At 36.0% G+C, this 275,378-nt stretch overlaps 9 protein-coding genes across 11 annotated transcripts; 4 read left to right on the top strand and 5 right to left on the bottom strand.

Moving 5' to 3' along the window:
* Positions 1 to 135,890: 135,890 nt before the first annotated feature.
* On the bottom strand, positions 135,891 to 167,844 carry LOC129942440 (chromodomain-helicase-DNA-binding protein Mi-2 homolog). 2 transcript variants are annotated; one of them, XM_056051366.1, is made up of 8 exons: positions 167,683 to 167,844; positions 151,438 to 151,526; positions 141,812 to 142,052; positions 141,363 to 141,643; positions 139,196 to 141,298; positions 137,975 to 139,132; positions 136,220 to 137,918; positions 135,891 to 136,155 (listed from the first exon to the last, which is right to left on the bottom strand). In XM_056051366.1, exons 1-8 carry the CDS (start codon positions 167,717 to 167,719, stop codon positions 136,010 to 136,012), a joined length of 5,754 nt encoding a protein of 1,917 aa, XP_055907341.1. In that variant the 5' UTR covers positions 167,720 to 167,844; the 3' UTR covers positions 135,891 to 136,009. The 2 variants fall into 2 exon arrangements, with proteins under 2 accessions (XP_055907341.1, XP_055907342.1); XM_056051367.1 differs by having other exon boundaries at positions 151,450 to 151,526.
* On the bottom strand, positions 158,374 to 164,221 carry LOC129942441 (RNA polymerase II elongation factor Ell). Its single transcript, XM_056051368.1, has one exon. The coding sequence runs from the start codon at positions 162,595 to 162,597 to the stop codon at positions 159,547 to 159,549; it is 3,051 nt and encodes a 1,016-aa protein (XP_055907343.1). The 5' UTR covers positions 162,598 to 164,221; the 3' UTR covers positions 158,374 to 159,546.
* A 5,444-nt stretch (positions 167,845 to 173,288) lies between the features above and the next one.
* LOC129942437 (U4/U6 small nuclear ribonucleoprotein Prp3) lies at positions 173,289 to 175,470 on the top strand. The gene is made up of 2 exons (XM_056051364.1): positions 173,289 to 174,566; positions 174,633 to 175,470. The coding sequence occupies exons 1-2, from the start codon at positions 173,402 to 173,404 to the stop codon at positions 175,382 to 175,384; spliced, it is 1,917 nt and encodes a 638-aa protein (XP_055907339.1). The 5' UTR covers positions 173,289 to 173,401; the 3' UTR covers positions 175,385 to 175,470.
* On the bottom strand, positions 175,441 to 176,554 carry LOC129942439 (exosome complex component MTR3). The gene is made up of 4 exons (XM_056051365.1): positions 176,324 to 176,554; positions 176,140 to 176,257; positions 175,762 to 176,078; positions 175,441 to 175,701 (listed from the first exon to the last, which is right to left on the bottom strand). Exons 1-4 carry the CDS (start codon positions 176,454 to 176,456, stop codon positions 175,463 to 175,465), a joined length of 807 nt encoding a protein of 268 aa, XP_055907340.1. The 5' UTR covers positions 176,457 to 176,554; the 3' UTR covers positions 175,441 to 175,462.
* Positions 176,555 to 179,385: 2,831 nt separating this feature from the next.
* LOC129942436 (eukaryotic peptide chain release factor subunit 1) lies at positions 179,386 to 201,886 on the top strand. Of its 2 annotated transcripts, XR_008781028.1 has the most exons (10): positions 179,386 to 179,542; positions 179,602 to 179,821; positions 180,154 to 180,329; positions 191,624 to 191,799; positions 191,901 to 192,370; positions 192,453 to 192,608; positions 192,674 to 192,871; positions 192,947 to 193,094; positions 193,423 to 194,055; positions 200,687 to 201,886. XR_008781028.1 is itself a non-coding variant. In XM_056051362.1 (9 exons), exons 3-9 carry the CDS (start codon positions 180,247 to 180,249, stop codon positions 200,767 to 200,769), a joined length of 1,314 nt encoding a protein of 437 aa, XP_055907337.1. In that variant the 5' UTR covers positions 179,386 to 179,542; positions 179,602 to 179,821; positions 180,154 to 180,246; the 3' UTR covers positions 200,770 to 201,886. The 2 variants fall into 2 exon arrangements, 1 of the variants encoding a protein (XP_055907337.1); XM_056051362.1 differs by lacking the exon at positions 193,423 to 194,055.
* Positions 201,887 to 211,759: 9,873 nt separating this feature from the next.
* Positions 211,760 to 213,216, top strand: LOC129942431 (DNA/RNA-binding protein KIN17). The gene is made up of 2 exons (XM_056051356.1): positions 211,760 to 212,863; positions 212,923 to 213,216. Exons 1-2 carry the CDS (start codon positions 211,865 to 211,867, stop codon positions 213,115 to 213,117), a joined length of 1,194 nt encoding a protein of 397 aa, XP_055907331.1. The 5' UTR covers positions 211,760 to 211,864; the 3' UTR covers positions 213,118 to 213,216.
* Positions 213,161 to 226,711, bottom strand: LOC129942430 (toll-like receptor 13). Its single transcript, XM_056051355.1, has 5 exons — positions 226,181 to 226,711; positions 219,157 to 219,402; positions 217,436 to 219,099; positions 213,568 to 213,695; positions 213,161 to 213,498 (listed from the first exon to the last, which is right to left on the bottom strand). The coding sequence occupies exons 1-5, from the start codon at positions 226,665 to 226,667 to the stop codon at positions 213,300 to 213,302; spliced, it is 2,724 nt and encodes a 907-aa protein (XP_055907330.1). The 5' UTR covers positions 226,668 to 226,711; the 3' UTR covers positions 213,161 to 213,299.
* Positions 226,712 to 244,160: 17,449 nt separating this feature from the next.
* Positions 244,161 to 256,306, top strand: LOC129942423 (uncharacterized). Its single transcript, XM_056051347.1, has 5 exons — positions 244,161 to 244,599; positions 255,071 to 255,196; positions 255,260 to 255,640; positions 255,759 to 255,946; positions 256,015 to 256,306. The coding sequence occupies exons 1-5, from the start codon at positions 244,494 to 244,496 to the stop codon at positions 256,150 to 256,152; spliced, it is 939 nt and encodes a 312-aa protein (XP_055907322.1). The 5' UTR covers positions 244,161 to 244,493; the 3' UTR covers positions 256,153 to 256,306.
* LOC129942422 (insulin-degrading enzyme) lies at positions 256,136 to 269,999 on the bottom strand. The gene is made up of 18 exons (XM_056051346.1): positions 269,845 to 269,999; positions 269,557 to 269,626; positions 269,337 to 269,495; positions 269,014 to 269,145; positions 259,675 to 259,945; positions 259,378 to 259,606; positions 259,112 to 259,314; positions 258,968 to 259,053; positions 258,793 to 258,907; positions 258,597 to 258,734; positions 258,329 to 258,535; positions 257,918 to 258,268; positions 257,630 to 257,861; positions 257,357 to 257,563; positions 257,138 to 257,295; positions 256,943 to 257,077; positions 256,676 to 256,885; positions 256,136 to 256,616 (listed from the first exon to the last, which is right to left on the bottom strand). Exons 2-18 carry the CDS (start codon positions 269,613 to 269,615, stop codon positions 256,401 to 256,403), a joined length of 3,108 nt encoding a protein of 1,035 aa, XP_055907321.1. The 5' UTR covers positions 269,616 to 269,626; positions 269,845 to 269,999; the 3' UTR covers positions 256,136 to 256,400.
* Positions 270,000 to 275,378: the final 5,379 nt, after the last annotated feature.

The raw sequence follows: 275,378 nt of genomic DNA, 5'->3' as shown, positions 1-275,378 counted from the left end.
TGGGTTTCGGATTTTAAGAGTAAGTTTGTGTTAATTGTTTTGATTTTTAATATAATTTTATATTTTTCAGACCAAAATTCCTTATAATGAAGAGGGTATATACAAGTTTACTTCATTGAATAAAAAGTAAGTCAAATTGCAGTGAAGGAGGTGCAACAATAATCAATTTATTTTATAGTCTGTCTTTTCATTTTAGATAGTGCCATAATGTAGGAAGCAATTTCCCTTAAGTAATCTGGAAGGCTAACCAAACAAGGCGCTGATTTGCAGGTAAGTTTTTTTTTTATATTATATTTCTCTTAACAAATTAATATCAATGTTTTTAATTACAGTTACTGCCCATTGTTTTTGTATGTACTTCTCAATGGCAATAGCTGCCGCAGGTGTTGACGGCGGAGGTGTCACCATCAAAACCATTAGAAACAACACTACCAAGTCAATGATGCAGGTGGAAGTTTTGCCATGTAATAGTCGACCGCTGACGCCCTTCTACATCAATTGTGTAAGTACGTATCGAAACATTCATATAGTAGTCAACTAGCTTAATCTTTATCTTCTAGGTGTAAAGAGTACTACCAGTCTGCAGTTCTGCAAGAGACGCAAACAAAACAAGAATACAACCTTGACTGTAAGAGAGTTCAAATTTTAAATCTACAACGAATCCATTCATTTTGCTTCTATGATCGCACTAGCAACGGTGGCAATCATTCGGAGGCAAATGAGGTGGTCCGACAAGAATCCCAATGAAGCCAAACAGATTCAGATCAGTGTCTCGGCAGCTACTGACGATGTCGGCGAGTTGAATCCATCGAATTTCACACAAAAAATCAACATCAAAAAAAGTAAGTCAACTTCCATTTCAGATTTCCTTGTATAATGAAAATTAATTTCTTTTTAGTTACTACAATTCAGCGTGAACAACCTCTATCCGCAGAGAAAGTGTGTATGTGTCAAGAGATCTCTGCGTTGTGGACAATGCGAACACAATGTCATCAAGCCGGAGTGCTATCCAGGATCGATCAAGTATCGCATTCACTTGTTTGCTAACTAACATGTGCCCGTGAAAAGCCACTGAAGCCTGGCACGTCCAGTGAATTGATCCCCAAGCTAGCTAAACCAACGATGTACCATATGACCACAACACACACACGCCCGAAAAGAAAGAACGTCAAAAACACGCATTATCATCAAAACTTTTTGTAAAAGTTGGTCAAATTGAAGCCTAGATTTATTTCTATGTATATGTAGAAAATAATCTTTTTTGCAAACAATTTGTTTATTTATTTTGAGCTATAGTGTAATTTTGTATATATTGTATATTCTACTGTTTCTTTGCTGACTAGCATTATTTTTATTCAAAATTATTTATGATTTACTTTACTTTAATAATAAAGGAATTTGTGTTGAATTCAAAGATGTTGGTGCTTTTTGCTTCAGGGGACCTACATAACTAAAATGTTCGTTGGAATTTTTACCCGCGCATTTAAACGATATAAATTTTGCACTGGTTTTTTTTTGCTAGTTTATCTAATTGGAAAAAATCATCCCTTACATTAAATTTCATATTTTCAAAACTATTCACGTTTTAAGCTTCTTATTCTTCTGATGTTTTGGTTTATCATGTTCCTGCGTTCGAGTTTTTATGTGGTCAACAGACTCATGAGTCTTCATTTGATTCTACCTCAAGTTTTAAAAAACCTTAATTGTAACTCTTATGATTTTAACCTTTCTATACCCGCGTCAAAAAAATAATACGTATACCCGCGCACGGTCTCTCGAGCTGAAACTAAAAAGCCTTGTAGTTTCTCTTCTACTTCGAATATCTTTATTATTTTTTTTATCTATAGAATAGCATATTAATAACGAAATAAAACAAGTCTTTATTATTATTCTATTAAGGTTTTTTTGTATAGCAATTAATTTGTCTCAACGACCGACGACCCTAGTTTATTAACTTCCCATAGGAAGTTATTGTAATGGGTCCGATTTGTCAAATTGAAAATTTTGACATTTCTCGACGTTTCAAGGTCCCTAGAGTCGAAATAAAAGATTTTTAGAAAGATGTCTGTGCGTGCGTGTGTACGTACGTTCGTACGTCCGTACGTCCGTACGTCCGTACGTCTGTACGTCCGTACGTCCGTACGTTCGCGACGTTTTTTTCGTCGTCCATAGCTCAAGAACCAGAAGAGATATCGACTTTAAATAAATTTTGTTATACAGATAATAAGGCAGAAAGATGCAGAAAGGGCTCTCAAGAAAATTGCGTGGGTGGTTTTTTTACCATAGCAGTTTAAAAAAAAGGTGAAAATTTTGGTTAACCCTTAATATCTTACGAACCAAAAACGCTAGAGACTTGAATTAAATTTTATATAATATATTGTAACGTGATACCAAACAGATATATTTTTTGCAAAAAATCTATCTAACGGTTTTTTTTCTAAATCAAAAAAACTGAAAAAAAAAATTTGTCACCTCCTAAATTTAACGACTAACATATGATTTCATCTCCAAAACAATTTTGAGCAACGGAAAATAATGTTTTAAAAATGTGATAAAATTTTGAGAAAAATCGAATTGACAGTTTTTTTTATAAAAAATAAAAATCTAAAAAAAAACATTACTCAAAGTTCGTAAAAATTAAATATCGATTCAAATATCTTTTCAAAAACTTGAAATTTAGGCTTCAAGCTTATTTTATCTTATAAGAAATATTGTTTTCAACATTCAATAAAATTTTGAGAAAAATCGAATTGACAGTTTTTTTACAAAAAATAAAAACCTAAAAAAAAAATAATAAAAGTTGGTAAAAATTGATTTTCGACTCAAATATCTTTTCAAAATTTTGAGATATTGGCTTTAATTTACTTTTATCTTTCAAAAAATATTGTTGTCAACATTCAGTAAAATTTTGAACAAAATCAAATTGATAGTTTTTTTTATAAAAAATTAAAAACCGAACAAAAATTAACAAAAGTTTTTAAAAATTGAATATGGATTCAAATATCTTTTCAAAAACTTGAAAGTTAGACTTTAAACTTATTTTATCTTATAAGAAATATTGTTCTAAGCATTCTGAGAGATGTTGAGAAAAATCGAACTGACAGTTTTTTTTACAAAAAATAAAAACCTTAAAACAAAATTTATAAAAGTTGGTAAAAATTGATTTTCGACTCAAATATCTTTTCAAAAATTGTAGATATTGGCTTTTAACTACTTTTATCTTTCAAAAAATATTGTTGTTAACATTTAGTAAAATTTTGAAAAAAATCGAATTGATGGTTTTTGTACAAAAAATTAAATACCTAAAAAAAAATTTAACAAAAGTTGATAAAAATTGATTTTCGACTCAAATATCTTTTCAAATCTATAAAATATTGGCTTCAAACTAATTTTATCTTACAGAAAATATTGTTTTCAACATTCGATAGAATTTTGAAGAATATCGAATTGACGGTTTATTTTACAAAAAATAAAACTCTAAAAAAAACAATACTAAAACTTGGTAAACATTTACTTTCGACTCAAATAGCTTTTCAAAAATTCAAAATATTGGCTTCAAACTTATTTTATTTTACAGAAAATATTGTTTTCAATATTCAGTGATTTTTATATAAAAACCCAACAGCCCGTTTTTTTCATAAAAAATAAAATCTATAAAAAATAGTACGCAAATTTGGTAAAATCGATACTAGTACATATAGACAAACTTTTAAGCAAGACAAATCGACAGACGGGATGGGAAGTTATCAGTGTGGGTCGCATCCCAGCCTCTTTTTTCGTTCTGTTTTTGTTTTGCCACTAGGATCACCGATAAGACCCGTAGCTTTTCCAACTAACGCAATTGGGTTGTGTCTTTCTCGATGCCATGCAGAAGTCCAATTATTAACAGGAGATTGCCAACGTGTAGACTATCGGCAGCTGGATCAAAGCCGGAGTAGATTGTTTGTTGTTTCCTTGTGAAAAGTTTTGTCATTTCCGGACTACCGTTTTAAGAAGAACAGAATATAATTCATTACGATTTCTTATAGTTTTTATAAACATACAAAACAATATACAACTTACCCAGCGGTGTCTGGAAAGAGATCCTCAATCAGCTAGAGCCAAGTTACGTTGGGAAATACTTCTTCGGATATGATGAAATAGTTGACTCTGGATCATTTTGTATGAAATTATTTATATAATATGGATAAAACAGTTAATCATCAGTAGTATTAACAACTTTGTTTTTATTAATTTTCACTTTTGTTTTGATTTATTTAAAATTTAAATCGCAGAAATTGTATTTTGTTTTCTTTTTAATTTTTAATGTCAAAATACTTACCACGCTGTTGATCTGTCAAAACTGGGTACAACTCAAATTGGGCCACGTTCGCATTGCAATTCTGGGGTGCGCCTATACTTTCGGCATGATTTATTCTGTTTTTAGCTAAACTTTTCATAAAAATCATAGAATTTGTTTGCCAAAAGCAGTTAAATATTATTTTTAGCACTGTTTTCACTGAAAAGAAGTTGCAAAATGAATTTTTATTAAAATATTGCATTAATTTTTCAATTTTTGAATTCAACGGATCTCTTTTTTGAACGGCTGAGTTCACCTCATAGTTTTTTCCCCCGCGGTTAAGCAATATGGGCACAAATTCCATAACAACTACATTGAAAATGGTTTGGTCCCATAAGAAATGCACGGGACAACTAACACATGCTTATCCTTATGGACAAAATCCTCACAATTTAGCTTGTAGGCCGAAAGAGAGCAAACCCATTAAGTCGGGACTCTAGATAATATATTTCCTCTATGCCCATTACAATAACTTCCTATGGGAACTTAAAAATCTAGTACTTACGGAATGAAAAATCCGCATTCATATTTTTTGTACCTGCCAATGCGTTTCAGAATGTCATTAGCAATCGAAAACAACAATTTTGTTTTTACACTAAGAGACGAAACGGATTTATTGTTTTTGATAGTCTTAAGTTCTGTATAAAACTCAATAAAAGCAATATTTAAAAAAGTAAAATAACTTAGGTATTATGTTTTACGTTCAACTCGTTCTTCTCTATTTTCTTTGTCTATCCACAGAGAAACCGAATCCAATTCACTAACTTTTTATTGAATTTTATATTTTCTCTTTAAAAATTAATTTTAACTTTCTCGTCTTGTTTGTGATTTGTTTGTATTTTGTATTCTATAAATTGAAAAAGTACTAGATGATTGTTTTGTTCGATTCGAACATTTTACAGAGTAATAATTCATAAACGAATATGTGAATAATGTTCTAGTAATCATAGCAGTATCCTAAAAAGTTTTGAAAAAGAATCTTCTGGTTTCAAGGCCAAAATCTAGACTCATCGAAAGAGTGAACTTATTCAAACCTTCGTTGTATTTTAGTGAAATACAAATGGAAGAAAATGTATGAAGAAATCGAAATGTAAAAAGCACTTATATGCCCACTTTGTCATTTTCGAATCCAACAAATAAGAAACCATTCAATTCAATCCAATTTTCTTTAATTATAAATGTTGATACTATAACCCATCTTTCTTTTATTTATTAAGGTTAAGGACAAAAATATAGCATACATCAACTACTATAATATCCTTTCGATGAAATAGTACTTGGAAGAAAAACAACAAAAAAACCTATATTGGTCACATTACCACACTATGGACTTGCTTAAATACAAAACTTAAATTGTTGCCTCCCTAGTCCCTAGTCCCTTCTCACTTCACTTATATTATTATCGTTGAATGACAAAAGAAGAACTTTTAATTATGTTAATTTCTTATGGTAAAAAGTTCAGTACACTTCGTTTGTCTTCAAGTAGATCGTAGAAAAACACCAACAAAAATGAAAAGAAAATAAGAAAATTAAAAAACAAAAAAAAGAAGAAGACGTTAGAACATCCCTTTAAAAAGGGCTAGTGTGGCGGTGGTTTAACATTGGTATCTGCTGCTGCGACAAGAAAAACTCAAAGCTATGTGTCTATGTTTGCAACTTAAGTTTTTAGCGAGTGCCACAGCTTTGATTTGAATTCATTAAAATTATTTTTGTGCCTGGCATAAAATCTTACGACACGACGACAACGATGACGATTTTAACGAGAAAAGCAAACGGAACTGCAATAACTATGTACACTTCCTTTGCCAGCAGGAGCAAGACGAAGATTATATAATTGGCCTTTATTTGTTGATCCTTGGGCAAGGAAGACAAAGTCGCAGAAGAAGATGAAGCCGAGGCGAGGTTTGTCAATAGTTTCTTTTTTTTACAGCTAGAAGACTTTGTCCTACCATTATCGTTGAATAATAATAATTAAAATAAGATGATGAGGAGGGAAGCTTTCGCATGATGATAATAATAATGATGATGATACTGATGATGATGAGAATGAGAACGACTTTCCAAGGGCAGCGAGGGATGAAGGTGATGGTAATTGCACCCTGCCAATTTCATAATTGAATTAAAACATAATTCGGAAGGAGCATACAATCTCATCGAAAAAGTGATAAGGGGGGGGGGGGGGGGGGAGTGTGAATACACTTTCAATCTTATCGATTCTTCGAGTGATGGCACCAAAAAGTAACTTTCTTTTTCTTTTACATTAGCTCGAAGCAAAGTTCGATGGAAAATGGCGATTTTACATCACTCTCCTTCCACACCACCCCAGCGTCAGGTATGGATGCCAACTTAGTTAAGATTGTACCGTAATTCCGCAGTTGATCAACTCTAGATTCGAATTTAATGTTTAAAGTAAAATTGAGGATTGTTGTCCTTCACTTGCAAACTATGAAGAAAATTAATTTCCCATACATTTAGCATGGCGCCATTTTACACAGTCTTTATGATGGATGATGACGTTTATGTTTACGTTACGTTGTGACACTTATTTTGCATTAAATTTGTATTTGACAGTTGTTTTTGTAGCAGTTTTTATTGTCATATTAAAAATTAACATGATTTTAAATTCTGGAAAGCGTTTAAACCTTTTTTAAAAGGGAAATAAACACGAAGTGTTTCCAGATGGAATCAGCAATGGCGTCTACAGTTCCAATAAGGTTGATAGATGTTGTGTGTGGATGTCGTGGAGTTTGCTGAGTGGTACGTATCACCATCCTGCTGGAACCACATGTCGACTAGATCCTTACTTACTTACTTACTAAAGGTAACGCTACAGTCCTGTGTGAACTAGGGCCTCACCCAACAAACTTCTCCATCTAGCTCGGTCCCTAGCAAGATGTCTCCAGTTTCGCGCTCCAAGTTGAGTGAGGTCACCTTCCACTTAAGCGCGCCACCTGATCCGCGGTCTTCCTCTACTGCGCTGTCCTGTGGTTGCGGACTCGAAGACTTTCCGGGCCAAAGCATTGGTTTCCATGCGCTCTAAGTAACCACGCCATCTTAGTCGTTGGACTTTTACCCTTCTGGCTAAGTCTACGTCGCTGTACAGCCCGTACAGTTCGTCGTTCCATCTTCTCCTCCACTCCCCTTCGATGCATACCTGACCGTAGTTTCCTCGAAGAACTTTTCCCTCGAAGCGACCCAAGGTGCTTTCATCCGCTTTTGTCATGGTCCATGCTTCTGCACCGTATAGCAGGGCGGGGATGATAAGGGTCTTATAAAGCAACACTTTGGTCCCTCGGAGAGGACTTTACCACTTAACTGCTTTTTTAGTCCAAAGAAACAGCGGTTAGCAAGAGTTATTCTGCGTTTGATCTCAGCGCTGGTGTTGTTTTCTGCATTTACAGCGGAGCCTAGGTAGACGAAGTCCTTGACTACCTCAAAGTTACGTCAGTCGATTGTGACGTTTTGACCAAGACGATGGTGTTGTATGTCCTTTCTAGACGACAGCATGTACTTTGTTTTGCCCTCATTAACCGTTAAACTCATTTTTACCGCCTCTGGCCTCAATACTCACAAAAGCCCCATTGACATCACGCTGAGTTCTTCCGATTATGTCAATGTCATCAGCATATGCCAGTAATTGGACAGACTTTTGAAAGATAGTGCCTCTAGTGTTGACGTGTGAGCTCTGCACTATTCTTTCAAGCACGATGTTAAAAAAATCGCATGACAGCACATCACCTTGTCTAAAACCTTTTTTGACATCGAAAGGTTCTGTTAAGTTGTTTCCAACCTCTATGGAGCAGCGTGAATTCTCCATGGTCATCCTGAACAAACGGACGAGTTTGGCAGGGATGCCTAAACTAGACATGGCTCTATACAACTCGTCCCTGTAGATGCTGTCATATGCGGCCTTGAAATCGATGAAAGGATGGTGGGTGTCGATTTGGTGTTCTTGGGTTTTTTCCAGGATCTGCGTTTATGTGAATATTTGATCAACTGTGGACTTTCCTGGTATAAAACCACACTGATAAGGACCTGTCAGGTTGTTGACGATGGGCTTTAGACGTTCACATATTACGGCAGAGAAGATTTTATAGGCTATGTTAAGTAGACTGATTCCTCTATAGTTGGTGCAGTTTAGAGGGTCTCCTTTTTTCAGGATCGGACAAACAATACTGAGGTTCCATTCATCGGGCATGCTTTCTTCCGACCATATCTTACAGATAAGTGCATGCTCCTAACCAGCTTATCCCCAGCTGCTTTAAAGAGCTCGGCATTCAAGCCATCCGCTCCAGCGGCTTTATTCGACTTCAACTTAGATATGGCTATCTTTACTTCGTCTAAGTCGGGAGGACGGGATTGTTGGCTTTTGTCGTCTATATTGAATGGATCATCCTGTCTGACAGCGGAATTCAGTCGACTAGGTCCATATAGTTCAATTTGGGCCAAAAAATTAGTTATCACCGTTATTCAGCTCTCGCTGTTGGCGGTGACCGCCTCACTAACGTCGTTTTCCAAGAAGTACGCCAACAAACAGCTTTGTCTATGATCGTGAACTTTGAGCGCCTGGGTCAGTTGGATCTTATACGGGTGTAGGCCCAAGTGTTGGCTGATTGTTTACTGAACCGGCCATCTCAAATTTGGCCACAAAACGATGAAGAGTCGACTGTGAAGGGCCACCGTAAAATGGGCGTAATGGCCGCATCATTTGCGTGAACGAAAACTCATTTTGAAAATAAAGATTTACCATTTGAACTTGCCATGATGATGATTTGACATAAATAACTGAATAATAAACAAAAGATTCAACAGATGTCACCAAAACAAAATGGCCGCCAAGGAGCGCCAAAAAGCCTCTATTAGTTATTCCTTTACTAATTTGACAAGAAACCCTTTAACATAAAACATAAAAAAGAATTGTGTAGAAAATAAAGGAATCACAAAGAAATAAAATTCAGCTTCTAGTTAATTGAACAACTATGATTAGACGTCATTTTGACATTAGTGGAATTGACCTGACAGTTAGGGAGATTTTTCTTGACTAACTTAAAACTTTTCAGTCTACTTTCCAATAAAGCGGAGATTTTTTGACAGCTGGCCAGATACTAGAAACTTGCCATACTTTCAAGGCCATTATTTTATTTGAACATGCCCATTGAAAACAATTATAAGAATTCTTTCGACAGGTTATACGAGTAGCTGTCATTGAAAATGTCTGTTGTTGGACATAAATTTCCTGATTGGAATCAAGCATTTAAGTTAGTTTGAGTTGAAGGAAAAACTGAAAGGTCGAAATGCATCCTTGGGGCCCTCAGAAGAAGATAACCACAAAATGATCTGTTAGGATATGGTCTCCTATTCTTAACAACAAACTTCAGAATAATCGGCTTGACCTAAGACTTGTTCGCAATACACTTAAAAAAAAAGTGAATAACGAAATAAACTGAGAAAAGGAATTTGGAAAGGGAATTTTCTCCTTGATGTGCACTAGAAATTCCCGAGTTGAAAACAAAAATCCTTTGACTGAAAAAATTGGCCATAAACTGCTTGACACAGTTTTGATATAGACATGAAAATTGCTGGTCCTAAAAAAATTTAGTCAAAGGAAGATTGAATTTAATGTAGGATTTGGCAACAGTGGCCCATCTATTCTGATGTTCTTTATCTTTTCAAGTTGGAAATCTATTTAATCTCTTCGAAAGCTTCTTAGGGGCTGTGTCCATCTTTTCTTTGTTTATATATATATTTTTGTTTGTTTGTGTTGCCTTGAATCTGCCTTCTTCTTCATCTTTCACTTAGGCATTCGTTTTAACTGAAAGCCTCTGATGAAGTACGAAGAACCTTGAAAAACATTTGGGCTAAACAAATGGATAATATTCATAAAATGTTATGACGTAAAGTTTTGGCCTATTATATAAGGTATAAGGTATAAGATATCCACAATTTGTGGCAAGAAATAATGTAAGACCAAAAAGCAGACTACATAGACATAGCCTTTATAGATGTACAGTATACAGTCCTTAGGTAAACCATCATTGCCATTTGGCCATTATCAGAAGTTAGAATACCTCCTATAAAACAAGGTATCGTTTGAGATTACTTTAATGAATGGATTGGGTGCAGAAATGTCCGATTGGCAGAAGACAGCAGAAGAATAGCAGCCTGCTCCGGCTTCGACTTCTACTTCGGCTATGTACATATTTGTACAGGAATAAGAAGGTAACTATGTACAGGGTAATTGTATAAGGATGTACCGTACATCATGGAGCAAACTTGAAGACTTGAAGAAAAAGGCATGATGATAAGTAAATGGGAGCAATGAAGTGCGAATGTAATAAAATCAATGCACATTGATTAGAGTTCTTCTTATGGAAGAGTTGAAGTCGAGCTATGATGGTAAGTATACATTCAAGGCATCAGTCAATACTTTGGGGGATATAAAATGGAAATAAATGCAAACGTTTCGTTTCGGAGGAGGATCTTAAAATGAAAGGTTTTATGAAGTGGAAACATTTCAATAAAAAAGAAAAAGCAGAACGGGGAAAAGAGAAGTTGTCTTGAATTTCCATAGAAAACTATATCAATAAAAACAGAACTCGCACTAATAAGTATTTCTCAATGTTGAAATTTTACAGTTTTTTATTTGTTGAATTATTTTTATTTTTAATATTATTTTGATTCTTTTTAAATAAGAATATGTATTGACTTTGTTAAATTGCAATTAAAGTTGATAAAAATCAGCGAATAAAGTGTAGCAACATTAATAAGTCATAAACTTACGATACTAGTCGCGTTTTTTGATAGTTTGAGACAACAATAAAAAAAAAACAGAATGAAAGTAATTTGGTGGCCAATTAAAGTGAATATAAAGTGAATAAAAATTGTTGATATGTTAAGATATAGATGGCGTTTCATTCGAATGTAGACAAATTTTTGCTTCAGAGGGCTTGGTACTGGTTACAGGGTATGTTCTGAAATGCATTTATATTTTAAGGCTTTTGGAAATAAACCATCATGCTTACTTAAGTTGGTTTTGCTTTGTATGTAAAACAATTAAAAGTCCTTAAATCTCGATAATCGAAAAGCTTCTAAAAAATCGTATACAAAATATTTTATAATCGAAGTTTTTTATATAAAAGTAAAATAAAGTTTACTTCGTACTTGTCATTCAAAGAACTTTTGAATTTCTTTGATTTGGAATGATCAAGAAGCCTTTAAAAACATCTGATTCATTGGCAAACAACTTGGAGAAAATATTCTAAATACGTCAAAATTTATGTCAAATTACACAAAATTTAATGTCAAAGCTAGAGTCAACACATTGACGTTGTGATACGAGTCAGAGAGAAAACAAGTGGTACTCTTGCATTGATTGTCGGATCGTATTTTATGGCTGTTAACTGGTCATCAATTTTGTCCCCTTGAAACTCTGTATAGAAAAATTAATATACATATAATTATAATCTTTTTTTCTTTTTTTTTAGTGACAATGGTTTGCTTTCAATTTGCCAGCTCCTGTAATTTAATTGATTAAAATCAATACGAGGTTTAAATAAAAATAAAATTTTCAGAATTTTTCTCAAAATGTTGAGGCTAGTTTTATTTTTCTTGGATATTTCAATTGATTAAGTCATATTTATTGTAATCGTCTTCAAAGTGGTTTTTTGGTCTTCCATGTATTTAAACATTGTGTCTGGACTCTTCACATTTTTTCTTGTTGTTTGTGGTTAAGGTTCTGGTAAATCTTCTTCAATATGAAAACTAAAGTCAACTGTCGTCTTAGCATATTTTTGAGCTTCATTTTTATCGCAAGAACTTCCGGGCGATTCAATATTTTGTGTGTTGTTCCATTTTGGAGCTGAATCGCTAAAATATCCACCAAAAGTGGAAGTCTCTTTGATGCCATCAATAACACTGTATAATATACCGTAAGTTTTGCAATTCCATCTTTTATGGCAGAAATTGGAAGAACATTATTTCCTCCCCCACCTGTTTTAGCTGCTCTTTTGCAAGTTTTGTCCGTATTGGATTTCCAGTCGAACCATACCTGCAAAACGTATTGAACGATAAACAAAATATTTTATAAAAATCTTTAATTTGTGTATACCTCCCTCACTGTTAAAGGATATTTGACAGTACGACCGAAGTTAGACTCGAGGGTATACTGTTGAGCATTCCTAGAAGCGCGAGTATTAGGGTTGAACAGTTTAAGGGGAGGTATGCAGCTGGCTGTTCTTTCGTCAGCGAAACAACGTATTGGATTAGAAGTAGCAGACAGGAGATACAAAAAAATGGATTTTAGGAGTTAAAACGGAGCCCTGGGGCACACCAGCATTTATTTTGTTGTTTTTAGACTTGAATCCATCCAATACAACTTGTATTGAAAGATTCGAAAGGTAATTACTAAACCAATGAAGCAGAGATTCGTGAAAACCGTAAGCACGCATTTTTGATAAGAGAGCCTGATGCCAAACACTATCAAATGCTTTTGAAATATTAAGTGCAATAATCTTACTTTCTCCAAAATGATGTAAAGATTTGCTTTAATGTTTGGTGAGTTGAACCAATGGACCTATTGCTTCGAAAGCCATACTGACGGTCATTAAGAAGTTTTCGGTTTTATAATTAATCAGCGTTTCCATGACCTTGAAAGAAGGACCGTAAGTGCAATCGATCGGTAATTAGAGGGGGAGGAAGATTCGCTTTTTTTGGGAATGAGCTGGGCAACCCTATTCGGGATAAAAGTTCTCATTCCTAGGAGAATTAAACTTGTGATCATATCAGCGCTGGCATCAGCGTCACTATTGAGGAAGCATAATGACCAGTTAAAGATCCTGAAGTAATTGTTGAGACCGTCCCAGTTGACTTTCTCGTATTGGCAAACGGTTATTTTAGGAACTCTTTCTTTAACTGGACAGTTTTGACACTAAAAATTTGCTGATATAACACAATGGTCATAGCCTACTTATCAGGGTCAGAGGTAAGAAACCTTCCACGTCCGATATTCGGGTGGGCTCGTTGACTAGCTGAGTTAAATAGTGCAACTCAGGGAAGATTTCTGCACACCTGACTGGCCTGAATATTTAAGCCATTAATAATTGTGTGAATTGAAATCGCCCGTAACAACGATTTCAGTGCGAGGATAGGGCCGAAAAGACAATGATCCAATGTGGGAAAATAAGATGGATGTTTGAGCGGTTAGAAATGTTGTGATAAAACTTTTTCCGGCAATAGAAAGAAGAGTCAATTGCATTGTTTATTTTGACAATTTCTACAGCTCCCGGCCATTTATGTATTACATGGTTAAGGGAGGAATTGTATGCTTTGGTAAACTTCCGACGAAGCAAGAAGTTATGGCTAAATCGGTGTCAAGAGAATATTACGAAGAATACGCCACAAGTTACGAAGGTTTCGTATTATCCACCGTGAGCTGGAAGGATAAGAAACAAGTGATTTTTTTGTCAACGTATGTTGAATAAATTTTATGGATTCGTACTTGGGTCGGTACCGTATCCGCATGAAAACTAGAAAATGTTACTTGAGACTTTTCTATCAACTTCTGGACCTGACTGTAATAAACAAATGGGTGTTATTCAAACATGTTTTGTCTAAGAAAGGGTAAAGACCGAAAGACATTTTTAATCTTGTCGATTTTAGAAACGAACTTGTCGATACGCTATGCAAGGCTCAGCAACAGCAGTAGTTTAGAAAACAGTCGCAAGGCGAATATACATAGGTATCAATGAAACTTTATATGCATGTTGTATCAAAAATGGTACAGCCATGTTTTTCCAACTGAAACCGTTATTTCAACTAAACATTTTTTAATTATATATAAGCATATTCAATTCATGTCCAAAAACATTTTTTTAATAAAAATCATGCATTTAATAATAAAATGTCGGGAATTTCTAGTAAAGCGAGTATTATGGTTACTTTTAAGTTATGTTTTGAAGTTTTATTTCGCTTAAGACTTTTTGAAGAAGCTGTAAGACCAAAAAGGAAACAATTTATAGCTACTGATCAAATACAAATTACCCGTGTTTTGTTGGAAAATCTATCAATAGTATAGTAGAATTTTACATGAATAACAAAAACAATATCCGCAATACTGATAAAAGTTAAAGTAAAATCTTACTACGGATGGGTTTTTGACATTTATACGTGTCTCGAATTTATCTTATGTGATTTCATTCTCAAATGTTGGTACGATTGATATTGCATTTGTATCTCAATGGCTCTGTTCGTTGAGTAGTTGTGCATTTTGAATAATGTGTTTTCCATTGGGGAACAAATCAATCTGTTACTGTTGATATTATTTAGTTTAATTAATGAAAATGGTCTAACTGGGCTTATTTTGGAAAAGAAAACAATAGAAAAGATAATTGAGTTTTCTTATGTTTCCAACAAATGTTTATCTCTGATTAGATTAAATACATCTTTTTGGTGTTTCCACCACTCAAGAAGATTTAAAAATGAATAAGTTTGGCAGCACTTTCTAAATGCAAATGGTGTTTCGATGTCTCTTATGAAGTGTAAGTAAGATAGTTTGATTCGTATTAAGCAATGAAAAACTGAATAGTTCAGCACCATATAAGAATATGCTACCTAATCCATGTTCATTTTTTTTTAATTTGATTTAAAAAAAACTATATTTTTGTACACAAACATGCAAATAAATAGACCATAACGCATTATCTATAAAACCAACTCATCCACACAGGTTCTTCTTCAGAAATTTTGACTTGACTCCGATCCCCGACCAGAATAGAGGCGAATCAAGCTCATTTCAACTTCAGCTTCAAGCTCGCTTCCACACCACATGTTAATGTAGTAGTCTAGTCCCTTCTGGAAGTTTTTCTTATGTCAAATTGTTTGGGTAAAACTTTGAAATCGATTTTCTTGATCTTGATAGTCAACTATCAAATATTAACTTACACGATTTCAATTCCGCAATTTTTTTGCAATTTTTTGATAAATTATTTTGTCAAATATTCAATTGTATCAACTTTCAAATATAAAAACCGGACTACTGCGGATCCTATGTATGGAATACCTAAAAAAACGCGGTTATTGTCGAGATTACGCCTATGTACTCTTAATTTCAGATTAAATTTTTAGCACGGATTTTGATTCAATCGTATATCGAGAATACAATTTTCCTTTCGCAAACATTAGGAACATAAATTATCCTCAAAAGTTTAACTCGGAATAAACTCGAATCTTGTTATTACATTGGATATAATTTTTTTATGAAAATTTATATATTTCCAGCCAGATTCTCCACCACGATATCAAAAAATATTTCAAGGGAAAGAAATTTTCTCAGTTAAAAAAAATATTCCGGTGGAAAGAAATATTCCGAGAAATCTCCCTGGAGATTGTAGATAGATTCCAAAACAATGGAAGAAATTACCATCTTACGATAAGCAATTTTTTGATTTTGTAAGAAAGTATTTTTTAGCAATGTCTTATTCTTAAGATTTTACAAATATTATCTACGATTAGTCAGTTGAGAATTCCAAACTTTGTTGACATTTTTATTTAGTAAAGTTTAAAAATTCATCATAAATTCCAAATAATGCTTCCAAATTGTGGAAACGAAATCTTTTCGTGAATTTCGTGGAGCACTCTGTCCAGCTTTTTCTTCAATTATCATTATTACATCTATTAAAATGGACTGTTTATTGCTGGCTGATAAAATCAGTCCTTAAGAAAGTGCTATCGTTACGGTGAATGACGAGAGCTATCGATCCAGCCAACATCGATGATATTTGGTTCCAAAAACGGTCATGCAGCGCGCTTGACTATTAAATCACTACAAAATAGGTGGCAGCTTTATTTCTAGAAGCGATCCTAGCTTCGTTTCACTGACCCATTTGTTTGGCCAAAATAGTGGTGGTTAACTAGGATAATTTTGCATCCACTAAGGTATCGTTTTTGAAATTGATACATATTTGTTTTGAGGTAGGTGAATTCCTTCACTAAAATGGAATTACTCCTACCAATCTTTGGTTTTTAATTGCATATACTTTGTTGTGTCCTCATTCTATTAAGAACCAACTGATTTTTCTTTTATTGTTGAAAGTTCTCAAGGTCTTAAAAAAAATCGTGATACCCTTGTTTATTATATGGAAGCACAAATCAAGATAAAATATCAACTACTTACATCACTGGAAGCAGAGGGTTTCAAGGTGATTGCCTATGCTGATGACGTTGCAATATCTGTATCTAGGAAGCACCCCCAATATCTCTCGGAACTCCTACAAAATGCATTAAATAGGCTAAAAAAATGGGCTAAGCAATGTGGCTTGGACTTCAATCCAAATAAAAAAGAATTAATACTCTTTTCGAGAAGATATAAAATTCCTCAGATTAGCCCACCCAAGATTAAAGGAATACCATTAAGCTTTTCCGACCAAGCTAAATATTTAGGCTTCATTTTAGACAAAAAACTAAATTGGAAGGCAAATATTGATGAAAGAGTAAAAAGGGCTAATGTGGCGCTTTTTACTTGTAAAAAGACCAAAGGATCAAAATGGGGCTTCTCCCCAAAAATAACCCACTGGCTATACACTTCGGTAATCAGACCTTTATAGAGCTGGCGTATGGTGGACCGCACTGGACAAGATGGTAGATCTAAATACACTCATCAAAGTCCAGCGGTCAGCAGGTATGAGCATCACAGGAAAACTTCGCTCAACACCAACCGCAGCACTTCTCCAAAATGGCTGCCAGCCAACTCATGTGTGAGGCTTAGAGCCATCTCTCAATGGAACAGTAACAATAATAGACATACTACTATTCTAGACAATTTCAGATCTATCCCAGATCGCTAAGACTATACCCCCCCAAAAATGTTATTCGGTAAAAGCTTCCATGTGTTCATCCCTTCAAGATCCTCCTGGGAAGAAGAGAGACCCCTGGAAGACGATGCGGTACACTTCTATAGATATAGACGGTTCAAAGACCGATCACGGAGTTGGAAGTCGTATCTATTCGGAACAACTGAATCTCAGTCTATCCTATAGACTTCCCAATTAATGTAGTGTATTCCAGGCAGAAGTAATGGCGATTAAAGAAGCACTATCCTGGCTCAAAGAAAACGTTACATCTTGTAAGGATATACGAATCTTCTCAGACAGCCAAGCCACTCTTAAATCTCTCGCGTCTGTCTCCAAAAACTCTCAAACGGTCCACGATTGTCGATCATCTCTGAAAAAGGTGACGGAACAGTTTAATATTCAACTCATTTGGGTGCCGGGCCACAAAGACATGCCAGGAAATTGCAAATTGTTAGACAAAAACATAACATAGGAACACCACTTTCTATACATGCAAATATCTTCTCAAGCAATATGCTCTAGAAACTTCAAATGCTAGATGGCCACAGAGTACCACCTGCCTAGCAATCAAGCAAATATGGCCAAGTATAGACTTAAAACGGACAAAAGGCTTGATATCCCTGAGCAGACAAAGTATAAGCTCTACAATTGGAGTAATAACAGGAATAATAGGAAGACATGTGGACAGCCACTCCAACCTAACCTAACCTAACCTATCAGCTACTCACAAATTTGATGCTCTGTGTGATTTTATCCAAACAATTATTTTTTCCTGTATCCGTGCTGGAATCGTTATAGGAAGTGATTTCAATGTATTCTTCTTTGCTTCACGTTTTGGCACAGGCAACAACCGTTAAAAGAACCGTTTAACAATACAAAAGAACTAACTAAGATGGTCTCAACAATTATTTCAGGTTCTTTAACTAGTTACTATGCTTCCTCCATAGTGCCGCTGATTCCAGTGTTGATAAGTTCAAAATTTAAGTTCTATTTTGAATGATAACTTTCATCAAAAACAGTGCTAAAAGCATCAAACCATCAAGTATGTAAAAAGATCATCAGGTTTAAAGAAGTGAATTTCCGTTGTCATGCATAATGCATACACTTATTTTCAAAAATTAAACAAATCGATAAAATGAACTATTATATTATCCCGAAAATATTCTCCACCAAGATTCTTCCAACATCATCAGCTGTCAAAACTAGAAGTGTCTATTTGGGCTTTATATTCTCTTGTTTTATGCCATCTCATATCCCCATTTTTGATTTATTATCAAAAACTTCCCCAATTCCTACGAATTTAGTTATCAACTTTTGAACTTCTTATCTACAATGCCAATAGGGTCATAAAACTCAATAAGTCGATAGAAGAAATCAAACAAAAGCCAAAACAGCCTTGCCCATAAATCTTTCTAATCTTATTTAACACACAGAGGACATAACCATAAACGTCAAACTCCTATAGAAATAATAATAAAAAGAAAACCTCAAAAGGAAACTATGTATATCAATCCAAAATACATCCTTAAACCACCATCCACATCACAAACTAAAAACACAAAGCACACAACATAACACAACGTAACGAAACGTCACAACGGACTTCCCTTTGCCTTGCCATTGTAAATACTTCAACATTTTTGACACATCTGACACTTAAAATATCATCGTACATTGTTGTCTTGAACAAATAATCAAAAATAATCAAAGAAACGTCCAAATCCTATTAATTCTACAGGCTAACCATTTTTAGTGAATGTGAATGAATGAATGAAGGCCAATCCCAGACCAAACCCAAACCCTAAACCAAACCAAACCAAAAACCAACCCTAAACTTAAGCCTTGTAAAGAATTTTAAATCTATATCTACACAAAAGACTCTGAGCTATATTACCGACAGTGTGTGTGGGCAAAACAAATTACCTGCTTAGAAATTCAATTTCTTGAAAAAGCAACGATAACCATCCGTTAAGAGGTGCAATAAGGCTCTTTTTCTGGGGGGAATATATATAGTCGATCGTTTTGTATCACTCACGATTACCCTGGCAATAAATTCTCGAAATAGCCGGCAATGCGAACTCATTCACAAGCTTCTCTTCTATCAGTCCGAACTCCGACGAATGGTTTTTGCGAAGGATAACGCCAGCTAAACCCTTTTGTTGGGAACAAAATAAAATTGATTAACATGGAAGTGGTTCTCGCTGGCAAAGCCATACCCTAGCCCTATACCACCCGCAAAGCTCCGCACCTCTTTTTACTGGGAATGAGGATATTCATTGAAAAGCGACCCGGGCTAACTGGGCAGCCTTATAGCAGTAAGAGGCTTTTTAAACATCGACCTGACACACCCATGTCCCATCAGACCCAAACCCATTACCCAAGCACCTGTCCTGGGATCCGTTTAACATGAGAGAAAGGGTGCTCAGCTCCTGGTCTCGGTCTCGAGCTCTGGTCGGGTAATGCTGTGTGCAAACACCTGAGAGCTTTAGAAAATTATGCGACATTTGTTAGTCCTGGGATACTGAGATGTGGAAATGTCTGTGAATGTGTTTCTGTGCTGTGTCACTCTTGGCCGTTGTCTTGTTTGCTGCCTGTCGTCTTCATTCGTACATGTCCTTGTTGTCGTGATGGTGCTCGTCCTGAGGTTGAATGATATCAGATTTACGTGTCAAATGGAAGGTGCGAAATGAGATAAGAAAATATAACCCTAATAGGAATGGCCTCTCTTTGTTGCTGTGTTGCTAGGCATATATGTGTATGGATACTAATATGCTTCGGTTGGGTATACTGGAACTGAGCTGGACTAAGCTGGGGTTGGTGCAAGTTTGCTTAAACTTGATCTAACTACCCGTACTTGTGTTTGTGGTGCAGCATGGTGGGATTAGAAAAACATGCCATCAGCAATCTGAAGTATGAAATGAATGATTGAAGGCGTTTAACGTCCGTCATGCGGTGACTTTACTGCACTGCAAAATCCTACGGTTGCCACTTTCAACTTTTACTTAATACTTTTTGGATCCGAATCTAAGTGATGTATATAAAAGATTCATAATGTCATTATTTCTACCTAAAATAAATCGTGTTTTATTGGTAAGTGAATACGCTGTATCGCAAAACTTAACCTGGATTAGCGAACACAAATAAATCAGTAAAAATATTTAAGTGAAGATATAAAACGTTTTTTCCTTTAAGCTCAAAGCAAAAAACTTAAAATAAATAAATTAGGTAGTGCAGTAATCCGTAGAGAACTAGGGCCTAGAGGCTTACAATCTCAAACATTCCTGACCTACAGTTTTTATACCGATTCCGAAGCGCTTATTTAAGAAAGCTCTTTTCGTGACAACCGTTCTGCTCGTTTCGTAACAAAATTTCAAGAACGTGTTTGTAGACTTGAGCCCGCCAAATTTAAATTTGTAGGCTTTTGATCATAGTTTGTTTACTTGAATGCTGCTTCAATTTCACACAGTTGCGCTTATCTTCTGAACACATCCAATTCGTTGAAAAAGTTGCGTTTGACCTAAATTTGATTTAGTTAAGGACTTTGTCTACCTAGGCTCCGCTATGATTATAGATCAAACGAAAAATTACTCTTGCTAACCGCTGTTTCCTTGGGCTAAGAAAGTAATTGAATAGTAAAACCCTCCATCGAGTCACCAAAGTATCGCTATATTAGACCCTCATCATTCCCGTCATGATATACAGTGCAGAAGCATGGACTCTGACCAAAGCGGATGAGAGCTCGCGTATGTACAGAAGGCGAGTGGAGAAGAAGATGGAACAGGGCTGTACAGCAAGATAGACTTAGCCAGCCCAAAGACTGAATTGGCTGGGTCACGTAGAACACATGGAAACTAATGATCTGGCCCGAATTCACCCCCACAGAACAGCGTAGAAGAGAAACAATACGGATCAGGTGGCGCCCACAAGTTAAAAACGACCTCACCCAACTTGAAGTGCACAACTGGAAACATCTAGCTAGAGACTGAGCTAGATGGAGAAGTTTGTTGGGTCTGGCCCTTTTAACACAGGCCTGTAGTTCCACCTTAAGTAAGTAAGTAAGATTATAGTTTCTCATTGATAATCGTATTGCTTTACGAGATACAGATTACCAAAAAAACACCTTTTGAAGTAAATACCAATGACTCATCTTACAACAACACAAATCCAAACAAAACTAAAAATTAAGGACAGGCGTACAACTTAAAGTATTTGAGTAACACGTAAACGTCAATCAGTTTATTACCAAGCTAAAAAGATGATTTCAGATAAGTTCTGAATGTCTGACATTTCGAATTGACTGTTTATTTCACTTTTTTTGTAAGTGAACTGTCAATTTTTAGAAGTGTTCGGATACACCGTTTTTTAATAAAAGGAAAGACAAAAAATACGTGTAAATTGATAAATATTTTAAAAATAATTAAACCTTTTAACAATCGGTTGCTTAAAACTGGAAGCATATTGACCTGATTAAATTTCGATATTGTAAGTGAATTTTAAGTGACATTTTCAATAAGTTTTTTATATTTTGACATCTTTTAATCTGCAATTTGACAACGTTCGGTGGAAAAGTGATTGTCTTTGTTAAAAAAAAATACACAAATGCTTCTTCTTATTCAACCTATTGTTTTTAAGCATAGTACGCAGCTGAATTGAAACGAATTTTTTCGGTGGTCTCCAAGTGCAGAGCAAAATGAAAACGAAAACCATAGCGGAAAAATATTTGTGGAAACTTCTGTCAGCTGTCAAAAACAATTGACAAGTTCTGACAGTCAGCTGCGGGTAAACGAAAGTGAAAAAGAATTCTATTTATTTACATTTTGTTGAGCAATTAGTACATTGTTTTTTTCATTTCTGCAGCAATATATATTACTCCAGAGTCTCGCAACGGCTGAATTATTTTTGTGAAGCCTATGCTTCAACTTCCAAAAAGCTTCATTGGCTCCGACCAACGAAGCCAGTTTCTTTTTTTCCTCCGAAGAGAAATCAATTTTTTGTTTCTTTGGTTTATTTTTTGGAAGTTGAAGTTCACTGCTCGTCTTCATCACTTCTTGCACATCACCAATAACATCTTCAACCTCCTGAGTTTCCGATTCAGAATTGTATTGTTGGAACACATTAGACCAATCCATTTTATTTTAAATCAAATATAAATCAATGTTAAAACACCGAAAGTCACGAGTAAACAATTTTTTTTTCAATTCAAAAATTAAACGAGTGGAGAATTGTGCTTAGAAATCTAGTAAAGCTATCCACTAAAATGACACACTTCGTCGTTTAGCAGTGTACTGAAAAATGAAAATCACAGCGAAATTTTTCGTTTATGATTTCGTCATGTCATTTTTGTATGGGAATTTTCGTTTCGCATCAGCAGCGTACTAGGCTTTATTCTGAAATTAAAATAATGTAAGAAATATTCAGCACCTTATACAAAAACATTCACTCAAAGCAAATTAGTCAATGATGAAAAGAAGTACTTCTTAAAATATTTTTTGACATATGCAAACTCACCCACAGATTAATAACTCTCTGGAAATCAGCTGTTAAATATCAGGAAATCTTGAAAGTATAATTCAAAGCAAGGGAAAGCATTGAAAATTCACGCCAAAATAAAACAAATTCCTGTAAAATATATTGAAACATTAAAATTATAATTTAGAATTTGCTTTGTTTTCGATTTTTCATTAAATTGAGGAAAGTCGAAAAGGAGATAAATTGAAAGTAATTGGTTTCGTGGTCCTTAATCAGAGCACTGTTTTTTCACCATATTCAAAAAATTCTCCAAGAAAAATATTTGTTTTCAAAGAAGATATTGCGACCTATCGAGAATAAAATCTTCTCTCGGAATGTTTCCTCTTTATTCCATTGTCAACGTAAGATATGTTACTCAAAATTTCCTTTGAATTATTGGGTATCAAGCAGGGTTACCTTGTCTTTTGACACCTTTTCAAGCGGTCGGACACCAGGACACCTAGAACATTATTTGGTTTAAAAAAGAAAACTTATATAAATTTATGTATCGAATCACATACGAATTTTTACGAAACATATTGACTTTGCCGAACAGCAGTTCATGTGCTGAGATAATATTTTCCAAGCTTACACTAATGGAAAACAAACGTTTATACTAATAAATTAAAACTTGTCATTAAATCGTTCCAGTTTTAAGACGCAAGGGTTTGAAGCTAGAGATAGAAGAATGGGTTCCTATTAATGTTTCTTCACAAAAATTGTAAAACAAATATCGAAAAAATAATGTGATATTAAATACTAAGACTTCTTAAAACTGTTTTCTAAACAATTTTTTTAGTTGATGTTACCTTAATTTATGCAACATTTGTTTGTTCTTAGTTGTTTATTAAAACTTCAATTTAAACTGCATTTTATTCGACATTTGTATGGCACACCCTTTTTAATCTCTGACACCTATTTTTGACACTTTTTGAATATTTTCAGAGGTAACACTGGTTTTGGGAAACAAATTTCCAGATAAATTCAAGTGTCATTGCATTGATTTTTTTTTTTGTGGGAAATTTATTTTGAAGGAAACTTCGTAAAAAAAATAAAATGTCTGTCTCTATTCGCGAACAATTCAATATAAATAGGAAAGAGTATACATTTTTAAAAAGATTTACTTATAAACAATATATTTGGTCTCTTGAGTCGAAAATAAAATTAATTCTTAAGTTTTTTGGTCATTTTTGAGTACTAAAAGAAAATTAATTGGGATTCCATCTAAAGTGTCAATAGGGTCTTTTCAGAGAACTTAAGTGATATTTGCAATAATTTTACCTTATTTTGCTGACTTGGGAATAAATTATGATCAAGATCTTAATAATTCCAATTCTAATATAAATATTGGTAGCCTTTGTTTATCTTTAGATGGTGTGTTGTCAGCTTTGTCATCTCTGGACAATAGTTTCTTCGCTGCACCAGATAATATTCCTCCACTTCTTTTAAAATTTTGTGAATACAATTTAGCATCCCCGCTGTCCTCTGCATAAATCTGGATCTAAGGGATCTGTGGAAAATAATAGACCTATTGCAAAACTTCAGTTAATTCCAAAAGTATTTAAAGCAATTGTTAAAAATAAACTATATAATTTAATTCGAAATCTTATTTCTCAGCATCAGCACGGCTTTATGAGTGGTAGATTGACAGCAACCAATTTATCAATATTTACGAATTATTGTCTTGGTTGTTTAGAAAATCGCTTGCAAGTCGACGTTATTTACAACGTTTTTTAACTTCCCATAGGAAGTTATTATAATGGGTCCGATTTGTCAATTTGAAAATTATGACATTTCTCGACGTTTCAAGGTCCCTAGAGTCGAAATAAAAGATTTTTAGAAAAATGCGTGTGTAAGTCCGTACGTTCGTACGTTCGCGACGTATTTTTCGTCCTCCATAGCTCAAGAACCAGAAGAGATATCGACTTCGAATAAATTTTGTTATCGGAAAATAAGGCAGAAAGATGCAGAAAGAGCTCTCAAGAAAATTGCGTGGGTGGTTTTTTTTACCATAGCAGTTTGAAAAAAAGTTAAAATTTTGGTTAAACCTAAATATCTTACGAACCAAAAACGCTAGAGACTTAAATTAAATTTTATATAATATATTGTAACGTTATATTAAAGAAAAATATTTAAAAAAAAAAAAACACCTAACGGTTTTTTTATAAATCAAAAAAACTGAAAAAAAAATTTGTCACCCCCAAAATTTTATGACTAAAATATGATTTCATCTCCAAAACAATTTTGTGCAATGAAGAATAATGTTTTTGACATCTGATAAAATGTTGAGAAAAATCGAATTGACATTTTTTTTAATAAAAAAAAATTCTAAAAGAAACATTACTCAAAGTTGGTAAAAATTGAATATCGATTCAAATATCTTTTCAAAAACTTGAAATTTAGGCTTCAAACTTATTTTATCTTATAACAAATATTGTTGTCAACATTCAGTAAAATTTTTAAAAAAAATCGAATTGACAGTTTTTTTACAAAAAATTAAAAACCGAAAAAAAATTAACAAAAGTTGGTTAACAATGGTTTTCGACTCAAATTTCTTTTCAAAAATTTGAAATATTCGCTTTAAAATTATTTTATCTTATAAGAAATATTGTTTTCAACATTCGATAACATTTTAAAAAAAATCGAATGGATAGTTTTCTTACAAAACAATAAAACTTAAAAAAAAAACAATACTAAAACTTAGTAAAAATTTACTTTCGATCCAAATATGTAGGTTTTAAAAATTGGAAATATTGTCTTCAAACTCTTTTTATTTCACAGAAAATATTGGTTTCGATTTTCAGTAATTTTTATATAAAAATCCAACAATCTGTTTTTTCAAAAAAAATAAAATCTACAAAAAATAGATTTAAAAAAAATAGACGTACTCGAATTTTGTAAAAATTGATACGAGTACATATAGACAAACTTTCAAGCAAGACAAATCGACAGACGGGATGGGAAGTTACCAGTGTGGGTCGCATCCCGGCCTCTTTTTCAAATTCATTTGATCGTGTGTAACACAATATTCTTTTGAAAAAACTTAAGCTGCTATGTTTGCACTCTGCTCTTCTTGACTGGACTAAAAGTTATTTGGTTGGACGTAGTCAATAAGTTAAAATTTGTAGTGTTTTATCAAATAAAATAATAAACTTTTCAGGTGTTCTTCAAGGCAGCCACCTTGGGCCACTCCTTTTTATTGTTTTTTTAATGATTTGCGATGCCGGTGATCTCAAAATTTTAAGACGTGTAAGATCTCCATTAGATGCTAATAAAATTCAAACTTATATTGACTGCATTATTAACTGGTGTACTATGAATGGTTTATATTTCAATATTAAATAATGCAGTGTTGTTATATTTTTTAAGATACTAGATCCATTAAGTTTTAATTACAAAATTGATATTCATCCATTACAAAGGTAACAAGACAAAAAGATCTTGGAGTTATCTTTGACTATAAAATGAGTGTTTTGCTTCATATTGACCATGTTATATCTAGAGCCAACGTTATGTTTGGTTTTATATCTAGAATTTCTAAGTCTTTTGAAGATCAATATACTCTAAAAACCCTTTATTTATCCCTTGTCAGACCTTTGATGGAGTATTTTTGCATTATATGGAATCCCTTTTCTCAATCAAGTATCCTTAGGATTGAAAAAAAAAGATTAACCAAATTCAGATATTTCATCTTATGAGACCAGGTGTACATTAATTGATTTAAAACCTTTAGTGCAGAGAAGAAAGCTATATTCAATACTCTTTCCCTTCTATGTTTTGAATTCTAACATCGATTGTTCTAGTTTGCTATCAATGTTTAATATTTACGTTCCTTGTCATAGTTTGCGACCTAGAGATGGACATTTTTACATGTTCCTTTTCATACTTCAAATTATGCCAAACACAATCCAATTACTGATTCCTGTATTGCTTTTAATGAATTTGATGTTTTAAATAATAAACGGTGATTTTTTATGAGCTTGAGAACTTTTTTAAACCGCGGCTGCGTCTTAGGTGGTCCATTCGGAAAGTCCAATTTTGGGTAACTTTTTCGAGCATTTCGGCCGGAATAGCCCGAATTTCTTCGGAAATGTTGTCTTCCAAAGCTGGAATAGTTCCTGGCTTAATTGTGTAGACTTTAGGCTTGACGTAGCCCCACAAAAAATAGTCTAAAGGCGTCAAATCGCATGATCTTGGTGGCCAACTTACCGGTCCATTCCTTGAGATGAATTGTTCTCCGAAGTTTTCCCTCAAAATGGCCATAGAATCGCGAGCTGTGTGGCATGTAGCGCCATCTTGTTGAAACCACATGTCAACCAAGTTCAGTTCTTCTATTTTTGGCAACAAAAAGTTTGTTAGCATTGAACGATAGCGATCGCCATTCACCGTAACGTTGCGTCCAACAGCATCTTTGAAAAAAAAAGGTCCAATGATTCCACCAGCGTACAAACCACACCAAACAGTGCATTTTTCGGGATGCATGGGCAGTTCTTGAACGGCTTCTGGTTGCTCTTCACTCCAAATGCGGCAATTTTGCTTATTTACGTAGCCATTCAACCAGAAATGAGCCTCATCGCTGAACAAAATTTGTCGATCAAAAAACGGATTTTCTGCCAACTTTTCTAGGGCCCATTCACTGAAAATTCGACGTTGTGGCAGATCGTTCGGCTTCAGTTCTTGCACTAGCTGTATTTTATACGGTTTTACACCAAGATCTTTGCGTAAAATCTTCCATGTGGTCGAATAACACAAACCCAATTGCTGCGAACGGCGACGAATCGACATTTCACGGTCTTCAGCAACACTCTCAGAAACAGACGCAATATTCTCTTCTGTACGCACTGTACGCATTCGTGTGGTTGGTTTAATGTCCAATAAAGTAAACTGAGTGCGAAACTTGGTCACAATCGCATTAATTGTTTGCTCACTTGGTCGATTATGTAGACCATAAATCGGACGTAAAGCGCGAAACACATTTCGAACCGAACACTGATTTTGGTAATAAAATTCAATGATTTGCAAGTCGTTAGTAAGTCTATTCATGATGAAATGTCAAAGCATACTGAGCATCTTTCTCTATGACACCATGTCTGAAATCCCACGTGATCTGTCAAATACTAATGCATGAAAATCCTAACCTCAAAAAAATCACCCTTTAGTAGGATAGATATTAAGAGAAATTTATTAAATTTGTTTTAAACTGTATTATTTTAAGCTAATCATATTGAACTCATAAGTTTTAATAAATCTTATTATTATTTGATTTAATTGTAGTCTCCATAAAGTCATGTTACTTGAAAGACGAAAATAAATAAATAAATAAATAAAAAAAACGTAATTTAAGGGTTATTATAATCGATTTCTGCTGGATTGAAAATTATTAGGAGGAGATTTAAAATCGCTGCAAAATATCCGAGTGAATAAAATGCTTTTGTTGAGAAAGCTTGGCAACCATGTCAATAGTTCCAATATTATCCGTTCAAAAAGCACTTCCACCCAAATGATTTGACAGTAGGTCATCTTAACTGTGGTATTTACGAGGTGTGCAAATGTATACACTATCTTAAACAAATACATACATGAATATATACCTATGCTATGTTATGTACATATGCATGTATATTTTGGGTTTATTTTCAGGACAAACAAAGGTTGTACTCATATAGGTACAAGGATATTTTCAGCAAGATAGATATATAGATAATCTTTGCCTCGTTATTTTGCTATTGACACTAACTATACGACAACAATGACCTTTCTTTCTTTGATTTTATATGTATATACAATTAAATTCAATATAACAACTATAAAAGCTAACAATACATATACATACATGTACATATACGAGTACAATGTGGGCTTAAATATTTCTCACCAATTTGTATAGTAATTCGTCTATTTCCTTATAACTACACATAGGTCCTTGTTTTGTTTCTTTAATTTTAACATCCTTTGTTTAATTTGTATATAAGGATTCTATAGACTTTTCTTAGCTCTCAAAGTCTAGGTCGGTCACCGTATCGAGTCAAAAGCAACTTGTGTCCAATGTCTATTGAGAATCCTTAATTAGTTTTGATTGTTTGGCATTGTGGACTTTTGTCCTGCAGAGGCAAGGAACTTTACTCGATGCCTTACCCAAAAACCAGATTGATGCGATAAGAAATCTTGAATGGTTTTGGCTTAGATTTTGTGTGTTAATTAAATCTACAACACTTAACTGGATAAATGTGGGAAAACGGAAACGGAAACAAAAGAAAGCACAAAGACAAAATAATGAAAAAAAAATATCCACAATTATATAAATTTAGATGGTTTTGCAAAAGTGATTAGGCAAACACACACCCCCCCTTCCCTTCAAAAAAAAACTATAACAGAGAAAGAGAGATAGTGAGAGATCTATTGTGTGGCTTATTTTAAGGCTTGCCAGATTGGATTATAGAAATTTTACGAAAATTCCGACAAAATATTAAAAAAGACAGTCCAATCATAATTGAGCTTTAAGTAGCCCAAATCTTATCTTGGACCAAACAATGTACCAATGTGTTTACTATGACGACCGCGACTTCCTTTTGACAGCTAAAAACGTCAACTATGTTTATGTTGACACATCATCCATATCCGGTGTATTTTAAAATAAAAATACATTTTTATAGAAATTGGTCTATTATATTTGAGCTACTTATTTTTCGGCTCAGATTTTGGGCTACAAGTATGTTTAAATTGGGCTATCGAGCTAGTTTAGGGCATGGAATCTCTGCAGTAGGTAATAAGGTATACATATATAGAAATAATTCTTATTTAAGGCTTTCAGATTTCTTTGTATTTAAATTGGGCTACTTTTTTGAATCTCCGATTTTGGGCTAATTTTTTTGTTTAACTGGGCTATTGAGTTATCTTAGGACTTGGCAACCCTGATTTTGTTCTCAATATATGTATGTACGCCTGTAGGCATTGTCCTAGATTGTGCGGACTGGCGATGGACTCCTGAAGTAAAAGTTTATACCGTAAGGTCTCCAGAGGGAAGTCGTAGTAACTTGGGTATACTTGTTTCTTTTCGGGGTATATACTTCTATACCTTTATATGTATATCTATGTAAAGCAACAAAATTCAATCGAATCGAAAATCTCGTGGCTAGATTGTGAAAAGCAGATTGTTTCCTTGGTAAATTGATTTGGCTCAATGAATAATCTTGACATCTAAGGAATTCAATTTGTAGATTTTCTTGTGAACTCTTATTTGTCTGGGTTGTGTGATGTTGTGTGTTCTGCTGTGTGTTGCGTTGTGTTGTGTTGTGTTGTTTGCCTTGAAGGACCAACCAAAGACGAAATCATGTTTACTGATTGATTTTGTTCAATGTAAATATTTATTTCACGCAGCAGGTTTTTAAAAGGGAGTTTATTTTGGGAACAATCCACGCCAAAGACGGACGAGAAATCTTTTTGTCAAAGAGGTTTTATTTTTTTATTTTTATATTTTTTTTTAAGTTTAGTAAAAATTGATTTCCGGAGAAGAAATATTAAGAAGATTGAAAAGAAGAAATTTCTTCTTAAAATTTGTGGATATTTTAAAGTTAAATCCTCGCAGTATTTACCTTGAAAAATTACTTAATTTGTTGATGTATTTTTCGTCGATTTTTTTTCCATTTAATTAAAAAATATGGAGTAAACAGATTGTGCAAAATGTTTCATTTCTTACAAGTTACTGTTATTCCAAGTCATCACTGAAAGGACTAATGCATATTTCATTTTAATATTTTCTTTCTTAGATGATCCAAAAATAGCATAAACTTAAAATTTAGAAAATGTGAAAAGTTTATCATTTTCTCACTTAGTTCAAAAAATTCGGTGGAAAGTATGATAAGAATGACATTTTCAAAGAGAGAGAAGAACATTAAGTGAACCACCTTCAGGGCTGTGTTCAACACATTGCACCGTGTACAGAGGTGACTTATTTGACGTTTCATCAGTGTATCTCACTCCCACACATTTCAAATTAAAAATGTCTGCCAATAACTTTCTTACTCTTTTTATGCATCAAGTGACAACAAGCTTATATCGGGTATTTTTTTAAGAGCTCTATACTTTTAAATATTAATATAGCATATAAATATTGATGGAATGAAATTGTTATGATTCTAATCTTGTAGATAATTTAAAAGCATTTATTTATTTAAATATAAATTCCGGTGTAAGTCCGCTGCTACTAGGACTTACGTAATTCTTTCGATCAGTCCAATTTTCACTACTTTTCCTTCACATAGGGTCATATGCCTTCAGTGGTTTAATTTTTGAAGGAATAAGGACCGACTAACGTCAATTATAGGAAATGCAGATCTACGATGGTGAAGGTGCTTTTTTTAATATTCCAGATACAAACTTCATACTTAGTGTAATAACTCATTATGCCTCAGGAGGTGTTGCAGTTCTTATAAGGGATAGCTTTTGTGGGAACTGCTTAATTCCTACCCCTGTGTTGTTGAGTTCTGACATATTAACAGTAATTTGCACTGTAAATGCTCAAAAGTTTGTTTTTATTTTATGTATCTATAGACTTCTTCTATATCTTTTCTATCTACCAAACTGAATCAAACCAAAGATGGAGCAATTTACCCAACTGCATTATGTCTAGGAAGCTATGGCCCACCTATAATAGAACCCATACAAACGATCTTCTATGCAGGCCAAGGCAAGACATAGCCAGGATTGTTGCGGTTTGTACCGGACATTGGCCTATAGGAGTTCATGCAGAGAAGTTGGGTATCTTTTACAACACCTTTTGCCGTAGCTCTAGTGACCAAAGAGAAAGTGAAACTATAATCCATTTCCTCTGCAAATGTCCTGCTTTGGCCAACACTAGAATGAAATACTTTGGAAAAGCATTCTTTCAAGAACTTGATGAGCTATCTGAGACAAAGATTAGAGACCTAATCTTTTTTCTCAATGCGACAAAATGGCTCTAACATAATCGCTATGAAGCTTCTCTATCAACCTATAGACTTCATGTAGGAAGTAAGGATGTTTTTGTGGAAGGGCTTTCTCATTTATTGAGAGATGAATCTTGTAGTAATTGTGTGATCTTGGGCGATATGAATATTGACATTTTAACTTCGAATTCAGTTACTGATAATTATATTTCTTTAATGTCTTTAATGAACCTACAAGATTAACAGAAATATCAAAAACTGGTTCAGATCATATAGAAAGACGAACCCACTTTTGGAGCGCCGAGTATTATAGTAGTCTCCAGCATAGTCTGCGTCACTATAACAATTCAAAGTAAAATTTAGGTTTGATTCAAAAAACAAACTATAATTTTTTACGCTTTACCATGTTGACATGAATGGTTGATGGTTTCTCTAGATAACGGCTGACACAGCCAACGGCGAAAGCCATATCTGGACGTGCCACTACCATCAAGTACATCAAGCTTCCAACAGCCTTGCGATATAGAAACTTTATCTCTTCCTTCCAATCCGTCATTTCTGCTCCATTGATTGAGGGATCAGCAGGAGTTGACACCACAGACGCATCCGTCATGTTGAATATATGTACGATACTTTCGGCAATCATTGACTGACTGAGATGAATAGAACCATCACTGAATCTTCTTATTTCCAGACCCAGAAAATGTTTTGCTGGAAAAACTTTTATTTCAAATTTACTTTTTATGTAATCACAAAGCCTGACTATATCTTTCTTGTCTGCTGCTGCCATTATGCCATCATCGACGTAGATCGCTAAAATGATCTTCTTATCGTTCTTATGGCTTGAGAAAACACAAGAATTAGCATCAGTTTATTTTAAACCAAAGTCTAGTTACAATTTCGTAAAAGTCTGAAATTGGGGGACGATTGCTTGAGTCCATATACGAGTAGACTTTTTTGAAGTTTACATACTCGCCCACTTCTGTCATTATATCCCCTAGGTTGTATCACGTAGATCTCCTGGTCAATAGTTCCATTTAAGAAGTCCGTTTTTACGTCAAATTGCCTGATATGTGAATTCTCTGCTGCTGTGATGTTTAATAAAACCCTTACTGAAGAAAATTTGACTACAGGACTAAAAGTTTCCAAGTAATCAATCCCATATTGCTGACTAAACCCACGTGCAACGAGCCTTGCTTTAAATCGGACATCTTCATTAGCTTCTGAAAGAATCACTTCGTATCTACCAACTTTCGTTTTTCAAGTAGCTTCACGAGCTTCCACGTACAATTTTTCTCTAGGGAAGAAATTTCCCCATCCATAGCTGCTTTCCACTTACTTGAATCAGGGCAGGACAAAGCGTCTTCGTAGCTCAAAGGGGTATCAGCTTCAGCAAGCAAAGCTAAGCTTTCTGTAACAGTAAAATTCATGTTACCCTGCTCACTCTTCTTTGCTGCACGCTTCTTGCTTTTTAGTCTGTCTCTGAGACCAATTGATGTAGAAACAACTGGAGATTCTTCAGATTCTGATGGTTCATAGGATGGATCCAAAGCATCTGAGTAATCTTTACTATAATCATCTTCCTCATCATCATCATCATCATCAGCATCGTCAGCTTCAACATCTACCCTATCCTGATAACCAACAAATTATCCTTTTTTTTGATTTTTCGTCAAGCTTACTCCTCTTTTGATCAGGTATGTGTACAAAAACTTCGGTACCAAAAACTTGAAAATATTTAATATTGGGCTTTGTATTAAACCACAGCTCGAATGGAGTTTTCCCTTGTACACTACTTGTACCTGTCCTATTCAAAATATGAACAGCAGTATTCACTGCCTCAGCCCAGAATTTATGACCAAAATTCTTGGAGTGAATCATAGACCCAGCGGCTTCCATGATTGTCCGCATCTCCCTATCCGCGGAACCATTTTGTTCCGGAGTATAAGGAACAGTCATCTGACGTTTAATGCACTTTGAAAGTAATAAATTGTGAACATCTTTGTTCATAAACTCAAGCCCATTATCACTCCTCAACATTTTAACACGATTGCATGTCTCAATTTCAACTTCTTGCAAATAAATTCGAAGAAATTTTGACACCTCAGATTCTTCTTTCATGAAGTAGACCTTTCTAAAGTGTGAAAAACTATCTTTAATTAAAAGAAAATATCGTGAGCCTCCAACAGACTGCTCTTGAATGGGACCACAAACATCATTAGGTAAAATGCACATGAGGAATAAGTTGCACTCTTAATGCAGAAAACTACCTAATAATCTTTGTCTGCAGAAAAAATATTCAGAGTTATCAAAGGAAGTTGCTGCTCAGGTAACCTTGTGTAAAGAACACTACTATAATAGCTAAAGGCGATCTCAAAAAAGAGTGGGGCATCATTAATGAAATTTTTTAAGGAATGTTTCTTTTGATTCACCTAATATTATTAACTATATGGACCAAGAATGCCCTTGATACGGTTAAGACCACTAGCTTTACAACCTTAAGCGAAAGTTTCTGTTCAAGACATTGTTTTAATAAAGAAAATGGGTCTCAACGCAGCTTTTTATGTCAGCCTATCGATTCTTATGAGCTTCATAAAGTTAGCTCAAATTCTGCAAACCAAAACAGTTTTTCCAACAATTTTTTGAAAAGTAGCAAGTAGTTTAGGTTTAGTTCGGGCAGATTAACGGAAGACGCACTTCTTCAAATTTTTCAGCCAGATCTATACCAGCCTTAACAGTAGAAAAGTCAGAGCTGCTGTTAATATTGATATAACCAAGGCATTTATTACTGTGGATCATGATCTGTTACTCATTAAACTTGAAAAACTAGGGCTTAGAGGATTCATTATCAAATGGTAATGTTCATATCTAAGGGTAGAAAACAAAGAGTTAAAATAAGAGATTCGTTCAGTGGACCTTTAGATATAGCTATTGGCGTTCCCCAAGGCTCGTTTTATTCTTAATATATATAAGTTCTATCTTCTACCTTAACTTGAAGGGTTCTGAAAGAGGTTTCGCTGATGATATTGGTTGTTCATATTCGAATAATACCATTGTAGACCTAATAGCTGATATTAATTACTATTCAATGGTTCTTAGGCATTGGTTCGGTATGCATAGGCTTGTCATAAGGGATAAAACTAAGCTTATGTTCTTAAATGAATTCTATTTTTCTCTTTCCTCTCCTAAATTCATATTCCATAGCTCGGATTGTAAAAAGTTTGGAGTTTGCAAAAATGTATGAACTTTATCCAATAATGACCTGAGTTTCAATGTGAGTCTTAACTGCTTTACAATCGAACATGTATCTGAATAAAAGTACCTCAGTTTATTGATTGATAATAAATTGAATTGGAATGTACATACTTCAAAGTTGAAAAAGTATGTTTTGTCTATGACTTTTATTTTGTACTATCTCAGAAAATTCGCTTTGCGAAAACTCCTTGAATAAGTTAATTAGAGCTTAAACTATAATATGCAACCTTTATTGGTTTTACAGAAACATATTTTTAGGATTATCTGGAACAAAAAACGCCTTGGGCATAGTTTAGAAATTTTCTTAAGATCAAAGATTCTTCCGCTTGGTAACCTCTTAATCGTACAGGTTTCGAATTCAGGAAAGTTTCATTGCTCAAGTACCACCTCAGAACAATCGTTGCTTTCTAAACTTTTACTCCTCAGTAGCACCCAGAATTTTTAACAATCTACCTCTTGAGATTCGTATCATCCGTTCATTATTTGTATTTAATAAAAAAAAAATGATGGCTGTTTAATTTTAATCCTTGGGAAATTAATAATCTACTTAATACAAAATTAATACATTTTGTGGTAGGACCCAAATGATTGTCAAAATATATTGTAATGTGGCCTCACCACAAATATTTCTTGTGTTAACACCTTAATATGTAAGAAGAGGGCAGGTGTCTAAAAACTAAAAATAAATATGATCTTCTTTGTTTTGGTTTTCAAATGAGTTCAGTTGATTTTGAGCATCTGAAAAAAAAACAACGCCGCTTCACGAAATTCGTGTATTTTATCTTATTGAAATTAAAGAAAAACTATGAATTGAAATAAACTTCCTTTCCTAAGACCGCTTATATTTTCAAAATAAAAGAAGCGAATGTATTTAAAAAAATATTGTTAAAAGAAAAAATGTCAACAACATATCTTAAAAATATTTTATCATAATGATTCCTTCGCCCATTTGTCAATTATTGATCATTTATGTATATTTTTGATATTTCCACGATTTGAAAGCGCTTTTCTAGCCTTAAACGATGCATTGCCAACTCTCACTAAACTGAAATGTCAATACAGTTTGACATCTCAGCTGTCAAACCTGAGATGAAAACCATCGAAATGTCTCATGCAGCTAAAATTAAAACATCCTCTATGCTTCGACATCAAATCGAGTTGCCTAAATGTGAACAAGGTACAAAAGTTACCCTTTGTTTTAGACTTTATCCATGACCTTAAGTATATTACATTCTGCTCAATACATGACGTTTAATTAAGTTACAACAATGCCTCCTACATCCAGAAAAAGATATCCATCAAGCACACTCTTAGATCTAGAAATATGCCCCGCAGCTTATGAATTTGATAAGAACAAGCTATTTAATTTTAGTATCAATTCATTCGGACAACGCCCATTCATAAAAACGACCCAATATTTTCTCCTAAATCCTCACAATAGCAAGTGTACAAGTACTAAGCCATATCATTGCTTTCTTAGAATAGAGTTCTCTACATGTATGTCCTTGCTCCTGTGTGTTTAAGGAAAAATTGCGAAATCCTTTTTCCTGGAAACGAAAAGAAGAAAACTATTTTTTTTGTGAGCTCCATCACAAAGGGCATGCCAATTTCCCTGTTAGCCAGCAATTACTTTCTAATTCATCACTTGTCCGGATCCCAGCTAAATAAATAACATTTTCTCTTATTCCGCTCTGTATACTGAATACCTAACCTACGTACGCTCATTCGCCTAGCACTCAAAGTAAGCCGATTCATCTACAGAAGAACTAGGATCAGGACCAGAACCAGCACTGTAACAGCTCTGCCATCCCAAAATAAAATAAAATAGGAAACAGGAAAAAAGAAGATGAGAGAAGCACAACATCATCATTTGCCATCGTCAGATGTTACGTCCCCTTTCATCAAATTCCGAATGAGTTTCCATTCCCTAACTAAATAACCCTGCAATGAGGTTAACATGTCATCCATCCGGACGTGCGGTACTTTCTGCTCTATCTGCTTGTCGGTGCTGTCCAAATGGCATTCCAGCTATTTATCCGCACACACCACTCACCCAGCTTCCCGCCCAGCACTCCTCCAGAATCTGTGCTGTGCCAAAATAAAAGCACAATCTTGTGATAAATTACAGATATTCGCAACTCTTTCCTGGATGGCGTTTTCTTTTTTCTGTTGCGCTGTCCCAAACCCAGAACTCTGAACCCAAACCAACGAACTCGAATGATGCCCAATCCCATGAACAAGCCCACTCCTTCACCACCCTTTACCATATCTCTTAATGCAAAGGCAAAGGGCGATGGCGATGGCGAGGATGAGGTCGGGTCGGACAGTGATAGAGGAGGGATGAATGCGGCATCATGTGCCATGACATGGATTTCCGGAAAAACTAATTTCCGGCGAGCACAAGAACGGACACATAATATGACTAAGTTATTTGTCACATTAACTGCATGTTGACGATGCTCGTATACACATTCAGTTCGGACCTCGATGGCGATGTGGGGGACGCGACGACAACCAAAACGAAAACGAAAACGACGACAGCGACATACGAGACACGACGAGCGAGCGACGTAAACGGAGCATTTCTGTCCTCCATAGTATACTCTCGGGCTTGGCCCAGAAGGATTATCTTGTACGACTTGTGACACTCTTGTGCTTCGAGGGTGCTATCACATCTCATCGCCTTGCCAAAAGTAGTTCGGTTTTTGTGTGTTGTCCTTAGCTGTCCTTGCGCTGAGCTGGCTGATGTGTCCTTCTGTGGTTTATTATTACTACGCTGACATTCGTCGCAGAGTTGTGATGACGATAATAACCAGAACCACCACACCGCCATCCATCGACAGAGTTTCGAAAACTTTTGTGTCGAAAGAGATTGTGGGATGAATGTAAATAGTTATTACGTTCATGTGTCAATAGCGGAGAGGATAACGATTGAACGAAATGTGCCATCTAAGCAGTACATAGGTATATTCATTATCTCTGCGAGCCTTTCGATTTTGGCCACGACTCACGGTCTAGAACTGGAACTGGATAATTATTATTTGTTGACGGACCATCAACAGCCAAACGATGGGTGATTAGTGCTAATATTGATACATGGAACGAATTGTCATACTCTGTTGGTGGAGGCTATGGCCACTTGATCTAGAATAAACACAGCATATTTAATGGCTGAATGAGAATCAGAATCAGAATGCGAATGAATTATTGAAACTGACACAAATGGCGTTTTCGGTCAAATAAAACGCCTAACAATATATTTGCAGGATATAAATAGGCATACATACATCTATCTCTGAAGTGTTATTCGATAAGTGGGATTATTTGACACAAGAAAGTCGTATGTTTACGACAAATACTTATTTGCAACACTTGCTATTTGACATTTAGATATAATGACAGAAAAAATAAACGCCTTATAGAAAATCACCGTCGCTCGCATGTAACTGTTAGAAACTACAGCTACACTTGGCTTTCAACACTCGATAAAGTAGTAAAAGTTGGATTTAAAACTATCTTTATATGACTAGTCAAATGTAAAGTAGATCCAATTTGACAGATGTCATTAGACTCTGTTAAGACTTTTGAAATTGTTTGTACTTCCGAACCGTTTAAAATCCAATTGATTCGGTCGACCTAAATCATTACAATTTCTAATAAAAACGAAATCTAGTACACCAAACTGTCGTGGAGTGGTTTCTTGCCAAGTTACGCATTCACTTGAGGCCAACTTTAGATAAGTATGCCCCAGGGCACACTTTTTATAAAAATAATGGAATAATTTGTTAGTTTCTTGTACATAAGAAGAAAAGACGTTTTAAGATATCTATAACAAATAATCTACTCACCGATTTAATGACATGAAGGGTGACTTATCAATCTTACAGAAACCTGTGAGTCTTTTTTCCGACCAGAATGACGCACACTTTACTTACTTAATTACTTAAGGTGGCGCTACAGTCCTGTGTGAACTAAGGCCTCACCCAACAAACTTCTCCATCTAGCTCGGTCTCTAGCGCGCTCCAAGTTAGGTGATTCGCGGTATTCCTCTACTACGCTGTCCTGTGAACATTCTTCTGGCGAAGTCCATGGTGCTGTACAGCCCGTACAGCTCACAGCTCGTCGTTCCATCTTCTCCTCCACTCCCCTTCGATGCATACGGGACCGTAGATCACACAAAGAACTTTTCTCTCGAATCGACCCAAGGTGCTTTCATCCGCTTTTGTCATAGTCCATGCTTCTGCACCATATAGCAGGACGGGGATGATAAGGGTCTTATATAGCGACACTTTGGTCCTTCGAGAGAGGACTTTACCACTCAATTGCTTTCATAGCCCAAAGAAACAGCGGTTAGCAAGAGTAATTTTTCGTTTGATTTCAGCGTTGGTGTTTTTTTTTTGCGAGCGGAGCCTAGGTAGACGAAGTCCTTGACTACCTCAAAGTTACGTCTGTCGATGGTGACGTTTTGAACAAGACGTCGGTGTTGTATGTCCTTACTTGACGACAGCATGTATTTTGTTTTGCCCTCATTAACCGTTAAACCCATGTTTGCCGACTCTGCCTCAATACTCACAAAAGCTCCATTGACATCACGCTGAGTTCTTCCGATTATGTCAATGTCATCTGCATATGCTAGTAATTGGACAGACTTTTGAAAGATAGTGCCTCTAGTGTTGACGTGTAAGTTCTGCACTATTCTTTCAAGCACGATGTTAAAAAATTCACATGACAGCGCATCACCTCGTCTAAAACTTTTTTTGACATCAAAAGGTTCTGTTAAGTTGTTTCCAACCTTCATGGAGCAGAGTGAATTCTCCATGGTCATCCAGCACAAACGGACGAGTTTGGCAGGGATGCCAAAACTAGACATGGCTCTATACAGTTCGTCACTGTATATGCTGTCTTGAAATCGATGAAAAGATGGTGGGTGTCGATTTGGTGTTCTTGGGTTTTTCCGAGGATCTGCCGTAATGTGAATATTTGATCAACTGTGGACTTTCTTGGTGTAAAACCACACTGATAAGGACCTATCAGGTTGTTGACGATGGGCTTTAGACGTTCACATATTACGGCAGAGAAGATTTTATAGGCGATGTTAAGTAGACTGATTCCTTTATAGTTGGTGCAGTTTAGATGGTCCCATTTTTTCAGGATCGGGCAAACAATACTGAGGTTCCATTCATCGGGCATGCTTTCTTCCGAGCATATCTTACAGATAAGTTGGTGCATGCTCCTAATCAACTTATCTTCAGCTGCTTTAAAGAGCTCGGCATTCAACCCATCCGCTCCAGCGGCTTTATTAGACTTCAGCTTAGATATGGCAATCTGTGCTTCGTCTAAGTCGGGAGGACGGGGTTGTTGGCTTTCGTCATCTATGTTGAATGGATCATCCTGCCTGACAGCGTAATTCGGTTCGTTGTCGCCGTTATATAGTCTGCAGAAGTGGTCCTTCCATATCCTCACCATTGACTGCTGTTCCACTATGATGTTTCCACTTTCGTCTTTGCAGCCTTCGGTTCTAAGTTTATGTACCTATAAATTTCGTTTCACCTGTTCATAAAACTTTCGAATTTCATTCTTGCTTTTAAAACTCTCTGTCACTAGTTTTCGATACATTGTATTGGCGGCAAAGAACTTCGAGAGATGTTACTTGTAACTCCGTCGGCAAAGGATTTGGCGATCTCTCTCGATTTAAGCCGTTCGACGTTGTACCTTTTCCCAGCACCACCCTGTTTTGCCTTGGGTCTGGAAATCCGAAGTGCTACCTTGGCTACAACTAGGTTGTGTCCCGAGTTGATGTTAGCTCCTCGGAAAGTTCGTACATCCATGATGCTGGAAGCGTGTCTGGCGTCGATCGCAATATGGTCAATCTGGCTGACGGTAGATTGATCTGGAGAAGTCCAAGTACCTTTGGATGTTGAGGTGCGGAAAACGCGTACTGGCTACCATGACGTCCCGCATCGCAGCAAAATCTATGAGCCTGAATCCGTTGTCGGAAGTGTTGTCGTGCAGGCTGTTTTTCCGATTATTCCACCAAAGATCTCTTCCCCTCCTAGCTTGGCATTAAAATCGCCCAGGAATATTTTAATATCGTAGCTAGGACACTCATATGTTTTGTCTAGGAGCTCAAAGAACATATCTTTGGTGTTGTCGTCTTTCTCTTCTGTGGACGCGTGCGGGCATATAAGGCTTATGTTGCCGGATTTAGCCTTGATGCTAAGTCTGGCTCCAATGACAAAGCCGAATCCAAATAAGGGCTGTTGGTTTTTGTGGTAGCAGTCACCTTAGTAAATATCGCAGTTTTTCATCCTCTTTTTGCCCGGCCCATCCCATCGTATTTCCTGGATGGAGGTGATATTTTCTTTATAGTAATCTAGGGCCTCCGCTAATTCTTCGGCTGCACGTGGTCTGTTAAGGGAGCTTACATTCCACGTGCATATCCAAAGTTCGTTGTCCTTTATTCGTTTGCGTTGGTTGTCAACAATAAATCCGTCCGTATCCGAAGCTTGTTGATGCTTCGCAGCCAGAGATGGCAGAAATGGGATTTTTTTTTATTTACTACATTTGTTACGTCTGCTACATAAATGAGGTAGTTAATGTAGTTAAATGTAGTTAACGTAGTTAAATGTAGTTAACGTAGTTAAATGTAGCAGACGTAGCGGTAGACGTCAAAACGTAGTTTGAAATGCCCATTCAACCACTAAATTGACAAATTGCATCGAAAAGATAAATGTGAAAGTGTGAAAACGAACTCTCGAAAATTCGAAACATGGCTTAACCAAGAACATTCCAAAAAATTGATAGATACCAAATACACTATACTCTTAAAATGAACGACAAAAATAAAACGGATGATTATTAAATTTGCAATTTTCTTTCATAAAACTTCGAATTCCTTGACTTAGTTCATTTACGCAACATATTTGGTTCTTATGTATTCATACATATAGTTCAGTGTTTTTCAATCGTTAGTCGTTACTTATTCACTCGTTTTTTTAATTTTTTTTTTGAAATTTAATTTTTTTTGTGAAGGTAGCACACGTAACAAATTTAGGGTAGGAAATGAAACAAATCAAACGTGTAGTTTATCCAATTAACTACACGTAGTTTATCGAGTAGATTACCTTACGTAATCTACTCTGCCATCTCTATTCGCAGCTATGAAAGCTTTTACGTGGCCAGGAAGTCGTCCGGACGCACAACCCCAAACCTGGAGAGCCAGATACTAAGTATAACTCCAAGGATGGGGAGCCGGATAAAATCGCTCCTTATAGGCCTGGGACCAAATTGGTCGAGAAGCCCTATAAGGTGTTTACTAAGTAGGTCAACCTTACTGGAACTGTAGACGCCACCGTTGATTCCATCTCGGGAATTCCTCCGCTGCCGTCTGGATAAGGAGAGGTGCCTTAGTGGAAACACCTCTCCCCACCTCTCTCGTTTGCTGCCCTCAACAACTTTCCACTGGGGTTGGAACCCAATCTCCAGTTGATAGACAGAGATGACGCACACTACTCATTTTATTTGTGAGTTCTGTAAGACGCCAATGCACCACCACAATTTAAATAATGTAAGTGTGCACGGAGTTTTTTTTCGAAAAAAGCGGTTTTTTAAAATGCCCACATTATAAGTGACCAAATCATGTATGGACAAAATAAAGGAGAAAGGCATTCAAAAAAATAGAAACAAACATTGAATCAAATGTCAAAGCAAATTTTAATAAGTTAGCAATTCTAAAAGGGAGATGATTTTACAATCTTACTATTTCTTAAAAGTCTACTTAATGGGAAATCACACAATGTTTCCTGTAACTTAAGGTAATTTCCGTAATCCAAGCCCTTTTATACAAAATGTAAAGTATAATCATGGAGCTGTTTTCTTTTTACATTTGCCGTAGCCTCAAGATGGCGTTAACAGTTTTGTATACAAAAACTAAGAAAACAAAACTGAAATAGCTAATATCATCGTAGCCACCTAGTGGCTATGAAAATGAAAACTCACGATGATAGTACCATAAGTTCAAAAAAAATACTATTCAATCTTTATCTTTACTAATATTATAAATGCGAAAGCATCTCTGTCTCTGTCTGTCTGTTACTCATAACGCCTAAACTACTGAACCAATTGGCATGAAATGTGGTATGGGATATTTTGATACCCGAGAAAGGACAGGCTACCCAGGGAAAATGACGCATTCGGATTACAGTGAAATTCTTCATATATTTTATGTGTCGTTTAAATTTAATTGTTTCTTTAATACTTTATGATTTACAAGGTTATGGACACGGAGCATTGAGTTTCTTAATTCTTTGGAATTTTCAGAGGTGCCTTCTCATAAGTTGAGATAAAGAGTAAAGTTTCCTCTGAAAGCAGCATTTGCAATAACAATACGCTGAAAGTTGCAAGTGTAAATTTGGAAAAAAAAACTGTTTTTCCCATGGACAATTATATGAAGCATGCTCACGAATTTCAAAACCCACAAAATCTTTACGTTCTGGCTAAGGAAGGAAAAACAAATAACGTCTAAAAATGTAGTGCAATAACTTATCTTTTTCCTAAAATGTATTCACCTAACCTAATCTAACATATGACAATTTAGTATGGCCTCATCCCATCTCGGCACAATTCAAACATACGTACAAAAAAGTACAGCTCAGGTTTTGCATACTACTATCCAAAAAACAATCTAATTCCGACGAAGTCGCGGGTAAAAGCTAGTAAATAGTATAAATACATTATGTATGTTACAAATCGTAACAATCTTAATGTTTTGTGACGAAAATAGTAAGCGATTGCTAACGATAGTAAGAAAGAGAACAACGTAAGGCCCGTTCCACAAAATTTGTTCATGAACTGTCTGTTCAGACTTGTTGAGAACAAGTCAATAAGTAATAAGAATTTTTGATAGTCAAATTTCATAGTAGCCAATTTTAATTCCTTTGAATATTTTCTAATACAAATTTTTCATCAAATTCTGTTAAACGAATGGAAATACTCAACAACGGTCATCGAACGCGCCTAATAAAATGTACATGAGCCCATATAAGACTTCCATAAAATGTCAATCAAAAAAATGTCAATAGAAACGTCATTCCAAATTGTCATCTTTTTTCACTCAACAAATAATAAAGGTGTGAAGTTCAAAGTAAATAAAGCGTGTTGTGTTTAATTTAATTAATTCCTTGAGTTTATTTTATACAATTTAAATAAAAATAATTACAAGGCTTTCAGCCGCAACTTGACTTGACATTTATAGACATGGAAGCTGTAATCTCTTGAAGGGTATAGCAGAATACGTGGCAACAAGACCTATATTTCTTTAAACTTTCAGTTAAAATGGTTGCTTCAAAACGTGTACCATTACATAATTGAGGTGAATTCAAATTACGGAGAAGAATAATAGGTGAACCAATCTTTTATCAAAGAATATGTGGCATCTAGTAAATTTAAATTTCAATAAGACAATTTACACTTACATTTATGCTAACACCAGAAATTGAAAAAGTAAAATTCACTGTATTTTAAATTATAGCTTATATAAAACGTTTAAAAGTTTGACACCACGCCATCTATTGAATACTTACTGAAACCAATCAACAGATGTTGCCATCTGTTTGAAAAGTTTGGAGCTAACAGATAATTGTGAATGTCAATTAATAGACACATAATTTGCAATAAGGCAACGGCCTAGTCACTGGTAAAGCTTCGGTTCCCATCGATCACCGAAATCAAGCATCAGTGAGCGTGGTTAGTAGACAGATTGGGGACCGTCTCGAAATCAGTTTGATCGTATCACTCTCTCTTTCTTTCAAGTCTTAAAGTGAAAAATGATAAACTTGACTAAAAATCGACAATTAATTGTTAATAACAAATTTAACTATGCAAAACTAAAAAAACAACTAAGCTCTTTCAAAGAAAATGTATTTTCGAGGACATACCCAATACCCATTGAATATTTAAAGTTTATTGGGTGAAAATAGCCAATTTCGGCCAATTAAATAGTTTTATATTATTAAGATAAGAACTTTTGAGGTTTTTTATTAATGAAAAATCATTAATTATTTTGCAATAACTTTAAAACAAACATTCAAAGACCAAACATTTAAAGTTTTTTCCTGTTAATAACCTTTTGGGGACCTAGAAGACCATTTTAAATAAGGGAGCCTAAGAACTTAATCATCTCTTTTTAAACCCCATTTTGACTAATACACTTAAAATATCTTCTATTGTCATTTAAAAACAGATTTTTATGAAATACAACCAAGCAATTTAAAAAATAATTTAAAGCATAATATTGTTCAAATATATGCATGTTGAAACCTACTGTTTATTAATTTTGGAAACAAAAAAAACTCCTGTTTTTTATTTAGTGGACTTTAAAATGCAAAACGAGCTACTTCAAAAAACAATTTCCCTTTTAACCCCTGCCTCCTTTCCTTTCCTTTGCCAAAAACCAATAACACAAAAAACGCTTGTAATGTAATGAACTACAAGTCAGAGATAATAATTTCAAACACAAAACCTTAGACACAAAAAGTTCAAAAATCCCTTCAACACAAAAAAAATGTATATAGCTTCGTATACAAGAATAAAAAAAACAATCCCAACACCCGCTGTATTACTTCAATTTCACACCAAAACAGTTTGCTCATGGCCTGAGCCCCCAACAAAAAATATATAAAACCTCCAACCAAACAACCAACCGATTTGGATTTCGTTCTATTTCATTGCAGTATGATTTTAAAAGGACTTAAAAAAACTATTCTTGGCATACGTTTCCCACTTTCACACAAAATGTGACCAAATAATAGCTTTTGTTGCCACCGCACCTCCACAGCCGCCGGCCGAAGCCAGCGCCACCGCTGAGTATTTTATTCATTTTTTCCTGGGTGTTTATTTCCATTGCTGGCGCCCTCCGCCACAAACACCACAATTGCCCGCCACACCGCCACCGATAACAAGGATTTAATAATAAATACTTAAAAAACTTATCAAGGCGCATAGAGCACAGAGCACCAAACAACTGCCACACCCCAACAACATTATATCCAAAATATTATATTGCAACACTTAAACGATTATTATCCTCTTCTTTTCTGCATTCCCACCCCTCTCAAAGACTTCAAGACCGTACAGCAAAACTGCATCAACATGCCAATTATCTTAGCCCTCGTCCGTCCATCGCGTCAGCACCTCCTCTCAGAAGTGGGATTTCCATCACAAAAGTTGAATTAAGAAAGAAAGAAGCACAAGTTCCCTAACCCCAAAACCACAAAGTAAACTCCTTATCCGACTAAGTATTTTGTGAACCCTTAAACTCACACCTCACATCACATCATTCGCTCACTTCACTTGGCTTGGCTTGGCCGGTCCGGTCCGGAGCGGTCGTCGTCCTTTTCGCTTATTGTATTTTTGGTCGTTTACAGATGTCCGAGGAAAGTAGCCCTTAAGCTGATGGTTAGCATTTATTTTGTGCCTTTTTATGCAGGCAACACCCTCAGCTGGATATAACTGTTCTGTACCTCTAAGTATAAAATCCAGGACACGATACTTAAGGGATTGAAGGAAGTTAGAATAACAAACGAAAGAAAGATGAAACATACCTACACACAACCTACAACTACAACAAACAGCTAAAAAATTACATAAGGCGAAAACCGAAAACACATTGTAGTTTGTACTCGTACTAGGATTCGAAAACGACGACGACGACGACGACGTCGAGTATGTACGTTTTGGAACATATCCAAAAAATATCAGCCCCGAAAACGAAAATCATTGGGACCCCTTATAGCTCCTATAAAACACATAGTAAAAATAGAACGAGCGGGAGGGAGAAAGAACTGAGAATGAAATCGTCTTGTTCATTTTAACAAGTGAAAAGTACACAATGAAAAGCGTGACGGAACTAAAAACAAAAAAAAAAACAATACCTTAAAACCAAAAAAAGGATAAGGCAGACGGAATGCTCTAAGTAACTGCTTGACGTCCTGGATGAAGAGTGAAAGATATCCCCAAACCACATACGCCTGCATACGGCACACATTCTTTCTTTTGGCACAGCAGATAACTTGGGTTGGGACTGACTGTGAACAGGACCAGGACGAGGACCAGGAGGACGTGCACGAGAATAAGGAGCACCAGCTGCTCCTATGAATATTTGGCAATTACTACCATGATTTTGTATAGTCGTCCTCTTGCTTTTTTCGGATTGCCAATTCCACTCTTTTTTATAAAGGGTGTTTTTTGGAGAATAAAGAATTTTAAATTGGCAACACTATTTTAACTGGCGGCCATCTTGCCAGCTGTCAAGTGTTTTCTTTTAAGTTTGGTTTGACATTTCAAGAATTAACGAATTGGCCTAAACCAAGATTGCCTTTGATCGATGAAGCTCATGGTGTTGGTGGAATTATTGGTCCGTACTTCGCTAAACACTATGCTGTCCTGTCACGAATGTTAAATTAATGGTGACAGTTATAGAACCATGATTACTTACATTTTTGTTTATCAGTTAAACAACCAAGATGTTCTGAAGTTGAGGTTTTAACAAGACGGCCGCAAAGCAACACGTCACTCAGCTCGTGCCACAATTAAGTTATTGAAGAACCGTTTGGTAACCAAATGGTTCCAGGTCACAAAGGACGGATTCATGAATTGGCCTCCCAGACCGTGAGATTTAACACTCTTTGAACATTTTTAAGTGAGCATACGTGAAGTTGTTAATCGATAATGGTGACGATAGACTAAAAACGTCTTTCCACTGGGAGGACAACATAAGCTACTTTATTACTGATATGCAGACACAAATGTAGGAAAAAGTCATCAAAAGTAGGACCACACGCCAGAAATCATCATAGAAAAGAGAATGAACTGTCAAACAAAAAAGTTTGCTTCTTTTTATTTCTAAAGATAAGGTTAGGTTAGGTTAACGTGGTTGCGGATTAGAAATCCACACACTTAGGCCAAGAGAAAGGCCCGTTGTGATACCACATGAATCTAGTGAATTACTTCTAACTAGTCGAACCATTTTGAGCTTTTTATAAAGCGAAGAAGATATTTGATATCCTTTTTAGCTAGTTCACTGGGATTATCAAAAAGGTAGTCTCCCAGATGAAGTCTGCGTCTTAGTGAAAGAGCAGGGCAAGTGCAGAGAAGGTGAGAGATTGTTTCCTATTCTTCTTCGTCCATACAGCTCCTGAAGAAGTCATTTGAGGCTACACCACGTCGTATTGCGTGTCTGCCTATAAGACAGTGTCCCGTAAGGACACCTATTAGAGAACTAATATGAAGCCTGCTTTGAGATAACAAGTCTTTAGAGCGCTTTAGGTCCAGTGAATTCCATTTGAGTTTTGTGGCTGCGCATGTTGGTAAGCTGTGCCACCTAGAATTTGCTATCGCAAAAGCTGTTTCTTATAGCATAAGTTTACATATAGCTATCGGTATACCTATCTTCTCCCTTTCAGGTGAAATAGGTATGACGGTTCCATTTTTAGTGAGTTCATCGGCTCTACAACTACCTGTGATGTCTCTGTGGCCCGGCACCCAACAGAGGTGAATGTTAAATTGCTGCGCCATCTCCATAAGAGACGATCGACAATCGAGGGCCGCTAAAGATTTGGTCGAGACACCGTCAAGGGATTTGATAGCAGCTTGACTGTCAGAGAAGATGCGGATATCAGAAGTTGATATCACGTTTTCATTTAGCCAGGAGAGAACCTCTTTGATCGCTAAAATTTCCGCTTGAAAGACGCTACAATGATTAGGGAGGCGGAATGAGATGCTTAGATTAAGCTTTTCTGAGTACACACCACTACTAACTCCCTCATTTGTCTTGGATCCATCTGTATAAAAATGAATACTTTTGTTATCCAGGAGTTTTTTGTATGTACTTTGGTATAGAACCAAAGAGGTTCAAAATGATGGAGTGTCCCACATTGTTGTTGGTCCATTGAGATGAGGCGTCGAGTCTTATCGCAGATGGAGGAGAGTGTCTAACGCTGCTGAGGGTGTGGATCTCAATGCCCCGCTTATGTAGAGACATGCAGTGCGCTGAACTCTGCTCAGTATTTTTTTTTTTTTTTTTTTTTTATAATAAGCGCACACTCAAAGGGATATATTACCCTTATTATGAATACACAGTGTGAGCACTAGGAAAGGGAGAGAGGGTTTGAAAGGAGATGTCGGTGCACATTGGTTTTGAATTCCTGAATATTGCAATAGCTGGGAAAGACAGAGTGTGGTAAGGCATTCCACATTCGCATAGTACGGCTAAAGAACGAATCTCTATACTTGACAGTACGACCGAAGATGGGCTCGAGGGTATATTGATGAGCATTCCTAGAAGCGCGAGTATTACGGTTGAACTGTTTAAGGGGAGGAATGCAGCTGGCTATTTCTCTAGAGCATAAACCATTAAAATAACGGTAAAAGAGGGTGAGACAAGAAACATTTCGACGATGTTCAAGTGACGTAAATGATCTTATGATGGTAATATCACCAATCAGTCTAAATGCTCTACGTTCAATACTGTTCAAGAGGCTTAAGTAAGTTGCAGGAGCACCAGCCCAGATATGGGAGTTATACTCAAGCTTTGGACGTATATAAGTCTTGTAAATAACAGCCAGATCAGAGGGGGAGAAAAACTTCTTGCATCGCCTTAGAAAACCCAAACATCTTGCGGCATTTTTGGCGACATCGCGTATGTGATCGTTCCACAAAAGGTGGTTGGTGATACACATACCGAGAATATCGAGATGTTCAGTTTCCTCGATGCAAGTGCCATTTATGGATAATGGCAGGGGGGATATATTTCGCTTTAACGATACAAGACAGCATTGCGTTTTCGAAGCATTAAATTCCACGCGGTTTCTTATTCCCCATTGTACAATGCTGTTTAGGTCGGAATTTAATGAGCTTATCATATTTTGTCGTTGCAGTTCCACATCCGAAGAAGAGGGGTGTGAATCTGAAAACGAATATGAAAAGCTAAGAGTACTATCGTCAGCGAAACAATGTATTGGATTAGATGTTGCAGACAGGAGATCATTAATAAAAATGAGAAATAGTGTTGGAGATAGAACAGAGCCCTGGGGCACACCAGCATTTATTTTGTGGTTTTCAGACTTGAATCCATCCAATACAACTCGTATTGAACGATTCGAAAGGTAATTACTAATCCAATGAAGGAGAGATTCATGCAAACCGAAAGCACGCATTTTCGATAAGAGAGCCTGATGCCAAACCCTATCAAATGCTTTTGAAATATCAAGTGCAATAATCTTACTTTCTCCAAAACTATGTAAAGATTTGTTCCACTGTTCGGTGAGAAGAACCATGAGATCACCAGTGGACCTATTGCTACGAAAGCCATACTGTCGGTCATTAAGAAGCTTCCGTTCTTCAAGATATTTCTTGAGCTGATAGTTAATCAGCGTTTCCATGACCTTGGAAAGAAGGGACGTAAGTGCAATCGGTCGATAATTAGACGGTGAGGAAGATTCGCCTTTTTTGGGAATAGGCTGGACAAATGCGGTTTTCCATCCGCTCGGAACGAGACCTGAGGAGTAGGACAGATGAAAAAGCTTACGCAGTAGTTTTGCCAGCGATGAAGAACACCTCTTCAGAACAATAGCGGGGATACCATCCGGACCAGCAGATTTGTGTATGTTAAGATCTTTTAGGACTCTCGCTACAGTACGAGTGCGAAAAAAGATTTGCCCCATAGAATCATTAACTCGCTCAAGTACAGGCGGAGTCATAACACTCACTGGCAGCGTTGAATTGGCGGCGAACTGCCTAGCAAAGAGATTTGCTTTCTCTAAAGAGCTAACAAATGGAGTGTCATTCACAACGAGCGTAGGAACCGAGGAAGAGGAAGAATTCCTCATATTTTTTACAAATGACCAAAAATTTGTACTGCCTTTGGGACATTGCAGAATTTTTTGCCGTAATTTTTGGTCATGTAAAAATTTGGTCCGTCGAATATGTGCGTTGCAGGCCTTCCTGGCTTGCTTGAACTTATTCCGGTTTTCCTCAGTTGGATTGGCTTTAAAACAACGGAAACTTACCTTCTTGACCCTAATAACCTCTTTACAGCTCGCATCAATCCATGCGTTTTCCTTAGGTCTGATGCTTTTAACCCTATTCGGGATAAAAGTTCTCATTCCCAGGAGAATCAAACTTGTGATCATATCAGCGCTGGCGTCAACGTCACTATCGAGGAAGCATAGTGACCAGTTAAAGATCCTGAAGTAATTATTGAGACCATCCCAGTTGGCTTTCTCGTATTGCCAAACGGTTCTCTTAGGAGCTCTTTCTTTAACTGGAGAGTTTTTACACGAGAAATTTGCTGATATGACACAATGGTCAGATGTGCCTAGAGGAGATAGGACACTAATAGTGTACTTACCAGGGTCAGAGGTAAGAAACAAGTCAAGAGTGTTTTCTGCTCGACCTACCACGTCCGATATTCGAGTGGGCTCGTTGACCAGCTGAGTTAGGTGGTTTAACTCAGCGAAGATCTCAGCACACACTCCTTCTGGTGTTGACTGGCCCGAATGTTGAAGCCATGAAGAATTGTGTACATTGAAATCGCCCGTAACAACGATTTCAGTGCGAGGATAGGACGAAACAATTCTTTGGATGGAATCAGACAAAGCATCAAATTCACGAGAAGTTGATACTCTGTCAAGATTTGGGCTTCGATAAAGGAAGCAATAGTGAATGATTTGCTTATTCACGGAAAATTTAAACCACATAAAATTGAAAAAAGAATTTGTGCAGGGACCATATTGTGGCAAAAACTGATAAGCAACATCATTCCTAATGTAAATGGCGAGACCATGGTGGGAAAAGAATAATGGCACCAAGTTATACCCTTGAATAAAGAATTCAGTGGGATCGGAATCCTCACCTACTTGGGTTTCACTTAGTGCCAATACAGCTGACCTGTTTAAAGCAGTATGGGAGTACACAGAAAGAAAATTCGATCTAAGCCCACGAATATTACAATAATCTACCCTGAAATTACCAGCCATTGCAAATAAAAGAAACACAAAAACCAAAACAGACGAAGACTATAAGAAAAATATTACTGAGTTAAACCACAGAATGCTGTTCGATACACGCCACTACTAGTGTTATGCCTTAGTAGTGACAAGAATCGAGTCCGGCCCTGTTAGTTCAAAACAGTAAAATTTTTGTTGTCAACAATCTGTTATCAACGATGACGTAGTCTGTGTATCAATTGCATTAGTTATTAAACACAATGCAATTTGATACACAAGCTAAGCCATGCGACTGTACGAGAAAAGGGGAAAGTGAAGGATGGTACTCACTGTGCTATGTTGAGTTGGCTTATCATGATAATGTATTATTTTTTTTTTGTTGGTTGTTTGTTGTTTTTGCTTTATTGTAGTTGATTTGGTGTGGCGTGGTTTATTGTTTTTCTATTTTTTTGTTGTTTTTTTTTATCACTGTTAATATTTTATTTGCTAATTTTTTTGCTATTTTTTTTTGTTTGTTTATGTTCTTATTTGTTTCTTTTTGTTCTGTGTTAACATTTAAAATATGAATGGGAAATAATTAAACGCATATCACGATTAGGCACAAGACTCGAACAAGACGCGCATGGGCAACGGACGCACAACACAGAGGGGACCTTCCCCAACGAAAGTTCACTGACGTATGTCGCAGTATGTGACTTTCTCCAGTGCAGTCCACCAGACGGCGATAGCAACATCATCGGCATACGCAACCTCTCTGTAGCCTTCCCTCTCAAGGGATATTAGTAGTTGGTTAACCACTATGTTCCACAGGAGAGGGGACAGAACACCACCTTGCGGAGTGCCTCTACTGACAGACCTTTTTGTGCAAAAAATCTCCCAATTTAGAGTTGATGATCCTGCTTTTTAGCATTAGATTAATCAACTGACAGATTGAGTATTCGACGAATGTGTCAACGTTGTTGAAAGCGCCCTCAATATCCAAGAAGGCCACCATGGTGTATTCCTTTGTAGGGAGTATTCGATAGTTGTAGGGAGTATTCGATAGTTCTTACCAGAGTGTGCAAGGCTGTTTCTCCGATTTCCCTTTGCAGTGATAGTCTCTAATCAATGTTGTTACGTATATGGATATAAAGGGTGATTTTTTTGAGGTTAGGATTTTCATGCATTAGTATTTGACAGATCACGCGGAATTTCAGACATGGTGTCAAAGAGAAAGATGCTCAGTATGCTTTGACATTTTATCATGAATAGACTTACTAACGAGCAACGCTTGCAAATCATTGAATTTTATTACCAAAATCAGTGTTCGGTTCGAAATGTGTTTCGCGCTTTACGTCCGATTTATGGTCTACATAATCGACCAAGTGAGCAAACAATTAATGCGATTGTGACCAAGTTTCGCACTCAGTTTACTTTATTGGACATTAAACCAACCACACGAATGCGTACAGAAGAGAATATTGCGTCTGTTTCTGAGAGTGTTGCTGAAGACCGTGAAATGTCGATTCGTCGCCGTTCGCAGCAGTTGGGTTTGTGTTATTCGACCACATGGAAGATTTTACTCAAAGATCTTGGTGTAAAACCGTATAAAATACAACTCGTGCAAGAACTGGAGCAGAACGATCTGCCACAACGTCGAATTTTCAGTGAATGGGCCCTAGAAAAGTTGGCAGAAAATCCGCTTTTTTATCGACAAATTTTGTTCAGCGATGAGGCTCATTTCTGGTTGAATGGCTACGTAAATAAGTAAAATTGCCGCATTTGGAGTGAAGAGCAACCAGAAGCCGTTCAAGAACTGCCCATGCATCCCGAAAAATGCACTGTTTGGTGTGGTTTGTACGCTGGTGGAATCATTGGACCGTATTTTTTCAAAGATGTTGTTGGACGCAACGTTACGGTGAATGGCGATCGCTATCGTTCAATGCTTACAAACTTTTTGTTGCCAAAAATGGAAGAACTGAACTTGATTGACATGTGGTTTCAACAAGATGGCGGTACATGCCACACAGCTCGCGATTCTATGGCCATTTTGAGGGAAAACTTCGGAGAACAATTCATCTCAAGGAATGGACCGGTAAGTTGGCCACCAAGATCAGGCGATTTGACGCCTTTAGACTATTTTTTGTGGGGCTACGTCAAGTCTAAAGTCTACACAAATAAGCCAGCAACTATTCCAGCTTTGGAAGACAACATTTCCGAAGAAATTCGGGCTATTCCGGCCGAAATGCTCGAAAAAGTTACCCAAAATTGTACTTTCCGAATGGACCACCTAAGACGCAGCTGCGGTCAACATTTAAATGAAATTATCTTCAAAAAGTAAATGTCATGGACCAATCTAACGTTTCAAATAAAGAATCGATGAGATTTTGCAAATTTTATGCGTTTTTTTTTTTTAAAGTTCTCAAGCTCTTAAAAAATCACCGTTTAGATCAATCGTTCCAGAGTTTTGAGAATGAAAGATGATAGGCTAATAGGTCTTAGGTCCTTAGGGTTGACAAGCGAGCATTTGCCCGCCTTGGGAATGAAAACAACCTTTACATCTCTCCATCGCTGAGGTATATAGACCATATTTATAAAACTTTTAAAGATCATCTCAATGATGGGCGAAGTTATATCAATGGTATATTGTAGCTCAGCTGGTATGATTTGATCTGGACCTGGAGATTTGTAAGGTTTGAAACTATTCAGAGCCCATGTCAATTTATCTTTTGTAACCAGACCTTGAGGCAAAATTAAGTTAATACCCGACCCAGGACTGTTTGTTGTATTAACTGATTGGGAGCTAACAGCAGGTTTAGCGTTTCTTCGCAAGAGTTAGTCCATGTACCATCTGAGTTTTTAGGACAACTAGGCATGGTTGGATTTGTCGAGAGAATCTTCGTTATCCTTGATTCCTCCGCGGATTCTTCTATGGAGTTACAGAAGGATCTCCATGAGGATCTTTTGGCTATTCTCAATTCTAGTTTATACTTTTTGAGGGATTCTATATAGGAGTCCCAATCTTGGGGATGTCAAGTCTTTTTTGCTAGATTGAAAAGCCTTCTACAACCTCTCCTGAGTATATCTAGTTCAGAAGCCCACCAATATGGTTTCTTCTTTACCCGCACTGTAGTGAGGGGGCAGGTAGTTTCCATGGCTTTCTTGAGGGCTGCTGTAAGTTCATCGAGTTCAAGAGCGCGGATCCGAAAGTTCTGGTTTAATCAGATTTTTCAGAGTCGCCCTATATTTTCTAAAGGTACAGAACTTAAAATTGTGTTTTTTTTTTAAGTTCCGAACGTGTTCTGATGAACGTTTTATGAGCTCAGAACTTTCATTTTTTTTTTCAAAAAAAAATAAATTGAATAAATTTGATTATGATTTTTCCATTTTAATTTTAGTTTTTGTTTCTGTGGAAGAAAATGACAAGTATATTGACAAATGACAAATAGTGACAGTAAAGCATTTAGTTGAGTTCTAAAAATTATTCTGAGAGACTTCTTTTCTAAGCTTTAAAAGAAAAAAGAAAATCAGTATTTTTTTATTCCATTTCACAGTTGTATACCTCTAAAAAAACACCCTTTATATAACTACTGGGTCTGTTAGGCGAGTGGGTGGCACAAAACCTTCTTCTTCGTCATATATATACACTTCATCAGGATCAGGGAGGTTTTGGTTTATAAAAAGGATTTCGATTCCCGGCGACAACGCCGAGAACGGCGACAGCGCGCGGTGATGGCGACAGAACCGTTGTGGATATGGAATTGGGAAATTTTTATTTATTTATTTCATGTAAGCCTTGTAAATCACATCATCAACCATATGTGAGCCGGAGCTGGGTAAAGGCGCTGCTGCAGAGCTTGGAGCCTCACAGCTCTCAGATAAGCGACAAGTGTAAGGCGACAAAACACGACCAAAAAAACACACCATCTGCACACAAATTCGAGCGCGGGCGGGTGGTTTAGCATGGGTGTATTTATACGGAAGGCGATAGAGGTTTGCCGACGGCTCAGCATTAAGTAGATTGCCTAATTCAATCTAATTCGGCATCACCATCATCATTCTGGTTCCCGGTTGCTTTTAAGGCCAACGCGGTGAGGCATGAAAGAGGTCCAACTCGGCTGCTGATTCCAAAAAGCCAGGCAGGCTTTGTCGTTTGTCGCTTCACGTTAGCCTTGATGTTTTATATATTTTGTTAAGAGAGGAACACCAACACAAGAAAAAAAGCACAGCGAAAACGGTTCGTTTTGCACGAGTTTTAATGCTTTTCTTGGCATGAAAATCCTTTGGAAACAGCTTCATTCTTTGCCGCCTCTTCCCATATTTAAGTTAATCTTTTGCGAGTTCAACATATGGATAGAGGCCATATTAAGTAGAAATTTTGTGTATGAATTTTGGCTTAAAGTGTTGATGGAAGTAAAAATAAAAATAAAACGGGATTGTTGTATTGTGAATGAAAACATAACCTTGTATTATTAAGCTTCGTTTGCATCAAGCATGTTATGAAGTTTTTTTTAATTATTTATTCATTTTATTCAATTTATAGTTTTGCAGTCAATCGGTTTCCTTTTGCATTAATTCCAAATAAGAACATTAACTCGACACGACACATTGGGATACGTAATGTCAGTTGCCCCAATCAAAACATAAGTAAAATTTCAAATTTTCATTGAATGTTCATAAACGTCAGATCCAAATCCAAAATGGCTTATGAAAGAAATTTTATTTTTTGATATTTATGACACCAAAACAGAAGAACTCACGTAATTTCTTTAATAAATTACCTATGGTAGTAGTATTTAGTAGTAGTGTAGTACCCGTGGCATGATGGCATGATGGTGAGTTCGATCCCTGCATATGCCATCTAAAGCTTTTTCACAGGTACTTCCTCTTGCGTGGAATTGAAAAATTCTCCAAGAGTAATTCTTGTCATGAAAAGTGCTTTCTCAAATAAGCCGTTAGTGTAGGTGCCTTCCATCTCTGACAACATTACTCACACACAGGAGAGCTGTAAGTCACTAGGCCCTAGTTTTTAAAGGGACTGTTCCGCCACCCAATTTATTCACTTACTTGCTTACTTAAGGTGGCGCTACAGTACTGTGTGGACTAGGGCCTCACCCAACAAACTTCTCCATTTACCTCGGTCCCTAGCTAGATGTCTCCAGTTTCACGCTCCAAGTTGGTGAGGTCACTTTCCACTTGTGCGTGCCAACTGATCAGCGGTCTTCCTCTACTGCGCTATCCTGTAAGTGGGATTCGAAGACTTTCCGGGCCGGAGAATTGGTTTCCATGCTCTCTACGTGACCCAGCCATCTTAGTCGTTGGACTTTTACCCTTCTGGTCTACGTCGCTATACAGTCCGTACAGGTCGTCGTTCCATCTTCTCCTGCACTCCCCTTCGATACATACGGGACCGTGGATCACACGAAGAACTTTCCTCTCGAAACGACCCAAAGTGCTTTCATCCGCTTTTGTCATAGTCCATGCCTCTGCTCCGTATAGCAGGACGGGGATGATAAGGGTCTTGTATTGCGACACTTTGGTTCCTCGAGAGAGGACCTTACCACTCAATTGCTTTCTTAGCCCAAAGAAACAGTTATTCTGCGTTTGATCACATCGCTGGTGTTGTTTTCATCGTTTACAGCGAAACCTAGGTAGACGAAGTCCTTGACTACCTCAAAGTAACGTCTATCAATGGTGACGATTTGACCAAGACATCGGTGTTGTATGTCCTTTCTTGACGACAGCATGTACTTTGTTTTGCCCTCATTTACCGCTAAACCCATTTTTGCCGCCTCTGCCTCAATACTCACAAAAGCCCCATTGACATAACGCTGAGTTCTTCCGATTATGTCAATGTCATCAGCATATGCTAGTAATTGGACAGACTTTTGAAAGATAGTGCCTCTAGTGTTGACGTGTGAGCTCTGCACTATTCTTTCAAGCACGATGTTAAAAAAATCGCATGACAGCACATCATCTTGTCTAAAACCTTTTTCGACATCGAAAGGTTCTGTTAAGTTGTTTCTAAGCTTTATAGAGCAGCGTGAATTCTCCATGGTCATCCTGCACATACGGACGAGTTTTAGCAGGGATACCAAAACTAGGCTTTATTCAGTTCATCATATGCGGCCTTGAAATCTATGAAAAGGGTGGGTGTCGATTGGTGTTCAGGATCTGCCGTAATAAGGACTTATCAGGTTGTTGACGATGGGCTTTAGACGTTCACATATTACGGCAGAGCAAATTTTATAGCCGATGTTAATTCCTCTATAGTTGGTGCAGTTTAGAGATTCTCCTTTTTTCAGTATCGGGAAAACAATACTGAGATTCCATTCATCGGGCAAGCTTTCTTCCAACCATATCTTACTGATAAGTTGGTGCATGTTCCTAACCAACTTATCTCCAGCTACTTTAAAGAGCTCGGCATTCAAGCCATCTGCTCCAGCGGCTTTATTAGACTTTAGCTTAGATATGGCAATCTTTATTTCGTCTAAGACGGAAGGACGGGATTGTTGGCTTTCGTCGTCTATGTTGAATGGATCATCCTGCCTGACAGTGGAATTCGGTTCGTCGTCGCCGTTATACAACCTGCAGAAGTGGTCCTTCCATATCCTCTTGACTGCGGTTCCACTAAGATGTTTCCACTTTCGTCTTTGCAGCCTTCGGTTCTAGGTTTATGTACCTGTGAATTTCATTTCACCTGTTCACAAAACTTTCGAACTTCATTCTTGCTTTTAAACCTCTCAACATCTTCGACCGCACGATTCACATGCCCTCTCTTTTTCCTTCTAAGAAGTCGGTGTTCCTCTCGCCTCTTCTGCTCATAGAGCCCATGACCAGCTCTCGTCCTTTTATGCAGCTCCGCTTTGCGTGCCTGTTGTTTGGCTGCATTTGCCGACATTCCTCATCAAACCAGGGCTTCCTTGTTGGTGGTTTCTTGAAACCCAGCACATCAAAGGCCACTTCTCTGTTTGCATCTTGGCAATGTTGCCACTGGATTTCGATACATTGTGTTGGTGGCAGAAAACTTTGAGAGAAGTTACTTGTAACTCGGTAGGAAAATAATTTGGCTATCACTGGCGATTGTAGCCGTTCGACTATGTACCTTCTCCCAGCACCTCCCTGTTTTGCCTTGCCTACAACGAGGTAGTGGTCCAAGTGGATGTTAGCTCCTCGGAAAGTTCGTACATCCATCCATGATGCTGGAAGCTTGCCTGGCGTCGATCGCAATATGGTCAATCTGGTTGACGGTAGATTGATCTGGAGAAGTCCAAGTTCGTTTGTGGATGTTGAGGTCTATGGGGGCGTGCGCGCATATCAGGCTAATGTTTCCGAATTTAATCTTGATGCATATGGTCATGAGGCGCTCATTGATGCACCTATAGCTCAAGACTTCTTGGCTTAATCTGGCTCCAATGACGATGCCGCATCCAAATAAGTGCTGTTGGTTTTCGTGGTAGCAATCACCATAGTAAATATCGCTGTTTTTCATCCTCTTTTTGCCTGGCCCATCCCATCGTATTTCCTGGATGGCGGTGATATCTTCTTTATAGCGGTCTAGGGCCTCCGCTAATTCTTCGGCCGCACGTGGTCTGTTAAGGGACCTAACATTCCACGTACAGATACGAAGTTCGTTGTCCTTAATTCGTTTGCGTTGTTTGTCAACAGTAAATCTGTCCGTATCCGAGGCTCGTTGGTGCTTCGCACGTATGAAGCTTTTACGTGGCCAGGAAGTGCACGATATGCATTTAGATTCACACCTACTTTAATAATAAGCCTGAATAACTCTAACGCGTGTATCTTTCCATGGTTCGGATTGAAATAGTCTTAATGTTAAAATAAATGCAGAACAAAACTTGACATTTGGGTTTGGGTCACATCAACATCGACTAGACTTAAATCAATTCTGAAAAAAGAGGCTGGGATGCGACCCACACTAATAACTTCCCATCCCGTCTGTCGATTTGTCTTGCTTAAAAGTTTGTCTATACGTATTGTATCAATTTTTACCAAATTTGCGTACTATTTTTTGTAGATTTTAGACTTTTGGATTTTTAAATAAAAATTACTGAATATCGAAAACAATATTTTCTGTGAAATAAAATAAGTTTGAAGCCAATATTTTTAATTTTCGAAAAGCTATTTGAGTCGAAAGTAAATTTTACCAACGATCGTTAAACTTTTTTTCGGTTTTTAATTTTTTGTAAAAAAACTGCGAATTCGATTTTTCTCAAAATTGTTTTGAAGATGAAATCATTTTTTAGTCGTAAAATTTTGGAGGTGACAATTTTTTTTTTCAGTTTTTTTTTGATTTATAAAAAAAACCGTTAAATATACTTCTTTGATATCACGTTACAATATATTATAGAAAATTTAATTCAAGTCTCTAGCGTTTTGGGATCGTAAGATATTTAGGGTTAACCAAAATGTTCACCTTTTTTCAACCTTCTATGGTAAAAAAACCACACACGAAATTTTCTTGAGAACCCTTTCTGCATCTTTCTGCCTTATATTTGAAATCGATATCTCTTCTGGTTCTTGAGCTATGGAGAACGAAAAAAAAGTCGCGCAATTACGTACAGACGCACGCAGAGACATCTTTCTAAAAATCTTTTATTTCGACTCTAGGGACCTTGAAACGTCGAGAAATGTCAAAATTTTCAATTTGACAAATCGGACCCATTACAATAACTTCATATGGGAAGTTAAAAAGTATGCGGAACTTGGTAAGAATTTCAATTTAGGCGCCAGTTACAGCTATCATTGGTTTTCATCATTGAAACTATCATTAAAAATGTCTGTCATTGAACAAATTTCCTGATTGAAATCCACCGAAAAATGTTTACTGACATAAATCTGTTATTGGAATTATGTGAATTTGGAACACAAATCAGTGGAACGATTCGTTTTACTATTGAACATAAAAGTCTCAGCTCTTCAGGAAAATGAATATCCTTCCGGAAATTTTGTTTTCAAAAAAATTCTTTGTGTGACTTCCGATCGATCAGTATATAATTTCAATTGCTAATAAAAGGCGAAAAGATCTTCAAATATCGATTCAAAAATGTTTCCAGATCGATTTCAATGATAGCTTTAACTGGCCCCTTACCAAACTGGAACCGTATTTATTGTAGTAGATTTTTAAGGGATTTTTGATAAACGTCACTTTACTATTCCACGAACATTTTGGGTTTTTTCATGGAACATCTTAACCCACAGTACCTCTGGTCACATTGTAGCCTAAACGTCAAATAAATTCAAATATAACAATCGTATCTTTCGTTGTGACAGCTCCTTATCACATATGATGAGCATTTGCTTAACATTCCGAATAAGTTGTCATTCAAATAACACTTACCCCAAACTGTTCCAACCCCGGTCGTTATGAGCTTCAATGTTTTGTCGACCTATTTATTTCCAGATCTTCCCTTAACTTTATAACGGAAACATAACGTTAAGTACGTAAACGACACACTTTATACCGACATCATTTAAAGCCTAAATTAAGCACAAAGCTCCCTGCGCTTGTTTTAAAATTCCTTTTTATTTAACTTCTATTATGGTAGTTTTATTTTCTGCTCTTTTATCAGGCACAAATTAGTCTAGATTTTCGTTTTATCCTCTCAAATTATAGACCTGAATATAATTCTCTGTATACTGTACCAGTGTTCCAGACTAAAATGAACAAAGCCCTCTTACTTACCTTTCCATATCTTAGATTGTTAACCTACTAAGTATGTACCTACGGTACCCGTTTAAATCGTTGGAACAAAAACAAAGAAAATATTATACCTACTATAAAGGTACCTTAACCCGCCCAAACGCCATTTGGCTGATTGTAAAATTGGTAACTACTCCGCGCGCACAGTACCAGAAAAGGAAGCTGAGATTGACTATTTAGCAATGCAAAATGGCCCAGTTACTGCTTACTTTTGTGCTTTGCTTTGCTTTGCTTTGCTTGCTTCGAAAACATTACAAAAACAGCAAAAGCAAAAGCCTTTATTGTATAGAGCTCACAACAAACACCACACATTCCTATAAAGAAAACGACCTGTTGTTAAATTTTATGCATCCGCCACCGCCACCGTCGCTGCTGCCGTTGTTCCTGTGCATACTCGTATTATTAATGGCAAGCCATATAAATTTATATAGATATGTACATATGTATATTGTATGTCCCAACCCTTCGTAAAAGACCAAATTATGAACATTTAAACGTGAACAGTGAGCAGTGAGCACCGAACGCGCCTTCTTTCTATACTTACATTTATCTGACTTCCCCACATATCTCCAACTCCATTCGACTCCACGTTTTTATTCATCCTAACCTCATTGTGCACCTTTTGCCAAAATGTTCGATTTCTAATAAAACATTAAGCGAATTCACATTCACAATGGTAATTTGTTCCGTTCGTTCGGTTCACGGTTATTACTGTTTTCGTTGTTGTTTTATTGTTTTAGTCCCGTCCCGGGCGCCAAATAAGTTAGCTCCAATATGAGAAGAGAACGAGAGGTGTATATGGTTTTGCATGGCGGATACACCTGAGGTGGATTGTACCAACTCCTTCCGCAGGTACACAGGTACATCAGGCAGGGTATAGGTAATAAAAAAGTTTTTATCTTTGCGTCGGAATGTTGTTAATGAATGAATGTTGTAGCTACAGCAGCTTAACAACGCTCATCCAAAACAGGCTCATATGTGTACATTGTACGTATTATAGTCGTATATGGCGGTGGTTCAAGCAGGAGCAAATTATGCTTCCGTTATGTGTGGTAATTTTCGGCGAAGAGTCTATTATACCGTATTCGAAATTTCCATCGGGCACTGGGGCGTATGCGTAATCTTTTTTTTATTATATTATTCTGCTTTCTTTTTGTTGTTGTTTATCTAACAGGTACTTTGGTTGTTTTCTGACTTTGGGTGGGTTATCGTTGAAGGAAAATTTTGCTGGCACATTAACCGTCTAATATTAATGAATCAAAGGTTATTCGACCTGATAATACATAATTAAGTTATGTCCCGAATCGGAAGGAGAGAGGGAGAGTGGGATGGGTAGCTTGATAGCTTGAGATCAAAATAAAATTATCTAATTTGGTTGAGTAACGATGACTGGTAGTTTAATTCCTGGATATTCTCAAAATTATACTTGCACTTAGATTATGATGGGAAAATATGAGCTTTGAATAGATTAATAATGGATTATTTACTCCTAATTAATATGCATTTACGCTTAGATGGATTAAGCTGGTTACATTACAGATTCTCTTTTATAACTAAAGATATGTGAAGACCATAGGAGCATTAAAACCGAGATTAATGTGAAATCAATTATTAAGTTTCTATTAGTTTGCAGTAATTTTGGATCAAAGCAATCAGTAATGTTCCTTTCTTCAAAAAACATTTCAACGGTTTCTGTAGAATTTCGAATAAGCTTAAACGTTGATTTGAGCTTAAGGGAAGCCAAGCGTGACGATGAAATAATCTTTAAAAGTTAAACTTGTAATCGTATTACTCAAAACAAGTCTCTTATAAACTGAAAAAAGCACATGTTTTCTGAATATATTTAACTAACTTACTTTCTCTAAAAGTTTCGCATACGTGGCATAGAGTCTCCACTATTATTGCGCACCACCGTGTACTATTTCTGGAGATAAACCTAAATTCCTGTTGTATCGTTCTTTTGCCATTTACTGGTAGGCCAGCACACTTGTCAACCCTCTTATATGAGTGGGCTCCACTGCAACTCTCGCATTTTTAAAGCATTCGTCTGTCAAACCATAAATTCCTGACTTGAAGTTCGGCATATAGTTGGGCCACAAAATCCCAAAGATCCTTGAAAAATATCATTTAACGAACGTTTGCCGGTCCTGCATTCATAAGGAACCATGGAGGGATTTTTTTTGACCATTTTTAACAATTGTCTAGAAACTTTGTCTTGAATAAGTAAAGATCACCCCATGCTTATCCTCCTATAGTTTTTGTTGAGCTGATTTTTAACCTCACGATTTCTCATTTGGATGTTCGAATCGTAAACATGTTCATTCAGGAGGACACAAGCGTCCATAGGTTCTACTCAAAACCAACCTCTATATATCAACTCCTACTCTCACCTCTCTGTGGTGAACGTCGAGTGCTTAGAACCTCAACTGGAGATTGAGTTCCAACTCTGATGAAAAGTTGTTGGAAGCAGCAAACGAGAGAGGGGGAGAGATGTTTCCTTATCCAGACGGCAGCGGAGGAATTCCCGAGATGGAATCAACGGTGGCTGAACTCCTTTTTGCTACGGGGAGAAACGTTTTCCACACCTCAACATCCACAAAAGAACTTGGAGTTGTCCATTGACCGTCAACCAGATTGACCATATTGCGATCGACGCCATACACGAACTTTCCGAGGAGCTAACATCGACTCGGACCACAACCTCATTGTAGCCAAGGTAGCACTTCGAGTTTACAGACCCAAGGCAAATCAAGGAGGTGCTGGGAGAAGATACAACTTCGAACGGCTACAATCGAGAGAGATCGCCAAATCCTTTGCCAACCGAGTTACAAGTAACCTCTCTCGAAGTCTTCTGCCACCAACACAATGTATCAAAACCAGTGCAACATTGCCAAGATGCAATCGTAGAAGCAGCCTCTGATGTGCTGGGTTTCAAGCAGCCACCAACAAGGAACCCCTGCTTTAATGGAGAATGTCGGCAGGCAAATACAGCCAAACAACTGGCACGCAAAGCGGCGCTGCATAAAAGGACGAGGGTTGCTCATGAGATCTATGAGCAGAAGAGGCAAGAGGAACACCGACTTGTCAGAAGGAAAAAGAGAGGGCATGACAAGCGTGCGGTCGAAGATGTTGAGAGGTTTAAAAGCAGGAATGAAGTTCTCAAGTTTTATGAACAGGTGAAACGAAATTCACAGGTACATAAACCTAGAACCGAAGGCTGCAAAGACGAAAGTGGAAACATCATAGTGGAACCGCAGTCAATGCTGCTCTTTAAAGCAGCTGTAGATAAGTTGGTTAGGAGCATACACCAACTTATCTGTAAGATATGGTCGGAAGTAAGCATGCCCGATGAATGGAACCTCAGTATTATTTACCCGATCCTGAAAAAAGGAGACCCTCTAAACTGCACCAACTATAGAGGAATCAGTCTACTTAACATCGCCTATAAAATCTTCTCTGCCGTAATATGTGAACGTCTAAAGCCCATCGTCAACAACCTGATAGGTCCTTATCAGTGTGGTTTTAGACCAGGAAAGTCCACAGTTGATCTAATATTCACATTACGTCAGATCCTGCAAAAAAAAACCAAGAACACCAAATCGACACCCACCATCTTTTCATCATTTTCAAGGCCGCATATGACAGCATCTACAGGGACGAGCTGTATAGAGCCATGTCTAGTTTTCATCCCTGCCAAACTCGTCCTTTTGTGCAGGATGACCATGGAGAATTCACGCTTCTCCATAAAGGTTGGAAACAACTTAACATAACCTTTCGATAGCAAAAAAGGTTTTAGACAAGCTGATGCGCTGTCATGCGGTTTTTTTTAACATCGTACTTGAAGGAATAGTGCAGAGCTTTCACGTCAATACTAGAGGGACTATCTTTCGAAAGTCTATCCAATTTCTAGCATATGCTGATGACATTGACATAATCGGAAGAACTCAGCATGATGTCAATAAGGCTTTTGTAAGTATTGAGGCATAGGTGGCAACTGAAGGCAAAACAAAGTACATGCTGTCGTCAAGAAAGGACAAACAACACCGATGTCTTGGTCAAAACGTCACCATTGACACACGTAACTTTGAGGTAGTCAATGACTTCGTTTACCTAGGTTCCGCTGTAAACGATGAAAACAACACCAGCGCTGAGATCAAACGCAGAATAACTGTTTCTTTGGGCTAAAAAAGCAATTGAGTGGTAAAGTCTTCTCTCGATTGGCCAAAGTGTCGCTTTATAATCTACATCCTTATCATCCCAGTCCTGCTATACATGGACTATGACAAAAGCGGATGAAAACACCTTTGGTCGTTTCGAGAGAAAAGTTCTTCGTTTGATCTACTGTACCGTGTGCATCGAACATGAGTGGAGGAGAAGATGGATTGACTAGCTGTACGGGCTGTACAGCACCGTGGACTTAGCCAGAAGAATCCACACCCACAGAATAGCGTAGTAGAGGAAGACCGCGAATCAGGTGGCGCACACAAGTGGAAAGTGACCTCACCCAACTCGGAGCGCAAAACTGGAGACCGAGCTAGATGGAGAAGTTTGTTGGGTGGGGCCTATGGGTGACTCAACAGTCCGTTGGGAACTAGGTCCTTATGACTTACAACTCTCAACCATTCCTGTTTTCGAGTTCTATTATCAGGGACTACAATTTTCAACTGAATCCGAACGGCTAATTTGAGAAAGCACTTTCCATGACAAGAATTGCTCTTAGACGATTTGTCAATTCCTCGCAAGAGGCAGTACCCGTGAAAAAAAAAAACTTTAGATGGCAGGGATTGAAACCAGGACCTCCGGTATGACAGTCCAACGCATTAACCATTATGCCACGCGTTCCTAACTCCACTTTGAATTTCCAATGCCAGGACATGACATTTGGATCCATCATGGTTAGCCTCTATAATATCAATCAATGTATCCGTGATACACCTTCTGCGCAAAGCAAACCAAATAAATGCTCTATTGACATTGTCGAACGCTTTTTCGAAATCGATGAACAACGGGTGAATTGGTGATCAATAATTAACGCACATGAAGATCAAGAGCTGAATCCAGCTTAGTTTCGAGAGAGATGGTATTTTATGCCCTCCAGTACTATTTTTGTTATCATCTTGACTACTATAGTTTTCACACTGCGTCTCCTCTTTTAATAGCTTGATAATAATACCGTTTTTTCATTCTATTCTTCAGGAAAGCTCTTTACTTTCCAATCTCTCTTAATAAGTGGGTGTAGTAGCTTGTTCGATGTTGTTGGGGCTGCTCGTAATAGCTCTGCAGGAGTACCATCAATTCCAACCGATTTGATGCTCTTTAGTGCTTTCATGGCGGTAATTTTTCCTTATTTACTGCGGAGTTACGGTGCATATTCGGATGATTGTGACTTCGGTGGTTCATTGGGCATAAGGTTCACTTCATTGGCGAAAAAGTAATTCAAAACTGTCAGAAATCTTTTTGTGTCTTTAAGCAGGTGTTGTTAAGTACTCTGAGCACCTGCGAGGTCTTTAGTAATTCTGTATAGACGGTCCTGCGTCACACCAGCTTCATCTGTTTCAGTAGCAAATGCATTGATGTTGTTACGCTTATCACTTCGACCGCTACTCTGAAAGCTGCTAATTGCTTTCAATCCTTAGAAATGTTGGTCACCTAATTGTTGACGTACTTCGGGGACCTTAAATCTGCCAATATTAAACTTCAGTATTTGAATGCTTGTAGTGTTGTCATTTCCAACCTAGACATTTAAATATGCCATTACCATAATGATCCCCTCTTGACGGGCTATCATAAGCAGCACTCAAATAGTTGTGAAAAGTGAGGGTGTAAAGAAGTATGATGGCGGCACAACTTACTCTAGTACAGAACTTGGCTTTAAGAATAATGTCACCAAAAAGCTCCTAAGAAATAAGGTTTTTGAGAGCTGTGTTGGAAAGCAGCAATCCAATACCAGACTCCCGATTGCATAAAATGGATACCGTCTTTAGTTGGAGGAGTCTCGAATTCTGAGGACCTTCTCTTTCCATCGTCTTCACCTTCCAGATACCAATCTTTTCCGCGTTCAATAGCCAATAGTCGTAAATGTGTTATCATTGTAATTCCGAGGCGTATTGTAGCTTTTAGTATCATTTTTTTTAAGTTACGAAGATTAAACTCCGTTCCATATCTTGAAAATAACAGACTATTCACAACTTGGAATCTGGACCTATTTATGCTTACAGTTGCCCGGGCACCACCACGAGGAAGTAAAACAAGCAATTCATTGTGACTGATTTTTAAGCTTCTGGCTCAGTCCAAAATCACCCAAAATTATTAAAACTTTTTAAAATTAAAAAATCATTTTAAGTTTCAGTTCTTAACTTCTTTTACCTAGCATAGGCTATGCCTATGCCTTGAATTTCAAAATTCTAAATCCTCTTGATGGTACTGTGAGTCATATTTCATCGACCGATCAAAATACTCGATATGAAAATTTCAATTTTCAATTGATAAGCACCACTTTTAAAACAAAAAGACCATATAAATAATTTTGTCAGTCTTAGAAAGCCTAAAATGGAACTTTAGTCTTACTTAAGACAAACCCTAACAGTTTGTTTTTCAAATTTCATATCAATAATTTACAACGCATGCAGAACATTATCACAACAAGATAAGAGATTATTATGATTTCAAATAGAATTTTCTAAATGCAAAATGTTTCATATACATAAATTCAAAATTCTTTATGGACTTTTTAAGCCTATTAGAGGTAAAAGCTTTCCTCATCATCATCTTCTTCATCAGAGAGAGAGAGGTTCCTAATGCAAACCGAAAACCTTACAGAATTCCATTGAAAAATATTCAAAAAATCAAGAACCTGGGTACTCTACACATTTCTAATGCAGATATGATACCTTCGCAAGTTTCAATTCATATTCATTCATATTAGGAAACAAAAAAAAAAAACAAGGATATGTTCATCCTTTTCAATACGAACACATATGGCTTTATATGGAGGTACATAAATATATATATATGGCATATGTTTGGTTTTTGCATTATAAAATCCTTACAAAGTAATATTGAAGGTAAATATTGGGGTTAAGGAAAAGCTGAAGCCCAACATGGAAAATCTTTTTATGTTTTGATACATGCAGGCCCAGTGGCAGTGACATTTACTGAAAAGGATGGTTCCAAAGAGCACCGCACGATGGTGGCGATGGGTGAAACGACACGTCGCGTCGCTATCGAAGGCTTCGATACTTTCTCTCCATTATAAGTGTTAAATTAGATCGCATGCTTCCTGGTGTTGGCTTATGTTTAGGCCTGAGATTGCATGATCTTAAAAATCGGAAATATGCTCTTAAATTTTAAAACATCAAAAACATGCAAAAAGAGCATTTTTGATAATCAAAACGAAACTTGCACTGTTAAAGAATAAAAAGACATGACTTAAATTGTTGTCAGTTTAACTTAAAGCTGAATATTGCAATACCTGGGAAAGACCGAGTGTGGTAAGCATTCCACATTCACGTAGTACAGCTAAAAAACGAATCTCTTTACTTGACAGTACGACGCACGGCAGTTGGGCTGGAGGGTATAATGATGAGCATTCCTTTAAGCGCGAGTACTAAGGATGAACTATTCAAGATGAGGAATGCAGCTAGCTATTTTTCAAGCTTTCGACGCATATAAGTTCAAAAAAGGAGAAAAACTGTTTTTATCGACTTAGAAACCCCAAAGCTAGAGTATTATCGTCAGCGAAACAATGTATTACATCCGAAATTTCAGACAGCAGATCATTAATAAAAATGAGAAAAAGTGTTGGAGAAAGATCAGAGCCCTGTGACACACCATCATTTATTTTGTGGTTTTCGAACTTGCACCCATCCAATACTACTTGTATTAAACGGTTCCGTGGATCAACAGCGAAATAATCGATATGTGTAAGAAAAGGGATGAGTTCTATAGAAGATGGAAAAATAGTCGAAAAAGCCAAAGTTATGAGCGCGAATACAAAAACTTCCGAAATTATGTAAACAAAACCATCCAAATCATAAAAGCCAACTTTTATAAACAAATATGTATAAATGCACAATACGACCCAAGAAAGACATGGAGCGTGATAAATCAGCTTTTGGGAAGAAAAAAAAGCTTCAATCAATGACGATATACAAAACAACTTTTCAACCAACATTAACGGTAAGAAAAAGTATTGCGGAAGAATTCGCAAATCGATTTGCAAAGCAAATAGTGAACATTATGCATATGTGCAAAATTAAACCACAAATGATAAACCATGAAAGCTTACAAGTACAGCACAGCATTTTCATTGAAGAGGCCAGCAAAGTAGAGATATTTCAAATTCTGAGCAATATAAACACCTTTTTTTCCACCATGGTCTCGCCATATACATTAGAAATGATGTTGCTTATCAGTTTTTGCCACAATATGGTATTCTTTTTCAATTTTATGTGGTTTTAATTTTCCGTGGACAAGCAAATCATTCACTATTGCTTCCTTTATCGAAGCCCAAATCTAGACAGAGCATCAACTTCTCGTGAATTTGATGCTTTGTCTGATTCCATCCAAAGAATTGTTTCGTCCTATCCTCGCACTGAAATCGTTGTTACGGGCGATTTCAATGTACACAATTCTTGATGGCTTCAACATTCGGTCCAGTCAGCACCAGAAGGAGTGTGTGCTGAGATCTTCGCTGAGTTCGGACGTGTAAAGAGGTTTTTAGGGTTAAAGAGGTAACTTTCCGTTGTTTTAAAGCCAATCCAACTGATGAAAACCGCAATAAGTTCAAGCAAGCCAGGAAGGCCTGCAACGCCCATATTCGACGGACCAAATTTTTACATGACCAACAATTACGGCAAAAAATACTGCAATGTCCCAAAGGCAGTAAAAATGTTTGGTCATTTGTAAAAAATATGAGGAATTCTTCCTCTTCCTCGGTTTCTACGCTCGTTGTGAATGACACTCCATTTGTTACCTCTTAAGAGAAAGCAAATCTCTTTGCTAGGCAGTTCGCCGCCAATTCAACTCTGCCAGTGAGTGTTATGACTCCGCCTGTACTTGAGTGAGTTAATGATTCTATGGAGCAAATCTTTTTTCGCACTCGTACTGTAGCGAGAGTCCTAAAAGATCTTAACATACACAAATCTGCTGGTCCGGATGGTATCCCCGCTATTGTTCTGAAGAGGTGTTCTTCATCGCTGGCAAAACCACTGCATAAGCTTTTTCATCTGTCCTAATCCTCAGGTCTCGTTCCGAGCGGATGGAAAACCGCATTAGTCCAGCCTATTCCCAAAAAAAGCGAATCTTCCTCACCGTCTAATTATCGACCGATTGCACTTACGTCCCTTCTTTCCAAGGTCATGGAAACGCTGATTAATTATCAGCTCAAGAAATATCTTGAAGAACGGAAGTTTCTTAATGAACGACAGTATGGCTTTCGTAGCAATAGGTCCACTGGTGATCTCATTGTTCATCTCACCGAACAGTGGAACACATCTTTACATAGTTTTGGAGAAAGTAAGGTTATTGCACTAGATATTTCAAAAGCATTTGATAGGGTTTGGCATCAGGCTCTCTTATCAAAAATGCGTGCTTTCGGTTTGCATGAATCCCTCCTTCATTGGATTAGTAATTACCTTTCAAATAGTTTAATACAAGTTGTATTGGATGGATTCAAGTCTAAAAACCACAAAATAAATTCTGGTGTGCCCCACGGCTCTGTTCTATCTCCAACACTCTTTCTCATTTTTATTAATGATCTCCTGTCTGCAATATCTAATCCAATACATTGTTTCGCTGACGATGGTACCCTTAGCTTTTCATATTCGTTTTCACATTCACACCCCTGTTCTTCGAATGTGGAACTGCAACGACAAAATATGATAAGCTTATTAAATTCCCACCTAAATAGCATTGTACACAATGGGGAATAAGAAACCGCATGAAATTTAATGCTTCGAAAACGCAATGCTGTCTTGCATCGTTAAAGCGAAATATACCTCCCCTGCCATTATCCATAAATGGCACTTGCATCGAGGAAACTGAACATCTGGATGCCGCAAGATGTTTGGGTTTTCTAAGGCGATGCAAAAAGTTTTTCTCCCCCTCTGATCTGGCTGTTATTTACAAGACTTATATACGTCCAAAGCTTGAGTATAACTCCCATATCTGGGCTGGTGCTCCTGCAACTTTCTTAAGCCTTTTGGATAGTATTGAACGTAGAGCATTTAGATTGATTGGTAATATTATTATCATAAGATCATTTACGTCACTTGAACATCATCGAAATGTTTTTTGTCTCCCCCTCTTTTACCGTTATTTTAATGGTTTATGCTCTAGAGAAATAGCCAGCTGCATTCCTCCCCTTAAACAGTTCAACCGTAATACTCGCGCTTCTAGGAATGCTCATCAATATACCCTCGAGCCCATCTTCGGTCGTGCTGTCAAGTACAGAGATTCGTTCTTTAGCCGTACTATGCGAATGTGGAATGCCTTGCCACACTCTGTCTTTCCCAGCTATAGCAATATTCAGGAATTCAAAACCAATGTGCACCGACATCTCCTTTCAACCCCTCTCTCCCTTTCCTGGTGCTCACACTGTGTCTACATAATAAGGGTAATATATCCCCTTGAGTGTGCGCTTATTATAAAAAAAAGGCTTGGTGCAGATCGCTATCATCTCAGCCGCAGAAAAATGCTTGGAGGAAGTAATTGTCAAACGACTCAATTTATTTGTAAACAAACATCAAATCTTGCACCCAAACCAAAACGGATTTCAAAAAAGAAAGAGTACGGAAAAGCAGTTAGGATAATATACAAATACACATTAACGGCATATAACGTCAATTATGCCTCAGCGTCATCGAAAATGTAGACCATCAATAAGAGGTGTGCCGCTTTGAACCGACTAAACCAAGCCTTACACGTTTTTTCATAAAGGACAATTGTCATAGCCTTGCACAAGTTCATCACATTGAGTCTCTAAAGCAGAGCTTCCAGTATCTGACACAAAAGTACGCATGATAACGTTTAATTTGTGTTGTGAACTTGCTTACAATATGCACGGATTAATGTTGACAGACGCCAGACTAAAGAAAAAAAACACTGTTGCACAATACATAAACGCCATCTATGAACTAACAGTGGATTTAAGGTTTTACACACCTTACTACTATTATAAAGACTTGATGCCTTGTGTAGACAATACACACGCTGGCAAGCTTTTTGTGGTGTTGAACGATTCATGATGAATTTCTAAACCTTACAAAATGGAAATGTTTTCTATTCTCAAGTGTCAAATAATTAATAACAATAATCGAAACTTCTTCAAAAGACTTCAGCCAAAGAAACACCCTATGCATGAATTTTTTTAATTGTGAAATGTTAAATTTCAAAAAAGTGATTTTAAAGTTGGATTCAAACCTAAGCCATTTCTATTTATAAGTAATCAGAATCTGGAAATATCTGTTTTTAGTAACATTTTGTGAAGGGTAAAGTCCTAACCCAGACTTATAAACTTATTTCAGTGGTGATTTATCAAATAATCGACGATTGTTAAATAAATCAATGAATAAATCGTTATTATGAATTCTACGAGTAAATGATAGTTTTTTATTTAATTGTGAATAACAAATAAAATGCTATAGTGAATAGCTCCTATTGAATTTTGAAACTTCAAATTAATAAACTGTTCTTTTTACTTTAAAGTTCTAAGAACCAGCTCGCCAGATTGGTGGAACTGGTGTTAGCAACCGCGACTTCACCAAGGGAGTATATGCATAAGATCTTATGAACTCGTAATTGGCCAATGAAGATGATTTTGACAACTATAATACCTATTGTCAGTTCAAACCATTCACAATAGATTTAAAACCCATTCACAGTTTATCCAAAATTTTGATTCCAGACAACCGATTTCATAAAACAAGATGTCAAACAGAACATTTATACTGGAAGACCGTATATTATACCCTGAAAATGCATCACCTAACTTTCGTTTAAAACTTAAACGTTTTCAGAATTCAATGGTTAAAAGGTTTGTATATATGTATGTATTAACATCACAGAAAACTATCAAGTTAAACCAAACTATGTATAAACCTCATATAAAACTATAAATTCTTTTCTCGATGACATTTGAAACGTCAACAACGACAGACAGATTTCTCTTTTTTGAAACACAAGCATTATTATCTCTCATTTCAAAACAAAACATTTAAATGGACATCCAAATGCCATTTCAATACCTACCTTAAACAATGTAATATCCAAATTAATATAACTTTTACAAAAGTTAATGTTTAATTTATCCTCAAAAACCTGCTCCGCATATATATGAAACAAAAACAATTCTCCATTTAACGTTCACAACCTATTTGCCAAAGTATTAATTAAAAATGCCATGTTGTATATTATAGAGAAGGTATAGTATAAGTAGGTACACCATTCCATACAACAAGCACTCATAGAAATATGGGCCCTTTATTAGAAATTTCATCATCCTTAAACAATTTTAGAACTTTTCTTACAACTAAAACAAAACTTCGACCTTCGCATTCTAGTCCGGAAATTCTAAAATACACACAACATAAGCCACAGGACTATTTACAAAAAGCAACAAGATTTCATGCATACTTCAGGCGTGTTGTGAGCTGCTATATATCAGGATTGCCAGATTGGGCTATTTATCGGAAATTGGGCTATTTTCTTCTGAAAATGACAGACAGAAATTAATTTTAACAGCTCAATAATAATTGTCCATAAACACAACAATTTAAAAAAAAATTATTAAACTTATAAAGCAGCAATGCATTTTTTAAGGTTGTCAAACTGGGCTATTTATTGGGAATTGAGCAACTTTCAAAATTGCCATCATTAAATTTAGTATGACAGTAGCTTTAAGTAGCCCATTTATAAAATTGGGCTACATTTCACTATTACAGGCTGCTTTTTGTTGACATTTCGTCTATTTTTATGAACAAGAAATGTATATTTAAATTCCCGTCGTTTTTTCTTAATAAAAATAAATTCTATTTGAAGCGCCCAGTTTTATTTTTGATTGAAGTTTGAGCTATGATTTGGGCTATTTTTTTTGGGCTATGATTTAGGCTTTTATTTGGTCCAACATTTGGGTTATTATTAGGGCTACTTTTTCGGTTGAAATCTTGAGCTACAAATATTTATAAATCAGGCTAGTTAAGGAGAATATGGCAACCCTGTTCAGGACATTATACTCTTTTTCAATGCTTTAGAGAGATGTACCTTCATTGTATGGTGAAATAAAAATGTATACGTAACGTATATCTACTCATATGTATGAGTACAAATGGCTCTAGGACGAGTGTGGATTGTGTCATCATTATCCTAGGACAATACACCTGTCGAGGTTTTTAATTAAAACAAAGTAGTAATTGTTTGGAGCTACAAGCACATCACATCACAATACAGTACAGCACATTCCCGTTCCGCTACGGACTCTTAGACACTAATGCATGCACATTGGCAAGCTTCTTTGAACATTAGGAGCACAATGCACCATCACTATCATAGTGATGCTACCGATGCAGCCGATGCCGCTGCTGCTACCGTTGCTACTGCTGACTTCAGTTTTCCTTCTAATGTTTGTACACTTTGTTCTTATGTGACAAGGATTTTTATTTTAATGGCCTCAACCAAGGGAGTCTAGGTTTGCTGCACGCAGACAAAGGACACACTTTGTTGCGAATAAAATCGAGAATTGCGGTTAACCAAATGGGGGTAACAGCAGCGGCGCGGCGGCGGTGCGGCGGCGGTAGCGGTCTAATAATTCTATTCAATCGCCCTGTTGCTTTGCTTAGGAAAAATCTTTATCCCATTCAGAAGCCTAACATCCCTCCCACTTTCCTCCTTCTCCTCCTTTCGAATTGCAACAATTGTAGGAAACGAGGATACGCGTTACAAAGCGCCTAATGCAACGAACAAAAAGATCGGACGTCAATGTTACAGCACTACCATCGTTGTCGCCGTGCAGGCCACCCCGTCCGGCCTTCGCCATGGGTTAGGATCAAACATTGAATGCTTTTTAAAGATTCGAAAAGGATTTTAAGTCACAGCACACAATCATTGAAGCACTTAAGGATGCACTGCGTTATGTGAGTAATAGCGTCCCAAAGGAAAAACACCGCAGCACTATTTGCTATACTATACCGCTTTTCTTCTCAATTTAAATAGTAGACGCCCCCGAAGCTGCCGGCAACACCGACGGAGGGATGTAGACTGGAGCGGAATAGTTTGGTATAGTATGACATATGTACAGGGTGGGTCAAAAGTGGCTTACATGAAAAAATCATAAATCTCTGTTTTTGAATTACTTTACAAACTTGGGATATTAGGTAAAGATTAACTATAATTCCCAGGGAAGGACCAAACTGATTCCATACTCTAAGCACATTTTTACGGTACTGGTGGTACGTACTTTCACTGATACTGCCTTCTGCGAGGAATTGACAACTCCTCTAAGAGTAATTCTTATCATGAAAAGAAAAAATACTCCATTTAACAAGATGGGAATCTCAGACTGACATTTCAGTTTGACACCTCCTCACATTTAGTCTTCAGGCCCATCTAAATGCTTCATTTTGAATGTTTCATGGCTTCGTTCAAAAACGAAACAATCCTAACCAACAGAATCTGGTTTCTTCTGGTTTTTTTTAATTGCAATCCAAATAAATGTTGTAAATGTATTCTAAATAAAATAAAATAGAATTGACCAAATACATATTTAATTAATTTGCGAACGCAATATGTGCTGAAACTGGTTAAGTAGAATTGGTAAGGCAATGGCCTAGTCACTGATAAAGCTTCGGTTCTTGTATTAATGCCTTGTGTTGTTATCACCTTACATAGTCTAGTTGCTCAAGGTGCTGTGTTCTCTACTCTGTACATTTATGTGCAGAGTAGTGTGAAATGTAATGTAATGTAATGTAGTAGAATTGGTAATGTAAAAAAGTGTAACTAAATACTTTGTAAAACAAAAAACAGACAATTTTTTCAGCTGTAGTTTGCTTAGAACATTTTTTCGGTGAAGTTAAAAGTTTAGGTGGTAACAATAGGCAGATGTCTCCATATTTTTTTTTGTACATACAATGCCACAAAAGTCATACTTGTAAATTTCCATCATTGCCAACTTTGCAGATTCCTCAATTAAATTAGAATTTTCATCATTTAAGCAGTTCAATAATTACAAGACCAAATTTAAGTTTTGTTTATTGCAGAAGTATTCCTGAAAATTTCTTTTTGAGGGACTATGTTAGAATAAGAATTTTGTTTGTAGTAGGATTTTGGAATACTAATTTGAGGGAACCATGTTTTTAAAATAAGTTGCTTTGTGTAAAACATCTTTAAGGAATAGAAATAGGCAATATGGTTTCACATAATACCAATTAAATGAGTCAAATAAATAGATTTAAGTAACTTTTTTTATTCAAGTAGGGGGAAACCGAACACCCATAGAATACAAATCGATAAATAATGTAATCTTTTATGCTTACGCATAAAATTAGGAATTTTTTAGCATATGAACATTTCTAGACATTTTATGAAATAATTGGCTGCTATTATTGCTAATTTTTTTTTCTAAACTCATGAATTGTTTTGTATTATTGGCAGCACTTACTAAACATAACCTTCAAACAATAATAAGTAAACTTGAACTTTGGTAACTAAACTAGGCAATGAATGAAAATTACATTTTGCGTTAAACTGTAGGAACTCACTAAAAAAAACTTCTGTACGTCAACAATAAACATTAATGAATTCGGAACGATTTTTTGACGTTTTCATTTTGTGATAGATGTCAAAATTTGCATTTTATTTTCTCTGCATTTATTCACTTGGTTCGTTATAATCGTTCCGATTATTTTTTTAAAACATTGGTGTTAGATAGTTTTTTTTTATAACAAATAAATGTATGCTTGTATCAATCAAGAATGTTATGGATAAAGTATTTTTCGATTATAACACTTTTTTTAATTTAATATTTATTAATTATAATGAAATTAAGAAATAGTTGCAAGCTTAAATCATTAAAAGCAAATTTTAAATATACTTGGATTAATTAAATTGGTACAGATTTTAATTACTTGCAAAAAAATATATGGGCAATTTCAATAAATTGCGCTCGCACCCTTAACTTGATGGTTCTACGAACGCATCTTTGATACAATAATCCGAGGTTAATTATGAAATTTAAAGAATTGCGAAATGATTACTGTAAATAAGTAAATTAATTATAATAAACTGATGGTTGAACATGCTTTTTCCAAGGCAAAAATGTACATTGGTTCGCTGTCAACAAAATTACTGCATAATTAAAGCTTAAAAGTCACTTTTTCATCGAAAAAAAAGTGAAAAGAAAAATCTGAAAAAAGAACTTCTTAACCTCTTCATTTTGTTTTTTCTTTGCAAAGTACAGCTAGCCCAACGCATCGTTTTTTGTTTTTGGTTTTTACATCTATTCATGGACTAATAGCCTTTTCATAACAAACTCTTAAAACCGGGTTTTTGGGCAAAAAGTTTTCAAAAAACCGAAAATCGTTCACACCGAACATTTACACTTTTTTTTTTTTTTATAATAAACATACACTCAAGGGGATATTACTACCCTTATTATGCAGATGCACAGTGTGAGCACTAGGAAGAGGACAGGGGGTTAAAAAGGAGATGTCGGTGCACATTGGTTTTGAATTCCTGAATATTGCAATGACTAGGAAAGACAGAGTGTGGTAAGGCATTCCACATTCGCGTAGTACGGCTAAAGAACGAATCTCTGTATTTGACAGTACGACCGAAGTTGGGCTCGAGGGTATACTGATGAGCATTCTTAGAAGCGCGAGTATTACGGTTGAACTGTTTAAGGGGAGGAATGCAACTGGCTATTTCACTAGAGCATAAGCCGTTAAAATAACGGTAAAAAAGGGTCAGACAAGAGACCTTACGACGATGTTCAAGCGAAGTAAATGAACTTATGATGATATTATCACCTATCAATTTAAATGCTCTACGTTCAATACTATCCAAGAGGCTTAAGTAAGTTGCAGGAGCACCAGCCCAGAGATGGGAGTTATACTCAAGCTTTGGACGTATGTAAGTCTTGTAGATAACAGCCAGATCAGAAGGGGTGAAATATTTCTTGCATCGCCTAAGAAAACCCAAACACCTTGCGGCATTTTTGGCGACATCGCGTATGTGATCATTCCATAAGAGGTGGTTGGTGACACACATACCGAGAATATCGAGGTGTTCAGTCTCATTGATGCAAGTGCCATCCATGGATAATGGCAATGGGGGTATATCTCGCTTTAACGATACAAGAAAGCATTGGGTTTTCGAAGCATTAAATTCCACGCGGTTTTTTAATCCCCATTGAACAATGCTGTTTAGATCGGAATTTAATGAGCTTATCATATTTTGTCGTTGCAGTTCCACATCCGAAGAAGAGGGATGTGAGTCTGAAAACGAATATGAAAAGCTAAGAGTACTATCGTCAGCGAAACAATGTATTGGATTAGATGTTGCAGACAGAAGATCATTAATAAAAATGAGAAAGAGTGTTGGAGATAAAACAGAGCCCTGGGGCACACCAGCATTTATTTTATGGTTTTCAGACTTGAATCCATCCAATACTACTTGTATTGAACGATCCGAAAGGTAATTACTAATCCAATGAAGCAGGGATTCATGATCATCGCGGATAAAATGTAAATATCCAAGTACTTCGTTTCACACTGTGAAGATATTCTATATGGTATGTATTTTCTCAAGATTCAATTTTTACTTGCGACATATAGGAACTATATGGCAAGTTTTGCATTCGTGCAAAATTTCGAACTCGAGATTTTAATCAAACATGATATTACGATGGTAGAGAAGTCGAAAAAAGTGGGTCCCGCGATTCCGTCCGGTCGATTTTGTCTGTCTGTCCACGCTCCTACAGCCTAAACCATTGGGTCGATTGAGTTCAAACTTGGAAGTTAAGGTTTTGAGCAGATTCGCGTTAGGTGTTTTTTTCATTTTTTTTTTAAGATCAAAACTAACAGTGGCCACCATACAATTTTTTTGGTCAAAAAACGAAAATTCGAGTTTTCTCAAAAACAAACCGATAGATTTTCTTTAAATTTTGTCTAAAATTTTATTTTTATACTTGGCTCCTTTCAATAAGAAAAACAAATTTTTGTATTGCTCAGAAAAAGTACCGCTCATAGAACCGTTATTTTGTTTTTTAATTTTCTCAGCAACTTATGAACCGATTTCAATAATTTTTTTTCTGAATAAGCTCTTATATTGTTTTTACAATAGTTGATTATCAAAAGTGTAATTTTTTATTATTTGGATTTTTAAAAAAATATGGAATTTTATTTTTTCAAAATTCGATATCTCAAAAACGGGTCAACATTTTTTTACGAAATTCAAATGTGTAGCGTATATTTTAAATATCTAAACAACTGCATACCAAAAATATTTTTAAAACAAAATTGAAAAATTTTATATATAAAAAATTAATTTAAAAAAAAACCGCTCTAACGATTTATATAAAAAAATTTTGAAAAATGAAATGTGTTTTTATTTATAAAATGGCATTTAAATTTTTGAAGACAAACTTATTTTTCGGGCGAAATTTTGAATCTTAAAACATTTTTTTTTTTAATATTTTAACTGTGCATGAGCCCGAAAGAGCGCATTATTTTGACAAAATTGTTATTACATTCCTAGCTTTTATCTAAATAAGTGCATTTGGTACATATTTATGTATTTTTATAACTAAAATTATTTTACAATAATAATAACACCAACGATGGCCGCCCATGTAGCGCAACTGTATCGGGTTAACGAATATGATATATTTAATCAACAATCTATTTTAAGGTGTCTATCAAGAAGTATTATCTTTGTAACTTTGTATATGTGATTTTAAAATATTATTCTTTACGAATAAGGTTGTTTCACACATGATTTACTTTCCTTCGCCTATATAAACTTAGTACAAGTTAAAAAAACGGGCCAGAAAGAGTGTATGTATTTTCTATTAGAATCACTTTTTCAACGTATACACATTTTACCTACTTATAAAGTAATTACGTACAACTTCTACAACTACTGCTTACGTGTCACTTCATAACTAAAATCCCAAACGCACAAAAGCCTGACTGTAAACAAAACATGAATAGCAATTTCTTGTACCTGTTCGTATGCTTGTTATTTTCTTAAACTTTAACAAAATAAATAAACTGAACGTAAAAACTTCATGCTAGCGCTGAAAAATTATAGTAAAGAAGGAATGTAGTATGTACCTTTTAGCTACCAATAACATTCCTTCATTATCATCATAACATGTCCTTATCTATCTATCTGCATAAAGCTAAGCACGCCAATGAACTATATACCTGCTACCTAACTACACAACTATTAGGCGATCGCTTTACAATTTAAACATTCATGGTCTGCCTCTTTCTTATAGTATTTATTTTCCATCCTGGTTCTTCTAATATGAAGTTACAATAAAGCTCTATCTAAAGGAAAAAAGCTTTGAAGGAACGAGTTGACTAGCATCGTAGCTTTATACATAATAGACACCATTTTTCATATACAAAGATCGTACCCAAATAAAAGCAGACTTATGAATGTAAATAAAAACAAATATTGGTAAAAGATCCTAAACAGCTGACGTAAGCATGCAAAAGTGTCTTTCATCCCCTTATTAGATACAATATTTAGCCATTTTGTTTTACTTTTCCGTTTTTTATACAAAGTGCATTGATATAAAAAAACAAAAACAAATTCATCAACCTTCATATGGAAGCTCTTTACGCGAAAACATATACAAGGATAGACTCAAATATGAAGGAAATTGTGTAGACTTTTTGGGTCGAAAATTAATTATCTCCCTTATTCTGCTGACTGCTTATAGGAATGTAAATAATATTTTTCTCTCGCTCCCGCTGAATTTCTCCACTTTCGATACTAACGCCATATACAAAGATCGTGCGTTTTTTTTTGACAAATTAAATGGCATTTATGTCTTTGAAGACAAACTTATTTTACAGGTACCTATTTTTCTAAATCTTATATAAGTACTTTTTTAAAAGACTTTTTGTATACAGGAGCAAGTTCGTGCGACCCAGTCGTGCATTTTATTTGAAAATTCTTGAAGTGCAAACATTCTCCTAAGGATTTTTCTTTGCCGTCGATAATCCTTTCCTGTGATGTGATAAGCAGCATATCAGCGCAGAAAGGCTGTAACACTAGCTCCTCTCGAAGAAGAGTTTCAACTGAACGATTCCCACATTGTGGGAAAATACAAAATAAGAATTATTGTGTGGCAATAATTCTTATTTTGTAAGGAAATTGTAAAAATAATATTAATTACCACAACCAAATTTATTTCAAAAATGAAATATTTATTTTGACAGCAGCCATCGGCTGTTTTGTTTACATTAATTTGAGCGCTGAGTTTTTCAAAAGGTTTGTTTGTTTAGTTCAACTTTGAATTGCAACTAATTTTCGAAAGGTTTTATATAAAACTTGTGGTTTACGCAAACTTGTGGTTAACGAAAACTTGTGGTTTGCCAAAAATGTATGGGAAAACTTGAGTTTTCGATGTAGGTTTTCGGCCAAAAACGATAATTTCACGAATACCGTGTTTTCGGTTTGGCGTGAAAAGCCTAAGGTCAAAATTACAAATACAAAAATCTAAACAAACGGGTTTTGGAGAGTGAAACGTACGAAAGATTCCCACCTTGGTAAATGGAGTATTTTTGATGGAAAGTGCTTTCTTATTAGCAATTTGGATTTGGCGTACAAACTATAGGTAAGTTCCATCCCTGACATGACTCGCAAACAAGAATGGTTGTAAGTCACTAGGCCCTTGTTCACTACGGAATTTAAAGTACTGATATTTGTTCTTTAGTCGTACTTTGCGAATGTACAATGTTCAAGAATTTAACTTATTTAATTTATGCAAAACACTTTAAGTGTAGGCTTATTATATACAAAAAATCAAAGCCAGAGCGCCCGAATAGTTTCCAAAAATGTTCGGTGCCAGAGTTATGTCTGTAAGGTTTCTTGAAAGTAAAGCTGAATGAGAATATTTATGCCGAAATTTACGCGCTGAACACAGGTGTCCTACGAAATGTTGAAGGAAACTCTTTAGAAAGAGTGCATCACAGGAACAATTTATTCCGTACTTAGCCAAAACTATTGTTCATGAATTTTCCTTTTTGATTCAAAAATAAAAAGAAAACATCGATAAAATCTATAAAAGTTATTATCAATTTAAATTAGGAAATTAGTTCAGATCCACCCTGTATAGCTTGAAATTTTTCCTCAGGAAAGGAAAGGATTGTATTTTGCCTAAAGTCACGCATGGATATTTTATTTTTATGTAGCAATTGATTTATCCTTTAACCGAAAGAGTATCCACATCAAAGATGACAATCACCACAATTGTAGGTTATGTGTATATCAAAGATTGTTCTTTGGAGCACCTTTTAGCCTCAAGGCTCTTAGGAATGTGTGTGTGTTCGTTTTAAGGAAAGAATTCGAGTCCACAGAAAATGAGAAGGAACCTAAAGGATAATCTTTATTCAAAAGGTAACCCTTAAAAGCTTCTTGCATCTTACTTATATTTTTTTCTATTTATATTTGCCTGGAGAAAAGGTCCAAAGCCAAAACTCATATTTTCCAAAATTATCGTCATTTTCAGGTAACGAGAAATCTCTTGTTATCGGTTTGCTCTTCCAAATAAGTATAAAACACTCCCGAAATCCCTGCTATCCTTTTATAGCAAGGCTTTGATTTCGTTGAGTTAATTTATGCATAAGATGCAGCCATTGGATTTTCTACGGGTTGGGCTGGGGAAGAGTTTGAGCACCACTACACTATGCTATATCAACTTTCTAGATGCCTACCAAACTTATTCAACTTATTTCAACACTGGAGTGAGCCTCAGGTGAGGTGATGTGGTATTTCATTATTGGAAATTGGATTTTGGTATTTTATGGAGAGCGCATAAATACTGTTGTGACGAGTTTTGATATGGTCGGGTTGAATATTTCAGTTGTACTTCTGTCTGTCTTTCTGTCTACTCTACTTTAAATTCGGAATAAATTTAAAATTAATCACAGGAAATTTATTCTGTGGTGTACGAGTATATAAGATTGAGATTGAGTTGAATCTTTGATTCGTTTAGATATTAAAGATGTGGTTGGAGGTTGTTTTAAAGATGAATCAAAAACTATTTCTTAAGAGCTTTTGAAGCTAAGAAAAGAGAGCGTTTTCTTTCTCATATGTATTTAAAAATGGGATATAAAGGGAATCTCTTTTATGAAAGATGTTGAGGGGGGAGGGAAATTATATATTTTATAAGTTCAAACAGGCTTTAGGAAAATATACTTAATTTTGAATAACATTTATAAACTAGCATCAATTGTTTATCTTTTGCTGGCAGCAGGAAAGAAGATATCTGTAGGGTTTTCTTATAGCGAAAACTTCACAATTTTGAATTTAACTTGTGAACGCACCCTTTTATTAATCATCGAACTGTCATTGTCAATTTAATCATCTAACTCAACATTTTCATGATAAAGTACAGAATCGAGCAACGTTTGCAAATTATACAACTTTTCTACCGAATTTTAAATGCGTTAACTCCATTTTTGGTCCGAATTCTAGTTTTAAGCAGACAAGCAATCACAATTTTAGTATTGTGTGAGTGAGACAAGTGTCAAAAATATCCCTATCGTTCAGGTGTCCGAACGATCAGAATCAGCCAAATCCACGGTGGTGTTCTCTAGAATTAGGCTTCGTTTAGACCAAAAAATTGCGAACTTTTCATAAAAATATTAAGGGTTCAAAAATTGAAGTCGATGGATTGAAGAAACATTAAAATGTCTAAATTAAAATGTGGAAATAATTCAATACACAAGTGAGACCAAAAGTGGCAAGTCAATGACGTTTCTTTAAAAAAAGCTTAAAACTAATAAATTTTATTTTGATGGTTCAAAAGTTCAATAGTTAAAAATACAATTTTACACAAATTTGCAAAAGTTGCAATATTAAATTGCTTCTGGTTGACCAATCTAAACCGCCATTATTGTTGTGTCTTGCTGTGTGCCTAAACTTAGTCTGTACGTTCTGTAATTGAAAACCAAGCATACAATATCTTGAAACCGTAAAGTAAGAAGTTTAGTAATCTGATGTATGTATGTGTACTGGAAATTTTGAAGTTATATCTGGCAATTACCTGTTAGTAATTTGTTAATGGTTTGCGCACATCGAAAGCTATTAAACGAATACATCGATCATAATTGAAAAAAATACTTCAAAAATAATCTTACAACAATCATACCTTTCCTGAAAATTCATGTTTTAAACAAACGTCACATCATCATGGAAACCTTTAACATATAGAAATGAATTCGCTTATTACTAACATGATAAGGGCCCAACTATAATAGGCTTTGCCGAGGTTAATATAATTTAGGACCTGCTGGCTACTGAAAAGCGATCGTATCCAAGAAGCGGCTCCTTTCTGGATATTTTGCTGTACGACATCAGACTAACAGTTACAGACAAAGTGGGTAATCACCCTCGAAACTGCTTACAGACAGTCGAGTACGACAGTGATCACTATGGACAATTAGAGTAACATGCGTTGGCCTCGTTTCACTAACACCCTAGCGAAAGAACTTCGTTCGAGTGACATAGCCCCACCAAACAACAGAAACCTGACAAAATTGATGGACGAAACAATAAAACGCACCATGGAACGGATAATACCAAAGTACAAAGAACGGGACCAAATGGACGCTTACAGAAACGCGACTATTCACGCACTACGTAAGCACAAGAGTGGCTTACTGACAATGCTCAAAAACTTGTACAGGCGACTTGAAGACCCACATGACATGGAGGTTAGGGCATTGAAGTCGTCAATAAAAAATGTCAAACTATTGATTAAGGAGAACTACAGGTTATCAATTAAAAAGTACTGGGACTGCAAGATCCGGTCAGTTAACTACAGTTGCCCTAGTATGTTCCCTAAAATCAACAAGATATTCAAGAAAAAGAACGAAAATGACCTTCCGAGTCTGAAACTCCAAAGAACCGAAGAAAACAGAGACGTACTCAGGACAGCGCAAATAGATCCAGAAGAAGCCATCTTTGACGATGACTTTTATATAATTGAAGATCCGAAGGAAAAAGTGGAGGCGGTGGCAGCTGCTTTCCAGCAAGTGTACAAGGTGAATGTTAGCATTCGCCCCAACCACGACTTGAAAAACAGAGCCCTACTTAATCACTTTTACCTTCGAAATGATATGACACAATGGCGATCTGAGAACTACTGTTTCATGCGGTTCAATGACGATTCCTTGCCAAATGCCATAATCGCCGAGCAAACGGGACCAAGTCCTTTATTAGTGACGATGGTTGAGCTTCAGCTCATCTTCAATTCAATAAAAAAACAAAAATTCAGCAGTTGTCGATGGTATATTCAACATTGTACTAAGACATTTACCGACGGAAGCAATTGACATTTACACCACACTCTTCAACAATGCACTGAATAATGCATATTATCCAGTGCATTGGAAGACCGCTGTGGTTCATCCTCCCCCGAAAAAGGGAAAGGACAACTCCAACCCGTCAAATCTTCGGTCGATAAGTCTTCTTCCGAGCATCAGCAGAGTCTTCGAAAAGATCACCAATAGGGCTATGACTAAGTGGGCTGCGGACAAGAAAACAATTCTGGATAAACAGTTCGGGTTCAAAGCGGGTCCTGACACAATTCATGCTGTTTCTAAAATCGTTTCTGATATCCAATGGAATAAATCAAAACAACAATGCACAGGTGCTGTTCTGGTTGATTTGGAAAAGGCCTTTGGCACCGTATGGTTAGAGGGTCTTTACTTTAAACTGAGCAGGCTTGGAATAAGCAAGCCATTGTTGTATATACTTTATGATATGCTTAACGGTAGAAAGTTTGTTGTCAAAAGTGGCAATGTAACTTCTACCACAACATTCTTAGTTAAAAATGGTCTTCAACAGGGAGCGGTGAGTTAGCCGATTCTCGTCAGCATTTACACCAGCGATCTGATAGGTAGTCTTACACGATCTTATTGCATACAGAAAGGCCCGAAAGGTTAAGGTAATTAAGATTCTCTTGCAGCGTGATTTCGACAAGATTGAGCGATATTGCGACGATTGGAAACTGAAAATAAATGTCCAGAAGTCGGAGACAATTCTGTTCAAGATGTACATCGTTGATTTTCACGGGCAGCCATTAACGAGCAAAAGTGTAGTGAAGTACCTCGGTATCTGGTTAGATCAGTATTTATATTTCGAAAGACATATAAATGCTGCTCTGACCAGGGCTAGAGGAGCATTCCCTCTGACGAAACGCCTATTTCTTAGCAGTCGGCTTGACCCCAGAGTGAAGGTAATTTGCTACATGGCCCTCGTACGGCCGATGATCGTTTATGGTTGTCCTTCTTTGTTCAACGTTGCCCCTTCCCAGATGGAGAAGTTTCGGGTGTTCGAGCGGCAGTGTTTACGACGCTATACGGGCTTATATAGAACAGCCGAATCTTCTTACGCGCACTACCATTCCAACGAGGTCCTATACAACGGTGCTCGAATCAACAGAATTGACAATTTCGTAATAAAACTCGTTCGAGGTGACATTGCAAGAGCTTTTACTTCGAGAAACAATTTAATTTTCGGGCGTACGACGAGTATTTAGAGAGTGCACTCTTGAGTGGCTTCATTCCACCAGAGGCATTTCTCTTTTTAGATAGATGCGGTCTGATACAGAATAGATTGGCAGTTTCTCTAATCTACCACGTCAGAGGACGAAAATGTGGAACTGTGCTTTGAATGCTTGAACAATGACAGTAGCAAATATGAAGATATTGTGTTAATAGCACTGAACTTGTGTAAATAGTAGTTTTGGAATGTAAAGTACCAAAACCTTTACTTAGATCTTGACTATGGGAAATAAGAATCATATATCATAAACCTATTAATACAATCTTTTTGGATAATTCGATTGTATAAATAACGTTGCATTTTGACTTCATAAAAGCATTTCCTGAAGATATTGGGGCAAAATTGTAAACGATTTAGTAAAATTTTAAACCCATTTTTTAACAATTTACTAAGCTTAAAAAATGTTTCACTTAATTTTTAACGATTTCCCATAACATTTTGCCAAAATTAAAGTCACGGAATGACTACCTTAATCCATGTCTGTCCAGATGGCATTTGTCAAATAAAAGCAGTCTACAATTGGGAATTGCAATAAATAGGTCGGTTCAAGTTTTTTTTTTTTTGTTTATTACGAACTGTCATTATTTGGACATGTTTGGATATTTAAAAAATGTCTTCTTAGTATAAAACATTAAGCCTTTAAGAACAGGTTGATTCAAATTTCGCCATTTTCTTTTCGTTTTCTTGAGTGAGATGTTAACAACACAAGTAAATACAAATATGTATGAGAAATAATAAACGTCAAAATGACATTACTAAAAATCAGCCCTCTACTAACTATCAGCTTTTTATCGCATTTGATATGAGCCTGGTCTCGTGATACATTTTGTAAGGGTTAAATTTTCGACATTTACAAATATTTCGGAACCCTGTCAATCTCACTGCTTCCAAACTTTGAAATTCACCTCAGCACACATTATGTGCAATAAATACGCAAATAATGAGTACATAAATGTATAAATGTATGTACTTAGCATTTTTGAGCCGATCTTTTTATTTTTTTTATTATTTCAATAATATCATTTGCCTCCGTTTTCCCATCAATTAGCAAATATAATTTATGGATTGTTGAAACAAAAAACATCATAATCAATTAAATATGACCCGAAACAAAATAATCATAATGCGTGCGTCGTCCTTAATTAAACATAAAAATAAAATAATTTTTACAAAATAAACCAAAAAACGAAAAAAAAAACAACCTAATGAGTCTACGATTGCTTAATCACAAAGCTCACATTGTATTCGATCAGAGCATCACATCAGAATTGTCAGGGGCTGATGATGGGGCTGCAACCAAGTGAGTATAGGAACACAAACAGTTTTTCTGCTGCGGTTTGCCTCCCCCAGTCCAATCCAATCCCAGATCACGTTTCAATATTTACACATTTATCAGGCACACTGATTAAACGATTAATTATTTCATTCAGAGCATTTCGAGTGCATTTGCAAACAGGAATAAATTGCCCAAACCATTCCCAACAATTTCCAGGAGAACGAAAACGAAAACCCGACTCTGACTCATATCGCATCCCAACTGTTGAATTGTCCAATCAGGCACAACCCACCTAAGCCAGCTATTCGTAGCATTGCCATTGTTGCCGCCTAACCACAAAACCATTCACTCATATACGCGGCCACAAACGTGACAACCTGCTCGTTTAGATTGGTTTGCTGCTGATGCTGATGCTTCTGCTGCTGCTCTGCCCATGGCTGTGCCTCTGATTGTGCCATTGCCATTGCCAGCTATCTTCTCATCCGCATCCGTCAGCCTTTGGGAACGCAAAACCCGAGATTTGATCCGTATAGAAACAACGGGTCTGTGCTGTGTTATACGTTTAGGGAACCGTTTTTTTGTATAGGCAACTTTTTGTCTAGATATAATTTTATTAACACTACCTATGCTCCGTTTACATTTTGTATATGACACCACCCACGAATGGTGATGGTTAGTTACGTAGTTACGTACATCGTATGTGTCTATACATTTTCCGTTTGCTCGCTGTCATATGTGCCGTAATATATGACACACTGGTTTTTATTATCCTGTCTCTTTACAGTGACACATGTGATGGGCGACACCCGCACCATCTATCAGCGGCTTTGTAATAAATCAATCTGTCAAAATCTGACGATACATTAAGTTTTTACATCCCGTTTTTGTCCTCTGTTTGTTTTGAATTGTCTCCATTCACCAATCCCCCGTTGATAACGCTATGTACATATATTTCTATGGGACCCTATTGAATATTCCGTTAAAAAGAATCTCAATGCCCATGGATTGAGCACTAGTACCCTGCGCCACCGCTTCCACCTTCGCCTCTGGTGCGATTTTGTTGGTGCGATTTTGTTGGTGCTCATGACATGAGGCCATTTATTTTCCACTCTTGGTCGGTTGGTTGCACCCCGAAATTAGTCAAAATTTTGGATTTATTGTACTCGAGTAATTGGCGCTGACGACGACGATGGTTGCTATTATTTGCCGTGTGTTGAAAGCCGCAATTTTGAAGGGGGCCGGGCGGTGCGGGGTGTGCTGGTGGTGGTGGTGAGTCCTTCGGGGGTGTTCGTCTGTTCGTCTGCTAACAAAATTCACGTGGTTGACAATTTGCAAACAACCCAAATATGGATGTGAATGTTGTTTTGAAAATGATGATGGGTGGGTGGGACGCGACTAAATATAGGTAGTACGTAATAAAGCTTAGGTGGTGTTCACACTTTCGTATAGTCTGTTATTATTATGGCCGACATAAAATGTTTGGGAGAAGCGTGAAAGGGAACATTTACTGATGTGAGTTTTGATTTAATGAGACATAAGCTTGTGAGATCGTGACATGGATATGATGCCTTGTATATGAGACTCGCGCACATAAAATGTACGACAGTACGAGTATAATCATATTTGCTTCGGGCACTACTCGAATACGAGCGGGTAAGGACATTGTCTTTGCCATTGCCATTGTCATTGCCATTGCTGTTGCCTTTAGTGCTGCTCTTAAAAATTTCATTAAAGCCATATATTATGTGTAATCTGTGTGTGTGAACGCCATCATCTACTTAAGACTTAAAACATCGTATATTCTGTCCTTCTGTTTTCATCACAAATATTGATTTGCATTAAATGGTACTACAAGACCTATACAAACGCTGGCGCTGGTTCCTGAGTCCACAATATTTTAATTGTATACCTTTGATATGGCACGTGGTTCTTCTGGATTAAATTAAAATTCATCAGGATTGAGACAACCACACAGTTAATCTAAAACATGTCACCATAAGCCTCGAGGAGGCTATTTTCTTTTTTAAAAGGATGTGTTAGTACCTTTTCGTGACTCTGTTTGAGTTCGAAATTAATAACAAATTAATAATCTTCTTTGCAAAAGGAAAAAAAAACAACAAAGAAACGGAAATTGCATATGGAAAGATTAATTAAATTGAATATGCTTCTTGAAGCCATTTTGCAATTAAGAAGAAATCTGTTAACGTCAAAAGTGACAGGTGTATTTTTATATTTTATTGAGAACTGTCATATGCAAAACTGCAAACGTGTAAATTAAAGAAAGCTTTAAAACTTTCACTCAGATCGTGTTTTTGAAGCCATTTTTGCGATAAAAAAATATGTTAACGTCAAAAGTGACAAATGTATTTTTATATTTTACTTTGAGCTGTCAGATGCAAAACTGCAAGCGCGTAAATAAAACGAAGCTTCAGTATAACTTTGATACAGTTAAACTTTCACTGTGAGAAAGATCACAATTAATCTAACTTTATCTTTTTTTAAGGGTAGATGAAGCAAGCTGAGGCGTGGAAAAAATTTGTTTTAATTGCTTTAAATTGAATGTTCTTGAGACAAAAATCAACTCTGGAAAATTAATTTTGAAAGATTTCTTTGAAATTAAGAAAATTAATTCTTGATATCAAAAAATGAATAAAATCGACGGTTAGCTATGAATACCTCCTAACAAACATTTTTTTGTGAAAATCACTTTTTGATGTAGTTTTGTTAAGAATTACCATCTGCATCGCTGAACGCATTCATTATGTCTCCAGCAGCTGTCAAAATATTGTTATTGTCATTTTTTAATACCTCCTATCATCTTGGCGTCTAAAATATCTCCTATCATCACATTTCACTCATTGTTTTGCTGGCACAAGGACCCACAAGAAGTTTTAGCTTCATATTTTATTTAATGTAAGTATTTGTTTAGTTTTTTTCTGTTTTTTGAAGAAATTAGTGTTTTTGTAGTACCATAGTTATAAAGTTTTTCGATTTTATTACAATTATAAAAAATTAAACTCACAGAACTTGTGCAAAGTATGATAGGAGGTATTCTGTTTGTTACAACTGGTACCATAACATCTCTTATCAACGGATTTGTATTGAAATTTTCATTTGTTTATTTAAGTGGTTTAATAAGTTAATGACTCGTAGTACCACAAATTAAGGTTTTAATAGACCCTTCTTGGTAGGTTAATTAATTTATAGATTTAGAATGCTCTTTTAATTTATTATTTAAAGCAAAATGTGCTCTGGGGACAAGAAATGCCTCGAAATGGCTCGGGCTTAAACAGCATCTATCTTTCCCAGAAAAAATCAAAATGACTATTGAGCCGGTTAACAGCATCTTTTCCAGTACCAATGAAATATTCATTGAGCCAGCCTCCACAACGAAATGTTTGACGAGTCGTGTCTTGATGTGGTTGAAGTGCATGAACACCAGATCATACACCAAGAGTTTAATAATACATCGGAAACTATAGAAAACAATGAGCTTTTACTTAAAGAAACATTAGATCCACCGCTCGATTTTCAAGTACCAGAAAATGCAGACAACATTTTGTCAAACGATTGTGAGTATGGTGACATGCAAGATGGAAGGCTTAGAAGTAAAAAGGCCAATGATTCAAATTGGAAACAGAATAAAAACAAACAACTTCGAATGCAGATGTTCAAATGGTAGACATGTGCATTCAAGAGGACGTCCACAGGTTTTTCTCAAAACCAACCTCTGTCTATCAACTCCTACTCTCACCGCCTTCCCGTGGTGAACATCGGGTGCATAGTACCTCAACTGGAGATTGGGTTCCAACCACAGTGGAAAGTTGTTGTGGGCAGTAAACGAGAGAGGTGGGGAGAGGTGTTTCCACTAAGGCACCTCTCCTTATCCAGAAGGCAGCGGAGGAATTCTCGAGATGGAATCAACGGTGGCGTCTACAGTTCCAGTAAGGTTGAACTACTTAGTGAACACCTTATAGGGCTTCTTCGACTTATTCGGAGCCCAGGCCTGTAAGGAGCGGTTTTATCCGGCTCCCCATCCTTGGAGTTATACTTAGGATCTGGCCCTCCAGGTTGGGGGTTGTTCGTCGGGGTGACTTCCTGGCCACGTAAAAGCTTTCAAAGTTGCGAAGCACCAACAAGCCTCGGATACGGACGGATTTACTGTTGACAACCAATAATATCATAATAGCAGATATCACCGCCATCCAGGAAATACGATGGGATGGGCCGGGCAAAAAGAGGATGAAAAACTGCGATATTTACTATGGTGACTGCTACCACGAAAACCAACAGCGCTTATTTGGATGCGGATTCGTCATTGGAGACAGACTTAGGCAAAAAGTCTTGAGCTATAGGTGCATCAATGAGCGCCTCATGACCATACGCATCAAGGCTAAATTCGGCAACATTAGCCTGATATGCGCGCACGCCCCCACAGAAGAGAAAGATGACAACACTAAAGATATGTTTTTCGAGCTCCTAGACAAAACATATGAGCAGTGCCCTAACTACGATATTAAAATAGTCCTGGGCGATTTTAATGCCAAGCTAGGAAGGGAAGACATCTTTAGTGGAATAATCAGAACAGCCTGCACGACAACACTTCCGACAATGGATTCAGGCTCATAAATTTTGCTGCGGGGCGAAACGTCATGGTAGCCAGTACGCGTTTTCCATACCGCAACATCCGCAAAGGAACTTGGACTTCTCCAGATCAATCTACCGTCAACCAGATTGACCATAATGCGATCGACGCCAGACACGCTTCCAGCATTATGGATGTACAAACTTTCCGATTAGCTAACATAGACTCGGACCACTACCTCGTTGTAGCCAAGGTAGCACTTCGGATTTCCAGACCCAAGGCAAAACAGGAAGGTGCTGGGAGAAGGTACAACGTCGAACGGCTACAATCGCCAGAGGTCGACAAATCCTTTTCCGACCGAGTTACAAGTAACCTCTCTAGAAGTTCTCTCCCGCCAACACAATGTATCAAAAACCAGTGGCAAAATTGCCAAGATGCAATCAGAGAAGCTGCCTCTGATGTGATGGGTTTCAAACGGCAGGCAAATGCAGCCAAACAACAGGCACGCAAAGCGGGCGGCGCTGCATAAAAGGACGAGAGCTGCCCATGAGCTCTATGAGCAGAAGAGGCGAGAGGAACGCCGACTTCTCAGAAGGAAAAAGAGAGGGCATGAGAAGCGTGCGGTCGAAGATGTTTAGAGGTATAAAAGCAGTAATGAGGTTCGAAAATTTTATGAACAGGTGAAACGAAATTCACAGGTACATAAATCTAGAACCGAAGGCTGTAAAGACGAAAGTGGAAACATCATAGAGGAACCGCAGTCAATGCTGAGGATATGGAAGGACCACTTCTGAGACTGTATAACGGCGACGAAGAACTGAATTCCGCTGTCAGGCAGGATGATCCATTCAATATAGACTACGAAAGCCAACATACCCGTCCTCCCGACTTAGACGAAGTAAAGATTGCCATATCTAAGTTGAAGTCAAATAAAGCCGCTGGAGCGGATGGCTTGAATGCCGAGCTTTTTAAAGCAGCTGGAGATAAGTTGGTTAGGAGCATGCACCAACTTATCTGTTAGATATGGTCGGAAAAAAAGCAAGCCCGATGAATGGAACCTCAGTATTGTTTGCCCGATCCTGAAAAAATTAGCCCCTCTAAACTGCACCAACTATAAAGGAATGAGTCTACTTAACATCGCCTATAAAATCTTCTCTGCCGTAATATGTGAACGTCTAAAGCCCATCGTCAACAACCTGATAGGTCCTTATTAGTGTGGTTTTAGACCAGGAAAGTCCACAGTTGATCAAATATTCACATAACGGCAGATCCTGGAAAAAACTCAAGAACGCCAAATCGACACCCACCATCTTTTCATCGATTTCAAGGCCGCATATGATAGCATCTACAGGGACGAGCTGTATAGAGCCATGTCTAGTTTTGGCATCCCTGCCAAACTCGTCCGTTTGTGCAGGATGACCATGGAGAATTCACGCTGCTCCATAAAGGTTGGAAACAACTTAACAGAAACTTTCGATGTCAAAAAAGGTTTTAGACAAGGTGATCCGCTGTCATGCGATTTGTTTTTACATCGTGCTTGAAAGAATAGTGCAGAACTTATACGTCAACACTAGAGGCACTATCTTTCAAAAGTCTGTCCAATTACTGGCATATGTTGATGACATTGACATAATCGGAAGAACCCAGCGTGACAATGGGGCTTTTGTGATTATTGAGGAAGAGGCGGCAAAAATGGATTTAACCCTTAATGAGAGCAAAATAAAGTACATGCTGTCGTCTAGAAAGGACATACAACACCATTTCTTGGTCAAAATGTCACAATCGACAGACGTAACTTTGAGGTAGACAAGGACTTCGTCTACCTAGGCTCCGCTGTAAATGCAGAAAACAACAGCAGCGCTGTGATCAAACGCAGAATAACTCTTGCTAACCGCTGTTTCTTTGGACTAAGAAAGCAATTGAGTGATAAAGTCCTCTCTCGAGGGACCAAAGTGTTGCTATATAAGACCCTTATCATCCCCGCCCTGCTATACGGTGCAGAAGCAAGGACCATGACAAAATCGGATGAAAGCACCTTGGGTCGCTTCGAAGGGGAGTGGAGGAGAAGATGGAACGACGAGCTGTACGGGCTGTACAGCGATGTAGACTTAGCCAGAAGGGTAAAAGTCCAACGATTAAGATGGCTGGGTCACGTAGAGCGCATGGAAACCAATGCTCCGGCCCGAAAAGTCTTCGAATCCGCACCCACAGGACAGCGCAGTAGAGGAAGACCTAGGATCAGGTGGCGCGCGCAAGTTGAAGGTGACCTCACCCATCATGGAGCGCAAAATTGGAGACATTTAGCTAGGGACCGAGCTAGATGGAGAAGTTTGTTGGGTGAGGCCCTAGTTCACACAGGACTGTAGCGCCACCTTAAGTAAGTAAGTAACTTCGAATTGGCTATAAAATAAAATTGTTAAACAATTCCAAAAAACCAGAGTCATTGGTGTTTCTTGCTCTTCCGAATACTGTAAAAAATCTTCAAAACGATTCTGTAGTACGTTTACTGAAGTCAATTTTTGGACTTAAATGGATTGGTCACAACGGAAAGTTTTGATTTGCAAACCACGTCCAACAATTGGAAGTTTCAAGAAGGCAGATTTTTCCAGAGCACTCAAGAAGGTCTCAAAGTTTTTTTTTATTTTTTACCCTCAAATGAAAAAGGTAGCAACATTTATTTGTAACTTTTAATCCAGATGACACTTTTCACAAATAAACCCTTTCAGGTACAAAATTGCAAGTTTGTCGACAAATGTTTATGAACAGAATTTGCATTGGAGGTCATACCATTCACTTTTGGGTAAAAAAAGTTCCTTTTCGATGCAGAAAATGGAAAAGCTAGCGTGCTCACTATGGATTTACAAGCAACAAAAACAAGCCTCCAATTGAGTGTTAGCGCTGCGTATTACAAGACAAAGCTGTCTTGTCACAATTTTACAATTTTCAACCTGCAGAGTCATCAAGCAACATGATTCTGGTTCACAGAAATCGATGCTGATTTAGTTGCATCCTGTTTCATGTCCTGTATATGGGATTATTTGAAAAGCAATTCCATTACTGCTTCAAAAAATCCCATAATAATTTATGCGGACGGTTGCACTTACCAAAATCGTAATGCTATTGTTTCGAATGGGCTTCTACAAAATTGGCGTCAAAATTACGCAGAAATATTTGACTAAAGGTCACACTCAAATGGAGTGTGTCTCAGTTCACAGCTGTATTGAAAGAAAATTAAAAAAACACGACCATACATTTGCGTTACGTTGTCCTTTCGCTTAACTATACTTTCTTCAAGGACTTTACCGAAAACATTGTTTATCCATCTATTCGACCTGGTAAAAAGCAAGGAGACCCAGTAACCGACATCAAATCAATTTTAAATGACCAAGGAACAATAAAAGTAAAGCTCAATTTCGAAAATAATTGACAGGATTTACCAATTCGTGTTAAAAACAATTTGGATGAAGACTACGTGTTTGGCCTTAAATTCAAGCCAACTTGCTATTCCAAAGAAGAAATAGAATCATCTAGAACTTAAAGAGTTCTTACCTGCATATCAGCATAAAAGTATTTTTTTGTATATATGAATATCTCCTAAGTTCTTTTTTCTTATGAAAATTACAATTTTTAGCATTTAAAACTATTTCACATAGTAGAGATTCAAAATTGGTAAAACTCTGTCAAATTTCATTACGTTCCGATTTTTTTTTTCAGAAAATATTCATTTTTTGTGTCTCCTGTAAAATTTGCAAAATGCGACATAGGAGGTATTCATAGTTAACCGTCGAAATGAGTCTTAGCGGAAATTTCTGATTTTTGTCTGATCTTTATAAAAATTCAATGTCTACATAAAATTAGACACTTTAAGACTTAAAAGTAAAGAAAGTTAAAAGTATCTAATTGGCCAGCTGTCAAACAAATTGCCTTCCAATCAAGGCAACTTTATTGGAAAGTTGACTGGAAAGTTAGTAAAGCAAAATCTCCCTTACTATCAAGTCAAGTCTCCTAATTTCAAAATGTAAGTTGATCATGTTTTTAAATTCAATTAAAAGCTATTCTTCATAACTCTGTTACTTATTGGACCATTTTATTTAAAGTCTTGTGCAAACGGTTTCCTTTTCATATTTCAAAAACGAGTAGGGACTACTTCTCTAAAATATAAAATAAAACTTATAACAGACTTGTATAACCTGTGTAAAGTTTTTATTTTGTAGATAAAAATGTTGTTGGTACTTTCGGCAAGTAAAAGATATTCAATTAAAGTTCCAGGTTTGGCATTAATGACATCTGAAAAATTAACTACCGTGTAAGAATAGGCAGGTTCAGACAACATAAGAGACCTAATTGCATTCAACTTCATTATTTGAACGTACATTTTGACCAAGGCAACTAGTTAGTTTTCCAAGTGTCATAAGTTTCAAATTCAGAACTTTAGGTAGGTAGGCATGGCGATCTCAAGGCAACCTAGCCTGACATCAATTAGCGCTGTAGTGCGCCGTTTTGATACCAAAAACTCGTTTGACCTGTGATAGAAAGGGAAAGATTTATAGAGAAGCTTCATAGCGATTATGTTAGAGCCATTTTGTCGCATTGAGAAAAAAGATTAGGTCTCTAATCTTTGTCTCAGATAGCTCATGGAGTTCGTGAAAGAATGCTTTTCTAAAGTATTTCATTCTAGTGTTTGCCAAAGCAGGACATTTGCAGAGGAAATGTATTATCGTTTCACTTTCTCTTTGGTCACTACAGCTACTTCAAAAGGTGTTGTAAGAGATACCCAAGTTCTCTGCATGAACTCCTATAGGCCAATGTCCGGTACAAACCGCAACAATCCTGGCTATGTCTTGCCTTGGTCTGCATAGAAGATCGTTTGTACGAGTTTTGTTATAGGTGGACCATATCTTCCTAGATATAATGCAGTTGGATAAATTGCCCCATCTTCGGTTTGATTCAGTTTGGTAGATATAAAAGATTTTACCCTTCATAGCACCAAAAAGAATGTTAGCCATTTCCGCAAGTGAGCTATGAAGGGCCGATCCTTGCCTGGCTAGCTTCTCAGCCCGTTCATTACCTACGATACCACTATGGCCCGGAACCTAGATCAGGGTGACACCGAGGTTAATATTCAGGCTCGCAAGCTCATCGCGACATTGCTGGACCAATTTAGATGAGGATGTGGCCGAGTTAGTGGCTTTGACAGCTGCCTGACTGTCTGTAGAGATACCCGCATTTCGGTTTTGGTTTAGGCTTTGTTTAAGTGTCTTACATGCCTCCCTTATTGCCAGCAGTTCAGCCTGAAAAACGCTAGCAAAGTCAGGAAGCCTAAAGGATTTGGCTACATTTAGGGACTCAGAAAATATCCCAGAACCAACTCCGCACTCCATTCTTGAGCCGTCAGTAAAGATGGTTGTGTCTATCGACACGATGTCATCCTGGATGGGAAAATAATCTTAAAACCCTTACTAAGGCTTAAAGTAGGAGTGCAGTAATAGTGTCTACCGAGATAATATCTGAGGGAATCAATTTCGTTGTGTTGCTGTGACTATAAGGTTTTGACAACCAGCTGTTTGATTCCTTCGGCCTAATAGCGCTGTAGGAAACTATGTATTTAAAAAAAGTATTTTAAAAAAGTTCGATTGGTAGAAGATCCAAAATAACGTTTAAGGCGTCCGTTGGGCAAGTACGCATGGCCCCTGTGGTGCCCACGCAACCTGTCTCTGAGCTTTCTTTAGCTTATCAATATTATAGGCTTTGCTAAGAGCAGGCCACCACACAATCGACCCATATGTTAAGATACGTCCATAAAATCATCTTCGACTGAAGTCCTCACTTTTTACCGAAAGTTTTTCTGCAGGCGTAGAAGGCAACACAGGCCTTCTTAACCCGTACTTCAATATTTAGTTTCCAGTTTAGTTTAGGGTCGAGTATAACTCCCAAATATTTTGCACTGGAAGACAATGATAGGATTTGACCATTGAGTCGAGGTAACGTGAAGGGCGGTACTTTAGTTTTGGTGGTAAAGAGCAACAGTTCAGTTTTACTTTGGTTAACTCCTAGTCCACAATTCGTGGCCCAGCTGCTTACTTTCTTCAAGCTGACTCCTTGATTTCACTAATCACAGAGGTGTACTTTCCTGACACCAATAGCACCAAATCATCCGCATAGGCTACCGCCTTCAGAACACATCTCTCTTATTTAACGAGAATTGTATCCATGACCAGAAGCCGTAGAAGAGGCGAAAGGACACCACCCTGGGGTGTACCCCTACTCACGTGTTTTGTTGCCATTGTATTGCCTAGAGTGGCTCGAATCTTCCTACCACTGAGCATGGAAATAATCAATACTCGAATGAAGTCTTCTACACCGAACTTAACGAGCGATTCCTTTAAGGACTCGGTAAGGACGTTGTTAAAAGCACCTTCTATGTCTAGGAAGGTGGCAAAAGTAAATTCTTTATAATATATAACCTCATGGCGGGCAGTCTCATTAGAATTGCCCTTAAGATAAACATTCTGAGAGCTTTCGAGAGGTCGTTAAACTAGGATTTCTCTAATATGGTAATCAAGAATGCGCTTCAAGGTTTTAAGCACAAAAGATGTTAAGCTTATTAGTCTGAAATCCTTCGCGGATTCGTGACCTAGCCTACCCACTTTCGGGATAAAAACGTTACTTAAAATTGGTAAAAATTAAATATCGATTCAAATATCTTTTCAAAAACTTGAAATTTAGGCTTCAAACTTATTTTATCTTATAAGAAATATTGTTTTTAACATTCGATAAAATTTTGAAAAAAATCGAATTGACAGATTTTTTAACAAAAAATTAAACTCTAAAAAAACAATACTAAAACTTGGTTAAAATTTATTTTCGACTCAAATAGCTTTTCAAAACTTCAAACTTGTTTTATTTCACAGAAAATAATAATAATTTTTATATAAAAATCCAACAGTCCGTTTTTCATAAAAAATAAAATCTACAAAAAATAGATACGAGTACATATAGACAACCTTTTAAGCAAGACAAATCGACAGACGGGATGGGAAGCTATCAGTGTGGGTCGCATCCCAGCCACTTTTTTCTTTTCCAATTTGACAATGATCCATTTTACAAAAATCATTGAATGAAGTTGTGCAGAAAACAAATAAATCATAGAGTAATAAAGTTCAGCTTTCAGTCGAATAAAAAAACATGAACAGCTGTCATTTTAATAAAAGTAGACTTGACTTAATAGTTAGGGAGATTTTTCTTTGCTAACTTTCCAGTCATCTTTCCATTAAAGTTGCCTCAATTGCAAAGTAATTTTTTAGCAGCTTGCCACAGATGCTAGAAACTTGCCTAACTTTCAAGTCCCTTATATCATCTGAACCTACCCAATGCAATTGACCGCAAATATACTATATCTGATCTGATTGTCCAGCTGTCAAAAACTGCTTTCCAATAGAGGCAATTAAATTGGAATAAAGAAAGAAGACTGGAAAGTTATTTAAATCACCCTTAAGTCAAACATCTTATGTCAGAATGTCACTTTATCATGTTTTTTTCATTCAACTGAAACCTGGACCTTATAGCTCTGTGATTTATTTTATTTAAAGTTTCGTGTAAAATACAAAATACATCTTATCGTAAGTTCCAATATTAAAATTAAAAAATGAACAAGTTCCGTTGGTCTTATTTTACGTTCAAAGGATGCAGTTGACTACACATGAATTATGGTGTGTTCATTAATGCAACAAAGCAGAAAGACGTTCTTTTGGCTGCATGAAAAGTTTCTATAGTTTGACAGTTGAGTATGTCAAATTGTGTTGACATTTATGTTCCGTTAGGAATCGTTTAACTCCACAACAACGCTTTCAAATTATTAAATTTCCAGTGACCGTACATGCTACCCGAAAATGTCATACCCATTGACTTTGTAGTTCATGCTTCGCTAAAAGAAGGCTTTACTGATTTATTGAGTGATGTTAATGACTTTTTCCCAGAAGGTAATGTTAAAACTGAAAATCTCCCTCGCAAAACAATTTTGTGTCTTAAAAGTCTTTAACAAGAGCACAGTTTTCCAAATGTAAAAAAATATTAAACAGGGAAGGAAAATTCTTTTTGAAAACTTTAATAACACACGAGGAACACATTTTACCTTCAAAAGTTGACCTCATCATGAAAATTATTCCCAAAGTAAAAGCCCGTTTGACTTGAATTCTTAATTCAACAGTCATCTCCTTACATTCTAGTCAAAAGTAAATGTATATGTAGTTCTTAGCACTAAGAGTTGCTGGATTCATGCCCAACATCATCATCAACTTCATCATCATTTTGTCTTCAAAGTTAATTTTGTAAATCTCTTACAACTATAAACTAGACGTAACTATAAACTAGGATAGGATACAAGGCCTGTGCTTTGTGCTCCATCACTGCAGGCCTTTTTTTCAAACCTAGAATAAGGATAATCCGTTTAATGTGTGAAGACAACACATAGCCACATTAGTGGCTGGGGCTCCTCTGAAGGCTCTTTGCTTCTTCTATTCCAACTAAAACTCAATGAACCGGCAAATCGATTACATGTCAATACTGTCGCCGAATGTGAAGACAATTTGTTATTCTCTGGCAAAACTTTTTATATGTTTATTCCTTAATGGCACTAAAAGAACCCCGAGCGACACAACAAACTCACAAATAAACTGCCTCTACATATATCGCACCACCAACCTTAGCCATCCTGCCAGCCACCCTCCATATAGCAGTGAACCTATAGGACCATTTGGGACTTCTATATGGAATAGGTATAGGTACCTAGTGCCAGCTGAGTTTATTGGGCCATTTATATGCACGGCATGCGATCGATGTGCGAATATTGAAGGATGTGTAATGGAAGATGAAATCAGGACCGTTCATAGGCTTGGGGCTCATCCAATATACATATCCCTATATCCCTGACATTCATTCATATATCCTGCCGTATAGTAATTCGTGTCAAGCTACGAATCGAGTTTATGAGGGAAGAATTTCGATAGCTGAAAAAAAATATGCGCATATAAAAGCTAACGAGACATGACTTCTCCATATGCATACCACATCACGCATACGGCACCTCCAATCTCCATATCCTGAAGCTGAATTATTGTAAAATCAATCCCTCAATTGGGCTGTTATGGATGGAGGAAGCCTATAGTCTTAGGTGAGGTTAAACCGAAACCGAAGTTTGGTAACAGCTTACGCATTGTTTGCTTGGGAAGGAGGTGTGGGAATGAGAAGAGAGTAAATCGAACCTTAAAGACGAATGAATGTTTATGTCATTAGGGTCAGCCAAAATCCTGAATACCTACGCAGTCCTTGGGAAAATACTCCACATGGGTCCTTAAAGTAATCATCAGTCTTTAATTTTATAAACTAACTGGGGCTAAGTAGGTGCAGTCCTGCCGTTGTTTTTTATCTTATTTCATTCCTTTTTCTAAATAAATTATTGTGGATTTACATAATTCGATTCATAGATTAACAACTATGGCCAAAATAATAGGATCACTTCTCAGTCTTGAAAATATTTTCTTAAAAATTCGTTGAAATTTCTCTTAAAAATATTAGTATTTGTTTCCTATTTAGATTGTTCTGGAAAGCAACTTTATATTTTTAAAACCTTTACTATTTTGTGTAAGTGTATTTCAATAAGTGGGAAGACTTAAAATATGGATATTTGTCATTTGAAATGGCTGAAATTAACCTGCGTACCTTATTAAACCAGTTTTACTTTTTGAACAAACAACAAAATATTTATCAACAACTGTTGTTAAACGCTTAACCAACCAAACTGTCTTAAAATATTCAGAATATTTTGTAAAGCTACTTCAATTCAGAACTCTCATTACTTTTTAACGTTTGTCTTTAATTTATCCGCCTTGAACCTTCTGGTACCGAAATCTTCTAGTACCGACTGAGCTTATATTAATATCTCCTTAACCACGTTGTTTAGGCAATATAATACAACATGACAATCTTCCTTCCAAACTAAGCCTCACCCAACAAATTTCTCCATCTAGCTCAGTCCCTAGCTAGCGCTTCAAATTGGGTGACGTCACCTTCCACTTGTGCGCGCCACCTGATCCGCGGTCTTCCTCTACTGCGCTGTCCTGTGGGTGTGGATTTGAAGACTTTTCGGGCTGGAGCATTGGTTCCGATGCGCTCTACGTGACCAAGCCATTTTAATCGTTGGACTTTTGCCCTTCTGGGTAAGTCTACGTCGCTTTACAGCCCGTACAGCTCGTCGTTCCATCTTCTCCTCCTCTCCCCTTCGATGCACACGGGACCGTAGATCACACGAAGAACTTTTCTCTCGAAACGACCCAAGGTGCTTTCAACCCCTTTTAATATAGTCCATGCTTCTGCACCGTATCGCAGGACGGGGATGATAAGGGTCTTATATAGCGACATTTTGGTCCTTCGAGAGAGGACTTTTCCACTTAATTGTTTTCTTAGCCCAAAGAAACAGCGGATATACAGAGCTATTCTTCGTTTGATCTCAGCGCTGGTGTAGTTTTCTGTGTTTACAGCGGAGCCTAGGTAGACGAAGTCCTTGACTACCTCAAAGTTACGTCTGTAGATGGTGACGTTTTGACCAAGACGTCGGTGTTGTGTGTCCGTTCTTGACGACAGCATGCACTTTGTTTTGCCCTGATTGACCGTTAAACCCATTTTTGCCACCTCTGCCTCAATACTCACAAAAGCCCCATTGACATCACGCTGAGTTCTTCCGGTAGTAATTGGACCGACTTTTGAAAGATAGTGCCTCTAGTGTTGACGTGTGAGCTCTGCACTATTCTTTCAAGCACGATGTTAAAAAAATCGCATCACAGCGCATCACCTTGCATAAAACCTTTTTTGACATCGAAAGGTTCTGTTAAGTTTTTTCCAACCTTTATGGAGTAACATGAACTCTCCATGGGCATCCTGCACAAACGGACGAGTTTGGCAGGGATGACCTGTTGCGCTAACTAATTTGTTATTCAAATTGCCTTCCTTGGTCCATCACGATTTCTTTAGGTATTATAAAATTGGAGATCCATCCAGAAAGAGTAGCTGTCGGAATTGTTTCAGTGGTGATATCAAAGAGAGGAATAACGTATGGCCATCTTGTAAATCAACTCATGTGAGGGCGTATGTGTATCCACTTGAATATGGCAATGGTCCAAATATGTAGATCAAAATGAACATAATAAAAAAATTCCCTCAGGTGGTTCAAAATTTTGAAGTTCATTGGGATTTCTTTGTATATAAAAAATACAAAGAGCTGGCCCTTACACACTTAATTGGGGTACACCATATACAATTTTCTCTGGTTCCAAATAATTATGGAACTACTACTACTACTGCTGTTAAGGGCTGGTTCGTATCTAACATAATGTTTTTAGCATTTCCTACCTTTGCTTGAAAGTCCGCTATGGAAGGTGTACTCAGGTCTAAAGTGACAAAGCTTATCAAAGAAGCTTGAGCAGCATCTAAGAATATAGCCGAGCGTACAAAGTAATAGTTCTTTCTTCTGAGATGTTTCCGTAGCTGTTCTTCGAAAACTTTTTATAGCATTGGTTTAAGATGCTGCTCCTATTGGGGGATTACCTTGTCAAGATCTAAGAATGACTGTAAATAACTAATATTGCTGAGCTGTTTCGAATAACTGGTTTTTTATTTTTCTGTTTCAAAAGTATAGTATATGTTGTTAAACCAATTGTTTTTCAGTTGAAAGTCTGACTTTTTTGAAAATGGATTGCTTAACTATTGCACAACGCATACAAATTGTTAATCCTTCTGCTAGAATGGTGATTTTACACCTTTTCAAGATTTTTTTTTAATTTTCTCTACGTACAAACCTTCTCTGGCCTTCCACGAATAATTCAAGACTAAAATTAGCCAAATCGGTAAAGGTATTGTTAAGTTAAAGCATTACAACGAAAAGTGGCATTGATGTTTATATATATATGTAGATAAAGATAAATAATAAAATGTATATGTATATTTTATATGTGTTTTATTTACTTTTACTTTTAAAACCGCAAAGTGGATGACCCTGTATTTTATTTCAACAGGATTTATCATTTCAGTGATTTGTAGCGATTTCCAAAAAAACAGGGGTTAGTTCAAAAATGCAACTAGTTGCACAAGTCATGTCATAAGTTTTTTCTTTGAGTAAATATAATATTTTAACTTATTAATAACCAAAAACATTTTATTTTTGCGGAAAATGTATTAAATATTAAATTATTTTACTTACTCACCTTGTTCTGATATTTTTCTGCAGAGCGGCAACAGAAATAAAATGGCTGATCGCATTTCAGCTGTCAGAATGTTTTTTTGAACAGGGTTACCGACTCATGTAATGCAGTGTATTTACATTTATGGACGAGAATCTTGCAATACTGCTGCATTTTTACATTTGCCGTTTTTATTTTTTAGTTCAGAGCAGAGCTCGAGCTGTCAAAAAAATAATTGTGTTTCATTTTTAGCTCTAATCGTTCAGAGCTTCAAATTCGTGTTTTGTTTTAAGTTCTGAACATGTTCAGAGCGCGCTCTGTGAGCTCAGAATTAAATAACAGAGTAAAATGCTGAGCACAAACAGTTTGATATCTGAAAGCCGGGAAATTTAAAAAAAATTCATCATCAAAACAATAAAAATGGCGGAAGAGGCTGGTTGCTCTGGTGCAGAAGGTAAGAAATGGACTAAGGCTATGACTGGTTTTTTAAATTACTTTGATTAAGGAAAACTTTGAACGCCTTCAAACAAACGTGAAAAAAACAATTTCTCAAAAAATTAACGAAGAATTCGATGTTAAAATAACATTTGAGCAGGTCAACTCCAAAAAATAATAAAAGAAGAGAACGAGTCTACAGGAAATATGAGGAAGTATTAGGTGTATTTTAATTCACCCGAAATCCATCCGCCGGCTGTTATTTCTCTGAAGATTCTGACGTCCAAGTGGCAAAACACTTTGTGGTAGAAGAATCTGATAACGTCCTAGAAGAAACTTCCATCACTAATTATAAAAAGAGGAAGAGGAAAAATAATGGAGTCGATGATCGGATCGAAAAACGTCATCGTGAGAGAATGGAAGTGTCTCTAATACATTTTTAGACTTATTCCAAAAAATGATAGACAAGATGTAGCACTTGTTTGCTTACTTTTATCATCTTTTTTAATCCTTTAATGAAGTATTTTATTTTATTTTTTTTCGTTATTTATGAAGTTGATTTTTTTTTCTTTTTTTAATGAAGCAGTTGATACTCCAATGTGATAAACTTTTCAAATAGTTTACTTTAAGTACAAACAAATATAAATAAAGTGATATTTTTCTATGTACATATACAAATATGGTTCTTGTTTTATTTTAATTATTATATCATATGGATCCATATCAAACGATACGAATTTTTTTTTCGAAATATCCAATGGAATTGAAAACCAGTAAGGAGACTTAGAATGAGGTTGAAAAGCGTTCCAATCATCAAAATCCGTTCTGAAACTTTTAAATTGCAGCTTGTATGAAGTCTGTATGAGTTTTTCATAACTATTCATAATTCAATTAAAACACTATATTTGGACATTCTTTTTGAAACTTATGTATGTATATATTTTTTGTGTATATGATTTTACTATTATGTATTTGTACTAATTTAACTTTAAAAATACTTTGTTGTTAAGATGATGCATTCATCAAACTTCCTCTTTTTGTTTGAGCTGTTTGCATGTCGATAGAGTCCGCTTCAAGGCCATCGTCAGTATTTTCGTCGTCTTCAAGAATGATGAAGTCTTCTGCCGTATTATTGGATGCTATACATACATATATTATGTAAAACACATGAGGCCATAATATATTTCACAATTGATACAGGCTTCAGTGAATTTATACTGAATAGTCTCCTCCACCTGCCTTTCAGCAACCCGAATGCGCACTCAATTGAAACAGAACATTTGAAATGAATCCTATTAAATATTTTGTGTTCATCACTCAAACGCCCATTATCCTTGTAAGTAGTTACCAGCCACTATTTCAGAGGATACGCAGAATCTCCTAATAGATGCTGCTCTTCATGTATGTAGAATTCGCCTTCATTTCATTTAATTAACTTAATATGGTGAAATAAATAAACTTAATTTAGTAAGACAATCTGAGTTGATTTTATCTATTATTTTTGATCTCCTCAATAAGAGCGCGTCATGAATTGAACCTGCTTCGCCAGTATGTGGTTGCAAACTCCTTGCAGTAGAACCGAATGGAATCCTTTCCGATTTATATAGGAGTTGTGGGATAAAGGTGGTGCTCTAAATGCTATATGGTAACCATCTATGGATCCAATTACTCCTAGAAATATTTAATTTCAAAAATAAGTAATTATATTAAATAATATTTAACAAATTATGATTGATACCTGGTAAACGGGTATTCCGCAAATAATGCGCAGACGTTCTGGCAGCCTCATAGTTAGGTAGATTCCCTACCAGGTCCATAATTATGTTGTTCCATGGCAAGAAGTTCTTGTCACAACATATCAAATACTGTCGGAGTCAATCGAAAATGTTGTTTGAAAGTCTTGTCGGAGAATCTCGGCACCACTCCTTCGGCATACTTCTCATTTTTTTTATAATTCGCCTTCAATTAATTTCCAAAGTATTTTCATCATTTTCTTCATCATCAAAAACCAAACTAAATGCTTCCCTTAAAATAATTGCTTTATGCATTTTTGTTGAACAATAAACTAGTTTTACTTTTCTTGATTAACAAATATTTACATTTGACAGTCTGACATTTGACATTCCAAATCATGACAGTTTAGTGCTCAAGTTCTTTCATAATTAAATCAGAGAGCTCTGAACATACTCTGCTCAGAACTCTACTCTACTCTACTCTACTCTGTTTGCTCAGACTCTGCTCAGAGCTCAGCTCTGAACTAAAAAAGAAAAACGCCAATTATGGAACTTAGGCGCCAGTTATAGCTATCATTGGTTTTCATCATTAAAAACAAACATTGAAAATTTTTGGCAGGTCGTTTATAGCTATCATTAAAAACTGAAACAAAAAATTAATTTCAGCCACCCAAAAGTTTTTACCGACAGAAATATTTCATTGTAATTGTGTGAAATTGGAACACAAATCAGTGGAACGATTCGCTTCACTTTTGAACATAAAAGTATCAGCTGTTCAGGAAAATGAATTCTCGTCCGGAAAATAGAAAATACATTTTTATAGAAAAATACGTAATCACCTTTTTTTTCGAAAAAAATTCTTTGTGTGAATTCCGATCGATCAGTTTATAATTTTCATTTCTTAAAACGTTGCTCTTCCTTAAAGAAAATAAAACAAACTTCTGCAATACGCACATTCACAATATAAAAAACTTGAAATCATTTACAATGAAACATTATTGTATCAATTGCCTTTCGCAATGCCAATTTTTATTATAATTGATAAATTCTATCAACTGGCTAATATTGGTTTAATGCAAATTATGTTTTGCTAATATTATTTTGGCCACAGCTGTTATTGTATGTCCATATCATAGAAACTGTCAAAAGATGTCAGAAACAAAAAACACATTTTTATGCCACGAAGAAAAAGAAAAGATAATAAAACCAAGTGGTGGTCTTTTGTTCAACTAACAAGGAACAAGCCAATTGCTTATGTCAACTCTTTTTGACCTTTTTTCTTCCATAGCCACCGCATAGTTATCCCTTGAAGCTATTTTCAATTCGCCATTTCGGACCACTTCACCACGCGTTCGAAATTGCTTTTATCCCACTATGAATCGGTGATTGCCATTATATTGCTTCAATCTCAGAGGCTGGTGATGGCGTGGCGTGAGAAAATTAGAAAGTAGTAAGTACCACTCGCGCCGTACTTCACTTCGCTCATGATGATGGCCATTTAAGGTCACTCCCATTAAGCGTAAACAACCCCACTCATTTGTGTTCTTGTCGCTTTTGAGATTGTGCTTATTCGTTGGGCTTATATATATATGTGAATATACCCCCCTTCGTCCTTCCACGACGTCCTCATAATAACCCCATCCGTTTCAGAGCTCCTTTGTCCCGGCCTGGTTACTCAGACTCAGAGTGCAAAAGTAGAGTAGTAGAAGAACGATTAAACACAAAAGGTACAGGGCGCGCCGGGGCACAAAATTAATTATGAACATTATGCACTCTTTACGATGCGATGGCGATGGCGAGGATGAGGACAAGGACGTGTAGTAAGATGGTGGGGTCGTATGGCAGGTCTTGATGGGTTAGGCGAGAGGCACAAGGACAATGCAAATAGGGACGTGGATTTGCGTGCGCATATATGAGTGGGAAGTGAGGATGGAACCTAAAAAAGAAATAGCTCTCCATGATGGGAATGGGGAGGAATGCAATGTTATATTTACTATCAATTCCACCCCGCTGCTGACTCCGTCCTCTTCATATTAGGAGTGGATGTTATTTTTAGTTCCACTTGCCTTATCCGAGATCTTTTTTCTAACATCCTGGCAGGTTTTTCTTTTTACTTTTTTCCCTGCATCCACACTTAATTTGCATGGAATTCCAATTCACTCACATTCAACCCATGTATCGACCGCATCTAGACTGCGAGAGCAATCTGCATATGAAGTGTAGCAGTGTGTGTGCAGTAGGTTTCCATCGCTCGTCGATATTGTTTGCTACTCTCGACTTTGTCTCCTCGTCGTCGCTCGTCGTTATCGTAAAGGGTGTTTTTAATTTGACATCAAATTTACTTCATTCGAAAGATAATTTTTTGACATTATATTTCTTGGATATGACCGCCAAGCTGAACGTAGGCTTATCTGAAGCTCCAATCTTCACTAACTTTTTCCAACATTTGTTGCCGTATTTCAGCAAGTAGTCAATCGTTTCGTTTCATGCGCACTATCCTTAAGACCAATTTACGGATCCATATGGGCAATTAATGAACGAAAACGAACGTAACTAATCATCGCTTTTAAAACGTATATTTTCAAAAAAGAAACAACGATAAAATTGACATAATGTGAATTTTGGGGAAGTCATTTTTTTGTACGTAATTTAAAAAAAATATCTATCTGCATTATATGGAAAATATGTTAAGGAAAATTTGAAAAATTCATCAATCTGTGATTACAAATTTTTCGGAATTCAATTAATTATGTTCGTCATTTTTATCTACAAGAGGTCATTTTTATTTTAAGTTTGGACACAAACTTTTTTTCAGGTTGGCAACCCCGCTTCCAATATGACATTTCTAAAAAGGCCATTCTGTCATTAGCACTTGTTATTTTTTATCATAATAAAAAAATATGAGTTTTGAAATCGAAAAAATTAAATTTATATCGGAAGAAGCTGACACAGCCTATAATTAGCAATGGGAATCCCTCGAAAAGCAAATGTATTTTTTTTGTTGGCTTTTTAACAGCTGTTGAGCTGTCAGACAAAGCGAATGTTCAGCAAATTTGACCTAAAGCTTCCGTTTGGAGTCACATTACGTTATTTCCTTACGATTGTCAAATGAAACGTGAGGTCGAAGCTTCATTGTGATACCATGCATTGAATTCCTATGGCTGAACGTAAACGTCAGGCGAAGCCGAAGCTGAAGCGTGTTTGTGTTGCCTCGGCTGAATGGAAGATTTAGGGAGTTATAAATGGCTTATAAAATGTGAATCTTACTATTATTTTGCAGATTTTATACAAAAATTAATATTTTATTAATTAATTTATATTAATTATATTTTTCAAGCCAGCCGTCGAATAATCGTTTGAACAACAGGTACCTAGGCATTTTATTTATTTGTTTCTTCCAATTTATGAGTTTTCATAAGCGATAAGTGGATTTTCCGTTAAAAATGAAAATGTACTCGCAAAAGTATAGACCATCATGCTAAAATGATTCACAGTTTATATCCTGTATAAAACATGTTGCTGACGTTCGAACAAAAGCTTCTTGTTCTTTATCCAGATTTATGCCAAACTTTCAGACTCGAAGAAGCAATGCTCCACTAAAAAACATAGGGCACATGAAGAACTTATTTCAAAAAATCAGCTTATCCAATTTCCAAAGCAAAATGAAGATCTTTCATCTCTGCGAGCAGAAGGTATGCTGGCATTTTTCATTGATCAAATTGATCACCTTAGAGAGTTATGTAAAAAAGCATTTTATTATTCAAAAGCAGCATCTTTGAAACTACATCGAACTAAGTGTACAAAAATAATCAGCGAAATTTTAGCTCCTCATTTTAGAAATGACAATGTAATTGAGATAAATAATGCAGTAAAATATGGTGTTATTATCGACGAGTTAACTGATGCTATTTCAGTGCCCCAAAAACTGATAAAAATTCTGCCTTTTTGGCGTTAGAACGTTTGGAGAGTAGTGATGCCTAAGGAATTGTGTCTGCATTAATAAATTGCTTGACCTTTCATGGAACACCCATACAAAATATGGTAGGAATCGGAACAGTCAATGCAGAACAGAACAGAAGTTCATAGACATGCCATATAAAGACCGGAATCTTTCGTACGTTTTACCCTATAACACCCATTTGTTTACATTGTTGTATTTGTAATTTTGACATTACGTTCATTTTGAAATGTGAAATCCAACAACAATTCGATGCGGTGCATTAACTTGTTTTGACAGTTTTTTTTAATTAAATTGCTGTGGTGAGAATTTTAGATTTGATTTTAGCTTTAAAATGACGCATTTGTTGTTTTATTAATTTGTTTAAAAATGCAGGATCCAAATGAAGATTCCGAATAAAATGATGTTTTCCGTGCAAAAGGTGTCCTTCCACCCATGCTCGAGAATGCCATTGAGAAGCGAACTGGTGGTGAGAAGCAGAAAAAAATATCGAAGACATGAACATGGACGAATCTGAAGACTCCCAAGACGAAAGTGTTCGCGAGGAATATCGTCACAAACGAATGGCATAGATGCGAGCATTCGCAGACAAGGCTCTTTTCGGTTCAGTGTGGGAAAGATGGACAAGATTACGTCAACGAAGTGACCAAAGCTGGAGAAGGTATCTGGGTTGTGTTGCATTTGTACACAAATGGTGTGCCGATGCCGCTCTGTTCGCTCATACACCACCATATGCAACAGTTGGCCATAAAATTCCCACAAATTAAGTTCCTGCGGTCGATAGCCACCACCTGCATCCCACATTTTACAGAGAAGCATCTGCCAACAGTGTTTATCTATTTTGAAGACCAAACGAGAAAGCAATTCATTGGTGCCTTGGAGCTTCGTGGTTAAAAATTGACCAATGATGAATTGGAATTCATGTTCGGTCAGTGTGGTTCAATTCCAACGGAAATCAAGGAAGATTCCAAGCAACAAACTCGTGACAAAATGCTCAGCGACCTGGAATCCGTTGATTTCTATTGATTTCGCAATTTCGTGAGTAAGAACTTTGCATTCACACTTTTTAGTAAAATTTAAAAAAAACTTGTAAGAACACGTCCAAGTGAGTTCCAATGTTTGTATTTTCCTATAACAAAAAGTTTAAAAATGCGAACATTGGAATTTTTGTTGACGTTTTCAAACTCACCTCGAAGAAATAAACATTTATGTTATGTGTGATGTTGAGGTGATGTCACACTTTTATTATTTATTTTTATTTGAAAAACTAAACTTATATTTAAATTGTTAAAACTTGGTCACTGTTTTGTAATTATCAAAATACTTTTATGAAATAGTCATCGTTTTTAAATTCGACAAAAAAAGAATTATTATAACAATCAAAAATATAATTTTTGGAACGTTTAATTTTACCTTGCACAGAACTCTTTATATTACATTCAAAATTAAAAAAAAACAACGTTTTACATTTTTGCTAATATATTTTAGGTTTTCTTTACATAATACAACAAATGAATTGAAAAGTGTATTATACGTAGTAAACACTTTTAAATATAGTAAAGTTAAAAATTTACAATTTCTGACCACTTCCAATCACAAAGTCTTCTAGCCAAAGTTTGACTTTAGAGGGTGGTGAATTAATGTTAGACCTAAGGGTGCGTGTAAGTTGACGTTTCAGCTTGTAGGCAAACCAGAATGACAGATTAGTTTCCGGTCTTTATATGGTGTGTCTATGCTTCTGTTATGACAGATAAAAGGAAAAGTGTGCACATGATCCTCAAAACAGAACATAACCTGCCTTACTTGGTTTTAAAAATGTATGTGCCATTCACTTCAGTTGGGAGTTAGTCATTCTTCTGTTAAATCTTTGCCGCAAAACACTGAGTTTTTCATTAGAGATACTTATAATTGGTTTTCGCATTCACCATAACGTAAAGAAGAATATACTAGTAGCACGATCTATAAATTCATTATTTGTGGAGAAATTCCTTTAAAAATTTTGAAAGTATGTTCACCCGTTGGTTGTCTATCGAACCTGCTGTTTAAGGACAGTGGGAGGAACTTAGACTTCACTTCGGTGTAACAAAAAGCATTTGTTATACCGCAGATCAATTATACTCAATGTTTTGTGATGAAAGCAACCGCCTATACCTTTTCTTTTTGAAAAGTATTTTGGGGACAATGCAAACTGCAATCAAAGTGTTTGAAGGTGAAAATTGTGATCCATTTGAACTTCTCAATGCTTTAATTATTCCGTTCAATCTGCAACGGTGTAGTTATTCCCGATGCTATACAATCTGAAATAGACTATTTTACTATTAAATTGAGGATCATTTATTTTCCAACCTAGGTTATATTTTTGAATCTAAGATTTCTGAATCTAAATTACCCAGCAATGCAATTAGTCTTATTAGTCTTTTAATAACTAAAGAGGATCAGAAAAGAGTTCCAAGCAATTACAATGCTAAAAAAAAATGGAATTATTATCAGTTCAAAATAACTTAAGACCTGTTAAAGATCGTTCTATAATTGATCTTGCAAAAAATTTAGGGTTTGAGGACAACAAAATAGAAAAACAATTAAATCAAGGGACAAATATTGATTTTGTAAAATGACAAGAACTTCAAGATAGCGTTAAGTTTTGGGGAGAAGTTCACGCTATAAAAACGCAGCTGGGGTCAATACTTATGAAGAAATATTCCAACTTGCTAAAACAGTAATGTCCACATTCAAATGCCGAAGTGGAACTCATTTCTAGAACGATGAATATTGTTAAAAATAAATTGAGGAATAAAATGTAAACAAAAACTTTAAATTCTATAATCATTATTCGAAATCAATTAAAATTACAAAAAAAAATAATTGTCATAATTACGAAATCCCCAAAAATGATAAAAAAAAGAGGCTGGAATGCGACCCACACTGATAACTTCCCATCCCGTCTGTCGATTTGTCTTGCTTAAAAGTTTGTCTATATGTGCTCGTACCAATTTTTACCAAATTTGCGTAATATTTTTTGTAGATTTTATTTTTTATGAAAAAACGGACTGTTGGATTTTTTTATAAAAATTACTGAATATCGAAAACAATATTTTCTGTGAAATAAAATAAGTTTGAAGCCAATATTTTTAATTTTTGAAAAGCTATTTGTGTCGAAAGTAAATTTTTACCAAGTTTTAGTATTGATTTTTTTAGAGTTTTATTTTTTGTAAAAAAACTGTCAATTCGATTTTTCTTAAAATTTGTTCTAATGTTAAAAACAATATTTGTTATAAGTAAAAATAAGATAAAAGCTATAATCTCAAATTTTTGAAAAGATATTTGAGTCGAAAATCATTTTTATCAACTTTTATACATTTTTTTTAAAGTTTTTATTTTTTGTAAAAAAACTGTCAATTCGATTTTTCTCAAAATTTCATCAGATGTCAAAACATTAGTCTTCGTTGCACAAAATTGTTTTGGAGATGAAATCATATTTAAGTTGTAAAATTTTGGAGGTGACACATTTTTTTTTATTTATAAAAAAACGTTAAATGGATTTTTTTTCAAAAAACATACTTCTTTGAAATAATTTTATTTATTATTATTTGAATTTAATTTTATATAAAATTTAATTCAAGTCTCTAGCGTTTTTGGTTCGTAAGATATTTAGGGTTTACCAAAATTTTCACCTTTTTTCAAACTGCTATGGTAAAAAAACTTTCTGCATCTTTCTGCCTTATTATCTGTATAACAAAATTTATTTGAAGTCGATATCTCTTCTGGTTCTTGAGCTATGGACGACGAAAAAAACGTCGCTACCGTACGGACGTACGAAAGTACGTACACACGCACGCTTAAACATCTTTCTAAAAACCTTTTATTTCAACTCTAGGGACCTTGAAACGTCGAGAAATGTCAAAATATTCAATTTTAAAAATCGAACTTCCTATGGGAAGTTAATAAATCACTTGAGAGCTGTCCTGTCAAAAATGGCCACCAATTAAAATAGTGTTGCCAACTTTGAGTTACATACCTCTTAAAAATAAAACACCCGTTACTAGCTCTGGCTCCACTGCAAGGTTCAAGCCTTATTTTCGTATCTAGAGTTGTATATCAAATTCAGTTAATTACAATATGGTGCCCACTCGACTGCAATCGAGTGGGTGTGGGTTATAGGTTATGGGATGTGGGTGGTACCATAGAACTAGTGAATAGATGTGTACTCATGCAGCAATGTAAATGAAAACAACACCAACAACAACAAAAACAACAACAATAATAGGTACATGCACAAAAAGGACTATCGCTCTACCCTAATGCATTTAAATTTAAGCAACATATGCCTGAAGCGCAGCAGAGTAAAGGACAAACAGGTCGGTTTTAATAAAAACACACTGCTCTAAAAGTTTCTGAATTAACAAAACTGAATAGGCAAAAGGCGGAAGGCAGCAGGAAGCAGGTAGGTATAGTAGGCAGTAGGCAGAAAGCCCTTCGTTCACCCACTCAAATGCATGTCTCACTTAACGCAGAGCCGTAGTGGTACTGCAATGGTTGCACCGCCTTACCGACGACCCATAGATGGTTGATATTGAAGAAAGTCGACAGAAATGAGTTTTAGGACTGAGGGGAAGATGAATTAGGAAGATGGAAGATGACGAGGGCGGAGAGGCCAATCGCTTGGTGCATCCTGTACGAAACCATAGTAAAACATCTTTATCACCATCCTCGTCGTCATCGTCATCGTCGTCGTTCGTCGTCTTATCCTTAATTTTATGCAAAGGAAAACATATCGTGTGCTCTATTGCTTGGCAGAGTGATGTATCACCGTTGAGGCATTGCACTGAGGTAAACTTATTTAATATGGTTATAGTATGTATAAAAAAAGATACAGTAATATGTAAAAGTTTGCTAACACTTTGTATAATTACTAGGACAATATTTGTACATTTATGCACATGAGGAAAATGCACACATAACCAAATAGAGTAATCTCTGGGTCATTCTTAAATAATTAAGCAACTTTGAACACGTGTGATGTCTTTTAGAACTTTCAGTGGATTCTCAGTCTAATTAAATCCTAAACGAGGGTACCTATGGTGTGTCAAGAAAATAAAGAAGAGGTTGTCGTTGAGCGATGACAAATCTGCTTCCTTCTTAATCTATAATTTTTACCGGTTACAACCAGCCTGGGTAGAATAAACTTTCAAGCTACACACGTCGATTTTAGTGGATGCAAAAATATTTCGTCATTTTATTGTTCAAATCGGATGCAAATATAAAATGTGTTTTTTTATGAAAACAGAAAACTAATATAAATAATCAAGGGGTGTTTTTTTAACCCTAGACCCGTGTACTTAAAAATTTCTAGTTTTAGCGTACTTGGGCACTGAGTGCCCATGAAGGATTTTCCTATGAATTCCTTAGAAAGTTTCAAATAAACATAGATTTTTTTTACAAAAATTAATTTTTGTTTGTATATTATTTATTAAAAACAAAAAAAAAACTTTTAAAAACTGAATACATTTTTTTTATTAGGATAATATATAAAACAAAATTCTTGAAATTACGTGGTATTTCTTTTTTTTGGCGCTTAGCTGGTGGACCTGCTGAAGTTGACATTAATGAATCTTCATCAAAATTATCTTCTTCTTAGGTTTCCCCAGCATCCGGTGTAGTTTTAGCAACAAAACATTTCTCGCACACACTTACATAATGTTTACTGCAAGCTGCAACATAGCAGAGATCGCAGAAAGCCGTAGATTTGTTGTCTTTTTTTTCTTTTTTGCAGGAATCACAGCGTTGCCTTATATTATTTATTCGTATTTGCGATACGGTTTTTACGGATTCGATTTCGTAACCTATTAGTTTCATAGGTGTTTTTACATTTGTTTGAAGAGTTGGCTTAGCTATACGATTTATTATATATGGCAATCAGCAAGCTCTAAAGCCAACTCCTTCAAAACCTTTTTCCTCTTTTCCGATTTCTTCTTGATAGTATACCAATTGGGCTGACATACATCAAACATCCTGAAAGATGCAACTCCTGCACAATCCAAAAGGTTGTAAAATAAAGTAACTGGCCACCGATTACTCTTCCTCTTGCAGGTGTAAACTCTCGCCATACGGTCGAAAGTGTCAACTCTACCTTTCGTTGAGTTATAGTCCATAATGACAGCGGGTTTTTTAGTGACCAATTTTGTCCTCATGATTAGCCGTGGAGAGCATGGGCACATTTCTTTGTATTACTTGCGTAACTACATAACTGCATACACCTTGAATAACAAATATTTGACGAAAATTTGTCCCTCGATTGCTTGAAAATTTTATCGAAGGTGTAAACTGCTTTGGCAATTGCGGCTTATTGGACTTTATAGTACCAATTGTTGTTGTGTTTTTGCTCATCAGTTCCAAGGCTAATGGTTCTGATGTAAAATAGTTATCTTTTGTTATGTTATAAACTTTGCCTAAATAGATTCAAGATAGCTTTTTATAGCCTTTTTTCTAATAAAAATTTTATGAAAACTTTACCTAAATATCTTTTAGCTAATCGCATTACAAGCCGATGAGATATACCATCGGAACGATTATTAGATGGTTGCTGGCCAGCATAAATTTCGCCCTGAAGAGGATAGCTGTTTACAGCGACGACTATCCAGAAAATTTGTATTCCATATTCCCTTGAGCCGACCAATCGTTCATGAACTGTAAGCTCTTTTGATGGTTCGTAGAACTCAACTAGGTTCTCCTGAAACAAATTCCAAATGTACCTATGTAGTAATGATAAAAACAATTATTTGTAAATGCACCTGTCATTCATAAAATATGTATCCTATATATACCTAAACGCAGCCATTTTATCAGTTTGTAGACGAAACGCTCTAGTTCTTCCGTCATCAAAACGAACAAAACGTCATATTTGTTCGAATCTTTCTAAAGACATCACTGCGCGGTAGAATGGCATATTGGTTTGATCGAAAAGATCCTTCGCTTCCACCCCGTAGGCTTTTTCAGCACCAGCGTTTAACAATATTGCCATGTAAGCATACATCTCTTCTTCAGATGTGTCATACCATCTGCGCATTTGCTTTGGGTTGCTGGACAACCGAGTATGTCTTCTTAGCTTTTCTGTTCATTTCAAGCACTATATTTTGAACGATATTTGGTGTAACTAAAGACTTGAAAACCTCAGCCTTTCTCGAAAACAAATACGAACATTTTGGAACATGTCTCAATCGTTCATTTTTATTCCTTATTGTTCTTTGCCTTTCGCTTTCGTCTGGCATTGACCACCAAATATCATTGAATTTGACATTCCTTGCAACATACTGCATCCCTCTGTTAGGTGCAACAGGGTCATCGTCTTCGTGGTCATGTCGGTTGCCTTGTTGCTGCTGTCTTTCCGCTTCCATTTCTTCTTCCATGTCCAAACCAGCTTGCGTGTCGCGAGTATCAAACAAAGCAAAAAAAAATTTTAAATTCACTTGATATTCACAATAAAGCAATGATATCGCACTGAAATCACTTGTCTGAACAAATTAATATTTACCGGTGTAAAATGTAAAACAAAATAATTACAGTATTACAGAACGAAAACAGTCGATATCCTGCAACACGAAAGCTTTGTAATTATAATTTTCCTTATTCAATTGTTTTCAAAACTTTCTAACGCTTTTCCTGAAAGAAAATGATCATCCTTCAGAGTCATTATATTTGCAACTTTGCTAAAACCTCCTAAGTACTTGTATTTTTTTTTAACAATGAAGGGTTGGTTAGAGGACTCTGACTGTAAGAAATATTTGCATTCAAACTCAAAGTAGCGGCGAAAAAATAAAAACAGTCGACGTCTTGTAACACGTAAGTGAAAAAAACCTATCCATACTCGAAGTTTCAAACTTTTTGCAGCTTAACAACTCAAACTATTCAAAAGTCTCTTTGTGAGTACCTAAACATTACAAATTGCGTTATATGAGTATTTAATTGGCAAAAAAAAAATAAAACATATGTTTCAAGTGATTTGAAAAGTGGACTTGGCACTGAGTGCCCAAACCCAGATGGATTGCAGAAGATGTGTTCATAAACTTCACATATGTAATCAGCGTCAATTGTGAATCCATTTTTCTTGGCTGTTGAACACGAGTAGAGAAAAGGTGAGAGTATAAAGTATATACAGAGTCTCTTCCGCGAAATCTGTTGAGCTCTTCTGAAAATAATCAAAATAATTCTGACGATTAGAAAGCTTATTCGACCCCGGCGAAAAAAACATTTATGAACATTCAAGCCTACTGGAAATTTTACTAAAGCAGGCCAGCAAACATTTTGCAGCATTTGTGTATTCATAAATGCAACAAAGCAGAAAGACGGTTGTTCTAAAGCAAATTTTTGACACCCTAGGTTAAACAATTTAAGTGTCACGAAAATGCAAAAACTTAAGCAAATGGCAAACACTAGTGGACAAATTTTAAGCGTGAAGACACTTTAGACTAATTATTAGCATATCCGCTCGGACACAGGAATAATTGGGAACTGTAAGTCACTAGGCTCTAGTTCTCAACGGACTTCTGCGCCAACTAATTTATTTTAGTATAGAAAATAAATTCAACATTTTTCAGTCTTCGATATGCCTTTAAAACAAGACTTTAATTTGGCATTGGTATGCGAACTCATATTTTTGAAAATCAGTTGCTCAAACAAAGGTGTATGAAAGATTTTTGAACGGTGCGTCATTCATGGAAGGTGATGGAAACCGTATTGTTATGAGTATGGATAGTATCAATTCGTTGCGAGATGCCATTACAGTAACCATGGACCCGTGGTCAATTATGCATCGTGTGTTTGTTTGCAACCACGGTCGTGTTACAAAGTTTGATACAATTATAAAGAGGGTGAAGCTTTCACAGAACTGGTTCTTTGAGACCTGAAACTGCGCGAGGAGGTGATCGAACAGTAAGGACTCCAGAAAATATTGAAAAAGTGCGTCAAGCACTTGAAGCCAGGCAGCTAGCGTGAAAATGGTGGGACTGTCACTGTCAACACAGATCGTTTCTTTCAGATGCAGATTTTCCGGAACTGGGAAGACGACGACGAACCAACTTGAATACTGACTTGTTGAACATCAAAAGCAACTACGTTTTATTACTTTTTACGATGCTCCCTCAAAACAAGAGGATATAGACATAAACAAAAAACACATAAACTCAGCGGCCTAAGTGATACCATAACACAAGACATTTGACCACTTCCACGTCCAGTGCTTCAGAGAAGTATGCAGAACTTCTAACAACGCAATGTCTTCAGGAATGTTTTGAAAATGGACAGCATTTGGCTGGTGTGATTTTTCGTTCGTAATTAATACTTTTTTTTGTAGTACCCGTGACATGATCCTTAGTGCGTTAGACTGTCATGCGAAAGGTCTTAGGTTCTGCCTCTTGCGAGGAATTAACAAATTGTCAAAGAGTAATTCTTGTCATGAAAAAGTGCTTTCTCAAATGAGTGCTCAAGAGTTACAGTGTATCTATGTTACACGTTCTTTCACGTAGCCCCACAAATAAAGCCATATTCGCTCGAGTTGTGTGGCATGTGGCACCGGCTTTTTGAAACCACATATTCTCCAAGTCGTATTCTTCAATAGCAGGCAAGCAATAGTCCGTTATCAGATGACCATAACGCTCAAAATTATCGGTGACAGTCGTTCCATCGTCGTTTTCGAAGTAGTAAGGTCCAATCACACCTCCGAACCAAGGAGCGCACCAAACAGTGGCTTTTTGCGGCTTTTCTTTCTCTTTTATTACTTGAGGATTCCCAGAACCCCAAATACGACACCTTTATTTATTAACACACCCACCGAATGAGAAATGTGCTTCGTCGCTGAAGGAAATTTTGTTCGTCCGACATTTTGCAGTCCGACTTCGCCTGTTGTTCAAACACGTATTCGACATATCTACGACGTTATGAATGGTCAGCTGGCTTTAGTTGTTGTGTGAGCTGCACTTTATAGATATAAATGTAGATCCAAATAGAAAATACGCCATAATGTGGCGTAAGACAGTCCTAATATTTTAGAACGACGAGGAATCGACGCATTTAGGTCTTCGACAACACTTTCACTTATACATCAGCGATATTTTCAGTGGTACGAGGCAAACTGTGATGCACAGGCCTTACAATATCTGCAACCAATCCAGCCTCTTCAAATTTCTTCATAATTTCGCCAATTGTTTGCGTAGTTGAACGATTATGTAAACCATAATCTCCTCTTAAAGCACGATATGGGTTGTTCGATAGTTATTCGTAAATGTCAGACTTTTAACTTGAACAAAAATTGGTTTAAAAACTTAATTTGACAGATGTCGAATTCCAGTTTTATACTTTTGAAACCGCAATGGATAATCCGTTATTTTTAAAACCAAGCGAATACATTTTTCAGTGGCACAAATATTTCGTTTTTTGAAAAAAGTCTTGTATTTTAAGTTATGAACAGACCATAACGATCCTTAATGTTTCCGAAGCTTAACATTCTAGAGCTCTACAGGGCAGGAAACTTACAGTGAAAGTGAATCAAAGTTTCTCTTTCATGTTGGTCTCCGCATCAGGTACTGCTGATTGTATTGTGAAGCCCTCCTACTCGTATATCGGCCAGTGTCCGGTACTGAACATATTGCAGTGACCTTGCATAAAAGCTCGGTAGAACTGTTTTTGTATTGGTAAGCCATATCTTCCTGGATAGGACAAGAGGAGCCAATCCCTGCCGGGCCAACTCATCAGCTCGTTCATTTCCATCAATGCCACTTTGACCGGCAACTCAAATAAGAGTGACACGGAAGTGGATGTTCAGGCTTACAGACTTCAGAGACATTAAAGGACTCGGAGTAAATTCCCAATCCAACTGCACACTTTATCTTTAACCCTTAGTAAAGATAGTGGTATGTTAGTCTTTCATCACCATGTCATCCTTCCAATCCTTTCTAGCGGAAAACATGGCTTTAAAATCTTTACTGAGGTTTAAGGCAGGGGTGCACTAGTCGGTGTCTGTCGAATTTATATCTGCAGGAATCAGTTCGTTAGTGTTGCCATGCCCATAGGGTCTGGCAAACCAGTAGTTTGATTCTTTAGGCCTTAGCGCACTGTTCGAAACTAAATAATTAATATGTACATAGATTTACTGGTAAAAAGTGTAGATTAACATTGAAGACATTTTTTTTTTTGAATTCACTAGCACTCAAGGTGTTACCCTTTATATATTTTTTTTTTTATAATTAGCAAACACTAAAAGGGTTTTTTATGCCTTTAATATGCCAAAGACACAGTGTGAGCATTAGGAAAAGAGGGAAGGGTTGGATAGAAGGTGTCGGTGTACATTGGTTTTAAATTTCTGAACATTACAATGACAGGGAAAAATAGAGCGTGGCAAGGCGTTCCACATCCGCGTAGTACGGCTAAAAAAAGAATCTCTGTACTAGTGTACTTCATAGTACGGCCGAAGTAGGGCTCAAGGGTGAACTGATGGGCATTCCTAGAAGCGCGGGTATTACTGTTAAATTGTTTAAGGGGCGGAATGCAACTGGCTATTTCACTAGAGCATAGTCCGTTAAAATAACGGTAAAAAAGGGTGAGGCAAGATGTTCGAGTGATGTAAACGAGTTGATGATGTTAATGTCACCAATCATTTTAAAAGCTCTTTTTTGAATACTGTCCAAGAGGCTTAAATAAATTACTGGAGCACCAGCCCAGAGAAGAGAGTTATATTCAAGTTTCAGACGTATATAGGTTTTGTAGATTGTAGCCAGATCTGACGGAGAAAAAAATTTCTTGCAACTTCTCAAAAAACCTAGACATCTTGCGGCATTTTTGGCAACATCGCGTATGTGATCGCTCCACAAAAGGTGGTTGCTGATGCACATTCCGAGGATGTCAAGATTTTCCGTTTCGTTGATGTAAGTGCCACTCATAGATAGTGGCAAAGAAGATTTATCTCGCTTTAACGATGCAAGACAGCATTGCGTTTTCGAAGCATTAAATTCCACACGATTTTTTATTCCCCATTGTACAATGCTGTGTAGGTCGGAATTTAATGAGCTAATCATATTTTGCCGTTGCAGTTCCACATCCGAAGAGGAGGGTTGTGAGTCTGGAAACGAATATGAAAAGCTAAGAGTGCTATCGTCAGCGAAACAATGTATTGGATTAGAAGTAGCAGACAGGAGATCATTTATAAAAATGAGGAAGAGGGTCGGAGACAAAACGGAGCCCTGGGGCACACCAGCGTTTATTTTATGAGTTTCAGACTTGAATCCATCCAAAAAAACTATAGTATGGGACGGTTCGAAAGAAAATTTCTAATCCAACGAAGAAGAGATTCGTCGATACCGAAAGCACGCATTTTCGATAAGAGAGATTGGTGCCAAACTCTATCAAATGCTTTAAAAATATCAAGTGCAATAATCTTACTTTCTCCAAAACGATGTAAAGATTAGTTCCACTGTTCGGAGAGATGAACCATGAGATCACCAGTGGACCTATTGCTACGAAAGCCATACTGTCGGTCATTAAGAAGCTTTCGTTCTTCAAGATATTTCGTAAGCTGAAAATTAATCAGCGTTTCCATGACCTTACAAAGAAGGGACGTAAGTGCAATTGGACGATAGTTTGAGGGGGAGGAGTACTCGTCTTTTTTAGGGACAGGCTGGACAAATGCAGTTTTCCATCCACTCGGGAAGAGACCTGTAGAATAGGACAGATGGAAAAGCTTACGCAGTGGTTTTGCCAGCGTTAAATAACACCTCTACAGAACAATAGAGGGGATACTATCCAGGCCAGAGGATTTGTGTATGTCAAGGTCTTTCAGTACTCTTGCGACTGCACGAGTGCGAAAGAAGATTCGTCCCATAGAATCATTTGCGCTCTCAAGAACAGGAGGACTCATGTGCATACTATCCGGTAGCGTCGATAGTATGCAGCAAAATGTGCTGCAAGCAAATTGGCTTTATCAATCGAGCGTTGGAACCGAGGATGACGAGGTGTTTTCTACGTTTTTTACAAATGACCAGAAATGTTTACTACCTTTGCCCTAATTTCTGATCATGCAAAAATTTGGTTCGTCGAATATGACCATTACAGGTCTTTCTAGGTTGTTTAAACATATTCGGGTTTTCCTCAGTCGGGTTGGCTTTAAAGCAACGGAAACTTACATCTCTGAACCTAATAACCTCTTTACAGCTCGAATCAAACCATGAGTTCTCTTTGGGTTTGATAAATTTCACCCTATTCGGGATAAAATTTCTCATTCTACAAAGAATTAAATTTGTTACCATATCTGCGCTGGAATCCACTTCACTATCGAGGAAGCATAGTGACCAGTTCAAGTTCCTGAAGAATTCATTGAGACCGTCCCAGTTGTTTTGAACCTTCTTTAGTTCCTCGATGTTGTATTTCTTGTTAAGCTTAGGCCCGTGTACGAACAAAGAATCATCTTCGATTGAAGGCCCCACTTTTTATCCGGTTTAAAAGAAAAAGACTTTTTAGGGAGTGTTAAAGATTAACGAATAAACCTTTTTTGGAATTTCTTCGAACTGAATTTCTTAGGTCCTTTACTCCTAGATTTCTTATTTCTAAAAAAAAAATTGTTAAGATGAAGAAAATTGAAAAAAAAAACTACATATACAGTAGCGAGCAAAAAAAATGCAAACAGTCACACCAAAATCAATTATTATTGCTTTATCTTTCGTAACGGTAAAATTAAGTTGTTCCCTTTTGGATATGTGTACTCATTGTGTAGGCATTCTGTTTATAATAGCAATATGTAATTGGTCTCTCTCTAGTGTTTGCAAATTTACATTTAGTTAGAAAAACATAATTTTACTGAGAGCAAAAAAAATGCAAATGGCAAATATGACTAGGAAGGTAGGTACATAAAATGTATTCTTTGGTTTCAATTAATTAGAATATGCAATTAATAGAAGCAACTATCGATTGGATGCAAAAAAGCAATAATTAACGCTGCTAACAACGGAAGATTGATGCAGGATATCGCTTTGGAGTTTTGTGTTGCAACATCAACAATATCGCGTATTATATCCCGATATCGGGAACAAGGGGACATCAATCGCAAAGTGGGAAATGGGAAGTGGCCGTCCACGCAAAACAACTTCCAGATTAGATCGTGAGATCATAAGGCAGGTTAAAGTCAATCCCTTTAAAACTGCAGTGGAAGTTACTCAGGACATGAATGAACATTTTGATGTCAACGTAGGGGTACACACAGTTAGGCGACGATTAGTGGAGTCAAAACTGTATGCAAGACGACCAGCTAGAAAACCATGCATCAGTTCCATCAATAGGAAGAAACGGCTAGATTTTGCAAAGCGCCATATGCATTGGACAAGTGAGCAATGGACAAGAGTTTTATGGAGTGATGAGAGCAAGTTCAACTTGTTCTCGTCAGATGGCATTAGGTACGTGCGAAGGCCCCCGGGACAAAGGTACAGCCCTAGATATCAAGTTCCGACAATTAAACATGGGGGAGGGTCAGTAATAGTGTGGGGTAAGCAATTTTAAATATTTATGAAATCAAATTTGTAGTTGGGCTTTTTCAAAGGCTCATTTTCTCGTCAAGGCGTGGGTCCGATTTGTCAAGTAAGGGGCCGGATGAATGCGCAAATGTATAAGGGCATTTTGGAAGACCATATGCTTCCACATTTGCGGACGAATATGCCTGAAAACAGCTTATTTCAACACGACAACGACCCAAAACACACCAGCCGTTTGGTAAGAAACTTCTTAGAAGAGAAGAGGGTTCATGTTTTGAACTGGCCAGCACAATCTCCCGACCTCAATCCCATAGAGAATTTATGGGATCATGTAGATCGGGAGATAAGAAAGCGAAATCATTCAAATTGTACCGAGTTGATGGAACAAATAAGGACTGAATGGGAACAAATACCTGCGAGCTTTTTGGTGTCGTTGATTGACTCAATGCCTAAAAGGTTACGCGCCGTTATTGCCAATAAAGGTTTCGCAACAAAATATTAAAATATTTAAGTACAAAATTCCTTCAAATAAGATGAATAAATACGTTATTTTTAAAAATTTCCACGAATTTGCATTTTTTTTGCTTGGCTTAAGATCCAAGTTTAGGAACATTTTTTACAATAACTATTTTCATGGAGTAAGATTGGGTAAAATTCAAATCTGTTAAAAGAAAAAAATTAATTTGAACATTTTATTCTAAATTTCAAAGTATTATAATTTAAAATAACTTAGTTCTTGCTAAAGATTGTACCATACTTTTTCGGTTGCATTTTTTTTGCTCGGTACTGTATAGCCAATACTTTTTGTATCCACTACAGCCACACTACCCAGAAACCCATCGCGACCGCATGTTTGACGAACAATTCAAAATACCTTGAAGCTGTAACCTTTTCTAAACGAAAGTTATTTTTGTATAAATTATGCATAAAACCTGTCAAATAATTTATGTATAACAATTTTCAAAATACATCCACTTCGTGAGAATGAACATTTCGCAACCCACCTACCGCAAGTCACATCACAGTTGTTTTTGTGTGATTGCAACTTTTTTGTGAAATTTTAATTGGACCATAAATTGACTCAAGGGTTGAGTAGTATAAAAAGACAAACCTTTTTTCGGCTTCCGCATATTTTTTATTTTGCTCTCATCACGCCTAATCATTCTCTACTCAATCATCATTCAACAAAAATCTGCCTTAATAATCACAAAAGTATGCGAGTTAACAAAATAAAAAACTTTCTTTTTTTCATGACAATTAATTATATGGTTTTGCTGATGATGTCCCTGTAGCAGTCTGTTAACCCTTTTCAGCCTTTTCAGGCGGTTTCAACAACAGGCTGTTTTTTTTGTTTGTTGTTGGTAATGGTAACGAATTTAAAGTTACATTTATTTTGAGCGAATCACATCAATCCCGCATTCAAAAATCGTGATGTTTTTTATCATCCTAGGAGGACAGCACCAACGATGGCGGCGACGGTCGGTGGTGGCGCGTTCCAAAAAACTCCAAACTTATCAAAGAGAATTTACATTCATTTATCTCATAATCGTGCTGTTCATACTAATGGGTTTTTTAGGCTTTGCTTTTTTGTGTGTGTTATTTTAAGCAAAATATCCGCCATTAGACGCGGTTGCCAATTTAAACTTTTATATTTAAGTCAAGAAAAAAAAACGAAACAAAACCAATGAAGTACAACCCCCTAAGGGTTGACTGTTGACTGTGCCGCGTTGTCGAACGTTCGTCGTCGTTGTCGTTAAGGGTTGAGCATTTGAACTAGGAAACAAGGAAAGCCACAGAACGAGTAATAAGTTTTACGAGAATGGAAAATTAATTTCGCTGTGTTAGAAATATGAAGGAGAGAGAAGAGGGTGAGGGGTAAACTGGATATCCTAAGAGTTACCATTTCTCAAAGGAGTAGGAGTATGCATCAACTCGTCGCGATAAGTGGAATCTCAGCAAAGTTTGCCCAATCCTCAAGAAAGGAGACCCTCTGAGCTGCGCTAACTATAGAGGCATCACTGTTCTGGACATCCCCTTTAACATCCTTTTTGCAGGTATTATGGGAGCGGCTCAAGCCGTTCACGGACAACCTTAGGTCCATATTTTGTATAGAGGCATCACTGTTCTGGACATCCCCTTTAACATCCTTTTTGCAGGTATTATGGGAGCGGCTCAAGCCGTTCACGGACAACCTTAGGTCCATATCAATATAGCTTCAAACCAGGAAAGTCCATTATTGACCATATATCTTCATCACGGCAGGTTCAGGATAAGAAAAAAGGAACTTTAAAAACCGCTACTCTGTATCGGTTTAAAGACCGAGCACCTATAAAGAAGAACCTTACAGTGCAAACGCTAGTTTTGGCATTCCTATCAAACTTGTCCGTTTGTGACGATGGAGAATTCGCGCTAATCTATCAAGATCGAATAGGATTCCACCTTTGCGTTTTGATGTCAAAAAAGGTTTCAGACAAGGCGACGCCATGTTAAGCGACTTCTTCAACGTCCTTCTGGAAAAAAATTATGCAAAATTCAATCGGCAACACTAGGGGCACAATATTCCGAAAGAGTCCTAAGAGTACTCAACACACATAAATCCACTGGGCCGGATGGTATTCCAGTATTGTTTTGAAGAGGTGCTCTTGTACGCTTGCAAAACCACTGCGTAAGCTTTTTCATGTGTCCTACCATTCAGGTCTCGTTATTAACGGTTCGAAAATAGCATTTGTCCAGCCCATTTCCAAAAAAGACGAATCCTTCTCACCCTCCAATTTTGCTACCGACTGCACCTGCTTCCTTTCTTCACAAGGTCATAGAAACGCTGATTAGTTATCAGCCCAAGATATGTCTCAAAGACCTGAAGCTTTTTTATGACTGACAATACGGCTTTCCCAGAAATACTTCCACTTGTAATCTAATGGTTCATCTCACCGAACAGTAGAGCAAATCTTTACATCGTTTGGGAGAAGGTAAGATTATTGCAATTGATATTTCAAAGCACTTGATAGGGTTTAACATTAGGCTCTCTTTTATCGAAAGTGCTTGGTTTCGGTTTTCGTGAATTCCTCCTTCATTGGATTATTAATAACCTTATGGATCGTTCAATGCAAGAAGTATTTGGTGTGTTCAAGATTGAAAATCACAAAATAAATACTGGTGTCCCCCAGGGCTCTGTTTTATCTCCAACACTCTTTCTCATTTATATTAATGATCTCCTCTTTGCAACTTCTAATCCAATACATTTTTTCGCTGCCTCTCCTTTTCTTCGGATGTGGAACTGCAACGACAAAATATGATATCTGGGAACTGCCCAACGAAAAATAAAACCAACAGAGATTCTTAACCAAAATCAACTTCGAAGACACATGTTTTGTATACTGCTTTTTCGGCTAACGCAGGAAACGATGATTGGTTTATTGACTCAGGGTCATTGGCTCATGTCTATGAAGCGTGACTATATCACAGATGAAAGAGATAGTATATGCCAACAACACTTAGCCCGCCTATTGAAGGGATAGTTAATTTAAACCTACCAGCTGAAAAATGTGCTGTACATTCCCAACTTGTGTGTTAATTAATTGTCAGTAAGCCTGATGGTTAACGATTTTCAGTAGTGATAAACAGCTAGTTTCCACCGCCTTGCATGAGGGTGATATGTTCAAGTTGAATCGATCAAATATTTACGTGAAATATATAAACGTCAAAGGAGCAAAAGCAGAGATAGTGAGTTGTGTCATCGTCGCATGGGCCACCTTTACTTCGATAGTTTGGTAAATTGCGTTTCTGGGATTACTTTTTAGCAAAGTAGCTCATGTTAAACTATTTTATACCGCTGCGCTGGTGAAGGTCATGTTTCGATTTTGCGACGCCGATTGGGATAGTGATACAGATGAGAGACGATCTGTTACCGGTTATACTGGGCAGGTCCAGACAACATATGGGACTTAATTTGCAGTCAATTTCATTCTTTGAACGTAAATATTGACAAAGGCAACTTGTTAGTTTTCCAAGTGTCATGAATTTCAATTTCAGAACTTTACTTCTCAAACATTTACCTTATGTTTAGAGTTCGATAAGTATCAAAAAATGTATTGTCTACAAAACACTCCTTTTAGGCAATCATACAAGTCCATCACGATTTGTATTTCTTTTTGTAAAGAAATATTGCTTATATCTTGTCAAACTGACAAGAAACCTTTTTACAAAAAATATAAATTGGAGTTGTGCAGAAAATAAATAAATCATAGCGTAATACATTTCAGGTTTCAGTTGCATGAAAAAACACGATCAACTGTCATTTTGACGTTAAGTAGACTTGACTTGATAGCTAGGGATATTTTTCTTGACTAACTTTCCAGTCAACTTTTCAATAAAGTTGCTTAATTTAGAATTGGAAGGCAATTTTTTGGCAGCTGGTGAATTTGATACCAGAAACTTGCCTTAACGTAAAGTCCCTTATGGCGCATGAACCTGCCCACTTTCTTGCTTCATAATTGTGTATTCTTATGGAATTCGAAGAAACAGCCAACAGGCACAATCTCGACATTAGAAGCAGATTAAATGGTACTAACTGACAGCGACTCTAGAAGCAACCTGGTTGATAGGCTTACAGAGAGAGCTCATTCCAAATTCACCAGATTCAACTATCATTCGTTGTGATATCAAAGGTGCTATAAGCTTGGCTCTAACCAGCACATATCATGGAAGAACCAAACAAAAAGCTGTTAAACACCACTTTATACCAGAAAAAAAATTATTCTGAAAATCGTCAGCACTGAAAAAATGACAGCTGATTTGTTGACTAAGGCTTCTTTGGCTTTGGTTCAGCTATGGCCAAAATAATAGCAACCCTCTCTAATATTTGCTAATATTGTGTGTAGTACTTAGAGTAGGCAAATATTAAAAAATAATAGTATTGTATATATATTTTATATAAAAAAAATCCAAACTAAAAGGTGTGCAAAGTTTCGTAGTCCATTTACTTTAGGCTTCCCAACAAGTTGGTAAGAATAACACTTAATTAATTTAACAAAAAACAACACACTTTAATAAGCAATGAATTTTTTTGTATTTATTAGCAATGAATATTTAATATTTAGTTGAAAACCCTTTATTTTTCAAAACTGCATCCATTCGATTTGGCATAGTCTACCAACTTCTTGCACTTTTCTTGTGGAATCGAATACCACACTTCTTGGACAATTCTCCATAGATCCGCTTTGTTGGTAGGTTAACGCTTACTAACCTTAATCTTCAGTTAATTCCAGGGGTTCTCAATAGGATTTAGATCCGGTTATTAAGAAGGCCACTTTATTACGTCCAATTTGTTTCGTTGACACCAGAGCTTTGTTGATTTTGCCGTATGCTTAGTGTGGTTGTCTTGCTGGAAACGCCATTTAATTAGTAAATTTTCGTCAGCCCACGGAAGCTTGTTAATGTTGCGCCCCACCAAGAAAAACATGAATGCCAGCATCCTGTAGTATACAATGAACAGTTCTAGAACTAACTAACGTTCGTATTTCTCGCTGCTAATCTTTTGATGCTTTTCGTGCTTTTCTCGCCAATGTAGCTTTGTCTCTTGCAATTATTTTAGTCGGACGCCTTTTGGCTTCTTCAACATTTTTGAAGCTTAAAGCATTCCACACCATTCTGGCAGAGCGCCCAATGACTTTTGCTATCTCTCTCATGGATCCATCGATGTTATGCAGAGCTAAAACGGCTTATCGTTGGTCTTCAGTGCAGTGCTTCGCTCTTCCCACTTTTATATCAAATCAAATGGGGTGGCGCAACAGTCCGTTGTGAACCAGGGCCTAGTGACTTACAACTCTCAACCATTCCTGTGTGCGAGCGCTGTTGTCAGGAATGGAAGGGACCTACAATTTTAGGCCGAATCCGAACGGCTAGTTTGAGAAAGCACTTTTTCATGACAAGAATTACTCTTGAAGGATTTGTCAATTCCTCGCAAGAGGCAGTACCCGCGAAAATTATTTTTTTTAAATTAAGGTGGCACAGGCAGGGATTGAACCCAAGACCCCTTGCATGACAGTCCAACGCACTAACCATCATGCCACGGGTACTACTTTTATATGCCATATTTAAAAAATGAGCCTTAAATTTCAAAATTATTCTCAGATCACCAAAATTTTTACTTTAATAATAACAATTTTGTTTTGACTTTTATCTAAATGGTTCTATTTATTTGGCCAGCAAATTTTGTAGTTGCTATTTACTGAGTGCATAATATTACAAATAACTTTTTGTTTTGTACAAGATCAAACGTTGAATAGATTGGTAATATAATAACCGTTACGATTACACAGCTATTTGTTCACATGTTCACCTAACTAAAGTGCAAGATACAGTAGAATCAAAATAAAAGATTCTTTCAAAAGTCTGTCCAATTACTTGCACATGCTGATGACATTGACATAATCAAGATCTCAGGGTGATGTCAATGGGGCTTTTGTGAGTATTTAGGCAGAGGCATCAAAAATGAGTTTAACGGTTAATGAGGGCAAAACAATGTACATGCTGTAGTCAAGCAAGGACATACAACACCGACGCGACGTCTTGGTCAAAACGTCACCATCGACAGATGTTACTTTGAGGTAGTCAAGGACTTCGTCTACCTAGGCTTCGCTGTAAATGCCAGAAAACAACACCAGCGCTGAGATCAAACGAAGAATAACTCTTGCTAACCGCTGTTTCTTTGGACTAAGAAAGCAATTGAGTGGTAAAATCCTCTCTCGAGGGACCAAAGTATTGCTATATAAGACCCTTATCTTATGCAGAAGCATGGGCTATGACAAAAGCGGATGAAAGCACCTTTGATCGGTTCGAGAGAAAAGTTCTTCGTGTGATCTACGGTCGCGTATGCATCAAAGGGGAGTGGAGGAGAAGATGGAACGACGAGCTGTACGGGCTGTACAGCGACGTAGACTTAGCCAGAAGGGTAAAAGTCCAACGACTAAGATGGCTGGGTCACGTAGAGCACATGGAAACCAATGCTTCGGCCGGGAAAGTCATCGAATCCACACGGTCTTCGAATCAGCGCAGTATAGGACCTCACCCAACTTGGAGCGCGAAACTGGAGACATCTAGCTAGGGACCGAGCTAGATGGAGACGTTTGTTGGGTGAGGCCCTAGTGCACACAGGACTGTAGCGCCACCTTAAGTAAGTAAGAAAGATGTCTGTGCGTGCATGTGTACGTACGTTAGTACGTCCACACGTCTGTACGTCCGTACGTCTGTACGTCCGTACGTCCGTACGTCGGTACGTTAGCCACGTTTTTTACGTCGTCCATAGCTCAAGAACCAAAAGAGTTTTCGACTTCAAATAAATTTTGTTATACAGGGCCCTTATTATGAAATACGAAACGAACGGCAGAAAAAACGAAACCCAGAAAAACGAAACTCATGGTGTAGAACGATTATGAAAAACGAAAATGGAATCAAGAAAATGTTGCCAACCAAAAATGAAAAATGGTATTTTTTTAGGTGTAACTTCACACCTATTTACAAATGTCAAAATGTGAATGTTGGAAAAGTTTTATTAGTTTAAATTTAATTTGCATTCAGTTCGGTAAAATGTTTTTTCATTGCGATTATCCGACCCAATAAGCCTTTCAAGTTCCACTTAAGTAAATGAAAATCCTTTTGTTCATGCTGTATTTAAGTAAATTCCTAAAATGTTTTCATGGTTCAAGCAACTTTTTCGTCTGAACAAGGAAGCGTTTAAATATGTATTGGATGAGATTGATATACACCTTCCAAGTTTTAATTCTACAAATATACCAAATGTATTGCAATTAGCTGCAAAACTTCGGTTTCCGGCAGAGGGTTGATATCAAAGAGGAACCGGACAGTATTTCCTTGTTAGTATGGCGCAACCAACTTTATCGGTCACTATAGCAAAAATACGAGTGCTTGAAGGCACTCGTAAATAAAAATACGAGTATCGCTTTTTCCGATTATCGTTTCTCGTAATAGCAATTTTACAAATACGCGCTTATGCAATCGTTTTTCGTAATCGCAATTTCACAAATACTCCGTATTAAAAACGATCATCGTTTTTCATAATAACGAGAACGAGAAATAACGTTTTTAACGTCTGGTAAACTTTTGATAAAAATCGAATCGACAGTTTTTTTTATAAAAATAAAAACCTAAAAAAGCATTTCTAAAAGTTCTAAAAATTGCTTTTCGACTCAAATTTCTTTTCAAAAATTAAAAATATTGCTTTTCGACATTCAGTGAATTTTTGATACAAATCTACAAAAAACAGTACAAACATTTGGTAAAAGAAATGTTCGGTTCCCGATATCACGTGAACAATAAAAGGTTTTGACTTCAAATTAATTTCTTTCATCCAACCTTTGTTTAAATAAAAAATAAAAACTTTTAAGAAATGCTACTAAAATTGGTAAAAATTGGTTAACGACTAAAAAATCTGGTTAACAAAAATAGATTTTGAAATCAAATTATTTCATCATATGCAAAATATTGTTATTAATCTTAGATTTTTTGAGAATAATCCAATTGAAAACTTTCTTAACAAAACACGAAAACCTACAAACCTTATAAGCAAGACATATCGACTAAAAGGATGGGAACTTAGGAGTGTGGGTCGGATACCAGTCTCTTTTTTAACTATAGAATTAGACTTTCGTTAGCTTATCATTTTGTTTATTTGTTTGCTTTATTTTGTTTTGTCACTCTTTTCTGAATCTTCAAACTATTGAAGCTTTTATTCTTTTGTTTAAATATATAGCAACTTTTTAACAATAATCCTTAAGGATAAATAGTAACAGTAAGAAATAATATACATAATAATAATAGATTGACTTTTAAATTTATAAAATTAGCTTTGATATTGCTTCGCAAGTCATATTTGCGGCTTTAAACAAAACGCCTACACATAACAATTGTTCCTGATGCATTATCCCTTCACCTAAAAAAATACACTTTAAAAATTCCTAAGACATAACCTCATCCATTTTTCAATATTTTTAAACTTTCAGATTTTCCCACTTATCACAAACAAAATGGAGAAGACAAAAAACTCACCTGTTCTCCATCGTAGCATAAAATTTCTTCTTTGGACATCATCTCTAAACAAGCGGCAAAAGTTTTATTCCTGACGTTTTTCATCTTCAAATTCGTATTCCATTTCCGCGAGAGGAAAGCATTGAGTTCCGACTTCAATCGTAGTTCTCCATAAAAATGCAACAGCATCTTCCAGTGCGTCCGAACAAAGACAAATCTTTGTCTTCTCTTCTTTTCTAATTTTTTTTTTTCGCTTTCATTTCAAAGAAAACCAAACACCTCAATTCGCCACAAAAGTCTTTGTATAGCCCAATAAGTCGACTGAAACCATCACCATCACTATCATTATCATAATCATCATCATCAGCACCCTTCCTTAGCAATAAGGAAATGCCATAAACTGAATTGTCCCCTAGTATTTCATCACGTTCAACAAAAGAAGACAAGCAAAAACGATGACGCCGACGCGTGCGACGACGAAAGAAAATGTAGATAAAAAGAGAAAACAGAGAAACACACTTTTTTTCTTGGAATGGATTTATCTCCTATATATTTTTTTATTCATTACAGATATCTCATGAGATGATAAATTAAAAAATCTTATTGTGACGTTAAAAAATAAGACAATCACAAAGAAAACCCAAATACAAAAAGTACACAAAAGAAGGCTTTCCTTTCCTAAAAAGGAAGCGCCTCGGATGGGAGAGTGGGGATGAGAAGATCACATTGGTTTGTAAGTACCGTGTGATCTGGAATACCTTAAAATAAAATAATAAGAAAAGAAAAACACAAATGAACTAAAATGGGACAAGCCTTTGGGGGGGATTGTTGTTTTTTTGGAGCATAACTTATAAAATATGGTAAAATATTTAATTCGTGCCGGCAAAACTGGTCGAAGGTTGTCCAGGTACCGAAAACTGTGGTCGGAAAGTTCCAAAGTTAGCGGCGGGGCTGCCGGTGAATGCTGGCAGAGCAGCACCTTGGAATCCAGCAGGAAATTGTGTCATCAATTGAGCTGAAAATAAATCAATTCAAATTAGTTAAATTTTATAAAAGAAAAACAACAGAAGATAAATTACCAGAATTGGGTACATTTCCAGCAGTGGCAGCCAATCTGGACAGAATTGATCTCTCCGACATCTGCAGACGCTGTGCAACCGGGGGAATGCGGGCCAGGGTGGCTGGCAAACGCGAGACATCGCTCTTCATGTCCGACAGAAGTTCCTCCAATTGATTCAATACTTTGTGAAGTACTGCATTGGCCGGCTTGTTGCCTGCCAGCGATTCCTTGCTCAGATGTTGGTGAGACTCTGCCAAGCATTCAACCTCTGCAAAGCGGGCATTCAAGGACATAGCTGGATGGCTGGGGTCTTGGCTAAGATTCAAGAAGGCAGCCCTTCGCAATTGCTCCTCAATGACCAAAGCCTGTTCGAGCAATTTGAACCGACGAGCCAAGAACTTGTTTTTGATTTCCAAAAAGTTACCCTTGCCAACGTCCATTTTGAAGGGTTCATTGATTATTGCAAAACGAATATCATTTTGAATATCCTGCCAGCGACCGTAGCCGTGAGTCACGATGCCAGCCAACAGCCAATAATCGTGACGGCGGTGCCAGATTTCGTATTCCCTGCCGGGAACGGCGGCCTTTTCTTCATTCAGCCAGAGTGTGTGGAGTTCTGTGAAGCCTCCATCGGCGATGTTGAACATGAACTTGCGTTTCAAAACCTCCAAGCTCTCTTCGATCTTTGTTGTGTCTTGGCGCTTGTTCTCCATTGGTTTTGGCTTCTCCACTTCTCCGTCATCCTTTATGATGAGCACGTCGTCGTCATCGTCCTCGGTTACAGCCTTTGCCTCTTCCTTCTCGTCTTCCTTCTTTACCGAGGCCGAATCTGCCTCAGAGTTGTCTTTGTCTTTGCCTTCAGACTTCACAGATTGGACATCATCATCTCCTGCGGCCGCGCCAGCGACCGAGTCTTTTTTCACGGCGGGCTTTTCATCTTTTTCACCGCCCTCTGATGTGCTCTCACCACGAGGTTTATCGTCACCAGACGCGGCAGACTTGTCATCGCCCTTTTCTGAGTTCGGAGCTGGACTGGGCGCGGCACTGGTCGCTGGAGTCGCACTAGTACTGGGTGTGGCGCTCTTATCGCCGCTCATGACCTCGGCAGTCATGTGGGGTTGGTATCTAACAGGCTCGCACGGCTTCAGAATCAACTCTGGCATGCTGTAGTAGCCATTTATGTGTTCGAACTCTTGTACCTTCTTCCGAATCAGGGACATAACCCCGATGCGTGTCAAAACATGCTGCCGACTAAGTCCTTCACGAGGAACTCCATCAGCGAATGCCTCGGCATTGTCAGCTCCAGGCTCGCACAAATGACGCATGAATAGCGACACATAAGCCTTGAAGTTTCGTTCGGACTTGCCTCGCAAATCTCTGACCAACCACTGCGAGTTGAATGCGTCCTGAGGAGGCATTCCATATCGCATAATCGCGTTTAAGAAACTCTTTCGCTGGCGTGCATTGAAGCCCAGAACTTCAATGTTTCCACCAACACGAGCGAGGAGCGGTGGCAATGGACGATCATCTCTGCGTTCGGGTCGCCTCTTGGCTTTTCTGGATGTGTCACCATTGTCGGCACGTTCGTCAAAGTCGTCGTCTTCGCGGTCTTCATCGGAGGCACCCGAGTAGTCCGAGTTGAAGTCAGATGCGTTGTCTTGCCAGTTGCTATCGTCTCTCGGTTCAGCTGCCACAACCCCTCCGTCTGTGTAATTAACCTAAAAACAGTTTTGTTTAATAATTTTCGTTCAAAATGTTTCACTTTCTTTCTTACCTGTTTCCTGACACGCTTTCCTTTTCCAAGAGTCCGGCTTACGTCCTCTTGATGCTGTTCGTAGTGATGTCTTAGCAACTTCACCCAGTAAGCGGGATCAGAATTTTCTGCCTCCTGTTTGATAATCTCTGTTTCTTCTTCTACGTTCTCTTCCTTTGTGGCGTAAGATGCCACCTTGAACGAAGACAAGTACTCATTGGCCCAACTCTCCTTTTCTTCGATGCCCCGATTCGAACGATCCAGAAGTTCGGCAACAGCTTTGTCATCGTAGTGGATGGCTTCTTCTTCCTTTCCATCTTCCTTGAACAATTCTTCTGTTCCGAAACGCAGAATATCATCAAGTTCTTGTTTGGTAAAGTTGGCTCCCTTTCCGCCCATTCCTGGACGCACAACCAAGTGAGTCAACATCATTTTGCGCTTCGCCACCTGGGTGACGCGCTCCTCGACCGAATTTCTGGTCACAAAACGATATATCATCACTTTGTTAGCCTGTCCAATACGATGGGCACGCGAGAAAGCTTGGATGTCATTGTGGGGATTCCAATCGGAGTCATAGATAATAACTGTGTCTGCAGTGGCCAAATTGATACCCAAGCCACCAGCACGTGTACTCAGCAAGAATACAAACTGTGCGGCACCGGGAGCGTTGAATCGATCGATAGCTTCCTGACGGAGACTTCCTGTGATACCACCATCAATTCTCTCGTACTTGTAGCCCTCGCCTTCGAGGAAGTCCTCTAAAATGTCCAACATCTTGGTCATCTGCGAGAAAATCAGTACACGATGTCCTTGATCCTTGAGTAATTTTAACATCTTTGAAAGAAGGACAAGCTTTCCAGCTGCCTTTGTCATCGAAGCCAATTCATAGCCACCTCCTGGGGCTAGTTGAGCTTCCTCTGCCGCAGATGGGAACAGATATGGATGGTTGCAACATTTCTTCAAGTCCATCATCACGTTTATGAGAGAACAAGAGTTACCGCCACTTTTAGAGTTCAAAGCTTCGTAGTTCTTGGTGAGAATGAATTTGTAGTACTTCTTCTGCAGAGGCGACAGTTCTACACGCACAATAAACTCTGATTTTGAGGGCATGTTCTTCAATACGTCTGACTTGAGACGACGCAACATGTGAGGCCCAAGCATTTCGTGTAATCGTTTTACCTAGAGAGGGAACAAATTGGAACTTTAGAACCTGATTCAAGGAGTTAAACGAGATTTTCTTACCTGTTCTTCCTTGGCGACATCTGCAAATTCGTTTTGGAAAGCATTCAAATCACTGAACTTACGCCGGGACAAGAAATTCAGCAAATGGAACAACTCCTCAAGATTGTTCTGCAAGGGGGTACCAGTGAGCAGCAATTTATAAGCAATGTTGTAGCTGTTCAAGATGCGGAAGAATTTACTCTGGTTGCTCTTCAAACGATGAGCCTCATCCACAACGAGGACAGACCAATCGATGGATCCCAAACAAGTCGCATCCATAGATACCAATTCGTAGCTAGTCAGGAGGACATTGAATTTGAAGGAAGTCGTGCGAAGTCGAGATGGCTTCGAACCGCGAACAGCTCCTTCTTCGAATGTCAGCTCGTTTTCTCGAATCACAGCTCGCGAGTCCTTGTCACCCACGTAAGTGATGCAGTAGAAATCTGGTGCCCACAACTCGAATTCTCGCTCCCAATTGATCACGGTCGACAGGGGCACCGCAACAATAAATGGACCCTTGCAATGGCCTTCCTTGTAGAGCGAGTACAAGAATGTCACAGTCTGGATGGTCTTTCCGAGACCCATTTCATCGGCAAGGATGGTGTCGATGCCCTGACCCCAGGAGTACCTCAACCAGTTAATACCATCGATCTGGTAAGGATGAAGCTGCATGCCAGTTTCATCCAAGAACGGTGGCTGACCCTCGTATTTCTTCTTCAAATCAGTTGTTGGCTTCTCTGGAGGCGGTGTGTACCGTTTGATGGCACGCTCATCTTCATCGAGTTCCTTGGCCTTGCTCTTGCGACCCTTCTTGCCTTTTTTAGCACTACTTCGTACCGCATCCGAGTTACAGGCAGCCCTCAAATCCATGTAGAATTCTATGGCAGTCTTCAAGCCAGGAATATCGTCGCCTTCGTCTTCCCAGGTGCACTTGTCGTAGGGCAAATCGCGCCACTTCACCAAATACAAAATCGAACCGTCCCTTGCAGTGCGGTGGTTAATCACTCTGTGAACTATGAGCCATTCTGGCTTCACTCCATAGCGATAGTATCGCTCCTCAAAGTCAATCTCAGAATTTTCTTCATCCTTGCCATGGGTCTTGGCCTTGTGGCGTTGAATCCTCTGGAAACGGCTGTCAGCCTCGTCGAGAGCTTCCTCAAACTTGGGCGGCTCTTCCATGTCGTATTTACGCATGTAGGAGCGCAACATGAAGGGATGGTGAACATCCATCTGAACCTCGCTCACCCATTCACAGTGCCAATAGGACTGGTTGTGCCACTTGACAAAGTACTCGCGGACGCGTGGTTGTTGCTTCTTTGATGTGGAGGGCTCGTTCTTTGGCTCCATCCAACGCCAAGTGAGAATCTTCTCGGCCTTGCCGCTAAGTGCAGGACATCCGCAACGGGGGCATTTCCAGTCCCCATCGGGAATTGTATCCAATGGGGGATTCAAGCAGAATGTGTGATAGGCCGATGGACAGGAATCACAGCAAAGCAACTCTCCGCCGTCCTTGCAAACTCGACAGAACTCCTGATGTTCATCGTCCTCTTGTTCCTCTACCGGACCGTCAGCTTCACAATGTGGACACGACCACTTGCCTTCGGGGGCTTCATCCAACTCCGGTTCCAAACAAACCAAATGATACGCTCTTGGACATGTATCGCAAAGTATAATCTCTCCGCCCTGTTGACAAACCTCGCAGTAATCCTGGTGCTCGTGATCGCCATCATCACCGTCTGGGAATCGACTGGTCTTGTGCATTTTCTTCTTCTTCTTGAACTTGTTGCCGAACTTGGTCTTGGCTTTTTTCTTCACCACCGGCTGTGGTTCTTCTTCCGGTTCCTCTTCGTCATTCTCGTCGAAATTCTCATCCTTACTCGTGTCGGACTTTTGAAGCATCTTCTCAAATTCCAAATCAGAGTCACGCTCAGACACTCCACTCGCGTCTGGGTCATCATCTGAGCTTTGGTGCTTGCGTTTGCCGAATTTAATCTTCAGAGTGGGTACTTTTCCTGATTTACGTCCCTTTTTGCTAGCATTTCGACCACGCTTGCGCCGAGAACGCTGTTCTTGCTCTTGCTCTTCTTCCTCCTCTTCCTCTTCTTCTTCAAAAATGTCATCAGGCTAAAATTTATGCAGAAAATTAAGTTAGTCTTGAAATACTCATTTTGATGGCAATTAAACGAACCTTTTCATTGCGTGACGATCGAGATGAACGTGGTTCCTCCTCGTCTCGGCCAGTTTCATTCTGTATGTTGGGATTGACTTCACAGAAATCCCTCCATTTGGCTGCTACCAACATCATAAGCTTGGGAGCAGGGACCTTGGCGTTCTCCTTCTGCAGAATTGGACGCACATGCTGCTGGAATAGTTTGTAAGAAGTCAAAGTCTGCATGTCACTGTCAGTGTATTCTATCTCAACGTCAGTCACATTAAATGCCGTACAAACGTCCTCCACTGATGGCATTCCTAAAAAACATCGAGAATAAATGTTTGAATAAATAGGACCACAGATTTAAGAAGCAAGTGATTTCGCGATAAGCTTTCAAAAGGTGGATCCATCGCGGTTTTTATTTATTTTTTTTTTGAGGAACAATGAGGACAATGAGTTTTTGTTGTTATCTATCGCTACTCTACCTGAAGAGGATGATGCTTCTTTTTCCTTGGCGGCTGCCTTCTCAGCATCCTTGCGCTTGCGTCCACGCTTAGTTGTTGGATATTCAACTTCTTCCTCGTGCTGGAAATCACTCTCCTCCTCGCTTTCGTTCTTCTTGCGCTTCTTCTTCTTGCGACCTTTTTCTTTTTCGTTCTTAGTTTTACGCTTTTTACCTTTTTTCTTCTTACGATTATCTTCAGGGTCGTAGTCATCATCTTCCTCCTGTTTATTGTTGTTGTATATCAGCAAGACCATGGACAATAAATTGTAAACAAATTAACACAACATAAATCGCGATGAAAATAAAATTTCAAAATAAAAAACAAAAAACAAAAAGATAAAAACAAAAAGTGAAAGTCAGAGAGATGAATGAATGTGCGTCATTTTATGTATTCAAATACTTTTAATGTTGTTATTGATATTTAATTAGCAGTCTAGGAACATACAAACCCCTACCTCCCTACCTATCTACAATCTACATAGCTAGCTCGATAGCTACAGGTGTTAATGGGAAAGTGGCAGATAACTTATAAATGTTTTATTCTTTTTTCATGCTTCAAAGCCACCTTCAGTTATGAAAAAAGGGTTCCTAAATAACAGAAAAAAAGCGAAAAGGTTCGAATGTAAGAGTACAAAAAAATAAAATAATAAGAACGCTAAATATTTGTTGTTTGTTTTTTGTTTTGAAGCTAATTACGTCATTAGGCCTTGAGCGATTAAACTCAATTTAACTAAAAATAGCAACTTGTTTATTGTTTTGCTGTTTATTTGAAATTTTAGGGCAAATTATTTGTTACCTTTCTATCGCTTCTGAGGAATTTATTTGTTTGTAGGAAGAAACCATTTTGTTCATAATATAGACGTATACGTTGGGTACGTATACAAAAGTGAGACATTAACAAGGTCATTTGGATAGAAGTTACTGTTTTTAGGAGTTTCTTCTGCTTTGTGACTTTGAACCTAGTTAGAAATGAAGTTACTAATGATAAGTAATCACAACTTCTTTTAATAAAATAAACCAAATGTTTACGTACATTTATTTATTGATATTTAACTTAGGAAAATAGTTTTCTGGTAGGCATGAAATTCAATCTCACGATTTTCACTATGGTGTGTTGGGAGAGGGTGGGGAATGTTTATGTGCTCCCGGTGATCCTTTGCAAAGTAAGACAACCAAAAAAATAGAGATGTCGACGTGTGGCACGCTCAAAACTCTGCAGAAGTCATGGCTGTCGACGGCCTTTAAAGAGGAGAAGTTGAGAGTGACACATTCAACAACAACAAAAAAATAAATCCTGTACGAGCAATTGAGCCAGTAAGGTCGAGGAGTTGCTTCCTGGATGCCTCATGAACTTCTCTGACTGTGAAGATGAGGTTGTGGGAATCTGCGAGAGAGTGTGATGTTATGAGATGAGATGAGTCTTCTCCTGGGAGATAACAATCAATCCTACAGTGTAGTCGCAAATGTTACCAAGTTCGAATGACCTACAAGAACAAGACCATGAAATAGAAGAAGTTACAGCGATTCAGCAGTCAAAACAATGTCAGTTGCCAAAATGACCTCGACTTCAAAGGGAAATGTTCAAAAGAAAGCCGAAAAAAGTCTACGAGGATGAGACAGGTCGAGCCTATACCTGGCTATCTACCATAACCGAAGATCGGGGCCAAGAACAAAATGGTTCATCAACAAAAGTAGAATAAAGAATGTTATTCGAATCCAGATTCGAGACGGACCAAGAATGCTAGGAGAGCTGTGCAAAGCTACACAAAACAAGATTCGTATGAATGCCTCGTCTTCCCAAACCTCAAGAACTACCAAACCAACAGGTTATTCGGATCAAGAAACCAATGCACCCAGGGGTCGATTATGATGGTTCGAGAGGTCATGTAAAGATAAATAGGCATAATGACTCTACCTCCCCCCTTCCCTCCAGCAATGGGAAGAGTCAGAAAATTAACAGGAGCTCTTAAGTTAATGAAGTCGTTTATATGTTTTCTTTGAAGAAAAGCTTCAATTACACTTTACCAATTATACCACCTTTAAAGTCTTATCGGTTTTATTCTCCTGTAGGCGTAATGCTTTCATAAATTGTTATGCATGATTCACATATAATTATTTGTTGAATTAGTTTCGATTAGAATTTAGAAAGAAAATGGTTGGTATCTCAAACACAATAAGTTTCAGCGATTCAGCGGACAAAACAATGTCAGGTACCAAAATGACCTCGACTTCAAAAGGGACTGTTCTAAAGAAAGACAGAAAAAGTCTGAGAGGATGAGACAGACAGACTACCATAACCGAAGATCGGAGCCAAAAACATGGGCCAAGAACACAATGGTTCATGCAAAAAAGACGAATAAAGGATGTTATTCGAATCCAGATGCTAGAAGAGCTGTGCGAAGTTATAGCAAAACGAGATTCTTTAGAATGCCTCGTCTTCTTCCCAAATCACAAGAACCACCAACCCAACAGGTAATGCGGATCAAGGAAACAATTCACCCAATGGTCGATTATGATGGTTCGAGCGGTCATGGAAAGATAAATAAGCATAATGACTCTACCTCCCCCTCTCTCTCCAGCAATGGGCACACGCTAGCTAATTTGATAAAAGACAACAAAATAAATCAGACAATTAACAGAAGCTCTTAAGTTAATGATGTCGTTTATATGTTTCCTTTGAAGGAAAGCTTCAATAACACTTTTCCAATTGTTCCACCTTTAAAGTCTTCTCGGTTTTATTCTGCTGTAGGAGTAATGCTTTCATAAATTGTTTTGCAGATTCACATTTCTGTTAATTAGTTGCATTCATATCATATATTTATTTGTTGAATTAGTTTCGATTAGTATTTAGAAAGAAAATGGGTGGTATCTCAAAACACAAACAATGTTTGTCTCTCAAACAATGGAAACGAAAATTGGTATTAAAAGCTTCTCTCAGCAATAGTTGGTATTGTGGCCAAAATTCCAAAAGTCGGGGGAATATATTTTGAAGAAGGCTCAATACATGAAACGTCTTCGAAAGGTGAGAAATATTAAGGTTAGGCTTATTTTTAAATTTAGTGTACATTAAGGCAACAAAAAGAAAGCAGCTTAGTCTACATGTAAAGATGAATCCTAAATAGTTCAATTTTTGAAACGTATGTAGACAGAAGTTCTGTGTTTTGTGTTCTGACATCCGTTGGCTTTTGAGAAAATTTACATTGCCATATTAATGATACATTGCTCAAGGGTTATTAAGAGAACTAAGACTAGGAGCATTATTTACCAATTAAAGCTGCTTCAGATAACCACAATAAGCTGAAAGACAAGGAAATTAATTTTAGGCTTCCATAACCGAAGATTGAACTTCAGACAATGTAAAAATCTGAGTTCGCTGATAGAATGGGATAAAAACTCATCCTATAACATCAGGTTTTTGAAATATACCTCTTTTAAATGCAAAATTAACATAATGCCGTGTTTTTTTAAGGTTGGGCAAAAATAAAATATAGTTCTCAACAAAAATTGTATGCTTTAACTTCAGGATTTTTTTAATTGTTTATATTTAGATATTCTATAAAATGTATATCCTCCCATCGAGATTACTTAGATCTAGGCTATTATTATTTAAAGCAACGCATCAAACGGAATATTTTTTCGAGAAACTTTAAGTCATTTTTGTTCCATGTTTAAGAAGGCTTGTTTTTGTTTAAATAAAAGTTTTGAAAGAGATAAGTTAAAAAATTGTTTTTAATATTTTTAGCTCATACATTTTTTTTAACTAGTAATAAAGATAAAGATTTAAAGTAGGATATGTAGTTTATAAGATTACATCTGTAGATAACGCATCGTGCGTAGATGACATATATACACCTTAAATCTTTTCAGTATCTCAGTTTTAATTTGACCTTATTTATGAGATTTTGAAAAACCTTGAATAAAAAGTTTTAAAAAGTACGTTTAAGAGTTAATTTGTTGTGCCCATTCTCAATCCGAACTCAGATTGAAGCTTAATTTGAAAATACGCGTTTTCAACATAATTATTAATACTAGCTGTGCGCGGCGGCGTTAGTCGTATGCTTTATTTTAGTTAAAATTTAGTTAGCACAAAAAAGGTTATAGAATTATTAAATGGGACAATTCTGTCATAAATTATTTGAGCCAAGCTTTAACTATTTCCGCAGCGCACGCTCTAAAAAGGGAAAAATGCGTCATTTTCAAACACTTTTTATTGGTCTAGTGTTAATATTGCAATGTTGTGCAATTTGATTGAAGAAAATCAAATTTCAAATTTATTGTACAATATAAAATATTGTATCTTTCTGTGGGAAAAATGGCAAAATATTTGTTTATTTAATTTTTAAATTTGGAAGAGTAAAGACCTCCGCGGGTGAAAGTGAAAACGTCAAAAGCAGAAAAAGATGAAAGAAAAATGTATTTTCTTTGTGGACTATAAAGTATTAAATCGTCTGGGGCTCCTAGCCAATAATATTGTGCAATACTTTGCACAATAATATTGAGCGTCTAGAGACCAGTTAAAGTTTAGATTTGTTTCAATATACAGGGTCCGGAAAAAAAACCTCCCGTATTTTTAGAAGTTTATATTTAAAGCTATTTATAGATAAAATGGTATTCTGGATAGACAGATAGTAATCATAATGGCGTGGCACGGTGAGCATCGCGCATTTGTCTTAGAGGAATATATCCGTAATGGTGGTTCCGCGATTACTACTCGGCGAGCATTTGGCATTCGATTTCACCTTGGACGACATGATCCTGTTTCGGAAATAAAAACAATTCAAGTTTGGTTATCAAACTTTAGAGCAACGCAACGGTTCTGCGCTAAAGATAAAATCGTCTTGCCGACCTTTAACCCCAACAACGCCGGATAATGTGTGCTAGTGTAAATGCGTCTATTCAGCAATCTCCGAGGTGTTCAGCACTTAAACATTCAGCTTCCATTGGATTGTCTGAAAGGAGTGTAAGACGAATTTTGCACACACATCTTCATATGCATCGCTACAAAATGATGATCGCGCAAGAATTAAGTGAAAGAGATTTTGAAACTTTTGTGAAGACATTCTTCAAAACATTCCCGTTGGTGCTGTTTTTATTTCGTCTGACGAGGCCCATTTCCATTTATCGGTCCCCCGATTTATCACCTTGTGATTTTTTTCTTTGGGGACATTTAAAGGCCCAAGTCTACACTCATCGCTTAACATCTTTGGAGGCACTTAAGGAGGCAATCCTTCAGGAAGTGGGAGCCATTACACCACAAATGACTCGACAAGCAATGGAAAACTTCCGATAAAGGCTTCGTAAATGTATTAATAATAGAGGACAATATTTAAAGGATATAATGTTTAAAACTAATTTATTATTTTATTTAATGTAAAAACGCATAGTATTAATTTAAAAAATTCAATAAAATTTGTCTGTTAAATTGTTTATTTATTTGTCATTGCTTTTTAAAATATGGGAGATCTTTTTGCCCGACCCTGCATATTAAAAACTAGGTGTGATCTTGTTAAGAAGACACATTTGTTATAAAAACAAAAATAACTTGTAAACCGTTTAGTGTCTTTCTGGTAAAAAACCGTTTCACCATAAATGTTTTAGTATTTCTTTCGGGTTTATGTAGGACAGGTTAAGACTAAAATGAGGTGTTTTTAAACAGTGAAAAATATTGAACATTAAGCTCGTTTTTATGTTAAGAAAATCATTACAAATTTTATTGAAAAATAATTAATACATGTACATCATCTTAAAAAGCCTAATATGCTGTATGTTTGGAATTTTAAAAGTTTCAATAACCAAACGTGATAGATTGCTTTTGAAATCGATTCAAACTAAGGCCATAAAAACCTTAGGAAAAGTATAGTTAGATTTCCACTTACAAAATCTTGTTAATCAGTGTAATTTTTTGGTCTATATGTTGTTTTTAGATATTTAATATAGTGAAAAACTTCTCGGATATTATTAAACAAAAAGGACAGAAAAATAATTTCTTTAGCATGGCACATCCCTTAAGGTTCCATTCTAAAAGTAGTACTCTTGGCATGATGGTTAGTTCCTGGGGCTATCATGCCAGAGGCCTTGTTTTCAATCCGTTTCTTTGCCACCTAAATTATTTTTTACATGTACTGCCTCTTGCGAGGAATTGAGAATCATTTAAGAATAATATTGTTGTCATGTAAAGTGCTTTCTCAAGTTAGCAGTTCGGATTCGCCTTCAAAACTATGACTCCCCTCCATCTCTGGCAAAACATGCACACAGGAATGGCTGATTCTCTGCGAAGGAAAGCCGGAAAAAGTTCAAACAAGCCAGGAAGGCCTGCAACGCCCATATTCGACGGACCAAATTTTTACATGACCAAAATTTACGGCAAAAAATACTGCAATGTCCCAAAGGCAGTAAAAATTTTTGGTCATTTGTAAAAAACATGAGGAATTCTTCCTCTTCTTCGGTTCCTACGCTCGTTGATAATGACACTCCCTTTGTTAGCTCTTTAGAGAAAGTTAATCTCTTTGCTAGGCAGTTCGCCGCCAATTCTACGCTGCCAGTGAGTGTTATGACTCCGCCTGTACTTGAGCGAGTTAGTGATTCTATGGAACCAATCTTTTTTCGCACTCGTACTGTGGCAAGAGTCCTAAGAGATCTAAACACACATAAATCCGCTGGTCCGGATGGTATCCCCGCTATTGTTCTGAAGAGGTGTTCTTCAACGCTGGCAAAACCACTGCGTAAGCTTTTTCATCTGTCCTACTCCTCAGGTCTCGTTCCGAGCGGATGGAAAACGGCATTTGTCCAGCCTATTCCCAAAAAAGGCGAATCTTCCTCACCCTCTAACTACCGACCGATTGCACTTACGTCCCTTCTTTCCAAGGTCATGGAAACGCTGATTAATTATCAGCTCAAGAAATATCTTGAAGATCGAAAGCTTCTTAATGACCGGCAATACGGCTTTCGTAGCAATAGGTCCACTGGTGATCTCATGGTTCATCTCACCGAACAGTGGAGCAAATCTTTACATCGTTTTGGATGGCACTTGCATCAATGAGACTGAACACCTCGATATTCTCGGTATGTGTGTCACCAACCACCTCTTATGGAATGATCACATACGCGATGTCGCCAAAAATGCCGCAAGGTGTTTGGGTTTTCTTAGGCGATGCAAGAAATATTTCACCCCTTCTGATCTGGCTGTTATCTACAAGACTTACATACGTCCAAAGCTTGAGTATAACTCCCATCTCTGGGCTGGTGCTCCTGCAACTTACTTAAGCCTCTTGGATAGTATTGAACGTAGAGCATTTAAATTGATAGATATTATATCATCATAAGTTCATTTACTTCGCTTGAACATCGTCGTAAGGTCTCTTGTCTGACCCTTTTTTACCGTTATTTTAACGGCTTATGCTCTAGTGAAATAGCCAGTTGCATTCCTCCCCTTAAACAGTTCAAACGTAATACTCGCGCTTCTAGGAATGCTCATCAGTATACCCTCGAGCCCAACTTCGGTCGTACTGTCAAATACAGAGATTCGTTCTTTAGCCGTACTACGCGAATGTGGAATGCCTTACCACACTCTGTCTTTCCTAGTCATTGCAATATTCAGGAATTCAAAACCAATGTGCACCGACATCTCCTTTTAAACCCTCTCTCCTCTTCCTAGTGCTCACACTCTGCATCTGCATAATAAGGGTAGTAATATCCCCTTGAGTGTGTGTTTATTATAAAAAAAAAAAAAAAAAAAAAACTGTTGCGCCACCTAATTTTATTTTTACCATTCTAAAAATTGATTTTTTCATAGAGAATATTGTTCAACCAAAATTTTAATTTTGTAAAAATTATTGTTTGAATCTTCTACACCTAAATTTTAGTAATCGTTTTTTCCTAAATCTATGAATTTTACGAACAAAATGACGACATCTTTTTGTGAAAAAAAACTACATTAGCTGCAATGCGCACACACTTTGTTTTACTACAAAAACCGTAGCTCTCGATAAATTTAGATTAGCTCCCTATTAGGTGTCCTTACGAGACACTGTCTTATAGGCAGACTTAGTGTAGCCTCAAATGACTTCTGCAGAAGCTGCATGGACGGGGAAGAAGAGGAAACAATTTCTCACCTTCTCTGCACTTGCCCTCTTGCTCTTTCACTAAGAGGCAGACTTCATCTGGGAGACTACCTTTTTGATAATCCCAGTAAACTAGCCAATTAGGATATCAAATATCTTCTTCGCTTTATAAAAAGCTCAAAATGGTTCGACTAGTAAGAAGTAATTCTTTAGATTCATGTGGTATTACCCTGGGCCTTTTCTTTCAGCCTAAGCCACTTTAAACTAACCTAACCTAAGGACGTATTAAATTAAGGTTCACCGTCGGAATTAAAATTTACCTTTCTCTTGATTTTTTCTAATCTTCTTATCTTCCTGCACTATTTGAGACATCGTAATTAATACTCAATACATTCCTGCCCCGTACAGAACACAAAATAGTCACTTAAAATAGTTTATCTTTAAAAGTAATTATCATTTAAGCACATACCGAAGTGTATTAGATAAAAATTGAGGTTGTAAATTTGATTAAAATATTATTATCGGCCTAACTGATCGTTAACCGCAGTAAAATGTACGTTTATTTTTTTGTGTTTATTTGTTTTTTTTTTTTTTTTTTTTTAAGAAATATGTAGGCACATATAAAAAATCGGACAACAATTTGTAATTAATAAACAAAAACAAATTATCAACATAACTTCTCTTTCAATTGGTATGTTAAAACAGATAAATATTATAAACGTGTGATTGATATGAGAACTAGTTGGTTCATTCGTTAGAGAATTATGTTAATTTTAAATGAGATTAATGTAGATTTTTAAAGTTCACATTTATTATTCTGCATCAGAGAAGTCTAACACATTAATTTAGTTCCATTGAAGAATAAATTAATAATCAGGGCAGCAAAAATGTTATTCTATTTTTGTTTTCGCTTTATGAAAAGAAACTATACATATTTAGATCGGTTTCTATGTCAAAAAATGTAATTTATTAAGAAGTTGGAGGTGTTAACTTGGTTAACATAATTCTTTTTTAGACTTACAATAATTTCTCAGAATTTTGAATAAAATGTCATGAAAATATGAAAGTTGGAATGTAAACATTTTAATTTTACTCTTTTAAGATTGGGTTAGGTTATGTGGGTGATCCAAGAAACATCCAACATGGATCTTTTTGAACCCATTGTGCTCTCCTTAAGGAAAGGAGGAAGGATTGGGTAGGGTAAGGTACTCAACTTTGTTTGTCTTCTTATATTAATTCGCCTTGTTAGAATTGGAAGGTATTCAATGCAATTGATTTAGGAACCTATGACATTTCCAATATCCTACAGAACTAGACTAGAAATGTTATGTATGAATATCCTGTCTAGAACTTTTATTAATTAACAAACTAAAGTACCTATAATATTTACCTTTAAACTATCATTTTGAAAACTTATTATGCATTTTTAGTTGTTTTTTTCTTTTGTTTAGTAAATGATTATGCAAGCATACATATGTATATCACAACATGCATTAATTTGTTATTCAAAAATGAAAGTAAAAGAAAAATAAATTCAATACACCACCTTCTTTCTTACCGTTGGCTTCAATGGAACATCAGAATCATTAGATAGTTCTGCAGCTTTAACTGATTCCTCTTGGGCTTCCTCTTCATCTAAAAGGAATAATTAATAAATAATAATAGCTTGTTTTCAATAGATAAAATAAAAGGTTTTGCTTTTCTTTGCCGTGGTGTGCCAAAAAAACATTATAAGAACCGGAAAGTTGATTGTTATTAACTGCGTTTTTTACAGAGTTTTGTTTTATTCAAATTGGGAAGCTAAAGATAATTTTATCTACTATTTTAAACCTTACTCCCACCCCACAACAAATTATTAAGGAAACTTTTAGTAGCCTTGTATTTTTTGTTTTTACTTACAACCTTTTCATGAGAGTGATTTGATGCTGTCTGATTTCTTAATAGCATAAAAGTTTAAATTGAATCATAATTCAAGAATGAAGTGGAGGGAAGTGTTTAATGAGCACGTTAACATGATCAATTAATACGTTATTTTTATAATCAGTGTAACTGCTTAGAAAAAAGATTTTTCATATCCTTTCCTATAACACTTTCAGGAGTTTCATGCACGCTAAATTTTATCAAGTTTTTTCTGTTCCATATACCTAATAAAAAAGATCGCGGTGTTGTGGTTACTTACTTACGTAAGGTGGCGCTACAGTCCTCACCCATCAAACTTCTCCATCTAGCTAGATGTCTCCAATTTCGCGCTCCAAGTTAGGTGTGGATTCGAAGACTTCCCGGGCAGGAGCATTGGTTTCCATGCGCTCTACGTGACCCAGCCGTCTTATTCGTTGGACTTTTACTCTTCTGGCGAAGTCTACGTCGTTGTACAGCACTCCCCTTTGATGCATACGGGACCGTAGATCACACGTAGATCACTTTTCTTTCGAACCGACTCAAGGTGCTTTCATCCGCTTTTGTCATAGTCCATGCTTCTGCATCGTATAGCAGGACGGGGATGATAAGGGTCTTATATAGCGACACTTTGGTCCTTTGAGAGGACTTTACCACTCAATTGCTTTCTTCGCCCAAAGAAACAGCGGTTAGCGAGAGTTATTCTGCGTTTGATCTCAGCGCTGGTGTTGTTATCTGCGTTTACAGCGGAGCCTACGTCTGTCGATGGTGACGATTTGACCAAGACGACGGTGTTGTATGTCCTTTCTGGACGACAGCATGTATTTTGTTTTGCCCTCAATAACCGTTAAACCCATTTTTGCCGCCCCCTGCCTTAATACTGCCGCCCCCTGGCTCAATACTCACAAAAGCCCCATTGACATCACGCTGAGTTCTTTCGATGTCAATGTCATCACCATATGCTAGTAATTGGGCAGACTTTTGAAAGATAGTGCCTGAAGTGTTGACGTGTGAGCTTTTCACTATGCTTTCAAGAACGATGTTAAAAAAATCGCATGACAGCACACCTTGTTATGGTTAGTGCATACAAAAACTTCTGTACTATTGATACCCTTTACCTTTGCAGCTGCAGATCAAAAAATCGAAACCAAGAACGTTTATCAAGTGAAAGAACTGATTTGGTTCTTCGAATACAGTTGCCTCCTGTTAAATCATTTAAAGCTTAAACGTCTCAATAATTATACAAAGATTTTAAATATTAAGGTATATAAAATTTGAAAGGTATTTTCATTATTTTGGCAATCATAGAAATATAGTATTGAAATTACTTCTAACAAAATGAAAACGACAACATTTATTAAAAGAAAATGGGAATTTCAGTCTAGCCGGAAAGCCTAGCCCCAGTGCATAATTCATTGTATGGACTCTAAACTGTAAACCATTGTAAAATTAATTTGTAAGCGTTCACTGATATGACAGTATTGGTCACTTTTAAATAAATAAATAGACCCGAAATTAAAGGAACTTTAATAGTTCGATTTTTCGGAATCGGCTTTAAACTGTATGCCCCTTCCATCCCTGAAACATTCCTCGCACACAGGAATGGTTGAGAGTTGGTAGTCACTAGGCCCTATTTCTCAAAGGACTGTTGCGCCATCCAATTTATTGTTATGATTGTCCCCACAATTGTAATGTATAACGTTGGATATCTTCGTTCAAGAGAACCATTTTTGATTATAGATACAGAATTGTAAAATATTTACGCATCATAGACAACAAACACCACTGCAACAAAAAATGCTTCAATGAATGGTCTAGGCTCTGCAGAGAATAAAATGAAGAATAAATGAACTCCTTGGAAAAGTTGAGTCTCCCCAATTTGCAAGATTACGCGACTAAATTGAAGATAGTCAAGAAGATTTTCGTACAATCATCTCCAACATGTTCTGAGAACTAAGAACTAAGTGTAGATATGATGTCGGCAATCTGTAAGACCAGAGGTGAAATAAACTACAAACCATACGAAACAAACTCAGGATCAACATGAACCCTATGCAACCGCAGATAAAAGACACGCAATATGCCCAGTGTGGAAAGCGATGTGAATACAATTATAGGGAAACCCTAAGCTTCAAAGAGACGAACTTATATCAAAAGTGCACTCAAGCATAGCAGACAACAAATTATAATCAAAGACTTTTAATACCAAACGTAACGAACGCTAATTACAAATAATAACTCACTTTTTCGGCTGAAGGCATAAGGCCAATTGCACCCTTATCATATATCTATGCATATAAAAAAGATAAAAGAACAATAAAATTTCTATTCTTCAACTATTATACAACAAGAAAAATTCTTCCTTTAAAAAGTATATTATATTTTGTTTTTCCAGCTAAATTAATTATTGTTTCTTTTTTGGGGTAGTTTGTTTGAAACCTTTCAAATGACTCACACCATAATTTACACTGATTTTTCAATAAATGTCATAGAACTAGAAACCTTTATACTTTTTGATCAAAGAAAAGGTAAAAAGGATCAATGTGATATTTATGTTGGGATCGAACTGTAAACATGTTCATACTCCTAGAATATAAGTATAAACATTTTGATTCTTGATAAAAGAAAATCATACACAAAAAATAAATCATTTCGCTTATGTCTCGTTTTTAGGCAGTAACAATATTTTCGATACAAGAAATGATCGTACGTGTACCCTTCGTAGTGCCTAATCATTTTTTGTAAGTCTCGTTTTTGGCCACTAGGTATGTAGATCACGTTGGAAAGTATTATGTTTGCCCATTTTCCTTTGTGCTTCAAATCAATATTTGGTAGCATTTACTTTATTTAATCTGGACAGCGGCTTTACATGGCTTCAAGCTGGTGTTTAAGAGTACTCTATCTTTCACTTTCTTGCACAGAGATATTTGGCTTTACATAAGTCCAAAGATTTTTTATTCACCAAGTCACGCCGATCCTTTGCAATTTTTAGATCCTTCTCCATTCCTTTTTGTCTTACTAATAGATTCGAGGTCGCATTAAAATATGGAATAAGCAACTAGAAAATAGTACACATTTGTTTGACGATTAAAAGCTTTGAAAGAAAAGAAAACTTAAGGACTTAATTTTCGTGCATAAATTTATTAATTGTGAGAAAACCTTATTGTTTGTTTTACCAATAGAAACAAATTAAAAACAAATTTTAAGCAAAAAATATTAAAACCTTGAAATCTAGGTTCTACTACACTTTACCGGTTTCAACTGGGGAAAGAAATGAAGTTTAAAAAAAAGCGATGGCCAGGAAAGACTTATCAGTAAATGAGCGTCAAATAATTATGAATTGCCATGAGCAAGGTCCTTCATAGAAGGACAGGTCAGGAACCTATAGTATCCATAATACGAAGACGTAAGTGGCAACGGATTGCACATACGCTTCGAAAAGGTAACGACTGCATTGCCAACAGGCCAAGCAATGCAGTGGAATACGCTCACACAAGCAGGAAGAAGAGCTGGACGACGAGAAGCACATGGCGCAGGATAGTTGAGGCGGAATCAGAATCACTAGGCAAGAGTTGGAGTGAGCTGAAACACATCTCCGGAAACCATACACGATGGCACATAGGCATAGCAGAAGCCCTATGCCCCTTAAGGGGTTCCAAACGGACTTAACAGGTCTGAGGACCTACATAAGTAAGTAAGTAAGAATGAGCAAGGAAAAAGTTATGCGGACGGAAGGGTCGTCCAACGACCCAAATCTACAATTCAAAATGTGATGACCCTTTACAATAAGGAAAACTGGAAAAAAAAGTTAGGTCTGGTCGTCCGGGGAAGCTTACTGAAAGAGATGAACGAAAAATCGCTGGTATTATAAAAAGATCAATTTAAACTGGTATAATGATGTACATATGTTATCCGGTAGGGTCGGGAATTTGAAAATCATTGAAGGGATTATGAATAAGGTCTTTTTAAAAATTAAAAAAAAACTTTAAAAAAAAGTGAAGAACAACTTGAGATCGTACTTATTTCAATTTCAACTGGATAACGATCCCAAACGGCTACAGGTGTTAAGTTGTGGATCGCCTACAACAAGCTCCACCTACTATGTGGAACGTACGACCTACAACTTGTGAACTCTTAGCCAAATCGTTTAAAAAATGTTAGTGGGCTAAAAGGTGTTCCCACAAAAAATTAAGTGATCATATCGTTTACATAAGACATTCAAAACGGAATTTAATTCTCTTGTTTTCCCAGGGTATCAAGACTTTTTCACTATTGTTTCTTATGACTAATAGTTTTATTTTGACGTTTTTAAGATCCTTGAAAGGTGTTTTTTTGTTTCTTGTATTAATTCGTGAAATAAACTTAAATTTAAATAAATCAAAACATAAATTGAAAATTGTGTCTAAATACCATATATCAAGAATAACCCTACGGGTACCATTTTGCTCGACACTGTATCTACAAATTTTAGATCAGATTGTCGCATGGTTTTAATATCCTACACTTACATATATCCCTATTATGGTGGGCGAATCGAACATTTGAAGTGAGATATTTTCATTAACGAACTAACACAATCGACATACCACGGTTGGCGAACTTTACATTTCGAGTTGGAAATTCAATGCTACCATACAAAAAAATAACAGTCATAAATAAATGTCAACTCATGAAATTTCAAAAAAACCGTTGTGTTAATTAATTGATAATTTTCATATTCAAACCAAAATGAAAAGCAACTTAGATTGTTTTCGACTGCTCCAGAATGTTCGAGACAACTCTAATTTCTTGGAACTTCCTAACCATCTGTAAGTAGAACAAATATTTTTTACCTACAGGAAGTTCTTTTAATTCTAATTCATTTCTCAAGTTTCAGATCATATTTTCGACTAAATAAGGAAGCGTTTATATTCGTATTAAACAAGTTTGAAGGCCAATTTAAAAATGCAAGCACCTCCTTAATTCCTTCTATACTAAAATTAGCTTCTGCCCTTAGGCTTTTTGCTAGTGGGAGTTATCAGATCTCCGTTTCACTAGTATTAAAAGATTGTGTGTGCAATTGAGGACAAATCATGTCCAACCTGGATCAGTCTCAACATTTCATCCGATGAGAAACAAAACGAACGAAAGTACTTTTTTTTTAACTGCCAGGAGTAAAAGGATGTGTTGACGGAACCCATATAGGAATCGTTGCTCCGATTGAGTTGCGTCATCAGTATCTTAGCAGAAAAGGATATTCCAGTTTAAACGCAATGATAATTCGTTTTTCCCCGAGAATAGGTTTTGGTTTTTAGTGCAAGTTTTTAAGGCGTATGAAATGAGTATTCGTTATATTGACCCATGATTCCTTTGTATGGAACTGTAGTTATCTTAAGTAAGTTCTTGCCTTTTTCTTTTCCATCGCGAGTAGGTGGCTCAAGTGGGTTGATGGTTCTACTAAATTGGTCCCAATATTCTTTTTTTTTTGAAGAACCAAACTCTCCAACACCTCTCGCTACAGTCGGGTTCGATTTCATCAGTACGACTTATTTGTATTAGTTCTCTTGCAGCTGAATAAAAATGCATTGATTTATGTTATTTTATAAAAGAAATGAAATATACATTGTTTTATTTTCCGACATTTCTTTTACATAAGCTTCGACCTTTTCTCACACAATATGAACGTTCGACAAATAATAACACGAATGACGTTCAAATCAAATCAACGAACAATTCGATAGCGACAATTGAGTGAGATCAATCTTCGAAAAATTTATGACATTTAAGTCGAATCAACGGTTCTCAAATCGCCAACGGTAATACAAATTTCACACTCCCACACGTTTATTCATTCGACTCTCCAATGGTAATAGGGGTGTTAATATCGTCGTCGTTCTATGAAAGCTCCCTAAGTCCATTTTCCGTTAAAAAATGAAATCAATACACTAAGTTAATGCAAATGACAAAATTTATATTTTTTCAAAACTCCCTAAGCTTAACGATGCACCATTTTTAAATTATAAAGAATTAAAACTCCCAAAATCTATTAATTTACATGTTGATTTGAAACTTTTAATGCAAATATCTCAAAACACAAAAAATGGACTTAGGGAGTTTTAATAAAACGACGACGATATCATATATACACCCCATTTATCAGGAATAACCCCACGGGTACCATATCTTTTGCTCGACACTGTCTCTACAAATCTTAGGTCAGATTGACGAGATTTTAATATCCTACCTTAAACTTGTACAAAGAGGCACCATACTCATCAACAACATTTCCAAACTCTTTTTCGTTCAAGTTAGAAGCAAAATAGTCTTCCTGTGACACAAAGGAACAGATCAATACCAAAAAGAAATCGCAGCAATTCCCAACGATGTCGATTAGAAAAAAAGAAACTTCCCAATTTCCAATCAATGCCAACAGAGTTTTGAAATAAAAACCACAAATACTTTTTGTTCATTTTTTAAATGGTTGCTTAAAATAAAATCATTTTTTTATTTTTTTGTTTGTTTTTCTTTTTTCATCTTTCAAATTATTATAACAATAGTATTATTAATTAATATTTTTTTTAGTTTTTCTCGCGCATTTTCTTATATATTTTTTTTTAAAGATTTTGTTTTTGTTTTATTGTTTAAATCTTCCTTCTTCACTATATATGCATGTAATGTAATATGTGTTTGTTTGTTGTTTTGTTTTTGTTTTTCTTTTTCTTGTAGTTATCAACTTTTAAAAAAAAAATTATAATAAACTAAAACAAATAGTAGAATTAATAAAAAAAAATCAAAGAAGAAACGAATAATATAATTACTATATATAAAATAAAACTTATATTATGTAAAATTCCTCAGTATATTTTTTTGTATTTTTTTGTAATTTTATTTGCATAATATTTTTGCATCTTTCTAATATTGGTATAAAAAACATTACAACACCGCATCATATTGATTTTATTTATATATTTTTATGTATATATATTTTTTTGTTTTTGTTTATTAATAAATGTAATTCTCTTTCATTTCTCTTTATCTACCATATGTTCATTGCCTTTTTTTCTTTTTCTTTTAGTTTAATAAATTTAATAAATTCCTTCTAAACTTTTGCGCATGCGACACACCGCCCAAATCTAATCTTCTTTCATCTTCGATTCTTCTTCGTTCTTTTTTTGTTAAATGCTCTAAAAAATAATTTAAATTTTAAGGGAAAACAACAAAACTTGATCTTATAAATGTTAAATTTGTAAATATGTTTGTTTTTATTTTTTAAACGTAATAAAAAAAGGTTTAACAAATTTTGAGTTGGACTTGCCATCAATAAATAAAATTAGAAACAAATAGGATAATAAAAAGGGAAAGGGATTTTGGTTGGGTTGGGTTTGGGTTGGGTTGGGATATTTGTTTGTTTTTAGGTACAACATTAATCTCTGCAGATCTTGAGGCGGTGGCCGCGACGGGCCATCTCTTTCTTCTTCTTCTTCTTCTTCTTCGTCTATCAGTAAATTCCACTCCACTTCTTGTGATCAAAATCAAAGAAACAAACCAAAATTAAATAAAATCGCTGGTGAAGAATATTTTTCTAGGCTTTAGTTAAATTTCTTCAGTAAATGTTGTGTTGTTTTTGTTGTTGGTTTTAAAGAGTTGCAGATTGCAGCGTGTTGTTTTTATCTTAATTTTTTTTTGTTTTTTTATTTTTATGTATTTTTGTTTTTTAAGTGCAAGTCGGTCTAGGCATTCAGTTTCCTTACAAAATAATTTTCGCATCGAACAATCGTCGTCAGTAGGTGTCATCGTCGATCATGTGGTGTTGCTGATGCTGATGATGTATCGCTGGGCCGTTGTCCATGACACCACCTCCGACGCTTGCTCCTCCACCACCACCTCCGCCAGCACCATCATTCCTTTGTAAGGGCGGCGACGGGGTCATATTGTACACTTTGTTGTTGCTCCGAGGAAAATAACCGCTGCTAGGTTCTGTCGCCGATATTTGCTGGTTGCCATTCGTGAGACGCTGCTGCTGAGCAGCAGCTGCTGGGTCCGTCAACCTATTGGCTTGGCCAGATTGATGTTGGCCTGCCGCAGCTGCTGCTGCTGCAGTAGCCGCCGACGAGGTCAACATTTTATCGTACTCACTAACAAGACCCTTAATGTGGGCCAGCTTCACGTGCAAGTAGTCGAATCGCATCTTGTCTCGTTGGTGGGCTTTCTCGTTGCGAATGCGCTCGTACTGGTTCACTATCTCCTTCTTTATGTTGCTGTAGTCGGCGTCATTGCGAGCGCTGTGCAAACGTTCGGCCAACATCTGAAATCGCTTACCAACGTTGTCGATCTGGCTCAAGAGCTGGCGGTACTCGGCGTAATCGTTCTCAAACTCAGTCTTGTATTGACGACGCTGCTCGATGGTTTGGATCTTGGTATAATTGCTGAAGTCGTAGCGGGGTGGCGGTTGCTGCTGCTGTTGTTGTTGCTGCTGCTGCTGATGTTGTTGATGCTGTTGCAATTGATGTTGCGGATTTTGATTTTGATGATGTTGTTGCGTATTTTTTTGGTGATGATGATGATGCTGTTGTTTTTGTTGTTGTTGTTGTTGCTGCTGCTGCTGATAATGAAGGGATTGATGTTGTTGTTGTTGCTGTTGAGGATGTGTATACTGCTGCTGGGTTGATTTAGTGTGACCACCATAATTACTGCTGCTACTATGGTGGTTTGTTGCTGATGCTGTCGACGTTTGTGATTGCTGTTGTTGGTTATTGGGCGAATATATGACACTCTGCTTGCTGCTGCTGCTACTACTGTTACTATTTAGGATGTTCGGTGACATTTTTAGCTGCTGCTGTTGTTGTCTGCTGCTATTACCACTGGTGCTGTTGTTGCTATAAGGCGATGATCGTTTCTTATCTACCACCAACGAAGATGAAGAAGAAGATGATGTTGTTGTCGCCGCCCCCGTTACATCACTGTAAGGACTCTTGTTGTTATTGTTGTGATATATTTTAAGTCCTCCACCAGATGCACTTGGTGCTCTTCTATTATTGCCCATCGTATTCCCAGCCATTATAAAGTCATCATTATCTAGGACCGAGTAACTCAGATCAACCGAGTTCTCATCTGTATCAATGTGATTTTGTTGATTATTCATATGTATCAGGTTCTGTTGGTTCTTCTCATTGGCACTGGCACTGCTGGCATTGACACTGTCCCTGCTTAGAGGCGGTGCAACGAGAATTGAACTCGCACTGCTGATATTGCTGCTGTTGTCTTTGTTTATGCGACTTATTCGCTGCTTCTTTGCATTGGGATTCTCGTAGCAGCGATCCCGATGGTCCAGACTAGGTGGCCGTTTAACAGCTGGTGGCGGACTGCCATTGTGTGTACTTGTTGGGCTCTGTCCGGACGTTGAACTGCCCGCATCCGAACTTATTGGCGGAGTGAGGTTCTGCGGCTTGCGTCGCTTAAGCATCTGGAGCTCTTGTTCTGTGTAGAACTGCCAATTTTCGTTCACATCGTTCCACATTGGTCGTTTCAGGTTGTATGTGTTGTCACGCATGGTTGATATCTCCTTCAGAATCGTGCTTATCAAAGACTTCTCTCTATCTCGGATGCCTTCGTTGGTCAAACGATTGTAGAGCTCTGGTTTTTTGAAGGGTTTCAGTGCCAGCAAATGGATCAATCGCTCCCGAATGTTGCGCTTGGTAATATCATTGCCTTTGTGGCGGGTTTGATTGGAGTTGTTGCTGCCAATTCCGCCCAGGCTGTTCCCACTTCCCCCCAAGGCTTTACCACTTTTCGTGCGATTATTGGCTGCTGCTAGATTTGGACCGTTCTTGTTGCTATTGCTGCTCGAGTTCATCTTCATCTCTGGACTGTTGCCCCGGAAGTAACCATTGCTTATGCCTGATGTTCCAGAACCAGCTGCCGAAGACAGTGCTGATGATAGGGACGAGGCAGATGTTGGCATGCCAACGAGATTGCTGTTACTGTTGTTGTTGTTGATGTTGGAACTTCTGGACGACGACGACGATGACAACGACGACGACATTGACATTGATGGATTTGGTGATCTTGAGTTTGATGATATCTTGAGGGGGTGTGGGTGGGTGATATTACTACTGCTATTACTCACAATCGATGCATGCGGACTGCAATTATTGGAAGCTGCCGGATCTCGCTTAGGAAGCACATTGCTACTACTGCTGCTGCTGCCGCAACCATTACTACTATTCATATTCAATCCATTTCTACTCCCACTACTTAAATTTCCATTGATATTGCTTCCTCCTAATCCTAAACCCGAACCTAAACTCCCACTTCCACTGCCACTGCCACTACCACTTCCTCCCCCTATACTGTTTTTCAACTTAACCTTCCTGCCAATATCTGTCTGATTGGGCTTAATCTCCCTGGTGCATTTGTCCTTCTGCGTCTTCTCAGCCACAGCCATTCGATGTCGGGTCTTCTCATACACATCATCATTCGCCTGTATCCGCATCTTGTATGGCAGTGTCCCCAACACGTCCAGATCATTCTGAGTCTGTTTTATGCACTCGAACGATCCCTCAATATCATCAATGGCAAATCCAAACTTCTGGCCTTCGCTATCATCGGCTGTGGGAAACGATATCACCCCACCATTCCCGATTACCTGGATCTTGGCTCGGGCGCTACATTTGTTCTCATTCTTCTGGTACTCCTCCACCGCCCGATACGCGGAATCTGTTAATTTCACGAAAATATATTGCTTGCTCTCATCTATCGAATTCTGTGACATTCCATAGTTGCCAGTTTGTATATGAGGAAGCCATTTTGACGACACACATGAATTTGTCATAACTTGTTAGTTCGTCGTTTATGGTTTTTATTTTTTTTATTTCTTATTTTTTCGAGTGCGAACTCGTCAAACTGCGAGTGCTCTCTTTCTTTCTCTCTTGTGTGCTGCCTGTGAATGTGCCTCTACCTCTGCCTCTGGTGGTGGGCCTTCACTTGTCTCCTATGACTATCTTGCTTTATCTTTTTTATTTTTTCGATTCGATTTGACTACTTATTTTAAATAAAATTAAAAAGCCCCCTCCTTCAGCTCGCACCGTCTCTTCTTGACAAAGTATCCTCTCCTCCTACCTTGCGTCGTCGGATCGGTCGTATTCGTATCTAGATTTGATTGCCACTGTTGGAGCTATGATTTGGGGTGATATTTATTTTATTGTTTTTTTTTTTTCTTATTCTTTATTTCTTTTTTTTTAATCACTCACTGTGTCTATTGTTCTTGTCTTGTGGACTTTTGTGATTTATTAATTTGATTTGCAGTTCGATTGGCTTTTCTTTAGTTTTGAGCTAGAAGCTACCAATTAATTGGGTTAAGGTGCAAACAGAAACAGAAACAGACGTGTAAACTTTCAACGGTATGTTATGATCTGTTTTCGATGCGAGTCGATTCAATTCGATACGATTCGCGATGCAGCACAGCAGCAGTCAGTCACATCCACCGTCAATTCAATTCACTTCACTCTCGTCTCAACTCGGCTCAGAGGAAAATCCCCTAAATAATTAGGAAAAAATAAAAAAGGAAAATCCTCTTGATGTCGTTGATGTTCGTTCGTTGTGTCTGCCTTCCCTTTTTAACGCACGCATAAACTGCAAAGTTAGAGCACAGCAGCAATACACAGAGAGGAAGGAGGAAAAACAATATTTAAAAAAAAAGAGAGCAACAATCGAAATTTCAATTCTTTTCGAAGTTATTTTTTTTTTCATCTGCAAAAAGCAAAAATTTCTCAACTATTTTCGACACCTTTTTGAATACTTTGTGTGATTGAAAGTCCAAAAATAATGTTTAATGTTGTTCCTTGGGTTAATTTTCTTTGTTTTTTATTGGGGAATCAACTTTTGAGTCGCAGGACGGCGATGGAAAAGGGAAAAATTCCGCGACGACGAACCTTCACGGCACTTTCATAATTTTTTGTATTATTTTATTTCTCTCCTCGTCGTCGTAGCTTAGTCGTCGTCGATTGATTCGTATTTTCAATTTTCAGTCTCTTTTTCTTATTTAATTTCGATAAACTTGTGATTTATTGAATATGGTAGGTATTTTTCTTTTTTCTTTTTATTTCACACAATTATTGAATTGAAATTTTGAAGAAGAAAAATCGCACTCACGAGCAGAAGAAGTCAGTCCCCGAAAAGAAGCACACAGTCAGTTCAGTTTCTTTAGAAAAAAATAAAAAGAGTTTAGGAGCAATACTTTCACTTTATTTTTCAATGCGAACCGTTTGAAATGGAGTTGGAATTTTTAATGCAAATTAAACACTAGTTTGTTGTTAGGTAATGGAAGTTTGAGAATGTAATTAATTGGCATTTAGAATGAGTAAATTTGTAAAATTAAATTTTTCCAACCAACAAGAGACCCAAGTCAAAGTCAAAAATCACGTCATGGCTGCCACGTCCAAGCAACAATGAATCGAAATTGTATGGAATTATGTATGTGTTAGATAGATTGTTCTCGCTCTAACTTACGATTCTTAAATGAGGGAATGCGTGGAATTGATATATATGAAAGAGATGGAAAAATTATATAGAGAATAGTTCCAAAAGATAAAGGGTAGGCGAGGTAGAGGGCGAAAAATGTCAGTGCGCATTGTTTTCAAGGCGACTTGCAGTATTCGAAGGTGTTGGGATTTTTTATTGTGTTGACTAGTTGATTAGTTTTAAATGAGTTCGAAAAAGATATTAATTACATCTCGTTAGGTTAATCCTTTGTCTGCACTTGGTAAGTCCTTAATAGTACATAGAATAGAATATAAAACTAATGCAATTATCGATATTTTATGTCAGTCAAACTTGTGTTTATTTGTTTTGTATAAACAAAAGAAAAAAAAATTACTTAGGGATGAAGCAACAAGCATCCCAAAAGATGCCAGCCAAGAAATTGCTTAGAAATTATATAAGCCTAATAAAGCGCTCTTCTCATTTCAAAACGTAACGAATCACTGAAAATGGAGGCAGTTGTTACATTAAATGAAGTGCTTGTGGAATGAATTAAACAAAGATTAAAGAAAAGTAGAATTTAATTAATTGTTCCAAGAAATCAAAATTATCTTACTATTAATCAGAGCATGAAATTAAGTCAGTTGATTGTGAGGCCAAATTGCCTAGCTTGTATAATATAAAATGTAAAGTAAAAAGATTATTGAATATAATTCATTTAGTTAAATGCAAATACAGATTAAAAATAACAAAATAGATATCACAGCTATTTTGACCGTTAAGTTGCAAGAAACTAAAGCGTTGGAAATTTAAATATTTGTCTTCGAACTTCAAGCTATACATATAGATTTATTTTTTGTTTGTTTTGGCATCAAATTTCAAATGTTTGACTATTTCACTAAAAAATTACTTAATTTTAATTTGTTTCATTAAAATAATAGATAAATACCTACAAATATAAAAGAAAACAACAAAACAAAATACAAGATGTCAAGGCTTCACGTTAATGAGTTACTTTTTCAATTGTCAAGACATATCAGTCGTATCAAAGGTCCCGTTGAAGGAAATTCGTATTACAAAAGGCAACATAAAAGTGTAGTAGCTTCAATCTTAAATATTTTGTTCATTCTTTCATTGAAATGATAGGTACAAATATTAAAGACAGCACCAAACAAAATACAAGAAGTTAAGGCTTTAACGTTAATGAGGAAAGGAAATTCGTACTACTAAAAAAAGCAACAAAAAAGTGTCGTTGCTTTCAATCCATATATTGGGACACATATTTTGGACTTGGTAAAAAGTGTACTTTGGTTACGACTGCAACTATGATCTTTTTTTGCCATTTTAAGTTCTAAAAAATTATTATTTCTAAATAAATGAAGAATTTATTAATACAAAAATATTTTGATTTGTTCGAACAAAATTCTTTAAAAAAATATATATATTAAAGTTCATCTTATCGAATAACTTGTGCGAAGCATTTCTTATGTTAGTATTTTGTATAAATCCATAAGAGTTGAGAAATATTTGTTAGCTAAATGCTTGATAGATTGATCTTTGTAAATTTGGATCAGTTAGTGTTTGTATTCGATACTTACTTTTGCCTCTTAACTCGCAATAAAACACTTTTATAATAAACAGATAGCTTGTGATAACTGATGACTTCCATGGTTTTCTTTTAACCAAATGTTAAGAAAAACGATGGAAAATATCAAGAAAATATATAAGTTATTTTCAAACAAAATGCAAAGGTTCCACTCGACAAATTGTCAAGTCAGTTGAAAATAAAAATTATGTTTCAAACATCTAAATTTGGGATTTTGTACATATAAACATTTAGGAATTGTTAGAAAAGAGCCATTTGTTCCAATAAATGTTCAAAATAGTCAAACAAACTAGTCTTTTTCCATTTGTTTGATCTGCTATTACACTTTTTCTTTGGAGCAATGGCTCTTTGTGAAAGATAAAACAAAACAAAGCTGTTTGATGGTTTTGATAATGTTCTATAATTTAACCAATTATGTCAAGCAAGAAAAACCTTCATAGAAAACCTTGGGATAGATAGATACCTATTTAGAGTAGAGAAATGTTCCCAAATTAAGGAAGATTCGTATTCCGACAAAAGAAAGAAGATTAACTTAACTTATTGAATATTACGTTAACAGTGCAGTCTAAAAAAAATAGAAGGGGCGACTTTCCATTACCGCAGCACGAATTTCCTTCTGATTTTTTTTTCACAGTTAGGTAGGTGTCTCAATAGAACATGTTTTAAATATTAAGGCGAGGAAACAACTTTAAGTCATACTTTTTTTGTATTGCATTTTTTGAGCCTAAAATAAGTTTTTTTTAATTGATAGCATGGCGTGCTTACAGCTAGGAATGTAAAAAAAATCAAATATGGCAACACTGAACAAAAACATGGAAGAAATATAAAAATCAACCATTTATGCTTGTTTTGAATGGAAAAAAGTGAACTATGTAAATTAATTCAAAAAAGAAATAAATATTTCCTCGCTCTAAAAACACTAGTTTATTTATTTGAACATATCTATCAAATAAAAAAAAACGCGAGTCGAAATTCGTGCTGGAAAGTTGAGCCAGGATAAGGACATTCTGGAAGTGTACCATACTTTTCAATTACTACTAAATTTTTAGACTTTAAAGATCTAAGAAAAATCCAGATCAATTTTTCTGTAGATCAATATAACCCTCTCAACTTCTTTCCAATATATTTTGAAAAAAAGTCCCAAATACAAAATAAAACCCTTATCAAAAAGTGATAAATCCCATTTGGCCGTCATGAGCACTACTCTAATAGAACAAAATGGAATTTAAATTTCCCAAGTAAATGTCACCCTCCTACTCTATAGCCATCTTGTTCATCCGTACTGTTTTTCTCGCTTTACATAATTTGTAATTAATCCCAATGATTATTGAGATTGAGGGCGCAAGCACAAGCCACAAATTATCCGTTCGATTGCACCTGTCAACAAGTAAACCGATATGCGCCTTAGAAAAATACTGCAACAATCCATTTCCATTTGTTCCTGAAAAACAAATCGTGGGAACAGTGCTGAAGCACGTACACAACCTTGGGTATGTTTACTGGAATTTGGAACAGAAATTTTCTCGATGCGTTCACTCAGGAGCGAGACAACTATATTATTTATTTTTTTTTTTTCACGAAAAAAAAAGAAAATTCAACATTTTCCATTTTCAAGTTGACGTATTAAGTTTTTCAAATTTTCATCGAAATTAATTACTCCCACTGAATGCAATTAAAACTAACACTTTTTCTAAGACCTGACCTAGACGAACTTTTGGAAATAGCTTTGTTTGGACACACAAATTGCATCATGAACATGGCACGCGGGAACAAAAGCAAATTTGGCACACCATTTGCAATTAACAAATACCGGCTTAAAACTAATGCACTTACCTTGCAAAGTATCTTCGTTTTCTTCTTCGGATGCCATATTATCAGTTAAACGTTGTTTTCACTTAATTAAATTACTTAAAATGACAAAATTTGCCGAAAAATCAGCAGCCAGAAGTAATGGACGTCAAATTTGTCCAAAAGCGGCTTCTAACATGGCGGAGCGGAATGGTGTAATTGTGGTATTGGTATGTGTGCGTTTGGACTGAAAGTCAAAACAAAAGATGGAATTGAAATCTATGTTATCGGAATACATTGGTATTTTTTTGAACGACTTTAACATTTAAGGTTATAACAGAATGGTTCAGGATTTTTGAGTTACAGATGAAATTTATATTTTATTAATATAAATGTTTCATTTTATATATATACAATTTCAATTTGTTTGAGTAAAGGAAGCCAAACAATTTTGTTTTTTTATTTTTAGTTATTAACTACCATCGGTTAACATCATAGAAATGAATCATTGAAATTGTTTCCATTTCTGTAATAACGATCATTGAAAATAACTGTCATCAGACGTTTTTCACTTTAAGCTCAGTGAAAAACACTCAACACATCAAGTACGCTCTGAGCAAAGATTGATTAGAGCCCTCCGATTTATTTGCTAACTGAACTGTCAAAAGTTTTATGAAGCCAGCCGGGTTTAGCTTTTTACTCCATATTAGATCGTTTATTTAATTGAGAGCTCATGGAGTGTACTCCAAGCTGTAATTGAAAAAAAGATGAATGACGAAAGCTCTCTCTTTGACATCCTTTGGAGAGGATAAAGAGAACTATAGTCTTTCGAACACCTATTAATACAAAATTTGAAATTGAAAATCACCAGATTCTTTTTGTAAAAATAATCGCAATTCATAAAAATGAGTAGTGAAAATAAATTTTATTTTTGGAAAGGATGCAATGACTTTTCGCAAAATGTTTGTTAATACAGCGGTTACGTCAACCACTCGATCGACGTTAAGTGTGTCTTAGTTCTTATTTTCTTCGAATATGTATTTAACAAATCTTTGAAATTAAAAATAAGTTATGTTAATTTTTCGAAAACACAAAATTTTAAAAATTTTAAATTAAAAAAATTCCATATCAAATTGTAATCATTAACACTTTAGCAGGACTAATGGTGTCTCACTTCTTATTCCTATGTAAAAATAAATTGTCATATATGTTTAGAATTCGTGGGGTAGTGGTTAAAGCGTTTGAATGTTTTGTCATTTCTGAGTTCCGTATTGCTGCTTGTCCCTACTAAGAGAGTTTTGTCCACGGCTACTGCCTTTTGCAAATAATTAACAAATCCTCAAAGAGTAATTCTTATATTCTCCAATTAGCCGTTAAGATTTTTCATTAAAGCATCCGTGGTATTACTCTTACAATTCAGAGTTGTAAAAACATATTCGTGCTGTGGAAACATATTTTGATAGTAGTAATTTTAACATGGATGCTCCTATTCAAAGGCCTATTTCTTAACGTGGTCACCGAACTGTCTCGCCGCGTTTTATTATCACCATGATCTTATCTTGATCATGGATTTACATGCATTACAACAGCAAATCAAGATCCAGCTTTGTGTTTGGATCTTAATTTGAAATCCAAAATTTATTCCTCTCGCACAATTTGTAATATAACATGTAAATGTTGGTATCACTATAAACTATTTAAAATATAATCCATATTGCCATAGTTACATTTCCATCCGACTGAAAAAAAATATTTTAAATAAAAAGTAAGCAATTTCAAAAAACACAAAACAAAAACATTTGACAAAATAAAACACAAATTAGTGAACTTAAAATGAATAAGTGTAAAAATGTACATTTGGTCCAATTAATGGACAACAACAACAAAATATTCATGGAATAAATATTCTTTGGGCTACTCTGCTTTAAACGTCAAACAATTCCCAAATCTGCAACCACACAAACAAATTAAAAAAATGGATGAAGCAGAAGTCAGAAAAGGATAGCAACTTCGATAAATCATAAATTTCATAAGCATATGTATATCATGGTTTATTAAATTATTTTCCTAGCAACTTTTCTCCTTTTTTAGTTTAGTTTTTGAATTAATTTTTTTTAATTAGTTTTGATTTGTATTTTGTGTTGTCATCCCAGTCCTGCTATACGAAATACGATGCAGAAGCATTGGCTATGACAAAAGCGGGTGAAAGCACCTTGGGTCGGTTCTTCGTGTGATCTGCGATCCCGTATGCATCAAAGGGGAATGGAGGAGAAGATGGAACGACGAGCTGTACAGCGACGTAGACTTAGCCAGAAGGGTAAAAGTCCAACGACTAAGATGGCTGGGTCACGTAGAGCGCATGGAAACCAATACTCCGGCCCGAAAAGTCTTCGAATCCACACCCACAGGACAGAGCAGTAGAGGAAGGCCGCGGATCAGGTAGCGAGGGACCGAGCTAGATGGAGAAGTTTGTTGGGTGAGGTCCTATTTCACACAGGACTATAGCGCCACCTTAAGTAAGTAAGTAAGGAAATGGATTTTTGATGTTTTCGTTTTTAAAAGTGAAATGAAATGTGATATTTTTTTGTATGTTCCTATAGTTTTAATTAAAGAGATAGTTATTGTTTTTAATGAATTTTTGTTTGTTTTTAGTTTAATAAAGAAAGTTTTATTAAAATATTTGTGTGATGCCTAATGGTTTTCATATTTGAATTACATGTCTGTTTATTAATTCGTCTAGTAGCTGCTGCCGCCTATTACTGTTTAACGTCTCTGTATGAAAATCAAGCTCTGGAAACGATTCGAACTGATGGTTTTCTTCTAACTCGTCGTTGTTATCTACACACATGTTATATAATATGTATGCGCAGACTAGCCAAGTCATCGCAGAGTTTAAGTTTGTTTGCTCGGAAACGAGTTTTTAGTAAACCAAATGAATGCTCTTCTTCGTCCCGAAGAATGAATTTTATTAAATTTACGTTGAGCAGCTGTTGCATTCCCATTGTCTTTGAAGGGATATGGACATGCTGAGTCGCCAAGCAGAAACGAGTTAAAAAGAAAAAGTTTTTCTGTCCACTTGCATGCGTCCTGTATAAATCGGATCTACGTAGAAGTCGGTTGTCGTGCAAGCTCACCGGTTCTCCACAGAAAACATTAATATATTTTTTCTTTGTATTGACAACACCATGCAATAGAATGATGTAGCTATGCTTTCTGTTGAAATAATCTTCTTTGTTTGAAACCAGGGCCTTGATTCTTATATGTGATCCATCAATACATCCCAATATTCCTGGCATCTTTGTTTTTGCCTCCAATGTAGCCATATTTTTGGCAATTTCTTCTCTGCTTCACATATTCATGACCAATGGACATAAGCCACAAAGTCACCCTTTTCACAATACTTCAAGCGGTGGAACGTGATATGGCAAATAAATTATCAATTTCACGAAAAGTATTTCTTTTTCAGCACAAGTTTACGGCAGCCCTCTTCTTGTTGTGGTAACAAATCGTGGCAATAACTTATACTGATCTAGAATAAATTTTAATATTTACATTTAAACGTTAATATAAAATAAGACAAATTTTGTGTATACCTATCAAAATGTAGACAGTTGACCTATGAAGCCGTGGTTTTTAAAATCTACGTCACAAAACGTATGCCTAATTTCCAAAAAATTTGTCAATTTATTCTGATGATTTGGAGGCGTATTTTCGTGTGGACAAAAAAATAAAAATATTTACTTAAAGTTTTGACTGTTTTTTCTGCTTTATTTTGAAAGTTCATTTTTGAAAGAACGAATTTGACACTGCTACCAAACTTTAAATAATAAAAATATGATGATCCAATGCTGTTTTATTATCATCGATCTGATCCGGATCAGATCATGGTGATAATCAAACACGCCTTATTTAAGCTTTCCTAAAATCATGTGTAGTCAAATGAAGACTCATAATTAATGTAAATTTCCAGCAACTAGGTAAATGCTTAAATAGATGTCAAAATCAAAAATTATGATTTTTGAAAGCACCCGTCGAAGGAGAAACCCGCTAGAAGCATGGTCATTGGATCGTGAACCTATAGAGGTGGTTAACCAATTTAAGTATTTAGGTGTTCTATTTTGTAGCAATCTAGATTTCAGGCCCCATGTTAAGGAAAAATGCTTATCGGCAAAAACTGCAATAAACCTTATATGGAACAAAATCTTCTGCAATAAGTACATAGACATCTCAGCAAAATTTAGAGTTTTTGAAGCTACTATAAACTCATGCTTATGCTATGCCAGTCAAGTTTATGGTTACCAAGATCTTGATGAATTTGAGACAGTGCAACGCTTCTTTTTTAAACGAATATTTAAACTTCCAAACTATACACCAACTTACGCTATACATGTGGAATCAGGAATCCCTCCGATTTTTCTAAAAAATCTTAAATTTAATGCCGATTACATAATAAAAGTAATGCAAAGGTCAAATGAAAATCTTTATAAACAAATGATGGATTTCGCATTCCGAAGGAATTTATCGCCGTTTAAAGAATGGTATGAAATAGCAAATGCGCACGGATTTAATCTAAACCTTGGTACAACTTCTCTTGACAATTGGAAAGGTAGGTTTTATGAATGTATTGCGTTGGTTGATGATTCATTGTATCTCAAGTTCTTGAATAGGGCTCGAACCTCTCCAAGCAGATTGGTATATAAGCAACTCAATCACACTTTGTTTGTAAACAATTATTTTAATAGTAATCTTTCTGCAAATCAAATAGGTACTTTGTTTAAAGCAAGAACTGAGATGCTAAATCTGAATTATAAACCTCACAGAAATGATAATCCCAGGTGTAACCTCTGCAATCGAAATGAAATGGAAGATGTCAATCACTTTTTAGCCGTTTGTCCAATTCTACAAGAACTCCGAAGACTTTATTTTTCAAAAAGCTTTCTCAATCACCAGGAAGCGAAACAAATTTTAAACGGAGAGTGGGGTTGGGAGGAACTTTACAATTTTATTGATCATGCCTTAGATTACCGAAACAGTTTTTTAGAGTAATTTTAAATTTTTTAATATATGTATATTTATGTACCATTATCTAAGATGTACCGAGGAAATATATATTATAAACTTGGATATTATGCTTATTTAAATTCAATTTATTTATTCAATTGTCTACATAATCTATTTATAAACTTAATATAATCTTAAACTTTCTTTTTTTTTAATTCTCGATAAATGTCAATTTTCAGGCAGACGGCAAATATATTTTTTGCCATGCTAATGTTCTTATTTAATTTTTCAAATGTATTTCGAGTTTTGTTTAAATAAAGAATTTATAATAATAATAATAATAATAATAACAATAATAAATAGATGTCAGCGCTGGACGATGTCTCTATTCCTTAATTAGCTGAGCAGAGTTGATGAAACCAATATTACAAACATTGAAAATAAAAATAACATAATCTGGGATCACAGATATTGTAGTTCTTTGATATAAATTCTTTGAGACGTGTCATTTTTTAACAAAAATTGCTTTATGTATCTGAGCCTTAAGTTATTATTTTTCTCAAGCAAACTTTTTACTCTTACTGTACCATTGTTCAAACCTAAAATTTAATGAAACGCACTCATCTGTTTGACAGTTCATTAATGCCAAACTGACATTTGGGGCAAAACTTTGCTCTTTGAAAACGTTTAGATTTTTTTATTTTCTTGGTGCAGATTTGTTTAAACAAAAATATTTACAGCGAATAAGAAAACCTTACAAAGCATGACTTATTATTCTCGCAAAGAAATCGAAGATGTCCACTCGGATATTTCATCGATTGTTTCCAAATCGCTAGGCTCTGAAGATCGCACCTTGGTCAGTGCAATCGAGCATTGCCTCTACAATGGTTATGATAAACGACGGATCGGCGATAAGATTGCCTCATCGATGGACGCCAAGAAGGCCTCCCGACTAACAGACAAAATCCTACAACACCTGGAAGACTATCGCAACAGTGCTCAAAAGGCTAAGAAGAGGTCTAACGAGGAGCCTCGAGACAAAGATGTTAAGAAGCAGCGTTTCGAGGATATAAAGGCGCCTCCGATGATAACTGCACCAAAGACAGACGCCAAACCAACTCCTAGTAATCTTAGTTCCACTCAAATCAAGCTCATGATGGCCAACGCACAGAGGGAGATCGAAGAACGGAAGCGAGCCTTAAGCAATCTTAAGGCTCAAGACCCCATTTTGGCTGCAGTTCCTCAAATAGGACTCCCGGTGGCCTTGGCCTCCCAGGTCCTTGCCAAGAAACCCGAAGACGCGGAGAAAGCACGAAAAATTGCAGAACTCCAGGCCCAAATCCGAGCAAAACTTTCGGGAACCTTGGCCAGCATAATTCCACCGGTCGTAGTACAGGATCGCCCTAAGCCATTGATTCTGGACGACGAAGGAAGGACGATCGACAAAAGCGGCAGAGCAGTAAATATTCCCACTCTAACACCGACCCTGAAGGCAAATATCCGCGCCAAGAAACGCGAAGTCTTCACCAAGAACCAAGTTGTTGACAAATCGGGAACCGACGAGACCGTCAAGTTCTTCGACGACCGAATCGCTCTGAAGCCCACTATCCGAAACAAGAGGACGCTCCGGTTCCACGAACCCGGAAAGTTCTTGCAGATGGCCGAGAGAATGCGCATGAAGTCTCAGCTCGAGAAGCTGCAGAACGAGATTTCTCAGATAGCCAGAAAGACGGGCATCAGTTCAGCCACGAAATTGGCACTAATCGCACCCAAGCAGGACACCCCGGATGACGTGCCTAGCATGGAATGGTGGGACTCGGTTATCCTGACTAATGACCTCAATACAATGGACAACAATGGAAAGATCTGCATCCGACGCTCCGCCATCACAAATCTGATTGAACATCCCACACAAATGAAGCCACCAAGTGAGTAAACTTGTATAGCTTCGTACTCGAATGAAGATAAACCCTTTCCTAATTGTTTTTTTCTAGATGAACCTCTTAAACCGGTCTACCTGCCAGTCTTCCTAACCAAGAAAGAACGCAAGAAGTTACGTCGCCAGAACCGCCGGGAAGCCTGGAAGGAAGAGCAGGAGAAGGTTCGACTCGGTCTGGTTCCCCCACCAGAGCCGAAGCTTCGAATCTCTAACCTAATGCGAGTTCTCGGTTCCGAAGCTGTCCAGGATCCTACCAAGATCGAAGCCCACGTGCGGGAACAGATGGCCAAGCGGCAGAAGGCGCACGAAGACGCAAACAATGCCAGAAAACTGACCGTCGAACAGAAACGTGACAAGAAGATTCGCAAGATCAAGGAGGACACCTCCTGTGGGGTTCACGTAAGCGTATACCGCATCCGAGACCTTCAGGACAACGCCAGTAAGAAATTTAAAGTCGAAACCAATGCCAAGCAACTCCACATGACTGGCTCCGTGGTGCTGTTCCGCGATTGCTGCGTCGTAGTGGTGGAGGGTGGACCGAAGCAACAGAAAAAGTACCGCCGGTTGATGTTGACCAGGGTCAAGTGGGAGGAGGACATGGTGAAGAATCCTGACGGCCAGGAGGTGCCCAATTCATGTGTGCTCGTTTGGGAAGGCACGAGCCAGCGACGCCACTTTGGTGAGATCAAATTCAAAGTCTTCCCAATGGAGAAGATGGCTCGCGAGTTCTTCCAGAAACACCAAGTCGAACACTATTGGGACTTGGCGTACTCGGGTGCGGTTCTGGAAGCAGCCACGGACGCATAAGAGATAAGAAAATTGTAGACTAGTTTTGGATGAGAATTGAGAATAAAAACAAAGCATATTTTTTCGGACAAGATTTGATCACTTGAGATGGTTTTTTACTTTGTGTACCAAAACATGCTTAACAGTACTGAGGAGCCTCTGGTTGATTTCCTGAGCGTAGTTTGTTATCTTCTCAATGGTTTGGTAGGTCATGTAGCCCTTCTGGAAACATTCGGCAACTTGATTGACGGCCGCCAGGCTTGCGATGACACAGATACCGTGTTCCAGAGTTGTTTCTCCGTTTTCTACCCTCATTTGGACGAGTTCTTCTTCGGCAGCTGAAATGGGAACACGTGTTATCTCGGAAAGATGACATCCTTTTTATTTATCAAGCTTACCAGTTGGATTGATAAAGATATGATGGCCAATGTTGCATATGGTCGATGAGGTTATAACATCATAGATTGGGATTCCACCCTCGGCTAAGGCTGCTCCACAGCAGTTGATAGCGGAACTTAGGGCACAACCATCATCTTGTAGGATGTAGACCATGATGTCTATCTGAAAGTTGGGGAACTCGTGTAAGCAGATAACCGGTTCGAGCGCTTTTTTCAGGGCCACACTGAGGAATTGTTCCTTTTTGGTGAGGTTCTGGGTGCGATCGATGGTGGCAAATGGAGCGTATTTCAAATCACATGAAATAATTCCTAGGGCACTACGAGAAAATCATTTTAACTGTGTCAATGGGGGTTTATCAGCATTTTCAAGGCACTTACTTTTTCTTAGATTGTTTGCTTATTTCTCGAGGTGGGAGTATGGCAGCCATCAGTTTGGTATTTCCGTACTCCAGGTAGGCAGAGCCCTTGACTTGAGAGAGGATGCCGACTTTGAGGACTGTAAATTAAAAGTTTTATTTAGACTTTAGATTCCAAAGGCAGTCCAAATGAACTTCGGTCTTACATGTTGGCCTAGGATCAAGTTTAAGATCTTTTTCATTGTTTTCCAATGGTTCATCTGTTTTAGTGGGTTTGATATAAATTGTGTACGGTACCGAAGATTCGGGATAGAGTGATTTCCTATTGCTGGGCGGCATATTTGATTGTTTTAATTAAAATTGTGTTCAAATAGAATTAATTTGAAATAAAAATAATAATTGTGTTCCAACGAAAGCGCGGTGTGAAATGTCAAAGAGTGAGTGCATTCAGGAATAAATGTAGGTAAACAGTTCCAAGAAAAACAAAAAACCAAATGGAATGAAGTGAATTCCACCGTACACATTAGGCCCAGTTTACATTGAGTCAGTTTACACTCAGAGAAGAGCTCCTCTTTATGTGTTATTTTTTTTTTTCTTACTATTTTCAACTATCCTTAACGTTTGCCTGGCCAAAAGTTCGAGATTTTCACAATTTGTAATAAATGCATGACATCAAAAATAACACAATTCATTATTAAAAAATTGAATATTCATGATTTGTTGCAGCTCTAGGAGATGAATTCAAAGTGTAGGCTGTCAAAGTTAATTATTTGCTTACAAACAAGAACATTTTATGATTTTTGCAACAAACCAATGTTTTCGTTCGCTCGTCAATTCCTTTTTATTCCTTTGATAAAAAAAAAGTAAATGTTTGTTTCAGATTTTGTTTTAAAATGCATTATTTCTCGGTTATTTTGGGAAAAGCTTCAATTTTTCATGTGTTCGTCACTCTGTGATTCAATTATAAAAATAGTTGTTTCCATTCTTTGAGTTCTTAAATGACTCTTATATATTCCAACACTTAGTAACAATGACACTTGAAAGATTTTTTTTGACATAACAATAATATTTAACAATGTACGAAAAAGAATAAACCATATTCATTCACTTGAAGTGAGGCTTTATTTAGTAAATATATAAGATTTTCCTTGCAGTTTTGTTTAGGTTAAAGTGGTTGTCCAAGATGGAAACGGACACACTTCAGCCAGTTAAATAGCCCATTGTGATGGAGTTTTGTTTAGTCACCAACAAAATATAAATATATGTTTGTTGTTGAACAAAATATGTAATCATGTAATATGAACAGAGTTTGACTTTTAATTTTCTCTGCACTTGATGTGATTAAAAACGAAAGGTAAAAAAAAAACTTTAAGAAAAGTGTTAAATTGATGAATATAAAATTGAAAAACACTCTAATAAAAATATAAATCATCTGTAGTCAAGTTACAAGCTTAAGCTAGCAGCTGATTCATAAAGCCATCAAAGTATGCGTGACACTTCCCTTAAAATTATGGTATTTCCCCTAGAAACTCACGAATTAATTTTATGTATGCGTGAAAACAAGCCAAATGGGGTTTGAAAGATGATACATACGAAGGATTTAAATCTTCATATAGCGTTTTCTTTTTTCATAAAATTAACAACTAAATTAATTGTCAGATTTGTCTTAAATTTTCCAAAAGTTAGGTCTCCTCAAGTGTACTCCTCTTCATGAAATCCTATTATAGGAGTTGCCATAATAGAGATATGAGGGTACACACATTTTGGTAGATTCACATTTATTTGCCCATGCAATTTCTGCATTATAGGAAATTCGATAAATGCACAAGTCAAGATGATAGTAACAAGTGAAACGTATCTCTTCGTTTCCATCAGTGTTTCTAAAATGTAGCTTTACATTTCTTCTTTAAATTTACATTTCTTCTTCAAATTTAAAGTTTTGTTAGTATTTTCCTGTTTTTAAGAATTTCAGTAAGGCTTCCTTCTGATTTTGAGGTTTCTGCTACTAAATTGCAATATTTTTCTTACATCAGCGAGATACATCTCTTACATCAGCGAGATACATCTCTTACATCAGCGAGATACATCTCTTACATCAGCGAGATACATCTCTTACATAAGCGAGATACACCTCTTACATCAGCGAGATACATCTCTTACATCAGCGAGATACATCTCTTACATCAGCGAGATACATCTCTTACATCAGCGAGATACATCTCTTACATCAGCGAGATACATCTCTTACATCAGCGAGATACATCTCTTACATCAGCGAGATACATCTCTTACATCAGCGAGATACATCTCTTACATCAGCGAGATACATCTCTTACATAAGCGAGATACACCTCTTACATCAGCGAGATACATCTCTTACATCAGCGAGATACATCTCTTACATCAGCGAGATACATCTCTTACATCAGCGAGATACATCTCTTACATCAGCGAGATACATCTCTTACATCAGCGAGATACATCCCTTACATCTCTAAATACATCTATTATTTTAGGACAATGGATAAACACTATGTACTTTATTAGAGCCACCTTTTCAATATATTTCTTATCCATTTTTAACTTTTACTTTTTGTTTAGCTTGTGGCAAAACTGTACTAACAAAAATGTATAATATTTTATAGGCAGACAACAAAAATATTACCACGTATTCCCCCGCTTTTGGGTTTCAACATATTCCTGCTTCTCTGCTTTTCCGCATTCTACAGGTTCATGTACAAATCCACTTGAATACTTTCACGAAGATAAACATATTCGTTTTCAAATCTACACTTCCTAAAATATTTATTTATTTCTGATTTGTAACATGTCTACAATATGGCAGTTCCTATAATCTCCATTTATGAAAATCTTCATAATTATGGTAAATGTACTATTTCCACGACTCTTTCCCATATTTGGTTTTTAGCGCACTTTTTATATTTTGATCTACGTTGTTAGCCCACCATAAATTGAGATTAGTTTAAGTATTCAACAACCTTATCATTCAATAATCCAATTGGATATTTTCTTGCAGGCCTGTATCTGTAGCCTAATTTACATGTTTACGCACTTGTCAAATTAAATTTCATCGAATAAATATTCTGATTGGAAATTCAAGTACTCGAAAATTATAGTAAGAAAAAGTTGCAAAATCGAAATCTCTTCATCTGCAAAGAGGTTGGTTCCAATTTTCGAACACATTCCATGAACTAAAAATAAACCACCATTCCATCATCCACCCACATCGTTCCCATCGATTCCAATTCCATTACTAAAAAATTCCTTTTCTTTGAAAACTGCACATGGCGTGAGAAGTTTCGCTCAATTTACTCCGTACTTACTCATGCCAATTTGGGCAATTTTCAACACAGTTTTTCTACAAAATCGTTCACAGAGACGATCTTAATCGATTTATTTCCATTGTAAGTAAATAATAGAACTTTCGATGAATTATTTTGCTAAAAATAAAACTTCATTTCAGGTCACTTTCATTCAACTGCTTGACATATAACCTCACCCTTGCCCCGCTGAATCAGATTTTTGCGAAATTCATTCATCTTCAGTTGTGTCGTTCTGTGGAAGTGGAAAAGAAAAAGAAAGAAAAAACGACTGACTAAATTCAAAGAAAAAAGAAAGTGCAATTCTGAGAAAACGAAACGAAACGTCTTCAAGAAGGAACAACAAGGATAGTTATATTAAGTGTAAGTGAAACATTCCCTAAAATGGCCATGCGAAAGACAAAGGCAAACGTAGTTTAATCGCGCAATATATTATAATAGTCCCTTTTTATTTTGGAACCTAATTGAATTAGAACGTGTGTGTGTCTAGTCAAACGCCATATTTTGCCACGAGAACCTTTCGTCTTCTTGGGGCAATTTTTTAACACGACACGAAACACGGAGTCAGAGTTTTTTTTTTCTATCATCGCAGGACACGAAACGAAATTCGTTCGCCTTTTGTTTGCTGCACATTTTTTAGTTTTTTCTTCACTTTAATCAAATACTTTAATTAATATTGTTGTGAATTATTGTAGTTGATTCGAGTGTGAAGAAAATAAATCGAATTCGCTCTTTTTACACCCCCAACCAACTGATCCAAGGAATTTAATTTACAAAAAAAAATCAAAATGAGCGAAGAGACGTCCGCTGATCGTAATGTGGAAATCTGGAAAATCAAAAAACTCATCAAGAGTTTGGAAATGGCCCGAGGGTAAGTGAAATTTAATTGTATGATTAAAAGTTCAATCGATTTGATTCTGATTTCTTTGCCAAAATAGAGGAGAGCTATGTTAAAATTAAAGTAGAGAATAAATTAAACAACTTCGTGTAATATATTGTTAGTAGTTGCTAGGCTAAAGCGCAGAAACTTTCTTTGTGGCTTTTTCTTTCTTTGTCCCAAATTCACACTGACATTGAGAAAAAATAATGTAATTTTCATAAAACCAGCAGCAGCAATCCCCAATAGATGCAATATAACATCTAGGCTAGGCTATTTTATTTTTGCGTTCTTGAATTTTAAACAAACGAAAAAATAATGAAACGATAAAACGCCTCTAGTGGGAGTCGCTTTTCCTTTTGCTTTTGCTTAACTGTGAGGCTACTGTGAGTGGTGGACTTGGTCTACCACTCCTCTGTCACTCGTCTGCTGATTTTCGTTTGCATTTTTTGGTGCGCGAGGTGAAGTCGAAAAAAGTGACGACGGGGAAAGAAGAAACACAAGCAGTCGCAGCGTGTTGTATTCAAAAATGAAAAGAGCAACGAAAGTACAAAATAAGTTATTTGAAGGTTGTTTAATTAAATTTGCTCATCTTTAGTTGGCTATTATAGTTTTGTTTTCTTGTTCTATTAAACTTTGGCGTACCTAAGTACTCTTTGTCATCGTCGTCGTGTTTGTCGGCGAAGCTGCTATAGTTCTATGTCTTTAAAAGGTGCACTTCGCCCTTTCACATTATAATAGAAATCCCCCTAACAGAACTATACCTACTTCAATTTGTTTCACTTGTGTTATGTTTTATTTAATTTGCGTGCAGCATGTGCCACATCAACCACAGTAAACAAATCGCATTATCGCTAAGTTTCTCCTTCAATAAATGCAAAATAAAAAAAGAAAAAAAAACTATGTTTTTGTAGTACTTTGTATTTTGTTTTATTTACACACGCTTGGGTTATGTAAGTTAACCTATTTCAGCAATGGTCAGCTGTTGTAATCTCTCACAGTGGTAGCTCTTTACTTTAACTCATCTCCATATCATTCCAAAACCAAATCCAAACGACTAACCTTACTAAGAGGAGCACTGACAGCGAGAGGTGGGCATAAACAATAAACTTCAACTACTGACAAGACAACCAAAGTGAATGCACAAGCAACACGTTGGCCATTTTCAATGAGATTTGTTGTATGGTAGTAGCATGTTTGGTACGGTGTTAGGTGGAGGCATCTAGTTTAATCCAGTTTGAGCCTAGTGGAGTTTGGTTTGTTTGGAATGTTTTTTTTTTTTGTGGATTTTTGTATTTCTTGTGTATGGTTGGGTGTGCGTGCGTTTTGAGTAATATTTTGGCTCTTTTTATTTCTTCTCTTGCTGGTTTCTGTTTGCTCTGATTGCTGCTGGATGCAAAAATAAAAGAAAGAGGTGGAAATGTGTCAAAAGTTTTGATGACGTAGATTATGAGAAGCCTTATGTTTTGCAAACTATTTAGGTGTTGCTATTTCTGTATTATTAAGATTTTTATTTTTGGAATTGATATTTGATTTAAGAAGACCATGATAAAACATGTTTCAATTGTAAGACTGTACCTACGTTAACTTTCTTGTTGCTTGATTATGGCTTAGTTAACGGAAATGAGAGGAGTTAATATATTTTAATATGAGGTTATTCGTTCAATCGTTGTTAAGAATTTAACTAAAATAAAAATCAGTTTTATATGAAGGGGGGTTTGATATAACTTCTTCTTTGGATTTAGTTCAAGTTATAGATATCCCTTTAATTTTGTGAGTTTATAAATAAAAATCACATCTCTTAAAACGTCTACCATCTTATGAAATATTAAGCTTGACTTCTCATTTTGATATTTTTCAATAATTAATAGAACTTGAAAGAACTCATAATAAATGAACCAGGATCTCATTCGTCCTTTTTATTTTGTTATTTTTAATATTTTAGTCAAATAGAAAAGGGTAATCATTTAATAGTAGTCATAAATGAACTTATCTAAAAAATAAAAATTGGAAGGACACAAGCTACACATTTGTACTACATACTCACTCCTAATCTTCGTTTACAATACTTTACTGCGACCAAAAAACTGGCGTTTTTTAGATTTATATACATTTAAGTTGACAACACTAATTTAACTGACGGCCGTTTTTTCATTTATTTTTTAGTTAGGCATTTTAAGAATTGAAACCACAGGATCATTTTTCAAGGTACAATTCGGTGAATTAACCCAAAACAAGATTCACCTTGATTCTAACTTTCATAAACGAATTTTTTGTGAGCAATAAAGCTCACTTTTGGTTGAATGGATTCAATTGTACACACAGAAAATGAGTATCTGGTGTGCTTTATGGGCTTGTGGAAAAATTGGTTCATGCAGGCCAGAACGTTATTGTCAATAGTGAGCGCTATAGAGCCATGATTACTGACTTTCGTTCATAAATTTGAATGAGCTGTGGTTTCAACAAGACTAGATTTTTTAGATTGATTTATTTCTTTTAAAGTAATTTTTGTTAAATATTTAACATTAGTTATTTAGCGTACAATCCTTTTAAGATATGGCCTTGGCCATCACCTCAAATTGTAAGTAAATCGTGATCATTCCTGTGTGGTTTGAAATTCAAGTTAATCAGTTCTCCTCTTGCTCTAAAAATGGTTGATATGTTGAAAGTACTATTTTCATCCCGAAAATAATTGGATTCATTTAAGTTGCCACTTTTAGTAAAACAAAGATTTAGAAGAGATGACATGCGTTGCAACAAGTCTAGTCAAACGGTAAGATGGCTGTGAAATTGCTTTCATTATATAATCAAAGTAAAGCTTCAAGGTTGCAGTAAATAATGGCGACAATCCCGTTTCTAATAAAAGCATATAGTTTGGACAGTTCGGAGGGAGTTTGAACAATCTCTTCAGAAAAAATCTAAGTAATTTTTCAACTTCTTCACTTAGTTTGTAACCTCAAACCTGAGCAATGTAAAACATGACTGATCTAAAAGTCGCATCAAAAACTTTATACTTTGCACTTAAACTGAGTGTACTCGAATTAATGCAGAATTTCCATGTAGAAGCTTGTTGGAAAGATGACTTTTCAGAGATAAATTTGATGTTATTTTTATGCCAAGATATTCGTACTCCTTGACGATTTCAATATCTTCACCAGCAAATTTCCACTTTTCATTTTGGGCATACCATCCACCTGGCTTTCGAAATATCATTATTTTGGACTTACTCAAATTCACGCGTGAGTTTCCATTTTGCGCAGTATTCTTCAAGGTCCAAAATCATGCGACTTAGTCCTTGAGTCGTGTCCGATAAAAGAACAATATCATCAGCATACATAAGCACTTCAATTCTCCTTCCAGCCCACAAAATTCCACCGCAAAGCACATCATTCAGGTCGACAAGAAATAGAATGAACAAAAGAGTACTTAGAACACACCCCTGTTTTACTCCTATGTTTGTTGGAAACCATTCCGAAAGTATCAAGAGTTTTAGAATATTTAGCATTTGTGTGGACATTCAATGACAATTTGTAAAATACGGACCTTCTATCGATAGAATCAAAAACTTCTTTAAAATCGACGTAAAAAGCATACAATTTCTCATGTTGGTCCTGGAACGATTGCGCAATATTAATAAGAGTGAAAAACTGATCGATTGTTGAATGATTTTGCCTAAATCCAGCCTGAAAATCACTAAGCAGGTTCTTCTTTTCAGCCCATGTTATAAGTCTTGTGAAAAGAACAGATGAACAAATCTTTAATGAACAGTTCAGCAAGCAAATTCCTCTATAATTCTCGGCTAAATTTACCATTACCTTTTTATGTAATGGAAACAAAATCGACTTTCGGAAGCCTTGTGGTAAATTATTGAAGTTAAATATGTGATTTAAAGAGTAAGTCAGCATAGTTAAAGACTCTTGTAGCACTCAAAAAGTATTCTTTTTTCCCTTTGGGCTTTGTTCAACTTTGTTTTTGCGATGGCCTCTTTGACTTCCTCCAAACTTATGCATCTATCTAGATAGTCATTTTCTACTAAAGGGTAGGCATATTGTACTATTGGGCCGTTGTTTATTGGGTTGAGAAGTTTGAAGAAATGCTCCTTGAGTATATTAGGGTGTAAGTTAACACCAATTGTGAAGGATCGACCAGATATAAAAGGTGTCCCAAAATTAACCCAAGATTTGAATTAAATAGAAAACGCCGTTTTTAGTCTTTTGATAGTTATATTTTTATTGACTCGTAAAATAAATAGGATAGGGTTATGTATGGAATAACACATCGGACAAATGGCCTCCACAGCTTTGCATGCACATGCGCACTCTTTTGTTGAAATTTTCCATGACCATTCTGCATAAATGTGGCTGAATTTCGTTGATGCAGCGTTGAATCTCCTCCTTTTATGCACGGGTGGTTGTGGGCGTGTTGACATAGACTTGTGATTTCAAATAACCCCATAAATAGAAGTCTAATGGTGTTAAATCACACGATCTAGGAGGCCAATTTTGATCACCGAAACGAGAGAGTACACTACCTGGAAATGTCTCATGCAGTAATTGAATTGTTTCACGGGCTGTATACATGTGGCACCGTCTTGTTGAAACCACATATTGGACACATCAATATCATCCAATTTTGGCAGAAAGAACTGTGTAATCATGTCGCGATATCGAGCACCAGTAACAGTCACTGCTTGACCAGCATCATTTTCAAAAAAAATATGGCCCAATTATGCCTCCAGCCCAAAATCCACACCATACAGTCACGCGTTGTGGATGCATTTGTTTTTCGACAATCACAATCCGAACCCCAAATGCGGCAATTTTGTCGATTGACAAAGCTATCAAGATGAAAATGTGCTTCATCGCTTAGGATGATTTTGCTCGAAAAATCAGGGTCCATTTGTTGATGTTCAATAATCCATTCAACGAACTCTTCTCTGTCCATGGTCATTAGGCTTCAATTGTTGTGATAATTGAATTTTGTAAGCATGAAGACACAGATCTTTGGTGAGTATACGCTGTAGAGAGGTTCTTGAAATTTGCAATTCTTGTCCACGACGACGTCGAATTGAGGTTCCTGGATTGTCAGCAACACTCTCCCGCACTGCTTCGACATTCACATTTGAACGGCTTGTTTTTGGACGACCAGTGTGTTTGGCGTCTCCAACCGATCCAGTCTCCATGAATTTTTCAATTAATCTCTTCACAGTTGACGAAGTTAAAATACTTCCGGCCATATTTTGTATGAAATTTTCGAACTGCAGCCGCCAAGCTTTCACTATTTTTGAAATATTCTTTAAGAATGAAGACACGTTGTTTTATCGTGTAACGCTCTATTTTTATTAACCCTATACTGTTAGCTGTCAAATTGCTTTTTTTTTCAGGGTTGCCAACACTGCACAAATGGCGGCAAATTCCAATCTTGCGTTAATTTTGGGACACCCTTTACATCTTATAGCTTTCCAAAATTGTTTTGCATTGGTTGCGCTTTAATGCTTCCTGCACTATTTGAGCAAAATGATTTTTCTTCGATTTCGTACAAATTAGTTTAGGTTCTTGTTAGCTTCTAAGTACATTTTCTTGAATATATCTGTATGGAATTTACGGTATAAATCAGGCTGCCGGAATGCCTTCTCTCTTGCTTTTTCACACTCCCGATTAAACCATTTATTTTTGGGTATGCAATGCTGTCTTTGAATATTTTTTGGCGCATTTTTGGTAATCATTTCATCAATTAAATCTAATCGAATGGGTTCTTCGCGTCATGTCACATGTCACACATTTTCTGCATCAATTGATTTGTTTGAAGGTAACGTTTGGTAACCCTATAGTTTCACGTTACGGACCTGTGAATTGATTGCCAAGGCCGTGCGATTTAACGCCGCTTGACTATTTTCTGTGGAGATTTTGTGAAGTCGTTTGATACGGTTTATCATTTAGAGGCAACATTCGTTATGGCAAAAAATGTTGGAAAAGTCATCGTAAATGGTAATAACAGATTAAACTACGTCCGAGACAACTGTGGCGATCATATGCAACAATTCATGTTGAAATAAGAATGACAAAATATTATCTTTCGAGAAAAGTAAATAAGATGTCATTTTATAAATGGTATACCTCTCAAAAACACCCTTTATTAGCTCATGCTTGATTTTTCTATTAATTAAAATATACCAAGCAATTTTTTGGCCAGGTCAGCAAATTTTTACATCGAAAATAATAACAAACACATTGTTTTTTCACTTCCTGCTACGTGTGCAAATAACAGTCATGTTTTAATGAGGTGGGAGTATTAAGCTTGCCTTATTTTACACGCAATCTAAATCAAGTAAAAATGATTATTAAAATATTATATTTTATATGAATAAAAGTAATAATTTGTTTTTTATTTTTTTGTGAGGTTGTACATTTTTGCTTTTGTTATTGTTGACGAGTTAAAATTTTTGATTAAAAGACAGGTTTGCAAATAATCACACCACATTTGTAAATACAAACATTTCTTCTAACTTCTCAACATAAATAATGTGCTAAAGTCTAAATATTTGTATTTTTGTTTTGTGTCTAAGCACTTTAAATAAATTCCAAATATTGAAACAAATTTTAAAAAAAACATTGTATATGATATTTCTCATGAAATAAAAATAATTGCAGAAATGTTTGTTCAGCGCAAATGTAGTGATATGTAAATAAGAAAAAATTAAAAAACAAATGCACCTCTAATCCAACACAAATATTTGTGAGTTCACTGAATTTGGTTTTTGCTTTTAAATCAATGTGTGAAAATTGGAATAGTATCTTATGGATGTGAACAAATTGGGCGAACTGTTTAGAAGAATCAGAAATACTGATATGATTAAAATACATAACAGCAACACAACTTAATGTTTTGTATTAATTGAATGTTCCTTAATTTGTGATTTTTAAAAAGTACTATTGGATGTCAAAGTTTTGGAGTATATATTTGATGCATACTTCCTAAAAGTCATACACTTCAAAAAGCAATCAAATTCGCCAAAAAGTGTCATTTTTTATAAAAAAAAAAAACAGGAAGTACTAAAAGTTTTTTTGAGGAGTTGAATACCACACTTCAGTGAAAATTCTTCAAGGATTCATTTTGTTGGAAGGATTAAGTCTCATCCTCTCATTATTCTTTTAATCCTCTTTAATCTTACATCTAATGGTTCTCAATTTTTGTTAAAAAAAGATAAATTTAGTCCCTTTGAATTCAGAGTTGTTGTTCTGTTGAAAATGTCATATGTGACGTATTTGTATGCCCTACATTTTATAGCACGTCAACAATTTAAAAAAAAATGGAAACATGGTCATCCTTGAGTATTATGTAAGCTTTTAACATCGGGCGACGAACAAACATTTTTCAATCCGTTTCAATAAAATTAATTTGAGTTTGAACACTTTAAAGTGCTTTCCGCTTTCTCTTACGCTTGAATGATTCATAAAGTATATTTTTAGCAACATGAATCCTCTTCCGGGATTTTGCGTTTGATTTAGCCTGTTTCGAGAAATGAAGAACCGATCTAGAGCTAACTGATTCATAAAGATCTCACTGCAGATTATTTGTTGAGCATTCAGATTAGTTATAGATTTCATAATAAAGTTGTTCTGTCTCCGGGACCATTATAAATGCACCTCTTCTGGTTTCAATTAATGTTATCCATCACTATAAAATTAAGTACTTCGCATATGCTTATCATGCAGTGATAAATGACTTGAAGATCTTTTTGGTGCATATTTAAAGAAAACTTAGAAAATGTGCCTTTTTTAAACACTTTAGTTTCCAATTTTCTAAACTGTAAATCTTTCGTGTGTGTACTCGTAAAATGCTTGCTTTATTTTAAATGAAAAATTTAATTTAAAAGTAAGAAATATTGTTTTTTTGGGCATATGATGGCATAAAATTATTTCGTAAATCTGTTATTTCTCACTTAAGATTCTTATACAAACGTATTACTAAACAAAACATATTTATGTATTAAATTTAGAGATAAACAAAACTTAACACTGTTTCATATCGCTGATAACTGTTCATCTAGTATCATCCGGTATCTAATCATAACATGACAATAAAAATATTTCTTAGCATAAGCACTAAATCGAAACCTTGCTATATTACTTCAAATCTAATTTAAAAAGCGTGTGCCATTAGTACCTACGTGATAAAAAAAAACACACAATGTTTGTATCTCCACAGATCTCTTGTTAATGGAGTGAATCAAATTTTATTAACAGACTTTTGTGCAATTATTTTTCTGATATTTCAAGAAGATTCAAGCCAAATCCAAGAATTTTGTTCAGTCCGAATTTTAATAAACTGAACAATTAAACAGGAACTAAGAAAATATTTTACCCCGCTGTTTGTAAATAACAGATGAGGGTAATTGAACTCAAGAATGCACTTTTATTTAACAATATTTAGCACCTTATGTTCAGGTTATAGTTAGGCAACCGAAGTGCAAATGTTATTCTTTGATATTATTTCTCTTTGATAAAATATTGATCATTACAAATAATAACAGATGAATGTAGATATTCATTTTACGTATCTTCAGCTCTAATGTAATAAGATTTGAACAGCATTTTTGGTGAAAGGGTTATGATACAGGGTCCGGCAAAAAAACTTCCCGTATTTTAAGAGGTTTATATTTGAAGAGGTCTACGTTAAGTTTTTAGTAATCATAATGGCGTGGCCCTTATGTGACAGTTTGGTGTGTTGTTGCTGAATTTTGTGTGTTAGGTCCGTATTTTTTCGAAGAAAATGGGCAAAAAGTTACAGTTAATGCTGATCGCTACTGTTACATGATTGAGACCTTCCTCCAACTAAAATTAAATCAGTTGACTAGGAACAACAAACAAGTCTGGTTCCAATTTAAAAAATTCAATATAATTTTTCTGTTAATTTGTTTATTTATTTGTCATTGCCTTTTAAAATATGGGAGATCTTTTTGCCGGACCTTCTATATGCTTTTCCCAACGTTTCGTATGTTGTAACTGTCTTCAGAAGAACAAACGTAGTTGTACCATAAATTATGTCACAAGACTTAAAGTCTTTGTTGATCAAAAGGTTAGGTTAGTAAAATGGGCTGTCAATTGACGATGTAGTTATCACCCGACTTAGATCAATGGAGATACGTTGTGATACTCTGAAGTACTTTGATTTCTTTAAAAGTGAATTTATATCTTATATTTCTGTTGTTGTTATTTTCCAGTCATTCAATGGCTTCCATCAACCCTAAACTAACGCTACCGAAGAATGTATATCTTGTATAGCAGTGGCATAGCAACTGAGCAGAGTCTTCATGCTCTTCCTAATCACTGAAACCTCTGCATAAGTCATCGATTCCGAGTCATTTAGCAATAATGTTTTTAATGGCGTCTAAGAATGATCCAATATTTTACCTTTCCTCGCCGACTTGTAAGCTTTTTCGTTCCAATGCATATAACTGGCCTTGTACCCAGCAGGATAATGTTATGAAGTAATCTTAGTACCATAAGTTCTTGGCAATATTAATTTACTAGCTTCACCTTTTAATTTAGTAAACAATGAATACATTTTGTATTTAGTTTTAGTGTCTCTTTTGTTAACATAAAGTGAGGCCTAAAGAAAACGTATCACAAAAATTACCTTATTTAAACCACTCGTAGCTTCAATAATGTTCCTTTCGGTTCGCTAACTCTACAAGAATAGATGACAGGGGAGTCATTCCGTAATTTCCGAAACAATAATCGTCAAAACGATTATCATTAACGATATCGTCAATAATTTGCTTCACGTAAATTTATCACTATCTTCTCGTTCAATCGTTTTCAGTATAATTTCATTGAGTATATTATACTTTGACTGAAATGTCAAAATGAACTCAACGAAAGATAATGCTTGTTTTGTTCAATAGCTTGAAATTTTGAAAATTTGCAAAAAATGTATTGTTAATAAACATGCCATTTATTTGTGATGTTTATTGTTATTGTCACTTTTTGTGTTATAATTTGTTGCCATCGAAGATAAAACAATAATATCAAAATGTTTGTCCAATATCTGATATTTTTGTAAGTGAAGACTTCATTTTATCCACAGGGAACATAACTTGGCTTCAAAAATATTTTTTGTTTTCAAAACTAATTTGGATTAGTGCTTTGTGCAAGACCGATACAAAAATCGTTGCCTGTCGAATATACCAATGTTCCTACGCCCCTAAGTAGTTACAACAAGTTTTAATTTTGAATGTATATTATGTATGTAGAACGACAACCGTCTGGCAAATTTATTGTTTAATTAATAGCAGACGATACCTACTTAGCTATCGTGCAAACGATATCGTCGAAACGCTATCGTCTAGCGATTATCGTTTAAAGGAATGTACTCCCAGGCCATTGTTGATTATTAAAGCACTTAAACATCTTTGGAAGGGAGACATTATAATAGATTTCGATAAATCCACCAGATCCATTTCTCTGATTAGGGAGCATCCCCACACCAGGCTTTATCGCCGTTGTACAAATTTGAAAACCCTTTTCGAATAGAGTAGATGGATTCTTCTACGAGTCTGGTGAGACATTCAAAGTCAAGACAACACCTAAGCGTCTTAGGGTGTAGGTAGGTTTTAGAGAAACTTCAGATTGCCTCTCGGATTTTTTGAGGTAAGAATAGGAGAGCTACACTGCTTACAATATAAAATAAGAGCTTACCAGTTTCAAAAATATCAATAGAAACAGTGTGTGTCACTATAGGTCAATGAACAGAAAGTTTAAGTGAATTTTATTTAAATTAAACTAACATAGTTCGTAACCTGTTGAGTTTTATATTTGTGGCAGAACTTAATGCACGACAACGTAGGAAGATATATGTCGATGTTATAATTTAATGAAGGATTATATTTTGTAATTCCATTATAAAGTTGTATAACAATTAAGTCTATTTTTGCTATCACATTCACCCCATACAAACAAACCATATTTCTCAACGTTTGAGGGGTGGCAAAAAAAAAGAAATACTGAAATACTTTTCCAGCACCCCACTTCCCTAATTGTTGTATTCACGCATTGCATTTTGCATTTCTAACTTCACAAGGACAAATTGAGGAATATGTAAATGAGAACTTTTAAATGAATTAACAGGAAGTTGTCTTACATTTTGTATGTTTCTGCTTTAACCAATGTTTAAGAACTTTAAAATTGTATCGTTTATGGCATTAAATTATTTCTTACTTAAAATTTAAGTGTCAAATTTACGCATTGTCATTTGATTTAATTTAATTTATTTATTTTTGTTTGCAGCAATGGCACCAGTATGATTTCTCTTATTATTCCACCAAAAGATCAAATATCTCGTGTAAGCAAAATGTTGGCAGATGAATTCGGAACGGCGTCAAACATCAAGTCACGTGTCAATCGTCTGTCTGTCTTGGGTGCCATTACATCTGTGCAGCATAGACTTAAATTATACACCAAAGGTAAGTGTCGATTGCTACTCGGCTTAACTCTCTTTTATTAAAGGAGAACAAAAGAAAAATACAAAACTTATTTAAACTCATTGTTTTCTTATTATATTTAGTGCCTCCAAACGGTTTAGTTATATACTGTGGCACAATTGTCACTGAAGAAGGCAAAGAGAAAAAAGTCAACATCGATTTCGAGCCATTTAAGCCCATCAATACATCGCTCTATCTGTGCGATAACAAGTTCCATACGGAGGCGTTGACCGCCCTCCTAGCGGACGACAATAAATTCGGTTTTATCGTCATGGATGGTAATGGAGCGTTGTTTGGTACACTTCAAGGTAATACCCGCGAAGTGCTGCACAAGTTTACCGTTGATCTGCCGAAAAAGCACGGTCGTGGTGGTCAATCTGCTTTACGTTTTGCCCGTCTGCGTATGGAAAAGCGTCACAATTACGTGCGAAAGGTCGCCGAAGTTGCCACACAGTTGTTCATTACAAATGATAAGCCCAATATTGCGGGCTTGATCTTAGCTGGTAGTGCTGATTTCAAAACTGAACTGAGTCAATCCGATATGTTTGATCCTGTAAGAAACAAAAAAAATATAAAATTATTTTTTAAAAGTTCAAAAATTCTAATTTTCTTTTTGCTTTTGTTTTTCTTCTCAGAGACTGCAATCAAAGATTATTAAATTGGTGGACGTTTCCTATGGAGGCGAAAACGGATTTAATCAGGCGATTGAATTAGCGGCTGAATCACTGCAAAATGTCAAATTTATTCAGGAAAAGAAGCTTATTGGCCGTTACTTTGATGAAATTTCTCAGGTTTGGCTTTTTGTTTTATTGTTTTTTAAGTTATTTTATATTTTGTTTTTATTTAAAAAATAAAGGATACAGGAAAATATTGTTTTGGAGTTGAGGACACATTAAGAGCATTGGAACTGGGTTCAGTGGAAACATTGATTTGCTGGGAAAACTTGGACATTCAACGTTACGTGCTAAAGAATCATGCGAACTCAACCTCGACCACAGTATTACATCTAACACCAGAGCAAGAAAAAGATAAATCACATTTCACTGATAAGGAAGTTAGTTTAAAAATTGATCTTTCTTTTTATTTTGAATTCTTACTTAAACTTTTTTGTTTTCTTATTTTTCTCTAGAGCGGGGTCGAAATGGAATTAATCGAGTCTCAGCCCCTTTTGGAATGGCTTGCGAACAATTACAAAATATTTGGTGCTACTCTTGAGATCATTACCGACAAATCTCAAGAAGGTAGTCAGTTTGTGCGAGGATTTGGTGGAATTGGAGGTGAGTAAAAAAGTATCCAATTATATAAAAACACAACCCAAAAGAAAAACAAAATAATACAAAACCTGGCACTATTGCTAACCCCTCTGAATATATAATATAAATATTTTCAAATGAATTTTTGTATAAATGTATTTCTAAAGAAAAACAAACTATTTTCTTCTGTATTTTTTTCATTTTTTTTAAAATGCTGCCACGTAAATTAAAAAATAATAATAATATATATTTGTAATCCAAATCCCTTTGCGTTTTTTGGGCTATTACTATTATTAAACAATTTACAATGCTACTACTCCTCCTCAAAACAAACACACACTTAAAACCGTAGGAATCTTGCGCTACAAAGTAGATTTCCAATCGCTTCAAGCCGACGAACCTTTGGATGATGTTGACCTTGATGATTACTAAATAAATTAAAATCAAAACAAAATATAAATATGAAATGATTAAAAAAGTAATAATAAAACACATAAATGATAAAAATAAGAGAACAAGCTAAAGAAAGTAAAAATAAAAGGAGAGCAATGTGTAGCGAGAAACTTCACACAAAGAATGAACACACGAGAAGAGTCGTCGAATTTTCTCGGTTTTCTTATTTTACTAAACAAAAAAAAAAAACAAAACAAAATAAATTAAAATTAAACCTTTTTAAAAATAATAATAAATTAGATCGCGTGAATTTTTATTGTAATATTTAATTTAAAAAAAAAAAACGAAGAAAACCTGTCGTGCATATAAAAACAAATAATAGACATGTATTCTTATTAAAAACAAAATTATGTTAAAGGCTAACATTTTCCCAATTGTATAAAAAAAAGAAAAACTAAAATTGCCATGAAGTTCGAACTCTCACAATTTTAATTAAAATTTAATACTCCTGAAACAAAAATAAATACAAAAAAATATGTTAAACCCTTCATTCTTCTAACTTTAAAGTCACAATCGCGTCTTTTTGACTAAGGTAATTTTGAACAAAAAGATGATATTTGTGTGTTGTTTATGTTTTTGATAGATGTATTCCTCTTTTTTGTTTTTAAACTTTTAATTTTTAATTTCCATTGCTGCATGTTGTACTCTTTTTCTAGATTTATTGAGTTGTAGTGTGTTGTATAGTTTACTTTTTGTTTTTTCTTAAATGTCAAGTTGGCTTAACAGCACGTAGTTCTTTAATAATAATTGTCTGCTGCTAGTTTTTATTTGGCAGTATACATTTTCACAACAAAATTAAACTAATACATTTTATAACATGTGAACGAACTTTTCGTTTATATAACTTAAGAAAATCTCTTTGAATTCGAATTGGGATCCCAATTTTCTATTTTTGAGACCGTATTGATAATTTATTGAAGGCAAAATAATTAAAAGAAAGGGTTTCTAGGAGTACGAAAAACAAAGTCATCAAGAATAACAATTTTAACAGATCCAGGAAGTGAGAACGAAACTCCCTTTTTTATGTTCTGACGTCTCTTTTCTTCAAACTAAAAAAAAAATGACTGTTTCTGTCAAAATGCGTCTATAAACATGAGAAATATACTTTCAGAACTCACTACAAGTACTATCTATACCATTCGTCTATTTAAGTTGCTGGAAATAGTGAGTTAATGTAAGTCTTTTTTCTTTTAAAAAAAAAGGAAAAGAACAGCGTCATTAATTTTTCGGCGGTTAGAAAATTGGAGCTGAATAAATTATAGGGATTTTATGTTTAAAGTAAAGTAAATGTCTTTGTAAACACTGTTTCGTGCGTTTCTGTCGGTATATTGGGTAGAACTTGAGTATTGTTGGTTCTTAAAGCGTCTAGAATTAGGGCATATTGTCGTAAACACGTTTTTTTTTTGCAAACATAAAAACATCTATCAGTGTCAAATAATATTCCATTTGGTGGCCAATTGACGATGACAAACCATGAAACCATACGTGGCTTGCAAACGCGCAATATATAAATAATTGGTCGTGTGGTGTGGCTTATCTTTTGACTAAAGAATACGCCAAGCAGTTACTTTGTCTGGATGCAACGCCACGCTCTCGATAATTTGTTGATTTTCTAAACTCCACATGCACCAATTTTGTTTGTTTACATTCTCACCGAAAAAGAAATGTGCCTCATCGCTCAAGAAATAATTAAAAACGACACCCTTAATTGTTGTGTGACTTTAACTTTCTAAGATCCGAATCTAAATGCAAAATACAACAAACTTAAATGTACGTTGCGTTATTTACTAGGAATGGCGGGCGAAATCTAACTACTATGATCATCAGCAATGAGCGTGCATAACAATGGTAAGCCGTCCTTACGACGTCAGTAATGTTTCCACGGTCTAATTATTCTGTCACAATTTTAGCGTTTGCTTGCGGTCATAGTTATCGCCTTATGCGCGAAAAGTTGCTACGTTTGAATCAACACTTGTATTCAATTTTCAAAATTGTATAACGTTGTTGGATTGTTAAGCGATTCATTATCTTAAATGGAAAAAATCAGTTCATATTCAGACCTTTCAGACGTTTCGCCCCAACCTCAGCCCTCGGAAAAAATCGTCTTTTCATTATTATGAGTACTCCCGAAAAAAATCATGTTCGAAGGATTTTAACACATTTTACAGCTTAACATTTCACTTAATTTTTGGAGACACGAACACAACGAAAAAATTTAAGTTTTTTCAACAAAATTGTTTTAACATAAATTTAATAATTTTTGTTTTATTTTCAAATGAATCAACCCAGGGGCCTGATTATGTGAGGTTCGCGGCGAATCGTGTTGCTAGCGAATTTGCCATTTTTCAACTATTATTTTCGCTTTCGTCTTCTTTGTTTTGAATTCGACCAATTAACGAATTCGAAGGCAAATTTGAAATGTCATAATGTTTGTTGGCGAGTTGAAATCCGACAGCTTTTTTTTGACGGATACACAGTCGAAAGAGTATTTATTATTATTCACTGTTAAATTTCGTGAATTCTTTCTTGATTGTAACTAAGTAAGTAATTCATTTAAATTGAATTTACAAAATCTTATACAATTTTTGAATTCAGATGCTATGGCTATGCCGTCAGCCAGGTTGCCAAAAAAAAATGAAGAATATTTAAATTTGTGTATAATCTATACTTGTAAATATCTTTCAAAAATTTAATTAATGTTTTCCAATCATGTTCGTTAAGGATGTTTATAGTCTCTTGAAGGGTAAGAGTATTTTTCCCGAAAAAGTAGCGTCTTTGAGTTTTGAATATTGCAGTGAAATGTAGACAATCTTCTTTTGATTAAGTTGCACAGCGTACAGAATTGGTTAAAACTACCATTATAAGGACTTCCATTTAAGTTGAGAACTTCACATCTTGCTTTAAAGATTAGGGATATCTCTTCATAACTCAGTGAATCCTTGAAATAATTTCTGGCACCAAGATTATAGCTGAGCTGACTGTAGATTATTCTACTGAATGAGTCTTGAGCTTCTTTTATCAGTTAATGCCTCATTAAGTCCTCATTTTTCTCCATGATGCTGTACATTTGTTCTTTCACTTGGTTTACATTGCTGAAATCAACATCCAATCTCACTCCACACTCATTGCCCACAGATTGCCATTTTTCAAACCACCAATCCTTGGGGGTCATTCCGTAAAACGATAATCGCTAGACGATAGCGTTTCGACGATAGTCTCACTTCACGTAAGACGATAATCGTCAAAGTGATATCGTCAGAACGATAGCGTTTGCACGATAGCTAAGTAAGTATCGTCTGCTATTAATTTAAATTGAAGCAAACAATTTTGGGTGTAGTTTAGTTTTGTTACAAAATGAAAATAAAAACTCAAAAAAATACAATGAATTCGGTTACGCATTTTTTTATATACAAAACATTAGTAAAATCTCTTAATTGTTGTTAAATAAATAAAACAATTGTAGTTTTGGAATTGCAAAAGAGGACTTTATAATGATATTATAAACAATAAATTTGCCAGACGGTTGTCGTTCTACATACATAATGTATATACATTCAAAATTAAAACTTGTAACTATTGATACTTAGGGGCGTAGGACATTGGTATATTTGACAGGCAACGATTTTTGTATCGGTCTTGCACAAAGCACTAATCCAAATTAGTTTTGGAAACAAAAAAATATTTTTGAAGCCAAGTTATGTTCCCTGTTGTGGATAAAATGAAGTCTTCTCTTTCTTCCCTTGGAACAAATTGGGTTTATTACTGCAGCTGATTTATAAAAATATCAGACATTGGACAAACATTTTGATATTATTGTTTTATCTTCGGCGGCAACAAATTATAGCACAAAAAGTTACAATAACAATAAACATTACAAAATAAATGGCATGTTTATAAACAATACATTTTTTGCAAATTTTCAAAATTTCTCATAGAGAAAAACCAAGTTTACTAACATTTTCAAGCTATTCAACAAGCATTATCTTTCGTTGAGTTCATTTTGACGTTTTAGTCATAGTATAATATACTCAACGAACTTATACTGAAAACGATTGAACGAGACGATAGTGATAAAGTTACGTGAATCATATTATTGACGATATAGTTAATGATAATCGTTTCGGAAATTACGGAATGACTCCCCTTGTTTCTCAGCTCATATAAAAGAAGTTTTTTCGAAAATCTTGCAGACTTTGATGATGTAGTCATCTTGTGATTTCAGGGTGCTTGTTAGAAGTTTTGGAAGTCCTATTTCTAAATATATGGCATATCTAGGCGTATTCAGAGGAAGGTTGAAAAGTTTCTTTATAAAATTCGTATACAATTTTTCCATTTCTTCATATTTTTCTGATCCCCACTCCTGAGCAGCATACAAGAGAGTAGATTTCACTACTGAATTAAATATTTTGTATTTTGTAGTAAGTTAATTTGTTTGTTAGAGAAGATATATTTCCATTTTTATCAAACTTTGAGCTTTGGGCTTTCTCCGATAAATGAATTTTCAAATTTAATGTTGGATTCAATTTCAAGCCTAGATATTTGATCTCTTTTGTTACCTCCAATTGCGTACCATTATATTTCCCAGCTTCTTCTATTATAAGCGCTTTGTGTTTGGGCAAATACCAAGATTGTAATTGTAATTGACATCAATTTTTGGCTCTCGTCCAGTATATGAAAAAAAAAATAAGGGCATTGCAAAAAAATCATCCATTTTAGAATAAATATACACGATAACTGATTCCCTTGTTTAAATTCAATATTGTTTATTGATTAATTAACCGCAAATTTCACAAATTCAATCAAACCAAAACAAAATTTGTAAAAAGCTGTCTGGAATATAAGAAGAAAAAGTCGAACCAAAAGTGTCAAATCAGTGGAATATAGGAAGAAGGAAGGTCGAATTGTTGACAAAACATCTGCTTAGTTGACAAACAGAAATTGGATACTTATTTGTTATGAAATATAATTTATAAATGAAGAAATTAGGTACATACATGATATAAAGAGTTATTTTAAATATTTTACTATTAAGATTAAATATTATCTACAGAATCTCTCAATAACAATTCTCTCCTTATAATTTAGAGTCACTTTGCAATGCATATAAAGTTGTTTAACGCTGACTTCGTTCAACAATGATACAATTTAATTTTCATTAAAACAATCCGTTTCAAGAACATTTCTTCTGATGTTTTTAACAGTTGCACATTTACCCATGAAGTGAAATACATCTTCTCTCCCTTGTATATTCCATAAGTAGCATAATATTGGTAAATCCTCACTATGTGGAATGAAGTTAAGAGGTACGAGTTCACCGCACAGCTTTACCTTCACGAAATCTCCTCTACGCTGTATTTATCCCGAAAATAGTGAAAATGAAAATTCCTCTGTGCAGAGACCCCATAACATATTATCCACTTTTGCAATTAAGTGGTGCAGTAACTCTTTCCAGTGATTGAAATCAAAAGTTATCTATGTTAAGGTCCATGTCACAATCCCTAGCAAGTTTTATCCATACTGCATAACATCCTGACTTCTACCGAATAGTTAAGGACCACACATATTCATGATTTTGAGCATATAATCAATCTGTATTCGAAGCGTTCGTACAAAGAGTGGCTACAGTTCCGTTTCAAACATAACTATATATGTAGTTTGGCGTATTTGGTGGCAGACAAAAGACTCTTAACGTAGAAGCGTAACAATTTTTCCACATCTTTATATTGATTCGCTCCTTATACTTGAGCTGTATAAAACAAGATTGATCTGCTACTGCCTTAAAAACATTTTCCTTACATTTTAGAAACACCTGCTCCACTATGCGCTGATGGTGGCTTTTGCACTTGTAAGCTTTTCTCTCAGATGCGTTTCCATATTTAGAGTTGTTGTCAAGTTCACTCAAAGGTATTTGAACTCTTTGACTATCTCTGTATTCTCACCATTGTAGTTCCATTTTTTATTAAGTGAGTTTCAACCTCTTTCGTTCTTGAAAATCGTGATCTTGGACTTTTCAATGTTTAATAAGGTTCCATATTTTGCAGTACTACAAAATCCGGTTAATCATAAGCTGTAGTGATTCTGAAGATGACGCGAGAACCACAATATCATCCGCGAACAACAATGCTTTAATTAATTCTCCATAGTGTTCGATACCAGCAGAAAAGCAATCGACTAAGTCTTTGATAAAGAGAGCGAATAGGCTAGAGCTCAACGTACAACCTTTGCTGACGTCTGATTCCGTTCTGAACCATTCCAAAGAGCCTATTGAAAAGAGCTTGCCTATTCACAGTGTCAAATCCAGACTTAAAATCTACGAAAAACGCGTATAACTTTTATCTTCTTCTTATAAATAAATCCGCAATGCTTTTTAGAACAAAGATTGCTTTAAGCTTATCATTTACATTTTTAGATTACATACTTCAATTACTGTTTTTCAACAACAAGAACAACTGTCAAAACAAAAATTCAGAATGGACACCTTTCTTAAATTTGGAGAGACAGATTTTTTGTATCCGCTTACTTTGAAAGTTTATTTTATTGTGCAATTAAATCAATTGGAGAATTAATAAAATTTATAGCACGACATTAGAAGCCATAAATTCAATAGGAAATTGCAGCACATGAAGTTCAGATTTCACTCTTCACCTGAGAGCTATTTTCTGATCATACCTATTTTTTGAACAGTCAATTCGAGTGAAACTCATAAAAGAGCTGATTAAGAAAAAAATAAGAGATAAGCAGCATTGTGTGTGGAATATTAAAACATCACATCCGCCGGATTGCATCAGCTAACAACCTTCACTTAAAAATTGAATTGAAGACAAAACAAATGTTTTAATGGAACATCTGATACAAAATTGGATAATCTCATCAACTAATACCATTTTTGGTTTATTTATTTTGATGTTTGATTTTAATTTCAATCATTCTTCAAACAACCAACGATTGTCATCGGTTTCAGTTCATAGAACGAAATTTGCATTCTCTGTTTATTATATTTTAATTTTATTATCTAAATCAATTTATGATTTCATAATTATATTTTTATTTTATTTATTAGTAGTTCCGTAGTGAGAGAAACATTTAATTTGAAATTGGTTTCATTACAAAAATTTATTGAAAGAAGCTAATCCGACCTTTTTTCTCATCCCTCTCTTTTACAGGCATTTTACGTTACAAAGTAGACTTCCAGAGTATGCAGCTAGATGAATTGGACAACGAATGTTTCGAATTAGATGATTATTAGATTTTATTTGTTTTTCAATTTCAATTTTTTTGGTAAATTCTTACCTCAGAAAAAAAAGAAGAATTTTTTCTTTGCAGAATTAAAAACAAAAAACACCGTAAATTATAAACTATAAACACAAAATTATAAACTAAAAGCGTCAACATCAATATCAGAATAATTAATTTAAAAGCAAAACAAAAACTGTATAGAATATTAAATTGCGAAACAAAACAAAAATCATATACACTATTTACTAATTAATTGATGAAAATGATTAAAAATATATAATTATGAAAATGAATGACGTACATACGTTTTGAACAATCTTTTCCAAACCACAAAAACAAGAACACCAAGAAAAATGGGGAAAACTAAAAAAAGGAAAATCTGCTGTGTGCCTGTGTAACGGGAGCCTATTTTGAGCTTTAGAAATCTATCGCTGTTCATTTTCTTAAAACTGTTTTTTTTTTTATATTATATATATATATTATATTCATTTTTCTTTTTAAATTTAACCATATAAATTGTTTTTAAAATAAAAATACATTTTATTTAACTTAAGATTACAATTATAAAAAAGAAAAGAAAAAAAAAGAAACGGAAGTGTGATTGGCAAGCAATGCAACTCTGATAATCATGATCTATTTTACATTAATGCATTGTTTAATTCTTTTGATATAAATAAAACATTAATACGAATGCAAACATGAAGAGGTTTATAGTTAAACGAAAAAAGAATGAACTCAACAAATAAATGCTTTCAGTTCGAAAATACAAAATTAATTGAAAATAAAGAAACAAAGTCAAAATAACAAAGAAAATAACTTAAAACGAAAACACAATTTAAACAATTTAAAAATTTAGCAGACCATGTTTATATTTACAGAGAAAACAAATAAAATAACAGAAATTAACAAAACAAATATGTAGCTCTAGATAGAAAAGAGCGAGAACATTTTAAAATGAAAACAAAATCGATATAAACCAAGACATTACAATTTTATGTTATATTATATATTTATCGAAGTAGCGAAGATGAAAAAAGCGATATACAAAAAAGAGAATGAGCCAGCAAAGTGACGCAAATAAATAGAAAAAAGAATATATAATAAAAAAAAATTCCACACGAGAAAAATGTTTATTTTATCAATTCTTTCTTTTTCATGCATCCTGCGTCAGTATTGAAGTAGTAAAGATCATATTTAATTGATTTCATAACAATCTGTGCTGGGAATCTGTTTTTCAACAAAAAAAGGAAAAGCCACAACCAAAATAAATGGGTTCAAATTTGATCCGCGGGCAAAATGGTTTTACACCTTTCTTCACTTTATCTTTTTTAATTTTTTTTGTTTAATAATTTACTGGCACTCAAGGTGTTATTATTACCCTTTATATGTTTATATTTAAACATAAGGTCTTTAAAGAAGATACCGGTGCACATTGGTCTTAGTTCTGAACATCAAAATGGGAGAGAAAAACAGAGTTGGCTAAAGCATTCCACATTCTCGACGTGCGATTTAAGAAAGAATCGCTATACTTGACAGTACGCCCGAAATTGAGCTCAAGGGTAAACTAATGAGCATTCCTAGAAATGCGAGTATTACGGCTGAATCGTTTAAGGGGTGGCATGGAACTGGCTAATTCGACAGAACATTGTTTGTAAAAATATCTATAAAACAACGAAAGGCATGAAACATTGCGGCGGCGGCGCGGCAGTGTTCTAGCGATGTAAATGTTTCGATTATAGTTCTGTCACCTATCATTTTTAATGCCTTTTTTTTAATTCTATCCAAGAGATTTAAATTTTTTTTGGGGGCACCTGCCCAGATATGCGAATTATATTTAAGCTTTGGACGGATGAAAGCTTTGTAGATTATAGCCCGATCAGAAGGGGTGAAATATTTCTTGCATCGTCGGAGAAATCCTAAGCACCTGGCAGCATTTTTGGCGATATCGAATATGTGACCATTCCATAAGAGGTGATCTGTAATACACATACCGAGTATTGAAAGTTGATTGGTTTCCTGGATGCAAGTGCCACTCATAGATAGTGGCATCGGGGGTGCGTTACGCTTTAACGACAGGAGACAGCATTGAGTATTCGAAGCATTAAATTCTACACGATTTTTGATTCCTGTCAAGATAGGAATTTAATGAGCTTATCATACGCTGCCGTTGAAGTTCCACATCCGAAGGACAAGGATGTGAATCTAGAAACGGATATGAAAAGCTGAGGGTACTGTCGTCGGCGAAACAGTTTAATGGATTAGAAGTGGCAGGAAAAAGATCGTTTATGAATATAAGAAAGATAGTCGGAGACAAAACGGAGCCCTGGGGGACACCAGCATTTATTTTATGAATTTCAGACTTGAAACCATCTAATACAACATGTATTGAACGGTTAGAAAGGTAATTTCTAATCCAACGAAGAAGATATTCATCAATACCAAAAGCACGCATTTTTGAAAAGAGAGCTTGGTGCCAAACTCTATCAAATTCTTTTGAAATATCAAGTGCAATAATCCTACTTTCTCCAAAACGATGTAAAGATTTATTCCACTGTTTAGAGATGAACGATGAGATCACCAGTGGACCTATTGCTACGAAAGCCATACTGTCAGTCATTAAGAAGCTTCCGTTCTTTAAGATATTTCTTAAGCTGAAAATTAATCAGCGTTTCCATGACCTTAGAAAGAAGGGACGTAAGTGCAATTGTACGGTAGTTTGAGGGGGAGGAGGAGTCGCCTTTTTTAGGGACAGGCTAGACAAATGCAGTTTTCCATCCACTCGGGAAGAGACCTGTAGAATAGGGCAGATGGAAAAGCTTACGCAGTGGTTTTGCCAGCGTCGAAGAACACCTCTTCAGAACAATAGGGGGAATACTATCCGGGCCAGCGCAAGGTCTTTCAGTACTCTTGCGACTGCACGATTGTGAAAGAAGATTCGTCTCATAGAATCATTTACGCTCTCAAGAACAGGAGGACTCGACACTATCCGGTAGCATCGAATTAACAGCAAATTGGCTTTACGAGTATCAATCGAGCTCACATAGTGAGTGTCATTGTGGACGAGCTGAGTTAATTGTTTTAACTCAGCAAAGATCTCAACATACCTTCCTTCCGGTGTTGACTGGATCGAATGTTGAAACCACGAAGAATTGTGTACATTAAAATCGCCCGCAATGACGATTTCAGTGTGAGGATAATGGGCAACAATTCTCAGACAGAGATCAAATTCGTTAAAAGTTGTATTTCTGTCCAGATTTGAACTTCGATATAAAAAACATGCGTGGATGATGTGCTTATTTACCGTGAATTCTAACCACATGAAGTTAAAGTTTGTGTTAGAGCACAAACCATATTGTGACTGAAGTTGGAATGTAACATAATTTCTTATATACGCGGCTAATCCATGATGAGGAAATAATAATGGCACTAAGTTTTACCCATTGAGATTGAATTCCGAATGATCAGAATCTTCACCTATTTGGGTTTCACTCAATGCGAAAACAGCTTCCCTGTTTGATTCAGTGTGGACATATGCGGCATAGCAGTTCTTTCTTAAACCACAAATTTTACTAAACTCCACCCTGAATTCACTCAACATCTGAATGTATAACACTCGTAAAACAACAAATTCGGACAATTGAAACTCATAATACAATTTCAAAATCAAGTTGTATTTTTAAGCATTTCTGCGACACATAAAAATAAATTGTATGTGTCACCTTATTGTTCATAATCTTAAAACACTGATCCACAGGCAAATTCTACAAATGCACTGCTTTTACAAAGCCAATAATGATTTCAGCTGTGCAATACATTTGCAACTAGTGGCCAATTCTCTTTTCGTCTCATTTTGATAACGGTTAATCTGATTTATTTTGAGGTTGGTAAGTTCATATGTGTTGCTTGATTTGTTTAGTTAGTTTAAGCCGTGAATTTGATCGATAAAACTTTTCTTTAAGATAAATTATAAAAAAAATTGTTTTAAAAATCACGGGAAAAAGTATAAAAAATAAAATCCAGAGCATACAAAAAGAAATATTCCATTCAAAAATCAACTAATTGTAGAATCATCAAAATTTGAAAGGTGTTATGCCAGCATTGAGGAGGGAGGCCTCGAAGCACCACAGTTAAAGATGATTGAAAAATAACAAATTTCTTTCAAAGAAAACCCAAGGAATCATCCAGGGAAGCAAAAATTGAACTTAGGTTACCAATTGACCCATCAACTATTAGACGCAGCACACTGCAGGCCGGATTGCGTTGTTTTCAAATAGCAAAACTGCCATTTATTTTTAAAAAAATGTGAAAGCTCGTTTGGCTTTTCCAGGAAGTCATCTCAATTGAATCCCCAAAAATGGGAAACGGTCTTATTTCTGACGATTTTATGCACGGATCGCGTGGAAAACAACATGTCAGAAGGCCAAGAGGTGAGAGGCTAAATCCGAAATACACTAAAAGACGGTTAAAAATAGAGGCGGTTCAATTTTGGCCTTGGGCTGCTTCTTTGGCCAAGAAATCGGCCAATTCGAAAAGTGGAGGGCATAACGAAGTCTGAAGAATATGTAGACATCCTTTGTAACACCATGGTGCGTTATGCCCATTGGGAAATGGACGTTCCAACACGACAATGATCACAAACACAGGTCGAAGTTGGACACAAAGTGGATTACAGGAAAAAAGATTTAGGTTTTACAATGGCCAGCCCAATCCCTAGAACTAGAGCTAGACCCAATAGATAACCTGTGGGAAATTGTGAAGAGAAGAATTTGGAACAACATTTTAAGCACATAAGTGACCTATTCGCTAACCTTATAGCTTCAATGCCAAGAAGATATATAGCGGTTATAAAAAATAAAGGGTATGCAATTAAATATTAACATTTCCCTGCCTTGAAGTAAGAAAATAGTTTGATTTTTAGTTGTAAGTCTAAGTTGCAAATGTTTTGCACAGCAATTTTTTTTTGTTTAAGTGAAGAGTGTTCAAATGGTAGACATGCGCATTCAATAGGACACAAGCGTCCACAGGTTTTTCTCAAAACCAAGCGCTCTCTATCAACTCCTACTCTCACCTCCCCGTGGTGAACATCGGGTGCCTAGTACCTCAACTTGAGATTGGGTTCCAACCCCAGTGGAAAGTTGTTGGGGGCAGCAAACGAGAGAGGTGGGAAGAGGTGTTTTCACTAAGGCACCTCTCCTTACCCAGACGGCAGCGGAGGAATTCCCGAGATGGAATCAACGGTGGCGTCTACAGTTCCAGTAAGGTTGAACATCTTATAGGGCTTCTTCAACTTATTCGGAGCCCAGGCCTATAAGGAGCGGTTTTATCCGGCTCCCTATCCTTGGAGTTATACTTAGGATCTGGCCCTCGAGGTTGGGGGTTGTGCGTCGGGGTGACTTCCTGGCCACTTAAAAGCTTTCACAGTTGCGAAGCACCAACAAGCCTCTGATACGGACGGATTTACTGTTGACAACCAACGCAAACGAATAAAGGACAACGAACTTCGGATATGCACGTGGAATGTTAGGTCCCTTAACAGACCATGTGCGGTCGAAGAATTAGCGGAGGCCCTAGAACGATATAAAGCAGATATCACCGCCATCCAGGGGTGTCATTCCGTAATTTCCGAAACGATAATCGTCAAAACGATTATCATTAACGATATCGTCAATAATTTGGTTCACGTAACTTTATCACTATCGTCTCGTTCAATCGTTTTCAGTATAAGTTCGTTGAGTATATTCCAAATGTCAAAATGAACTCAACGAAAGATAATGCTTGTTCAATAGCTTGAAAATGTTATTAAACTTGGTTTTTCTCTATGGGAAATTTTGAAAATTTGCAAAAAACGTATTGTTAATAAACATACCAATTATTTTGTGATGTTTGTTGTTTTTGTCACTTTTTGTTTTTGTGTTTTCATTTGTTGCTGACGAAGATAAAACAATAATGTGAAAATGTGTGTTCAATGTCTTATACTTTTGTAAATCAGCTGCAATAATAAACCCAATTTGGTCAAAGGGAAGGAAGTGAAGACTTAATTTTATCCACAGGGAACATAACTTGGCTTCAAAAATATTTAATGTTTCCAAAACTAATTTGGATTAGTGCTTTGTGCAAGAGCGATACTAAAATCGTTGCCTGTCGAATAAACCAATGTTCCTCCCCCAAAGTTTCAATAGTTACAACAAATTTTAATATTGAATTTATATACATTTATATGTAGAACAACAACCGCCTGGCAAATTTATCGTTTATAATATCATTATATAGTCCTCTTTTGCAATTTCAAAACTACAATAATTGTTCTATTTATTTAACAACAATTAAGAGAGATTACTAATGTTTTGTATATAAAAAAATGCGTAACCGAATTCATTGTATTTTTTTGAGTTTTTATTTTCATTTTGTAACAAAACTAAACTACACCGAAACTTTTTTGCTTCCATTTGCTTAGTTCTCAATGGAAATTTATAGCAGACGATACCTACTTAGCTATCGTGCAAACGCTATCGTTTGGACGATATCACTTTGACGATTATCGTCTTACGTGAAGTGAGACTATCGTCGAAACGATATCGTCGAACGATTATCGTTTTACGGAATGACCCCCCAGGAAATACGATGGGATGGGCCGGTCAAAAAGAGGATGGAAAACTGCGATATTTACTATGGTGACTGCTACCACGAAAACCAACAGCGTTTATTTGGATGCGGCTTCGTCATTGGAGCCAGACTTAGGCAAAAAGTCTTGAGCATCAATGAGCGCCTCATGACCATACGCATCAAGACTAAATTCGGCAACATTAGCCTGATATGCGCGCACGCTCCCACAGAAGAGAAAGACGACAACACCAAAGACATGTTCTTCGAGCTCCTAGAAAAAAACATATGAGCAGAGCCCTAGCTACGATATTAAAATAGTCCTGGGCGATTTTAATGCCAAGCTAGGAAGGGAAGACATCTTTGGTGGAATAATCGGAAGATTTTGCTGCGGGGCGAAACGTCATGGTAGCCAGTACGCGTTTTCCACACCTCAACATCCACAAAGGAACTTGGACTTCTCCAGATCAATCTACCGTCAACCAGATTGACCATATTGCGATCAACGCCAGACACGCTTCCAGCATTATGGATGTACGAACTTTTCGAGGAGCTAACATCGACTCGGACCACTACCTCGTTGTAGCCAGGGTAGCACTTCGGATTTCCAGACCCAAGGCAGAACAGGAAGGTGCTGGGAGAAGATACAACGTCGAACGGCTACAATCGCCAGAGATCGCCAAATCCTTTTCCGACCGAGTGACAAGTAACCTCTCTCGAAGTTCTCTGCCGCCAACACAATGTATCGAAAACCATTGGCAACATTGCCAAGATGCAATCAGAGAAGCCGCCTCTGATGTGCTGGGTTTCAAACAGCCACCAACAAGGAACCCCTGGTTTGATGAGGAATGTCGGCAGGCAAATGCAGCCAAACAACAGGCACGCAAAGCGGCGCTGCATAAAAGGACGAGAGCTGCTCGTGAGCTCTATGAGCAGAAGAGGTGAGAGGAACGCCGACTTCTCAGAAGGAAAAAGAGAGGGCATGAGAAGCGTGCGGTCGAAGATGTTGAGAGGTATAAAAGCAGGAATGAGGTTCAAAAGTTTTATGAACAGATGAAACGAAATTTACAGGTACATAAACCTTGAACCGAAGGCTGCGAAGACGAAGGTGGAAACATCATAGTGGAACCGCAGTCATTGCTGACGATATGGAAGGACCACTTCTGCAGATTGTATAACGGCGACAACGAACCGAATTCCGCTTTCAGGCAGGGTGATCCATTCAACATAGACGATGAAAGCCAACAATCCTGTCTTCCCGACTCAGACGAAGGAAAGATTGCCATATCTAAGTTGAAGTCTAATAAAGCCGCTGGAGCGGATGGCTTGAATGCCGAGCTCTTTAAAGCAGCTGGAGATAAGTTGGTTAGGAACATGCACCAACTTATCTGTAAGATATGGTCGGAAGAAAGCAGGCCCGATGAATGGAACCTCAGTATTGTTTGCCCGATCCTGAAAAAAATAGACCCTCTAAACTGCACCAACTATAGAGGAATCAGTCTACTTAACATCGCCTATAAAATCTTCTCTGCCGTAATATGTGAACGTCTAAAGCCTATCGTCAACAACCTGATAGGTCCTTATCAGTGTAGTTTTAGACCAGGAAAGTCCGAAATTGATCAAATATTCACATTATGGCAGATCCTGGAAAAACCCCAAGAACACCAAATCGACACCCACCATCTTTTCATCAATTTCAAGGCCGCATATGACAGATCTACAGGGACGAGCTGTATAGAGCCATGTCTAGTTTTGGCATCCCTGCCAAACTCGTCCGTTTGTGCAGGATGACCATGGAGAATTCACGCTGCTCTATAAAGGTTGGAAACAACTTAACAGAACCTTTCGATGTCAAAAATGGTTTTAGACAAGGTGAAGCGCTGTCATGTGGTTTTTTTAACATCGTGCTTAAAAGATTAGTGCAGAGCTCACACGTCAACACTAGAGGCACTATCTTTCAAAAGTCTGTCCAATTACTGGCATATGCTGATGACATTGACATAATCGGAAGAACTCAGCGTGATGTGAATGGGGCTTTTGTGAGTATTGAGACAGAGGCGGCAAAAGTGGGTTTAACGGTTAATGAGGGCAAAGCAAAGTACATGCTGTCGTCAAGAAAGGACATACAATACTGACTGCTTGGTCAAAACGTCACCATCGACAGACGTAACTTTGAGGTCGTCAAGGACTAACTCTTGCTAACCGCTGTTTCCTTAGACTAAGAAAGCAATTGAGCGGTCCTCTCTGGAGGGACCAAAGTGTTGCTATGTAAGACGCTTATTATCCAAGTCCTGCTATACGGTGCAGAAGCATGGACTATGACAAAAGTGGATGAAAGCACCTTGGGTCGCTTCGAGAGAAAAGTTCTTCGTGTGATCTACGGTCCCGTATGCATCGAAGGGGAGTGGAGGAGAAGATGGAACGACGAGCTGTACAGCGACGTAGACTTAGCCAGAAGGGTAAAAGACCAACGACTAAGATGGCTGGGTCACCTAGAGCGCATGGAAACCAATGCTCCGGCCCGGAAAGTCTTCGAATCCAGACCCACAGGACAGCGCAGTAGAGGAAGATCGCGGATCAGGTGGCACGCAAAAGTGGAAGGTGACCTCACCCAACTTGGAGCGCGAAATTGGAGACATCTAGCTAGGGACCGAGCTAGATGGCGAAGTTTGTTGGGTGAGGCCCTAGTTCACACAGGACTGTAGCGCCACCTTAAGTAAGTAAGTAAGTTTTGGACCAATTCCATGAACGCTCCCATACACTCAATCCGAAAGGTAAAATTCTTCATTGAGAAACAAAACGCCCACTTGGTGTGTTGGCCCGGACCTAAACATAATTAAAAAGGTGTGGGACTAGTTTAAACGTAAGTTATACGAGGGAAGGAAGCAATACGATGACAAGGAAGCCCTAATTCATGGTATCAAATGTGCCTGGAGTGAGATTTCACTAGACTACTTAAAATCTCTTTCTTCTTCTTCAAAGATAGAATATTTGAAGTTATTTTGAAGGCTGGTGGCAAGACATATTATTAAAAAACTTAAAAATAAATAAAAATAATATGTTTAAATAACTGCATTTTATTTTCATTTATTTGATGTGTTTCTAATACAATGACCCGATTCTTTGCTTCTAACCTTATGACCGGCAGTGTATATCACGTCAGTCAAAAACAATTGTGTTCATTGTAAAATGAATAAAAAATATTATTTGCAGATTTGCGGTTCTTTGCGATAAGAAGTTTCCAAATATTGGTTGGGAATGACTGCTGTATCAAAGTATCGTTTCTGAATCTGCCTGTCTGTTTTATTTCCTTTAGGTGAAAACACTAAAGATTTTAAACAATCTCCTCTTTTGGAATTCAAATCACACCAACTTAATCTGGTCGAATTGACGTCACTTGAAAATCGCAAATTTCTAAATGTAGAACATGGACATTCTCTTTGTTTTGAGTTCGGAAAAATTAAATCGAAATCGATAAAAGTAAATTTTAAAAATCCAATTTATATTTGAATCGATTTCATTTCGAATGAAAGTAAAGAGCATGACTTGACAACATGTGGTTCCATCAGGACTGGGCATGGCAAATAGACAGACAACAAGAGCAATTATGGCTTTGTTGTATTTATTTTCTTAGAATAATAATGTTGGCGGGGGTTATCGCAAGTAGAACATTTCCTGGGAATGTAAGCCAGCCGATTTTAATCATTGGAAACTAATTTATGTTCAAAAAGTTCAGTTGTTATTGCATTGGACATCCAAAGAATATGTTGGGGAAAAGAAGTACTTCCAAAAAGATGAAATTCATCATAGATTCCCGATTAGGCCCATAAACGTTATTTTCTGAACCACCTTTATGTATAGGGATAAGTTACTTAATAGCAAAGAAAATCAATTGTTATTTTATTTTACAACAACAAAGTTTAAATATCTTACTTTTCGGACCTTATTACCAACTGTTTAATACTAATAATTAAGTGGAGTGGACTAACCATGCATATTTAAATTTTCTCAAAAGGAATTTTTAAATATATCTAATTGGTCCAATAATTTCAAAATAGATTATAGTTATCGTACTCTTAAAACTGCCGACTCATTATTAAATTTAAAAAAGCAGAAAGTAGTGGACACTGGAATAGAAGGAATCGTTTACAGACCTGTGGGCCGATAGGTTCCTGATTTTCGTGGGCAAGGAAACTATTATAATATCGAAAAATATATAACAATAAAAATAATCTGATTTATACGATTAGAGCTATACAAAAATATTTATAAATAAAACTCATTTTTCTTTTCGTTAAGAAAGTGTATAAGAGCCTTTAATAAATTAATTGTACTATTCACTGAATGCGGCCATTTTCAAAGTGGCCATCCCTGAGTTTTAATTGCAGAATGTCAAACATTTGACATTTCTGTTTCTGAAAAAGTTTCTAAAAATCTACTTCTTTGTTGATAAAAAGCAAACATTTAATTCTAATTCTATTTTTAATTAACAAAAACACATCAAAATGGGTAAGGCAGAGGTTGGCACTCCTAAATACCTGGCTAATAAAATGAAAGCCAAGGGATTGCAAAAACTCAGATGGTACTGCCAAATGTGTCAGAAGCAGTGTCGAGACGAGAATGGATTCAAGTGCCACACAACTAGCGAAGCCCATCAGAGGCAGCTGCTCCTGTTTGCTGACTCCCCTGGTAAATTCATCTTCAGTTTCTCCAAAGAATTCTCCGATGGCTACATGGAGCTGTTGCGCCGCCGTTTCGGTACAAAGCGAGTGGCAGCAAATAAAATCTATCAGGAGTACATCGCCGATAAGAGCCACATTCACATGAATGCCACCCGTTGGCTGACACTATCCGACTATGTTAAATGGCTTGGAAGAAGTGGACAGTGTGTGGTTGACGAGACAGAAAAAGGTTGGTTCGTCACCTACATCGATCGCAGTCCGGAGGCTCTGGAGGCACAAAATAAACTGGACAAAAAAGAGAAGATGGAAAAGGACGACCAGGAAAGGATGATGGAATTCATAGAAAAGCAAATTGAGAAAGCGAAACAGTCGGAAAAGAAAGACGAACTAAGTGAGGACGAGAAGTACACAGAGTTTGTGAGATATGAGGATGAACCACTTGTTCTGGGAATCAAGCTGGAAAAGAAATTCAATCCAAATAGCACAGCTTTGGGAAAATCGTGTTTGTTAAAGCGACCATCAGGGGATGAGGATGAAAAAGTTTTTAAAAAACCAAAGCCTCTAAATAAACCGTCCTCTTCCTCAACATCATCCTCCTCAAGCACATGTGCTCTTGGTGAAATCATGAAAATGGAAGAAATCAAAAAGGAGAAACAAAATCGTAAAGACTATTGGCTGACCGAAGGAATCGTAGTAAAATTCATAGACAAATCGTTAGGAGACAAGTTCTACAAGCAAAAGGCAGTCGTTCTAGAGGTGATTGATAAATACAGAGGGAAGATTAAGTTCCTGGAAACTGGAGAGAAAGTCAAGGTAGATCAGGTAAGATGGACATTTGTTTTAATCTAATAAATCCTCTCAATAACCAAAGTACCTTCCAGGCTCACTTAGAAACTGTAATTCCCGCTCTGGACAAACCCATAAAAGTAGTGAATGGAGCCTATCGAGGCACCGATGCCATTCTGAAAAAGCTGGACGAGAAGAATTTCTGTGTGACTATAGAAATATCACGTGGACCGCTGAAAGGCAGAATCGTTGAGCGCGTTCAATACGAGGACATAAGCAAATTGCATTGAAACAAAAACCACGCGTTTCTTTTATTTAAAATATTTTTTTTAATGTTTTTAATGAAAAATAGAATAAATTAATTTAAGTTACTTAAGAGAAAACAAAAAGGAGAGTTTTTTTTTAATGACTAATGCCGAAAACTCTAACTATCAGGTACATTGTGAAGTCTTTGGGCACGGTGTTGACCTTTTTAGATATTGCTTATCGATCTTCGGAGGCGTTTCCAGAATAATTTCTTTTCATCCAACTTGGAGTTGGGCGACGATCCGGATGGCCATTTGATGTATGTTTTAACGTCCATGAGGTATTGAAGAGTCTTGGGACGCTTGTGCTTGGGAATGTCCTCCAGAAATACAAGGATAACGTGCTCTTTGCTGGCTTCAAACATTCTGTAAGAAAATTAAAAATGGAAAGTAAGTATTTTTATTATTTTTGTAAAGAATGAATTTATGCTTTACCGATGCTGAGCCAATCGCATTTCAAATTGACACCAATGACTAAGAAGGAAATTTGTTGATATAAGAAGCATTAGGCATCTCGATCGATCCATGCACGATATTATGTTGTCGAGAATTGGAACTCCAACCTGAAAAAAATGATATTTAGTAAAAATTATTTATATTCCTTGTGTTATCCAAGCCCTGACTTATTAATTATTAATGTTGTTGTAATTAGCGCACGTTGAAGGAATTTGAATACATTTAATAAGTCAAAGACCCCCGAAAAATGGGGGGTTAGTGTCGGTGTACATTGGTTTTGAATTGGGCTCAAGGGTAAACTTATGGGTATTTATAGATGGGCGAGTATTTGGTTTAAGATAAGGAATAGTCAGTAAGGAATTTGATGTTGCTTTTGTCATCAATGGTTTTAAATGCTCTATTTTGAACACTGTCCAAGAAATTTGGGAGCTAGGCCACCCTAGAATTTTTTCGTTTTGATCTGAAATTGTTCCATAGGATTTCAAAAATGTTGTGCCAAAAGATTATTGGCAGCAAAAACCTTTAATTACTCGGTTTTAAATTTTTTTTTGATTAATGGTTGGTATTATTAAAATTTCTTATAATTTCTAATATTCAAAACAAAAGATTTTATCTCAATACTGGGGAATACATAACTCACATAATTTTGAACGAATGGACTTGAAATTTGGAATATATCTTATGTGACGATTTTGTAAACAAATTTGTTTACTTTGGAAGTGCTCAATTTTTACTTCTGGTCATAGACCCTTAAAAGAAAGGCATCATCGAAAAGGCCTCACAACCGCTATTTTTAAATCAATCACTTCAAAAAAAAAATGCTTTAAAGCAGTCGTGTTTAACAAAAAGCTAGTTCAGTAAATCGGCCTATAGGATATTCTAACCCCTTCCGAACTATCGTCAGCGAACCAATAAATTCGATTAGAAGTTAATTACAGGAGATATGTACAAAAATGAGGAAGAGTGTCGGGGTCAAATCGGAGCCTTGAGGCACACCAGCGTTCATTATTATTATTATAATTTATTAGCATAAAATTAAAATTAACATGTTAATGCATAAATGAGCACTAGCTGCTTGGAGCTTCTGGCTCTTAAGTGAAAAAAAAGAATGTATGTAAATTACTATACAATATTATAATGTTATGAAAAAAAAATTATTAGAGTTAAAAGTTTATATTTCAATCTTGTGTGATTTGATAAATTTATATAATTTTTTTTAATATTCTCAGGGTCTAAGTTAATCAAGATCTCTTCTACTGATGTCGTTGGGTTATAGATGCTGTTGTTGGATGTCAATGATTTGTATGCATGATTTGCATATTCTCAGGGTCTAAGTTAATCAAGATCTCTTCTACTGATGTCGTTGGGTTATAGATGCTGTTGTTGGATGTCAATGATTTGCACGCTCCTATCCCAAGGATGTGTTTCAAGTTTATTGTTGTTTGACAGAGAGTGCATGTTGGTGGGTTTTTTTTTATAAGATGTTGGTGGGTGAGTGCTTTTAATTTTGATTTGTTGTGATGTTTTATCAGAAGATCTCTTATTTTGCTTATTATAACAGCTGTGTTGCTTGGATTCATAATTGCGCTGAGAACTGCACGACTGTCTGAGCATGTAACACAATTGTTGTTTAACTTTGTCATTATAGTTCCGGTTTCTAGGATCGCTGATGCATCTTCAGTAAAAATAGGCGCTATATTATCTAATAAATCTATAGATAGCAATGATCCGTCCTCGTAAGTTGATGCGAATGATGTGCTAAATTGGGTTTTAGAGCCATCAATGTATAAAAATTTCCAACCATTCGACTTCAATAAAGTTGTTACGTCATGATATAATGCCTGGTACATATTGCTGGATGTATTACACTTTCCGTCGCCTGTCATTCATATCCATTATAAATTAATAACCAGCGTTCATATTATGGGTTTCATTAGAAAATTTCCAATACAACAAATCCATCATAAGTTGTGTTTTGTATTTTAAAAATCGTTTCCAAATTGACAAGCACCCTTTTACAGAATTCATTAAATGAAGTTGTGCAGATAATAAATTAATCATAGAGTAATAAAGCTCAGCTTTGAGTTTTTTTTTATAATAAACGGGCACTCAAGGGGTTATTAATACCCTTAACATGTTTAAAGTTTAAACATAGTGCGAGCGTTAGGAAAATAGGGAAGGATTAAAGAGGAGATACCGATGCACATTGGTCTTAAAGTTTTGAATATCAAAATGATAGGGAAAAACAGAGCTCGGTAAAGCATTCCACATTCTCGATGTGCGGTTATAAAAAGAATCTCTATACTTGAGAGTACGTTCGAAATTGAGCTCAAGGTTAAACTGATGTGCATTCCCAGAAATACGAGTATTACGGCTGAATTGTTTTAGGAGGGGGGGGGGAATGCAACTGGCTAATTAGATAGAACACTGTTTATAAAAATATCGGTAGAACAACGAAAGGCATGAAACATTGCGGCGGTGTTCAAGTGTCGTAATTTTTTCTGTTATAGTTCTATCGCCTAACTTGTTTTAGGGTCACCTGCCCAAATATGCGAGTTATATTCAAGTTTTGGACGAATGAAGGGTTTATATATTACAGCCAGATCAGAAGAGGTGAAAAATTTCTGGCACCGTCGGAGAAATCCTAAGCCCCTAGCAGCATTTTCTGCAATATCGAATATGTGATCATTCCATAAGAGGTGATCTGTAATACACATACCGAGTATTGATGTTGATTAGTTTCCTCAATGGAAGTGCCGCTCATGGATAGCGGCATCGGGGGTGGGTTACGCTTTAACAACAGGAGACAGGATTGAGTTTTCGAAGCATTAAATTCTACACGGTTTTTGATTCCCCATTGTACAATGCTGTAGAGATCAGAATTCAATGAGCTGCCGTTGAAGTTCCACATCCGAAGGACAAGGATGAGAATCTAAAAACGAATATGAAAAGCTGAGGGTACTGTCATCAGCTGTCATCAGAATGAAAAACATGAACATTTGTCATTTTGATAGCAGAAGCCCTGACTTAATGGCTACGTTCAATTTCGTGTCGGATAGGGTATCTTGTATAGGTGGATTTCTAGATACCTTGTTAAACGAGTTGGTTAGCTGTATTGAGATAGCTGTTAAAAAATAAAAACAACTTTCAGCTGTTCACAAAAAGCAGAGAAACATTTAAGCTTCGAAATCAAAATTATTGTAAGATAAAACATTTAATGGATAATTCAACTGATTCGTCGGACGATGATGAATTAATAGGTGCGTAACAATTTAATAAATAAGAGATAACCTTAATCTTAGATATAGTTTGGAAGAATTTCTAAAATTCAGAGGCAAATAGCGTCTTCATAGTCTATTATGTACAGAACATTCACAAATACAACTTCAAATAACTTTTTGTATCTTTTTGTTTACCAACAAATACAGAAAGCTGAAATCAATTTTCAAGTTTCTTGAAATTCAACCATGCCTTTTTTGACATCTCAGCTGTTATTGTACTCGTAAAACACTAAGAAAAGGTATCCAGCTAGGCAACCCCATCTGTCTGAGATTGAACGCAGCCAATTGTTAGGGAACTTTTTCTTGACTAACTTTCCATTAAAGTTGTCTTATTTGAAAGGTAATTTTTTGGCAGCTGGCCAATCAGTTACATACTACCCTTACCCTTATGTCGCCTAAACCTGCCCAATACTAGAAACTTGCCTTATCGTTAAGCCCCTTATTTTGTATGAACATGCCCAAAAACTTCCCTTTAATTCTAAAGCCTTTTTTATTATCAGAAATCTTCCAATAACAAACTAATTTCATGAACTATGATAAAAGAAAAAGTATAATTAAAAAATTACCTCAAAGTCTCTTTCATGCATGCAAATAGAAAGATCTCCTGCGATTTCGATGTTCGGCATCAACTCCTCCAAAACCCACGGTCTATCGTTCTGGCAATAGCTTATGAATATGTCGTACATAGCGTTCGATTCCGACTCCGATAAACTATACAAGCTTTCACTTTTCTCCTTAGCGGCAAGTGACAATAAGGCGGCTGACTTCAAGGACGACCAATAGTAATGAATGTGCCAGCGCTTCAGGTAGACTACTATTGTAACAGTTGCAATGAAGACAACAATACACGACACAATCACCACATACTTTGTAGCATTTTGAATACTCTGGATAATGATGTCATCAAAGGATCTCGGCTGGCAGTCCAGCTGGAAAAACGCCATCTTCTCGGTCTCATTGAAGCACCAATAATGGATGTCCTCATAGTCGAGCAATTGGAACTTCATCGTCGAACCATTGATTTTGTCGTAGAGAATAATTTGACTCGGATTCGGACAAGGATTGGTGCTCAAGTTCTTGAAATACTTCGTGATTACATGGAAATTGAAAAGTTTATGCGAGTATCCGTTTCCTACTTTGCGAATGTTTTCGTAACTTTCTTTGATCATTGGTTTGTATTTTGAAATTGCTGCTGCATAAGCGACAGAGGTATTTGAAAAGCTCTCATCCAAGTGCGGAATTTCCAGAACTCTAAATTTCGAATCAAACGCCTCTTGAGTGTTCTCAAGAACATTATTCAAGCAATCGGTCTTTTTGTTATTTGCAATCGCAATATCCACAAAGTCTCGAAGAACACAATCACAAACAAAGTCATTGTCCCCAATGCCAAGATAGTGTAAGCCTTGAAAATCTTTCATCATTTCCGATGTGAGAATATTGATGTTGTTGTTGCGAAGATTCAAAACTTCAAGCTTAGTGTTGTTTGTAAATATGCTATTATACCAGTTTCCAACGTGATTAGAGCTCAAATCAAGGATTTTAAGGTTTTTTAGAATGTGCGCCAATGTATCTACGCCTGCATTGTCAATGTTGTTCTTAGCTAAGCTCAGTACTTCAAGACGACTGAGCTTCTTCAACCACCTGAGGTCTTTTATATTTGCCTCGTCGAACAAAAGTATCCTTAAGGACTTTGCCACCATCGCAAAGGACTCCTCAGCCAAGGAGTAAACTGTAAAAGAGTTTCCCGACATGTCAAGTCCTAAAAGTTTTGTATTTCGAAACGAGGTTGCTGGTAAAACAGGAAACGACGTATAACAGAGACTTATATATTTGAGGCTCTTTGGTAAGTAGCCGAAAGCTGCTCCGCTAGTTTTGGTGAGTTTCGTAAACGACAGGTCTAGGTAGACGAGCTTCGTGAGTGTCTTGAAGGCATGTTGTTCAATCCTTACGCCAACAAGGAGGTTAATTATTTGTTCAAGAGGTGGTATGGGAATCTTAAAGTCTATGTCTAAGGCATTTTGATTCGATAGATCTAGATAGTGAATGTTTCGAACAAAGGAAAACGCTTGCGATGGAACTCTCAAAATCTTATTATTTGAGATGTAGAGTGCCGTCAGTTTAGTTAAGTTTTCAAAGACATGCGATGAAATAAACTCAATCTTGCAGTAGCTGATATCTAATTCCCTAAGAGCATTCAGCTTGGGAAAGGTGGACCATGCAATGCTCATTTCTGAAAAAAAGAAAACAAAACAATAAACTAAACTCGTTTAAGAAACTTTATTTTTACCATTTTTGAATTTATCCCCACTGGGTATGTTAGATGAAAAATTGTTTCCCTTCAACGTAAGATATTGCAACTTTTGGCCAATTCTTTGAAGAGTTTTGTAGGGTGCATTTTTTAAATCATTGTAAGCCGCCGAAAACGCAACGATATAGTCAAGGTTGTTGTCGCATTCAAATGTAACTTCTGCTTCAAGTAATTCGTCTGAGCTTCGTGTTCGATGGGATTTGTCTATAAACAATTTTGAATATCCTAAAAAAAAGAACAAGCTTTGTATAAATGTACCAAATAAGTTTGAAGTTAAACAAAATACTCTTCATATTTATAAGGAAAAAAATAGGGCAAATTTTTTGTTGGCATACCGCCATGCTGTTTCATACAGGCGAGCTGTTTGACACTAAGTGAATCCCAATTAGGTTAGGATTCGGAACCTGCTGAGTTTTTTACTCATGGGTATAGCTTGGTGTCTTTACTCTTTTCCCACCATGGCCTCGCCATATACATTAGGAACGATGTTGCTTATCAGCTCTTACCACAATATGGCCTTTGCACCAATTCCTTTTTTAATTATATGTGGTTTAAATTCTCCGTAAATAAGCAAATCATTCACTACTGCTTCCTTTATCGAAGCCCAAATTTAGACAGAGTATCAACTTCTTGTGAATTTGATGCTTTGTCTGATTCCATCCAAAGAATTGTTTCGTCCTATTCTCGCACTGAAATCGTTGTTACGGGAGATTTCAATGTACACAATTTGTCATGGCTTCAACATTCAGGCTAGACAACACCCGATGAAGTGTGTGCAGAAATCTTCGCTGAGTTGAACCACCTAACTCAGCTAGTCAACGACCCCACCTGAATATCGGACTCTTGACTTGTTTTTTACCTCTGACCCTGATAAGTACGCTGTTAGTGTTCTATCTTCTCTAGGCACATCTGACCATTGTATTATATTCTCGTGCCAAAACTGTTCAGTTAAAGAAAAAGCTTCTAAGTTTGGCAATACGAGAAAGCCAACTGGGAAGGTCTCAATAATTACTTCAGGATCTTTAACTGGTCACTATGCTTCCTCGATAGTAAAGTTGACGGCAGCGCTGATATGATCACAAGTTAAATTCTCCTGGGAATGAGAACTTTTATACCGAACAGGGTTAAAAGTATCAGACCCAAGGAAAACGCATAGTTCGATGCGAGCTGTAAAGAGGTTATTAGGGCCAAAGAGGTAAGTTTCCGTTGCTATAAAGCCAACCGTACTGAGGAAAGCCAGAAAAAGTTCAAACAAGCCAGGAAGGCCTGCAACGCCCATATTCGACGGACCAATTTTTACATGACCAAAAGTTACGGCAAAAAATACTGCAATGTCCCAAAGGGAGTACAAATTTTTGGTCATTTGTAAAAACATGAAGAATTCTTCCTCTTCTACGGTTCCTACGCTCGTTGTCAATGACACTCCATATGTTAGCTCTTTAGAGAAAGCTAATCTCTTTGCTAGGCAGTTCGCCGCCAATTATACGCCGCCAGTGAGTGTTATGACTCCGCCTATACTTGAGCGACTTAGTGATTCTATGGGACCAAGCTTTTTTTAGCACTCGTACTGTGGCAAGAGCCCTAAGAGTATTTGCATCAATGAGACTCAAGACCTCGATATTCTCGGTATGTGTGTCACCAACCACCTCTTGTGGAGTGATCACATACGCGATTTCGCCAAAAATGCCGCAAGGTGTTTGGGTTTCCTTAGGCGATGCAAGAAATATTTCACCCCTTCTGATCTGGCTATTATCTACAAGACTTACATACGTCTAAAGCTTGAGTATAACTCCTATCTCTGGGCTGGTGCTCCTGCAACTTACTTAAGCCTCTCGGATTGTATTGAACGTAGAGTATTCAAATTGATAGATGATAATATCATCATAACTTCATTTACTTCGCTTGAACATCGTCGTAAGGTCTCTTGGATGACTCTTTTTTACCGTTATTTTAACGGCTTATGCTCTAGTAAAATAGCCAGTTGCATTCCTCCCCTTAAACAGTTCAACCGTAATACTCGCGCTTCTAGAAATGCTCATCAGTATACCCTCGAGGTGCTTTTTTTTAGATGCATGAGAAGTTTGTATGGTTGTTTTTTTACAGTTTGACAGTCTAGAATGTCAAACAGTATTGACGTTTCTGTTCAGTTATTTTGGTGAATTTATCGTAAATTGTAAGTTGAACAAAATAAATCTGTTTGCGAAGTTCGTCCAAGGAATTGTGTTTAGTTTTGACTGTCATTTCTAGCTAAATAGTTTTGTCAATAAGTAAAATTGCCGTCAATAGAGCTAATCATATCTGCAATCCTCATTACATCAATTGAACGTGACAGATAGGGTGGTGTACTAGCAGGTGGCATTATCGTTCCTTATTTCTTTCGGAATGAGGAAAGACTTGCTGTTACGGTGAGTGGCGAGCACTATCAACGTCAATCTGACTGATTTTTAGTTTCCAAAAATTAATCCATGAGTGAAACTTGCATCCAGGAAACTAATCAACTTTCAGTACTCGGTAGGTGTATCACAGATCTCCTCTTGTGGAATGATCACATATTCGATGTTGCCAAAAATGCTGCTAGGTGCTTAGGATTTCTCCGACGGTGCAAGAAATTTGTCATGCCTTCTGACCTGGCGGCAATTTACAAAACCTTCATTCGTCAAAAACTTAAACGTATAACTCGCATATTTGGGCAGGTGCCCCTTAAACAAGTTAAAATCTTTTAAATAGGATGAATAGGATCTTAAAAATAGCTTTGAAAATGGTAGGCAATAGAACCAAAAAAATTACATCAATGTAATTGCCGCAATGTTTCATGGCTTTAGTTGTTCTTCCATTATTTTTAAAAAAACAGTGTTTTGTGAAATCAGAACGTTGCATCCCCCCTCCTCAAACAATTTAGCCGTAATACTCGCACTTCTTGGGATGCTTGAGTTTTTTGTACGTAGTTTGATAATCAAAACTTTAAGGCCAATGTGCACAAGTATCTCCTTTTTCAATCCTTATCATTTTCCTTAAGTTTTCGCTATGTTTAAGCTATAAACATGTTAAGGGTCATCGGCAACATTTGGTTCCCACAAGACGGAGTAACTTGTCATACAGCTCGCTTAGATAACAACTTATCAAGAAATACTCGTAATTTCGGTGATTACTTTGTTTCTAAAAGTAGCCTTTTTAACTGCCACCTTCATTCGTGCGACTTATGTAAAGGCTTCTCTATTACTTTTTACGGAACTATTTAACTCATTGGTTTTTGCTAACAAACCAGCAACTCTTGAAGCATTGGAAGCCGCCATAGTTAAAGCAATCATTGAGGTCGTACGCCAAGATTTATAGGAGACAAGTCGTACAGAAGTTTCTGGTAAAATTGACTAAGATTTCATATTCTTGGTTGACATATGTATATCGAAAATCATATTCAATAAATCCAACAATACATATATCTTTCTTATATGATTACTTGAAGTTCTCTATATATGGAAGTTGAAAATTTGGCTAAGGCCATGGTTTGAGTATATACTCGTTTTCCCAGGTACATTTAAAAAATGTATTTTGTTCATAGTAATAACAATAATTAAATTCTATTTTAATTACCCTCCATAACGTAATTTCTATAAATAATAATAAAATATGCAAAAACAACAAAATAAATAAGTAAACAATAAAGTATCGAAATTTAAATCTAAAACAAAGTGTGATATGAAATCGCAGTCGTTTTTGTAGAAAGTTATTTTTATCAGTATGCTTCCCGCAACTGATAAAGTGATTTTACAATTATCATAAAATAACAACAAAAATTTGGTATTCATATTTAATCTAGCCATTAACCATAATACACAATTTGATTGAGCAACCCATTTATAATACGAGTTGTGTTTCCGTAGGGAAATTTATATTTTGTAGAAATCATGAAATGAGAACGTCCCACAATTTTATAGTAATTTTACTGTGCGTCTACGGGGTTTATATGTAGTCTGAACTACTTAAGAGGTACTTTGGTTACTATGAGAGTGCTGATTCTAAAGTGATTACTTGAGATGTTAAACTCTAAGGAATCACCAAAACCGATACAAAAACGCACTTAAACTAAATATCAAACGGCCTTGTAAAACTTAAAAATGGTCAAGAAAGTATTGATGGCAACGACGCATGGTCAATATGACCACCCAATTCAATTGTGACAAGCTGCACATCAACACAATCATAGAATTGATGCTATAAAATCTACGATTGACAGTTCGAAAACTTACTGACAATTGGAATATCTGAAGGATTACTTTTGAGTGTCCATTTAAGCCCGAACAGGTTCCGAAAATGATAAAACTTTACACCTTGTTCATAAATGACCATGATATGTACAAGGGTGCAGATGAGCATTTCCACAAGTATAAATATAAAAAAATTATCTTGTGATAGTGCGTAGCGTCAAAGGATACGATAAATTAATAAAAAATAGCCAAAGATTAGATGGGGTAGAAATGTGTACTCTATTTTTATCAGTATCTTATTTCATGTTCCTTAGATTTTAGTAAATATAAATAGTTGTAAATAGGTTAAGATCAATTAAGTTAAAATAAAGGCATAGCTTAAAACAGACGTGTCATTTGTTTATTTCCGGATTTATTTTCATTGGTCCTTCGAGTCGGACCAACTTGGGAAATTCTTCAAAATACTTATCAAGTATTCCGTAATATAATTCTTCCACTTCTTCATTGTTGTATTCTGGGAGCTTGTTGGTATAGAGATTTGTCATCTCTTCAAATAAGACACATGGACACATTTTCAAAATTATATAAATGATGGAAACCGAAACGAAGACGGAAATTGCTATAAGATTTCTAAAATAAAAACCTCAAACAATGTTTTTTTTGATGGTCTTATAGAACAAAAAGTAGACTTCGAAAATGGTAAAACCTCTAACAATTTCAGCTCTCCTTGTGTTCCTTGGGAACACAATGCATAAATAAAAATTGTGATTACTGATTCAATATTTTTCAAATCTGGTGAGAGTGGACCGATTTGGAATTTGTCAGTACTTCGATCTATATTTTACAATGCAAGTCTCATTTTGAAGGTTATTAAGAGCACAACATACAAACTAGTGAGTATTTTCCAAAATCAGGGAACGCCTTTCAGAAACCACAAGAAAAGTTCAAATTCCGATTTAGACTAAAAAATATTAACTTTGAATCGAAAAATGTTGAGCTGCTGAGTAGAAAATGTATTCAATCTAAAAAATGATTGTGTGTACATTTTTGCATAAGTTAACTTTTGCTGTTTTCAATAGTTATTGCTAAGCAATAGTAATACTCGTAATTGAAATAGTTAATTTGGTAAAATTAAAATTAAATCTTATACAAATATTTGAATAATTTGTTGACTTCAATCTTTATCGCGACATATTTTCGCGTCAAAACCTACAAAACTGTATTTCTGGCCTACCTCATGGTTGGTGCTTTGGACTGTCATGCCAGAGGTCTCAAATTAGATGTGCCATCTAAAAATTTTTCACGGGTACTGTCTCTTGCGAGGAATCGATAAATCCTCTAGGAGTAATTCTTATCATGAAAATTTCTTTCTCTATTTAGCCTTTCGGATTCGGCTTTAAACTGTGTATCCCCTCCATCCCTGACAACTTTACTCGCACACAGGATTGGTTGGGAGTTGTACTCGTAAGTCACTTGATCCTATAGTTTTCAACGGACCTAATGTGTTTTAGTTTTAGCCAACACGAAACGAAAGTGCAAGCTTACCAAACTTACAGCCTTGCAAAATTAGGAATAATCTCGAAATATTTGATATATCTATATATGCTAATTTAGTTAACCAAAAAGTGTTGTCTTCAAAAATAAACCCGGCAATAATTTTACAGACAATTGGGAACTATATATAATTATTGCTTATCTCGGGTGTCGTGTGTCTTCTATTTAACACCGCTGGACTACTTTTTGTGGGGTTATGCGAAGTCTTTTGTCTACGCAGATATTATTGTTATACCGACATTATTGACGTTTTGGAAGAGAATATTCGGCTTGCCATTGCTGGTATAGGGCACAACTGTTCCAATTTTTTTTTTTTCAAAAATTGGGACTCTCTTATTTACTTATTTACTTAAGGTGGCGCTACAGTCCGGGGCGGACCTTTTTTTCAATAAATAATCTGAGAACAATCAAATGACATTTCTTAAAAAATATCCATGAAATGGTGTTAATGACTTCTTTACGTAAATTAATTTTTTTCGTCAAAACAGGGGAATAGAAATTTAGAATTTTTCTGTGATATCTAAAATGACCTTGTTTTTTTTTTTGGAAAATGCTTTTAAGGTTTTTAAAGAATTGCCAAATGTTAACAACTATGATTTCATAAGAAAAAATTAGTCTTATGCTAATATCTTTAATTATTGCCAAAATATACAAGTTGGAAATCTTTATGCTTCGATGCATCCAATTATTTTGTAGGTCATAACATTTTTTTTCTTCAAAAAATACTTTTTTCCACAATTTTTAATTAAAAAAAAATCTTTTAGATGAGTTTTATTTCGAATTTATACCAATTCGATACCACTTTGCATGACGTTTCATTGAAGTCTTTTCACCAAATTTTTTCTATATCAATACAGCACGCACTCAATATTTTTGAAAAATTTTAATTAAAATTTATTTTAAGGCGATATCTCCACTGTTTGTGGAGATATGGCCGACGGACGAAAAAAGGTATTCCAAACATACGGACGTATTTAACTTTTGATTGAAATACTAGGGACCTTAAAACGGTGAGAAATGTCCGAATTTTCAGTTTGACAAATCTGACCGACTGCAGGTTTTCTGTGGGAAGTTTATGAACAAAAACAACAATTGCGGTATTGTTTTTATGGAAAACAATTTTAAACTATTCAATTCACATATAGACGTTTCGTTTTGTGATCACTGTACTGAATAATTCACTCTAACGAAGCTCACTATTTCAAGCTTCTACTGTATTTCGTTCAATTTATGTAGTTCTATACCTTTTAAATTTGAAACTACTAAACTCCCATTTGTATGAGCCCAGGTTTGCATGTGTTCTTTCAGGCCATCCATCATGCAAAGGCCTCCTTCACTTGACAGCAGTTTTAAAATATATTCATTTAAAATATCCCTCGTCACGCTCTCGTCAAAGCCACTCCAATCGGTATCGTCTTCGTTACTTTCAATCTCGCCAGTTGTATCATTATAACCGTTATTTCGATTTCTATTACTATCGATTTTTGAGATTATTGCACCTTTTAAATTCACCGTCGCTAAATGTATAAGTTTGAAAAAATCTCTCTTGAAATCTTCGATAGATTCTATCACTAAACTCTGTTTCTGTTCAAGTTTCGAAAACTCTCGACTTCGATCACTGAGGGGCGTGGCATCACATTGACTGCAATTATTTGAATAAAACAAAAGGATAAACACTAGAATCCTGTAGCGATGGTTCATGTTTTTAAACTCAGAGATATTACCCGACATACACAATACCGAAACCGAAACGTAATTTTCACAAACTAAAGTCAAGGTAAATGGTCATTTTAACCAGAGGCAGAAAGCAGAAAATCGGCCTTATCGATTTTGTATATTGGCAAAACATTGATTATGGGCAGGCTTATCGACTATCGGGCGAAATAAAAAGGAACAACAATGTTTATATACTTCCCGTGAAGAGATTTGGCTTATCTTTAGACGATTAGAGCGGTTTTATCTTTCTAAGGTGCGATAATACACACCACCTACATTCCTATGCCAATATTATGTACGCGGTTATACAGGCGCTATAGACGCGTAGCGTATAAATTATTAAATATGCAGAAGTCAAGTGACAATAACTCTTTGCCTTAGCAATCAAAATGCAAGCTTATTATTTCAAGAAGGTCAAGTTTTCGCTCCAAAACGAGTTAAAACTTGACAGAAATTGTTGTCATTTGATCACTTTGTTTTTAGCAAATTCTCATTCAAGAGTTTATGGGAAATTTATAGGTTCTTAAAATAGAAATCACTCTTGAAGCACGCACTTCTGGTAGAAATTTAAATAATGATATCCCCGGCACCCTTCTCTGTTTTTATGAAATTTCCATACCAATTTTATTAGACTGATAAGGCGATTTTTGATAAAATAAATTATTTGTTGATAAATTAATGAATATTTCAGGTTGCAATAAAACATGAATTATTGTAGCCTTATTTATGTGTAGCTTTGGCAAATAAAATATTTAAAATTCTAATCATAAGAATTTACCTTTTATTTGTTTGTTAATTTTATTCGCGGACTACGAACTCAAATCATCGATCAATTTTTGTTTTTAAATGTCAACAAGACAGAAAAATAAAAATGTTTTTTAATTAAAGTGAATGGATGTGTTATGGGTCTTAAATATGTTTAGGATTTGAATCGATATGTTGGAAATAATCTTAGTGCCTTGAGTAAGCAAATTATCGCTAAATTTTAGCATCTTTATTCAGACATAGTGGATGCTTTTTCGATTTTTGAATGAAATTTGAAGTTCTGTTTTATTTTGTCAAACTTTATACAAGATGGGGCTATCTTCCAATATTGGTCGAACTGTCAAAAGTCTGCCAATAGCATCCAATCAGGTGGCAATTGACTATTTTCTATCAGTTAAATTTGTCTGTTTAATTGGTTGGTTGATTTTATCCAAATTTTAGACAATTTTGTATCTTCCCACTAATGACTGTCTGTTATACGGACTTCAAAAAACAAAAAATGTTTAGAATCATTGGAAGCAATTCTCTTGACCGCAAGGTATCATGCCTGTCATTGTTTTATCGATATTTTTATAATCAGTACTCTAGCGAAATAGTAGTACCCGTGGTATGATGGTTAGTGCGTTGGACTGTCATGCCAGAGGTCTTGGGGTCGATCCCTGCCTATGTCATCTAAACTCTTTTTGCGGGTACTGCCTCTTGCGAGGAATTGACAAATTCTCCAAGAGTAACTCTTGTCATGAAAAGTGCTTTCTCAAATTAGCCGTTCGGATTCGGCATATAAACTAAACCCCCCATTCCTGACAACATTACTCGCGCACAAGAATGGTTGAGAGTTGTAAGTCACTAGGCCCTGGTTCTAAAAGGACTGTTGCGCCACCCAATTTATTTATTTTTACTCTAGCGAAATAGCCAGTAACATTCCTCCCCTTAAACAATTCAACTGTAATACCCGTTCTGCTAGGAATGCCCATCGGTTTACCCTTGAGGCCAATTTCGGACGTACTGTTAAGTACAGAGATTCTTTCTTTAGCTGCACTACACGAATTTGGAATGCTTTACCAGGCTCAATATTTCTCACTCATTACAATGTGCAGACATTCAAAACCAATGTGCATCGGTTTCTCCTTTCTAATCCTATCCCCCTTTCCTAATTGCTAGCACTGTGTTTAATCATTATAAGGGTGTTCATAACCCCTTTAGTGCGCCCACAATATAAAAATAACAGGTCGTGTTTAAAAAAAATGTATAAAAGTACAACTTCAAAAACTTTCATCCAACTACAAATTGCAAAATGTTTTTGGCAGGAACATAATTTAATATCCAAACATCATTTAATATGCGATTAACTGTCCAATTATTTGTAAATACAAAAAATTGGTATTTAGACGAGTTCAAAGGATTGTAAGAAGTAGAAAAAGAACAATTTTTGATAGAAAATAAGCCATGAATGGGCAGGTCGAGAACACATAAGGGACTTGAAAGTAAGCCAAGTTTCAAATATCTGATTGGCCAGCTGCCAAATTGCCTTCCAATTAAGACAACATAAAAACAAGAATAACAATAAAAATCTCCCTAGCTATCAAGTCAAGTCTACATACATATGTCAAAATGATGGTTGATCATGATTTTTCATTCAACTGAAAGCTGAACTTTATTACCCTATTGGTAGAAATGGCGATCTCAAGGCAACCTAGCCTGAGATCCAATTAACGCTGTAGTGCGCCGTTTTGATACCAAAAACTCGTTTGACCTTTGATTGAAAGGGATAGATTTATAGAGAAGCTTAATAGCGATTATGTTAGAGCCATTTTGTCGCATTTTGAAAAAAGATTAGGTCTCTAATCTTTGTCTCAGATAGCTCATCAAGTTCGTGAAAGAATGCTTTTCCAAAGTATTTTATTCAGGCTCGCAAGCTCATCGCGACATTCCTGTACCAATTTAGCTGAGGATATGGCCGAGGTAATGGCTTTGACAGCTGCCGTACTGCTTATTGCCAGCATTTAAGCCTGAAAAACGCTAGCAAAGTCAGGAAGCCTAAAGGATTTGGCTACATTAAGGGACTCAGAAAAGATCCCAGAACCAACTCCGCACTCTATTTTTGAGCCGTCAGTAAAGATGGTTGTGTCGAAACCTATCGCCACGATGTCATCCTCCCAATCTTCTCTGGATGGGAAAATAACCTTAAAACCCTTACTAAGGCTCAAAGTAGGAGTGCAATAGTCAGTGTCTACCGAGATAATATCTGAGGGAATCAATTTCGTTGTGTTGCTGTGACCATAACGTTTTGACAACCAGCTGTTTGATTTCTTCAGCCTAATAGCGCTGCAGGAAACTATGTATTTAATAAAAAGGTCGATTGGTAGAAGATCCAAAATAACGTTTAAAGCGTCCGTTGGGCAAGTACGCATGGCCCTCGTGGTGCCCACGAAAGCTGTTCTCTGAACCTTCTTTAGGTTATCAATATTATAGGCTTTGCTAAGAGCAGGCCACCACACAATCGAACCATATGTTAAGATTGGACGTAGTACGTCTGTGTACGTCCATAAAATCATCTTCGAGTCCCCACTTTTTGCCGAAAGTTTTGCTGCAGGCGTAGAAGGTAACATAGGCCTTCTTAACCCGTACTTCAATATTTAGTTTCCAGTTTAGTTTAGGGTCGAGTATAACTCCCAAAGATCTTGCACTGAAAGACAATGATAGGATTTGACCGTTGAGTCGAGGTAGCATGAAAGGCGGTACGTTAGTTTTGGTGGTAAAAAGCAACAGTTCAGTTTTACTTTGGTTAACTCTTGGTCCACAACTCATGGCCCAGCTGCTGACTTTCTTCAAAGCTGACTCCGTGATTTCACTAATCGCAGAGGTGTACTTTCCTGACACCAATAGCACCAAATCACCCGCGTGGGATACCGGCTTCACTCCACATATCTCTAATTTAAAGAGAATTGTATCCATGACCAGAAGCCATAGAAGAGGCGAAAGGACACCACCCTGGGGTGTTTCCTTACTCACGTGTTTTGTTGCGATTGTATTGCCTAGAGTGGCTCGAATCTTCCTACCACTGAGCATGGAAATAATCCTTTCTCGAATGGAGTCTTCTACACCGAACTTAACGAGCGATACTTCTATGGATTCTGTAAGGACGTTGTTAAAATGTTAAGTACCTTCTCTGTCTAGGAAGGTGGCAAGAGTAAATTCTTTATAATGGATTGTTTGATCTACAGTACGCTCTACCTCATGGAGGGCAGTCTCCGTAAATTTGCCCTTAAGATAAGCACGCTGAGAGCTTTCGAGGGGTCGTCCAACTAGGATTTCTCTAATATGGTAATCAAGAATGCGCTCCAAGGTTTTAAGCACAAAAGATGTTAACTTATTGATCTGAAATCCTTCGCGGATTCTCGCAACCCGGAAAGTACGTCTTCATCAGTAGCTCAAGAGATTCGGCTGGAGAGGCTGTCCAGGTTCCAACCAGATGCGAGCCTTCGGTTGTTTAGGGATGTCCTTAGCTGGGATGAGCTTGAGTTTCAAGCCCAATCCTCCAATCATGTGTACTTAGCTTTAGCTGTCAAGTTACTTTTTCAAGTGTCATAAATTTCAAACTCAGAACTTTACTTCACCAACTTTGACCTTCAGTTCATCTTACAAAAACTACCAAAAACAATATTGTTTACAAAACACTCCTTAGGTTTAGGCAAGCTACATGTCATTTAATATTTGTATTTTGTATTGAAAAAATACATTACTTATTTCTTTTCCAATTTGACAAGGAATCTTTTTCTACAAAACATAAAATTGGTCAGAAAATAAAAAAATCAGAGAAATAAAGTTCAACTTTCAGTTGAGTGAAAAAACATGGTTTACTGTCATTTTGACATAAGCTGACTTCATTTGATAGTTAGGGAGATTTTTCTTGACTAACATTCCAGTCAACTTTCCATTAAAGTTGCCTTAATTGCAAGGTAATTTTTTGACAGCTAGCCAATCAGATACCAGAAACTTGCCTTACGTCGCCTGAACCTGCCTAATATTATGAGTCTTCATAGTTTCAGCTAAATATATTATATGTATAAACATATATATGTAAGTATCATGACGAAGAATTATTCGAAGCTTGCTTGTTCAATTAATATGGAGAACACGTAATTGGTTACGGGACTTCTTCGAGAATGAACAAAATTTTGTTGGATGCTTGAGGACGCCCAGGATTGGAGATGATGGAGCAGCAACAAAAAATGTGCATCTCAGGTGTTCGAATGAAAATAAACTCCGCTGTTATGAAGTCAAAGGTTTTAAATTCCTGTAAGCAAATTAAATTACGTAAATGTTACCAAAACATTAAGGGATCAGTTAATAGCCAGTTATAGCGTAATTGAAATCAATCTGGATAAATTTTTAATGAATATTTCACAATGTTACCTTTTTATTAGAAATACAAATTGTTTATTGATCGATAGGAAATCACTCAAAGAAGTTTTTAGGAAATTAAGGATTATATGTTGAGTTATTGTTCACGAAAAATGTATTTTTCTTTTTTTTGTGGACGGAAATTAATTTTTCTGAATATCTGATTATTTTATGTCCAAAAGTGAAAACATCGTTCCACTGATTTCTGTCAGAAAAGAATGTATGGTCCAATTAAAGCTATCATTAGTTTTCATAATTGAAACCAATCATTTAATATTGTTTTAATGTCTGTCATTGAAAAAAATGTCCTTATTGAAATCCACCAAAAATGTTTACTGTCAGAAATATGCCATTGAAATTGGCTGCATTCAATCTCAGACCGATAGTGGATCCAGATACCTTTTTGTAATTGTTTTACGTATAAAATAACAGCTGATTAAAAACAGCTGAGATGTCAAAAAAGGAATCCAAAGGTATCCAAGAATTTCTGGGGTATGTACAGTACATAGGTATCTGACAGAGCAGCTGATTCAACACATGGTTAAATTTCAAGAAACTTGAAAATTGATTTCAGCTTTTTGTATTTGTTGGTAAACAAAAAGATACAAAATGTTAGTTGAAGTTGTATTTGAGGATGTTCTGTACATATTATACGATGAAGAAGCTATTTGCCTTTAAATTTTAGGAGGTAATTATGATCTATTTTTTCAAACTTCAAAATTGACTTATTATTGTTCTCGTTTTGTCAGAGACCAATTTGCTCCAGTCTAGTGTCCAGCATTCTGAAGTTCAAGAACCTCATCCTATTCCAAAGGTAGAACAAAATGCAGGTAAACATATAATAATCTTGTGGAAATAAATAAATCAAACTTTTTTGTTTTTATGTATAAATGGAGACAGAGGCGGACAGCTTGTGGAGCTACATATGTACAAGCAAATAAGGTCGCTGAAAGGAAATGTAAGTTATTCCTTCAGACGATTCAAAACCCCAAAGAAGAACCATTCTATGCCCTTTTTTTAAGATTGGGAACATAAACCCACTCTGGTCTTCTTGGAGGAGTGCAGAAAGAAAAAGGACCAGCTCCGAGACCCAAAAACCCGGCTAATAACAATTTTCCAAGAAATTGCAAAAGTTCTTTAAGAACAAGGGGCAATATATATACGTATAATGGTCCCGGCTCTTCACAACTGTCCATACATGATCAGAACGACTTGAAAGTACCAAAGGTTGACAAGGAGACAGTGGGTCACTCTAGATCGGCTCTCGTGCTGATCAATAGGGTATCACTGGCTCCACTTGCCGCGACCAAAGGCGTGATTAGGTATGGTTTTGATGAAATCATGATCCGTATATATAAAAAAGATGAAGATAAAGCTAAACACGCCCCCCACAGAAGCCCCTTCACGGGAAGGAAACGCTTCATTGACAACAATAATGGAAGCCGATGCAACACCACAAGTGGAACCATCGACATCCACAGCCCTAAATGAGCCATCCGACGTGGAGGCTGAAATTACAGTTGACAGTAACTCCGACATGGAGACTGAAGATGCCACCTTAGGCATCACTCTGAGTGAGGAAGGTTGATCTGACTAAAAGTAGCAATGCTGCGATTAGTACAGATTAATCTCCATCACGCCATCATGGCCACAAACAACCTGATACTCCGACTGCATATGAGCAAGGAAGACATCGTCTTAATACAGGAGCCGTGGGTGTCAAACTCCATCATCAGAGGTCTCAGAACTCCTGGCTATAAAATATTGTATGCATCGGAGAAAGGTGAACCAAGGTCATGCATGTTAGTAAAAAAAGACTTAAACATATTTTTACTCCCCAATTACAGCGACAAGGACACCACCACCGCTGTCTTCACAACGGATAAAGCCACCTACTGGCTCATATAATCCTACCTTGGCCACGACAGCCCAATTCCAGGAACCACCTTGAGAAAGGCAATTGCGGACGCGCAATCGAAAAAGTTGGTCTCCTAATTGGTTCAGACGCTTACGACCATCACACGGTATGAGGTAACTCTGATATAAATGAGAGAGGTGAGTACTTATTTGATTATTTACTAAGCACTAACCTACTCATAAGTAATATTGGTAATGAACCCACTTTTGTAACCAAGAATAGGAAAGAGGTACTAGATATTACACTTACCTCTGACTCGATCCACAATCTGATTTCAAACTGGCATGTCTCAAAAGAGAATTCCTTCTCTGACCACAAATACATTCAGTTTGAGCTCAAAGATGTGGCAAATACATCTACGTGTTTTCGAAATCACAGGAATACAAACTGGGAGCGATATAGGGAGGTACTAGTACAACTGCTTGATCACAACCTTCTTAAAAGCTCCTTCAGTAAAGATGAACTAGACCTTTCTGTAAATCATCTCACCGAAGCCTTAAATGAATCAATGAGATCTTCATGCCCTGTAACCATTTTAAAGGGTAAAATGAAACCTCATTGGTATCGTAAAGAACTAGAACTATTCAGAAAGAGCAGTCGCAAACTCTTCAACAGATCTATGTAAGTACACTAGGTCTCCTTCTGACTGGAACTTATACAAACAAGCTCTAAAGCAATATAAAAAAGAATTAAGGAAGATTAAGAGGTCTTCTTGAAGAAACTTTTGTGGTAAAATAGAAAATACTTCAGAAGCCTCAAGACTCAGGAAAATTCTCTCAAAAAGTCCAACAATACCCAGTGCTTTAAAGACAGAAGCAGGCACGTGGATTATCACAGATGAAAAATCTCTTAGTCTGTTATTAGACACCCACTTTCCAGGTAGCTCTAACATAATCAATGACTTAACATCAGAGTCTCTAGGTTATACAAGCGATTTAGTTGATCTAATAACGCGGGAAAAACTGCAATGGGCCATACACAGCTTTGATCCATATAAATCTCCAGGACCAGACGGAATCATTTCGCCCGAACTACAAAAATGCTCAGACATGATCATTCCACCATTGTATATCATTCTAACAAGCTATGTAAGGTTGAGATATATTCCCAAAGCCTGGAGAATGGCAAAAGTAGTCTTCATTCCTAAAGCAGGGAAACCCTCACACGTTAACCCTAAAGATCTATGACCAATCAGCCTATCATCCTTCCTTCTTAAAACCTTGGAAAGATTGATTGAAATTTACATCATACATAATTTAAAACCATGTCTCATTTCCACAGCTCAACATGCTTAGGTTAGGTTAGGTTAGGTTATAGTGGCTGTCCAAGATGGAACGGACACACTTAGGCCAGTTTAATGGCCCATTGTGATACCACATGAATCTTGAGGCTTCCTCCTAAGCTCAATGGAACCAGTTAGAGTCTCTTACGAAACGTGAGAGGCTGATTATCCCGATATGATTTAGATCGTTTAGATCGTTAAAGAAGAATTCTCCTAGGTAATTCTTGCGTTTTCGAGCTAGAGCAGGGCATGTGCAGAGAAGATGAAGAACCGTTTCTTCCTCTTCCTCGTCCATACAGCTTCTGCAAAAGTCATTTGAGAATACGCCTAGTCTCATGGCGTGCTTTCCTATTAGACAGTGTCCGGTTATGACACCTATTATCGAGCTTATATGCGATCTGCTTAGAGAGAGCAAGCACCTTGAACGTTTTAAATCCAGTGTTGGCCAGATGTTTTTTGTGGCTTGACACGTGGTGATGTTGGTCCACCTGGTGCCTGCCCTCCTCACAGCGTCTTGCATTAGTAGCAGTTTACAAGTAGCGATTGGTATGCCAGTACTTGCCAAACGTGGTAGGATGGGTTGTACTGTACCGTTCCTGGCGAGTTCATCTGCCTTACAGTTACCTGGAATGTCTCTATGGCCCGGCACCCAGCAAAGGTGAATATTAAACTGTTGCGCCATCTCCATTAGAGATGATCGACAGTTATGGACTGTTATAGAGTTTGTAGAGACTGAGTCCAGAGATTTGATAGCGGCCTGGCTGTCGGAGAAAATACGGATATCAGATGTTGATATCACGTTTTCTTTGAGCCAAGACAAGACTTCCTTAATCGCCAAAAGTTCCGCCTGGAACACGCTACAATGATTGGGAAGGCGGAATGAGAGACTTAATTTCAGTCGTTCAGAGTACACACCACCACCAACCCCTTCTTTGGTCTTTGAGCCATCTGTGTAAAAGTGGATTGACTCATCCTCTAAGAATGTCCTATCCTCCCAAAAAGATCTGGTAGGTATAGAAATCTGGAAATTCCTATCGAATTGTAGTTGGGGGATGGTGTAGTCTGTGTGCTTTGGAATTGATTCTAAGTACCTTAGAATTACGGAGTGGCCAATGTTGTTGTTAGTCCACTGCGACGAAGCATTGAGGCGGATAGCAGAGCTTGCAGCTATTTGTTTACTAAATATGTCAAGAGGTGTAAGGTAGAGCAAGGTGTCCAGTGCCGCAGACGGGGTCGTGCGAAGCGATCCGCTTATACATAGGCAGGCTGAACGTTGAACTTTATTCAACTTATCCCTGTTTATACCTTTCTCTAAAGCAGTCCACCATACTGCCACACCGTACGTTAAAATCGGTCTGATTACCGATGTGTATAGCCAATGCGTGATTCTGGGTTGTAAACCCCATTTATTACCAATAGCTTTTTTGCAAGAAAAGAGAGCTACAGTAGCTTTTTTGACTCTTTCCTGTATGTTGCGTTTCCAATTTAGTTTTTTGTCTAAGACAAGACCTAGGTATTTGGCCTCGTCTGAGAATTTTAATTGGATTCCTTTAATGTAAGGAGGGTTGACAAATGGAATTTTGTATCTCCTCGAAAATAAGACCAGATCGGTTTTGTGTGGGTTAACACCCAGTCCACACCGATCAGCCCAGAGTATTAGTCTGTCCAAGGCATTTTGTAAGAGTTCTTTTAGGATATTAAGATGCTTTCCTGAAACTGCTATAGCAACGTCGTCCGCATAGGCTATCACTCTGAAACCCTCCGCATCCAGACTAGTTAGGATTTCATTCACCACTAGGTTCCAGAGGAGAGGGGATAGAACACCACCTTGCGGTGTCCCTCTACTAACGAATCGTCTACTAGAAGAGTTGCCCAGTTTTGAATTAATTATTCTGCTAGTAAGCATTAAATGAATTAACTCCCGAAGCGAACTCTCTACATTTAGAGATGTCAGTGCAGAAGTGATTGCAGATGTGTCCACGTTGTTAAAGGCACCTTCGATGTCAAGGAAAGCAACCATAGTGAACTCTTTATGATGGAGGGAATATTCGATGGTGCGTACTAAAGTGTGTAACGCTGTTTCCACCGATTTACCCTTACAGTAGGCATGTTGAGACGAAGACAGAAGTCTTGTATCGATACGTGCCCTTAAATGGATATCGTTCAATCTTTCCAGGGTCTTAAGAAGGAGTGATGATAGACTTATAGGTCGTAAATCTTTAGGATTAACTTGGGAGCATTTACCTGCTTTAGGTATAAAGACAACTTTAACTTCTCTCCATGCCGAGGGAACATGGACCAGGTAAAGACAGCTGGTAAAAATTGCCTCAAGGATTGGTGCAATTATATCAGAGGCTTTTTGTAATTCTGCTGGTATTATTCCATCTGGTCCTGCAGCTTTAAATGGTTTGAAGCTGTTGAGAGCCCATTGTAACTTATCCTTTGTGATCAGACCTTGTGGATATGTTGTATTTGAACTTGAACGTGCAAAGCTGTTGCAAGTTTCGGTAAGAGAACTACCAGGAAAGTGAGTGTCCAATAGTAGGTTCAGTGATTCATTACTTGAATTAGTCCAGGAGCCGTCTGCATTTTTCAAGCAGCTTGGCATAGCTGGATTAGTTGAAAGAATTTTCCGTAACCTAGAGGCTTCAGAAGTTTCTTCTATCATGCCACAGAAGGATCGCCAAGAAGATCGCTTGGATTTCCTTAGTGCCTTCTTGTAGATTCTTAGGGATTCTTTGTAGGAGTCCCAATGAGAGGCTAGTCTTGCAGCTTTGGCTCGGTTGAAAAGTTTCCTGCATTCCTTCCTGAGCGAGTCAAGCTCTGAGGCCCACCATTGTGGTTTCCTCTTTCCTCTTATGTGTATAAGTGGACAAGCAATTTCTAGCGATCTGTTCATAGCTGAGGTAAGGTCATTGACTTTGTTGTCAAGTTCGTTAGCGTTAGAGGAAGGACTAGATAGTCCAGGTTCTAGTAAACTCTGTAATGAGTTCCTGTATAAGGCCCAGTCAGTTTTCCGATAGTTTCGAAAAGTCAATGGACTCGGGTTATCATCCACATTTATATTGAACTGGATATATCTATGATCAGAGAACGAGTGTTCTTTGGATACTTTCCAGTCCAAGATCATATGGTGTATACTATCTGAGACAAGAGTTGTGTCTAAGACTTCTTGTCGAGTTTTAGTTATGAAAATTGGTTCATTACCAACATTACTTACTAAGAGGTTAGTACCAAGAATATAATCAAAAAGAGACTCACCTCTGTCGTTGATATTCGTACTGCCCCATACAGTATGATGAGCGTTAGCATCGCTCCCAATAATTAGGCGGATCCTTTGCCTTTCCGCTTCAGCGACGACTTTCTCCAGGGTTTTTCCAGGGAGAGGGCCAAGGTGGTCATGCCCAAGATACGCCGATACCAGCCAGAAACTTCCTTTGGTTGTTTCTAGCCTAGCTACGGTGGTATCTTTGTCACTGAAACGATGGAGTAAAAATACATTAATGCTACGTTTCACTAGTATGCAAGATCTAGGTTCACCTTTATCTGTCACACAAAGTGTGTAGTATCCAGGAGTCCTGAGTCCTCGAACAACGGATCCTGCAACCCATGGCTCTTGGATCAGGACAATATCTTCCCCGTTAGTCGCCAGACGGAGAAGAAGTGAGGCCGAGGCCTTTATGGAGTGTTGGAGATTAATCTGTACTAACTGCAGCATTTTGGCTACAATTAGGCAGATCAACCTCCACCACGGTTTTGTTTTTGATCCTCTGTGTCTGAGGATGAACCCAAGAGTTCGTCCTCGCTCAGAAGGATCATGTTAAGGTCGTCCTCAGTCTCCATTAAGGATGGACTGTCCACGACTTTTGTAGAGGGTGCATTCGCGATTGGAGAGGACAAGAGTGCATCGTCACCCTCTGTTAGGAGAGAAGACGACGTCCCAGGTTCACCAACCGCTAGTTCACCTTCGGTAGTTTTTGGAGGCCCGCTTTCCGCGTTAACCTCATATTTTTTATATATTCGAATTTTAATGGTTTCGAAACCATAGTTTATGGAGCCCTCGTTTAGGGCTAGAGGAGCCAAGGATTCTTTATTGAGTACCACAATGGCGCTCCTATAAAGACCCTTCACCTCCTCTAGCTTGGCTATTTTCCAGTTATGCGTCGGAAGGGACGGGTTACACACTTTGACCATCTCGAGAATGTCCTCGATACCAGCAGGTTCAATCGGTATCCAGATACGGGCTCTAGGTCTGCTGGGAATGTCTTCCACAGCGACAACCTCGAGCTTCGCACCTGGCCAAACTTCACCTAACCGGCTGACAGCAAGCTTGTAAAGGTCACAAGATCTCTGGTCGCCACAAACCATGAGTTTGACATGGCCTTGATGCCAACCCCCATCGCTTATGGAAGGAAGTGGTCCTGGAAGCTCTCTCAAAATGCTCAAAAAGCCACCCGAGAGCTTAACCTTGACCAACTGCCAACGATCAGCCGATATTGTGCCATCATCATCGCTCCTGTCAATGACCGCAACCACGACTTTGCCCTTCGCGACGTCACTGAAACTAGATTGTTTCCTGATGGGATTGAGGGGGGTGCTCGTGTTATGCACCCGAGGCCGTTTTGGTGTCGGTGCGGCCCCCTCAAGAGATCTTTCTCTTTTGGACGTAGAGTCCTTATTGGATCTAGTTGTAGCAATTATGCTTTTGGCCCATTCGACGCTAGCGGTTTGCTGCGGTGTCTTTTCAGCCCCCGATGATGCACCAGAGGCCTTCAAGATTCTCGCCGCATGCCGCCTTTGTCTATAAAGACCTTTAGAGATTTTTCCATTTCTGGAAGTGTTCTCAGTAGTAGTGGTAGGGCCATTTTTCACAACCCTGCCACTACTGAAATTAGGTATCGCTACCTTTTTATTCTCGTTGCTACCAACAGCAGAGGAGGGTCCATGGTTAGCCACTACTCCCTTCTCTGTGTTGGCCGCAAGAGATACGACAGCAGGCTTTGACACCAAGCTGCCGCCCGGTCCTGAAGTGATACCGGTCTCACATGTGTTTTTGTTTTTGTTGTTGGTTTTGTTCATTTTGGTCCCACGAGATGCGAAGAAAAGAGGTCCATCTGCACAGAGATTCGCATGTACAGATAAGGCTAGTTAATCCGGAGGTCGCCAGGTATCCGGATACTCCGTTAGAGACTGGGCTATTTTTGAATTGGGCCCCCAGCCAGGCTGATCATCGGCACGGGTCGTTTAACACCTTAGATCCAGCCCAATAATGATGAGAGGTGGTGGGGAGGAAGAGAAAGGGTGAGGAGTCAGTTGACGTTAATTCATCATTCTGACTTGTAAGGAAAGATTGGGATTCGGTAACAGCAATTCAGCTAGGTTACCTAGAGTGAGAAGGAGTATAGGAGATAGGATCGTTGCTAGCTTTTTCGCCATTACAAACGTGGAAGGTGGGATGGGAGTTGGTGACATAAGCGTAGGCCGGTATGCCTTGTTTATGTGGGAATGGATGATGATTTTGGGAAGGTAGAGGGATAAGAACGTCCTTTAGTTTCAGGACTCATCTGGAGAAAATTCTCGAGAATCATTGACCTTACTCAGCTTCTACAACTCGACAAGTTCGACGTTCAGAGTAGAAGCTCAACATGCTTACTCTAAGCTAAAATCAGTAGAGTCAGCACTTCACTCGCTGGTACGTATTATTGAACATTCTCTCGAATACAAAGAATATAACTTAGAAGCGTTCCTAGATATTTCAACAACGTCAGTTACCAGGCGATCACAACAGCAATGGATAAGCTGAAATTAGAGAAATCACTCATAGATCTTATAAGTCTCATGCTCAAAAGCAGGACAATAACTTCTAGCATGAGAAGTTTTACTACCACCAGATCGGTGAATCGAGGCACTCCCCAAGGTGGAGTCCTTTCGCCTCTTTTATGGAACATGGTAGAAAACGACCTACTTACAGGATTGGAAGCAGAGGGTTGCAAGGTGATTGCCTATGCTGACGACGTTGCGATATCCATATCGGGGAAGCACCCCCAAGTTCTCTCGGAACTCCTACAAAATGCCCTAAACAGGCTTACTAAATGGGCTAAGCAATGTGGATTGGACGTCAACCCACACAAAACAGAATTAATACTCTTTTCGAGAAGATATACAATTCCTCAGATTAGCCCACCCAAGATTAGGGGAATACCATTAAGCTTTTCCGACCAAGCTAAATATTTGGGCCTCATTTTAGACAAAAAACTAAATTAAAGGGCAAATATTGATGAAAGAGTAAAAAAGGCTACTGTAGCGCTTTTTACTTGTAAAAAGGCCATAGGATCAAAATGGGGCTTCTCCCTAGAAATAACCCACTGGCTATACACTTCGGTAATCAGACCGATACTCATTTATGGAGCTGTCGTATGGTGGACCGCACTGGACAAGATGGTAAATCTAAATAAGCTCATCAAAGTCCAGGTATGTGCATCACAGGAGCACTTTGCTCAACACCAACCGCAGCACTGGAAGTGCTTTTAAACCTAACACCACTTGACATCTTCTCCAAGAAGGTGGCTGCCAACTCATGTGTAGGGCTTAGAGCAGCCTCTCAATGGACCAGTAACAATACTATTCGAGACAGTTTCAGATCTATCCCAGATCGCTTAGACTATACCACCCCAAAAATGGTATTCGGTATAAAATCTTCCATGTGTCCATCCCTTCGAGATCCTCCTAGGAAGAAGAGAGACCCCTGGAAGACGATGCGGTACACTTCTATACTGACGGTTCAAAGACCGATCACGGAGTTGGAAGTGGTATCTTTTCAGAACAACTGAATCTCAGTCTATCCTATAGACTTCCAAATCAATGTAATGTATTCCAGTTCGAAGTAATGGCCATTAAAGAAGCACTATCCTGGCTTAAAGAAAACGTTATATCTTGTAAGGATATACGAATCTTCTCAGACAGCCAAGCCGCTCTTAAATCTCTCGCGTCTGTCTCCACAAACTCTCAAACAGTCCACGATTGTCGATCATCTCTGAATGAGATGGCGGAACAGTTTAACATTCACCTCATGTGGGTGCCGGGCCACAGAGACATTCCGGGAAATTGTAAAGCCGATGAGCTCGCCAAAAACGGAACACTTCTGCCTCATGTTAGACAAAAACATAACATAGGAACACCACTTGCTACATGCTACAATATGCTCTAGAATCAACAAATGCTAAATGGTCACAGAGTACCACCTGCCTAGCAACCAAGCAAATATGGCCAAGCATAGACTTAAAACCGTCAAAAGGCTTGATATCCCTGAGCAGACAAAGTATAAGCTCTACAATTGGAGTAATAACAGGACACTGCCTCATAGGAAGACATGCTCAGAGGCTAGGGGTCTACAAAAATGACTTCTGTAGAAGCTGCATGGACGAGGAGGAAGAGGAAACGATCCAACACCTTCTATGTACATGTCCAGCACTCTCCATTAGAAGGAATAACTTTCTCGGTAATCCCTTCTTCCATAATACCAGTGAACTGGCAACGATTGACATAAAATGTCTCTCTAACTTTATTAAAAGTACAAAATAGTTTGTTTAAGTTCATTACTCTCCCATGAGTAACCTCATTAGTGGTATCACAATGGACCCTTGAGGTCTATGTGCGTCAATGACATCTGGACAGCCACTCCAACCTAACCTAACCTAAGGGGCAATATTTGATGAGAAGAAATTCGAAATAAAAATAAAAAATATGAGTTAGCTTAAATATTTGTCTGCTTTTTGTAAATAGCTGGAAGTTGTTTTTATTTTTTCACAGCTATCTCAATACAGCAATCCAACTCGTTGAACAAGGTATCTAAAAATACACCTATTCAAGATACCCTATCCAACACGAGATTGAACGCATTCATTGTGTAAAATTGGAACTCAAATCAATGGAACAATTCGTTTTACTTTTGAAAATTAAAGCATCAGCTGTTCAGAAAAATGAAGTTCCGTCCGGACAATAGAAAAATTAATTTTTTTTAGCGAAAAATAACTTTTTCTTTTGGGTGATTTCCAATCGATTAATACATATGTATGTAAATATTCTAATTTCTAATCAAAAAGAAACACAGTCGAAAATCTATACAAAAAATGTTACTAAATGATTTGTTGCTTTCAGGAAACCTAATGACCGAAATTTTGAATCAAAACTTTAAACGGCTATCAACAATTTTTTTTTTTTGAATTGTGCGATGAGTAATCGAATCATATCAATTGTACTCTCAGACTTCTGACAGCAATAACGAGAAATATTTATGAGAAATTATGTTGTTTATATCTCTGAGAATACAAATACATATCTCCGAGATCTTAGAAATATAAACTGTCCATTTGTAAAAAATAAATTCAAATTTTCTAAATTGGTAGTTAAAAATAAGGTAGGTACATACATAGCTAGATAACAAATTTCAAAACATTTCTAAAATAATCCTTGTCAAAAAATTGATAGTGACATTTGTATGTATACATAAATGGCATGTGACACCTGTTTGGATTAACAAGTGGATAAGTTTTATCTGACTTTTGTTTCAAAAACATTATCTTAAGCTTTTTTATATCGCTTAAAAAAAGAGTTTATGGTTATCATCAATAAATTAACATTTTTTATTTCGTCAGTGTTTCTAGAAAATTGTAAATTTAATGCATGTTTGTATAGCAACCTGTAAAAATGCTCTCAATACAAAGTTCTCGTTTTTTTGTACACCATTTTTGTGAAATACTTTCAGTGTGATTATATAGTATTTTTCAAAGGTGTGTTTTGTTTTCAAAACAAAATCAAAATATTGATCCAAGAGCCAGCAGCCGAGGTGCCTCAAAAATGTCCCCCTCTCAAACAAAACTATCAGAACAACAGAAGACAGTTCCATGATCTTTACCATGCCACCTTTTCAATTCATCCCAAATAATATTTATACCAATTTCAAACATTCTATTTTTGGAACATCAAAATCATCAAAATAATGAAAACAACCGAATATTATGTTTTTATTTCCGCCATAACAATATTTTTGTTTGTGATGGGGTTGAGAAAGACCACACTCATAATGCGAAAGTGGAAAGCGAATGACAGCCTTCGCAATAGTCTTTAATCTTCTTCTAGAGTGGTAGGTTTCCCAAACCTCAAGTCCATTGATGTAGGCTGTAAGGAATTCTATTTTTAAAAATCATCAAAGCGTTCGCACGTATTTTCGAAACGTTTTTAATCTCTCGATTTGAGATACCACACTCCACAAAAGTGACACAGTCAAGTCAGTATAAGAGAACTTTTCATCCCTCTAGCATGGGTTGACAACGGCGCGGCGGCTCCGATTTTTTGTATTCGAATAATTTGTACGTTCCAAAACAACTTCGGAATCATTTACGTGGTTTATAATATTAATAATAATAATATTAAAGATTTATTGCTGCAGTTACTATCTATTGTCTGATAAAAAATGGTTTATTACAGTGTTAAATTTTATTCGATTTTACTGTGCGTTATTTATATTATTGCGGGCTGTAAATGTGCTTCTGTTTCGGATGCAGACGTCGTCGTTACAGGTGAGAGGCAGAGGAAAATAAGCTAGTGGAGTGCATAAACTTTTCTAATAATACCTGTGCCTCCGATTGCTTCCTCCAGACAAAAGTGTCTTTTTTTGTTTTTTAAATTGTCATTCTGGTGACTATAATATAAACTTTATACTTTTGAATTTGTTAAAAAAATATTGTTGACTGAAGTGGATTTAGCCTTGGACAATGGACAGGTGCTCTTCGTAGAAATAAACTTCAAAAAAACTAATCTTAAACTAATCCAATTACGTCTACGATTCAGAAGCTATTTTGGATTTAATATTTATAAACACAAAAGATTACTATCTTATACCATAGAGTTTAAAATACGATTAACCTGACACGTTTAAAGAGAAATCACTATTTTAAATATTTTATTTTGTGGCAGGAAACATATAATAAATATGCAAACAAAATAAGAACTTATAATTGAGTAATTTCACCATGAATTTTTGTTTTTTTTTTTATAAAAATCCTTAGGAGTTAGGTATACTTATGTACATCAAAATAACTTATTTTGCTTATAGATGAAGGACCTTGAGTATCCAGTAAAGAAACAAGCCTTTTCTATATCGAGGGAAATTCGTATAAATAATACACATTTAAATACTATTTAATACAAATATGCAAAATTTTGAATGAAATTTGCTTCCATAAATATTAAAAAAATAAAATGCACGACTGGGTCGCACGAACTTGCTCCTGTATGCAAAAAGTTGCTCCTGTATGCAAAAAGTCTGTTTAAAAAAGTAACTATATAATATTTAAAAATATATTTCTGTAAAAAAGTTTGTCTTCAAAGATATAAATGCCATTTGATTTGTCAAAAAAACCGAGTGTGAAATATACTTGTAACCGTACTTAACGAAAACAATTGTTTATGTATTCAACTATTTCGTTCAATTGGATAGCCTTATTTTAATTTCATGTTAGAAGAACCAGGATGGAAAGTAAATTATCTGAAGATAAGAAAGAGTAAGAATATGTATGTTTAAATTGTAAAGCAATCACCTATTGATTGTGTAGTTAGGTAGGTGTCTAAAACGAACATAGAATAGTTCACTTCGCGTGTTCAGCTTTATGCAGTTAGATAGATAATGACATGTTTATGATGATAGTGAAAGAATTTTATTGGTAGGTATCCTTCTTTCCTACAAGTTTTCAGCGCAAGCATGGAGTTAGTTCAGTTATTTTTTTCGTTGAAGTTCAAGAAATTGCTATTCATGTGGTGGTTACAGTCAGGCTCTTGTGCGTTTTGGATTTTAGTTATGAAGTGACACTTAAGCAGTAGTTGTAGAGGTTGTACCTTTCTTTAACTAGTACTAAGTATTTGTTCTTTAAGAATAATCATTCTTAAAGAATAATATTTTAAAATCATTTATACAAAAGTACCAAGATATTAATTCTTGATAGACACTTTAAAATAGATTATTGATTAAATATATCATAATCGTTTCACGGCCATAGTTGGTATTTACAATAGTTATAGTTATAAAAAAACATAAATTGTACCAAATTCAAAATTTTAAATGCCATTTTATAAATCAAAAAACCCTTGATTTTTCAAAATTTTAATTGGAAAATCAATAGAGCGGTTTTTTTTTAAATTAATTTTTTAAATATAAAATTTCTCCATTTTGTTCTAAAAATATTTTTGGTATGCAGTTGCTTGGAGATTAAAAATATACGCTATACATTTGAATTTTGTAAAAAAATGTATACCCGTTTTTGAGATATCGAATTTTGAAAAAAAAGATTTCAATATTTTTTTTAAAAATCCAAACAATAAAAAATTGAATTTTTGATAATGAACTATTGTTCAAACAATATAAGAGCTTATTCAGAAAAATTATTATTGAAATCGGTTCATAAGTTGCTGAGAAAATTAAAAAAAAACAAAATAACGGTTCTATGGGCGGTACCATTCCTGAGCAATACAAAAATATATTTTTCTTATTTAAAGAAGCCAAGTTAAAAAATAAAATTTTAGAGAAAATTTTAAAAAAAATCTATCGGTTTGTTTTTGAGAAAATTCGAATTTTCGTTTTTTGACCAAAAAATTGTATGGGGGCCACTACTAGTTTTGATCTTAAAAAAAAAATGAAAAAAACGCCTTTCAAGTTTGAACTCAATCGACCCAATGGTTTAGGCTGTAGGAGCGTGGACAGACAGACAAAACAGACCGGACGGAATCGCGGGACCCACTTTTTTCGACTTCTCTACCATCGGAATATCATGTTTGATTAAAATCTCGAGTTTGAAATTTTGCACGAATTTAAAACTTGTCGCAAGTAAAAATAGAAACAGGTTGAACAAAAATAGACCTTTTTATATTTAAAAAATTACACCTCGTAACACTGATTGGCAAGATAATTTTGTTTCTGTTTAACCAAACTATATAATTCCTTATAAAAGGATTTAATTGTCCAGTATTTGAATCTTCTGCCTTATAATTGTCCCGTCAAATTACGAACCTATTTTACCAAACACTTGTCTCTTAGCAACTTTGCACTTTTACTTTGGAAATTAAGTTCACCAATTGCAAATTATTTGTAGTACCCGTGGCATGATATAGTTAGTACGTTGGACTGCTCCCAAAATAGGGAAAGGACAACTCTAAAACGGCAAATCTTCGGTCGATAAATCTTCCTCCGAGCATCAGCAAAGTTTTCGAGAAGATCATCAATAGGGCTCTGACGAAGTGGGCTTCCGGATAAACAGTTCGGTATCAAGGAGGGTCATGACACAATTCATGCTACGTCTAAACTCATTTATGATATCCAATGGAATAATTCAAAACAACAATGCACAGGTGCTGTTCTGGTTGATTTAATTCGCCGATTCTCTTCAGCATTTACGGCAGGGATCTGGTAGGGGGTCTAAACTAGAGCGTATGCAACCGATCTAATTCCGTACAGAACGGCTAGAAAGGTTGAGGTTATTAGAGTTCTCTTGCAGCGTGATTTCGACAAGATTCAGCGGAATGTGCAAAAGTCGGAGACAATTCTGTTCGGACCCCGTTGCCTGGGGCCAGAAGGGATTCGTGCATATTCACAGGCAGTGATTAACGAGCAAAAGTGTAGTGAATTATCTCGGTATCTAGTCAGATCAGTGTTTATATTTCGCCAGACAGGGCCAGAGGAGCCTTCACTTTGACGATACGGTTATTTTACAGCAGTTAGCTTAACCCCAGAGTGAAGGTTATTTGCTACATGGCCTTCATACGGCCGATGATTGTACAGTTGTGCTCATGAAAATAGCAGTGCTCTCCAAATTAAACAAAAAGGCCTTCAATATTAACGTTATAATATATTTCATTAAACTTCTAATAACAAACTAAAATATTTTATTCATAATAACAGAAAATAAGTATTATCGATTTTTTACCGTTAGCTTTGTCACAGTAAAAACCGTTTTATAAATATATGGCTGTTCATAAAAATAGCAGTGCATGACAAAGTACTAGATCTATTACATAATAAGTAAGAAAAACTGTAATAAGTTATATGAAAGTATACAAATAATGTTAGCATACAATTAGTACTTTGTTGCATAACCATTCGCATCTACGAGTCCACTAAAACCTGACAATTCTCGACTGGTATTGCGTTCCATGAATCACGCACTTCTTCCCACAATTCTTTCTAATTCTTGGGTTGTGCTTTATGAACTGCGTTCTTAACATCCCCCCACAAATTTGCGATGGAGTTAATGTCGGGGGATTAAGCGGGCCACTCCATAACGGATAATTTTTTCTGCGCAAGCCATGATTTTGCCTTTTTTTGACGTATGCTTTGGGTCATAGTTTTGTTGGTATACCCAACCCAAAAGCATTTCCTCTTCAGCATAGGGTAACATAACCTCCTCGAGAATTTTCACATACTCCCCCATATCCCCCATAGGATAAATAGGACCGACCGCGTAATATGAAAAGCAAGTCCATATCATAATTTTTCCTCCACCATGCTTCACTGTATGCTGCATTTAGGGGTCTTCTCACATATTCTCGACGACCCTTGGACCCAAAAAGGACAACTTTGCTTTCATCACTAAACAGAACATTCCTCCATTTTTCTTTTGCCCAATCTCTATGCGCTTTAACAAACTACATTCTCTTTGCCACATGCCTTTTCGTCAAGAATGATACCTTGCGTGGCTGGTAACTTCACTTATAAAAGACGTCTTCGTATTGTGACAGCGCTAACAGACAGTTGAAGTCCATTTCTTATTTTCCTAGAGCTTATAGAAGGGTTCTGTTTTGCTAACTGAACAATTTTTCTGTCAGTTCTTTCGGTAGCCATCCTTTTTGGGCCTCGTGTTTTCGGTTTATTTTGTCATTTTAAGACATTACTAACTGCTTTGAATATTTTGGTAGGTTTTTTCCTCCAAACGCAGTTTTCGAATAAGTTTTCGAATTTCTTCGGTGCAGTGTCCCGACCGTCCCGTTGTTTATGTTTGAGCAAAGATTTATTAATTTTTTATATGTTAGTATGTTACAAATACTTAAAACTGTATACAGTAAAATATTCACTTGAAGAAAAATAAAAAAATTGAATTTTTAACACTTTTAATTATAAAATCAAAAGCACTGCTGTTCTTATAAACACTCTATATCCCGAGAGTTTGAAATAATGAGTGGTCATCGGGAAAAGTAGGGTATAACTTCAAGCTAAAAGTCTCTAATATGAAAATGAAAAACCGTTAGATGCAAGTAAGATGGTAATTTTTTTTGTAAGAATTTTCGTTATTTAAATAATTGACAATCTTATAAAATGTGACCAGCACTGCTTTTTTTATGAACACAACTGTATATGGTTGTCCTGTGCGGTTCAACGTTGCCCCTTCCCTGATGGAGAAGTTTCGGGTGTTCGAGCGGCAGTGTTTACGGCGCTATACCAGCTTATATCGAACAGCCGAATCTTCTAACGCGCTCTACCATTCCAACCAGGTCCTAATACAACGGTGCTCGAATCATAAAACTCGTTCGAGGTAACATTACAAGAGCTATGTCTTCGGCCTACGTTTAATTTTCTGGGCGTTCTATCCGAACGACGAGTATTTTGAAAGTGCCGCTTGAGCGGCTTCATTCCACCAAAGGCATTCCTCTTTTTAGATAGATGCGGTCCGATGCAGGATAGATTGGAAGTTCCGCTAATCTACAACGTCAGACGAAGAACCGTGGATAGGCGACTCCTGTACTCCTGTACAGAGCTCCTTCGGTTCAGTAGGCTGTGTCCGATCGGGACCGGACTGATAGGGTGAAGCAGGAGAACCAGTTTTGGTGGCTTCAATCGGCAGTTGATAGTGGTTAGTCAGGATGGGGTTTTAAGCCTTGGCCGGCTTACATACTTGTTTTATAGTTTTTGGGTTTAGTTTTAAGTAGAATAGAAAAAAAAGATTAAAACAATTATTTTAGTTTTAAGTAGTTTATAGGTGAAAAAGCTAGTTTAAGTTAGTTTATATATTAAGGACCTAATTTTAGGTAGTTTTTAAGTAATTTTTTAAAATTCTAATAAATACAAAAATTTAAAAATGGAATTACAGTAAAATAGATCTTAGGGCCGAAGACATTAGTATTAAGTATGAAAGTTAAACTCAGAGTGTCCGTGTAAGACCAGTAAGCTATTTGTAAGTTATGGTTAACTAGTCTAGTTTTATTAATGTTTGTCTAGCTTTAAGATAGGCTTAAGAATGAATTAGTTAAAATTAATTTAAAAAAAGTTTGTAGTGCTGTAATACCAGAGGTCTTGGGTTCAATCCCTGCCTGTGTCACCTAAATAAAAAAAAGTTTTCATGGGCACTGCCTCTTGCGAGGAATTGATAAATTCTCCAAGAGTAATTCTTGTCATGAAAAGTGCTTTTTCAAATTAGCCGTTCGCTTTCGGCTTAAAACTTTAGGTCCCTTCCAACTCTGACAACAGTACTCACACAGGAATGGTTGAGAGTTGTAAGACACTAGACCCTAGTTCTGATCGGACTGTTGCGTCACAAAATTTATTTATAACAATCGCAAAATATTGAGTTGAAAAGTTTTTTTCTTTGCAAAATGTGTTTCACCAAACGGAAAGTTTTTTTCTGAAAAGTGAAAAGTTTTGTTATTTTGCAAGTATTTTTTCTTTTTGGTTCACCAGTAAATATTAGTTAAGAATACAATGGAAATGGTCTATTTTGTTTTTATTTTGACGAATTTAAAAAAGAACATGCATTTTGAATTTTAGGGTTAACGCGTTGATTTATCCATCGACATCTTAGCCATCCTTCAATAGAATTTAACAGTTTATAGAAAAAAACGTTTTTTTTTTAAACTGTTGTAAAAAAAGAATAGATTTGAAAAATATTTTGAAAACGAAGAAGTTAAAAATAGTGACCAAATAGAAGTTAAACGAAGAACTAACTTCAAGATCGGAAATTATTTTTCGACAAAAGAGTTTTCGATTAACGAAAAGTACCATCGAGTTGATGTTGCCTTAAATTGGAAATAAACTGAAATTCAATACCCAAAGGAATATGTTTTTAAGTCCCTTAATACAGGTTTTGCGTACACTACATTGGGCTGGGAATGAATCCTGCTATTGGGCTCATCGGCAAATCATAAATTTCTCTCTAACACCATCTGCTCTGCACAAAATTGTTCAGACATAGCCTGGCATTTTTTTTTTCTCAAGGAGGATTTTTCTTATGTAGCTGGATGTTTTGACGGTGCCATGATAGAAATTGGACGCATTCATGAAGCTTTAGTGTCAAAATTTAACTAGCTTTGTGAACGCGCAGGTTTCGACAACATAAGTGACTAATTTGCACATAAATTTTGACCAAGGCAACTAGATAGTTGGTCAAGTGTCATAAGCTTCAAACTCAGAATCTTACTTCACTAACTTCTATCTTTAGTTGATCGTGCAAAGACTACCCAGAATATTATTGTCTACAAAACACTCCTTAGACAAGATACGTGTGAGACGACATCTAACAGATACATCGTGATCTTTCCGTTTGCACCCTAAGTCAAACACAGATCTCATTCCTTTTAAACTATCTTCCTCTTTTACATCTATTCCTTCATTCTTACATTCCCAAAACTATGTCTGCCATCATTCCCAAAACTATGTCTGCCATCATTCCCAATTAGGATCTGATAGAATAAAGTTCATTTTTAATACACAAAAGACAATTCTTTATCTTTTTATTAATTCATTTATGAATCATAAGATTACAATACGTGCCCATCACGACTTGTATTTTGAGTTGTAAAGAAATATTAGCTATTCCTTTTCCAATATGACAATGAAGCCTTTAAACAAACTATTAAAAGGAATGGTGCAGATAATAAATAAATCAAAGAGTAATAAAGTTAAGCTTTCACTTAAATGAAAAAAACGTGATCAACTGTCATGTTGACAGAAATAGACTTGACTTGATAGTAAGGGAGATTTTTTTTTGATAAACTTTGTATTCAAATTCCCAATAAAGTTGCCTTAATTGGAAAGCAATTTGTTGGCAGCTGGCCAATCAGATACTTTGAATTCTTGTGTCCTTTGCAGCTGATTGTGAAAAGTCAAAATCAGTGTTCACTAACTTTGTAGCCGAAATTTTGTAGGGAAATTTTAACTTATTTTGTAGTTGCACTAAGCCAATCAGAATGCCTTGAATGCCCTATTGATTTACCAAAATTTGTGTGTTTGGTTAAAAAAGTTGTCAGTTGAATTATTCTTAAAAATTTTTAAATTACCAATAATATTTTTCATATAAAGAAATAGTTTAGTTTAAAAATCTAGTTTTGCTAAATAGATTTTTAGTCGAAATTTTTTACCAATTTACAGCATTTTTTTAAAAAATTTTTGCAAATTGGATGAATGAAATTAATTTGAGAGATATCAAGAACCGAACATCAGTTTTTACCAAATTTGCGTACTATTATCTGTAGATTTAAATTTTGTATGAAAAAAACTGACCGGTGTATTTTTATAAAAAGGTACTGAACGTCGAAAACAATATTTTCTGTGAGATAAAATAAATATAATAATATTTTTAATTTTTGAAAATATATTTGAGTCGAAAGTAAAATTTTACTAAGTTTTAGCATTGTTTTTTTTTTTTAGGATTTTGTTGAAAACAATATTCCATAATAAAAAAACTATTTTGAAACCAATATCATAAAGCCTGGAAAAGATATTCAGTCGAAATTCAATTTTAAACAGCTTTTATTAATTTTTATGTTAAGGTTTTTATTTTTTGTAAAAAAAAGTGTCAATTCTATTTTTCTCACAAGTTTTCCGAATGTTAAAAACAATATTTCTTATAAGTTAAAATTAGTTACAATCCAAAATCTCAAATTTTGGAAAAGATATTTGTGTCGCAAATCTATTTTTACCAACTTTTGTTAAGTATTATTTTAAATTTGAATGTTAAAAACAATATTTCTTATAAGTTAAAATAAGTTGGAAGCCAAATCTCAAATTTTTGAAAAGGTATTTGAGTCATTATTCAATTTTTTTTCCAAAAATATACTGGTTTGGTATCACGTTACAATATATAATACAAAATTTAATTCTAGAGTTAACCAAAATGTTCACCTTTTTTTTAAACTGCTATGGTAAAAAAAAATACAACCACGCAATTTTCTTGAGAGCCCTTTCTGCATTATTATCTGTATGACAAAATTTATTTGAAGTCGATATCTCTTCTGGTTCTTGATCTATGGTCGAAGGAAAAAACGTCGCGAACGTGCATACATCTTTCTAAAAATCTTTTATTTCGACTCCGAGGATCTTGCAACAGAACCCACACACTTAGGCCAAAAGAAAAGGTCAGTTGTGACACTACATGAATCTAGAGAATTGCTTCTTCCTAGTCGAACCATTTTGAGATTTATGGGAAGTTAAAAAAGAGTGAATTTCTCGGCTTTGCCACTTTTTGGCCGGGTCATGACTAGAGGTCGAAAACTCTTATTTTTTTAAAATCTTACATCTTGAACACGTCCAATAAAAAGTTGTACATATACATGTACCGGATTTAGAATCAGACCGGAAAATCTTTGAAAAACTAAAACATAATTTTAGATCTGGTTTATTATATTTGACTAACAATAATTTATAAGACAATTGATTAAGAAATTAAGATAAATAGACCCCTCGTTCCTAACTTTTGTTGTTCAATTTATATCTTCTGTGTTATGGCACATCTCTCTCTTTTTCTGTTTTTGATATTTCGCTATAAATTTCTTTAACTTTCTTGTTGAAATCGTTTGTTTTGAATATTATTAAATGCATGACTGTAAAACATGACCGGTTTAAACTCTCTAATTAAGAATCCATATAAAGACATACAAAGAAGGAACATATTAAGTATATAAAATTAACAATTGCAAACAAATTGTTAAATATATCAAGCTAGAAAATGAATAAGCCTTATTATTAAATAAACCCCACTGAAAGTATCCCAATCCCCACTAAACAGTGTCTGGTAGGTGTGTGTTCTGATACTCGTACATTGTACATTATAGGGGTATCCAACAATAGGCTTCGTTTTGAATAGCCCGATGTTTGGACAGTTGTAACTTTTGACACTTCACAAGTAAATTCTTTGTCATTACTTAAAATTGGACAATACCCTCTTCAACATTGCGCTGAAATTGTCAAAATTAACTACAGAAATGGCACAACAACAAAATTACAATACCACATGAAAACTTTTCAATCTTTTGATTTTTTTGGGTTGCGTGAACGATAAGGCATATTGCATCGCTCCACAATCGATTCAACACGTTAAAGTTGTAATATGTCAAGTTATTGACGATATACAGCCCCAAATTTGCGATTTGGACATATGTACTATGGAAAATTAAAAAAAAATGATATGGGGCTACAACCGTAGCCGAGGCGGCAGTTTAGCTGATATCATTTATATGGCTAATGTTAAACCTTCAACTTTACAGTAAAATTAACATACATTGATTTCTACTAAAAAATGAAAAAAATCCTATTTTTTTTAAATCGAAATAAAACATCTTATTGGAAAACCCTGTACGTATGACTTCCTCTTGTGTTTTGTTTTGTTTACATTTTTTTTTATAAAGCCGGTTCAAGGATTTTACTGTGGAGGCAGATTAATTGTAAGAGTGTAAGCGTTCAATGTTGAGGCCATTGTCAGTGTCGTTTGTTAATCTAATGATGACTGTGTCCCTCAGCACTTTAACGACACGATTAGATTGTGTAAAGCCTTATAAATTATAACGAAATACTTTTTTTAAACTGACGTCAAAATTCAAGAGTAAGATAGTTCGTAAACATATTTGCTAGAACCACTTTCACCAAACAAAGGTATAAAACCTGGTACGAGTAAGTAAAGCTCATTATGTGCATATGCAATAACAACTCAAAATATGAAAAATAAATGATCAAAACATTAGTCAAAAACTCCCTTTGTCATTTACCTTTCTAATCTTAACTATTTCTATGTCCCTAAGATAATTCAACAAACCCAGATGATCCTCATGAGATACAAAAAGCTGTTTGCACAGTTACAGCAGGTGAAGTGCGAGCAAGTGCTGAAGCAATTACAACAAAAACCCTTCAAGGAGTTTGTGGATCCGGTAAATATATGATTGAGAAAATAGTCATAGATTAACATGACATTCAACATTCCTTTATTACAGTTGAAATGAACTTAGCTCTTCACAATTTGGAGACAAAATTATACAAAGAACTACAAGAAATTAAATTACTTCTTAGAGATATTCGAAGTAGAAACATCAATGATATTCCAATCAAAACAAAACCATCAGTTTCCACTCAAGAATTTGTACACACTACGAAATCTCCAATCACAATTCCAGAACTACAGACAACAGTTTCACCGGCATTAGAAGAGACAACAATTTCCCCAAAGAAATCTAAACCTAATTTAAAATCATTAACTACAAAAAATCATCCATTTAAAGAGAAATCGTTTTCTTATTTTTGGAAGCTTGAGAATTTTACACAACACATAAATGGTTCAAGTGGCAGAGTTGAAAGTCCAGTTTTTTCAATAAAAGGTAAGTTTTTAAGAAGTAACATACAAATTAGTCATATAAAAGTTACGCATACGCCACAGTGGGCACTTGAAATTATTTTCGAAGTCCTTTGAAATTTTAACTAAATTTAAACTTTTAGGAAAACCACTTCGAATCAAGGCATCTTTCAATCACCTTCGTCGAGATTTTCTGTATCTTCATCTTGTTTATGCAGTTTTTGAGAATCGTGATAAGTTCATGAACAACATAGTCCTGGACACAGGAGGTATATTTAAGCATATTGACGAAAAAGTACTATTCAATTATAAGATCTCAATTTTAGATCAGGTAAGTTATAAATGCCTTAAACATTTAATTTAAAACACTAATTTAAATTTGATTTAACTTTGTTTCAGAATAACGGTTCAAATGATTTAGAATCTCAAGAATTCAGTACATTAGATAGTGGGTTCCCAATTCCAATGAGTGCTCTAATATCTCCAACGTATTCAAAGAATAATTCATTACTCATTCAAATATCTCTATATTTATGATTTTTTATTTCTATTTTTGTTTTTTAAAATGAAGAAGATAAAACTATGAATTTTGTAGGTACTGATATTTTAGTTATATATGCAAAAAAAGTGTACTACAAACTTTTCATTTAATACATGCTGTTAAAAATTTTCCTAAATAATGCAACTTTAATTATTGTTTAATTTTATTTGTTAAAAAAAGAAAAACAAAACAAAACTGATCATAAAAACCATAAACAGTTTAAAAAAAAAACTATATATTTAATTTACAACTTGCTTCTAGCACCCTTGGATCTAATATCCAAATACGGCCTAGCTACTGGATATAATTCTTTGCTTGATTTGAATGCTGATAAATCGTTTAATTTAGTATGACGCTCCATATTGGTTAAGTCTGCAGCGTCAGCCTCTTTGTCAAATTGCGTCGAAACGATGTGCACTGAGAGAACATGGCGTTCTGGACCATCGCGGCTAATGTGAGCCTATCAAAACAGAAATATTTTAAAATTTCACATCTCGAATACATTTTTAGTTGACTTACTTTCATATATTCCATTAATTCTTCCTTTGTGAGTTTTCGTAAGATAGCCACTTCAGTTTCGGATCTATCAAAATGATACTGACTGAGAGTGATTTCATTGAAGAGTTGCGAAAACTGCACCCAAAAACTCTTGGCTTTCTCTAATTTCTTGTTGGCAAGTGCTTCTTTGTGGTTTTCGAATTCATCAGCAGGCATCTCTTCAACTTTTTTCTACACAAAAATATTGGAATTTTGTTTTGCAGACATAAAATGTTTTGAATATCTTACCACAATGTCTTCAATAAAGTTTTCAATGCGATCCTCAACATACGATGGATGTCTTGTTGATTGGACTAAAATTCGCAGACCAGTTCCACCGTTTACTTTTCGAGAACCACAGAAAACAATATAACCAAGTTGTTCCTAGAAACAAAATTGCTTTTTATACAAATATTTTAATACAAAGACACACCTGTAACTTACCTTTGTTCTTAAGACATCGTAACATGGTTCTGTAAGAATTTGTGAGACAAGATCCACCAACACCATTGATCGATCATTTTGTGGACCGCATTGCAAATATAACTCTGCACAAGAAGTCTTGTGGAACTCATTGGTGTTCTCAAACAAATAGCTTTCCCCTAAAAAGTCGACAATGGCAATGAGAAGTCATAATTTATATTTGTATCGCCCCAAACATACCATTACACAATTTGTACTCTCGCTTCTTTAACATTTGTCGCGCTAACAGTGGCAGTATTATAGAATTTGTCGTTTCAAGCTTCTTATTTATAATACTCGAGATATCGAGAGCACGTTGTTTGGTAGCATTACCATAAATGAAGCACTCAGTATGCAATCTCGAGAAGAATTCCTTAGCAAAGTATTCAACACGTTCCTTTGTAACCACTGAACAAAAACAAATCTTCTATTCAAACAAAGTACGAATACATCAGAGAAAATTGACGAACTTACATGTCATTGCATCAAGCAATTCATTTTTAGACCATGCATTCTCAGTAAGTATCAGAGCCAGGTAATAAATAGCATGTTGGAATGGCTGCTCTGCCTTGAAGTTCTTCAACGATCTTATATAATCCTCTTTCAATATATTAAAACGCTTCTCATCGATTTTAAAATCGAAAAGATGATCCAAAACTTTGGCAAGCAAAACGTCCTGTTTGTGATTGTAACCTTTAATATTTACCTAAAATCAACGAAAGATAAATAACAAACAAGTTAAGAAAGCTAACAAAATCTTACACTTATTCCCGATGAAGTATTCATAATTTCTAATTTCAAACCAGCCAATTCAGCGTCATAAAGATAGTCGTTGAGTTGATCTTTGAGCAATGCAACTAACATTCGATTAAGATTGCAATTAAGTGGATCGGAATAAACCATTGGATTGGAGAAGTCAAAATTCATTGCAACCTTGGGAGTCAGGAACTCATCATCTTGTTTGTGCCAGACGCGAAGAATCGGTGTGTCCAAAATGACCAGCGGGTTCTTACCCATGTCCGGGTCGAGTGGCATTAGATTGAAATCAGTTGGAATGAAATCATTTGGGGCAGGCAGAGTTAAGTTTTCATTGCGCTCGCAGCTACTCCAACGCTAAAAAATCATATCAAACAATTTTTGAGTTGGTTAAAGGAAAGAAAAAACAAAACCCACTTTGATTGTTTCGGGATCGATTTCCACTGTATCATATTTGGTGCCATACCAAGGTTCACTCTTCAAAGCTTGTGGCTCCAAACTTTGACTCACAATTATAATGCGGCATTTCTCCGGTACCAATTCATTGAGGAGGCTAGTTATAAGCTCCGGATTCCATTCGTTGGTAAGGTACGGTGCCGTCAAAACTTCTTCTAGTGGATACATCTGTAAGCAGGTTCACAAGAAAAAACTCCACTCAAAATATAAACAAAAGAAAATAACAAACCTGCATAGAAGCAACCACATTAGTAACCAGATTTTCTGGCAAATCCTTGTCCTTGAACCTAAAGTGCATCTTATTAATGTCGCAGCATTCATCGAAAATCCATTTTTGGGGGCCTTCTTCCCGTAGCATTCGAATGTACTAGAAAGAAAATACCTTCACAATTTTGTAACTTAATTAGTTTCTTGGTTATTCTAACCTGGAATATAATATGGACAATATCATCGATGTGCTCCATGCCATCCTGTGTTAGGTCAACAACAATTTCCAGGAAGCCAAATCCTCGAACTGTATTATTGTGTCCAGCAATTAAACTTTTAAGAAGAGAACACTTTTAACTTAGATTTTGGAACAGAAATATGTAGGAAACTTACTCATTACACCAACCACGTTTACGGAGTTCATAAAGAATGCTACCTTTTGCTTCATGACCAACCAAGTGAATTAAGTAACTATCAGGCTAAATGGATAAAAGTTAAAACATTGACACAGTTCTGAGGGATGAAAATAATTCTTACCGAAGACTTGTAGTGCTCGCTGAGATCGTCTGTGGTGAAACTAATTGTCAACGATCTTATATCCTTGACTGGTGTGACCAGCAATTTCCTACCATACTGACTGTCATCAAAGGGATTTCCTCGCCAAACTGGCAGTTCAACTTTTTTGTTTTCGATGGTAGCGAATTTTGAAATAACCATATCTTCCAATTCATTCAACGACTCTAAAATTCAAAATTTAAGCAAGAAGCTGAGCAATAAACTAAAAATTTGCATATCAAACAAACCTTTTCCAACAACAGCAAGACTCATTATATTAGACGAATACCATTTCTTGTGGAATTTCAAGAGTTCTTCTCGAACATCAATGTCCATACTTTTGGGTACATCGCACAGCGATTTCTTATTACCACTTCCAAATTTACTATATGGATGATTTGGCTTAGCCAGATGCTTGTTAACTTGCCTCACTCTCCAGATATCACTTGAAAGATTCTTTTCATACTCTGAATTGACCTTTTATAAAAGAAAAAAGAGGATAACATAATAAAAGATTTATTTTAATAGTTAAATTCTAAACTTACAGCATTGATTTCACGATCAGTAGCACTAGGAGTGAATAATGGTGAAATAAAGAACTGAGCAAAACGATCCAAAGCTCCATCAAGTTTGTCTGATGCAACATGGAAATGATATTTGGTCATATGCGAGTATGTGGCTGCATTGCAGCTACCACTATTTTGAGACACATACATTGCATAACCATTCTCATTTGGATACTTTTCGGTGCCAAGGAAAAGCATATGCTCACAGAAATGAGCCAAACCAGGTAAGTTATCGGGGTCGGACATGTGACTGAAAAAGAGAATTGAATTATATTATGAAAAAATGTCATGAATTCTTGTCCGACTCAAAGTGCTTCTTTATGGTCACCAATATAAGAAAATTTAGAGGAACTTCCACCGAGTTTCATTTTATCAAACTTCACATCTTCTAACCAATATACATTTTCAATGCTACCTTCTTTTCTTAATCATATTAAAAAAAAACTTGTTAAATGATTGTTTTTTAAATTTTGTTGGCTTTATTCAGAATAACAATCAGTTATTAATAAAATAAATAAACTAAAAGATATTTTCACAAAAAATGTGTGTTTGTGACTCATTAATTTTTAATTCATACAAAATCAATATTTTCAACCTTTTAACAGGGCTTTCTTAATTTTTTTTACTGAGACACATTCAATCAGTTTTCAGTTACAAATAATATTCAGTTTTGCTCGTCTTGAGATCTGTCTGAGCTAGATCAAAATTGTTTAAATTTTGTATAATTGAAATTCATAGTATAATGGTTTCTTAATCCTGAAATATATTGCTCTAATTTTAGTTGCTTGCTTCCGACAACTATAGCTGCTTTTCTCTTTACTGGCTGATAATAACTTACAGACTAGGACTAAAACTAAGCTTACAACAAAAAAACCTAGAATAATCTTCTGACTACCCCGAGTTCAGTAGTTGACTGAACCTTGACGCACTTCCGGTTAAGAATAATACTAGTCTCATTGCTATCTATTACATTATTATAGAATACTCTGATAATCAAAATTTAAGGTTTTATGTTAATAACAATTGTGCATGTAACTTTTTTTAATCAACCTCTATAATTCCAAGGAGTTGCCTTTTCATAGAACGGAATTCGGCCCGAATTTGTATCTAGTCTTAAAAGAGCGATTGACCCCTCGTTGAGACAATTAAATGGTGAAAGGTTAAAGTTTTCATTAACACTGTCAGTGGTGTTCGATTCCATGAAGGATCCTATTCGTGAGTTTCAATGAGAGATTGTGCGCACTATCTTTTCAAAAATCGGTCTGATTGGTACTGCATTATGGGTGTTACTTGTGTTGAATCGTAGATTGTTTTGTTGAAATACCATTTTTTACAGGATCTGTCGCTCAAATTTCTCGAATACTTTGGCAACTGTTGGTGATATGGTAAACTCAGTGCAGAATCCGTACGTTAGAATTGGTCTTGTTAATGTCTTATAAATTAGAATTTTGGTGTTCTTTTGCAGGGATATCGAGTTAAATAGTATTTTTAATGAACCAGCTGCATTGTTTGACTTTTTTATAATCATCCTACCATGTTTATTAAAGAGAAATCGGTTTTGAAAATTGACGCCAAGATGCTTTGTTTCTGAACGTAATGGTATTTCAAACTTATTTATTGTAAGTTTAAGGGATTTACTCTCTTTAACTGCAAGGTAATGTCCTTTTCCGCTCACATTTCGAAAGCAAGCAATCCACATTTTCTAGGGTTACTTTTTAGTCTCCATTTCTTAAAATAATTTTCCACAAGTGGTAGTCTTTGCTTTATTTTGTTAAGGGCTAAGGTTGGCCGAACATCACTTTCGAATACAATTGAGTCATCGGCATAGTGAATAGAACCCAGTTCATCCGATGTGGGATATGAAAGAGGAAAATCATGCAAAAAGATATTAAACAAAAGTGGGCCTTAAATGGACCCTTGAGCGACGCCTGTATTAACGGGGAATAAGGGGTGTGTTCAGAACCTATATATATTGCAGAAGTTCTATTAGTGATGAGTTTAACAATTAGAACAAAGTGCCAAAGCGAATCGACCGCTTTTTCAAGGTCAATATCTAAGCACACTGTACACGTTTTATTCCTAAGATTGTGAACTACTTTATCTTGGAAAGGATGCAATGCATGTTCAGTGGAGTTGCCTTTTTTAAAAAACAAATTGTTTTCTTGGAATGATGTTTTCATCTTAACAGAACGTGTTTAATGGATTAACCAGCACCCATTCGAAAAGCTTCCCGATGTTTGAGAGAAGCGAGATCGGTCGAAAGCTGTCAACCTTTCGACTTGCCTTTTTCTTTGATATTGGTAAGATCTTTGCTTGTTTCCATAATGTCGAAAATTACCCAATATTAATACAGTGGTTAATATAATTGATAACACAGTGTCCAGAGAGAACGGGCATTTTTTTAAAATTAAATTTTAAAAGGTGTGAATGCCTGATGATTTTTTGCTATTAAGCGATGATCTATAGACATTGATAATGTTTAGAGAAGTGAACGGTAATATTCCTGGAGAACAGGCGAACTTATTTGATGAAAATGTCAAAGTTTCAGAATTGGTTTGTTTGAACAAATTTACGGTGGAGATCACTTCATTTTCAAAATTAGTGTCATCTGTTGCTATTTCGGAATAATTAGTGGAGTGAAAATCCTTAAATGCACTTAACTTGGACAGTATGTCGAAAAATTTACGACCCGTGACCCTACCAATTTCTTTAAAAGCATAAGTTATACCATGATTTTATGCACTGAATTTTTGACTGGAGTTCACAGTATTCAGTATTCACTCTATTGAGGGCTTTCTTAGTGGTAAGCCAATATCTTAAAACCTTATTGAATTCTTTCCTAAGACATTGAAGTCTCTTGAGAATCAAATATTTCGGCTTTCTACCAAGAATTATTCGTTGGTTGAGAGCATTCTTACATTGTTCTTTTTCGTTGATCACTTTTAAAACCTATCCTTTCCTTATTTGTAATTCCTCAAGGAAATCACCATCAACTTCTAATTTTTGTTCTTACGGTAAATGGTATCCGTCTTATTTTGAAAGATTGTTCTCTTTATATGTTTTGTGGATGACATGAAAAAATTCAAGGCATGAAATCTTTATTTCAATCGACAGTACATATAATTTAATGTTTGAAGATTATTTTAGGTAAATGTTGACCTTTACTGCGCATCAAATGGTCCATCCGCTTAGTCCAATTTTGGCATACTCTTTCCAACATTTCGGGAGGTATCTCACGAATAAATTCTTTAATGTTGTCTTCCAATGCGTCAATTGAAGGGGGCTTGTCTGTATAGACATGAGCTTTTACATAGCCCCACAAAAAATAGTCGAAAGGCGTTAAATTGCCCGATCTAGGCGGCCAATTGACCGGTCCCGAACGTGAAATTAAATGTTTATCGATCTCGCCTCTTAACAAGTCCTTTTTTCGCCTGCTTTGTGGCATGTGGCACCGTCTTGTTGAACCCACATGTCATGCCAGTCAAGCTCTTGCATTTTGGGCAAAAAATACGTAAAAATAAAGTACGGTCCAATGATGCCATCAGCTCATAAACCGCACCAAACTGCCTTACAATGCTTCTGGCTGATATTCACTCCAAAATCGACAGTTTTCCTTATTTACGTATCCATTGAGTCAAAAATGAGCTTCATCGCTGAACACAATTAAATGGAAGAATCGTGCGATGAACTTTCTTAACAGAGCACGCATTTTGATAATAAAATTCAATAATTTGCAAGCGTTGTTCGTTTGTAAGACAATTCAAGGTTTTATAGACCAAACTGAAGATGTTTGACAGTGAAACAAAACACGAAACGTGTGTTAGCTGTTTAAACCAGTGTTGCAAAAGAGATAATATCTAGAAAATCACCCTTTATTACTTTTATAAGACCTAATCTTGAATGAGTTTGCAATGTATCGTTACTTTCTTATGAATATCATTCTTGTTAATTTAAAAAAGATTAATTAGTTTTTACCAGAATTGTCTTAAAATAATTGTTAATTCAATGGGTCTACAATTTGTAGCTCAACGCCATCAAAAAGTTGATATTTTGTTTTTAAACATATTGCTTGAAGGTAATACAGATTCTTCAACCCTGCTACGTCAAATTAAGTTCGATTTCTTTCTATTCCTCCCTTTTATCTCATCGAACCAAGTAAGCCATTTTAAACATATGTCCTACGGCTCTCGAATAACGACATTGATATCCTCCTCTCTTGTCATTTTCTTAGATTTTAGTTGTTAGTTTTTTTTTAAATTGAAATTTAGCCTTTTCCTAATGTTTCCAAATAAAAATTAAAAAAAGAGGCTGGGATGCGACCCACACTGATAACTTTCCATCCCGTCTGTCGATTTGTCTTGCTTAAAAGTTTGTCTATATGTACTAGTATCAATTTTACCAAATTTGCGTACTATTTTTAATAGATTTTATTTTTTATGAAAAACGGACTGTTGGATTTTTATATAAAAATCACTGAATATCGAAAACAATATTTTCTGTAAAATAAAATAAGTTTGAAGCCAATATTTTTAATTTTTAAAAAGCTATTTGAGTCGAAAGTAAATTTTTACCAAGTTTTAGTATTGTTTTTTTTAGAGTTTTATTTTTTGTAAAAAACCGTCAATTTGATTTTATTCAAAATTCTATCGAATGTTGAAAACAATATTTCTTATAAGATAAAATTAGTTTGAAGCCAATATTTTATAGTTTTGAAAAGATATTTGAGTCGAAAATCAATTTTTACCAACTTTTGTTAAATTTTTTTTAAGGTATTTAATTTTTTGTACAAAAACTATCAATTAGATTTTTTTTCAAAATTTTACTAAATGTTAACAACAATATTTTTTGAAATATAAAAGTAGTTAAAAGACAATATCTACAATTTTCGAGAAGATATTTGAGTCGAAAATCAATTTTTACGAACTTTTATAATTTTTTTTTTAAGGTTTTTATTTTTTGTAAAAAAACTGTCAATTCGATTTTTCTCAACATCTTTCAGAATGCTTAAAACAATATTTCTTATAAGATAAAATAAGTTTGAAGTCTAACTTTCAAGTTTTTGAAAAGATATTTGAATCCATATTCAATTTTTACCAACTTTTGTTAATTTATGTTCGGTTTTTAATTTTTTATAAAAAAAACTGTCTATTCGATTTTGTTCAAAATTTTACTGAATGTTGACAACAATATTTTTTGAAAGATAAAAGTGAATTTAAGCCAATATCTCAAGGTTTTGAAAAGATATTTGAGTCGAAAATCAATTTTTACCAACTTTTATTAATTTTTTTTTAGGTTTTTATTTTTTGTAAAAAAAAACTGTCAATTCGATTTTTTCAAAATTTTACTGAATGTTGAAAACAATATTTCTTATAAGAAAAAAATAGTTAGAAGCCTAAATTTTAAGTTTTTGAAAAGATATTTGAATCGATATTTAATTTTTACGAACTTTGAGTAATGTTTTTTTTTAGTTTTTTATTTTTTATAAAAAAACTGTCAATTCGATTTTTCTCAAAATTTTATCAGATTTCAAAAACATTATTCTCCGTTGCTCAAAAATGTTTTGGAGATGAAATCATATGTTAGTCGTTAAATTTAGGAGGTGACAAATTTTTTTTTTTCATTTTTTTTTTAATTAGGAAAAAAACCGTTCGATAAATTTTTTTCAAAAAATATATTTCTTTGAGATCACGTTACAGTTTATTATATAAAATTAAATTCAAGTCTCTAGCGTTTTTGGTTCGTAAGATATTTAGGGTTAACCAAAATTTTCACCTTTTTTTTAAACTGCTATGGTAAAAAAAACCACCCACGCAATTTTCTTGAGAGCCCTTTCTGCATCTTTCTGTCATATTATCTGTATAACAAAATTAATTTGAAGTTGATATCTCTTCTGGTTCTTGAGCTATGCACGACGAAAAAAACGTCGCGAACGTACGGACGTACGAACGTACGTACACACGCACGCACAGAAATCTTTCTAAAAATCTTTTATTTCGACTCTAGGGACCTTGAAACGTCGAGAAATGTCAAAATTATCAATTTGACAAATCGGACCCATTACAATAACTTCCTATGGGAAGTTAATAAAATGGTTTGAGATAAGACTTAGATAAGATAAGGATTTAGGTTGGAGACGCCTCACCCTCTAAATAAATGAGATGAAGAGGGTAGCCAATGAGTTGTTACCATTACATTAATTATCAATAAGCATAGTTGAGGCCTGCTAAGTTATAAAATCTGTTTTGTTTTTTCAATTTTACGAATACTTTGATGAATTTACCACTTTACTTGGTACTATATGACTTGGATGAAAATTTAATCTGTTTCTGGACAATATGCTTTGCTTTCGAATTTCTGACATGTTTGGTAAGTGATAGATAGATATTTACAGATTTTATTGAATTAAAGTAAAAATACATTACATACCAAAAATGTTTACAAAAATCATTATAGCATGGCGATTGCCGTCTGCCAGATTGACAACAAAACACAATGAATGTAAAAAGCCTTCAATATAATTACTTTTCAATATTAAAAAAGTAATTTATAATTTTTGAACTATACTCAGTTCATGATAGACAATTTAAAAAACAGTGAATAGAAACACAATCAGAAATTTTCGTTCATTTGCAAAAATCGTAAAGATTGACAACATTAATTTCATTCAATAAACTTATCACTTTGTTTTTTCGATAAAAGTCTTTTCTGAATACATTCCTTCTGATTTCTCTGAGAATGGGGCATTTTCCCAAGAAGTGGACAGTACCCTCTCTTTTTGATAGGTTGCACATATTACACTCTAGGGGTAAATCAGGTATGTGTGGAATTAAATTTAAATCTATTAGTTCAAAGAAATCACACGGACATTATTGGAATCCTTAAAATAGTTGTTCTCTGCAAGGTTGTGATTTAATCTGCTGTAAGTTGCCCTGTGCAAGGAATTAGATGCTTCAGCAACATAATCAGCTCTACATTTCTCATCAACTTTTGAAGTGAGTTCACACAAGATGTTTTTAGCTGTTGCTAAATCCTCGATGGGTAAATTTATTTTAATTTCAAATTCTTAAGCAAGATCTTGCCACTCTCGATACCAACTATTTTGATCTTGTATCGCTTTTATGGCCACTCTAAATCATTCATTTTAAACAAGTTTAGCAAGAAATCCGCTTGTAACTTCAATGTTTGTATAAAGAAAGGAGAGAGACCCGTTTCCAGCATTATAACGTAGTTTGCCGTATTTTTCGGTACTAAATATTCTATTTATAAAGTGTGTTAGGAGTATTTCAACAGACTTGTACTTTTTACATCTTCATACCTGCGATCCATACAAAAGTAAACTCTCAGCTCCTGCTTGCTACTAGAAAGTAAGTTAGTAATGTTGTTTATTTCACTTTATCCACACATTAAATTATTTCTTATATTTTTATGATTTGATTTAGTTTGTATAGAATTAGTAATAATTTAACAAATGTGTTATTATTTCTTTAAACAAAAAGGTTCAACAATGACTTTTGTCGTCTGTCGCAATAAATACAATTTTTTCTAAAAGCTTCCCTAGATTTATAATTATTTTTAGGGCAAAAATATAATTAAGATACGTTTCAAATTCTTGTTGTTAAATTCATTTATGTGTTGTTGGCGATAATTCAGTGCTATTTGTAAGTATTTGATGATGCAGTTCCAATCCTTTATTCCATTTAAGAAATCTATTATAGTGTTCATATCAAGTGAACCATTTCCTAATGTCTCTCGGCGAATACTTCTTAAAATTGGGCAAGTTCCCACAAAATGTGCAAGGGTCACTTCTTCGTTTGAATTGCAGGGAGTAAAATTTAAATTTTCAGTTTCTGTGCTTCGTGTTCCATTGAGCATTGTGAGCCCTGCTCTTGTTTTCAGTATCCAGCGAATTTTGGAGACATCTCAGTCATCCAAGACGTAAACTTCACCAGCAGTCTAATCAAGCAAATGGTATAAGCTGTGTGTTCTCGTTTGTTGTGCTCTTTGCAGAGACTCTAAGTGCTCGCGCTCGATTGTTTTAACTGCTACGCCATCCACAACCAGCTTTAACAGAGTTTTGTTGGTCACGATCTCGTCCAACTGTTCTATATCTCTCCGATTGAGGCTATTTTCCCAACTCCTAAACCAGAAAATCTTTTTTTCAATTATCAGCTTGGCTAAAAATGATGGTAACCTGTTAATTGCGTAAGCACTGAGAAATCTTCCCACATAGTACATATGACATCTCATCGTGTACTCAAAGACAGGTTTCAACTGGCATTCAAGGTTCAAGACATAGTTAGGCGTCACACTTGGCAGACCCAGTACTTTTTTGTAGAAGTTGTAAGTCCCCCCATACTTGTGCTCCATAACCGAGAATAGCCCTGGTAACCGCGTTGAAGATATCGATCTTAGAAGTTAATTTGACATCTATATTAGTGATAAAACTATTCCACTGCTTGCTAGTATGTGCTATACACTTATTCATGAAGCATTGTTTCCAGGTCATATTAATAGCAGCTTTCGCCTTAACCAATTTTTCCTTCAAGTGTTTATCCATATTTAAATTATTTGTAACAGTAATGTCAAGGTATTTGTAGTCTCGGACATATTTAATATTTTCTCGATTATAGCTCTATTTTTCATTAGATGCATTACGTCCACCATAACTTTGGTAAGTGTTTTAGAACACCCTGTCTCATCCCTGTAGACTTTGGTAGATTTCCTTTCACCTATCTTTTTATATGTTGAGGTTAACTTAGTACTAGACATTGTCAGCAGATGATATTATTTCCAACCCTCCTCAACAGCTTCTTTTTCAGAGTATGAGAATTTAATCAGGTCCTTTGAAAGAGCCTCAACGACTTTACTGGCACCGCTGCTCAATTTTATTATTGTATTGGGTGTCACTGGGAATTTCTTCTTCTTTCGCGGCTTAACCATTTCTGAAGAGAGTGCATGTCCTCACTCGATTTGTGTTCTCTACATTTACTTTATTTTCCATAACGGTACATACTTAATAGACATTTGTGTTTAGTTTGGTTGCAACTGTATAGCTGGAGGTTCGGGAGTAAGTCCCCCCAAACTACATCAAGGTTAAAACTGCACAGATCAAATATTCATATATCGAAACTAAAGATAGGAATGGAGATTTGGGTATGAAATCCCGTTTTTTTTATTGACTACACTGAACCATCGCTCTAACTATCGAATATAATAACTTCCCCGTGACTAAATCGGGGAGTTGGCACTAAAGTTGGATGCTGTCGTTTTAGCGTCTAAATTTTGCTGCTGTAACCAATTAAACTTAAATTAACTTACCCAACTTCCACGGATAGAGCTGCAGCAGAGACATCCGTCTTCGGGTCACTGATGAGCAACACCTTCATGCCATTGTCTAATTGAAGACCACGATAATCTCGACTGTCCTGTTGCGACTTTGCGATAGTTAACCTGTGAAATTCATAAACATGACTTGGTAAGAGAGATGTGACGCACTTTTTATATTATGAATCAGAATCGATGATAGATGATAGGATGAGAAAAAATGATGATTTATTTTTATCTTATTGTGACATCATCATCATTAACTCATGAACAATGTTAGAACTTCTTTTTATGTTAGTTCAGAAACATTTACAAACCTGGTTAGGTTTTCGAACTCCTTTGGTTTCTTGACTGGGATTTTGTTTACGCATGTTCCTTCCATACTTAAAGTTGTGCTTCTTATGTTATTGCTACTGCTGCTGTTGTGTATAAAACGTTGTTTGAATTTGATGCCTTGCGTTGTTATATTCGATTGCCTGAAAATAATATTTTTCAATTTAATAATTTCTACTTAATTATTTTATCTTGTTGGCAAACCTTGATAAATGCGATTCACATAGTGCGAAGGTAAATTTTGTCGCTTGACGAATCAACATTTAGCGCGTACCTAAGAAGTAGAGAATTTATTTATTTTGTTTTTCAACAGCAAAGTGTTTATTTATGACGAAGACGATGATGGTGATGATGAAGTTGATAAACCTGATTTACGATTCGTGGCCAACACAACACAAAAAAGTACGATAAATAATCGATTTTAATAATTTTCTTTATTTTTGATTCTCATCTCTCAATAATGAGGGTTACGTGCGAGTTGCGAGTACTTACGTTTTGTAGGGGTTATAATTTAGAATTTTGAATTCGATTTTTGCAATGAGATTTGTTCGCCCTCACGAATTACGATTCATGAAAAAGGATAAATTTCTGCATTTCTTGTCAAAAAAATTTTCAGAGACGAAAAAATAGACAAAGAAGAAAGTGATGACAGAAATTCAAAAATGTCAGAACGAAGAGGAACAGCTGATTCGGATTGGGTGGAATGGTTGTGTTCAGTGCTTCAAATAATGGTGAAAATATTAAAAGGACCGTTTGTTTTCTTAATATGCATATGACGTTGGTTAACAAAAATAAAAAATTGTGAAAGATTTCACGTACGTTTTATTCAAAAAGATCTAAAGTTACTGAAATTTAAGATGTTTTGAAAATTTGGGCAGGAATCACTTAGACTTGGATCTACTATTCCAAACGCAGAGTGAAATCTACTCGAAATCTCAAATCTGGTGGATTTACAATGAAAATTTAAAATTCTTTAACATTAGTTTTTAAATTTCCCTAGCTGAATTGTTTAATTAAATCAAGCAAACCGAATTTTGTACAGCAAACTTATTTGAATGTCATGTTTTCAAGTTTACTCTACTCTACTTGCAAAGTCATTTGCATACTCTTTTTTTAATTGGTATCTAATTTTTATACTGGGTGTTTAAATCAGTTCTTGTTGACTTTAATATAAGACTATTTTGCTAAATATCGCATTTATGACAGGTGAAAACGTAGTAATCCAATTTTGTCATGAAGTTACTCAAATAAACTGATACGAAATGTTTGGCCGGACTACGTAAGACAATAATTATGAAGTGTTTTTTTTTAAGAGGGTCGAGAATTTTATTCAGTTTCTGATCTTTAAACCTATGAAATAATAAATCCAGTCAAAGTATTACATAAAATCCGATTCTCGATGAGGAACATTTTGAATTTGTTTCCTCCCCACATTTTTTCCACCATCACATGATTCGGTAAAAAGCTGAAATAATAGAAATGAAAAAACTCAGACGTGCAATAAAGGAGTCATCTATTTATTTTATAGCACTTAAAATTATCAAATATGATATGCACACCTTTTTTAGAACAGAAAGCATGTTGATACTTTAATGTGGGTACCCTAAACTAGTCAAACTAGGCAGGGAAATCCAAATTGTTCATAGAATTTTACTACAAACTAAACACCTTTGGTGTTTTTTGTAGTTAAATAAATAAATTAAATAAAATTTATTTTCTCAGAAGCATGCAAAAAATTCATAACTTACAAAGTCAAAGTAAAACACGTTATTGTATTAATTTCAAGAATAGTGTAGAACTTATTAGCGAAGTGATAAAATGATAAAAACTCTGTGAAAACTGAAATTTTTTCAATTCAATTCCATTAATTTATTTATTTAAGTAGCGAAATACATTATTTCTTTTATAATTGCTATTTTTAGAGATTTAAGATAAACATTTTCCCTTGCACCTAGAAATTTAAAGTAGTATATTAAAATTATGGCTAATATGGCCTATAATGGTATTTCCCAAACCGGAAGCCAGAGCGTTAAAAAAAAATATTGCATTACGAACACGTTCAAACCGGTTTAGCCTAAATCTTTCGTGCTTAATGTGGCACGACGGCTATGAATGAATAAGGGACACTTTGTCTTTTTTTGGTAAGTTTTCTAAAGCGTTTTAACATTAAATTTTGAATTAAATTGGTAACTTCTTTTTTAAATTAAATTGTGTTTTTTAAGCATGTGTGATATCATGATTTTTAAAAAAATGTATAAAATGTATATGTATGGCCCACCCTGGACCACATTTAAATCCAGGTGGGCCATATTTGCCGCAATTTTTTAAAAATATGATTTATGAAGTTCCTCTCAGTTTTTGTTTTTAACTTTTTGTTATGTTTCTTTTTTTAGTTAAAGTTTTTAAAAGCTGAATTAAAAATCTTTGGTTAGAATGTTTAAACATATAAATAAATTAAACTTAAATTTGTTGTTTTATTTAAAAAAATATGTTAAGGGTAAGCCATATTTACCGCACTTATTCTAAATAAACTGTTTCAGTTAAATTTACATAAAGCGAGTTTAAAAGATTAAAATTGCTTTGTTCATGAAGCTTGTTAGTTAAATAGCACCACGGTAAATCAAGCATCATAATAAGAACTTTATTTTAACATATTTGGAGATTAAGTTTGTGAGTTTTTACACAATCATACCAAACAGGAGCATCGTACAGGAGGAATGGTTGGATTTTATTTTCTTTACTTAGCTTAGAATTTCAACATATGAAATTATATAGAATCCTTTTGTATTAATTTATTTTGTCAATGGTTGTGAACATAATTTTTTAAAATTGAATTTTTTGCCTTATTACAGCTCCAAGATATCGGGAATGTTGGGACCACATTGTTTGGGAGAAAAGAATATTTTCGACGCCTCGTAAACCAAATAGTTTGTGTTCTTAAATGGTTTATTTTAACCCTCCATTAAAAAAATTATTTTTCCATTGAAGAGAGGCTCGTTTACAATGTATGATAGACGTCTAGAAAATAAGTACTGGGTGTTTAAATATTAACTTTATCAGAAAACATTGCAATACCTACATTGCTTGTAAAATTTGGTATATCGGACAAAAATATTATAGGGGGGGGGGGGGGCAAGTACAGTAATTTGAGCAATTTTAAAAAGAATATTATGTACATAAGACTTTTTTTAGACTATATTTTTTGTATCACTTCAAAACATGAGAACTGAGCTTCTAAAGCGGCATATACACACATCAAAATCATCAAAATCTCATCAAGCATGTGAGAGTGTGAGAGTGTGTTTATAAATTCTTTTTTCGGGTTGAATATTCACACATCATGCATGAGTTATCAAGCATCATTTCTTCGTAGATTTTGGATGTGAATGGATGTGCGGATTCTTTGTTAGAAAAATATGAGAGATACGGACGATTGTTGCATAGCTCTGGGACTAGCGCTCGCGTTTAAAATGAAGAAGACAAATTTGCGGAAAAAACGGATCTGGATGAAAGAGTGGCTGAAAAAACGAAATCAGTTTACACATGAAAATATTTTGAATGAACTGAAATTAAGTTCGCCAAGTGACTTTAAAAATTTCGTTCGGATGAACGAATCAATTTCTGGAAAAGATACCGAAATGCGAGAAGCTATACCTGTCAGTCAATAACTCTTCGGTTTCTAGCTACAGGCAATACATTTGCAGACTTAAAATTCATCAGTGCTATTTCTGAACATTCTATTGGTCGTATTGCCATGGAAACGTGCGAAGCTATTATTGAAGTCCTAAACGATCATATCAAAGTAAATAAATCTTTATTTTTTCAATGTAAGTATTTTTTATTTGTATTATTTTCTCTGTATTTTAAATCAAAATTAGAAATATAACTATTTAAATAACGAAAAATACCGAGAAACTTCAGTATTTTGGGGAGAAAACTCCACTGCCTAATACGCCAGCTCTGAAGTTGATTCCCATACTTCGATAATGTTTTTTGGAGATACCGAACCCAAGTTTTCATCAGCATATGAAAATTCGGATGCTGAACTCTGTATATTGGGAGATATTGGCATTTCTAATAAAGACGAACTTTCTGGAACTGATCTGGAATAACTGGCTTGATACGATGTGCTTGGCCTACTCTCTACATTGAGATGCATTGCATTCCTGTGAAACTTACCCATTTGACCCTCAAACAGAATTTCATTTATGAATTTTTCAGCAAAAATTCGTTGGGTTTAACCAATTATTTTTAATTTGAATGCCCCTGTATCAGCCATACTCTGGAATTCATCCCTTGGTTGTGCTAATCGCTTGGTTGCTAGCGCTATTAGTTCGTCACTGGAATCCGAGTTCTTTCTTTTTCTTGGCGTGTCGACTTCCTGAAGAAAAAAAGTAATATACATACATTTCAAATTTATCTTTGAAGTAATTAAAATTATTTTCTTTTTATTTTTGCAGATGCCTACAACAAAAGAAGAGTGGAAACATATTGCGGACAAATTCCCAAATTGTCTGGGAGCAATAGATGGAAAACATATTGCAATCAGAAAGCCTCCCGACTCTGTCTCATTTTATTTCAATTACAAAAAAAAATTCAGTATCGTGCTTATGGCAGTCGTCAACGCGAATTACGAATTTACTATGGTTGATATAGGCATCAACGGCAGAATATCCGATGGCGGTGTATTCGGTTACACAAAATTTGGAAAGGCGTTTTTTGAAAACGATTTAAATTTGCCAGACCCTTGTCTGCTGCCTTCAAGCAACAAGAAGCTACCATATGTTTTCGTTGCAGATGATGCGTTTCAGCTCTCGGACCATTTAATGAAACCATATGCACAAGCAGGGCTTACAAAACAGCAACGATTAAGCCACTCTCGTCGGATAGTAGAAAATGCTTTTGGTATGTTGGTTTCACGATTCGGAGTGCTTCAAAGAACAATAGCACTTTCACCAAAAAAAGTTCAAACCATCGGACTTGCGTGTTGCTATTTACACAACTTCTTGCGGGCGAGAGCACTGAAGCAATATATTCAACCGGGTTCTGTTCACCAAGAGATGTTATGTAATATAGTTCAAGGATCGTGGAGAAGCGAAGCCGAACTAATCGGTTTAGAAAAATCATTTAGTCGAAATTCCACGCGTAGCTCAAAAACAGTAAGAGCCACCTTCTGCGACTACTTCAATAATGAAGGTCAGGTCTCTTGGCAATAAATAAATTTAACAATGGTTAAAATCATATTTCGTTTTTAAGAATTTTGAAAAATCTATTTCAATAAAACTTCTGACCAGATAAACTGCTCCTTGATGCGCAAGATTTCTCGTTGTCGCGTATGAAATCCATTGCCTCAAAATAGAAAAGAGTTGGATCATTTTCTTCACTTCTTCCTGCTCCGCTTTTTTCAAGGGACAATATCCTATTCAACTCCCTTCTATAGTTCGTCCGCAGAACATTAATTTTTTGCGTCACATCCTTTTTGTCGCTTCGGGATACTTTTCTTTGTATTTTAGAAGGAGCATTTCGTACTGCCCATTTTTTAAATATCGGTTGCTGTACTCCTTCGACTTAATTTTTCACAACATTGGCAGCGAACGGTAAACTTCAATTAATTCTAACAAAAAATTTGTATCCTCCATCATGCACATTGAAAAAAATCCCGAATGATGTCTTCACACTAGCAACGCCAAAACAAGAATGATGCTTGATCAATCAATCAATAACGAATACACACCACTTGTCAAGCATAGACCCCTGATTGAATGAAGAAAAATCAAAACATTTTCATTTTGCGTCAAGCATGCACACGCTCTTTACGTGTTTCCATTTCACAAACACACTCTTAAATGCTTGATGGGTTTTGATGCGTGTATAAGCCGCTTAAGGTGGAATTGGCTATTTTTAATTCACTGAATTTGATTACTGAATATCATCAAATTGATAGTTGAAAAGTTATTACAATAGAATTGTGATACTCATTTTCCAAAAAAAATATGAATAGAGCTATTAAAAAACAAAAATGTTAT

The sequence above is a fragment of the Eupeodes corollae genome, chromosome 1 (genome assembly GCF_945859685.1).
Source record: "Eupeodes corollae chromosome 1, idEupCoro1.1, whole genome shotgun sequence".
NCBI classification, from domain to species: Eukaryota; Metazoa; Arthropoda; class Insecta; order Diptera; family Syrphidae; genus Eupeodes; species Eupeodes corollae.
Note: the sequence above shows the minus strand (reverse complement) of the source record. Positions and strands in the feature narration are given on the sequence as shown.

What these genes read in the sequence shown, in the direction of transcription:
- LOC129942422 (XM_056051346.1), bottom strand. Translation starts at nt 269,615, where the DNA reads ATGTTGATTCGTCAAGCGACAAAATTTACCTTCGCACTATGTGAATCG. An exon ending in TCGATCCCGAAACAATCAAA is followed by an intron (nt 258,269 to 258,328) that starts GTGGGTTTTGTT and finishes ATGATTTTTTAG; the next exon opens with CGTTGGAGTAGCTGCGAGCG. An exon ending in ATTGCTTGATGCAATGACAT is followed by an intron (nt 257,564 to 257,629) that starts GTAAGTTCGTCA and finishes GTTTTTGTTCAG; the next exon opens with TGGTTACAAAGGAACGTGTT.
- LOC129942441 (XM_056051368.1), bottom strand. Translation starts at nt 162,597, where the DNA reads ATGACAAATTCATGTGTGTCGTCAAAATGGCTTCCTCATATACAAACT.
- LOC129942440 (XM_056051366.1), bottom strand. Translation starts at nt 167,719, where the DNA reads ATGGCATCCGAAGAAGAAAACGAAGATACTTTGCAAG. An exon ending in ATGTCGCCAAGGAAGAACAG is followed by an intron (nt 139,133 to 139,195) that starts GTAAGAAAATCT and finishes TTCCCTCTCTAG; the next exon opens with GTAAAACGATTACACGAAAT. An exon ending in TGGAAATGTACCCAATTCTG is followed by an intron (nt 136,156 to 136,219) that starts GTAATTTATCTT and finishes ATTTATTTTCAG; the next exon opens with CTCAATTGATGACACAATTT.
- LOC129942439 (XM_056051365.1), bottom strand. Translation starts at nt 176,456, where the DNA reads ATGCCGCCCAGCAATAGGAAATCACTCTATCCCGAATCTTCGGTACCG. An exon ending in ACTTGATCCTAGGCCAACAT is followed by an intron (nt 176,258 to 176,323) that starts GTAAGACCGAAG and finishes TTTAATTTACAG; the next exon opens with TCCTCAAAGTCGGCATCCTC. An exon ending in AGCAAACAATCTAAGAAAAA is followed by an intron (nt 176,079 to 176,139) that starts GTAAGTGCCTTG and finishes ATTTTCTCGTAG; the next exon opens with TGCCCTAGGAATTATTTCAT.
- LOC129942436 (XM_056051362.1), top strand. Translation starts at nt 180,247, where the DNA reads ATGAGCGAAGAGACGTCCGCTGATCGTAATGTGGAAATCTGGAAAATC. An exon ending in AATCCGATATGTTTGATCCT is followed by an intron (nt 192,371 to 192,452) that starts GTAAGAAACAAA and finishes TTTTCTTCTCAG; the next exon opens with AGACTGCAATCAAAGATTAT. An exon ending in ACTTTGATGAAATTTCTCAG is followed by an intron (nt 192,609 to 192,673) that starts GTTTGGCTTTTT and finishes TAAAAAATAAAG; the next exon opens with GATACAGGAAAATATTGTTT.
- LOC129942430 (XM_056051355.1), bottom strand. Translation starts at nt 226,667, where the DNA reads ATGTCGGGTAATATCTCTGAGTTTAAAAACATGAACCATCGCTACAGG. An exon ending in TGCATGAAAGAGACTTTGAG is followed by an intron (nt 213,696 to 217,435) that starts GTAATTTTTTAA and finishes CATTTTTTTCAG; the next exon opens with GTTGGAGTTCCAATTCTCGA. An exon ending in ATGCGATTGGCTCAGCATCG is followed by an intron (nt 213,499 to 213,567) that starts GTAAAGCATAAA and finishes ATTTTCTTACAG; the next exon opens with AATGTTTGAAGCCAGCAAAG.
- LOC129942423 (XM_056051347.1), top strand. Translation starts at nt 244,494, where the DNA reads ATGGTTTATTACAGTGTTAAATTTTATTCGATTTTACTGTGCGTTATT. An exon ending in TCAAGGAGTTTGTGGATCCG is followed by an intron (nt 255,197 to 255,259) that starts GTAAATATATGA and finishes CCTTTATTACAG; the next exon opens with TTGAAATGAACTTAGCTCTT. An exon ending in AGATCTCAATTTTAGATCAG is followed by an intron (nt 255,947 to 256,014) that starts GTAAGTTATAAA and finishes ACTTTGTTTCAG; the next exon opens with AATAACGGTTCAAATGATTT.
- LOC129942437 (XM_056051364.1), top strand. Translation starts at nt 173,402, where the DNA reads ATGACTTATTATTCTCGCAAAGAAATCGAAGATGTCCACTCGGATATT. An exon ending in CACACAAATGAAGCCACCAA is followed by an intron (nt 174,567 to 174,632) that starts GTGAGTAAACTT and finishes GTTTTTTTCTAG; the next exon opens with ATGAACCTCTTAAACCGGTC.
- LOC129942431 (XM_056051356.1), top strand. Translation starts at nt 211,865, where the DNA reads ATGGGTAAGGCAGAGGTTGGCACTCCTAAATACCTGGCTAATAAAATG. An exon ending in AGAAAGTCAAGGTAGATCAG is followed by an intron (nt 212,864 to 212,922) that starts GTAAGATGGACA and finishes AGTACCTTCCAG; the next exon opens with GCTCACTTAGAAACTGTAAT.